At 39.3% G+C, this 288,358-nt stretch overlaps 5 protein-coding genes and 1 long non-coding RNA gene across 10 annotated transcripts; 4 read left to right on the top strand and 2 right to left on the bottom strand.

Annotated features, from left to right (window-relative positions):
• Positions 1–20,277: 20,277 nt before the first annotated feature.
• Positions 20,278–21,584, top strand: LOC139716008 (uncharacterized). Its single transcript, XM_071627569.1, has 3 exons — positions 20,278–20,500; positions 20,703–21,237; positions 21,449–21,584. Exons 1-3 carry the CDS (start codon positions 20,278–20,280, stop codon positions 21,582–21,584), a joined length of 894 nt encoding a protein of 297 aa, XP_071483670.1.
• An 80,103-nt stretch (positions 21,585–101,687) lies between these two features.
• LOC139716278 (uncharacterized) lies at positions 101,688–106,241 on the top strand. Its single transcript, XR_011709881.1, has 3 exons — positions 101,688–102,046; positions 104,397–104,494; positions 104,936–106,241. It is a non-coding gene; the product is annotated as an uncharacterized lncRNA (long non-coding RNA).
• A 10,153-nt stretch (positions 106,242–116,394) lies between these two features.
• Positions 116,395–119,812, top strand: LOC139716268 (uncharacterized). Its single transcript, XM_071627839.1, has 2 exons — positions 116,395–118,531; positions 119,583–119,812. The coding sequence occupies exons 1-2, from the start codon at positions 116,487–116,489 to the stop codon at positions 119,785–119,787; spliced, it is 2,250 nt and encodes a 749-aa protein (XP_071483940.1). The 5' UTR covers positions 116,395–116,486; the 3' UTR covers positions 119,788–119,812.
• Positions 119,813–123,933: 4,121 nt separating this feature from the next.
• LOC139715998 (protein EFR3 homolog B-like) lies at positions 123,934–176,272 on the bottom strand. Its single transcript, XM_071627559.1, has 22 exons — positions 176,202–176,272; positions 175,051–175,165; positions 171,603–171,730; positions 169,226–169,376; positions 167,470–167,591; positions 165,591–165,737; positions 164,613–164,741; positions 152,380–152,458; positions 148,661–148,796; positions 147,051–147,221; positions 145,969–146,101; positions 144,938–144,986; positions 144,439–144,532; positions 141,128–141,285; positions 139,314–139,475; positions 133,086–133,217; positions 132,131–132,198; positions 130,997–131,121; positions 129,397–129,482; positions 126,929–127,096; positions 125,646–125,695; positions 123,934–124,678 (listed from the first exon to the last, which is right to left on the bottom strand). The coding sequence occupies exons 1-22, from the start codon at positions 176,270–176,272 to the stop codon at positions 124,567–124,569; spliced, it is 2,586 nt and encodes an 861-aa protein (XP_071483660.1). The 3' UTR covers positions 123,934–124,566.
• LOC139715556 (uncharacterized) lies at positions 157,291–158,277 on the top strand. Its single transcript, XM_071627122.1, has one exon. The coding sequence runs from the start codon at positions 157,291–157,293 to the stop codon at positions 158,275–158,277; it is 987 nt and encodes a 328-aa protein (XP_071483223.1).
• Positions 176,273–188,250: 11,978 nt separating the features above from the next.
• LOC139716235 (nucleolar protein 4-like) lies at positions 188,251–256,253 on the bottom strand. 5 transcript variants are annotated; one of them, XM_071627803.1, is made up of 8 exons: positions 255,987–256,253; positions 210,839–210,983; positions 199,257–199,417; positions 197,744–197,923; positions 194,339–194,542; positions 191,542–191,676; positions 189,694–189,928; positions 188,251–188,422 (listed from the first exon to the last, which is right to left on the bottom strand). In XM_071627803.1, the coding sequence occupies exons 1-8, from the start codon at positions 256,152–256,154 to the stop codon at positions 188,262–188,264; spliced, it is 1,389 nt and encodes a 462-aa protein (XP_071483904.1). In that variant the 5' UTR covers positions 256,155–256,253; the 3' UTR covers positions 188,251–188,261. The 5 variants fall into 5 exon arrangements, with proteins under 5 accessions (XP_071483904.1, XP_071483918.1, XP_071483911.1 ...); XM_071627817.1 differs by lacking the exon at positions 255,987–256,253 and adding an exon at positions 255,141–255,507; XM_071627810.1 differs by lacking the exon at positions 255,987–256,253 and adding an exon at positions 251,705–252,311.
• Positions 256,254–288,358: the final 32,105 nt, after the last annotated feature.

Here is a 288,358-nt window from a genome sequence, read left to right as displayed (position 1 = left end):
ACGTGTATGCGGTGTATATTCTGTTAGTAATGTTACTACTACCGTCTATGTGATAAAATCATCATTAAGAAAGACAACACATTAGGGATCGCGTATGTCATTGTAGGAGGATTATTTGGTTATGTAATCATGTCGTTCAGTCAATCGATGACCTGCGATTGAGACATCCATCTAGTGGGCTGGTTGTGCTGGGTGACTTTAATCGGCTAGATACAGATGTCATTTGTGCCAATTGCTCTCTTCGACAGGTAGTGGACAAACCCACAAGATCTGGCTCAATCCTGGATAAGATCTTAACACACCTCGGGGACTTCTACAAACAAGTTGCCATACTTTCCCCCCTCGGCAAAAGTGACCACAACGTGGTAACCTGGTTTCCCAAGGAAGTATTTCCCCGAGAGCCCAATGTGTTGACTAGGCGTGTCTTGAGACCTATCCGTGACTCTGACGCAAGGTGTTTTGGTAGGTGGATCTCAAATCAGTCCTGGTCTAGTGTTCATGATGCCCCAGATACCCAGACTAAATGTGATGAGTTCTACTCCATCCTTCACCAAGCCCTGAACACATTCTTCCCTCAGAAGGAGGTACGAGCCCACAACAGAGACAAACCATGGATCACCCCTGAAGTGAAATCGCTGATAAGTAAACGACAACATCTCTTTGTGAACGGCCCCATAAGTGCTTGGAAATCCTGTCGCAATAAAATCTGCAGGAGCATTCACCGAGCGAAGAAAGAATTCTATCATGATCGTGTTGCCAAATTGAAGAATGATGATCCTGCGTCATGGTACAAAAACATTAAGCTCATGACGTCACGTAGCCAGTTAAACGAGATAATCCATGTTCCGGATGTTGATCAGTCGAAGCAGACGTTGTCGCTGAAACCATCAATTCCCATTTCATAAGCGTCTCAAGTGGTATTGCACCCCTTGACATGTCCAAACTCCCACCGTTGACGTCTGATACCCCACCACTTCCAAGACTTGAACAATGGAAAGTGATGCGAGAGTTGCAAAAAGTGAGTCCAGGGAAGTCTTGTGGACCTGATGGAATCCCGGCGAGAGTGATAAGGATGTTTTCACTTGAATTAAGCTCCCCGTTATGTCACATTCTGAACAGTTCCTACACTGAACGTGTTGTGCCACATCAGTGGAAGCAAGCAATAGTAGTTCCTGTCCCGAAAGAGAAACCAGCCAGAATCGATAAGCTTAGACCAATAGCACTTACAGATCATTTTGCAAAACTTGCTGAGTTGTTTATCACTAAGTCGTTGGTGTCTGCCATTGATCCCTCCCTTGACAGTAAACAATTTGGTAGTAGAGCTGGCATGTCATGTACGCACTGCTTAGTGGACATTGTCAACTTTTTATCTAAAAACGCCGACAAGCTAGGTACTACGTCCGTGGTAGTTACAACAGATTTCTCCAAAGCTTTTGATAGAGTAGACCACTCAATAATCATGTCAAAGTTGGTTGAATTACAAGTCCATCCTTCTCTCATATCTTGGATTGCCAACTTCCTCACTGACCGATCCCAGCGTGTTCGCTACCGTGGTTGTCTGTCCTCAAGTAGATCTCTCTATGCGGGAGTACCACAAGGAACACGTTTGGGCCCAGTGTTACTAGTATTCCTGATTCTCATTAACCCGTTGAGGACGGTTTGATTTTGCTACAACACGCATTTCCCATAGACACCTGCCCGAGTATACTCGGGACTCGTCCTCAACGGGTTAACGACGCCTTGATGCCATCCAGTATTAAACATTGAAAATATGTAGACGACATGACGATAGCGGAAGCAACACAACGAGGATCGGTCGGTAAAATGCAAGGTACCCTTCAGAAATTAGACAGATGGTGCACTACAAATAACATGCAACTGAATGCTTCTAAATGTCATGTAATGAGGGTTGATTTTGGTAAAACCCAGTTGCCTTCTACACAATGTAGTCTAAATGGCCAGACTTTGGCTGAAGTAGATGTGGTAAAAATCCTAGGTGTACTTGTGCAGTCTAAACTCAAGTGGGACAGCTACGTGAGTGCCATGCTGTCAAAGGTTAGTAAGAGATTGTTCATGTTAAGATCATTGAAATCTTTTAAACTTCCAATGAAAGATTTGTTAAAAGTGTACACATGTTACATCAGACCCCTGGTTGAATACGCTGTCCCGGTGTGACATCCGGGTCTTACACAACAGCTGTCACTCCAAATTGAAAGGGTGCAAAAACGAGCCCTACGAATGATCTTAGGCGAATCCTATGGCACTTATCTCAATGCTCTCGAAATAACACAACTTCAGTCTCTTGAGGCTCGCAGGCATGATGTATGCTGCAAATTTGCCAAGTCACTGCTAAAGTCACAACTATTCAGGCACTGGTTACCAGCACCTCGACAGACCAGGTACTCCTCATCTTTAAGAAGGTCAACACAATATCCCACTGTGAGGTGTAGAACAGAAAGGTACAAGAGAAGCCCAATTCCATATCTTATTGGGTTATTGAATACTTCACAATAAATAGGGAAATAGTTGTATGAGATTTTTTTTTTATAGGCAATTGTGAAGTAACTGAAATTAAAGTTGGTGTACATTGCGGTATCGAAATATGAATGTGAAAGGTATGATTATTGTGTTGGTCACGAAAAGCGTTGTCATGGTAAACATTTTTTTTAATTGATTTCAAACCTGTTATGTATATCAATGACCTGAGGTGTAATTATGTTATTTGAGAGAATATTTCGGGCCGTGAAGTCAAAGGTCAAAGGTTAAACGTCAAGTGAATATATAAATATTTTTTTTTCATATATCTGGGAAATGGTGCAAGGAATTTTCATTGAACTAAGTGAATATGTATGTATTGATGGGCAAAAATTGTTTTGGAAATGTCAGGGTTAAAGGTCAAACATAAAGTGAAAATGTTATAATTTTTTCCCCTCATACCCGGAAATGGTTTAAGGTACAATGTACATTCATGTAACTTAATGAATATTTATGTTTATGTTATGTTATATATAATGAAATTTTAGGGTTAAAGATGAAGGCCAAATGTACATTTCTTCTTCTTTGTTTTTCCCATGCCTGTGCAATGCTGGAGGGTATATTTTGAAACTTAGTGTGTATTCGTATCACTTAATGTTTTTGTTTTTTTCTCCGGGGGGGGGGGGGGGCTTGAGGTCAAAGGTCAAACGCTAAGTGAAAATAATTTTGTTTATATATATTTGGGAAATGGTTCAAGGAACTTTCATGGAATTAAATGAATATGTATGTATTGGTGGGCAGAAATTGTTTTGGAAATATTACGGTTAACCCTAATCAGGCTGGGCTTTTTTGGCTATGCTATATCTGGGGGGGGGGGGGGGCGGATTCCGCCCCCCCCCCCCCCTTCAGATCTCGCCTATGGAACGCGTGATCGCGCCGAAAATCCGCACACGCGACGCCCGCGACGTATACTATCAAAATGTATGGTTGCTTTCTCCGAAAAATTTTTCTTCTGTTTTATATTATTTAATTATTGTAATTTATGCATAAAATCAGTTTTGGGCTCTAAATCACTTATCAATGGTCTAATTAGGCTGATTTCTTTTTTTTTAATGTTTCTTGTATCATTCTCCTGAGACATAGGATAAAAAAAATCTGTATCGAAATTAATTTCTGATGTATTTGATTGTTTTTTGAATTTCTTATGTATTTCTGTGTTTTTTGACCTTTTGTTTTTGTTTGTTTTTTGGCCAAAATTTGTCACGGACATTTTTCGAAGCTTTATTATGCTAAAATAAATTAATTTCGTCCATTCTAAGTCAAGATATGAATTTTTATGTGAATTAATTGAAAAAACACAATTTGCATTGGATTTGTACACAAAATCACGTTTTGGAGCAATTTTGGGGTTGACAAATTTTTTTCGAACGGGCGTCGCGTCAAAACGGTACGCGCGGGCGCAACAATTTTGGTCTCAAAAGTTGCGTGATACTTGAAAGAAAAAAGTCATGAGACATCGCGGCGGGAGCTTATCGTGCTGCGAAGATATTGCGCGAAACGTCGAGGGGGGGGGGGCGGATTCCGCCCCCCCCCCCCCCCAGCCTGATTAGGGTTAAAGGTCAAACATAAAGTGAAAATGTGATAATTTTGTGTGTTTTTTTTTTGTCTCATACCCGGAAATGGTTTAAGGTATAATGTAATTTTATGGAATTTAATGAATAGTCATGTACTGATTGGCAGTGATTATCTTGGAAACTTTAGGGTCAATGATCCATGTCAATTCAAATTTTCATTATTTCTTGTGCACGCAGTGTCTGAGAGTTTCTTTCTTGTTCGAATTGTTCTTGTTTTGTGTGAGCCTGCGTGTCATTTTGATTTTGTAATTTTACATTTGTATATTTATGTAATACTGTGTATGTATATTCTCACTTTTGTAAAATCATTTGTAATTCAGCCACAGGCTGCGATCAATGATTTGTTGAATAAAGATACCATTAATAATAATAATAATAATAATAATGTAAAACCGAATAAAAAGGATTTTAGATAATCAAGAGTTTGGGAATAAAGTTAATTGCATTACACGCAAAGTTAGTAACTTCTCACCTCCGATTCTATCCATTCATTCTACAGTAAAGGTAAGAAACATTTGAAAAAAAATGACCTTGGTGTATGGTCTGGGCTAGAGGGGGTGGGGATGGAGTTGACCTTTGTTCAGCAGTGCTGATGGTATATATCGCATTAGGGGCCTACTCATCACGGATTTTTCACTTTCTACTAAATACAATGATGAGAGAGGGCGCACCCGCGGCAGACGGACGTGATTTCTGGGAGGTCTGATCCAGTGCAGTAACTATCCGTCTTAATCTTTTGATTTTGATTTGTATTTTTGATATTTTTGCAATCATAAGTATTATTATATATTTTTCTTCTCTGATAGTAAATTTTGCAATTATGACTTGCTAATTTTTAAAGGGTTTTTGCCTCCCCCGACCACTCACCGAATCCAAGATGACGACCACATTGCCACACACACAACCGGCTCTAGTTGCAGTATGGATGCTTGTCTTCTGCGTAGGATACACCATCTCTTCACTATCACATGATACATCACATTCGCCGTCATGTACAGCTATGACCATGGTAAGCTGGAAGTTACATAGATCTACGATCAAGACTCTACAGGAATGTGTTAACTGTTAACTGTAATATACCAGCCCGCATGCCACGTTCTAAGAAGCATCTTTCTATCTCTGTACTACTTATCTTTATACTGGCAGGGGATATCCAGATGAATCCTGGACCACTGGGTAGCGCTATTTAGCCTTGCGGATACTGCAGTAAACCAGTCACTTGGTCACAAAATGCCGTTTGTTGCACTAACTGTAGCATTTGGTATCACCTTTCTTGTGAAGAAATCAGCAGCAGGGATATATCACACCTTGGACGTGACAGTGTAGTTTGGCACTGCTACAAGTGCAACTGCCTTAGTGTGGACAGTTTTACCTTCACATCTGTGGACTCTTTTTCATCACAAGATCCCTTCAGCCCCACTTACACCAGCAGTCCTCGGATGCAAGATCAAGCAACCACCAGTATTGATAACTCCTCTACAACATCATCATCTGGTAGCAGATCATCCAGTAACTCGTGCAGCCTTCATACCACAAGACCAAGAAATAAGACCAATCTGCTGTAGTGTGAAAGGAAATCACTCACAGTTTAAAGCAGCAATTGAATATGTGAAACCAGATATCATATGTGGTACGGAGTCATGGTTGTCTGGAATCAAGCCTGGCAAGGATCCCGAACACAATGCCATCAAATCAAGCAAAGTGTTTCCACCAACGCATGCCTTTTATCGAAACGACAGAGAGGCCATCGGTGGTGGGGTCTTCGTTGGTGTTAGAAAGGACATGACATCTGAAAGCCAGCCGTCACTTATAACGGAATGCGAGGTAGTTTGGACCAAAGCCAAGGTTCAAGGGAGCAGGGACCTCTACATTGCATCCTTCTGCATGCCACATAGACACTTGGACAGCATCCGCAAATTAGGAGACTCACTGCAAAAATTGCTGTCCCAGCCCAAGGAGAAGCATATAGAGCTGGCGGGGGATTTCAACTGCCCTGACATAGACTGGGAGCATCTGACAGTGAGGAAAGGAGCACCGGATAGGGAGGTACAACAAGAAGCGCTCATTGACATCGCCACTGACTACGGACTGACACAAATCCATGATCAGCCCACCAGGTTAGAGAAAATTTTTGGACCTGGTCCTCACCAATAATCCATCTTTGGTGAAAACTTCCACAAGTATGCCTGGAATCAGTGATCATGCAATGATGGTGACCGACTTCTGTATCTTGCCTCAACTCACCACACAAAATGCTAGACGTCTCTATGTTTTCTCCAAAGCAGACTGGAAGAAAATTCATTCTGAAGCTTCTCACCTCTCCACCATCATACTAGAAAGAAAGAAACAGGGGAATGATATATGCTCATTATGGACCAACTTCAAAACTTCACTCTCTCACATCATTGATGAAAGTGTCCCCTCAAGAACAACAAAGAGGAGAAAGTCCCTCCCTTGGTTCAACCACAAACTGAAACGCATGGTACGTCGAAAGGCCCGACTGTATCTAAAGCAGGCAAAGAGAAGCAACGACTGGGGCAAATTCTAAGACTTCCAACGGAAATGCAAGAGAGCATTTCACATAGCAGAAGAGGAATATGTCAACACTTCCATTACCATAGGGCTTAACAACAACAACTCCAAGCCCTTCTGGAGATACGTCAAAGCCAAGCGGCAATACAGGACAGGACTTCCGCCACTCAAAAAAAACTTCTACATGACAGCAAGGATAAAGCCCAGATTCTTGTGAAGCAGTTTGAGTCAGTCTTTAAGAAAGCAAGTAGTGACCTACCCACTACCAAGAGTTGCAAACACCAAATCGAACCTCTCACTGTTACTGTGGAAGGAGTTGAAAAGCTTTTAGCTGGACAAGTATCAACATCTCTAAAGCAGTCGGCCCAGATAACATCCCAAACATCATCCTAAAAGAATACTCCATAGACTTAGCTCCGGAATTGACCGAGATATTTCAACTGTCTGTATTAAAAGGCACCTTACCCCCTTTTACAGGCTACAGGATCAGATCCTAGAGCAGGTATCTGAACACCCTTACCTCGGAGTTACTCTAAATGAGAAGCTGAGTTGGAGCCCACATGTTGCCAAGACAGCTCGCAAAGCAAATGCTGCTGCAGTACTTGCACTTCTGAGGCGTAATCTAGGGTTCTGTCCAAAGAACTGCAAGAGAACAGCTTACACAGCACTCGTCAGATCCATCATGGAATACGGCGCCATAGTATGGGATCCATACTTAATAAAGGACATAGACTCTCTTGAAAAAATCCAACGAAGAGGAGCCCGTTTCATCACTGGAGACTACCAGTCGAGAGACCCGGGAAGTATGACGCAGATGCTGACCAATCTTGACCTTTACACATTAGCATCGAGGCGGAGATGCGCAAGGCTATCTTCCTACTTCAAAGTGGTCGGGGGTTGGTACCAGCCCTCCCTGTAAATGATTTTCTCAGACCTATACGACCAAAAAGACAAATCAAAGCAAATAAATTTACTCGGTTTGAGGCAGACAACCTCGTAGAAAGGCAAGTCACATATCATAGTAAGTGTTTTGTTGTTGAAAGTTCAAATACAGATCAGTATAAGAACTCTTTTTTTTTTTGTTAAGACAACGGTGGACTGGAATCATCTTCCAGACACCATAGCAACTTCCCAAACAGTAGCAAACTTCAAGGCTGCAGTAGGGGACCAGTTTCTTCAGTACCAGTAATCTTCATCAGCCCTCTCTCTCTCTCCGGTGCATTATACCACAACGGTCCTGCACTGTACACATCCACAACCAGAACCAGAGAATTATTGTGGTAACATTTGGGAGAAAACTTCGTTTGACAAGCAGGAAAGAATGGACACATAAGTTGCTTTGTATTTATTCTAATTGCAACTACGCGAAGAAGTGACCGCACCCACACCAGTGCATGTCACGAGACCGACAGCCACGAGTCAGAGGCCCCATGAGCCATACAGCCCACGAGTCACACAGCCTATGAGCTCAACAGCCCATGAATTCAGCACAAAAGCAAACACGGCTCACGAGACGGACACATAAAGCCAATAATTGTGTTTGTCGAATCGTGGGCTGTTGTTACCTTGTGTCGAAATCATGGGCTTTATGACTCATGGGATGACCCCCGCCCCCTCCCCCCCCCCCCCCCCCCCCCCACACACACACACAATCCTTCAAAGTTTGAGCAGCCCTTAAAGGACAAGTTCACCTTCATAAACATAAGGATTGAGAGAATGCAACAATATTAGTAGAACACATCAGTGAAAGTTTGAGGAAAATTGGACAATCGATGCAAAAGTTATGAATTTTAAAAATTTTTGTGTTGGAACCGCTGGATGAGGAGACTACTACAGCTTGTGAGTCATATGCGTACAACAGTATAAAGAAAATGTAAAAGAAAATTCAACATATTTTCACTTTTTTCGCATAATAAAAGAGCTCTTGACTTGCCTCTTTCTAAAGGCAGGGGGAATAATATTGCCCATAACATTTGTCGGTAACGAGTCAGGGGAATGTGTACTTTTTTCAAAAGATGGAATTTTGTGAAATTTTCTTTATATTTTCCTTATATTGTTGTACGCAAGTTATTCATACACTGCAGTAGTCTTCTCATCCAGCGGTTGCTGCACAAAAATTTTAAAGATTCATAACTTTTGAACGGATTGTCTGATTTTCCTCAAACTTTCAATGATGTGTTCTACTAATATTGCTACATTCTCTCAATCCTTACGTTTATAAAGGTGAACTTGTCCTTTAACTAAGTAGTTTAAGATTTACAGCGTTCTATTACTACTGCTTTTATTACGACTGTTTTTAGCTCACCTGAGCCAAAGGCTCAAGTGAGCTATTGCGATCGCCCTTCGTCCGGCGTCCGTCGTGCGTCGTCCGTCGTCCGTCGTCCGTCGTCCGTCGTCCGTCGTCCGTCGTCCGTCGTGCGTCGTGCGTAAACTTTTTACATTTTCATCTTCTTCTTGAAAACCCCAAGACCGATTTTCATCAAACTTGGCAGGTAGCATCCCTAGGGGGTTAGGAACTCAATTTGTTAAAATGGGCACCATGCCCCACCCAGGGGGCCCCCAGGGGGGCCCAAACCCCCCAAAATTAAGGAATCTGTAAAAATCTTCTTCTCTAGAACCAGAAGTGATAGAGCTAAGTTAATAATATGAGTTAGTACATTGATGACTGTAGTTTCAAGTTTGTTCATGGCAGAATCAGGGGTGCCCCCCTTGGGACCCAGGGGAGGGGGGTGGGGAAGGGTTCTAATGGGGCCTAAATTGTACATTTTCATCTTCTTCTTGAGAACTCCATGACCCATTTTCACCAAACTTGGCAGGTAGCATCCCTAGGGGGTTAGGAACTCCATTTGTTAAAATGGGCACCATGACCCACCCAGGGGGCCCCCAGGGGGCCCAAACCCCCCAAAATTAAGGAATCCGCAAAAATCGTCTTCTCTAGAACCAGAAGTGATAGAGCTAGGTTAATACTATGAGTTAGCACATTGATGACTGTAGTTTCAAGTTTGTTCATGGCAGAATCAGGGGTGCCCCCCTTTGGACCCAGGGGGGGGGGGGGGTGGGGGTGAGGAGGGGTCCTAATGGGGCCTAAATTGTACATTTTTATCTTCTTCTTGAGAACCCCATGACCCATTTTCACCAAACTTGGCAGGTAGCATCCCTAGGGGGTTAGGATCTCAATTTGTTAAAATGGGCACCATGCCCCGCCCAGGGGGCCCCCAGGGGGCCCAAACCCCCCAAATGAAGGAATCTTTAAAAATCTTCTCTAGAATCAGAAGTTATAGAGCTGAGATAATACTATGAGTGAGTACAGTAATGACTGTAGTTTCAAGTTTGTTCATAGCAGATCCAGGGGTGCCCCTCTTGGGGGTGGGGGGGTGGTTGGAAGGGTCCAAATGGAGGCCTGAATTGTACATTTTCATCTTCTTCCTGAAAACCTCATGATGGATTTTTGTCAAACTTGGCAGGTAGCATCCCTAGGTGGTCAGGATCTCAATTTATCAAACTGGGCACCATGCCCCACCCAGAGGGCCCCAGGGGGCCCCAATTCCCCCAAATTAAGGAATCTTGAAAAAATTGGGCCCTTATTGTACATTTTCATCTTCCACTTGAGAATGCCTCGTCAAATTTTGGTAGAGCTGTGAATAATTTAGATTAGTGACTGCGTGAAAGGTGAACTTGCGATACTCAGGTGAGCGCTAGACCCGCGGGTCTCTTGTTACTACTACTACTACTACTATTCTTCTTCTACTACTATACGTCTACTGCTCATTTAATACGATACAATGCATTCATTATTTCATCTTTTTTTTTCTATCCGGCTGAAACTTTTTTTTTCACGGATGTTGAATGAAGATAAATACATCATGATATAAAACAAAGGAAATATGTAACTTCGCACAATATTGAATGTATGGACTGCAACAAAAATTGGAAATTGGGAGGGATGCGAAAAGGCAAATAATCTGATGGTGTACCGGCATTATTAAAGACAAAGCAAATGATTCATATACTGATACATGACTATAAAAGAGAAATTACAAAACAAACCAGGACATGGAAACCTGACTACATTGAACCCTAAACGGAGACCCTGGACAAATCTCTCCACTGTCAAAGTCTCTGTCGTGAAGTATAGACTAAGATGAAGAAAGAGAGAGAGAGAGAGAGAGAGAGAGAGAGAGAAAAAAAAGAAAGTATTCACGTGGTATGGAGAGGAAAAGGTAGAGGACTATAACAAGAAATAAAGTTTGATATTCCGGGATCATTTACAACCATTAAAAGATCAACACAATTTTACGACTTCAATTAAGTGATATAAAAATTGTAAATGTGAATGATGAGACTTAGACATGTTTTTATATTCAATTCAATTCAATTCAATCATAGTTTATTTCCAATCAACGAAAATCAAAACATAGTACAAAGCATACATGTCATGAAATGATATTGCTCAAACATTTGCAGAAGATCCATGTAATATACAAGATAAGTTATATAACAACAACAATAATTAGGAGAAACAATGCATATGGGCATGCGGGAAATAAATTCGATTATGGAAAATAGTGATCCACTAAAAAGCAAAGCTTGTGGGACGTGGATGGATCGCTAGATAATTGATAAGGAAACAATATATCATTCAAGATTCTTTTTAACTTTTGTATCTAATAAAGATCATTTAGATCATATGTACAAATATACATATAGTTATATTAAGATACGCAGGTCTGGAAAAAATAATAACAAAGTATCAATGCTATCAATGCTAGATAAACGTTTGTGTTTCTTTAATTTAAAAACAACTTAGGTTCACACCTGAGCTGTTATTTCTTTTACTCGTTCTACTATACTTGTTCTACTACTACTATTTCTACTATTCTCCTCCTCCTCCTACTACTACTACTACTCCTACTTCTACTACTCCTACGTCTACTTCTACTACTACTACTACTACTACTTCTACTACTACTACTACTACTACTACTACTACTACTACGTCTACTACTACTTCTATTACTACTACTACTATAACTACTATAATATCCCTCATGTAAAGTTTCTTGCCATAGGATTACACAGAGCACGAACATGGTGTAGTTTTACTAGCTAGTTACGAGCAGATGGATGCGGTGCAATTGGTTACTACAGTACTAGCCATTGTGATATGGTACTTTTGGGAATCCACGATCTGCACCCAATCGTGATCGTGTGATTGATGTCTACATTTCTCACTTAAGAATGTACGCAGTGCGCGTAGTAGTAGCGATACTTTTGAGCGACAGTCCTGTGGCCTGTAGGTAGCTAGCGCTAGCAGCGCGGTGCGCGACGACATTACAGAAATCTGTGGTGCGATGGCGTGTGTGTGTGTGTGTGTATGTGTGGCTAGTGTGATCAATGCAGTTCAACTCAATTGACAAAGTGACTGCTTCACAAGTAACGGAGGAATGATCGCAGCAGAAGGACACCATAATTTATCAGATACGAATTAGGAATAAACTAAAACCGATTTTGAAGATGATCTGGGTAACGAAGCCGCTTTAGGCCTACTTCTAACGTAGTCCTGGACCTCCTCGATCTTTCGGGGTTTTGCACGCTGTAGTGTAGCTCGTGTGTAGGAATCAACAACGTTATACTCGGTGGCCTATAAATAACAGCGCAGTGGTGACGTTCGCTACGCGCACCACACGCACTGCTGCACTGCTACGGCCTAACGTTAGATTTAACGTTTAGGAAACCTGCACATTTTTCCAAAAGGGAACCGACATCACTCTACTAACTGCTAAAACGGTCGAGAGGGATATAAAACAAATATCGACTGCTTTCTTTCGGGCCATGGTAAAACTATTTGACCTCGGTGATTTCTCAACAGTGCCATGTCCCTCCACTTCGTCTCGGGGCATAGCACTGTTGAGAAATTACCTCGGTGCAAATAGTTTTACCACCTCCCTCTGTAGCAGTCGATATTTGTATACTACTACTATGTTCCCTCAACCCAGATGTAGAAGTAGGTACTTGGCAACACAAGAATAATGATGCATGGCAGAACCCTTTGGTAAAATCAGTGCAAACACTAAAGAGGCTACCCTGGATAGAAGACATATGAAGACTATATCTAAACGCTTATTATTAACTCGAACAATCAAACAAATATGAAGTCACGATGATACACAGACACTCCTGGGGTCTATTATATATTCGTAGTTAAGGTCTGTCTCTTGAAAGAAATGCTGCTACTACTTGTCACCGACTTGGCAAGAAGAGCGAAGGAGGGAAGAGCAGGCAAACTGCTGTCCGCTTCACAGCAAGGAGGAAAAGAGACAATTGTATGCTGCCCGTTTCGGACTTAAAGGGAAGGACAACATGAAGGGGGTATACATCAATGGAGACTTGACGGCAATGCGGCATTCAATCCTCATGAAGGTAAAGACGGCCCCAAATGTCAAATCAACAACAAGCAAGTACGGGAATGTGTCTTGCAAACTAACAAGCGGAGAGACAAAGATCATCAAGAACCCGGATGATCTGTTTGATCTGGGTTTTGATGATGTCTCCTACGGTGATTTTAAACTTAGTATAGTTGTGACCTTGTTAATCCCAATTTAAGATAAACTCCAACCCAATAAGTAATGATAGAAAATGAAGTCAATACTTTGGAAGTTCATGAATACAAATTATGTCCCAGTGATTTTGATAATGAAATAAATAAAATAAATGAGAACTCTCTTAGTATCACTCATGTCAATGTTAGGTCTTTAAATAGAAATATAAGTGGACTGCAATTATTGTATGATCACAGCCTTAAATTCAAGTTTGATATTATTGCACTTTCTGAAGTTTGGAACGTTAGTACATGTAATGTTAACACATTACCACTACAGGATTATGTTTTGGAGGTCTATTGCCGCCAGGGAAAGGAGAGGGGTGGAGGAGTAGGAGCTTATATTCATAAGATGCTTAACTATGTTACACTCAATTATTGTGTTAAACACACGGAAAGTCCTTGGTTGAGGATAAATCAGAATTGTTTTGATAAAACTGTGATAGGAATAATTTTATAGAAAACCAAATACTGGTGTTGAACAATTTCGAAATAGCTTCCTTAATGTTTTAGAGGAGCTTAATGTTGGAAAACAGGCATTGTACTTCTTGGTGATTTCAACATATAGATATACAGTGTATCTCAAACGAATAATCAACAGGTATATGATTATCTGAGTATGGTAGAGAGTACAGGAGTGCAACAGATTATCTCGTCACCCACAAGGGTGACAGATTCTACGTCGTCTATTATTGATCATATTTATACTACTTATGTACAGTCATACAATTCATTCAGGTGCCATTGAGACAGATGTGTCAGATCATTTTCCAATTTTTGAAATTTTTGAGAACGGGAACAAAAATACGAATGTCTTTGTGCAGAAATTTGCCCGATCCTCTAAGTCATTTAATGCCAAGTCATTTCACGAGGATCTAGGGAAAACTGAATGGGCACATGTATCTAGATACGACAATGTAAACACAGCTTATAAAGTTTTTCATGATATGTTTGAGAAAATATGTGATAAGCATGCACCAATGGTACAATAGAATACAATGTATCCCAGAAAAAGAACAGTCCAAAGAAACCTTGAATCTCATCAGCGATTCTTAAATCCATCAAGAAGAAGCACAACTTATCCAAAAACTACAGGTCTTCAAATTTTAGTGACGAAAACGGCAACAAGTATAAAAGGTATCGAAACACTTTGGTAACAGTCATTAAAAATGCAAATAGATTATTCATGTATTGTTGCAATTCTTTTAATCGTAATAAAAGTAACATGACAAAGACCTGGGGTAGTATTAATGAGTTAATTGGTAGAAAGGGTAAGACTAAGCATTTGGATATCGAAAAGTTAACTGTTAATCAAGGTGGAATTGATAAAGTTGTATCTTCTGAAAATGAAATAGCCCAAGAACTCAATAACTACTTTGTCACTGTTGGGTCAAATTTGGCAGAGCAAATACCAATTGGGCCTCCTAATAGCTGTTTTCAAGATTATTTGGGTGCCAGAAACACAAAGTCTTTGGCTTGGAAACCTATAAGAGAAGAAGAAATTATGGATATTGTATATGCTCTTGATGCTACAAAGTCTCATGGTTATGATAATTTGTCAATAAGATTGATCAAGGACGCAGCACCATATATTGTTTCCCCATTGACTTATATCTTTAATTTGTCATTGGAAATGGGCCAATTCCCAGATGCACTTAAAGGACAAGTTCACCTTCATAAACATAACGATTGAGAGAATGCAACATTATTAGTAGAACACATCAGTGAAAGTTTGAGGAAAATTGGACAATCGATGCAAAAGTTATGAATTTTTAAAATTTTTGTGTTGGAACCGCTGGATGAGGAGACTACTACAGCTTGTGAGTCATATGCGTACAACAGTATAAAGAAAATATAAAGAAAATTCAACATATTTTCACTTTTTTCGCATAATAAAAGAGCACTTGACTTGCCTCTTTCTAAAGGCAAGGGAAATAATATTACCCATAACATTTGTCGGTAACGAGTCGGGGGAATGTGTACTTTTTTCATAAGATGAAATTTTGTGAAATTCTCTTTATATTTTCCTTATATTGTTGTACGCATGTGACATCTAAGTTTTTCACACACTGCAGTAGTCTTCTCATCCAGCGGTTACTGCACAAAAACTTCAAAAATTCATAACTTTTGAACGGATTGTCCGATTTTCCTCAAACTTTCAATGATGTGACTAATATTGCTACATTCTCTCAATCCTTATGTTTATGAAGGTGAACTTGTCCTTTAAGATTGCAAAAGTGACGCCTTTGTTCAAGAAAGGTTCGAAAGATGACCCAGGTAAGTACAGACCTATTTCGGTTCTGCCAGTAATTGCAAAAATTTTCGAGAAATTAGTCAATGGGCTTCTAATGGACTTTTTGGAGTCCAATAAAATTTTGTACGACACCAGTATGGATTTCGTAAGAAATACAGTACAAAATTAATACATTAATACATTCAAATGATAAAGGTGAAATAACCCTTGGTATATTTATAGATTTCAAAAAGGCATTTGACACAATCAGTCATCGCATCCTTTCAGCGAAATTAGAATATTATGGCATAAGAGGCATTGTGTTGCAGTGGTTCCAAAATTCCCTCTCAAACCGATCGCAGGTATTGTGCTACAAGAATGAAATATCCAGTAGTAGAACGATCGTATGTGGAGTACCACAAGGATCAGTGCTGGGACCCACACTGTTCCTATTATACATCAATGATTTACCTAGCTCATGTAGCTGTTTTCAGTTCAGCCTATTCCTTGACGATTCAAACATTTTTCATACATTTCCCAAATTTACAAAAGAAATTGATATGAATGATGTAAATGGAAAATTGAACGAGGTACAGAAATGGTGTATTGTGAATAAATTAACTATTTACTTGAAGAAAACAAATTATATGATTATTAAAGGACCAAGACAACCAATTGCAGTTAAAGGTGTGTTAACAGTCTCTGAAACGGTTATAGAAAGAGTAAATGTAGCATCTTTTGTAGGAATCCAAATTGATGAGACCTTGATGAGGACGGATCAGATTACATGTATCAACAAATGCATTAGGCGCAAAATTGGCTTAATCTTCAAGTTAAGATACTTTGTTCCAAGGCATGTACTCATGCTTTTATATAAATTCTTCATACAATCACATATACTTTATGGAATTGAAGTATGGGGAAGTACCTACAGAAGCCACTTAAATTGTATATTTTTAGCGCAAGAAATGGCCGTGAGAGTCATTACATTTCCCCCCTAAAGAACAGGTTCTAGGCCATTATTCAACAGTCTAGGACTGTTAGATGTTTTTGACCTGCATAAGCTTGCAGTGTCAACCTTTGTATATGATCTACACAAGGGACATTTACCACATTCTGTAACGCAATATTATGAGCCCATGAATCATGCATACAGGACTAGAGGCAAAGATCATTCCATGCTTAGACTCTCGAAATGTAAAACGACACATGGTACATTTTCTATATCTTTTGTCGGATCAGAGTTTTGGAATAGTTTGCCCAAAAATGTTCAAGAGGAAAGAACAAGATCTTCATTTCGAAGAAACCTATAAAATCACTTGTTAAAATAAGTTTAGTGATGAAAAGAAATTTCAGTGTTTAGTTTAATGTACTTCTAGAGTACAGTTACTTTAAAAGAGTAGACCTTGCAGTAAGCAGCTTAAATATACATGTAGCTATAATAGGAGAACCATTCTCGACTAGCACTTGTGCTAACTTTTGGTTCCCCCTTTAACAACATTATCTTCTGTTTTTCGATTATTTTTTTCGATTTTTTTTTCTTCAGAACCTCTGTCTATGCATATATGTCTACATTACATACTTATTCATTCTCTTTGCCTTTTCAGTGATAAATGTATCACAACGAAAGTAAATCTATCATAACACATGTATTCTTATGTATAAGATATATATAAGTATGTAAAATATATGCTTGCAAAGCTGTAAGAACCTTGTACAAAATCATTGTATTCTCATAAAAATTTCATGTTCTTGTATAATCTTACACTGTGGAATTTCATGTTATCATGTTATCATATTCACATGTATGTTGTTAATAAGCTCAACTCAACTCAACTCAACTCAACTTTATCGGTCAGATAGATATCGATTTTCACACTTTGATGACTTTTACCCACCCTCCCCTCTCATTGTGTTGCTGTATAATCATATTTGTTATCCTACAACAACACCAGAATACACAAAAACTAATATGTCATTTTCCTTCTAAAACTAACATCACGGGACTATTCTGTGTTTATGATACTCGTGGTGAACATGAACAAGGTCATGTAGGACAATTTGTGGTCTTGCTAGTAACTCGCAGGGAAGTATTCTGTTAGTTCTTGATGCTGAAACAATGTATCGAATATAGGAAGATGGTACCTGGACAGGCATTTGGCAATTTTTGAAATACGGGCTGTATATAGGCCTACATATTTTGAACGTAACATTTTCCGGAGTACTGAACAAACATATAAGATATTGTAGTGCATGCTTACCATTATTCTATATCTTTAAGAATTACCCAAAGATTCATTTGCAATTTGTCAATTTCAGCTTTTTCAATACGAACTGAGAGTCATTGTATGTAGTGTGTGTCAATGTTACCATGTTTGTTGGTACTCGCACAAGGTTACAATCAACTGGGAAGATGCTAATATGTAGATAATCAGGTGAAATGTTTCTTCATCATAGTCTTGATAAATAAATCAAAAAATGAAGTGTTCAAAATATTTTGTATATGTACTCATTTTGTTATCAATCACGTGATTTTTGCAATCAATCGATGTATGTATAATGAATTATCACCATCGGAACTTGCACGGAGCATTCTCTGTGTATGGGTAATATTCTATATGTGCGTCATGTGCGTAAACCTCGCGGGGATGGGGAATGAATCACCATCCCCCCTCCCCCCCCCCCCCCCCCCTTGGAGGAGAGGTGAAGAAATGTGATTGTATTGATTTTGGTGTTCTGCCCGCTCGCACGTCTGACTAGTGGCAGATAAATGCTCTTTTTGATATAATAAAGCACACACTCACACTCACACACACACACACTATTTTATATTTCTTACTTTTTTTTGATAGAATAAAAACATCAAATGTTTCGCCAAAAGGGTACGTCAGATCTATGAATTTCAAGTTTGAAAATACAAAATCTTCCTCGTTTGGAAGGCGGTAACCCTCTCACATCCCCCGCACAATTCCTTGAATATATATATATATTTTCTCTTTTACTTTTTGAATAGAAACCAATTTCGGATGTTTCACAAAAATGGTGAACCAGGTCTCTGAATTTCCATACGTGACCCTGCACCTCAAAACAAACGAAAAGTCGCCAGACATGAATTTTTAGTTAAGACCATATAATTTTTAGTTAAGACCAATAGCGCGCTGGACAAGGTCCAGTGCGCTCTGCACAATCTCGCACTATTTAAGGGTCATTCCTTCATCGAGAGCTTCATTCGCCCGAAGAAGCCAATTGACAATTGGCGAAACGTCGCAACAGTGAGTTTATTTCCAGTTTCTTGATTCAACTAATCTTTGATCTTGTACTTCGACTGGATGAATGAGAAGAATTTACATCAGTCTATCCGACACGAATTCGGTCAGGAATGCGTGAGATTGTGCAGAAACAGCGAAAAGACGGCTAGGAAAATCGCGAATTTCCGTAATCACCTGCGGTTCAACCTACGTTGTCTACACGACAAGGTTATACCCACCAGCGTTCAGCTAAAGAGTAATGTTCGAGGTCATAAAGCACTGAACATCTTGAAGAACGCCGAGAGGAAATTACTCAACGAAAGGGTCATACAAATCAATCACAAGTTAGACAATTTGAAAGTACATCAAAATTATTTGGAAAAGAGGATAGGGGAGCAGTTTCCAGCCGAGGTTGTCTGACAAATCAAGCATTACACTACACATGCGCAGTTGGCACATCACGAGCTCACCAAAAGGCGCCATATTGGAAAATTCGCGAAGCTCCGCGATACATGTGAATCACGAGCGGATTTGTATCATAACTGGAGACGTAGCAAGCCTACAGGTGTGTCATCCACTGTCCCATCGAGCTGGGTGAGAAATCTGTCATCTAGGGAATTATCGCATGAGGAAAAATCTCTCTTAGGAAAAGGTCCAAATTTCGCGACATCACCTACACAACTACCCGTATCGGAACTGATTACCGCTACTGAGTCTGCCATCCGACTAGGTAACATCAAACCTGATGCTGCAGAGGAGTTACGGCATGACGTGAGTACCCTATTATGTCACTCTGAATTACCGAAACCGAATATCACAGAGAAAGAACGACGTGCTTTGGAAGAATTAGCAGGGGATAAGAACATTGTAATTGTACCAGTAGATAAAGGGAGGTGTGTAGTTGTGCTTGACAAGGACAAGTATACTGACAAATGTCTAGATTTGTTGGCCGATAAGAAGACCTATAAGAGCATAGGTTACAATCCTATCAGTGGATATAGGAAGACAGTAACTGGTGTCATTAACAAGATCCACGAGGAAGGTGGTTTCAGCGATAGACAAAAACATTTCTTGACTCCACCTACAGAACCGACAGTATCAGGATTTTATGGCCTGCCAAAGGTACATAAACCCGATATCATTCCAGTGAGACCCATTGTAAGCTGCATTGGCTCTGTGACTTACAGCCTCGCCAAACACGTTGCCAACATTCTAAGTCCCTTAGTAGGAAAGTCCCCTCACCACGTGAAAAACAGCCAAGACTTCGTTGAGAAGATTTCACACATCAAAGTAGCGGATAACGAAACCTTAGTATCATATGATGTAAGTGCTCTATTTACATCGATTCCCTCATCAGAAGCAGTTAATGTGGTTAGGACATGTCTTAGTCGGGATGGCAGCTGGAAGGATCGTACTTCACTTTCCATAGATCAGATTGTTGAAGCGTTAGGGGTCTGTTTAAGTACAACCTATTTCTCCTTCAACGGCAAGCACTACATACAACAACATGGATGTGCTATGGGTTCACCAGTTTCTCCAATAGTAGCTAACATCTACATGCAAGAGTTTGAGACCACAGCACTGAGTACCTACTCTGGACACAAACCACGTATCTGGCTCCGTTACGTGGATGACACTTTTGTCATCCTCCATGAAGAAGAGAGTGCGTCTTTCTTTGGTCACATCAACTCCTTGGACACGCACATTTCCTTTACACAAGAAACATGCAAGGATGGACATCTGGCATTCCTAGATGTTGAGGTCCACGTCGATTCAGATGGTACCCTCTCCACTTCAGTGTACAGGAAACCGACACATACTGACCAGTATCTTAATTTCCAGTCACATCACCCCTTGGTTCACAAACTTGCAGTCATCAGGACCCTCTTCCACAGAGTAGACACCATAGTTCACAGCCCACCTGAGGTTGAAAAAAGAAAAGACCAACATCAAAAACGCCCTAGCTGGATGTGGATACCCAGACTGGGCATTCTCTAAAGCCGACACCCCGAAACAACCAAGCAAGAACACACGGAGAACCCACGGTGCACAGGGACGGAAAGTCACCATCACTATCCCGTATGTGCATGATCTGTCGGACAAGATCAAAAGGCTGTTTCAGAAACAGGGCATCTCTACTGCTTTCAAGCCCCACAACACATTAAGGCAGAGACTAGTTCACGTCAAGGACCGAATCGCCAAAGGAAAGCAGAGAAACGTGGTCTATGGCATCCGATGTTCCCAGGAGGATTGCCATGATTTCTACATAGGGGAGACCCAACAATCACTGAAAGCTCGCATGAACCAACACAGAAGACCCAGCAACTCAGAGAGCATCCCGGATTCAGTAGTATACACACACATCAACGCCAGCAAACACTCGTTTAACAATGAAGTGATTATTCTGGATAGAGAATCCAAGTGGTTTGAGAGGGGCGTCAAGGAAGCCATCTGGGAACGTGTGGAGAGACCTACACTTAACAAGAGAGGAGGTCTCCGCTTCAATTTATCGCACGCGTGGGACCGGGCCGTTCGCAAAATCCCAAGCCGTCTTTCGCGCGCTGGACAATGTCCAGTGCGCTCTGCACAATCTCGCACTATTAAGGGCCATTCCATCATCGGGAGCTTCATTCGCCCGAAGAAGCCAATTGATAATTGGCGAAACGTCGCAATAGTGAGTTTATTTCCAGTTTCTTGATTCAACTAATCTTTGATCTTAACTCTGAAGCAACAACAAACTCTTCAACAGGGAGTTTGCTGGGAGCAACGGCAAAATTCAAACACTTTCCCAGTTGAACTGTAAGACTGCCTACACCCCAACTACGGCGAGTCAACGTCAATCTGATGAAGCCTACAGACAGTAGGCGAAAGCTCACGCAAGTTTAACAGTTTTCTTTAATTGTGTACGAAAGAAATTTCGCCTTAATTAGAGAATTACCATTCAGATGAACCTCTTCCAGGATCTAACGCATTACTTTGTTCATTGACTCTTATGATCTACTTGATGAAGTTCAAGCCGGTTTCTGGTCAGGTTATTCTACGATGGATCATATTTTGTCATTGCACGCAATTGTTGATTGGCATTTACACACACAAAAAAAGGAAAAATTATACTGTGTTTTTGTGGATTATAAAAAAGCTTTTGATTTAGTTGATCGAAGTTCGCTTTGGATTAAATTATTGAAGGACGAGATTGATGGAAAATTATTGCGTGTAATAGTCAAAATATACGACAACGCTAAATCTTGCATTTCGTATGGTGGTAAGAAATCAGATTTTTTTCATAGTAAGCCGTGGTCACAACTCGCCGTACTTGCAAGTGCGTGCTGTCTACTTACAAAAACGTGGGCAAAATTTGGGGATCCGTACGTATTAAGTACCGCCTCCGCACGAATTTTCGAGCACGCAGACAAGCCGTAGCACTTTTAGGACCCGAGGAACTTTCGCTGCGTTCGGGCTACGGATTCACCCTAAGTGCGGGCAACGTACGTGCACTCTACAGCGAACGTGCGTACAACGCACTGACTCCGTGCGTTTTTTAAAATTTTCCCACCGTCACTTGCTCGGCTGACGGCACACGTAGCACGTACGTGTTGAGCACGTAATAAGTGCGCAGCCCGTGCTTATTCGACACTTCCCTGAGTTCAACTGTCCAATAGAGCACGCAGACTGTACCGAACTTGCCGAATAAGCACCTGCTCCGCACTTAAAACGTAAGTTGTGCGCAGTGATCTCTACAAGGTACACGAACCGAGCCGACGTACGAGTATCATCATTTTCGTCTCCAAGATGTCATGATGATGGCAATTATATATTCATACTGTTCTATTTCACCTACCGGGCAGAAATTCCCTGTAAGGATTATAGGATCGAAAAAAATCGCATACGCAGTAAAATGATTGTTATATCACTTGAAAGGGCTTTCAAAACTCTTTCGAATTGTGTCACAAATCGAAATTATTATGTTATAGGACCCTACTGCCTGGTAGGCGATTAGTAATATATTTATATATATGTATATACACACACTTGTATACACTTGTACCATATTTTGTGGTACATAAGACAAAGTAGAAAACTTCTTGAAGAAGCAAAACATATAGAAATCTTGAGCTCTGAATGGTCAATGCATGAAGTGACAGGATTTTTGGAGTTTAAAAAAATTTTACATTTAAGATCTGCACAAGCGTGGTTAAAAGGCATTGATCATCATTGTATATGCAGAACAGTGATAAAGTCAGTACCATTCTCTGAAATTGAGAATGTGTATATTTTGAAATTAAGCAAGGAAAAACTTTCTATGACAGTAAAAAATTACCTTATATAGGGCCTTAATTGCAAACGTGACACCTTTAGTCTCAGATGAAACTGTGAAACTCATAGGCCTACATTCATTGTTCTATTAATATGCTGATAAATCTAGCTAAAAAATGCCTCCATGTCTGAAATGCCACCACCTCTGAAACTGGGTATAAAGATGGCAGACTTGATAAAAGCAAATCATACGCATCTCACCTCAAGTGCCAATGTGTTAGGATGTTTTAATCCAAATAATGTTATACAATGTCATTGTATACCTGATATTGACATTAGCCTATTAGCCTACATCAGGTATACAATGCCATTTTATACGTGATGTAACCTAGGTCCTATACATAGAGCTGCACAGCTCTATGGTCCTATACCTGATATAGCCTATTAACCCTTTCTCTGTCAATGAGTCAAATATGCACACATTTCACATATTTCACTTAGTTTATTTATTTCAATCTCATTTCTTTCAACAGAATAAATAAAAACCTATAGACATGAAGTGAATATGACACACAGAAGGTTAAACTACCATACATCCATGGAGAAGAAGTATGATTATACATCTGAAGAACCTTGGAAGGTGGTCCTATAATTAGGCCTATACCCCTAGTAGCATCTGACGGGGAGAAAAAAAATCATCGCACTTGCACGCACTTACAACATGCGACAGAGTAGGGATACCTTACGTGAGCAGCACGTGTAATTACAGCCTCCGCAAGAGAACGTAGCAATCTCACGCAGATTGTAAGTTGTAAGCACGTACAACTCACTTACCACGTGCACAACGTACGATGCACGTAACCCCTCATTGCCAGGCGTGGCGTGCGGGCCACGTACTTACATCCTGCGCAACCGTGCGAGTGTCGTGCGTTGACGTACTTCCTCCCTGCGCTAGTCACTTCCTCCCCACGTTTTTAGAAAAAAACGAGAACGCCGTGGCCTCCGCCAAGAACGTACGGACGAAAAGATGCCTTTCTTGCCAGCAAAAAAAGAGACAGCAACATTCTCGCTGCCTGGTCTGTAGATGGAAGAGTCCTGGTCTCTGTCAAAACAACTGGAGGAAAGACTATGCGAAAGCAGATCCACAACAAGAATGATCTGGATAGATTGTAACTACATTAAGTTGGAAGTATACTGTACACAGGTAAATTCTTTTAATTTGTATATAACATATAGTTCTATCACCACACTATGATTTTAGTATACTGCTGTAATACGATATGTTTTAAATTCTCCAGGCATCACCCGTTGCAATAAATTTTGTGCTTTTTTACATTTTATAGTTCTTTTATATTTATGCTATGCTTTGTTATTCTCGTAATGTCTTTTAACTCTGTACATGTATGTGTTACTTGTGACCGGCAGATTGATTTTAACCTGAATGATAGTAGGCCTAATGGGCAGTGCTCAACTTGTTACGGCAACTTAAGCCAGCATACTCGAAATGGATACTTTGAACACAATTCTAATTACTATCTTCCAGTGCAATTTGATGATTCTCTGAAAGATTTAGACATGGGCAACCACTTATCGATCTGTCATTTTAACTGCAGAAGCATAAAGAAGAATTTTGATAATATGGACACATTTTTACAAAATTTTAGGCACCAATTTTCACTCATTGCTGTAACAGAAACCTGGCTAAAGACACAAGAAAGTTCATTGTGCGTTTTACCCAGTTACACATTTGTAGATAACAGACGCTGTGATAAACGTGGTGGAGGAGTTGGTTTTTATGTACGTCAAGATTTGAAATTCAAGAGAAGGACAGATTTGGAATTATTTGATGATAACATTGAAATGGTATGTATTGAGATATACTGTCAAAGTGAAAACATTATAGTAACAGTTGTATATAGGCCACCTGCTGCATCTATTTCCCAGTTTCTGCATGCCATAGAATTGCCATTTCACAAGATTATGAGGGAAAAGAAAAGCTGTTATGTGGTCGGGGATTTTAATGTAAATTTATTGTCATCTGTGTCGACTGTTGATGCTTTCATCGACATGTTTTCATCATATTCATTTTCTCCGGTAATTTCAAAACCCACTAGAATAACAACACAGTCATCAACACTTCTAGATAATATTTTTGTTAATAATCTAGAGAGTATTGTCATATCCCGGATATTTACATGTGATGTTAGTGACCATTTACCGATATTTACTATTATAAGATGCAACTTTTACAGCAACATTGAAGGCAACAGATCTAGACGTGTCTTTGATGACCCATCTATACAGTATTTCTGTAATATGCTTTATACGTGTAACTGGGAGTACATCCTCAATATGCACAATGTAGATGATAAATTCGATGCCTTTCTTGCCAAATATCTCCTGTTCTATAATAAGTGTTTTCCGCTACAAACATGTGTGCACAGAGTGAGAAGGAATGACAAACCATGGTTTAATAGCACGCTTAGAAAAATGTGTAAAAAGAAGTATTTATTATATCGTAAGTATCTCAGGAATCGTACAGCCACCAATGAACAGAAATTTAAACAGTATAGGAATTTAGTTAATAAGGAAATACGTAAAAGGAAGCGTGAGTATTATTACAGGAAATTTAGTTGTGTGCGTGGGAATTTAAAGAAAACATGGTCTCTTATTAATGATGTTATGAATAAACAAAGGCAGAATAATCATATTGAATCATTGCAAGTCAATGATCAGTGTATCGATTCTGCAGAGTCTGTAGCAACACATTTTAATGAGTATTTTTGTGCAATAGGTAGAAATATCGTATCAGAAATGTCCAATGCATCTGCTTCTGCTTATACTTACCTGCGCAATTCTTATAGCCAATCTATGTTTTTTAAGCATATTACTATATCGGAAATGTTAACTATTGTCAATAATTTGAAAGTAAATAAGAGTCCTGGTGATGACGATATTCACGTCAATGTATTCAAGAAATCAATATGTTTTATAATGGAACCCCTGTGTGCAATATTGAATTCATCTTTGGAAAGTGGGATATTCCCACGACAACTTAAAGTAGCAAAAGTAATTCCAGTTTTTAAGAAGGGGGACAAACACCAGCTACAAAATTATAGGCCAATATCATTGTTGTCAGTTTTTACTAAATTGTTTGAAAAATTAGTTTATGCTCGATTGATATCATATATTGACAGCAATAATATTTTGTATCATCAGCAGTTTGGGTTTAGACAAGGTTATTCTACATATATGGCGCTACTTAAATTGATGGAAAGAATATCAAATGCATTTGAAAATCACGAATTTTTGGTCGGAATATTCTTAGATTTAACAAAAGCATTTGATTGTATAGATCATAGAATACTTATTATGAAATTAGAATATTATGGAATAAGAGGAAATGTTTTGAACTGGTTTAAAAGTTATTTATCAAATCGTATACAATATACAGTTGTAAATAATAAAAAATCAGAATTGTGCCATGTGAATACAGGCGTTCCACAAGGTTCTGTACTGGGTCCTCTTCTCTTTTTGCTTTTTGTTAATGATTTGCAGTTTGTAAGCCCTAATTTATATTCCATATTATTTGCTGATGATACAAACCTATTTTTTTCAGGCCGGGATGTGCATGAAGTTAATAATATGATAAATTCAGAAATGCAGAAAGTGTATTCTTGGTTTACTGCAAATCGTTTGGTTATAAATATTGATAAAACATGTTACATGGTATTTAAGACAAAAAATAAGGTAATAGATGAAGATGTTTTACAAATATATATAGGTAATGTCAAAATCAAGCAGGTTAGCAGAGTAAAATTTCTTGGTGTTACAATTGATGATGGATTAACATGGAAAGGTCATTTTGATGATATTTGTATCAAAATAAGTAGAATTGTTGGTGTCATGAATTATCTGAAACATATATTTCCTTTAAAAATTCTATTAACTATGTATCATACAATGATCTCCCCACATTTAACGTATTTTGCAATAATATGGGGTCATAGTTCATTATATTTATTGAATCGTGTCTTGATGTTACAAAAGCGTGCAATAAGAATACTCTGTAATGTAGATCCGTTTGCACACACTGCAGTACTGTTTAAGAAATTGAAAATTTTGAAAATTGATCAAATTGTGCAATTTCAAGTGGCTACATTTATGTTTTCATACTTTAAAGGTGTCTTACCTGTCACGTTCCATAATTCGTTTACCCCAAATAGTGCAATCCATGCCTACAACACTAGACGTGCCAATGAGATATGTTTACCTTTTTACAGATATAAGTTCTCTAAGACTACAATTAGATACACTGGAGCAAAATGCTGGAATGAGTTGCCAACTTTTATTAAAGAGAGTCCAACACTGTCCTCTTTTAAACGTAAATATAAAATGTTATTAATACAAAGTGCAATTGAGTAATTATTGTAACAATTTTGCCACCTTTTTTTTTCTTTTCTTTTCTTTTTTTATTGGTGTGATGTTTCTTTGTTGTTTTTGTTCCTTGATGTATATTTGATGGAAATTGCGTACTATTTATTGTTTGTAAGGGAATCGGCCTCGATAGGCTTCATACGGCCTTTACTGATCCCTCACGAGCTATGTCTGTTTGTATATTTTTCTCTTCTGTTTTATTGTGAACGTGATGTTTTCTTTTTAGCATGTGAAATAAATTTGAATTTGAATTTGAATTTGAAAAACACGCACGGCGAGTTGTGACCAGGGCTTTACGTAGGAGTAAGGCAAGGTAAAAATTTGTCTCCAATCTTATTTGCACTGTATCTGGATGATTTTGACTCTTTTTTACAAGAGAGATACAATGGTCTGATCTCTCTATCTACATCAATTCGCGATTGCTTTTATGAGAATGAAATGGATGTTTATATAAATGTATTCACTTTTTTGTACGCTGACGTTACTATTGTACTTGCTGAAAGTGCGAATGATTTACAAGATGCTCTTAACGCTCTTTCTGATTATTGCCAATATTGTGGCATCTTACTGTTAATATCACTAAGACGAAGGTTGTTATTTTTGCTAGAGGAAAAAGTTTTATTTTGCCAATGAACCTTTAAGTGTAATTAATGAGTATGTGTATTTAGGAACAATTTTCAACTATAACAATAGCTTCAAAAAAGCTATGAATAAACAAGTAACTCAAGTACAAAGAGCTATGTACTCCGTGAAGAGCAAAATCGCATCTCTTTGTCTACCTGTTGATATTCGATTTGAGCTATATAAATCAATGGATATTACCAATTCTGTTATATGGATGTGAGGTTTGGGGTTTTGAAAATGTCATTCAAATTGAAACGTTTTATTTGAAGTTCTGTAAAGAATTGCTTTGTCTGAACAAGAGATCTCCGAATTGTATGACTTACGGTGAACTTGGGCACTACAAATTAGAAAAAAACTGTCACTAGTTGAATTCTAATGTTCTGGTATCGTCTCGAAAATGGGAAATCAGCTAAATTATCAAGCATCATTTATAGCTTTGAATTTTTCTCCTTTTCGAAGGGGAAAAATCAGATGGGTTGGATTCTCAAAGTAAAGAATACTCTTGATAGCTTAGGCCTTTCTGACGTGTGGAAGAGCCAAGCAAGTAATCTATCTTTATCTTCATTCAAAAGGATAATAGGTACAAAAATTAAAGATATAAGTCAACAGGAGTGGCACAGTGATGTTGAGTTAAACAATCAATGCACTGTTTATAGAATTTTTAAGCAGCAATTATGCTTTGAAAAGTATCTGATTCGTCTTAACGAAAATAATAGGAAATCTTTAACACGTTTTCGTTGCCTTAATCATATGCTTCCAATAGTGTCTGGGCGTTATAAAGACATTCCAAGAATTGAACGTTTGTGTACCTATTGTTCTAAAAATGATATTGGTGATGAATTTCATTTTTTGTTTGTATGTCCCTTCTTTAAGACAGAACGTAAAAGATTTCTCGAAAAGTATTAGAGGAAGTATCCTAACACATTTAAATATGATCAATTGTTCAATTCCACTAAGAAAAAGACTTTGTCAAACATTTTGAGGTTTTGTAAGATAATAATGTCCTTTTTAAAGTTAGTTACTGCACTTTATTATTTCGTTTGATTTAGTTTATTTTATATACCCTTTGCGTGATTATTTGCAGCAGGCAGTGCCTGCATTGTTCGTAATTCATGTGACAGATTTACATTTGTATAGTATATTATTTATAACCTACTTCTATGAAAAGTTGAAAAGTATGTTTTGAAAAGTTTTTTGAAAAGTATGTTGATATCTCGTATATATTGGTATTATACATGTATATATGTTAATTCTTATTTGAAATTTTTCTATTTTGTGTATTTTCAATTGACATTGTACTCCCATTCCCCATGAGGGTCGTTGAGTAATAAATCAAACTTCAAACTTCATCAGTTTTTCATTCCGTGCGCGTGATAATGTGGGGAAGGGGTGGGGGAGTGAGGAGGGGGGGGGGGGGGGGTCGGCTGGGACACCGCAGTTATGGCGCTGCCCATGCCGATAATACACAAAGCGCGTCACAGAATCGGTCAATATACCGCCGCAAAGGGAGATTGAAGTTTTTTTCTTTTGCAATCCTACAATGACGACCCCCAGTTTATGGGCTTATTTTGTTGCCCGTCCGCAAAATCTTTATTGCCGTTCTTTTTATAGTTGATACTGTTGCCTAAGCTTTGATTATGATAAGATCTTCTTTAACATATACCTCGCAGTTGAAGGGTTTGTTGTATATTCTTCTTTTCTTCTTCTTCTCTTTCTTCCTCAAACCTCCGAGGATCGTTGTCTATAAATTCTATAGATGTTGCATATTCCTGTCTATTTTGTTACCTCTTTGTCGCGCTAGAGTCTTGTTTCCTCTCGTGTGCTCAAGTCAGTTTTCTTTCCTACAAGTAGTCTTGTTGCTGTCCCAGTCTTGTCTCATACTCATTATTTTGTTTGTTATTGTTTTGTATGTAACTGGTTGTCCGTCTGTCTCTTAGTGGGCTGCTAAACTTTTTATGCCAAACTTTTCGTGCTGCTTTGCTTTTTTTTTTTTACAAGAGGGACCCACACTCTATAAGCAATGTCTTTTTAGTGGTTCCTTCGTTTTTTCACACAGTTCATATTGATAATTCTTTCACTTTCGTTACCTCGGCAACAATTGCAATGTATTGATACTGTTAGTTTTTCCCATTATTGTTGTTTTCTTTGTACAAACTTACATGCATTGTTTCTGTCACTCAAGAAAGTGAGATTTATGTTTGTATTACTTTACTGTGAAAAACGAATAAATTCGAACTCGAACTAGAACTAGAACTCAAACTCGAACTCCCCGCACCAATATTTGTCTTTTTGTTACTTTTTTAAAAATAGAAACAAACTCGATCTATCATTCTGTATGATCTATGATTTGTAAGTTTTTTTTAGCCAACTAGCCCACTAGCCCACTAACCCACTAGTTATACAGCCCACGAGTTCGACATCAAGTAAAATAAGCCCGTGAGTCATACAGCCCATGAGTTCGACACTGGTACTCTTAAAAGGCTCACGGGACCGACAAGCAAAGTTACGCCAACAAAGCCCACAAGACCGACAACACGCTTAAAATGCTCACCAGACCGACATGCAAAGGAGGCTCATGAGACCCACACTAGGCAAAGAGGACCAACAAGACCGACAGGATGAACAGCGCCAACTATATACCATAATTGTATAGGGTGTCCAGATAATGGCAGTAGGAATGTATTTTTTATGAGACATGAAAAAGGAGAGTTGCTATATAGGGTCCATCCCGTAAGTTGCCCTCCCTCACCCCCTGAAATGTTCAAGATCTCTAGTTGTATTTGCGTGTATGAGCTTTTGTGCAAAAAAAACAAAAACAAAATTCAATTAAAAATGTGCATCATATCTTTCCACATTAATCTAAAAAATGGCGAAACACTATCATTTGCTTGCTAAATCTTTGACATCTTTCAGGTATTTTTATTCCCCCCCCCCCCCATGCCTACGGCCATGGTTATTGTACTCTAGAGGGATCATCGAAAAAGAAAAGTGACTGCTAGCATTCTACAGAGAAAAAGGGCATGATTCCATTATGCTGGGTTGAATAGAAAAACAAGGTTTATATAAAGTAAAATTCTATTCAATTTGTTCCAATTTCTCGCTCGATAGCGTGACGAAATTGCATTTGTAAGTATGTTATTTGCACATTAATGGAACACCCAGGCAACATACTTGTAACATTGACATGTAGATTGCACTGTTCATCCAGTCGGTCTCGTGGGCCTTCTTTGCGTAGTGTCGGTCTTGTTGTTGTTGGTGGTGGTTTTTGTTTTTTGCCTAGTGTCGGCCTCATAAGTCTCTTTTGCTTACTGTCGGTTTCGTGAACCTATTTTTTTTTTTTTTTTGCATACATGTTACGTCAGTACATAGGCTACAAAATACAAAACACAAGTATAACCAAGGAGTTTTCTATGGATGGACAAAAGAATTCCACAGGTGCATCTGTGCCTTTGATGTTCGATGCTTGAAGCCGTCATCTTTCTGAGCAATCTGAAGATTAATTTTTAATGTATAACATAATATCGGGTATATGCTGCTCGTTTATATATCAAATGCAATGAAATTTCACCTATTGATAAAGCATATAAAACACAAGTCTATTCCGTTCGAAAATATGTGCAAAAGTGTAAATCTGAGCTGTATTTTGTGACAGTGTTTGAAATTTTAACCTCATGGACAGCCGGTTTTATCACTTTTCTCCTTATATCCTCAAAATGAAACTATTATGGTTTCATCTTCAAGTATAGTTCTTTACAAATGAATATGTCAGAATAGCGTACAATCACGTACATTCGAGTAATTTTGATATGTATTTCAGCAATATTTGAGCAATTTCTATTCGCTCACCCCCGTGCCTTTACCATTGTCTACGGCCCATCATCTGCAAGTAGGGATAGCGAAAAGTAATTACCATCACAAAGACATAATCTTCCTTGAAAAGTGGCTGGTGATTATGCAATGAGACACGAGTCAATTGTCTTCGCATCTGAGAGGCAGATCCAGTTTGACATATACATCAATTTTTTTTGAGTAGCGGCTTCGAGCATGGGATCAAAGCGAATAAGACTGTTGTGACTCCATTTCTCGAACCTCCTTGGATATACCAATACAATATCAATGTCATTGTCAAAATACATAAAATTAAAGGAATTATTAATCTATATGAGTCAACATTGTTTTAGGTATGATGTGCATAACTACGGCTGTGTAAATATGTGTCAAATGAATGATATCTAGAGTTTTAAACATATGAGTGAATGCATGTTTTGTCTGAATAAATGATTGTATAAAAATCGTGAAGCTTATATGCGTGTGTGTGTGACTGTGAACGTACAAAAATGTAGGTCTATAGTATTTTGACAAGAATGTATACCATCGCACTGTCCGAACCGTGATTCTTCTCCTGACTCAATATTGTCACTTGACTTTAACCTTTGACCTTTGAACCCATTGCCAAGAACCTGCCTTGAGGAAACTTTGTCTAATGATAAATATATACATTGAGTTTCAAATAAACAAACAAACAAACCTTTGGGCATTACACAAATACGGGTGAAATCATACTTTTTAATTCAATCTTGAACATGACTTTTGACCCTGAATTATTTTTTTTTTAAATTGAGGCCAATTTCGGCCATTTATTCGGCATAATAAAACACACACACACACACACACAAAAGATAAAGTGGCGTTTACAATGAGAGTTTTGCTTTTGTAAAGTCCTCTTTTATTGCAGAATTGTCACGTAGATACGGCTTCTAATAACATCGAATTGACAGTTTGAGAAAAAAACAATGCCGTGATGTGAAAGCTTATTGAGATAAACCTATGTGTCACCATTCTCAAAACATATTTTTGATAAAAGTGATGATGACCCTTGCTTCGCTTTACATAACTCATGTGATGGGCGGAATTGCGGGAAATTCTATAGATGCTGCATCTCAGCTAATCTGTGCATGAAATATGCATGAACAATATTACAACCAAAAAAAAAAAGCAATGTGAATATTTCTTTTGAAAACCACTGGTGCTTATGCAAAATGTTTAATATCATTTTGGGAGTATCAACACTTCACGCATAGCCTACTCGGGGTTTTTTGTTTGTGTTTGTTTGTTTGATTTTCCCTCTCAATGACATGCAATTTTTCACCTCGCGTCAGTTTTGTTTTGTTTTTTTGAATAATATCAGGTGACGATGGTAGGTAACGTGGGATATCTAGCTGTGATATTCTTGTTGAACAATATAATGTGAAACAAAAACTTAAATGTTTAATATTACATGCGTTAATAACGAACAAGGGACTTTAACGTACGGCTCATTTACTCTGATTGATGTACTACTTTGCGAACGCCCAGCAAGACAGGCTACTAATCGTTATGAATTGATAATGATATAATAAAATATGGAGGTAATATCGTATATCTGTCTGAAGCCACATCATTGTATTGAAAATGTGCGCTCTTCAAGCTAGAACATTCTACGTATAAATGGATTTTTTTAATCAAACGTTTCACTTTTATGAATTTTAGCATTTAATTGATATGCTACTGTGACACACTAGTCGTATAAAAGTTAATATTCTTCAAAACGATTTTCAAGTATAGGCCTTCTTAAAGCCAAAACATAGTTCTGGTACGCCAGTAAAAGTGTCAAATTTAGCTCCGAAATGTACACGTGTGCCTTAGATATGAATGGAATGACTGTAATGACGAGAACTCGTTGGGTAATAACTAAAATGCGAAATATCAACCAAAAATGTTCGCATCCATTTATTCGGCAAAATAAAGCACAAAAACAGATAATAGTGACGTTTACAATGATAGTTTGCTTTTGTAAATCCCTCTTTTATTCCAGAATTGTCACGTTGATACCGCTTCTAATAACATCGAATTGACGGTTTGAGGAAAAACAGTGCCGTGATGTGAAAGCTTATTAAGATATGCCTATGTATCACCATTCTCAAAACATATTTTGGATAAAAGTGATGATGACTTGCTTCGCTTTACATAACTCATGTGATGGGCGGAATTGCGGGAAATTCTATAGATGTTGCATCTCGGGTAATCTGTGCATGAAATATGCATGAACAACATTACAAAAAAAAAAAATCACACACAATGTGAATATTTCTTTTGAAAACCACTGGTGCGTATGCAAAATGTTTAATATCATTTTGGGAGTATCAACAATTCACGCATCCTTGTTTGTTTTGTTTTTTTCTTAATTTTCCCTCTTAATGACATGTACTTTTTCACCTCGCTTCATTTTTTTTTTTTGAGGAATAATATCAGGTGACGACGGTAGGTAACGTGGGATATCTAGCTGTGATATTCTTGTTGAACAACATAATGTGAAAAAAAAACTTAAATGTTTAATGTTGCATGCGTTAATAACCAACAAGGGACTTTAACGTACGGCTCATTTACGCTGATTGATGTGCTACTTTGCGAACGCCCAGCAAGACAGGCTACCAATCATTATGAATTGATAATGATATAATAAGATATGGAGGCAATATTGTATATCTGTCTGAAGCCATATCTTTGTATTGAAAATGTGCGTTCTTCAAGCTACAACATTCAACGTGAATTGATTTTTTTTTTAATCAAACGTTTCAGTTTTTATGAATTTTAGCATCTAATTGATATACTACTGTGACACACAAGCCGTATAGAAGTTGATATCTTTCACGATGATTTTCAAGTATAGGCTAAAAAAAAAACATAGTTCTGGTACGCCAGCAAATTGTCAAATTTCTCTCCGAAATGTACACGTGTGCCTAAGAAATGAGTGGAACGAGGATGATAATGAGAAATCGTTGGGTAACGACGAAAATGCGAAATATTAACCAAAAATATTCGCATCACAGAACTTACCCGATCAAGGTCAAGGGACAACTCGAGCCACTTTGATGACGGAGCCGAGTAGGCCCTCTGCATTTTACAGTATTGTACGATAAGGAAACGCCAAAGAGATTTTTCTCCTCCCAACCAAAATATTGCCATGATATTTTACATAAGCATTGCCATTTTAAAACAAGACATAAGCAGACAATTAACGATTTTCTACGATGCTACCTCCCGTAACGTGTCATGTGGTTTTAACATAATAAAAAGGAAAGGTTTCTCGAAAACGAAATGAGCTTCCAAACATCACCCATATATTGTTTTGTTTTGTTTTGTATTTGTAAGGGATTAACGGTTCCGAAATGATAACAATTTTATGAAATCTTTGATGTTGAATTCTTGTCATTTGAACAACTTAATTGCACACTTTCTCGGAGAATAGTCCTTACATATATACATATATATATATATACGAAAATGTGATTTACGATTAAAGTAGATCTTTTCACAGCAGGAGAGTCTCCAATGTCAATACGCTGCACAGTGGGCCAGAATGAGCTCAAAGTGCGCCAAAATTAAATTCCATGGTTTCTTTTTACCCAAATTTGGTATCTAGGGGTAATTTGGGGCGTAGAATTGATTGAATATAATGTCAAACTCATATGACGTCACTATGATGCTGACATTTGCTACTAAAAATCTGTCTGTAAATGACGAATAAAGCAAAGCAAAACTTAAGCTGTTTTTTTTCTTTAAAAATTAATTTGAAAAGGGGTTGATTTATCTTTTCACACTCACTGACACTGCTTATCTACTACCATTGAGTACAAGATGCCTACATATCATGTCACATAAAGTGTATAAACATTCGGGTTTCGTTAAAAGAATCGAATTCATGCTGGAAGTTCCATATTATACATACGTACTGCAAAATAATACTGTTGTCCGTGTAAATTAGTGAGAATATAAGTTTATGATGTACTCTCTAGGCCTATATGCTTTTGAGTGAATTTCTTCACTCTGTTCTAGCAGGACATAAATGTGTGATATAACATCAATCTCTCTACTTTATAACCTTATAGGCCTATGCCATATCTATTCATACAAGCGCAACACTCGAAAAACATTTTTTTTTTGTCTAATTTTTCTGGAAAGATAGTCAGTCAGTCAGTTATCAGGAAAATGAAAGGTTATGACATGGCAACTAAGAATGAGTCTGCCGCGTATGAAAGTTTACTTGAAAAAGCTATAATTAATGATTCTTTTAATGAAAAATCTATCGGAATTACTATCATTTGAAATTGTTAATTCATCCCCCGTTCCCCAAGGATTTTTTTTCTCATCAGTCAGTCGTCGGAAGCAAAGTTTTTTGCTTCCGGCAACCCACAAAGTGTATGGGATCACAGTCTGATGAATCCGACTTGTATTGGTCGCCCATCAGGTCAATGTCAGACAGGTCGGGCATGATCCGATGAGGCAAGGTTGTCCGATGACGATCACGCGAGCAATGTCTGTCACTGACCTGATAGTCGACCGACACAATCAGATTCATCAGACTGCGATCCGATACACTTTGGTGAGCGGCCGGAAAGCAACAGACTTTGCTTCCAACGAGTAACCGATGAGAATAAAAAATCTCTGTGTTTTGGTGTATAACGTTCTATCTGCATATGTCAAGAGTATAGGATCGAAGTGTTAAAGTGTAAAACAGATAACATACGTAAAATTATTTCACGTAACATTGGCGTAATGAACAGATTAAAATATTATCTTCCTTCAGCTGCATTATTAACTCTTTATTCTAGTTTGATACTACCTTAGTTAAATTACGGGATCCTTGCTTGGGGTAATATATATCAGATATTACTTGATAAACTTTTTTTATTTTATTATTTATTTATTTATTCCGTCATATTTAAACAGGGTAGTCCCCTCAGTTTCACAACTGCTTTCCAGGGGAGCCCTGTGTACATATACATGATAAAAACATTGGATTACAATAGACTTCATAAAAAAAACATATACAAGAGTAACACATATACACAAAACAATACAAGCTTTAAGAGATACTTTAGACCATGGAGACTGACTTAAAATGTATTCTGAATTCGGCATAAACAAAATGTATTATTAAAAAAAAAAAACCTGTGTAATAGAAATTGCTGTAATGACACACCAAAAATATAAAACTGAGTTTAAAATACCATAATAGGGGTTAATGGAACCAAAGAAGAAAAATTATTTAAAAAAACCAATACAAACAGTTTTAAAAAAATACAAAATTGTTAAAACATTCAATGAATAACCATTATACCATAATCAATATTTATTTAAAACGTGTAACTCAATTGACGGCATAATTTTCTAAATCTTTCAAAAGAGGGGCAAGTTTGTAAGAATACTGGTAAGGTGTTGAATATTGCACTTCCCTGGTAAGAAAAAGATGTTCGCATGTATTCTGTCCGTGGTGTAGGCACAAAGAGGGGGCTGTTGACTGCGTATCTTGTGAGGTAGTACACTGGTCTAATGGCAATGAGTGGTTTTAGATAAGCCGGCACTCTGTCATTTAAAATCTTGTAAACCATTATACATTGTTGGTATTTAAGTCTTTGTTCGATTGATTGCCACCGAAGCGTTTTCAACAGAGGAGAAGAAGAGGAAAATTTGTCGGCATTTAAGGCCAGCCGAGCAAACTTATTCTGGCATCTCTGCAATCTTTGCGTACATGTTTTAGTCTTGTTGCCCCAGACCGTACAGCAATAATCCAGATAAGGAACAACTAAAGAAAAATACAAATCAATTAATATTTTCTGGTTAACATAGGGCTTAATTTTAAGGAGACATGCATATGTTTTAGATACTTTTTTTACAATGTTATCCACGTGACTAGACCAACTTAAATAAGGGTCTAAAATTACACCTAAATACTTCATCGTTACCACTCTTTCCAGACTCTCATTTTCACAAATAATATCAAATTGTTTATTTCTTACTTTATTTCTCGCCCCAAACAGCATAACCTTTGTTTTACCAACATTAATAAACATATCATTAGCATACATCCAATTAACAATGCGATTAAATTGGCTTTGTAACGAAGATTCTATTTCTTGTAATGACTTTCCCCTGTTGAACATAACCGTGTCATCAGCATACAGTGATAGTTTGGTGGATGAAGAAAATTGGACATGACAAAGATCATTGATGAACATTGTGAACAACAAAGGTCCTAAGGTAGATCCCTGTGGTACACCTGACTTCATTGTCAGGAAATCACTAATTTTGCCGTCTATTGAAACACACTGTTTTCTTTCTGTTATATATGAGTGAAACCACAAATACTCTTTTCCGGTTATGCCAAATCGTTTAAGTTTCTCCAAAAGTTTATCATGTGGAATAACATCGAATGCCTTGCGAAGGTCTAGAAATATGGCACCTGTCATGTAACCTGAACTCATATTCGCCAGTAAATACTCGGTAACATCAAGAAGACTTGTGTGCGTAGAGTGCAGTGGTCGAAAACCTGACTGACTTTGTGCTAGCAAATTGTGTTCTTTCAAATGATTATAAAGCTGGCTATGGATTCCTTTTTCAAATACCTTGCTTACAGTAGACAAGACCGAAATGGGCCGATAATTAACAGGATCTGTTTTTGTACCGTTTTTATGTACAGGGATAATCTTAGCTATTTTAAAATCAGCTGGTAATTTTCCGATTTGCAAAGAGTAGTTAAACATAAAAGCTAAAGGTTTAGCAATCACTTTAGCGGCTGCTTTGAGCAGTCTGGGGTGCATTCCATCAATACCATAGCTTTTATTTTGCTCAAGTGATTCAAGTTCCCTCTGTACAAAATTTTCAGCAATTTCTTTAAATTCAAACACCTGTTTCGTTACTTCCAGCGGAACCACAATTCTATCATTCATCACAACCTTATCTTTTTCCCGCAGTTTATCACAAATACAATTAAAATATAAGTTAAAAACATTGCTTACTTCATATCTATCTTCTATCATTTCACCATCAATTTCTAATTTCAGTATATTACTTTCTTTCTTACGGGGTAATAACTCTTTCACCTTTTTCTATTTGGCTTTAAAATCATTCCTTCCAAATTTTTGAAAAACATTACTATAATATTCTCTCTTTAATTTCTTATTCAAATTACAATGTATTAACTTTATTACGTAACTTTTTATATTCATTCCATAATGTTTCTGATCTAATCTTATTAAATTTTGATTTAACATAATCACGTTGACGCGCAATCAATAAATACTCATCATTTATCCAAGGAGCCGGGTTTAATTTTTGTCTTACACTTATATAAGGTGCATGTTTGTCACAAATAGACAAAAACGTTTCTTTAAACTTTCCCCATAAACTTTCAATATCCGTTTCAGACTCCAAAAGGTGTCATTGTTCATTTTCTATATCAGTAAAGAAATCTGCCTCTTTATATAGACGGAATGACCTCATATATGAAATTTTCGGAACTGACTTAGGCGTACACTCTTTCAATATCACATAAATCAAAGAATGGTCAGATATGGCCATGGAGTATACATCTGAAAAAAGATCACCTAATGTTTCAGATACCAAAATCAAATCTATCAATGTTTCACTATATCGAGTTATCCTCATTGGCTTGGATACAATCTGTGACATATGGAGAGTATTGCATATTTGCACAATTTTACGTGAAAAATTATTTTCAGTTAACATATTACAATTCATATCTCCAATCACTACGATCTTATCACTGAAATTACATACATTTTCAAGATTTTCCTCAAGATTTTCAAAAAATGTTACATCCGTGCTCGGTGGGCGATATACTATTCCCACAAAATATGACTTACTGTTTGGTATTTTGATTTCCAACCACATTAGTTCTAATGAATCTTTTTCCAAATCTGTCCTTCTTTTATATGTGATGGCGGTACTTATGAAAACACCAACTCCGCCTCCTGTTCTTTCTACACGGTCATATCTTTCCAGATGGTATCCGTCAACAACAAGGGAAGCAGAGGGATAATCTGCTTTCAACCATGTCTCCGACATCGTGAATATATCATATGGATTGTTTTTCAGGAAAATGCGTAATTCGTCAAACTTGTTACGAATACTACGCACATTAAGATGGGCTATTTTTAACCCCTTTTGTTTAGGGAAGTGAACAGTTGCTGATCTATCCTCGGCTATTTCAGTTTGTGAACTTATGCACACATTGTCATCAAACTCATCATTATTTACTGATTCTTCGGAGTGAAATGGTAGTTCAGATATTATACATTTCCAGCAAATCCAGTTAACGTTTGAATAAAAGATATCATCAGAAACTTCACCACATTTAACATGCGCCCATTTATCACAGTTAGTACATAGTATAGATTTTTGATTCCTCTTAGCAGATTTTGCACAATATATGCATGGGTATTTATAGTTCATAATTATTGAAACAGTATAACACATCAGACTACTGCTATTTAGTTCTTAGTCAAATTTTTCAATGTCTCTTTCACTGTTAATGCGTACCTTCTTCTTTGATTTCAGGAAAGCCGTGATGCGACCGTCGTTTGTCCAGACTTTGAGAACTTGGGCCGATCGTCGTGTCTTGTTGAGAAGTTCTTGTCGTGATTTGGTCAGGTCCTCGTGAACGTAGATGTTTGTACCTTTCAGTTTTGATCGACTGTCGTAGATTTCCTGGCGCACATTGTAGCTGGTGAATTTGATGATGATGGGTCTCGGTTTCTTCCGGTCAGCTGATCCGGATCGTGGAGAGATGCGGTGACTTCGGTCAACGTTGAATGGCGTCAGTTGAATGCTCAATTTGTCAGCTACCACTTTCCGTACAAGATCATCGGTGTTCTCGTTCGTCGTCTCGGGAGTGCCGTGAAAACGTAAGCAGTTCCTCCTCGAGTATTGCTCTTGTTCCTCACATTTTTGTTCCATGGTCTTCACTTGCAGTTGGAGATTGTTTATTTTGTCGTTGAGTGCACGCATTTGTTTTTGTGTTCGTCAAGGTCAAGCTTGATAGCTTCATACACAGACTGGGTGACCTGCTCAACCATGGCATCCACAATGGCATTCACAAGCTTGTTCTTGGTGTCTTCGGAACAAAGAGCGTTCACAATAGCTTCTTGGATAGCATGTTGTGGCGCCACTTCTGGTCCCGTGATCCCCTTTTGCTCGCTTGACGGGGCAGCCATATCCCTGTCAGAGTCTATCGCAAATTCCTGGGGCTTCTCGGCCAGGCTCCCCCCGCTGGACTCCGGCAAGGGTCTGCTTTTCCTCTGAGTTTCTGTGGTGCTCTTTTTCTGTCCTCTCGTCTTCATTTATAAGTTGGCAATTCACCTTTATGGAAGTACAGTAATAATCCACATGGAGTCCTGAGTAATCCAACAATCAAAATATAATCAAATTCTCTCAGATCTTGGCTCCAAAAGGTGAAATTTTAGACGTGAAAACGCCGGACCTTACGTGACGTTCGTTCAGTCCGCGGCGCCATTATTTTTATTGCAAAAGAAAGCGCTTAGAATAACAATTGTTTTTAATTTACATACCCGAGAACATACAGATGCTTTGTTTTCTGACCAGAAAATACTCAAAGTAAAAGATTTGTATGTGTTTCAACTTGGCCAGTTCATGTTTAATTTATACAGCAGTAACTTTTTACCTAAAATATTCCACGATTCATTTCATCGAAACAGTCATGTTCATAACTATCCCACGCGACGATCCGACGAATTTCATCTTCCATTAATGAGAACCGCACATGCCCAAAATACATTTCTATACACTGGACCCAGACTTTGGAATAATATAGAAATAGTTTAAAAGATTCCCCCAAATTTGTCACAGCTAAATACAAACTCAGAAAACATTTACTCTCTAATTATAATTTCAGATAATTCAAATTGCTTTAATTCATGCTTGAGCTTTCACCTGTCCTGATGTCGCAGCACTTGGCGCGTTCTGTATGTAGACCTCTCTTCTTTCGTCTCTCCTCTTCCTTTCCTGTTCTTTGTAGACTTGTATTGTTACCGTCTTCTCTCCTCTCGGTACTGTCTCGCGTCTTACAGCGCATATGCGTGTGGGTAATTGAATGTGTGTACGAATGTGTTGTCCTTGTCATATTTTCCCGGTACACACTTGTGGTTCAGTGAACAGTGTCCGGGCATTAGCATTGGTATTCTATATTCTACCTGTGTATCTCAAGATAACTACATGTATATTGTTATAGAATAGTATATCATTTACTCATTATTTATCTAGCGATCCACGTCCGACAAGCTTTGCTTTTTAGTGGATCACTATTTTCCATAATCGAATTTATTTCAAATGTTTGAACAATATTAATTCATGCCATGTATACTTTGTACTATGTTTTTGATTTTCGTTGATTGGAAATAAACTATGATTGAATTGAATTAAAATATGTGCCCATACAGTATGTATCGCAGAGAGAATAGCTTGTTTACAGTCGTGGCTATGACAATATGGACAATATGGCTATGGCCTTGGCTTTGTGCTATTATGTACTCTTTTATCTTTGAAAGAGGGATCTTTTATTTGCCGGAACTATAGCCCTATACATGTATTTTATAACTCTGTTTACCTCTTATTCAGTGTTAATCACGTTTCTGGGCCTTTGACGTGCAAGAAAAAAAAAAAGAATTAAAAATAATGCCGCCCTCATGCGGCGCCGTATGATAACAGAATTCCTAAGCGGCTACCAGGTCCAAAATAGACGTAATGTGTCACCGAAAATCGGCTCTAACACAAAAAGTGGCTAAAGGTGGCAGCCAAATCTGGTATCAGCTTAAAGGGACTGTACAGTACTGGTTGAGGTAGGGATTCATGTTTTGAACATTCCTAAGTGAGATAATGAAAAGCCTCTTATGAAATATGAAAGAGCATGTAATTTTAAGGATTCAACGTTTATTTGATGAAAATTGGTTTTCAAATGGCTGAGATATCCAAAAAAGGGCCAATAAGAAAAGGCGTCATGCCCCAACTTTATTACTATCTCTTTGTTTCACTTTGTTTTTTGATATCTCAGCCATTTCAAAACCGATTTTCATCAAATAAACTTTTAATACCCCTTAGAACTGCATGCTCTTTGACATATCATAGAGTGGTTTCTGAATATCTCACAAAACGTTAAAAGCTAAATCTTCACCTCGACCAGAACTGTACACACCCTTCAAAGCTGAGACAACAGGAAATGTGGTGGTAATAGAATTGAGTTGGAAATCCGTGGAAATCTAAACCTTTCATTTGAATACATTAAAAAGACAAATAATTAGCCTCTTTTCAAGGATATTTACCGTAAAATATTCATGAAGATTACGTTTCTTTGCATTTTGACGGCATTTATACCTTAAAACAAACTCTGAGAAATATGTGGGAGAAATTATAGGTTGATATCTCAAAAACTACATGTTGAAATTACTTATTTATCAAAGAGGTTACAATTTGCTTTGAAACTCTTAAAATGTATTTTGCTACTTCAGGTAGGAGATATACCCCTTTAACTCTTTATGTGCCATGGTGGAAACCCCCTGTGTGCCACGTTATTCTGAGACAGGAAGGTAGTCATGCTCTGAGAAAGATTTCAGTTTTTCCAATTTGTATAACTCCTACAAATTTCTGTTAAGACTGGCACACTAGTAGGCAAACATAAAGAGTAATGTCAAGCTTTGTTTCGATATGAATTTTATTACGAATCTATTTTCAATTTTTCTTTTGAATGAACAGTTGCTACATTACTGTAAAGGCATGACTTTTGCTCGTAAAACCGTGACAAAAACTTAGAATGTACGAGCAAATCTAGTTGGGAACGCCGCTTGATAGTTAATCACCACATAGAATGCAAGCTGTATATGAGAGGAACAAAAGCACGAGAGATGCTTTCATGGTGCCGCGGGATTAGCGGTGATTAGTGATTTATCGATCGCCAGGTTTTGGCGGATTTGTTTGTTGAGCAGAATATGCGAAGTTGGCACGCCGTCGAGTGAGTCGGAGGGGCGAACGTGGCACATAAAGAGTTAATGTACATATCATCTGATTTAAATATTTTAATGAAATATTCTTCAAAGTATTTCCTCTCAAGAGCGCATGTCAAAAATTTAAAAATCCCAAGTGCCCAAAATGACTTCTGGCGCACTTTGGTATCTCGCTGGCCCACTGTGCGCCGGTGCGACATCACTGTGAAGGCCCTCTAAATAGTGGGGCCTATCACCGGCGTAGCCAGGATTTGATCCTAGGGGGAGCGGTTAGATGCGAGGGAGCGAAGCGAGCGAGGGGAAGGGTGTGGGAGGGGGGTTTCCCCCTCCCAGAGTAAGAACTTTTTGCATATTGACGTTGTAAATGGTGCAATTTGATGCATTTTTTTTGCGTGTTTTATCGACTGGAAACAGTCCCACATTTTTAAGGTTGCAGTACATTTTATGTTGATTATTATTGAACAATTTTGCCTATAAAATGGTATCATTGAAATAAACTTCTTGTATTAATTCTTAACCTGAAGATCATGAACGCGACCGAGCATGAACGAGCGGAGCGAGCGAGGGGGGGGGGGGGGGGGGTGGGAGGAGGTAGCCTTTAAACAAGGCGACTCGCTCTGCGTGCCCCCGTATAGCGCGTTTACCCCACAAACCTGTTGGCCGGCGAGTGGAGCGAGCCGCCTTTATCCACTCGTTCAGGGATGTGTACTTTTGTCGTTGTTGTTGCTTTATAGACACTTCTTCGACAAATTTGCGTACAAATTTGACGCAGAAAATACACACGGCACCAAGGCAAGCCTCGTTAATATTAAGTAACTATTCTTATTCTACTTAATATTAACGAGTAACGAGGCTTGCCTTGGTGCCGTGTGTATTTTCTGCGTCAAATTTGTACGCAAATTTGTCAAAGAATAAAAAGCAACAACAACGACAAAAGTACACATCCCTGAACGAGTGGATAAAGGCGGCTCGCTCCACTCGCCGGCCAACAGGTTTGTGGGGTAAACGCGCTATACGGGGGCACGCAGAGCGAGTCGCCTTGTTTAAAGGCTGGGGAGGAGGTTGTCCCCCATCCCACGGTGAGAACTTTTTACATTTTTATGTTGTACATGGTGCAATTTGATGCATGTTTTTGCGTGTTTTGTCGACTCGAAGCAGTCCCACTTGTTTAAGGTAGCAATATATTTTGATGTCGATGATTATTATAAAATTTCTGTATAAAATGGTATCATTTAAATAAACTTCTTGTATTAATTCTAACACTGAATATCATGAACGCGACTGAGCCCGAGCGAGCAGAGCGAGCGAGGCAGGGAGAGAGTGTGGGAGGGGGTGTTCCCCCTCCCACGGTAAGAACTTTTTGCATTTTGATGTTGTACATGGTGCAATTTGATGCATGTTTTGCGTGTTTTTCGACTTTAAGCAGTCCCACTTTTTGAAGGTCGCAATATATCTTAATGTCGATTATCTTATTTGGCTATAAATTGGTGTCATTAGGTGAATTAACTTCTGGTATTAATTCTTACACTTAATATCATAAACGCGACCGAACCCGAGCGAGCGGAGCGAGCAAGGGAAGGGGGGGGGGAGGGGGGTGTGGGAGGGAGATGTTCCCCCTCCCGTGGTGAGAACTTTTTGCATTTTGATGTTGTAAATGGTGCAATTTGATGTATGTTTTTGCGTGTTTTATCGACTTGAAACAATACCACTTGGGTAATGGCAGCAGAATATTTTCGATGTAGATTAGGCCTATTATTGAACAATTTGCCTTAAATGGTATCATTTAAATAAACTTCTTGTATTAATTCTTCCACTGAATGTCATGAACGCGACCGAGCCCTAGCAAGCGGAGTGAGCGAGGGGGAGGGGGGTGTCCTCCCTCCCACGGTGAGAACCATCTTTGCATTTTGATGTTGTACATGTTGCAATTTGATGCATGATTTTGCACGTTTTGTCGACTTGAAACAGTCCCACTTGTTTAAGGTAGCAATATATTTCGATGTCGATTATTATTAAACAATTTTGCTATTAAAAGGTATTATTTTGATAAACTTCTTGTATTAATTCTTAACCTGAAGATCATGAACGCGACCGAACCCGAGCGAGCGGAGCGAGCGAGGGAGGGGGAGGGGGGAGCGTGTGGGAGGGGGATGTTCCCCCTCCCACGGTGAGAACTTTTTCCATTTTGATGTTGTAAATGGTGCGATTTGATGCATGGTTTTACGTGTTTCATCGACTTGAAACAGTCCCACTTGTTTATGGTAGCATAATATTTTGTTTGGCCCTCCCCTCTTCCCCGTCCGCGCTCCCCTTCCTCCAGGATCGACACCCCTGCATACGAGGGTGCTTTTGCATTTTTAGAATTCAGATGAAAATATCTCGTAAACACATTTATGATGTAATCGGGGAAAATGTCAATCCCAGAAGTGTATATTATTATTTTGTTTTTTTAGGGGTGGGGTGACCCTCCGTTAATTGAAAGTATCTAGATATCTCCTCCCACCACCGGAACATTTGCATTTTTCTTTTTAACTGAAGTAACAGACCTGGTGCACACTTTAGATGAAACATTTTAAAATCTGTCAATCTAAAGTGTATTAAGTAGAAAGGACTGAACGGGGAGGGTATGGAAGGGGTTAGACCTATCCCCCTCTTAAGCAAGGGAGATTTTGTATTTTCAGAATTGAAATTCAGCCATCTTTGGGTGAAATATTTAGACAGTTTTGTATCAAAAAAAAAAAGTAAGAACATTGCCACATCTCGGGAGTTACGAGAAGGAGCAAAATGATATGGTTGTCCCCAATACTTTTATGGGGGAACCATCCCCCTCCCCCTTTATCGACGCCTCTGCATATGAGGGAGCTTTTGTAAATGAAAGATCTGCTGCACACTCTTTGATGAAATATAAAATACGGAAATACGTCAATCTCAAAAGTGTGCAAAGTCTATCGAAAGGGACCCAGTAGCCGAGCGTTTGCATACTTATTTATGATTGCAATTCAACGATCCGGTGCATAGTTCTGGCGGTAGTTGGACACTTTTCCATAAAGAAAATTCGAGATTTGCCCTCAACATTTCCGTAGGGGCGGGGCAAATGCCCTTTTGTCCCCCCCCCCCCTTCTCCTTGATAGATTCGACGCCCCTGATCATCCCTGGGTATGCCCATAGATGTATCAGAGTCATCATCGTTTCAGGAATTATTCAGGAAATGGAGGGGGTCAATTATGGCGGTATATTTTCCCACTTATTTCTATCACACGTGTAAATGCTTTATTCTGTAATTGTCTGAATGTTTGAATTTGTATGTACATAATTTATGTTATATTACACGCAATTTAGCCCTTGGGCTACGAGATGTGATATGAATAAATAAACCTTTCAATAAATAAGTAAATAAATAAATAGTTTTTGTTATTGTTTGTTTGTTTGCGTACATAATTTGGAGATGGTCCCGAGTTGCTCGCGTCATAGCATTTTTACTTGTAATTAAGCCTCTGCTATTTGACGTTGTCAACGTCTAGACCATACCTTATGTCGATATTAGTTTCTTCGCGAGCGAGAGAAGCGAGCGAGCGCTCAAGGAAATTGTGTATAGATTATCCTTCGAGATAGAATACTCTTCACCTCTGTTACCTGTTTGAAGGCGGGCGTACGAACGTCTTGCAATATGCCAAAATTGATACGATCACCTTTCTGCTTCCTCCATTTTTTCTCAAATTTCTGGGGGATGATTGTACAGGCCATCCCCCCCACCTCCTCCATTTCAGGGGGGGGGGGGATACATCCCCCACCCCCACCCCCACCCGTGGATTTACGCCCATGTTCATTACAGTAACGCCTATACTCATCAGGCTTTACTTGGAGGCCTACTTACAACAAACGTAAAATTATTCATACGAAGGAGAAATAAATGTGTCTTAAATCTGCAAGTGCAACTACCTATTTTACAATATCATAAACATACTTTTCGACAAAGTTCAGTGAACATAGTATGTTGATGCTTTACAAAATACGGCTGACTTCTAACGTAATGGAGATGTTGTCTGTCGCACAAGCACTACAGCAGATCGAGTGGACAGTGCCGTCTCATACACTGGGTATACAGCTAATGCTCAGGTGAGAGTGTAAATGCCGTGCACTCGAAAGAATTTGCAATCATGGTTCACCATGCACGATCGAGGCACAGCAGGTTGCGACACTCTGTGAATACCCCCCCCCCCCCCCCAAAAAAAAAAAAAAAGTGCGCTGCATCTCCGCTGTAAACGTTACGAACTTAAACTTGTGCAGTATTTCCAATACAAAATATTTGAAATAAAATTTTGAACTGTGTTTAGTATAATATCAGCTGGGAGCAATTCCTATACAGTACTGTTGAGTATAGAGTATACCGTACTTGAGAGACCCTTCGATCGGCCTTACGGACGTATGGCAAGCCTTTTTTACATTTAAAGTTAATTTCTGATATCACAAATTCCATTTTGTGATATCAAAAAATCCAATTTTTGATATCAAGAATTCAATTTGTGATATCAAGAATTAAATTTGTGATATCACAAATTCCCGTAAGTGTAGCACATGAACTTAATTTGTGATATCAAGAAATCGAATTTGTGATATCACAAAATCCATTCTTGATATCACAAATTCAATTTGTGATATCAGAAATTCGAATTTGTGATATCTAAAATTCAATTTGAGATATCACTAAACGAATTTGTGATATCAGAAATTCGAATTCTTGATATCAAAAATAGGTTTCACGTGAAAAACCAATGGTAATTCGTGATATCACAAAATGATTTTTTGATATCACAAATTCGAATTTGTGATATCACGAAATAAATTTGTGATATCACTAATTTGAATTTGTGTCACATTGAAAATGCATTTCCAGGTTGTTTCATGTACAACACCTATCGGTCATTCAACTAGACAAACATGTTTACGGGTAGGGATAACGAGACAAAGAGTGCGAGTGAGGGAGCGAGAGAGAAAGCGAGAGTGAGAGAGAGAAAGTGCTAGGACAGGTGTAAATGTTTTACAAGTCGCGCCATCGATGACCGAGAGGAGTTCATTTATTTTTGCATGTCAATTAATGTAGAAAGAAAAGACAGGAAATAGCTCCAGTTCCGGGAGAGTGCGGTATAGGTGTTTTCGTTCAAGTCCTTTTAGTTGTATCAAATATTCCAAATGCCTCGAAAAGGAGTGTCGTAGTCGAGTAGCAATTTAACAGTAGAGTTGGATCTTTTCGTGGCAGACACCATTTTGATTTCACCGAGAGAACATTGAGTTAGCTCCGTGATGGCAGAAAACCAACCTGCCACACCCAGGCGCCAGTTGGCAAGATAATTTTGTGTCTAAGCCCAATTTCGTTTGCGGCCAGGAGCCGTCCGTCCACCTTACCGTCAGCCTGTATACTGGCTGATTTGAGTTCAGATTTTGTTTGCTGCCAGAAGGCGTATTCCAACAGCCTTTGCAGCCTCCCAGTAGACAAGAAGAAGAGGCATTTTGGTCATATTACACCGGTCATTGGTAAGTTAAATTGCGATTTTATTTCTGCTTTGTCGTGTGTAAGAATGTGAATGTGTTTCAGGGCACCACATATAGCCCCGGAGAACCCCGTGAACAAGTGATAAAGTATATTATAATGGTGTACAGTTTTTGAAAACGATGCGGTGATGTTTGATAAGCTATGCACTGTTATATTTCCAATGTTTGAAACATTTCATTATGTGAATTTTGTATGTTAATTGGATACTAATGCAGTTCTCAAATTTTCACTGTGATGTCAGGATTTTAAGCTGATAATGTTTTTGTGTGTGTGGTTAGAACACACCCCATTGGTATATGTTGCATTTAAATAATTTTGTAGATGGCGCCGAGGCCGAGGTCGAATCTACTCCCAGGCCGACGCATTCGCAGCAGAGCGACTGTGCCCGCCCCTCGCTAGGGAGAACTTTTGACGCCAATGAATACGGAACGCGGGTCCCTCGCGAGACTTTGGAGCTGGGACAGCAACCTCGCATACAAGGACGCTCCACCCACGAATCAGTTATGTTCTGGAAGCGAATAGTTTGACAATTAAGGTGACTCTGTGGACAACGCAGGTGAGCGATGAACCTGGCGGGTGCATGACACCCTGTTGATATGATTGGTTATGACGAGGAAGTGTCGCCGAAGTAGAGAGGTGAAGGTCATGTTAAATTGGTAAAAGGATGAATATGATGTGCACATAATTCGAATGTTGGTATTTATACACTCCATGATAGTTGCGGGTTAACACAGAACCCGGATGTAAACGGAAGCAGTGTAATTGAAGGCAAGTGTTATAACCGCGGTAAACCGTCGTGCGTGCAGGCTGGTCATCTCAGGATCAGCACTACGGTGGTGTGAACCATATAGTGTTGCGCTTGATAGCAGATAGTGTATTGTCAGGGATAACGAATTAATAGGGAAGTTGTTATAATTATTCTGAAGGAGTGTCAAGCCAAAAGTACAGGTGGAACCGGACCAAGACAGGGTCCCGTTCACAGGGTTGTCGAATATAAGAGTATTGTAATTTAATTTATCTCACTCAGAATTTTGATTTTGCATTTTATGTTGGTCACAACTCCTTGATTTCAGTCTTGTAAATATTCTACACATGGTTTATTAAATTGTACATTAAAGTGAATGGCACGAGTGTGATTGAGTATTATTTAAGTCCGCCCATGTGACAATTTGTGATATCAAGAATTCTTATTTGTGATATCACAAATGCGAATTTCTGATATCACAAATTCCATTTTGTGATATCACGAATTGAATTATTGATATCACAAAATCGAATTTGTGATATCAGTAATTCACAGGGAATTCGTGGGTTAGTTTTGCGCTGAAATTCAACTGTGAATTCGAGCGTTAGTTGAGCGCGGAAATACACGGGGAATTCGAGCGTTAGTACAGTGCAGTAAATCCCTGTGATTTCGAACGTTAGTTGAGCGCAGAAATACAAAGTGAATTCGAGCGTTAGTTTTGCGCTGAAATTCAACTGTGAATTCGAGCGTTAGTTGAGCGCAGAAATACACACGGAATTTGAGCGTTAGTTCAGTGCAGTAAATCCCTGTGAATTTGAGCGTTAGTTGAGCGCAGAAATACAAAGTGAATTCGAGCATTAGTTTTGCGCTGAAATTCAACTGTGAATTCGAGCGTTAGTTGAGCTCAGAAATACACAGGGATTTCGAGCGTTAGTTCAGCGCAGAAAATCGCTGTGAATTCGAGCATTAGTTTAGCGCAGAAATACAAAGTGAATTCGAGCGTTAGTTGAGCGCTGAAATACACAGGGAGTTCGAGCGTCAGAGTTTAGTGCAGAAAATCGCTGTGAATTCGAGCATTAGTTTAGCGCAGAAATACAAAGTGAATTCGAGCGTTATTTGAGCGCTGAAATAGACAGGGAGTTCGAGCGTCAGTTCAGTGCAGAAAATCGCTGTGAATTCGAGCATTAGTTTAGCGCAGAAATACAAAGGGAATTCGAGCGTTAGTTTTGCCCTGGAATTCAACTGTGAATTCGAGCGCTTTTGTTTGTTTTTATTTTAACGCAGAAATACACAGGGAAATGGAACATTACTTTTGAGCTGATATTTAGATGGACGGTATACTACTGCTAACTTTTTTTAGAACAATGTTCAAAATACCAATAACTATATATGAGAGATTTACACATCCATCATTCCCTAAATGATCGTCAAGGTATATTCGATGAATTATTGATACAAATCAATTGTTTTGCAACATGTTATCATGAATTCAATGATACTATGTTCACTTAGGGCCTACATTTAATTCATCGTTTTGGTCCTCAAATTGTCATCTATTACTACATTATTGTTAATTATGATACATTTTTCATGTGGTAACTCCCTTTACAGTAAGACTCTTCCACCAAATCGATGATAATTATGTGTGGTTGTATGTGTATGTGTGTTATAAAAGCATATACCATGTGTTTGTATTGCGGAGGACCGACCGAGGGCAATCAACCCTCTGGTCTGTGTATGCAGGGAGGTTCACCTCCCTGGTGTATGTCAGCAGCGGAGAATAAGAGAGAGAGAGACTGTGAGTCATGCGGGGTGCGAGAGGGAGTCGTAAACTTGCAAATTTAATGTCCACCACTGGTGTCGGCTGATGGTCACATAAAGCAACGTGTTTTTCCTAAAGACATTTTCTCACTCCTCAAAATCAGTCCTCCAGAACAAAGGGGTGTATCCATTAAGACCAATATTGTTGGGTGTACAGTTTGCCTGCCCCAATATGTTTATGATTTTGTAAAATAATTTAAAGTGTAATCATATAGGCAAGTTTATTCAAGAACCAAAACCGGGGAGAACAAAACTGGAATGCACAAGCCCAAAAGTCTTCAGACCAGATCAAGAAGAGTGAAGATATCCAGATCTTATGAGGAGTTTATGCAGCAGTATGCATGTCAAACAAACAGTTAGAATTTGTAGTAAGAAAAAGCAGTGGTACGAAGGACTTCAGTTTTGTTAATCTGCGCAATGAGAAATCTCTCTTATTAACTCGGAGGAGTAACGGGGGGGGGGGGGGGGTCGGGAGAGAGTATCTTTCACATGACAGAGTAAACCTAAAGAGGAACGCAAACAAAAGTTGTAAGTCAACCAGTCTCTGCCAAATCAGTGGCGAGAAATGGAGAAAAAAAAAGAATATAATAATGACTTTGAAGTAATTGACAACATATCAATAATAGCACTTTAGATATGTTGCTAAACGATTTATTTTCATCGATTCTTTTAAAACCAATTCCTAATCACTTTAAAAGAAGACGAGTTGCCAAAACTCTTCATTTAGGTTTTTTTTGTAACTATCGTTATATACTATGTAAAGATAACACCTGAAATTCCATAGGAATATCTGCGCTAAACTAATGCTCGAATTCGCAGTGTATTTCTGCGCTCAACTAACGCTCGAATTCATTGTTGAATTTCAGCGCAAAACTAATGCTCGAATTCCCTGTGTATTTCTGCGCTCAACTAACGCTCGAATTCACAGTTGGATTTCAGCGCAAAACTAATGCTCGAATTCCCTGTGTATTTCTGCGCTCAACTAACGCTCGAATTCACAGTTGAATTTCAGCGCAAAACTAATGCTCGAATTCCCTGTGTATTTCTGCGCTAAACTAACGCTCGAATTCACAGTTAAATTTCAGCGCAAAACTAATGCTCGAATTTCCTGTGTATTTCTGCGCTCAACTAACGCTCGAATTCACAGTTGAATTTCAGCGCAAAACTAATGCTCGAAATCCTTGTGTATTTCTGCTCTCAACTAACGCTCGAATTCACAGCTGAATTTCAGCGCAAAACTAATGCTCGAATTCCGTGTGTATTTCTGCGCTCAACTAACGCTCAAATTCCCGTTGGTTTTCTGCACTGAACTAAAGCTCGAATTCCCTGTGTATTTCTGCCCTCAACAAACGCTAGAATTTACGGTTGAATTTCAGCGCAAAACTAATGCTCGAAATCAAATTATTTCTTTGCGAAAGATATGTGCTGAAATTCCATGTAAATTAATGATATCACAAATTCGAATTAGTGATATCACAAAATGTATTTCTTGATATCAACAATGTGAATTCGTGATATCTCGAATTGAATTCGTGATATCACGAATTGAATTTGTGATATCACTAATTCGATTTCGTGATATCAAAAATTGGTTTTACGTGATAAACCAATGAGTATTTGTGATATCAAAAATTGAATTTGTGATATCAGAAATTCGAATTTTTGATATCACGAAAGGGAATTCGTGATATCAGAAAATCGTTTTAAAAAGTAATATGGCTTGCCATACGGACGAGACGTCAAGCTATTCGCATTTACGTACTCGCACATAATGCGCGCTACAACAACCGAGCTCACTTATGGCTCATTTCACCGCTACGTTCTTGAACCTATTTTTTTATAATCTCGTGTGAAATTGCTTTGCCCTTTTGATATTCACCGCAAGTGGAAAGGTACACGAGTTTGTGTGCACTCGTCACCTTCACATTATTCATTCTTTGCCCCGGTACGACTTGGTGTCTTTTTCGAAACCCTCTAGCAAGATGGAATACACATCTTCATGGTGGATGGAAAACATAACTTCATCGTGGGAGAGACCTGACGGCTATTTATATGTGCAACAAAGTTTGTGGCAAAAGATTGCGTTTTATTTTACAGGTCTAATAGCCTTTTTCGCGATTATCGTCAACATTTGTACCATGTCCTCTATTCTTGCAAGTCGCCAGTTGCGGAGAAAACAGAATATTCTCATATTCAACTTGGCCTTGTGTGATTGTCTTGCTGCTCTATGTGGACTCGGATGGCTTGCTTACCTTTTCAGGGCAGAATATGAGGTTCGTTTTGATTGTTCTTCTGTAATAAATGAAGTCGAGAATGATTTGTGAGTAAAAAAGCCGTTTTCTACATAAAATATTTAAATCTATTTATACATTCATCTTCTTCAGTATTTGGAAATTAACAGTATGGCGTCGGAATTTTGTTTTTTCCAACAAAGACCATTCATGTCATAATTCATTTGCCATGTGATATTTGACTTCACACTAATGTCTTCTTACACCTTTAAATCAACTTTTGGGTACTTTGAATGGCAACTATTAAAAAGAAAACTAACAATGCTATCATAGCGTAATGCACACCATTAAAATACACAGGACCAGAAGGAATGAAGTATGCATGTACACGTTTTCCTCACTCCTGCTTTATTTCATTCGTAAGAGGAATGTCATTAAATTGTGGTTTTAACCATGGGATGTTGTTTTCTCTTTGTTGTTTTTATCAATCAGATCAGTGACTACCGGCTGTATGATGTCCATTTAGCGAGTGCATATATGTTCCTTCCTACCATGCTTATGTCGATATTGACTACACTTGGACTAGCGATCCATCGGCTGATTGTGATACGCCTCGACCCGCTAGGTCATGAACATTGGGCTACTCCCAAAAGACTTATCCTAGCAGTTGTTTTAACTTGGCTTCTTGTCGGACTCGTAAGTTTCCTCATGTATTTTGTAGAGTTCGAACATCATGTTGTTCTGGGTTACGCCGTAGCCAGCTTTGCCGGCCAAATAGCCATCGTGGCAACATATTACACAGCTTATAGAACAATAAAGTCATCATCTCGAAATGCGGGCATATCACCTACAAATAAAGGCCCCATGTCACAGTGGAAATTGACAAAAGTTGCCAAAAATTGACAAAATTGACCAAAGTTGCACAAAATTGTACAAAATTGCATAAACTTTTCACAAAGTTGCTCAAAATTGCGCAAAGTTGTACAAAGTTGCATAAACTTTTCACAAAGTTGCACAAAATTGCGCAAAATTGTACAAAGTTGCACAAACTTTTCTCAAAGTTGCACTAAATTGCGCAAAATTGTACTAAGTTGCACAAACTTTTCTCAAAGTTGCACTAAATTGCGCAAAATTGTACAAAGTTGCACAAACTTTTCTCAAAGTTGCACTAAATTGCGCAAAATTGTACAAAGTTGCACTAAATTGCGCAAAATTGTACAAAGTTGCACTAAATTGCGCAAAATTGTACAAAGTTGCACTAAATTGCGCAAAATTGTACAAAGTTGCACTAAAAATTGCGCAAAATTGTACAAAGTTGCACTAAATTGCGCAAAATTGTACAAAGTTGCACTAAATTGCATAAACTTCTCACGAAGTTGCACAAAAATGTGCAAAGTTGTACAAAGTTGCATGACCTTCTCACAAAGTTGCAAAAAATTGCGCAAAGTTGTACAAAGTTACATTAACTTTTCACAAAGTTATGCAAAATTGCGCAAAGGTTCACAAAGTCACATAAAATTGTAGGGGCAAGCATGGTGTCACCGGACACCATGGTATTACCGGACACGCACATTTTTGCGTACTAATGACATTCTGTACGCGCGAGACTTCGTAGATTAGCCTCACAGAACTTTGTGTGGACCGAAATCGCAAAAAACGCCACATAAAAATGTAAAAAAAAACGAAAAAATTCACATTTTACCTCAAATTTATAGTTGAGTGACCCGTACCTTGTTTATAGTTAATATTTATGCATGTTTGAATCACATTTCGCGACTGAAATTCTATGAAATCCCACTCACATACAGGAAAAATGCTGAAGATTCTATTAGAACCAAAAGTTCACTGATCAATATCGGAAAAATTGTAGCTATCGTCCTCAAACGCGAACGATGCGGAATAGTTGTGCGCTAAGGGGCACGCAACTCATCACCCGCGCGTGCAGCTCCCATAGACAAAGCACGTATACTCTAACCAGTTGTCGATTTCTCACAAGGTTTTATTGCGTGAACTGTTCGAAATGGTCAAGACAGACATTTTACTGTAAAATACGAAATTTGAGCTTCATTTGCAGATTTTTTTGTGTGTCATCCGCTCGGTGAGAATGTGTATGGTGATTTGTGGGATGAATTGTGATTCTGGTGCAAGGATTAGGTGCGAAAGACCTCGATTATTCGATTACGAAAATAGCGTCCGGTAATACAATGCGATTTTGCACCGCGCAAAAAACCACTATTTTTAGAGGGGTATGTTTGAAGCATATTTTCTAAAAACTGGAACGAAGAAATGACGTAAGTTGGCTGAATTCGTAATTTCCATGAGTCTGTGAATAAGTGGTGTTGTTTTTAGCCGAAATTTCACTCTATGAGTACGGAATTGAAAGCCACAAAGAAAAGCGTCCGGTAATAGGATGTTCCACCCTACTAAGTTCCATTAACCCGTTGAAGACGAGCTGATTTTGCTATTACACGCAATTCTTATGACCCCAGCCCGATTATACCCGGGACTCGTCTTCAACGGGTTGACTTCTCACAAAATTCCACTTTAATTCTTCTCCCTTCCCCAAATGAGGTCCAAATGTGCTTGCTCCGTACATTCTGTGCGTTTTCCTATCTTGTTAACTCTAATATCTTTGGTACTATCAAAGAGTTAACAAGATAGGAAAGCGTGCAGTATGCATGGAGCAAGCACATTTGGACCGCAATCGGCAGTCAGGCACAAGATCGAAATACCGTTCTTCCCCAAAAGAACGGTTTATGGTTGTTTTGGGGCCTGATGAATAATACATAAACCTTAGTCCCGTCATGCTTTGCGATGCGTTGCGTGTTATACCTATGGCCAACAAATGTTTGGTTTGCAGTACCGTTTTTCAAAAAATATTTACGGAAAATGTCATGGCTCAATATTTTTTACAAAGCGCATGAATCATGAAGAATACATAATGATACTTCTCTGTTAATATAAAAGAAAATGAGCCATGACATTTTTGAGAATTTCCACTGGAATACGTAATCAGGCTCGATATTTTTGAAGATTTGAACGAACCGTTCCTTATAGACGTGTTCGAACAGGCGCTTTGTCAAATAACGCAATCTGGTAAGGGTATTGTTTGTTATCAGTTGGGTTGCAACTCGCTAATGTTTATCAATGTAACATCTTATCGTGAAGCTCAGAGACATAGAGTAGAAGGGGGGGTGGAGCAGAATAGATGATTTGGTAATGTAGACAAACTATGTATTCACCTGTCAAATACAACCACATCACAATAGTCAGAAGGCGAACTGCATACATTAGTATTGCCAAGTCGGACAAACATTGTAGCTTGTCAAACCTATAGCAACATTCACAGCGGGTGACGATCATTCCATCCATTACAATGTTATTGTTTGTTATCAGGTGAACAAATGTTTGCTTATCGAAATTTAACAAAGGTGTGTGCATAAAATTTGACATTACGAAACCCCTCTATTGAACCGGGGGGTAAGATTATGTAATTGTTCTTGTTTTGATTTCTTATATACCAAGATATGCAATTGAATTATGACAAACGAGCAGGGGAAAACATTCTAAAACGGTACTAAAAACATCTCCCGCTCTGCGTATGGGTCAACACCCTGTTTGGTTTTCAAATTATGGGGTTTGCTTCTCCTGCTTGACCCCCCCCCCCCCCCCCCACCAAGCATGCACATCAGGCCAGGTAGTTTTTGGACCATAGTAATCGCGAAATGGAACTGCATTGTCTTAGAATAAAAGCGCTACATATTGAGACACTAAAAATATGTGTGTTTGTGTGTATGTATGTATGTATGTATGTGTGTGTGTGTGCGTGTGTGTATACTACTAATAACGTAACAAAACTGCAATACCTTCAAAAAGAAACTATACTGAGAAATATTCTGTGCATGTGTGTGTGTTTGTGTGTGTGTGTGTGTGTGTGTGTGTGTGAGAATGAAGTTACCATGTCACCCGTTCACGTATACGCAACTCCTATCATTCTTGCGTGCAGATCGATTAATAATTTTGATGTTTTTGGTTGTTTTGAATAAACGACTGCGTAGAGTCTATGTAGCACGATCTCTACGCCATCACGCGGCGGGTGATTGAAAACAGCCAAAAACCATTCTTTTCCATAAGATCGGTAAATCGATCTTGCGCCTGACTGATCGGGCAGAACTATAATCACAGAGCTAAGAACACAACTCAGTCCGCCCGCAAGCATTAATTATTTATAAGATAAATGGTGTTAATATTATCTTTAAAAGATTTTAAAATTATACACGATTTTTGTGATATAAAGTGCTTGAATCGTAACAAAATATTTTAGAAAAATAAGGATTAATTCGTGTACATGAAAAATAGGCAATGCCACAATACGCCAAAACACAATCAGTGACAAAAGAAATAAGCGCATCAATCACCAATCAGTTGCGTCGAATTTATTGATCACGCGCCTTGCCATGATTAAGTTTCACTGCGCAATATATGGGTGATTGCGCACGCGTCCATTTGTATTGTACATTAATTGGATTTATAAAATGGGTTCAAGAATGTAGCCAATTGGAAGCGCTGAAATGAGTCACGTGTGCGTGCATTATTTTCTTCAGGTAAGCACTAAGAAGAGTCTCTCTTCCACCTCCCTGGCCTGACGTACGTCACAATAGCCGGGTTCACACGTACACCAATTAGCGGGATACAAATCTCGAGATTTGCATCGCGATCGTCATCCCGAGTTTTTTGCACGTGTGGACAGAAAAAACCCGAAAATTAGCGGGATAAGCATCGCGATGCTAATCCCAAGAAATCTTGCGCTGGTTCGTCAATTAGCGGGATAATTGGCCGCGCGCTGGTACGTGTGAACGGTCGGGATTACAATCTCGAGTTTTTATATCCCATCATGCAATGCGCACATCACAACAGCGAGGCCTCTGCGAAGAGGTCCTTCACCTCTTTGGAGCACAACAACAACAGCGCGCGAACCACACCACTGACGCGTAAAAGACAATGGACAAAGGTAAGTGCGCGCAAGCAGTGACAGAAGCCGGGTTCACACGTACACCAATTAGCGGGATACAAATCTCGAGATTTGCATCGCGATCGTCATCCCTAGTTTTTTGCACGTGTGGACAGAAAAAACCCGAAAATTAGCGGGATAAGCATCGCGATGCTAATCCCAAGAAATCTTGCGCTGGTTCGTCAATTAGCGGGATAATTGGCCGCGCGCTGGTACGTGTGAACGGTCGGGATTACAATCTCGAGTTTTTACATCCCATCATGCAATGCGCACATCACAACAGCGAGGCCTCTGCGAAGAGGTCCTTCACCTCTTTGGAGAACAATAACAACAGCGCGCGAACCACACCACTGACGCGTAAAAGACAATGGACAAAGGTAAGTGCGCGCAAGCAGTGATAGAGAAGGGCGCTGCGTGACCCAGTTTGCAGGCTTTGTTGTTGTCTCTATCGGCACTTAGCGGGATAATTCGGTACGTGTGGACGCTCGCCAAATTAGCGGGATACCGATCGCGATCGCCATCCCGCTAATTTGGTACGTGTGGACGCTCGCCAAAAAACTCGGGATGAGCATCGCGATCGTCATCCCGCTAATTTGTACGTGTGAACCCGGCTAGAGAAGGGCGCTGTGTGACCCAGTTTGCAGGCTTTGTTGTTGTCTCTATCGGCAATTAGCGGGATAATTCGGTACGTGTGGACGCTCGCCAAATTAGCGGGATAGGCCTACCGATCGCGATCGCCATCCCGCTAATTTGGTACGTGTGGACGCTCGCCAAAAAACTCGGGATGAGCATCGCGATCGTCATCCCGCTAATTTGTACGTGTGAACCCGGCTATTGTTTTACACTAGCAGTGCGCACTCAGTTGTTACAAGTGCGTCACGCGCTACTATACGCGCTGTCAATCCTGTAAACAACTTCTAGTTCGGGCCGCGGACTGCCACAACAGCCGGTGTAGCGGCAGATAGCGTTCCGCGGCGTTTTTTTTTGTTCTAAAACAGTATCCGCCGGCAGATCGTGTCCTAACACTGGCGGATACTGTTCTGAAGCGCAGGTATCGTTACTATCGTTGCTTCTCACTGTGGTTTCTTCTTTTCGCTGATTCTGCCAATGCGCCCCTGCTTGTTCGCTGCTTCCATTTCGAGTTTCACGTACAATAACTCTATATTTGCTGCTTCCGCCCCTCGCTGCTGCTGTTTCGCTGCCTCCACTTACACTCCAGACCGGTATTCCGAGGTTACAACAGCTAGCTCTGGTCCGCACGTATCTTTTTTTTTCGTAGCCATGCGAGAAATTATCTTATAGATATATGCTTTTGAATAGCATTATGATCCCTCCCCCTCCCTCCCCCACCCCCTCCCCTCGGCTCCCCCTCAAACGAGAAAATGAAAGGGAGGCAGAATTCACTCCAGTGCACATGGTGCAGGTATCATGCCTAGGTGAATGCAGCACTTTGCCTACTAAAATGTCCGCAGATTATAAAAATATCAACAGATTATAAAAATGTCAACCGTGAGTCCCTGTAACGTATTCAAAGAGAGGAATAAGTCCGCCCTGTTGTGTATTCATAGGGAGGCAGAATTCACTCCATCTCGTGACGATTCATGCAGCATTTTGCTTACTAAAATGGCTGCAGTAGCCACTTGGAACCTAATCCGCGCAGCGCGGAACTCTTTCGACACAGTCCCTGACGAAGATCACGTGCACGCGGCAGGTTAAGCAACGCTATTACAACGTAGTAGCCTGTACGTACAAAATCCGCCGCTGTACAGTATCTGCCGTCACTAATCGCGGCAGATTTCAGCCCATGTCGGAACGATAACTGCCGATTGAAACGATAACTGCCGGCGGATACTGTTCTAGAACAAAAAACGCCGCGGAACGCTATCTGCCGCTACACCGGCGGCCTTTCTTGTGCATAACAGTACGTGGCGTACGTATACTCTTATACGTACGTACAGTACTTACAGTGTGCGGGATTTCCGAGTGCGACGTGCGTAAATGTTTGGGACGAACATCTTCGGACATCTTGACTTTTGAGCGAGTGCTACATGTAGCTGACTGGTATTGACCCACAAAGGTACGTGAATAATGCTGTTAGTTTTCGACCCATTTTATAAAACTAATGATGCACAGGATTATTTCGTGGCGTTAGTGAAGGTGCGGCTCACTCTCGAGTATTGACAACGGTTGCAAACATGCACTCGGCTGCGCCTCGTGCATGTCGCACCATTGTCAATACTCTCGAGCGCGCCGCACCTTCACTAACACACTCTATCCTGTGCATCATTAGTATATTATAAAATGGGCTCAAGAATGTAGCCAAGTGGAAGCGCTGAAATGAGTCACGTGTGCGTGCATTATTTTCTTCAGGTAAGCACTAAGAAGAGTCTCTCTTCCACCTCCCTGGCCTGACGTACGTCACAATGTTTTACACTAGCAGTGCGCACTCAATCAGTTGTTACAAGTGCGTCACGCGCTACTATACGCGCTGTCAATCCTGTAAACAACTTCTAGTTCGGGCCGCGGGCTGCCACAACAGCCGGCGGCCTTTCTTGTGCATAACAGTACGTGGCGTACGTATACTCTTATACGAACGTACAGTACTTATAGTGTGCGGGATTTCCGAGTGCGACGTGCGTAAATGTTTGGGACGAACATCTTCGGACACCGTTTGAGCGAGTGCTACATGTAGCTGACTGGTATTGACCCACAAAGGTACGTGAATAATGCTGTTAGTTTTCGACCCATTTTATAAAACTAATGATGCACAGGATTATTTCGTGGCGTTAGTGAAGGTGCGGCTCACTCTCGAGTATTGACAACGGTTGCAAACATGCACTCGGCTGCGCCTCGTGCATGTCGCACCATTGTCAACACTCTCGAGCGCGCCGCACCTTCACTAACACACTCTATCCTGTGCATCATTAGTATATTATAAAATGGGTTCAAGAATGTAGCCAAGTGGAAGCGCTGAAATGAGTCACGTGTGCGTGCATTATTTTCTTCAGGTAAGCACTAAGAAGAGTCTCTCTTCCACCTCCCTGGCCTGATGTACGTCACAATGTTTTACACTAGCAGTGCGCACTCAATCAGTTGTTACAAGTGCGTCACGCGCTACTATACGCGCTGTCAATCCTGTAAACAACTTCTAGTTCGGGCCGCGGGCTGCCACAACAGCCGGCGGCCTTTCTTGTGCATAACAGTACGTGGCGTACGTATACTCTTATACGTACGTACAGTACTTATAGTGTGCGGGATTTCCGAGTGCGACGTGCGTAAATGTTTGGGACGAACATCTTCGGACACCTTGACTTTTGAGCGAGTGCTACATGTAGCTGACTGGTATTGACCCACAAAGGTACGTGAATAATGCTGTTAGTTTTCGACCCATTTTATAAATCTAATGATGCACAGGATTATTTCGTGGCGTTAGTGAAGGTGCGGCTCACTCTCGAGTATTGACAACGGTTGCAAACATGCACTCGGCTGCGCCTCGTGCATGTCGCACCATTGTCAATACTCTCGAGCGCGCCACACCTTCACTAACACACTCTATCCTGTGCATCATTAGTATAATTGCGTACCACTATAACTGAGAAACTACCCACCAAGTGCGACTGAGTATACCCGCGTATGAATTAATTAGCACGCTTGATGACCGCGCGCTGTCCATTTGTTTTGTACATGAAAATCGCGCAGTTCCCAGTCTTTTCAATTAAGCGTCTTTGGTACTATGCTATATCCAGTGGTTAGAGATCGAAGGATAAAACCCAAACAAACTAAGAGATGACGTCATTTCGATTCATGGTGCGCCGGACGTGTCAAAACTTGAACTACAGTCAAACCTGTCTATAGCGGCCACCCAAGGGATACGGGAAAAGTGGCCGTTATAGACAGGTGGCCGCTATAGACAGGTAACATGTATCATCGTTGTATACATCTATATACTTACATGTACATGTACATGTATGTGTGTACGTATACACATGTGTGTATCATGCATAGAACAATGCCGGTGTTCATGAAATTTTTGCACAGTACATGTAGCATGTGTACAGTCATGAAGAAAGCTCAACACTAGTGCATTATTGTGACTGAATAAGTGATGAATGCAACGGTGGAGATCACTGAACGTTTCCCAGGAATGCTGGCACGGCTAACAAGCAGAAAAACACGCTGAATTATCGGCTCGGCTACGGCTCCGTCGGGTTTTTGGCCGCTATAGACAGGTTAAAATCTACCGCGGGAAACAAAATTTGTGGCCGCTGGCCGCGTTAGACAGGTGGCCGCTATACACAGGGTCTTTAACATTGCTTTTCTCTCGGGGGGAATTTTCAGTGGCCGCTGTAGACAGGTGGCCGCTATAGAGAGGTGACCGCTAAGGCAGGTTTGACTGTACTTGAAAAACGATTCTTTGCAAATTTGCGGCTGTTTCATTGGTTGAAAGTTAAAATGAGGTCTGTATCGATATTCACAAGAGATATCGATACGCCATCTTCATTCTTTTTCTCAAGTCGAATACTGTATAGTCGAGTCGAGTCAAGATACAAAAATATGTCGTCAAAAGCGAGCCCACTGCTGAAGAAACTCATGGAGTCTCATTTAGATATTAGACCAAGTGACTTGATCATTATTAATGATAAACACATAAAACAAATTATTTCTGATTTACGCGATTTCTTTAATTTTAAAGTGTTTATAATTCCATTTGATCAATTTTTTTTTTTTTTAAATCATGATGATTATAATTTCATAACCCACATGTTACCGGAACAAGATAACACAGGAAGCCATGTACATGGCATCTGATATAAAGGTAAGCCCTAAGATTTATATTACTATTAGTCTATTCGAATTTGGAACAATTTAAAAAAATATATATTTATTTATTGTTTTGTGTTTGTTTTTATTTACATTTTTTTGTGTGTTGTGGTTGTAATAGAACGTGGCTCTAAAGGCAGTTTGGATTATTTAGGAATGGGGTGGGGGTTTTTCATTGCATTAGGCAGCTTTCTAACGCCAGACCGAACGTCAAGCTTAGTACGAGGTGACGTCTCAAATTCTTACCCTCGGGTCGTCTTCTAAATCTGAGGACGGGAGTCGGTGGAGATTTCCCCGATTCCACGTCGTCGCGACTTGTAACGACGTGAGTGACACTGTATTTCTTTGTAAGGCCTAGATCTATATGATTATGGATAATAATCTAATTCTGCTAGGTTTAATCTTCACGGGCCTAAAAGATAGATTGAAGTGTTAAAATTCACATAAGTTAAAGAGAGAGAGAGAGTGAGAGGGTGGGGGGGGGGGGGGGGGGGTATGAGGCATTTCCCCCATCAGAAATGTTCCCCCCCCCCCCCCAGTTAACCCAAACACTAAAAATGACCTCTAACATGTTGTTAGAGACTTTAGAGGTCACAGTCGCCAATTCCCCCGAAAATGTCAATCCAACTTAACACCCCAGGTTCTTCCTTCCCCTTGGCCTTCTTCTTCTTTCCTCTTTTTTTCTCTTTTCCTTTCCCCTTTCTCTTCTTCCATACCTAAAGAAAATTTGTGACAAATTTTAGACAAGTTGTCTGATTTTACCAACATCAGCAAAGAATAAGGGGAAAGCACGAATGACAATAAATCAGAGCGAAGAGATTGTGTTACATGCAGTCTCTTCGGCTCGATAAGAAACTTGACACCCCACCTCTCTCCCCTTGTGGAAATTTCCACAAAAGCAGGTGCCACACCCAGGTGCGTGCCAGACGAAAGAATGCGCGCGCTGGAATAAACAGCGTGTAAATATCCTGGAAATATCGATCGAAGAACCAGCTCATTAGTTGAATTAAAGGAATCATTGCAAAAATATCGTGATTCTATAGCCTTTCTTTTGGCGCATAGTAGGAAACATCAAACAGTCGAATATAGTGTACTTGATCGAATATCTTATGTTCCCTGAACACTAAAAAAAAAAAAGATCGATTAATCAGTCAATTAAAAATGCAATCACAGAAATAAAAAGGTCTCGTATGCCCAGAGAAATTCACTACGAGTAGGTTCAATGAGATGCAGTCATCACCTGGTTAGACAGCAAAATCGTGACAATTAATTTCAGTTCACGCTCATCATAACTGCTTATTACTTATCAAAGTTTTGGCCAGGGAGGTCTTTCTTCCACCTCCCTGGTTTTGGCTATCAACATTCGTTCGTACGTGTTTTTTGTTTGTTTGTTTGTTTTGTATGTTTTTCCTCAAGTGAAAGACGTAATGATTTCTTCGTATCGAACGTAGACTATGTTTACCGTTTATCCAAACAGTAGGCGCCTAGGCGTACTTTCTGAATATATTCAGAAATTTCTATCAACATTTTAAATATATTACAAGACTCCCAAATACCAGTTGAAAAAAAAATAAGAAATCGAATTTTTGAGATATGAACAACAACAAAAAATAACTAGATCTGTCGTCTTTGGGACACGATACATACATGGTATAAGTATGAACTTGATAGGCATATCACTTTCTGAGCTAACCTCTGCACAACTTTTGAGGAGAAATAAAGAAAGAAAGAAAGAAGAAGAAGAAGAAGAAGAAGAAAGAAAGAAAGAAAGAATCCGTACAGATACAGAAGGTGATTCGAGAGGATACTCGGATCACCTAAAAATGCATAGGAAAAGACCACTTCAACTTCGAATGACTTCGAATTTCTCAAAACCGTTCCCTAGTTCATGGACATCCCATAGAAACGCGTGTTTTGATATATAGGCCTACACGTTGCTATGGCATGTCCTCGAACTATTATATCTAGTTTCGCGAAACTACGGCCTGGCATGGCCACAGTAATTTTTTTCCGTAACCTCCCGCCTCCCCTTCCCCGATTCGAAAACAGCTTGATTGAAGCCCCTGCCTATATTTAAACACGAACCTTATTAAACCCTAAGTTAGGTACATGGTTTATATGGCTAGTGTTTGAATAGAATTTACTATTTTAAGTTAATAATAGACTGTCAGTATTGCAACTGATTAACAAATTGCCCTACATCGACGTAAATATTTTGTTCATAAATATGAATAAGACTCTCAGTAGTTCCATAATCGTTTGTGTGTCGATCGGCAGGTTAGGGTTACGGAAAAAATAATCGCGGCCTGGCCTCTGCTCTGCCATGCCTCGTCTTCTGTACACGTGTATGTACGCCTGTACTGTACGCCTGTACTGTATACATGTACAACACGGTCCACATCACGCACATGGTTTTGCAGCAGATTTCACGGTCGACGGTCGGTCGATGCTACACTACAGCAGTGAATGCGATTGAAGGATAGCGAGCTTCGCGATGCCGCGGGCTGTATGTGATGATTTTAATCACAAATCGTGTTTGGTAGTGTGGTTTTTTTGAGCAAATTTGTGCTCAAACCTTCTGAAAAGACCTTTAGTCTGACATCAGATAGAAAAAGAAGACATACGAGAATGAAGTGAGTATCAGTATGTTATAATAAAACTGAATGAAAATTGTGTCAGTTTCGCGTTTTCAGGAGCCGGTGAATTTGCCCGGCTCGCGATCGCGAGTTTGTTTTATTCTGTTACGGAGGGATACCATGCAAGAAGCCTCGCAAAATTACATGACGGTCCTATTATAAAATGGGTTCAAGAATGTAGCCAATAGGAAGCGCTGAAATGAGACACACCTCCTTCCTTTACTTCAGTACAACTGCACTGCCTGTAATCCTATGGTAGATTGCCGATCGTCTGTGCGCGCGGCGGCTCCTTTGATGAATTGCGTGCATACGCGTACGCGCCGTCAATCCTGTAAACAACTTCTAGTTCGGGCTGCCGGCCGGCCGGCCTGTCTTCCCTTGTGCATAACATATGTGGCGTACGTACGTATACTGTACTATACGTACACTTTGTACAGTACAGTAGACCAAGCGTTATGGGACCGGACACGTACATGGAGTCACTTTGAAGAGCAAATCCAACGATTTAGCAGGTTAATTCTCACGCCGTTTTCAGAGTATGTTGTCTAGTAGGCCTATATGAGAAGTCTATATCAAGTCTTTAAGGTAAAGGGTGCATATTCTATGTAAAATAAGTAAGTTTTCATGCGGGTGTCCGGAAACCCAACCCCCCATTATACTTATACTGTATGTGCGGGACTTCCGCGAGTGCGACGTGCGTAAAAGTTTGGGACGAACATCTTCGGACGTCTTGATCCACAAAGGTACGTGAAAAACGCTGAAAAATGATGTTAGTTTTCGAATTTTCGACCCATTTTATAAAACAAATGATGCACAGGATTATTTCGTGGCGTTAGTGTAGGCGTAGCTCACTCTCGGGTATTTACAATGTAGTGCATGTTTCCCAATTGTAAATACCCTCGAGTGCACTACGCCTACACTAACGCACTCTATCCTGTGCATCATTAGTATATTAACGAACCTTTTGACACACTCTGGTTAAATGACCGACTATGACGCACATAATGGGTCAGTATGTGACGGACATTTTGCTCCCGTGACGGTACCACGCATCATCAAATTGGTGGTACTTGACGCGACCATGACGCACTTTTCCCGGGGGTCAAGAGGTGCGTCATACAAATGACAGCTGCATAAACATATACACTCGTGGCTATCTGGTTCAATGCTCAGACACTTCTGCTTGGAGAACAGTTGCTCTAGTTTGCGTTCCTAACAAGAAATATTATCCGTAGTGTTGCTCCACATAACAAGTCATGATGTACAATTTTATTATAACTAGCGGGTACCCGTGCTTCGCAGTGGCCATGGCCACTGTGCACAGTGAACGCGTCGCCGCAGTTACCGTGCATTCGCGTCTGACGCGAGCATCACCGTCATCGCGCGTATAACATGACCCTGATGTTGCAACGCGTAATCCATGTGTAGGACCGCATAGCAACCGGCTTGTGCCGAAAGGGTGGGTTGGGTGGTGGCGCGTCGCGTTAATGGGAACACCACCCTTCGTCCAAAGCCCCCCCCCCCCCCCCCCGGTTTTGCCGAAAGGGTGCGTTGGGAGCGTTGGATCGCGTCGCGTTGACTGGAACCCCACCCTTCGTCCAAACCCCCCCCCCCCCCCGGTTTTGCCGAAAGGGTGCGTTGGTACTTTTTCTCTTTTTCTCATGTAACCCTATAAAGCCCAAGCTATCTTGATGTTATTGTTTGATGTTTCATCGTCACATTCGGCACATGGGTAGAGCAACTCATAGTCTACATGACCGCATACTTGATTTTTTTTTTTTCATGGTGACACATAGAGGGCGCTATTCACCAAAATATAAAGAAATACATAGGAAATATGCTAAAAACATGATTTTTCTGTATAATTTCTTTATCCCCACTATGTGTTATCATAGACCAATATTTTTCATATTTGCCACAAATGATTTGCAAGTCAAAGCTCATTATTTTTTATGGTCGAAATTTCTCAAGGTCACTACATGGGGGCGCTATTCATAACAAAATAAAGAAATACATTATGAGACCTGTGATGTATTGTTAGGAATAGGTACATGCATATAGTTATCATATTTCATATACCAATAATATCGGAATTTTAAGTTTGCAGATTGATAATGTGATAAACAAATGATATTAGAGGTATAACTTGGGTGGAGGAATCAAAATGACACAAAATAGAATGGCAATCTTTGGAAAATACTGTTATTTTCAAGTACCTCTACTATATCTACTGTTTTATGGCATTGTCACAGAAAAACAAAGGAAATAATAGGAAGAACATTTCAGGGCCATAATTACTTCACATTTTGCTCCTTCAGCAAATTTCAGCCAAGAAACGCCCATTTTATACATTATAATATGGGTAATTGGAATTGGAACAGAAAAATATGCAAAATCTGACTGACATGGTTGTCAGTTTTATTGTTGCCATGGCAACCAGCAATATCAAATATAGCTTAATCATATGTCAAAATGTTTGGAATAAGATTTTTAGAAAAGTCACCAAATTTGGTTAAAACTGAATTAAGGGCGAAGGAGTGGCGAATGAAAATCGGGTAGGGGGCACAATGTGCCCCCCCCCCCTTGGGCTTTATAGGGTTAAAAGACGAGTTTTGAATTCATATCTAACCAACTGATATTAAACAACAAATAGCAATTAGACCAAACAGTAATTGGACGAAATGATGACTAGACCAACTGGTATATATTAGACCAACTGATATTAAACAGTCTATTAGACCAACTGGCTGTAGACCAAGTTGTAATAGAGTGTAAACCGATCCGGACGATAGCCTCTTTGAAATGGTTGTTTGAAGGTTAAATATAAATTCAATTCTTTTGATATTACGTAAGAAAAAGTACCAACGCACCCTTTCGGCAAAACCGGGGGGGGGGGGGCTTTGGACGAAGGGTGGGGTTCCAGTCAACGCGACGCGACCCAACGCTCCCAACGCACCCTTTCGGCAAAACCGGGGGGGCTTTGGACGAAGGGTGGTGTTCCCATTAACGCGACGCGCCACCACCCAACCCACCCTTTCGGCACAAGCCATAGCAACCAAGCTGTTTATTATTCATTTTTTTTTTTGTTATTTGCATAGTAAACGATTGACCCCCTACTCTAACCTACCCATTGCACATCTTAGATACCTGTTCTATCATTGTACGGGGTCAGTTCAGTATGAAAGTACATCGTTTAGGAGCCTATTCGTGAACAGACAAAGAGAGAGTCTCTGATTTTATTAGTTTAGATTTCAAACGGGTTAAGTTTGCATCATGTTTGCTCTAAATAGTAGGTGCCAAAAGAGGTGTTGCTAATGAGTAATGACATCCAAATAGTAGGCCTAATAATGTTACTTCTGAAAAACTGTTGCTGCTTATTGTCAATTAGAGAATGAAGGTATTGTTTTTAGTTGCTGACGTGCATCTGTCGTCTCATATAACACAGGCGATATCAAGAACTGTGAGGCGTAGCCGAACGGTTCTATCAGAGACTCCAACCCAAGCGCCTTCTGATCTGGAGATTCTCCCGCCTGAAACCCCTAGCAAACGGGAGACTCCAAGTTGATGTGTGAGAAGCGCGAAGTTCCTAGGATTCTAGATGTTCTCTGGTGCTATCAAAGGCTTGTTTTTTCAACATACGATAGAAATAAGTAAGAAATCCTTTCCACCGGGAGACACAGAGCCAGGGCGGGAGAAATCAAATCTCAAACGGGAGAACGGGAGATTGTGCAAAAATGGGCTTTCGGCGGGAGATCTCCCGTCGAAAACGGGAGAGTTGGAGTCTCTGTTCTATGCTAAAAATAATGGAATCCGATCGCTTGTTATATGATATATAGATGCAAGTCAGCAGCTAAAAACAATACCTTTATTCTCATTCTTAAACACTTCAATTCAAGATTGGTTTTAATTTTAAAAATAGACTAACTTTTAGACTAGGCAATTTTTACATTTTTTACACAAAATATTACCTGGGCTTTAGAATCGATCAGTCCCGTTATTACTATGCGGCTGCAATTGGTTCGAGCAGCGCGTGTGCGCATTGCGTAGACGTGCACATGCTGCAGCCATGTGTATGTAACACGGCCAGGAACCAATGAAATTTCAAGAACTGACTAAAGTGTTTAAGAATGGTTGATAAAGTTTAGTGATAATGTTTGTGAGACAAATATTTCACCTTTATAAAACATTGTTAGAATTACACGCTTCATATAAACTGTGAAAAGTGTTAGTCATGATGAGAAGTACATAGGCTTAGGACATGATGATTTTGATTGGTGGGGGGGGGGGGGGTTGGGACTGAGATGCAATGAAATTTCTGTCCAATGTTATGCATTCCAGGAGGCAAAGCTACTTGGCAGGGGTTCCAGGGGGAAAGCCCCTTATTGAGGATCATGGCAAAAATGTGACCGTCCACAACGAATCACTCGTTAAGTTGGTACCAAGGTGAGTCTGGTTTCTGGGTTCTGTTCGTTTCCAGTGGAAGAATTGAACAGGTGTTCTCTACGATAATGTGATCCATGGGCGTTTGTTTGCATTGATTGAATGAAGTATGTTATACATGACCGACCCAGTTACCACCCATTGCCTTTTATCGTTCTTCGTAATCAACAATGCCCAGGGATTGCACTATGGTACAGAACACCTAATCAATTCTTCTACTGAAAACAAACAGAAACTAGTCTCAAGTCGGTGCCGACTTTACAAGCGATTTGTGGTGGATGGTCACAAATATGCTGATGCCTTAATGAGATAACGAAGGTCTAGTAGATTTGTTCATAGGGTCTTCCTTTGCATATGAAGTGATGGCTTGAGAAAACTACTGGTAACCACAGTATTTCATGTGTTTTTACTACTATGTAAAGTGTGCTTGTGCATGTCAACCAAAATCAGTATCAGGTAGCCATTGCACATAGATATACCACTATTGTTATTTATATTAGGCCATATGAGCCGACCCATTCATTTTTAACAGAATTTTTATTGGACTTTTTTTATGGGAGTATCCGCTACAGACCCTATATGCATTCCACCATGCGGAACAGCATTACAATTGAAATTGCCGCCATCGTGGAGGACATGGCTTGTCATGTACACCATTTCGCTGGTTTGCATCAGAGTTGACAACCCATTGATACCGGGAATCGGTTGACCAGGCAACATTTCAATATAACCATTGTTTTCTGGCATCTTGTAGGGGCAGAAATTCTATGCATAGGGTCTATTGCATTTGCAAATGAAAGTGAGTCAGAATTCCCAGTTACACCAGCCCAAATCAAATTATTGTCCCCTGGATTTACATTTGGAAAACTGTTTATAAACAATGTCCCTGCTGTACATGTATCACAAGCAGTGGTGTGTGTATTGTGTAAAAGTATATTTCTTATATTTAAGAATCCCTATATTCCTTAGTTTCTTTTTGTTTGTTTGTTTGTTTTGTTTATTTTTTAAAGATATCGAAATGACAAAACTGGCTCAAAGCCTGTTCACTTACTCCTTTATCTAATTTTTATTTTCTTGTGACAGCTTCTAAAATCCACCAAGAACTAGTAAGAGAACTTAAGTCTGATGGAAAATGGTCAGAAAATTGTAACAAGCTCCTCTGCAGCACAGATGCTTCGTTTCTCCTTTATGAGTTTGACCGATTCAGGAGCATGACTGGCAAAGTTTATGGCGATAAGACCTATGAAGTACTGACAATAAATCCAGTTATGTTCTGGTGTCCAGTGATGGACTGTAAATCAAAGAAAGGTATGATACAATTATCTATAATGGAGCTCTAGGGTCATTCCATGCCAATTCACCCAATGAAAGTGCAATTTTGCACCCTTCCGTCTCAGAATTTGCTCAAATTTGGTACACATAAAGTTTAACATTACCTTCCCATGAAACAAAAAAAAAAGCCATTCCGAGCTATGGCCCGCCCTATTTGATTCGTTTTGGCAAAAATGGTTGTGACCTTCCATTTCAACGGCACAATGCGTCTGAACTGGTTGACCAATTTTTGTGAAACTGGTACCATTCAAAATGAAATTCAAAGAGGAATTCAAAAATGGTATCAAACATATTATTGGAGAAAGTTAAAGTGCTATGACCTTTGACCTTTCCTTTAACCTTGCTTTTGCCCCCCAGACGAATAATATTTTTACTTGATTTTTATGTATGTTAATTGTCAGTATAGTATTAACATAACATGTAAATATCTAGGATGATATTTTATTTCTTCACCTTTAAAAACTCTTTTTAATGCAATTTACAAAGTTACTGTTACCCCCACATACTGATATTTTGTTGGTAATGTGTGTACAAGACTCCATTATAAATGAATACTTTCAAACTAAAGTAACATTACAATCAAATGCAATAATGTATTCCATATCTGTTGCTGATGCTTCAAAGATCTCAAGGATGTATCCAGTTTGGGACAGTAGAGCTGACTACATGTAGGAAGCATTTTGTTTCTGTCAAAACTGCAGATTTCTGATGATTTGTATATGTATACCTATTGCACCCCAATCAAAAGGGCTAAACAAATGTCTCTCTTCATAAGCAAATGGAGTCTACGTACATGTATACATTATCATTGTGTTTAATGTTTCCTTTATTACCTGAAATGTTTAGTTTTCTGTTTTAATTGAATGTAATTTAACTTCAGTTTGGAAGTATTCAAGTAAGCCTGAAGACACGTGAAAAGAACGTCGCTGCATTATTTTTTTCGCAAAAGTTCTTAATTTTTTTAATTATTATAATTTATGCAAATGAGGTGCATCAAATTTCATAAAATTCACAAATATATCAATATTTCCTTCAAAAATTATAATTGGATTCTAATTCTTTGCAGAAAGTATCCCAGAAGCATTGTCAACAAGATTATATGGTAATATTTTCAAATTTCAAAACATTTTCTTTGTATTGTATTGTTTTCCGAATTTCTTATGTATTCTATTGTTTTTATTTCTTATGTATTTCCTTGTTTTTAAGATTTTTTTTTGTTTTCTAATCTAAAATTAGTTGATGTGAAGTCACATAACATCTTTTAAATGGCCTAGAAGATTGAAAAAGCTGTGTTTTAGAGCAATTTATGAAATATGCTGCTTTGCACACAAACGTATGGGAAAAGCAGGTTTTTGCCAAATTTTGGGCAGACATGCACTTACGAAATGTCACGTGACCTCGCGACCGGTGGTCGGATTTTCGCAAAATTTATTTCAAAAGAAAAAAAAAGTCACCAAAAATTATCACGCGATCAGCGGCGGTCGCGCGGCAGCAGAAAATTTTTGTACGGGGGGGGGGGGGGGTCAATTTGACCCCCCCAGTGGACATAGGGTTAAGGGAATCTCTTAACCATGATTAAGTTAAAGGAAGCACATAGTTTAAGGGACTCATGGCGAGTGTTTTATTACACAAGTGTTAATGGTGAAAATGGCCACAGGACAAAAGTTCCTTCTAAGTCAGCAATATTTAATTCTCCATTTTCAGTGCCACAAAAATCTTCTTAATGTGTGTAATTATGGAAGTTATATCTCACTATAATAAATGCTTTTTCCTGACCCCCCCCCCTACTATACTTCATGATCAATTTTGCCAAAACTGGTTTATGTCATTAAGAGACAATGCCGACGAACTGTTCAATACAGTTAGAGGAAGGGTGGTAAACAAAATCCAGCAGTCATATCACATGTATCACATTTTTAAGTATAATAAATTGTTTCTTCCATTACAAAATATTTTTGCAAGCAGGTCTTTTTATTTTGTTCACTAGTACCACATAAAATACTCCAGGCATTGCATGTCATCGTTAGATTTGCGATAGTATATTTAATTAGTTAATGCTAGAGTTCCATGTAATTATCTCCCAAAGAATTTAAAAGGTGGGTGATCCGTTCCACAGCATCATCCCCCACTTTACCGTATTGCATATATGGAGATTTTGGAACCACATGAATGTTAATATTTTCTCCATGATCCCTTTAGATATGAACAAAATATTATAGAGGGCTAGAGGATTAAAAAATTAATAAAGAAATCTTTTATATACATGCACATCTGACATTGCACCATTCTTGGTGTCCTCATACTCTGTGACTGAAGTACATGTATGAATACAGAGTTTCAAAGATGATGTTCAACTATGTGATTGTTTGGCAGAAGTGCATGACCACAGGAAAGATGCAATAGTATTATTATAAAGTCCTGATATTTGAAATCATATACAAGATAAGATTTTGAGACGAATGAAAGAGAGCAGGCACCAAAAGTCAATATATTTTGAAAACCTGCTCAAAGTGGCATTGTATTGTGTGCAGGTGCTAAAAATTGCTAAAAAATGTTTGATATTGTGCAAAGTTCCCTTAAATTGTGCAAACTTTTCCAAAGTTTCCTGAAAATGTGCTAAGTTGCACAAAATTGCTGGAAATGGCGCAAAGTTGGGCAAAATTGCCTAAAATGGCGCAAAGTTGTACAAAATTGCCTGAAATGGTGCAAAGTTGCGCAAAATTGCCCGAAATGGCGCAAAATTGCACAGAAATGCCGGAAAATGGCACGAAGTTGCGTAAAATTGCTGGACATGGCGCAAAGTTGCGCAAAATTGCCGGAAGTTGCGGAAAATTGTCAGAAATGGGCACAAAATTGCCGGAAGTTGCGGAAAATTGCCAGAAATGGGCGCAAAATTGCCGGAAATGGCGCAAGGTTGCGCAAAATTGCCGGAAATGGCGCAAGGTTGCGCAAAATTGCCGGAAATGGCGCAAGGTTGCGCAAAATTGCCGGAAATGGTGCAAGGTTGCGCAAAATTGCCGGAAGTTGCGGAAAATTGCCAGAAATGGGCGCAAAATTGCCGGAAATGGCGCAAAGTTGCGCAAGCAAATGCAAAGTTGCCTAAACTTGCATGTCAACTTTGCATAATGTTGCGCAATCTTTGTCAATTTTGTCAATTTTTGGCAACTTTTGTCAATTTCCATTGTGACATGGGGCCTAAATAAGACCAATAAGAGAATCTTGATTACGTTTGTTTTAATTTCTGTGACGACCATATTATGTGTGTGCCCTATAAATGTCCAGATCGTCTTGATGTATCCATTCGATGATGGAATCATGAGCTCAAATGTAGAAGGAGGCATTTTCCAGTCCCTCCCGGTGCTGAACAGCATTCTGAATCCTGCGATCTACTGGTTTCGACTCAAGGATTTCAGGACCGTCTTGCGAGGTTGGTGCGACAGATGCAGGAGAAGAAGAAGACGAGAACGGCAAACACTGCCAAATATTTCATCTGAAAACAGGTCAACTGAAACATCTGTTACTCATACAAACCGAAATTTGACATCTCAAATATAATGAAAAGAAGGCAAGAAACTAGCAAATCCTGGACATGGTGCATAAATTTAGCTCCTTAATATTATTTTTTTTCTTTTTTTTGCGGAGATCTTATTACGCGTTCGCCGGTTCGACAATATTACACCACGATTTGCATCTGAGAACATTTAAAACTATAAAGTAGTGATTTTCCTTCCACGTTGTCTTCGAAAGTAACGCAGATATGAAGTCGCAGGTGAAGTGCCTGTTAAAATTGTCTCAAAGATTAATGTTTTTTATCAAATATTCTCGAGTAATGATGTTTGCCAAAATATGACTGATGGCATTATTTCATAGAGTAAATATTTTTCAGCATTCCATGGGGTGGATAGATTAAGCTAAAAGGGATGGTACAGTATTGGTGGAGATGAGAATTGGGCTTTTAACTTTATGCGAGATACTAAGAAAACACTTATAAAATAGTACAGAGCATACCATTTTCGAGGAATTCAAAGTTTATTTGATGAAAATCGCGTTTGGAATGACTAAAACATCCAAAAACAAAGTAAAACAAAGGGATCGTAATAAATTGTGGGTCCCACACTTATTAGAATCGCTCTGTTTTGGATAGCTCAGCCATTTCAAAACCAATGAATTTCTTATGGAATTACATGCTCTTCCATATTTCATGAGAGGTTTCTCATTATCTCATCAAGAAAAATAATAGAAACCTGAAATTAGGTCTCAACCAAAACGATGTGATCCCTTTAAATCAGGGTGCTATTTCTACCAGCCACACACACACACACACACTCACGGGTGTGGTCAAAGATAATGTCCTTTCGATTGTTGAATTTTCTCCTCTGACACGATGATACTCGACCAGACACATTATGGTCAAAGTCTAACCAAAATCATCCATCTGATTCTCACACTTTTAGAACACCAGTGATTTCACATTTGTGGCTCTGAGGCTATTGAGTAAAGATCGGGCTTAGGACACGTATACGTCAATAGATTGATAATTGAATCTTTACTTATTCGCTTACCTCATCTGATCATGAACGATAGTGCAATTTGTCTCTCCAATATTGTATTTAGTCCGTGTATATCTGCGGTTTTTAATGGTGTGTAAATCGATGTTGTAATTGCAGTTTTCATATGCAAAAATATCAATGATATATGTATATTTGTTTTACTTTGTTTTTGGGAATGCACCCTACAAGCATTCTTGTTTGTTGTGTTGTTGTTGTTGTTGTTTTGTTGTTGTTGTTGTTGTTGTATTTTGCAGTCCGCCCCATCTCCAGCCTCTTTTTTTTTCTTTTTACCTTATCAATATATCATGCAAATTCACGTATCATATTAAGCAATGTCGATTTGTATATGCATTTATATCTTAGGTAAACAAAATGTATTTACATGCTTTGTTGGAGATGGAAAAACGAATGAATAAATCCATGAATGTATCAATGAATGGATATTATCATGCAGTTTTAAAGCGCATAAAGCTATGGAAATTATCATATTGTACTCATGTCAGTTTCAAAGTATTCATAATTGTCATTATTTTTGTTTAATAGATTTGTTGTTCTTTACAGAAATGGAGAAGAAGGAAACTTTGGCACGGGAAAGGGTGTGCCAAGATTCAATTTGCCACATTCATTACTTTAGAAAGAATAGACTTGGTAAATTCTTGCAGTTCGTGAAGATCATTTCGAATAGATAGCGAATCACAGTGATGCAATCGCTTCATTAACTCTGGACTATCTCATCTCCAAATGAGAATGGTAAAAATAATTTCAATTCATAAACTGTTTTACAGTGCAAATGGCAGTCCCAATGTTCAGAAAAAAATTCAAACTATGTTGCTTTCTGTGAGCAATAAGCGTTGGTCTGAGATTTGTGATAGTTGCCAATGAGTATAAGAGTGTCACAATTCGCTGTGTAAGGTTGTAGTTGGCTTGCAGCAATCAGACCGGAACGAGAAAAAAAAAAACCAAGCTAATGTCCATACTAATTGTAAGTTCTTGGATCAGATCTTAAAATGTATAATAGTGGGGGATACGTTTGCTGGCGACCACTATTCAAACGTGTATGCGGTGTATATTCTATTAGTAATGTTACTACTACCGTATATGTAATAAAATCATCATTACGAAAGACAACACATTAAGGATCGCGTATGTCATTGTAGGGGGATTATTTGGTTATGTAAAACCGAATGGAAAATACTTTAGATAATCAAGAGTTTTGGAATAAAGTTAATTGCATTACAGGCAAAGTTAGTAACTTCTCACCTCCGATTCTATCCATTCATTCTACAGTAAAGGTAAGAAACATTTGAAAAAAAATGGCCTTGGTGTATGGTCTGGGCTAGAGGGGGTGGGGATGGAGTTGACCTTTGTCCAGCAGTGCTGATGGTATATATTGCATTAGGGGCCTACTCATCACGGATTTTCACTTTCTACTAAATAAAATGATGAGAATAATTGTGGTAACATTTGGGAGAGAACTTCGTTTGACAAGCAGGAAAAAATGTACACATAAGTTGCTTAGTGTTCTACGCGAAGAAGTAGTGACCGCACCCACACACTGGTGCATGTAACGAGACCGACAGCCACGAGTCAGAGGCCCCATGAGCCATACAGCCCACGAGTCACACAGCCTATGAGCTAAACAGCCCATGAATTCAGCACAAAAGCAAACAAGGCTCACGAGACGGGCACATAAAGCCAATAATTGTGTTTGTCGAATTCGTGGGCTGTTGTTGCCTTGTGTCGAAATCATGGGCTTTATGACTCATGGGATAACCCCCCCCCCCCCCGCCCCCTCCCCACACACACACCCACACAATCCTTCAAAGTTTGAGCAGCCCTGAACTGAAATTAGTTTAAAATTTACAGCGTTCTATTACTACTACTTTTATTACGACTGCTTTTACTACTACTATTCTTCTACTACTACTACTACTACTACTACTCATTTAATACAATTCATTTCATTCATTATTTCATTTTTTTCTCCTATCCGGCCGAAACATCTTGGGTTTTTTTTTTTTTTTTTACAGATGTTGAAGGAAGATTAATACATCATGATATATAATAAAGGAAATATGTAACTTCACATGATATTGAAAGTATGGACTGGAACAAAAGTTGGAAATTGGGAGGGATGCTAAAAGGCAAATACTCTTAGGGTGTACCCACATTATTAAAGACAAAGCACATGATTCATACGCTGATGATGACCATAAAAGAGGAATTAAAAAACAAACTAGGACATGGAAACCTAACTATATTGAACCCCAAACAGAGCCCCTGGACAATTCTCTCCACTAAGTCTCTGCCATGAAGTAGACTAAGATGAAGAAAGAGAGAGATAGAGAAAGAAGAAAAAAGTAATCACGTTGTATGGAGATGAAAAGATAGAAGATTACAAGTAATCATGTTACAAGTTAAAAGAGTAGAGGACTATAACAAGAAATAAAGTTTGATATTTACAACAATTAAAAGATCAACACAATTTTACGACTTCATAAAAGTAACAGAAAAATGGTAAGTTTGGGTGATGAGACTTTAATACCGGGTGTCCCCCCAAAAAAATCGGAACGGTAAATTTTCAGTATTTTCAATAGGTCATTATAAACATATCGCTTCAATCAAATTAAAAGCCATAATTTCGGACTGTCACGGCTACCTCATAGCAATGGCGGTTGCCATGGTAACAACTAATTTTTTAAAGAAAATGATTTTTTCATCAAAGAGCTTTAAAACATGAAAATTATGAGTAGTATACTTTTACAAATTATTGTGATAATTATCAGGGGTTTTTTTCACTATGTTCATGCCACATTATTATCGTTGCTATGGCAACAACATGATTTTTTTTCATGAAAATATAACTATTTTCTTTTAAAATATTTGTTACCGTGGCAACCATCGTTGCTATAAGGTAACCATGACATTATAAGAATTGTGATTTTTAATTTGACTAAAGAGATATTTATATTGATTGACTTGTTATGGTGTTTACAGCATGTATTTATGATGTTTGACAAAGAATACCTGTTCTTTTAAAGAAAATAATTCGTTGTCATGGCAACGGCTGAAGACGTTGGTTAGAAAAATGGCAACAGGTGGATTTGTGTTCAGCAGCCCCAAAATAGGGAAAATCTACAGAAAATTTTAAGAACACCCCAATATTGTGACAACTCGCCGTCTGCTACAATGTGAAAGCTGTATCTTTTGTTGACATGGATCAACGAGATAACACAATTAACCGTATGGAACGCGTGTCGCACCCAAATTATTATCTCATAAGTCCCCAAAATCAGGCGAAATTTGAAAATGACTGCATTTACAGAAATTGGCGTCGAATAAAAAATTCTGCACCAAATTTAATGATTCTGGTATCATTGTCTTTTGCGGAAGATGGTCTTTCTAATGATGTCAAAAAATATATCACTTCTAGAATGGAAGATCCTGAAAATCCACCGTTCCGCTTTTTTGGGGACACCCGGTATACTTTTGTATAAAAACGATTTTTTTTCCTTTAATTTAAAAACAACTTAGATTCACAGTAGAGCTATTATTTCTTTTACTCGTTCTACACTGTAAAAACTTCGGTGTTAGATTTAACACCACGGGTGTTAAATCTAACACCGATCAAACTTCAATAAAAGACAACACCCACAGGTGTTAAAAATGCACTGTGATGGTGTTGAAAAGTGTTCACCTGACACTTCGTGGTGTTAATTTGACACTGTACCTGGTGTTATTTTGACACTGTACTGGTGTTAATTCAAAAATGACACCACATGGTGTTTTTGATATTGATTGATTTGATATTTGTTGGTTTTAATATCAATGGTTTAATACCCGTCCAGCTTCAATAAGAGACCACACCAGCTGGTGTTACTTTGGTGTAAATTTATTTTCACATTTTTTTCAAAAATCTAGTATTTTAATGTAAAATTCTTGATCGTCTTGTTTAAATTAAAAATCAACAAGAAGTGCAGTTACTAAGAAACTCTTCAAAAAACAGTTTAAAATTTGGAAATGACACCCAGAGGTGTTAATTTAACACCATAAATGAGCCCCGAAAATTTAACACCAGCTCGGCGTTCACTATTTAACACCGGACTTTTTGCAGTGTACTATACTTGTTCTATTCACTATTACTATTTCTACGACGACGACGACTACTACTACTACTACTACTTCTTCTTCTTCTTCTACTGCTATTCCTACTACTATGTCCCCTCGACCCAGATGTAGAAATAGGTACCTGGCAACACTATAGTAATGATGCATGGCAGAACCCTTTGGTAAATCATTGGCAACACTAAAGAGGCTACCCTGGATACAAATTAGAAGACATAGAAGACTACTATTTCTAAACGCATACTATTAACTCGAACAATCAAACAAATATGAACTCACCATGATACACATACACTCCTGGGGTCTATTGTGCATTCGTAGCTAAGGTCTATCTCTTGAAAGAAATGCTGGTACTACTTTATCGATCAGGTAGGTATTTATTTTCATACTTCGATGACTTACCCACCTTCCCCCTCCTAACTTGGGTCGCTATCAAAATAACTATCCAACAACAGCAATCAGAACACAAAAAAACGGATATGTCACTAATACACCTTCTAAAGCTACAATCACGGGACTCTTGATGAACAGTTGCAGTTCATGGTATGTATATAGGACAACTTGTGGTCTTGCTGGTAACTGGCAGTAAATATGTTCTTTTAGTTCTTGATGCTGAAACATGTATAGAATTTTTTTTTAAAAAGGCAATTTATGGTATCTGGATAGGGATTTTACAATTTTGAAATGTACATATTTTGAACGTGACATTTCCAGGAGTACTGAAAAAACATTTTATGTATTGTGTAGTGCATGCTTACAATGGTTTTATATCTTTAAGAATCACCGAAGATTCATTTGCGGATGTCAAATTTGTCAATTTCAGCTTTTTGTATACTGAACTGAGAGTGATCGTATGCAGTGTGTATCATTGTTACCATTTTTTGTATAAGCACTCGTACAAGTTTACAGTCAGCTGACACGATGCTATTAAATGTGACCGTGCACCTCAAAACGAACATAAAGTCGCACACACTGATTTTGCGTGAGGACCGAAAATAAGTGAAATGGGTCAACCTAGCCGAACTTGACTTTTTCATATTTTCTGAAAGAGTGGGTCTTCTTTTACATTATGCTAAAATTTGATATCATAAACCAGGCAGGAAAGTATGTTTTTTTAGCAGTTTTTCTCGAACATTTTTGGTAGAATAGTGTGATTAGGTGTGTCTTTAGAATCCCTTTTTCATTTCTGAAAAACCTTGTCCACACTCTTCACTTTCAACTCTAATAACTTTTGAAAGGATAGTGCTACTGCTTTTAAAGTTGGCATTAATTATGGACAGAATGTGTTAATGAGGCATGCTTAATTTCAATTTAATCTGATAATCCCTTCATTGTTGTTGCTCTGGTGGTTTACTTCCTGTTTTTTGTCCCATTCATTGCACAGCCAGCACGGTTTGGTAAAGATTAAGCGCTTGAATAGACACGGTACTTCAGAGCCTCTTTTCTCAGTTCACACTTTTCCTGAGTTTGTGCTTTCTTTCCAATATTTAGATAGGTTAGGAGAGTCCATTTGATTTGAGTTATACATCATTTTAAAGCTTAAAGTCTGCTCTTTCAGACTATGGTCTTAACTAAAAATTCATGTCTGGCGACTTTTTGTTTGTTTTGAGGTGCAGTGTCACAAATAATCAAGTGAAATGTTTGTTTATCATAGGCTTGATAAATAAGTCAAAAAATAAGGTGTTCAAAACAGTTTGTATGTTCACATTTTGTTATCAATCACGTGATTTTACAATCAATGGATGTATGTATGACGAATTATCATCATCGTAACTTTCAAAGAGCATTCTCTGGGTAATACGTTGGTCTAGGTGAATCTGAGTATGTGCGTCATGTGAGTAAATCTCTTGAGGATGGGGGATGGATCACCAACCCCCCTCTCTCTCTTTCTCTCCCCGCCTGAAATTAAAAAAAATGGAAGAAGAAATGTTATTGATTTTGGCGTACTACATGACGTTCGCTCGCACGTCTGACTAGTGACAGCTTAATAACACACACACACACACACACACACACACACACACACACTAACGTATATATTTATCATATATATATATATGAAGAGTTTGTTCGCAAAAACCGATAAGTCCATATTTGCCAAATGGAGATATTTGCGATTAAAGGTCACCAAAAATAAAGAGAATAATAAGAAAATATTTGCTTCTTTAAATATATAGCTCTCCGGCCTCTCTATTTCCCTCCCCCTCCCCATCCCCCCCCTCTCTCTCTCTCTCTCTCTCTCTCTCTCTTTCTCTCTCTCTCTTCCTTGTCACACCCTCTTCTTGCCCCCATCTCTTGATCTTCCTCTCTCCATCTCTCTCTCCGCACGTATGGGCCTGTATGATATTTCGTACACTTATCTACAGTTCATCAAGAAAAAAAAATGACTTAATTTCCAGGTACACGTGAAACCAAGAGGTGCGATAGAAACAATATTAATTTAGATTCGAACTTCAATAATTCTTTTTTTTTTTGAAACTCTTATAGGAAGTAATTACATGCGATAGGAGAGGAGTGAGTCACGTGAGCTGGACCTAAAGCTACCAGGGAGAAAGCCAGAGCGAGAGGGGCTGACGCGTTGGGTTTTAGCTCACTGTGATTGTCAGTAACAACAGGAATTGGAGGGCCTTTGGAAAGGACTGTGATTAACACACGGTACTGATTATTTGATACAAAGGGCGTACAGCTGTAACCACGAGCATGGTGAGTACTAAACAAATATAGACAATACCATTTACAATTAAGGTTCATCTGTTAACAGCAGGACAGTTCCCAATGTCCATACGCTTGTAAGAAAAAAAAAATCAAAGTACAGTATCATGAGGGGGCAATAAGGTATAGTGGGTAAGACCCTTGATTTTCAATAGGAGGTCCCGAGTTCGAATCTTGTAGAGTATCTACACCCCAGGACAATGTTTTACCCAGCACGTTCCATGGGTATAAACCCGGCATCGCCATGTTAATAGATAGTATGACTGTTGTGTCTATCATACAGTCTGACGAAAGTCGCTCCTGAATATGTTTGTCAGCAATTCAAATATGAATTTATCCCAAGGAAACTTACTCCTGAATGTCTTAACAAGTAACATATCTCGGTCATCTTCTTCAATTCTTCATAATTTGGCAGCACTCTCTTCCACATACTTATTTCGCCGGTAAAATCGTAATTATCAAGCATCACCGTTGGCAAGTGGTTGGTGTAGGGTTGTACTGCTGTTTCAGCAACTCATCTATTCCTTCAGTTTTAGTTCTAGCACCTTTTTGTGCCTCCAGGCTTGTACTTATCTATGCGCTTTGCTCCCATCACTTACACAAGTGCATGCAGCCACTTTCTTATTGTCGTTCATCATTAGTGTATAAAATGTTGGCCTCTCACTGTATAGCTCACGACTACTGCTTGATCTCTAGATTGCTAGATAAGAAAAAAATCCGGGTTCTTCATCGTCACTCCTGGTGTCAAACTCCTTGATAAGTGACAGGTTACACAACAAGATTACTGAACAGACAGAGTGTAAAGCTTCATTGCTAGTGTGACAGTTTGGATAGAGTTAAGGAATCAGTGTAGGCCCCTACATGATTGTATAAGGACTGGTTTGATACTCACAACCCAGTCCTACCTCATGATCTCGATGAATAGCGCCACCTGCGGCCAATGTTAAGTTTCAAAACTATAATGTATTGTCACCGTATTGATTACCGTCAAGAGTCGACGTTTTAGTGACTAAACGGGTTGCAGTAAAAGGCGTAAAATGGCGTCGTCTACTACAGGAAAAGCTGACACATTATTCATTTGTCAATTATTATTAATTTTTTTATATATACCTTACCCGAAAACCGAACATAAGAAACGTTCCTTTTCGTACACCGGTAGTTCTCTTTTCAACAAACTCCCCATTGAAGTACAACTGTCTTCGTCACTGACTATATTCAAAACAAATTGTTTAAGATTTATCCGCATGCTTTAACTTTTATCTTCCAATGATCCCAATAAGACCTCCTTTTTTTGCATTGTCACACCCACTAGACTTTTTTCTTTGTTTTGTTTGTGGTTATATACTCTACCCTTTTCTAAACTGTTAATTCCTTATTTTTTATGTATACATGTAACAGAAGTGAGGTTTATAAAGTTGATTTCTTTTGTTTGTTTATGTCATTGATCTGTAATTGTGTGAATCATGTTACTACAAATGTACTTGTTGTTTTATTTTGTGTATATACAGGGCGCCAATGTAAAGCAGTTAGCAAACTGAATGTGCCTATCCTTTATTATATTTCAAAGAAAACATGAAAATAATGAATAATAAATAAGACTCTGGTGTATAATTGTTTTGGAATAGCAACGATTATGTTGGTTGGCTAAATAAAATGATGTTGCTTCTTTATGAGTACAGTATCAACTATAGTGTCTTCAGAGCCGGCGGAGCGTTTTCAAAAGTAGGAGGGAGCACTTCCGGGTTTCATGAGCTAACAAGAAAAAAAAAAGAAAAAAAAAAGGTCTTCACCTCATCTCTCACCTTCCATCACTTCCGGGTTTCTGCAGCTAAAAAGAAAAAAAAAAAAGGTCTTCAACTCATCTTTCTTCTTCCACTTCCGGTTTCTTCAGCTGACAAGCAAAAAAGAAAAAAAAAATCGTCTCCAGCGCAAAAACACGACCCTACGGCGCTCACACTTTACTTCAAGATCTATCTATTTCTTTTTAGTGCCACGTACTTCCGCGTTAAAAAAGGGGGCCCAAAGTGATGACATCTTATATGTATTCTCTCTATGGTGCACAAAACGTGTGGAGTGAGCCCCTCTGGCCCCTGCCCCCTCCCCCCCCCCCCCCCCCACCCCCCTCCCCCGTTCCGCCGGCCATGGTCTGTCTACACTTGCAAATAGTTGCTTCTGTGTTCGTAATAGCATTTATGGCACTGTTCTACAGTTTTCTACTTAAGATTGAGTCTTAAGAAACGACCAGGTACCCAGTTGCAAAAACCCAACCTGCAACAATCACTAAGTTGATAACAGTAACCGTACCAGACAGAAATATCTAAATGCACAGAAACACTTCATTACAGTAACGCCTACTCATCAGAGTTTACTATTTACAACAAACGTGAAATTATTTATACGAAAGAGAAATAAATGTGTCTTAAATCTGTAGGTATAATTACCTATTTCACAATATTCATCATGAACATAATTTTCGACAAAGATCAATGTATGTTGATGCTTTACAAAATACAGCGACTTCTAACGTCCTGGAGATGTTATGATTTAGCAGAGTCTGTCGCACAAGAACGACAGTAGAGTGTCCAGTGCCGTTTCATACACTGGGTATACAAATAATGCAAAGGTGAGTGTGTAAATGCCGTGCACTTGAAAGTATTTACAATCATGGTTCAACATGCACGATCGAGGCACAGCAGGTTGGGACACTGTGAATACCCCCAAACGTGCGTGCATCTCCGCTGTAAACGTCACGAACTTTAACTTGTGCAATAACTGTTCCTATATAAAATGTCTTTTTGAAGTATATTTAGTATAGTATCACCTGGGAGCAATTGAGTATATATTATGAATATAAGAACGACCCAACGGCGTAGGCAGGATTTCATCTTGGGGGGGGGGCGGTTAGTCTGCGAGCGAGCGGAGCGAGCGAGGGGGGGGGGGAGGGTGTGGGATGGGGGTGTCCCCCCTCCCACGATAAGAACTTTTTACATTTTGATGTTGTAAATGGTGCAATTTGAAGCATGTTTTTGCGCGTTTTATCGACGTGAAAACAGTCCCACTTGTTTAAGGTAGCATTTTATTTTGATGTAGATTATTATTGAACAATTTGCCTATAAAATGGTATGATTTAAATACACTTCTTGCATTAATTCTTTTCGAGTCACTAAATATTGTGAACGCGACTGAACCCAAGCGAGCGGAGCGAGCGAGGGGGGGGGGGGAGGGTGTTGGAGGGGGGTGTCCCCCCTCCCACGGTAAGAACTTTTTGCATATTGATGTTGTAAATGGTGCAATTTGATGCATGTTTTTGCGCGTTTTATCGGCGTGAAACAGTCCCACTTGTTTAAGGTAGCAGTTTATTTTGATGTAGAGATTATTATAGAACAATTTGCCTATAAAATGGTATAATTTTAATACACTTCTTGTATTAATTCTTTTCACTGAATATCATGAACGCGACTGAACCCGAGCGAGCGGAGCGAGCGAGGGGGGGGGGGGGGAGGGAGGGTGTGGGAGGGGGTGTCCCCCCTCCCAAGGTAAGGACTGATTGCATTTTGATGTTGTAAATGGTGCAATTTGATGCATGTTTTTGCGCGTTTTATCGACGTGAAACAGTCCCACTTGTTTAAGGTAGCAGTTTATTTTGATGTAGATTATTATTGAACAATTTGCCTATAAAATGGTATAATTGAAATACACTTCTTGTATTAATTCTTTTCACGAATATCATGAACGCGACTGAACCCGAGCGAGCGGAGCGAGTGAGGGGGGGGGGGGGGGAAGGGTGTGGGAGGGGGGTGTCCCCCCTTCCACGGTAAGAACTTTTTGCATTTTGATGTTGTAAATGGTGCAATTTGATGCATGTCTTTGCGCGTTTTATCGACGTGAAACAGTCCCACTTGTGTAAGGTAGCAGTTTATTTTGATGTTGATTATTATTGAACAATTTGCCTATAAAATGGTATGATTTAAATACACTTCTTGCATTAATTCTTTTCACTGAATATCATGAACGCGACTGAACCCGAGCGAGCGGAGCGATCGGGGGGGGGGGGGGTGTGGGAGGGTGTTATCCACCCTCCCACGGTAAGAACTTTTTGCATTTTGATGTTGTAAATGGTGCAATTTGATGCATGTTTTTGCGCGTTTTATCGGCGTGAAAACAGTCCCACTTGTTTAAGGTAGCAGTTTATTTTGATGTAGAGATTATTATAGAACAATTTGCCTATAAAATGGTATAATTTTAATACACTTCTTGTGTTTCTTTTCACTGAATATCATGAACGCGACTGAACCCGAGCGAGCGGAGCGAGCGAGGGGGGGGGGGGAGGGAGGGTGTGGGAGGGGGTGTCCCCCCTCCCAAGGTAAGGACTGATTGCATTTTGATGTTGTAAATGGTGCAATTTGATGCATGTTTTTGCGCGTTTTATCGACGTGAAACAGTCCCACTTGTTTAAGGTAGCAGTTTATTTTGATGTAGATTATTATTGAACAATTTGCCTATAAAATGGTATAATTGAAATACACTTCTTGTATTAATTCTTTTCACGAATATCATGAACGCGACTGAACCCGAGCGAGCGGAGCGAGTGAGGGGGGGGGGGGTGTGGGAGGGGGGTGTCCCCCCTCCCACGGTAAGAACTTTTTGCATTTTGATGTTGTAAATGGTGCAATTTGATGCATGTTTTTGCGCGTTTTATCGACGTGAAACAGTCCCACTTGTGTAAGGTAGCAGTTTATTTTGATGTAGATTATTATTGAACAATTTGCCTATAAAATGGTATGATTTAAATACACTTCTTGCATTAATTCTTTTCACTGAATATCATGAACGCGACTGAACCCGAGCGAGCGGAGCGATCGGGGGGGGGGGGGGGGGTGAGGGAGGGTGTTATCCACCCTCGCACGGTAAGAACTTTTTGCATTTTGATGTTGTAAATGGTGCAATTTGATGCATGTTTTTGCGCGTTTTATCGACGTGAAACAGTCCCACTTGTTTAAGGTAGCATTTTATTTTGATGTAGATTAATATTGAACAATTTGCCTATAAAATGGTATAATTTAAATACACTTCTTGTATTAATTCTTTTCGAGTCACTAAATATCGTGAACGCGACTGAACCCAAGCGAGCGGAGCGAGCGGGGGGGGGGGGGGGAGGGTGTGGGAGAGGGTGTCCCCCCCTCCCACGGTAAGAACTTTTTTCATATTGATGTTGTAAATGGTGCAATTTGATGCATGTTTTTGCCCGTTTTATCGACGTGAAACAGTCCCCCTTGTTTAAGGTAGCATTTTATTTTGATGTAGATTATTATAGAACAATTTGCCTATAAAATGGTATAATTTTAATACTCTTCTTGTATTAATTCTTTTCACTGAATATCATGAACGCGACTGAACCCGAGCGAGCAGAGCGAGCGAGGGGGGGGGGGGGGGGGGAAGGGTGTGGGAGGGGTGTGTCCCCCCTCCCAAGGTAAGGACTGATTGCATTTTGATGTTGTAAATGGTGCAATTTGATGCATGTTTTTGCGCGTTTTATCGACGTGAAACAGTCCCACTTGTTTAAGGTAGCATTTTATTTTGATGTAGATTATTATAGAACAATTTGCCTATAAAATGGTATAATTTTAATACTCTTCTTGTATTAATTCTTTTCACTGAATATCATGAACGCAACTGAACCCGAGCGAGCAGAGCGAGCGAGGGGGGGGGGGGGGGGGGAGGGTGTGGGAGGGGTGTGTCCCCCCTCCCAAGGTAAGGACTGATTGCATTTTGATGTTGTAAATGGTGCAATTTGATGCATGTTTTTGCGCGTTTTATCGACGTGAAACAGTCCCACTTGTGTAAGGTAGCAGTGTTTATTTTGATGTTGATTATTATTGAACAATTTGCCTATAAAATGGCATGATTTAAATACACTTCTTGTATTAATTTTTTTCACTGAATATCATGAACGCGACTGAACCCGAGCGAGCGGAGCGATGGGGGGGGGGGGGGGGGGGTGTGGGAGGGGGTTGTCCACCCTCCCACGGTAAGAACTTTTTGCATTTTGATGTTGTAAATGGTGCAATTTGATGCATGTTTTTGCGCGTTTTATCGACGTGAAACAGTCCCACTTGTTTAAGGTAGCAGTTTATTTTGATGTAGATTATTATTGAACAATTTGCCTATAAAATGGTATAATTTAAATACTCTTCTTGTAATAATTCTTTTCACTGAATATCATGAACGCGACTGAACCCGAGCGAGCGGAGCGAGCGAGGGGGGAGGGGAGGGTGTGGGAAGGGGGTGTTCCCCCTCCCACTGTAAGAACTTTTTGCATTTTGATGTTGTTAATGGTGCAATTTGATGCATGTTTTTGCGCGTTTTATCGACGTGAAACAGTCCCATCACTTGTTTAAGGTTGCAGTATATTTTAGTGTAGATTATTATTGAACAATTTGCCTATAAAATGGTATCATTTAAATAATCTTCTTGTATCAATTCTTACACTGAATATCATGAACGCTGTCTGTTCAGCAATCAAACAGAAACAGCATGCACACGAGGTTGTAGATAGGGGCATATCCCCTCCCACACGAAGGTGATTTGCGTTTTCTGACCTGAAATTCAGCGATCTGGTGCAAATTTTTGGTGCAATACTTTTTCATCGAAGTGTTGAAATCACGGAATTTAGCTCTTATTCCGAATGTGCATCATCTGTGTGTATGTATAAAGTCTAGTGAGGTAGAGCTTTAGTAATAGGGGAAGGGGGATTCCCCCTCCCGCTCGCGGAGCTTTTGCGTTTTTTCAGAATTGAAATAAAGCGATCTGGGTATATAGCCACAGTCTACTTCTATGCATGGCGGAAGGGGGGGGGGGGGGGGAGGGGCGGGCGAGCAGGGAGAAGGCGTGGGCGAGTGTTATCTCCACCCTTCCCTTCCGATGGAGCTTTTGCCCTTTAAAGGACAAGTTCACCTTCATAGACATGTGGGTTGAGTGAATGCAGCAATATTAGTAAAACACATCAATGAGAGTTTGAGGAAAATCGGACAATCCGTTTATAAGTTATGAATTTTTGAAGTTTCTGCTCAGTCACGGCTGGATGAGAAGACTACTATAGCTTGTGATGTCATATGAGTACAACTCTATAAAGAAAGTATAAAGAAAATTCAAGATATTTTCACTTTTCTCACATAATGAAAGGACACTCGACTTCTCTCTTTCAGAATTCAGGGGGAATAATATTACCCCTAACATAAATCAGTAACAAGTCGAAGAAATGTGCACTTTATTCAAAAAGTCAAGTTTTGTGAAATTCTCTTTTTATTTTCCTTATATCGTTGTACGCATGTGACATCATACACTGTAGTAGTCTTCTCCTCCAGCAGTGATTGCACAGATATTTTAAAAATTCATAACTTTTGAATGGATTGTCGGATTTTCCCCAAACTTTCACTGATGTGTTCTACTAATATTGTTGCCTTCACTCAGTCCACATGTATATGAAGGTGAACTTGTCCTTTAAGGTTGAAATTGAGATGTCTCGTATACGCACATTTGATGGAATCAACATTTTGGAAATCACACACACAAAAAAAAAAACTGATGGAGGGGGGACTGAGGGAGGAAAGGGTCGAATAAAAGGGGAAATTCCCCTTATACATGAGGGAACTTTGAGTTTTCGGAATATAAAAGTGATAATTCTGGTGCACTCAGAATTATTCATAATTTGTTGTAAATCTAAAAAGTGTACAAAGCTAGGGAAAGGAGCACAGAGGGGGAGGGTTTGGGAGGGGGATACCCCCTCCCAAGCACGAGAGATTTTGCATATTTTGAATTGAAACTCAACGATTTGGTGCACACTTTGAGTGAAATATTAAAAAAAAATATCTTATTTGATGAAAGGTTGCAAAGGAGACCCGCTTCATGTGCATGCATACAGTATACACGCATTTTTTTTTCGCTTCCCAAATCCCCGGTCCAAATCTTAGGGGGGTCGACCGCCCCCATCGCCCCCCACCCCGGCTACGCCAGTGGAACGACCCAAGTCCATGGAAGACCATTTCGAGTAAATTACAAAAAAAACTGTATATCTTTTTTATTTCTCCAATAATATTCTATTTAACTTTGATGGGAAGGTAACATTGTATATACAAATTAAAATTTATATTATTATGACAATTAACATTTACATTAATTGTGGAGAGGCCATTTTGTGTGGTGGACTTGGGTCGTTCTTTGATTCATATACATGATATTCTGCTATAGAGATGAGAGAAGGATGAGAGAGGGTGCTATTATATGAATGTAAGAATGACCCAAGTCCTTCATTTTTACATTAATATAAGATTTAACTCATTCATTTCAGGCACTTCCGGTGGTAATTAGGATTTATCATTTATACACAAGATGAGTCCTTGCCTAAGCTACAATTTCCCATGTCAAACTGAATTTGGCCAAAAAATTGGACTTGGGTCGTTCTTATATTCAGGTCTTCAATTCATAAACAGGACTTGAGGCCCTTCGATCGGCCGTACAGATGACGACGTAAAGCTATTCGCACTTACGTACTCGCACATAATGCGCGCTACAAAAAAACGAGCTCACTTATGGCTCATTTCACCGCTTCTGATTGGCTACGTTCTTGAACCTAATTTTTTATAATCTCGCGTGAAATTGCTTTGCCATGTTGATATTCACCGCAAGTGAAAAGGTGCACGAGTTGGTGTGCACTCGTCACATTTATTTATGTATCTCTTTACCTGGGGCCATCTTCCTCGTCAAGCTTAGCTTATGATGATGGTCCCCTGCATTTCATTTTTATCATTTCCTATTGCTTCCTTTCATATATGATATTCGTTCTTGAAAAAAAAAAAAGAAAATGTATGTAAGATCCAAACGTTACGAATATTAGCTGTGTAAATGACTATGTAAGTATTTTGTTGATTTGTTGATTTGTATTGATTTTGAAATGCAGAAATAAAAAATAAAAACTAAAAAAAACTGAAACATTATTCACTCTTTGCCGCGGTACGACTTCGCGTGTTTTCGAGACCTTCTAGCAAGATGGAATACACATCTTCATGGTGGATGGAAAACATAACTTCATCGTGGGAGAGACCTGACGGCTATTCATATGTACAACAAAGTTTGTGGCAAAAGATTGCGTTCTATTCTACAGCTCTAATAGCCTTTTTGGCGATTGTCGTCAACATTGTTACCATGTCCGCTATTCTTGCAAGTCGCCACTTGCGGAGAAAACAGAATATTCTCATATTTAGCTTGGCCCTGTGTGATTGTCTTGCTGCTCTATCTGGACTTGGATGGCTTGCTATTGTCTTCAGGGCAAAATATTATGAGGTTCGTTTCAATTGTTCTTTTGGCATTTTTGAGGTCGAGAATAATTTGTGAGTAAAAAGAGCCGTTTTATACAAAACTTACTTGAATCTGTTTTTATCTCTTCTAGTATTTTGGGAAGTTAACAGTATGCGTTCGGAAATTAGTCTTTGCAACAAAGACCATGCATGTAATCATTCACTTACATTGTTATAATTCACTTTTCACTTCTTCTACCTTTTAATGAACGTTTGGTTACTTTGAATGGCAACTATTAAAAAAAAAACGAACAATGCTACCATAGCGTAATGCACACAATCAACATACACAGGACCAGAAGGAATGAAGTATGCATATACACGTTTTCATCACCTCTGCTTTATTTCATTCGTAAAAGGAATGCCATTAAATTGTGGTTTTAACCATGGGATGTTGTTTTCCCTTTGTTGTTTTTATCAATCAGATCAGTGACTACCGGATGTATCAGGTCCATAAAGCGAGTGCATATACAGCTGTATGTTCCTTCCTACCATGCTAATGTCGATATTGACTACACTTGGACTAGCGATCCATCGGCTGATTGTGATACGCCTCGACCCGCTAGGTCATGAACATTGGGCTACTCCCAAAAAAAACTGATCTTAGCAGTTGTTTTAACTTGGCTTCTTGTCGGACTCATAAGTTTCCTCGACATGCATTTTGTAGAGTTCGAACCTCATTTTATTCTGGGTTACGCCGCAGCCAGCTTTGCCGGCCAAATAGCCATCGTGGCAACATATTACACAGCTTACAGAACAATTAAGTCATCATCTCGAAATGCGGGCATATCACCTACAAATGAGACCAATAAGAGAATCTTGATTACGTTTGTTTTAATTTCTGTGACGACCATATTATGTGTGTGTCCTATAAACGTCCAGATCGTCTTGACGTATCCATTCGATGATGGAATCATGAGCTCAAATGTAGCCGGAGGCGTTTTCAAGTCCCTCCCGGTGCTGAACAGCATTCTGAATCCTGCGATCTACTGGTTTCGACTCAAGGATTTCAGGACCGTCTTGCGAGGTTGGTGCGACAGATGCAGGAGAAGAAGAAGACGAGAACGGCAAACACTGCCAAATATTTCATCTGAAAACAGGTCAACTGAAACATCTGTTACTCATACAAACCGAAATTTGACACCTCAAATATAATGAAAAGAAGGCAAGAAACTAGCAAATCCTGGACATGGTGCATAAATTTAGCTCCTTATTATTATTTTTTTCTCTTTTTTTGCGGAGATCTTATTACGTGTTTTATTTTGCAAGCTGATTCGACAATATTACACCACGATTTGCATCTGAGAACATTAAAAACTAGAAAAGGACTATGAGAGCGCAGCTAGGTCTCCGCCAAGCGGCTACTTTCCACCGATGATCTTGCTCTTCCCAACGAGATTTTTCTCCTCTCTACAATAAAACCTCAAATACGCGCAGCCTGAACTCCTAAGTTCATTGACCCTACTGCCAAAATACCCAAATCCTTCATAAATTCCCCCAAAATCACTACCAAAAGTTAATTATTTGTTACTTGTGTCATTCGCAACCTTTCTTGCAAGTTTCATCCCGATCCGTTAACCACTTTTTGAGTTATTTTGCACATGGACAAACGAACACACAAACCAACGGTAACGAAAACATGACCTCCTCCCTTGGCGGAGGTAACTATAAAGTAGTGATTTTCCTTGCATGTTGTCTTCGAAAGTAACACAGGTATGAATCACAGGTGAAGTGCCTGTTAAAAATGTCTCAAAGATTAATGTGTTTTTATTAAACAAATATTCTCGAGCAATGGTGTTTGCGAAAATATGGCTTATTGCATGATTTAGAGTAAATATTTTTCAGCATTCCATAGGGTGGATAGATTAAGCTAAAAGGGATGATACAGTACATTGGTGGAGATGAGAATTTGCAGGGCTTTTAACTTTTTGCGAGATACCAAGAAAACACTTATAAGATAGTACAGAGCACACCATTTCCACAGGAATTCAAAGTTTATTTGATGAAAATCGGGTTTGGAATGACTGAAACATCCAACAACAAAGTAAAGAAAAGCGATCATAATAAAGTGTGGGTCCCACACTTATTAGAATCGCTCTGTTTTGGATATCTCAGCCATTTCAAAACCAATTTTCGTCAAATAAAGAACGTTGAATTTCTTATGGAATTACATGTTCTTCCATATTTCATAAGAGGTTTCTCATTATCTCACCAAAAAAGTTAGAAACCTGAAAATTAGGTCTCAACCAAAACTATGAGATCCCCTTAAATCAGGGTGATATTTCTACCAGCCACACACACACACACACACACACACACACTCACACACACACACACACAAGGGTGTGGTCTAAGATAAATGTCCTTTCGCTTGTTGAATTCTCTTCTCTGACATGATGATACTCGACCATACACATTATGGTCAAAGCCTAACCAAAATCATCCACCTGATTCTCACACTTTTAGGACACCAGTGATTTTACATTTGTGGCTCTGAGGCTATTGAGTTAAGATCGGGCTTAGGACACGTATACATCGATAGAATGATGCAAGAAAAAATTGAAACTTCACTTATTCGCTTACCTCATCTCATTTGTGAACGATAGTGCAATTTGACTCTCCAATATTGTATTTAGTCCGTGTGTAATCTGTGGTTCTTAATGACGTGTAATTCGATGTGGTAATTCCAGTTTTCATATACAAAAAAAAAGATCAATGATATATGTATATTTGTTTTACTTTGTTTTGGGGAATGCACCCTACAAGCATTCTTGTTTGTTGCTGTTGTTGTAGTGTTTTGCAGTCCTCCCCACCTCCAGGATCTTCAAAATTTTACGTTTTTTTTTTCTTTTTACCTTATCAATATTACATGCAAATTCACGTATCACATTAAGCAATATCGATATACGTATTATATGCACTTATATATATGGGTAAACAAAATGTATTCACATGCTTTGTTGGAGATGGAAAAACAAATGAATAAATCCATGAATGTATGAATGAATGAATAAATGATAATAATCATGCAGTGTTAAAGCGCATATGGAAAATTATTATATTGTACTCATGTCAGTTTCAAAGTATTCATAATTGTCATTATATTTGTTTAATAACTTTGTTGTTCTTTACAAGAAATGGAGAAGAAGGAAACCTAGGCAGGGAAAGAGGTGTGCCAAGATTCAATTTGCCACATCCATTAAGAAAGAATGGACTTGGTAAATCGTTGCAGTTCATGAAGATCATTTCGAAAAGATATAGCGAATCACCGTGACGGAATCACTTCATTAACTCTGGACTAGTTCATCTCCAAATGAGAATGATGAGAATAACTTCAATTCATAAACTGTTTTATGGTGCAAATGACAGTCCCATGCTCAGAGAAAATCAAAATGTGTTGCTTTCTGTGAGCAAACAATTACAATCTTAAGTGAAGCGTTGGTCTGAGATTTGTGATAGTTGCCAATGAGTATAAGAATGTCACTATTGGCCGTGTAAGGTTGTCGTTGGCTTGAAGTAATCCGACCGGAACGGAAAAACAAGCTAATGTCCATATTAATTGTAAGTTATTTGATCAGATCTTAATATGTATAATGGTGACGGATAAGAGTTTGCAGGCGACCACCATTTAGCGTATAATGTACAGTGTATATTCTGTTAGTAATCTTACTACTACACTGTGTGTGATAATCAGTCATCATTAGGGCCTAAAGTTAAGAATAACAACACATTAGCGATCGTATGTGTCCTTGTAAGAAGTTTATTTGGTAATTGTAAAACCGAATGGAACATTTTTTAAAATAATAAAGAGTTTTTTTGGGGAAAAAAGTTGTATTATCATGACTACCACTACACGCAAAGTTAGTACTTCTCACCCCGCTTTCATCCATTCACAGTTAAGGAAAGAAACTTCTGAAGAAAAAAAAACCGCCCTGGTGTATGGTCTTGGCGAGAGGTTTTTTTTTTTTTGGGGGGGGGGGGTGGAATTGACATAATCATGTTCAGCAGTACTGATAGTATATATCGCATTACTTATCACGGATTTTTCACTTTCCACTAAATACACTGATGAGAATTATTGCGGTAACATTTGGGAGAAAACTCCGTTTGACAAGCAGAAAAGAATGGACACATAAGTTGTTTAGTATTCTAATTGCAACTACGCAAAGGGGTAGTGACCGCACCCACACAAGGGTGCATAATCACGAGACCGACAGCCACGAGTTAGAGGGCCGATGAATCATACAGCCCACGAGCTAGAGGGCCGATGAATCATACAGCCCACGAGCTAGAGGGCCGATGAATCATACAGCCCACGAGCTAGAGGGCCGATGAATCATACAGCCCACGAGCTAGAGGGCCGATGAATCATACAGCCCAAGAGTCACACAGCCTATTAGTTAAACAGCCCATGAATTCAGCACCAAAGCAAACAAGACTCACGAGACGGACACATAAAGCCAATTATTGCGTTTTGTCGAACTCGTGGGATGTTGTTACCTTGTGTCGAACTCATGGGCTTTATGACTCGTGAGTTTTGGTCTCGTGGAATGACCCCCCCCCCCCCCCAAACACACACACACACACACACACACACACACACAATCCTTCAAAGTTTGAGCAGCCCTGAACTAAAATTAGTTTAAAATTTACAGCGTTCTATTACTACTACTTTTATTATGACTGTTTTTACTACTACTATTCTTCTTCTTCTACTGCTACTACTACTACTGCTCATTTGATACAATAAATTCAATTCATTCATTATTTCATCTTTTTCTTATCCTATCCGGCTGAAACATATTGTTTTTGTTTTTTTTTATAGATGCTGAATGAAGATTAATACACCATGATATATAATAAAGGAAATACGTTCCTTTCATAATATTGAAAGTATGGACTGGAACAAAAATTGGAAATTGGGAGGAATGCTTAAAGGCAAATACTCTTTAGGGTGTACCCACATTATTAAAGACAAAGCACGTGTAGAGGAATTACAAAACAAACTAGGACATGGTAACCCGACTATATTGAACCCCAAACAGAGACCCTGGACAATTCCCTCCACTAAGTCTCTGCCATGAAGTAGACAACGATGAAGAAAGAGAGATAGAAAAAAGAAAAGAAAGTAATCACTTGGTATTTGGAGATGAAAAGGTACAAGATTACAAGTAATCACGTTACAAGTTTAAAAGAGTAGAGGACTATAACAAGAAATAAAGTTTGATATTCCGGGTCATTTACAATCATTAAAAGATCAACACAATTTTACGACTTCATAAAAGTGACAGAAAAAATGGTAAATTTGGGTGATGAGACTTATATCTTTTTTGTAAATAAACGATTTTTTTTCTTTAATTGAAAAACAACTTGGATTCACAGTTGAGCTAGTATTTCTATTAGTCGTTCTACTATACTTGTTCTACTACTAGTATTACTATTTCTACGACTACTACTACTACTGCTACTACTACTACTACTACTACTACTACTACTACTCCTACTACTATGTCCCCTCGACCCAGATGTAGAAATAGTTTCTTGGCAACACTAGAGTAATGATGCATGGCAGAACCCTTTGGCAGTGGCAACACAGTAAAGAGGCTACCCTTGATATAAATTAGAAGACATAGAAGACTAGGGGAAGCGGGGTGAGTTGGGACGCGGGTCAAGTGGGACACGTTCTCTAAATCACAAACTGTTCAACAAATCAGCGATTGGCTTATATCTACAATAAGCCGCTAGCAACCATACATCACACTAAGAAAGCCATGCAGTTCGGCAAAGTCTAGTATGTGTAAATTGCTATTGAAAATTTTCCCCAAAATATGATATTTTTTTTGAAATCAAGTTAATTAACCTGTTGTCTTTGCATTCATGATTTCAAGGGCACAATTGAAGCTGCTAGTGAGCCTTATTAATATGCAACTAATACAGCTTGTTTTTGACAAATGCCTGCATGGTTACTGAGCAGTCGTACATATCTATGCATATGTTATGTGAGGGACAGTTGGGACAACGTGTCCCATTTGTCCCTCATAATAGAAGTACATGTTAAGCAGTTCAGATTTTCAAACATGTTGTTCAAACTTGTTTTGTTGAAATAAAGATCATTTTAAAGCATGTTTGACTTTTTTCATTACCAATGTTCCATTACGCCTTCGAACTTTGACATTTCTATAGACCATCTAGGATGTCACAATTTTCCCCCACAGTCCCATTTCTCCCTTGCCGTTGTCCCACTTTACCCACGGATGGGTCAACTTCTCCCCCAAAATAAGGTTTTTTCTTTTCATTAACTGCAGAAAATTGAGAATAGTGCCACCCCGAGTTTATAGGTCTTTATGTAACCTACCATATGAACCTTCATGCAAGCCCAAAAGGAAATGTAATCATCTCTTCTAAAAAAAGATATAAGAAGAAAATAGGCGAACTTGAAATAATGTCCCACTTCTCCCCGCTCTCCCCTACTATTTCTAAACGCATACTATTAACTCGAACAATCAAATAAATATGAACTCACCATGATATACAGACACTCCTGGGGTCTATTATAATATATTCGTAGTTAAGGTCTATCTCTTGAAAGAAATGCTGGTACTACTTTATCGATCAGGAAGGTATTTATTTTCATACTTTGATGACTTACCCACCCTCCCACTCTTAACTTGGGTCGCTATTAAAATACAATTATCCAACAACAGCACCAGGACACACAAAAACTGATATGTCACTAATACACCTAAAGCTACAATCACGAGACTCTTGATGACCAGTTGGAGGTCATGGTATAGGACAATTTGTGGTCTTGCTGGTAACTGGTAGTAAATTTATTCTTTTAGTTCTTGATGCTGGAACATGTATTGAATTAAAAAAAAGGCAATTGATGGTACCTCGACAGGCATTAAACAATTTTGAAATGTACATATTTTGAACGTGACATTTCCAGGAGAGCTGAAAAAACAGTTTATGTATTGTGTAGTGCTTGCTTACAATGGTTTTATATCTTTAAGAATCACCGAAGATTAATTTGCGGATGTCGAATTTGTCAACTTCAGCTTTTTGAATACTGAACTGATAGTGACTGTATGCAGTGTGTATCATTGTTACCATTTTTTGTTTAACTCTTAATGTGCCATGGTGGAAACCCCCTGTGTGCCATGTTATTCTGAGACATGAATATAGTCATGCTTAGAGAAAGAATTCTGTTTTTCCAATCTGTATAACATCTACAAATTTCTGTTAAGCTGGACATAATAGTGAGCAAAGTTAAAGAGGAATGCCAAACTTTGCTTCCTTATGCAATATATAACAATTCTATTTTCAGTTTTTCTTTTGAATTACCAGTTGCTACATTACTGCAAAGAAATGACTTTTGCACATTAAATAGTGACAGAAACTTAAAGTGTACATGCAAAATCTAGTTGGGAACACCGCTTGATAGCCATTCACCACATAGAATGCAAGTCGTATGTGAGAGGAACAAAAGCGTGAGAAACGCTTTGATTGTACCGCAGGATTAGCGATTCATTGATCGGTTTTGGCGGCTTTGTTTGTTGAGCAGAATATGTGAAGTTGGCATGCCGTCGACTGAGTCGGACGTGCGAACGTGGCACATAAAGAGTTAAGCACTCGTACAAGTTTACAGTCAGCTGACACAATGCTATTAAATAATCAGGTGAAAATTAGTTTATCATAGTCTTGATAAATAAGTAAAAAAAATAAGGTGTTCAAAATAGTTTGTATGTTCACATTTTGTTATCAATCACGTGATTTTACAATCAATGGATTTATGTATGATAAATTATCATCATCGTAACTTTCAAAGAGCATTCTCTGGGTAATACGTTGGTCTAGGTGAATCTATATGTGCGTCATGTGAGTAAATCTCTTGAGGATGGTGGATGGATCACCCCCCCCCCCCTCCTGAAATTTAAAAAAAAAATATGGAAGAAGAAATTTTAATGATTTTGGCGTACTACACTTCGCTCGCACGTCTGACTAGTGACAGCTTAATAACACACACACACACACGTATATATATATATATATATATATATATATATATATAACGAAGAATAAACCGGTAATGCAATATTTCGCCAATATAGAGTTTATTGAGCAACTCAAATTTTCGGTGGCTTCCATCCACCTTCTTCAGGAGTCTCGACGCGGAATTGAAATGAATGTAATCCGCGTCGAGACTCCTGAAGAAGGTGGATGGAAGCCACCGAAAATTTGTGTTGCTCAATAAACTCTATATTGGCGAAATATTGCATTACCGGTTTATTCTTCGTTAAATTGGAGCCAATACGTGAATTCGCAACATATATATATATATATATATATATATATATATATATATACATATATATATATATATATATATATATACATATATCGTCGGTGTTTTCACGAACTGACGCTATTTCGATTTTGGTCAAAATTTTCAAAATCGAGATATTGGTACCAAATGAAAGTGCTTTCAAAACTCTACCAAATCCCAAAATTTTAGATCACAAAATTAATTATTCTTAATTTTATCAAAGAAAGAAAAAAACGACGGTACTCGAAATATCGAGAAATTGAGAAAAAGGGGTTTCACGAACCGACGCAGGAAAGATACGCCGGTTCGTGAAACCCGAATTGCTACGGTGAAGAGCAATGCGGGTTTCACGAACCGTCGCAGTTGCATTATTTTGAGCTTTGTTCAACTTACTGGCCTAGAATTAGGTTTTGGCCCTAATCCAGATCTCAGAGTGAGAACCAAACCTTCTGAAAGATGAATGACGGCCTAAGCCAGCCCACTGTCCACGAGTGAAGTGAATGGTAAGCTATAATCCTATTAAAATCATGCTCAAAATAACAGTTTCAGTTGGACTACCATAACCATTAATTGCGGTAGTGTGTAGTCCCATGTATTCAATCGCGTGATGCTTATGAAGCCTAGTCTGTAAACGCCATCCAATTTCAAATTAGATCCCAAATCATATTATTTATTGTTTCTTTTCAACTTATGTCGTTACTTCTGAGACTACTGAGTACTGTAGTCGTAACGTCTGTGTGCAAGACATGCAGATTGCAAGATTTCAAAGTCTCGAAGACACTAAAAGCCTTGACTTTTGAGTTGAAAATGAAATCATGAGATTGACAAAGTAGGCGTACTAAACAAAAAAAATAATAAAAAGTCTAACAGTAAAACTCAAAGGAAGAGTAAAGAATAAAGTTAGACATGTTAGACTTCTACTTTCAAGTCTAACTATTAAGTCTAAGTTAAGACTTTACTTGTAATACCGGTACCAGTTACTAAAACTAAGATCAGCTGAAGTCTAAGACCAAGTCAAATTAACACAGTTCAGAGCCATACCGGTACACGGTAGTCTAGCTCTAGATCTACATCTAGACTAGTGGTAATAGTAGGTAGAGTCCACCCATTTTTTCCCCCAATCTTTACTGGTCCATTCCTGAAAAAGTTACTGGTCAGTGTCCAACAGTGATTTTTCCTGGTCAGGGACCGTCGGACCAGTGCCAGTGTGCAGCGTTGGTGTAGATGTCATCTATGACAGTATGTGGTCTAGTGATACTACCTAACGCTAAACACTACGAGTAGTACTCTACAGGTTAGGTGGCTTTCCTGTACAGTGCAGTGTTATAGTATACTTGTGAATTCAGCCCTAGTACCGTACTGTGTGTAGATACGTGACATTATGTCTAATGTTAGTTCGAGTGGAGTACCTTTGAAGCACAGCGGTGGGACTTTTTTTCCCTAAAACTTGTGAATGCGGCCCAACCAAATGGCGTTTACATATTCATGCGTGATTGATAGTGATACAGTAGCGCTGTCGATTTCCACAGCATCCATACATAATCTTTTGTCCTTTCTTCTTTCCTTTTTTCCCTTTGTTCTTTCACCCTTTTTATTCTTGGAATCGAAGGACTTCTAAGAAATGTCCCTCGACTGATTTAACCAGGACTCTTGAGTCCTGGTAAACCTAACCTAACCGAGTAACCGTTAACATTTGTTAGGCCTAACATAACAGTAACACTGACTTAGCCCTGTATTGACTTTGTCTTTGGCCGACTTACTGAGATGGCGAGTCTAACTCTTTAACGTTAGTCTAACGTAGTCGTTAGATCTGTCAGTGTCAGTGTCACCGGCTTTTGTATATGGTGCCATCTCTAACGTACGTTAACAAGTTGATGTTAGTTATCTATGTCAACTTACTGAGTCAGTAATAGTGGTACTGTCATCCTGTTGGATATCGCCGCAATATCATCCGTGACGTGTTAATTTCGTGTCACAAAGACAAAAGTTGCCAAGATCTAATAGTATTAGATGTCTAGATCTAGATGTAGTCTAGATCTATAATATAAATTTTGTGAACCACTGGTAACTTAAAAGTGAAAGGTCTAGACTTCACTTAGTCTATAATTAGACCAGACATTCATGAGGCAAAGGCCTACTTAGTAGATCTATTCTTATTCTATTTTAAGAATTTAACGTCAATTCCTACTAAACTCGCCACATGTTATTTCTAAGGCCAAGGACTTCGGGTTAGTGATTTTTTTTTTCATAAATACCAAACAGCAGACGTGTTTCATTTGCATTCTTGTGCAGACTTCATGAAAATATGTGCAGTATCAAAGAAATATGATGCACATGACAATGCCAGTGTTTTATAGGTGAATGGTTAATACCTTTAAAAGCTGAATGATAATGTAGAGTCTAGGTCTAATTAAGATGTTACAGTCTCTGATAAGAAACAGGTTTGATTGTCATAGACTGTTTCCCAAATGCAGGTACATGTAGTAATATTCAGCTATTTCAATGCAATGCCTTGTTTACAAATACATGTAGATTTATATTCATGTGAATGATAATTCAATTTCTACATGAGACATACCAAGTGCTAAACATAATATCTTGCATCAGTAAAATGTGTAAATGAAGAGGCAATTTGAATATGCATCAAATACAGTACGAACAGCAGCATTTTTTGACATTCTTTGATCCTGCATAGGCCTACCATTTTGTTTTATGTTTAATATAAATAGAGCAAAATAATTTCAACTTCAGTTTTGTTGGCTGATTTTTTTTTCTTCTCAAAATTAAAGTTGTATCTTGTGCCATGATGTTTGATTTTAATCAAAAGTTCTTAATTTCTTTCTTTTCTTTCAGATGACTGGTGCCATGTAGTAGCGAAGAACTGGACTGTCTCAGAAAAGAAAAGGAAAAGTACAGGGTCGTGTACATCACCAACGGATGTGAATACAATGGTAATGTAGAGTCTAGGTCTTATTAAGATGTTAAAGTCTCTGATAATAAACAAGTTTGATTGTCGTAGACTCTTTCCCAAATGCAATTAGTGATATTCAGCTTTTCCAAAGCAATGCCTTGTTTACAAGGACATGCAGATTTATTCATGTGAATAATAATTTAAATTCTACATGAGACTTACTAAGTGCTAGACATAAGATCTTGCATCATTAAAGTATGTAAAAGGCGAGACAATTTGAATATGCATCAAAAACAGCAGTATTTTTTTTGACATTCTTTGATCCTGTATACCGTTTTGTTTTATGTTTAATATAAATAGAGCAAAATAATTTCAACTACAGTTTAGTTGGCTGATTTCTTTTTCTCAAAATGAAAGTTGTATCTTGTATCATGATGTTTGATTTTAATCGAAAGTTCTTAATTTCTGTCTTTTCTTTCAGATGACTGATGCCATGCAGTAGCGAAGAGCTGGACTGTTTCAGAGAAGAAGAAAAAAGTACAGCATCGTGCTGATCATCAAGGAATGTGAATACAATGGCTTAGGAAAGAAGACAATCTACAGATAGGATAGAAGGGAGAAATTGGGATGAAGGGCGACAACATAAGGACGGTATATCTACAGTGAAATGTGATTGTAAAGTGGAAACATGAAAGGAGATCCTAAGATTGAAGGTGAAAACGATGCATTCCATTCTGTGATGTCGTAATTACAATTTTGCTACACTTTAATAACACTACAGAGAGACATTTATATCAAGGAAAGCTTCATGTGGATGTGGAACGTTAGATTTTTTTAAGTGTTCATTGGTATGTATTTCATGATAATAAATCTTGAAGGTTTTGTGTGGTAATCATAACCTTGTGATAAATCTTGATAGATTTCTAAGTGCACATTGGCAATATTTAGATGATGCTGTAATCAGATTAAGTTCTATTCTCCTTTATTCTTTTATTTATTATTTTGTTGTCTTCAACCCACTTTGAATGTGTCACGTATGATTCTTATAAACATGGGAACATGCACTCCATGTAAATGATAGGACTTATAACAATTTGACATAATTATTCAACCATCACTAGACAGTTCTGTTATAAGATGTTCTTTATATAACTAAAATTGTAAATTATGATACGTGTATGTTCCCATGCAAACTCACAACAAAATACAGAAATTTGATTTCTTTTAATAATAATTCATTATGTCTCTAAATTTACAATTAAAGAAAGTGATTGCAATAAGGATGTCAAACATCGTATATTAAAATAATAGATTATTCATTTGTCTCCATCCGTAGTAACGCACGCAACTGCAGTGTGCAGTTTGTAGGCTGCTGTGAAAAAAAAATCACAGGCAGCCCAAGCAGGATTCGAACCCACGACCTCTGGATTACTAGACCAGCGTCATAACCACTAGACCACCAGAGTGCCCTGGCGCTACCTTTACACATGAATAATTAAGTATAGAAGGGCTTGGGGGCGCTTCGAAGTTTACTGCTCTTATTAAATATGTACATGTCATTTGCAACTCAACTAAAGATGATTAAACACACTGAAATTCTTACTTTCAATGATATTCATAATCTGTTTTTTTTTCTTTAATAGCTTGGGATGTACACTTTATACACTGTATCGGTCTACATTTCGCCTACAATATGGAAAAGACGTTTGTTTTTGAACAAACAAAAAATTAAGAGTCCTTTAAAGGTGCTGTAAAACAGTGGTGTTTGTTTGTTTGTTTGTTTTTTGGTGGGGGGGGGGAGGGGAGTCAAATTAGCCTTGGCCCCTCTCCGCCGTCTTTTTTTTTTCCTTTAGCTGCATATTTTTTAGTCATCACATGAAAATTCGTCTGCATCCACCCCGTAGTTTTGCTGATGACCTTTCTTTTTAATTATTTTAGCCACACACAATTTTGGCTGAATTTCCCCAACCCTCTTGTGAATTTGCTAGTACATGTACTAAAACACATTCTCAGAATGTGTTTATAGTACTGGTGGATTAAGGATTCACAGGGAGGGGGGGGGGGGTCGGCCAAAATTTCTCTTTTCTCATAATACAAGCCTTCGGGGCGAAAGGCTGATATTATGGGCTTTCTACACACATTTTTAGATGCTAATTATTGGTTAACATGAGCATGATCATTTATGTTGTGATTAATTTGTTTCCTTATATATGTATGACTTCTATTAGAGACTTAATTGGCTTGGCACTCCTTACATCGACCTATTTTAGACACCCATTTCCCTCTCTCTCTCGTGCTTTTTCTCTACTGTCCTGTGAATAGTGTAACTACATGTACATGCAGTACCTCTTCTCTTTTGTATGATATACATCAAGTTTTTATCTGAGCATATGGGTGTTGCAGCACTCTCAAGCTTCATGCATATTTAAAACCTGTATGCAGCAACATCTTTGTGTGGTCATATACATACATGTAGTTATGCTTGATATATTAATTTGAGAATGTTATTCTTTCTCTTGTATATGTTCCGTCCGCACTCTATAGATGTAAATGTACGATGTAAGATTTGGTGTGCATGTTCGAACTGTGTTCCTCTTTTTGTGAACACACAAGAACTGATATAATAATGAACTTGAATTACACATATTCTTGAATCTTGATTCCATCTCCATTTGCCATTGGATATGTATTGATTTATGGAGCTCTTCCACAATTGTTATCCTTCCCATTGTCATTACTCATCTCTGAATAATTCAAATTTGATATTCTACTGAGGACCTATGTTTCTTCGATTACATAATGCACCTCTTCAATATATTGCTGCAAAAGGCATAATAAAACATGACCATTGTTATATATTTAAAATGAAGCTTGAAATTCTGATAGTGTTGATATTCATGTATTTTTAGGAGTTTATCAGTTTCGAAGAGTGCATGCAGGATGAGTTTATGTCTTTATATGATCAGGTGCAGCTATCATAGAATCTGTTGAGCAGGAAAGAGAAAGATGGAAAATGAGGAATTATGAGTGAATTCGCATGCGAGCCAAATGACAATGACACTGATAAAAATTGTGACAAAGTAAATGTCACAAATATGTGGAATAATAAGAAATAAAGAAATTAATATATTATTTCAGAGAAAGAAATAACAGAGTGCATGCATGAGTATGAAAGATGAGTAAATACAAGTAATTATTACTGACTGGCACATCTTTTTCCCAAGATTTAGCGGTATCCTTCATCTTAGAACAAACATTCATAATTATTATGAAAGAAGTGAACTAAATTTGAATTAAAAATAATGTGAAAAAATGAAAAAGTAAGTTAATTAAGTAAAAAAAAAACAGTAAAAAAATATGAAACACAGTATACCGAATACATGTATTACCATAGATGTCCAAACGCAAAAGTGTTAAATAATAATATATCCACAAAAAAAGGGGGGGGCAAAGAAATCTTTGGAACGATCAACCACAGCTATAATAACAATACATGCGTGTACTAAATGAAGATGAAAACAATGACAACACTCTTTTTAGAACAATCAAGAGAAACTGGCTTGTATTATCATCTTAGTTATCACTAAATGTATTGTAATCATCACAACAATCATTACATGACAATTAATTTCAATTAATAAGGTTATTGTTGATAAGCAGGTATAGCCCTAATAGTATTTGTATGTAAACACATACGAAAATGAAATAGCGACGGTTCGTAAATACACGCGTATTGCACGTTACCTATTGTACAGGCCCTACAGCGCGGGTCCCACGAACCGGCGTAATACAACTTACGTCGGTTCGTGGGACCCGCGCTTAAGTACATAACCTATGGTGCGCGCAAGAAACGATGGATTTACGAACCGACGCAGTGAGTTTGAAGACAGAAATATCGTAAATTTTTTGAATTCACACTAAAATTACACTATGGATAGGAAGAATAACTTCCACTCTCATCACCCTGTCAAAATTTTCACACACAAGACAGGAAAAGTCATTGAAAACGTTGTCTAAAACTTGTGAGATCTTTAAACGCGATTTTCTCAGAACTGCATTTTCGCTCAAAAACGAAATAGCGTCGGTTCGTGGTAACACCGACGATATATATATATATATATATATATATATACATACATATATATATATATATATATATACATATATATATATATATATATATATATATATATATATATATTGATAGAATAAAAACATCAAATATCTCGTCAAAAGTATGCACCAAATCTCTGAATTTCAAGTTTGAAAATGTAAAGATTCCCCCTCCCGTGCACATTGCCCTGAATAGATATTTGTTTTACCTATTTTATAGTTACAAAAATCAAATTATACACCAAAACATGACTCTCAGACCAAAGTATGCTGTATGACTGTTATAGCTCTCCTCTCTCTCCCTCCCCCCTTTCCCTATCTCTCTCTCTCTCTCTCTCTCTCTCTCTCTCTTCCTTGTCACACCCTCTTCTTGCCCCCATCTCTTGATCTTCCTCTCTCCATCTCTCTCTCCGCACGTATGGGCCTGTATGATATTTCGAGTTTCAGCACTTTCAGTCCTTATTGAATGAATGTAATTGAAAGTACACTTACCTACAGTTCATCACGAAAAAAAAAATGGAATTAATTTCCAGGTACACGTGAAACCAAGAGGTGCGATAGAAACAATATTAATTTAGATTCGAACTTCAATAATTCTTTTTTTTTAAAGAAACTCTTATAGGAAGTAATTACATGGGATATGAGATGAGTGAGTCACGTGAGCTGGACATAAGCCACCAGGGAGAAAGCCAGAGCGAGAGGGGCTGACGCGTTGGGTTTTAGCTCACTGTGATTATCGGTAACAACAGGAATTGGAGGGCCTTTGGAAAGGACTGTGATTAACACACTGTACTGATTATTTGATACAAAGGGCGTACAGCTGTAACCATGAGCATGGTGACTACTAAAGAAATACAAACAATACCATTTACAATAAGGTTTAACTGTTCACAGCAGGACAGTCCTCAATGTCCATACGCTTGTTATAAAAGAAAAAAACAACAACGTATACAGTATCATGAGGGGGCAATAAGGTGCAGTGGGTTAAGACCCTTGATTTCCAATAGGAGGTCCCGAGTTCAAATCTTGTAAAGTATCTACACCCCAGGATAATGTTTTTACCCAGCACGTCCCTCTTGGTTGAGGTTCATAAATGGGTATAAACCCGGCATCGCCAAGTTAATAGATATTATGACTGTTTTGCAAATCATAACATTGTCCTCTGACGAAAGACGCTCCTGAATATGTTTGTCAGCAACTTCAAATACGAATTTATCCCAAGGAACCTCACTCCTGAATGTCTTAAAAAGTAACATGTCTCGGTCATCTTCTCCAATTCTTCATAATTTGGCAGCACTCTCTTCCACATGCTTATTTCGCCGGTAAAAATAATAAAAGAGTCGGATGACCCGATTTTGATTTTCAAGGCAATTCACTGTGTACAGTTTATTAATACAGTCGTTCTCCGAGAAACCCTTTGACACAACGATTGTTATTTTCCTGGCATACTAATAATTACTTATAGGCCTACCTTGGAATTCATCATTCTAAATAAAATATATTTGTCGTAGGTTTCGTTAGTGAAAAATTGAAATTAGAACCAGGGGCGGATCCAGGAATTCTGTAAAGGGGGGGGGGGGGGCGCAAGTAATATTTCTGGTGCCACTTCCGGGTTTCTTTTCATTTTTTCTCTTTGTATTTCTTTTGTTTTTAACGATAAATAAAGGGGGGCGTGCGCCTCTTGCGCCCCCCTCTGGATCCGCCACTGAGAACTATCACCGAAGGTGATTAATACCCCCGCTCAAGCAGCTCAGACTCCTTGGAAAAAGAATTGAACCAGGATTTGATAAAAGATTGTGTGTGTGTGTGTGTGTTTGTGTGTTTGTGTGTTTGCGTGTGTGTGTGTGTGTGTTTGTGTGTGTGTGTGTGTGTGTGCGTGTGGGTGTGTGTGTGTGTATGGATGTAAGATAAAGAAATTTGTTTTGGATTTGATAGAGGAGGAAAAGAACGTTGCGGTGAAAGCAGGTAAGCTTGGGTTTCATTTGCAAGAGACATAAACTGTTATTTATTTTTTCTCTCTCTCTCATTGATTTATACACATCGTTGGCAGGGGATAGGTGTCCCCATTGATCGTATGAATTATATATGTTATTTTTTTTTCAAATCTTCCTTCTCCCCCACGTCAGATGTATAGTCAGTTTCGGTTTGTGCCGTATTAATGTTTAGGAATCGGTATGTATCAGCATTATGGTGGTCACTTTTTTTTCTTTCCCATGTCAAACGTTTGGTTTGCTTCGATTTTTGGTGTGTGTCTACTGTCAAGTAGTGTGATTGGTGTGCAAGTGTTGGTGTTTGCGGGTGCGCACTTGTGGGTATGCTTGTTGTTGTTTTTAGGTAGATCTTGTTTTTTAGGTAGATGTAGTTAGGTAATAGTATAGTAATGGTTAAGGGGGTTAGGCAAGAATACCGGCGGCTTGTTTTGATAATATAGGGCCTACACATATGGTTATTTTGTTTTGTACGGGGGGAGGGGGTAGGTTGATAGGTTAAATAAAAAATGATGAGTTTTTTTTTCGGTTAATTTAAGCATGTTTTTTTTTTCAGTTTATGACACGTTTTGGGAAATGCTGTATTCTCAAGAGAGTGGAAGAGAATTCATGTAATGAAGCGGATAATAATTGAGTAGTCTGATCAAGTTGATCGAGATATTTTTTTCCCTTTAAAGAGTTATGCTTTATTAATAATCTGATATTTATGTGTATAGCGTGTGCTCTTCCAAAAAAAAAAAGGAAGTTATGTTTAAAAAAAAGTGATTTAGTAGCACAAATTCTTTTTGGGTGTGTGTAATAAGGCACATTTGGATTGGCTTGATTAGGCTGATCAAATAGCTTTTTCTGAGAGTTATGCAGAATTTAATGTCATTTTATTAATTCTATAAAAACATGGTATGATTTGGAAAAAATCCAAATATATCGTACTGTATGTTGGAAAAATGATTCAGCAGCACAAGAAAGAAGAATACAGCTGGGTTTTTGTTTTTGTGTGTGTTGTTCGTAATATCAATTTCATTGTTAATATGGATTTGATATTGAATCAAACTCAAATAAAGAATATTAAAAAAAAAATGTATGTGTGTGTGTGGTTGGTGGTTTTATGTATTTATTTATTTATTTTAGGAAAGTATTAATAGCGAAATGACGGAATCAAAACGCTTATTCCGCGTGTGCATGATTACTGTTTAGAAGTGAGTACGAGGTTTAATGAGGTAGAGGGCAGGATGGGGATATCACCTCCCGCTCGACGAAGCTTTTGCATTTTTAGAACTGAAATAAGACAATCTAAAGCACACTTTATGTGGAAAATTGGGAAATTGTAATTCCCTAAAGTGTACTAAGTCTATACAGGGGACCAGTCAATAGGAGGGTAAGGGAATGAGAGGAAATACAGTGTATGAAAATGAAATGTAATGGATGTTGTGGGGTTGTGGACAATGGTCATACCTTAAGAACAATAGTTTGGCCATCTTACTGAAACTATTTGTAACCCCAAGAAAATGAGGCATTTTAGTGTGTGTGTGTGTGTGTGTGTGTGTCACTGCTGTTGCTGTTATTAATAAACAGCCACATTCATTCTACAGTTAAAGATATGGAAATAACTGTGACACCACGTTTAACATCATGATGATAATTTATTCCTTGCTTCATGACTATGAGAGATAGAGAGAGAGAGGGAGAGAGAGGAGCAGAGGGCACAAGCTAATGCAGGTTCACATTTTTTCTCAATAAAGATTTAATACATGTATACGATGTACACCATTGTATATAACTCTGATATTAACTCTACAGTACACTGTATAAGAGAATAGAATCACCTCGGAAATTTGTATCTACCACGGAATGGATGGATCTGTGAAATTGTGACTGCTATGAAATTTACGGGAAAGATATAATTCTACAGACACTCTCATGAATAATGAACTCTTCATTGAAAATCTCCGACTAGTCTATCTAGATACCATTCTTTTTCATAATATACACAGTTATGGAACAAAATATTTGGGCGCAAACCTCAATGACAAGGAAATACACACAGAATGGACATTGTTCTGTTTTGTTCCTGTAGCACACATACATTACATATCAACCATTATCTATGTACAGTAAGGGGCCGTTCACAATTATCAACATTTTCACGAGCGTACAAACCGTACGCTGGGGGGGAGGGGGTCAGCACCCGGCGTACGCTTTTCAAATTATAAAAAATGTCGATCCATACTCTCGCGCCCATCCCGTCTGATCACGGGCCCGGCCTCTCGTCTCGCTGGAAACTTTCCACGCTGACCGAATAGTTCGCGCACTCCATCAAAATCCCACAATTTCTCGCGGCATCGTTTCACTTTATGACCGAGAGATAGCTATCTTAGGCCCCCGCACACTACACGACTTTCGGTTAATACACGAATCACCGACTTTGGATCCGAAATGAAACAGCGAGTGAAGAATGCATAGTTACGCACCTTCTTCATGTTCAAGGTTGGTGAGTTGTGCCACCGAAAGTCGCGTAGTCGATATACGCGCGCATGCGATCTTTGGTATCTAGGTATATTATATTATTATGTAGAAAAATGTGCGCGTACGTACGTACGTGGAAACAATGTCAAAGATGGCGAACAATAGGGACAATAGACCTACTGACCCGGAAAATCTAACAGAATTCCTCCTTAAGCGAGGGTGCATTGTTCACAAAAATCCCGTTAACAAATATATGAACTTCATAAATGCTTTTGTGTTTGTGAATGAGCACCGGAAACGAGCAGATGCCGTGTTGGAAGGTCAAAAGTTGTGGCGCACTGCGTCTACGCAATGTGTTCTCTTCACTGAAGTTCTGGACAAAGCCCTGCTGAAGATGGAGCGTGTTAAAAATCAGAAGGGGACGATCAAATCGTTCTTCCAAGTCGTTCCAAAGGTAACTAATTTCAGTAAAATTTGAGATTCGTGTATAAATTGTTTTCTATTGGTATGTAGGCAGATTTTCTATCATATATTTTGATGGCAATTTGTATTTCAATGTTTACATGCCGAAGAATTACCCCGATTATGAAGCAGGCCTGAAGCAGGCTGTAGAGTGTGGGACTGGGAGTGCAACACGGACCGGTGGCCCAGCCGCCCGGCGCTACTGGCCGGCGGGCTCAGCCGGCGGTGCGGCTGGCTCAGCCCCGCTCAATTATTACTCTGCGCACAATTTTTAATGACTTTTGCCGCACTTTACGACCATTTTGAGGAAGTAAGAGATTTCATTTGAATTCATATTCCACCATCATAAATTGCGTTAATGTAGAAAATATTCAGATACAAATTAAAATCAAACTATTTCTAGGAAAATTTGCCTACATATCTAGAATAGTCTAAGTAATAGATCAACCAGTAATGTCTACCGTTTACAGGGGAGAACTCGGGGCCCCCTGGCCTTGGTAAACTCGAAATTCAGTTCTCCTTCCTATTTCAAGAATAATCAACAGCTAATACCAAAATCCAGGAATAGTTTATGGGTTTTTGAAGCTGTTGATTGTTCTTGCAATAGCAAGAAAAACTTAATTTTATTGAGCTGAATGTTGTGGGGCCCAGTTCTCTCCCGTGTACATACGGTATAGATCTAGATCTAGATTTGTTTGAACAAGATTTGAAAGTTGGAAAAGGTGCCGCCGTGCACCACGGTGGCGTGTAGTGTGCACATATTGTCATCCTAGAAATTTTATGATTAGTCGCTGGGAGCTACCAGATCTCTTTTTCAAGAGAAGTAGAGATCTATTGTAATAAAAAATATCCCCACTTTCAGCCCCCATGATTATTGAACAAACAGGCATTATCGTGAAAATGTGACCAGGGACTACATACGGCACTGGCGGGCAATTCTTTCTGTGGCACAGATGAATACACAAAAATCCGAATAGAATGAGTCCTGTGCACGGCCAGTGCGCAATTCATAATGATGATATGTATATTTGTAGACAACCCCACCCTGGCAGCGAATCTCGCACAGCTCAATATTAAAATTGAGGGCAGCGATTTTTATGCTCGTCGATGCATTGGGGGTTCGAAACCAGCATTGTTGAATGTTTTTGCTCTGTGAGCAATGATTACATGTATGCTTTATTCCAACAAAAAATTAATGTGTTTTTAAGACATCAAATTTGAAGTACAAATGAAGTTGAAAGAGTCGTAGGAATTGTTGGCACAAACTCCTTGTAGTCCCTGGAGACCAGTAGCACGATATAGCCAATAACTGCACATTTGATTTCGGGTATTTTTTTTTTCTTTTTGCTTTTCCTGCTTTATTTCAGGAAAGGAAGGGAACGTTATTCATGCATCCGTCTGCCACTCTGTCTGTCTGTCTGTCTGTCTCACAGAAACTTGAACCCACAGAGTACAAGACCACATCTCATTTGGAAATGAATATCAAATTGGCAACAAATATTTTCTAATTTCATTACAATTCAGTGAAACTTGATTTGTGTAGACAATATAAAAATATGAACACTTGGCAATCCTTTCCAATATATAAAGTTGCGAATTTGCACCTATAATAGTGATTTTGAATCTTTAAATGTTGCCAATTTTAAGGATTAGCAGCTTATGTTGCCTTTAAAAAATTCCTGCGAGCCATTCTAACATATGACTGTGACAAATGAGGGCTCATATTTTACAGAATATTTTTCTTTCTTTTGGTACATAATTCTTAATAATTTTTTAACATCTTGGTGTGGTCAAGTACTCAATATGTTTTTTTATAAAAAGGGGAATTAAACTCGGACATCTATCTGCATTCAATATATATATGCAGAAAAATTAGAGAAAGAAAATGGTGGTTTTTTTTTTATACATCAAAATCGGATATCTTTTCAAGAGTTATCAATTTTCAATGTTTTGCTATAAGAATTTGCGTTATGGCCACCTATGAGGATCCTTGATTTTGGCAACTCTCCTAATATCAGTGTATTAGAGTTTGGACAACTCTCCACACAGATTACCACTATTTTTCATTTTTATGAAAGGACAGAATAAGCAAGAATAAGAATAACAAGCAAGGGGGAAATGTATACTCTTGATTAAAAAAATTGTGAAAATATGTGTACAAAACGAATGGAGAGTTGTCCATATCACAGAAATTGGCTCAGTGGCCAACTCAAGGATCCCCTAGGTGGCCATTACGCAGATTTGGTAAAACTTTGAAAATTGATAACTATTGAATGGATTATCTGATATTGCTCAAACTTTCACCATTTTCTTTCTCTGATTTTTCTGCATATAATAAAAATGCACATAGGTGGGTTTAATTCCGCTTTAACCTTGGTCATAACTTTTGAATGTGAGCAGATATGGCTTTCATATTGTATATGACCAGCAGCAAGACCTTGCACATTATACCAAAACTTTTTTTTTTACTTTTGACCCTTGACCTTGATGTTTGACCCACTTTCAAAAACTAACATTGAACATGATTTGTCTTTATTTCAGGCAGCAACTGTGGATCAAGATTTGCATGACAATGGCCAGCCAGAAAAAGAGCCAGTTCTTGTGACAGTTCAGGTGCCAGAGGAAACGGTTGGTTCTTCTCAGATGAATACAAGCACAGTTCAAAATCACATTTTGGATGGACAAATAACTGCTGTATCATTCCTCTGTCAAAAATTGAAAATCTCTTCAACGGAACTACTCACTGAGGACGTGAAATCTCATCCAGAATTTATGAGAGCTCTGACGTCAGTGTCGGCTTCAGCTATAGATTATTTCCCTCTAGTTGCTTCGTGGCAGAAACAGCAAATTTTTGTGAAGAAAGGTTCTGTTGTTTCACAAAGGTAGCAGAAGGCAGAGTCCAGTATCAGTGAACTGTCGCACCATTTGACACAGCTTGCGCAACTAAAAGTAGTAAGCGGGAATCTTGGTCTCCAGCTTAAGTCCTGTCAGCAGAAACTGACGAAAATGCTGGAAATGCTTCCTGTTCTGTTCAATGCAAAGACTGCCCTAGAAACAGCAATTGACAGTCTGCAGGCTAGTGTTCGAGCACAGAATGCCAGGAGGTTCAATCGGCTGACGGGCAACTCTGAATATAAACTGCTTGCCGGGAATTCTCTAGGCCTTAGTTGGGAGAAAGCTGTAGAGAAAATTACCGAAATGGAATCCAATGGGGACAAAAGTCTCTTCGATCCACTGAATGCTATGCAGTTGTACTCATTCCCTAGCCTAAAGGACATGTGCCATCGCTCTGACATGCTGGGGATACCAGGCCATGTTTTAGCTGAACATTTCAAGTTGACAGACGACAAACTCAAGAATGCTGTTGATGAACTCTTGGATATGTTTCCATTGCTGTGTGTTGCCAGAGGGGGACATTACGTTCTTCTAGACTATGTTGAGTTGGTATTCAGACCCAATCTTGTGTATGAGGTCCTAACCCTGGATTCTGTTGATAAGACCGAGGACTTGCCAAGCACGCAGCAGTCAGATAATGGTTCAGAAGATGGCATTTTTTTCTATCAGAAATCAGGACAAACACCACTGCAAGAAAAGTACCCACAGCTGCTTGATGTGATGATGAACTTTGTACAGCTACATGGTTTTGGTGCACACATACGCAGGCGAACTGGGACTGCAACCTCCTGTGGAGTCACCCTCGATGATGTCCGCAAACACCTTCTGGAAAATGTGGAGGGGTTGGATACTATATCGCGGACGAAAGTGTACTACTTGATGAAGCCTGCAAGAGTCAACTCAAGGGAAGCTGCCAGACACAAGGACGCACTTGATATACGTGTTGGGACGAAGTCATGTGATGTCAGCAAAGACAATCCAAATGCACATGAATATTTTGCCACTGTCTCGAACGTGCGACAGATGTGTGCAATGTATCCAGATGAATGTGTAGCATTTTCATGTGACAGCAAGGCCAAGATCCATATTGGAGGACAAGCTGTGTCCAGATACCACCAGCTGAGAACATTTTTTCCTGGCGATGATACCCCACACTATGCTGACCATGATTTTCCAGTCCCTGGCTATCTAATCGAACCTGATGGCTACCTGCAACTTCAGATGAAAGAGGCTGAAGCCCCAAGCACTAAGGACAAATGTGGCAGAGATGTGGTGGAAGTCCCTTCCACTGGTCCCCTCTGGGTTTTCAATCGGACTGTGAAAAACACTTCCACAACTATCGAAGACCATATGAATGATCTGAAAGTGATAATGAAGGACAATCCCAGTCTAGACAAGCCCATCTTGGTACTTGTAACTGACGGCGGCCCAGATTGGACACCTAAAACGAATCTGAATGAATTCTTCCTTGGTAAGCTTTGGAAGGAGGGAAAGTATGACATGTTGATCAGTACGTGCATGCCAGCTGGTCTCTCTCGCTACAATCCAATTGAGCACCTCTGGTCTCCATTGTCGAAGTTTCTGGCAGGTGTGTCTCTCCCGGCATGCCTGCCAGGTGAGACGGTTCCACCTGCTCTTCAGAGTATTTCACCTGACGAGAAGTTGGAAAAGGAGACAATTGTGTTCGAAAATGCTCTGAACCGTCTGAACATGTACTGGGATGGGAGAGTCCACGATGGATTCAGGATCACTTCTAAAGCTGTGTTACCCAACGCAGGTGATGAAAATGGGACATACACTGTTGTTCGGAACATGTTCCACTCCAGTCTACGTGGAATCCGGGAGTCTTCAGATTTGTCTGAGGCCCATGATGAGTGGAAGTACATCTCTGCGCATATGGACAGGAGAAGTGGCTTTGTGTGCTTCCGCAAGGGCAGTTGTGGAGAAAGCACATGTAAGTGCATGGAAGATGGAGTCCGGGCTTCAAAAGTGTGGAAGATGCCAAGTGGTGACAAATGGCTGTTCCCTCCAATAACCCCTGACCCTGAACACCCAGGCCATTACAAGACACTCCGCCAGCTGGAAAGATCGTTGGCCTTCAGTAGTCCAGATCAGCACTTGAAGAACTTTGAAGCTCGCAGCTGCACTCACTGCAGGTATGATTATTGTGCTGCATATAATTTCTAATAAATTTTTTTCTTTACTTACTACTGTTTAATGTCATATGCAGTGTGAATAAAAGACACTGTATATGATATCAGTGATCTATAGTTCATTTTTGAATAGGTTTCTCAGCACACCACTAGTTTTATTTTCTCTGCACTGGTGTGTTTTCACAGAACACAGAAGTCTATACAATCTTGAAATATGGACTAAAGTTCCTAGTTAGTTGCTCATTCAAGTTCATTTCAAGTTCATTTCAAGTTAATTTTTCCACAAATCAAAATATAAACACAATATGAAATATTAAACACAATTATACAAGTATTCATTATCTTTCATATTCTCCATTTATTTGTTGCTCATTTTCATTTCAAGTACATTTTCCACAAATTGAAATTACACAATACAGAATAATATAATTATACATGTATTCAATATCTTTCATATTCTCAATTTATTTGTTGCTCATTTATTCATTTCGAGTTCATTTTTCCACAAGTTAAAATTACACAATTCAAAACAATATAATTATACTGTACATGTATTCAATATCTTTCATATTCTCCATTTTTTGTTGTTGCTCATTCATTTCCTTTTTATATTTGGAATAAAAATTGAATTGCTACTGATACAATACATGCATAGACCATTGGACAACAGGGGCGAAAGAGTTTTAAAAAATCAAAGCAATAATAAACTCTATGTGTTTAATATAGCCCAGCCATCACAGAAGAGATTTGCCCTGAAATACATGAACATAGTACAGAACTGTGTGGTTGCTCTACATTTTAAAATAAACCCAGTGGGCTACCACATTTTGGAAATCAGTAACCTACACTGTGACTGAAGAATATGTTGTTGCAGATATATATAATTTTGTAATAGTGACTTTTTCATCCTAGCTGTGGCTATTCAAATTAACTTCTATCTCCCAGCAGTGTATTAATTGCCCCATGGGCACATTATTTCTGCATATTTCTGCCCTCCTGATCTTGTGCTCTAAATACAGAAACTAATGTGGCCTTCTCTTTCCTTTACTTTCAGATACATTTTCACCAGCAAAGCCGATGAAGAGAAGCACACCAAATTGATCCACGGTGGAGTACGTGCTTTGAGGGATGCCAATCAGGACAAGGCCAGCCACAGATGCCCAGTGTGTGACCAGAAGTATCCCACTCGGTATCGACTGCTGAAGCACCAGGATGAGGAGGGACACAAACTGAAGAAAGGCAGACCAAGCAAGAACTAAGGAGGGAAACAAACTGGAAAAAAAAAAAAACAGACCAAGCAAGAACTGAACACAGTGAAAATAAAGCTACGGTCACAAATGGCCCTGCGAACGCCATACGAATGATTTTTGTCCCATTGTGGCTGTACAAATTAGTCCTTCGTACGGCGTTCGCAAGGACCTTTGTGACCGTAGCTATAAAATGTAGGGGAAAAAATCAACATTTTCTTCGTACACTTTTTGGGGGGAGGGGGGGGGGGTCTTGAAAAGTGTATGGTTTGTACACTTGTGAAAATGTTGATAATTGTGAATGACCCCTAAGTACTAACGCTGGAAAATAGTGTGCACACACTTGGAATGTCCTATCACATTCTACCTACATAATAATTATTGCAAAATCATCACATCAAATATGAACACTGGGTGGAGGTGAATTTCCTTGGGCTCCCACAAATGTTCATGGAAATATAACTTTTAGACAAACATACTGTAAAAGTGGAAACTTTCGCGGTGTGGAAATGTTCGTGCATTTCGAGCAACCAGAAGCTAGCGCGAAAATAAAAGCATGCAAATATTTGTGCGTACCATATGTTCCAGTAGCTGATGTCTTGATTCCGCGGAACTGAAAACATGCGAAACTCTTCGTACCTGGCCAAGCGCGAAAAATTACTTGTGTGAAAATATCCACATTTACAGTAAATGACTTGATACATCAAAAACATGACATGAGCATACACAAGTACACATATTCATATGATCATTCACACATCCATATACAATGATGATATCAATATATTCATATGTTACAATAATCACATATGAACATATGAATATATACATATCCATATATTCATATGTTACAATAATCACATATGAACATATGAACATATACATATCCATATATTCATGATCATGGAATGAAATAGGGGTTCAGTCACCTCATGGTTGCTATTCTCACAACGAAAGACTATAAATCATTATCTTAAGCAAACACATGGTGCTATATCAGTCTACATCAGATATTGAAAACAAAGACTACATTCCTGCATCTCTAAAACAGATTTGTGCAATTTCCCCCTCTTAGTCCATCTTTCATACTATGTTTAAAGGGATCGTACAGTTTTGGCCGAGACCTAATTTTGGGTTTCTAACATTTGTTAGTGAGATCATGAGAAACATCTTATGAAATATAAAAGAGCATGCACATTGTAATTCCATGAGGAATTCAATATTTATTTGATGAAAATTGGTTTTGAAATGACTGAGATATCCAAAACAGAGTGATTCTAATAAAGTTTTGGACTCATATTTTATTACGATCACTTTGTTTTACTTTGTTTTTCGATGTTTCAGTCATTCCAAACCCGATTTTCATCAAATAAACTTTGAATTTGTCTGAAAATGGTATGCTATGTACTATTTCATGAGTGTTTTCTTGGTATCTCACAAAAAGTTAAAAGCCCAATTCCCATCTCCATCAATACTGTACCATCCCTTTAAAACTTACTGGAATTAAAAAAGAAAGAAGCAGACCTATATATGAATACTCACTTCTTTTCCACCGCATAAATTATTTGCTTAATTATCATACAATAGATATATCTTCCGAACGGTTGATTCAATAGCAAATGTTAAACTTTCTAGATTATCATATGTAATTACAACTGTACATCTTTTTTTTTTTTTTTGGGGGGGGGGGGGGGAGGGATGTACCTGCACACATCGAATAAACAGCTCTTCTTGCGGCAGTGCAACAATGCACTGAAATATAGCTACAGCTCTTTAGTTGAATTGATAAATATTTACAATTGCACTTTAGCCATGCACACTTAAGATATATTTTGTACAATGTATTTCAAGCTGCATCTGCCTCTTTGTTAACATACATGGAGATGAAAACGAAAATAGGTATGAGTTTCTTCAATTTGTCTCCCTCTACAATTGAAATTTGTTAAGATTGCAACTGCTTATCTATGAACCAATAAACATGTTGGAAACAGGGAACCAGTGGGACTCAAACCTGTTCATCTACTAATTTCCAGGCAGTGACACTACCACCAGGCTGTCCCTGGTTGCCGGCACTGACACAATGAACTTGGAACAAACACCCAAGCTTCAAAATTCCAAGGCGGACAAGGCATATTAAATAAAAAGAGATATTATCCAGAGGGGTGAAAGGTTCAGTTATGAGTTTCTTCGATTTGTCTCTCTCTACAAATGAAATTTGTTAAATTACAGATCACGACTGCTGATTCAAGAATTAACAAACATGTCATTTTTATTTTGCAATGGGAGACAAACTGAACAAACTCATACCTGAACCTTTATCCCTCTGAATAATATCTTACTTTTATTTAAGAAGAAAATACTATTAGAAAGAATGTTGCATTTCTGGAGTATCTGTGACTATGGCAGTCTCATTGTGCGAAAGGTTCCAGGGAAGACGACGTAAACTAGAAATATCACTTAAGGTGATTAATACCCCCGCCCCGTGACGACAGTCTTACCCAAGGAATGATCTTTCCTTGATCTTCTGCCATTTAAATGCCGTTACCATGGCAACGCAGCTTCCGACATGTCCAAAAAATATGTCTTGCACATCTTCCCACCAAGACCAATGTGTGTGCCACATTTCATGAGCTTCAGTCGAATACAGAGGAAGTAGTTCAATCCGCAAGATCTTTCCTTGATCTTCTGCCATTTATATGCCGTTACCATGGCAACGCAGCTTCCGACACGTCCGAAAAATATGTCTTCCACATCTTCCCACCAAGATCAAGGTGTGTGCCACATTTCATAAGCTTTGGTCAAAAAACTGAGGAAGTAGTTAAATCCGCAAGATCTTTCCTTGATCTTCTGCCATTAATATGCCGTTACCATGGCAACCTACTTTCGGGTACTGTCAAAAAATGCGTCTTGCACATCTACAACCAAAGGCACACATCTGTACCAAGTTTCATGGAAATTGGGCAAAAACTGAGGAAGTAGTTTGCAACACAAAATTTTCCATCATTTTGGCTCATAATATGTGAGCTGTTACCATGGCAACATACTTTTTGTCACTGTCAAGAAATGTGTCATGCTGACCTATATCCTAAGACAAACATTCAATATGAATTCCATGAGAATTGGAAGAACACTGATGAAGCAGTTTTGCCATGAAGCATTTTGCCCTATATTTTACCAATAACATGCCGTTACCATGGCAACGCACTTTTTGCCACTGCTGAAATATGTGTCTTGCACATTAACATATTCAGATGAACATCTGTACCTAATTTCATAAAAATTGATCAAAATCTGTGGGAGGAGTTCGCGACGCAAGATTTGTACCCATTTTTGCCCATAATATGCCGTTACCATGGTAACGTACTTTTGGGTACTGTCAAAAAATACGTCTTGCACATCTACAACCCAAGGCACACATCTGTGCCAAGTTTTATGGGAATCGGTTGAAAACTGAGGAAGTAGTTCGCGACGCAAGATTTGCAACGGACCGACCGCCCGACCGCCCGACCGCCCGACCGCCCGACCGCCCGACCGACCGCCCGACCGCCCGACCGCCCGACCGCCCGACCGTCCGCTGATTCCTATATACCCCCTTCAAACTTCGTTTGGCGGGGGTATAATGAGTACAGGGAGAAAGTGATACATGTAATCTGCCAGGTGTATGTAAGTTTCTGACCACATGAGCATTGAGAATTAAGGGGGTCCTAGGACAAACACCGCAATATTACAAGGGCTTCTCATGGCTCGGTCAATACGAGAACTGTTCTACCATTCCCTCGTTCTCAGGTTCAAATCCTGACAGAATCCCATTATCTTTGCTCATTCTTTATCATATCACATGATCTGCCCTCAAGGATCTGTAAGGAAGTGTAAGAGCGTATGATTACATGCTCCGCTGAGGATTACACTCGGAGGTACGTCGTTGTGTCACCATAGCACGAGATGTACTGCAAACTGCTCTGACAAGTACCTTTCGAAATACCCAGTACAGCATGACCGAAACCAGAGAAGTTGCCCTTACTGTACAGTGAGGGTGTTCTAATTGCACACGTCCATGCTAAGTGGTGTTTAGACAATAAATGGTTCTCATATGAACATCATACACAGGGTAGTGCTTCAAAGTACGCAACATGAGTATGATGTCGTGAGGTACTACTATTTGTTTAGCATCATGTATGAAGCAGCTGCAACACTTCTGGGTGTGGCACTTCACAATGTGAGACGTTACTACGCACTACACAACACTGTACTACACAATGTGCTTTTGTATGACTCCTACAAATTGTTTGGCAATGTGTACAAATGTAGCTCCTATATGGGTGGTAATAATACTAAACCATGTGGTACTACAACTTATAGTGTTTGGCACTGTGCATAATGGAGTTACCACATGGCTGGAACACATTACACAAGGTAGTTGTACACAATGAATGTTTACATTGTGTATAAGGCAGCTACTATTTTTAAGGGCAGTTCCACACAATCTGGGTCATATGTATTACACAGAGCCCATAATGGTGTATACATTGTGTACAGTGTGGCTACCAATACCAATTCAGTGCTTCTGGAGCAAACTCTATAAGGAAGTTTTAGGAATCTTGCAGGGAATGTGCTTAACTATGGGTTGCTTGTTGCACCTCCTTATCACAGCTTTTCACAAACCAGGACCACCACTCTCAAACAGATAGGACCAAGTTGGAGGACACTCTTGGTCACACCCTAATGGCATTGCGAGGTTGAATGGAGAAGAGGTCAACCCCATGGGAGGTCATTCATCTCCACGTTTTAGACTCAGTAGACGCACAGCTCGGGGAACTTCATCTCATACGTTGGGACAGAGTGGAAGACGGCCGGTGTGGACGGGTCGGGCTTCACCGGACTACCAGCGGGAGACAAAGGAGTCCTGTGATTCAAGAGACACAACGGGATAAGGTGCCAATTAACCCTCTGCAAGGCCACATTTATTACGTATCTGTCCATAGGTTTGTGTATGAAATTTGTGCACCTTTGACTCACTGGCAAAGAAAGGGTTAAAAAGTTGTATAATTTTATCAAATGTACGGACCTCCAGTGGGGTAGATTCAGTTACTCAACGCCTCTTTGATATTTTCATGTTGAATACACAAACTAAAAATAAATTCAAGATATATAGGGAAAGCACAGACACGATCGTAATTTAGCTTCATCAATATCTATCTTTTATTGGAAAGACGGTGATGATTATTAATGCAAAGATCATAGTGAGAGCAAAGATGCATTCCCTCCTCACAAGGGTTACACTACATAGGTACCTACGTCACAAATATCAGACATTGCCAACTTTGCTGAGCAAGTTTCGTGGTGTCTTCGGATTGCATGACAAAACGCTTCAGCATACAAAAGATTTAGAGAATCATGCTTTCACTTTCAATAGATCTCCACACAAATATCGCCATGCTAATAAACTCTTTGCTAATAAACTGTTTTATTGCAACACTACAGTCTATGGGGAACCATGATTTTCTTTTTCACTCTTCAATAGGGGCCGTGGAGTGTTTTGTTTTGTTTTGTTTTGTTTTGCTTTTTTTTTTTTGGGGGGGGGGGGTGGAATTGACCAATGGAGGGAGGCAAGGGTCGTTGTGCAATGTAAACCCCAGTTCTGTAGCCCCTGTTCAATACCCTGCGGATTCTCAAGGTACACCAAAAACGCCCATCAGACTCAAAAGGGTAACACTAAATTGGCAACTCTGAAGTGGTAACACATTCACTGGAAAGACTATTGTTGTCCACTCGAAACTTCCCCATCAATATAATCTTGATACTTTCACTCCCGATATCCTTCGATGTGATCTCATCGACCTTCTAGTGATTAACATGTTCTCTTCACTCACTTGACCACCGTGTCCAGAATGTCGTTCAGCTTCTTGTGCCATCGCTCGCTCTGGAAGAGATTCAAGCCAAAGAGAAACCACAAATAACCTTCAGTATAGAGACACTACACATGTGCTTGTGCTCTCGATGAGAAAAAATTATGTGTCACTGTGAATACACGCAATGAATCAAGTGAGCATGTGAGTGGGTACGTGGCTGTGAAGGTGAAGGTGAAGGTGTGTGTTGGCGTGATTTGTCAAGTGCTGAGAGACACGGACACTTCTCAAAACAAAGCAATCTATGACAGGCAGGGCAGTATTGAGCAATATACTTGATCATGGTGTCTTTCAAATGTATGACAGAACACTCCAACAAACAAAAGGTTTTAGAGAATCATGCTTTCACTTTCAATAGATCTCTACACAAATATCCCCATGCTACTGTTTGCTGATTTATTGTAACACTACAGTCTATCAATGGATTTTCAGCTTGTTTTCATTAAAGTGACAAATTGCAACACGCATGGCTTGCATTTTGCAAAATCCTTTGTTGAAGCAAGAAAATAAACAGAATGTACTATATTAGGGTTGAATGGCAAAAACTGTACAAGCACACAATCTTCATTGTGTTGTTGAAAGTTTGCATGGTGATGTAACAACAAAAAGAAGAGGTTTGCGACAACACCCCGTGAATGCAGTCCTTGAAAGGCCTGTTGTTTGGAGAAATAATTTTTGTTGACAAACTGTCACCTCTATGATGAGTATGGTGGCCTCTATCGATTGTGCACCCTTATCACTTGAGTGCTCTGAGTGCTGATTGGCACAGAAAACCTTATAGCACTGTACAACTACACACTGCTGAAAGTTACCGGCACAGAAAGGATTAACAATTATTTGTGGCATTTGAGTCACAATTATTATACAACAATTTTGAGCCAAGATGCATCCACAAGACCATAAACTAAATCTACATTTATATCTATAACTAGATATACCTAAATAATTGAATAACTGACTAACTGAGTAACTGAAGAACTTAAACTAAACAAGTAAAAAACTAAACAACTGAATAACAAAATAACTGAATAACTAAATAACTAAATAGCTGAATAACTAATCAAATAAATAACTAATTAACTAGATAACTAAATGACTAAACAGCTAAATAACTACATATCAAACTAAACCTAAAAAGATAAGATGTTGAGATAAACAGAAAGATGAACAGAAACTGTAGCGCAAGGTGGAGGATGATGAGGAGAAAAGAGAAGGAGAGGGTACAACGAAAACACCCAGCTACTCACCCTTTGCTCTGCAGACGCAGCCAGCTGGTCCAGGGAAGAGTTCTGGAACATGTTGAGGATGGCGAGACGCTTCTCCCTCTCCTCCTCCACGGAGATGCCGTCGACGACGGTGGTCGGGGTCAACACTTTCTTCAGAGACTCAAAGGTCACCAGCTCCTGTGGGTGTTTCTGTTTGAAACAAAAAGAAAGAGAAGAAGAAAGAAATAGATAAATAAGTGAATGGATAAAAGAAAGTAGAATTTAGTCACAGAGCAGATACAAAGGAGGAAGCTTGTTTTGTAAGATGTTAAATTGTCACAGAAATACTGCCCACATTGGGAAAGTGAGAATACTCACACATTCACACTTCACACAAAATCCTTTGAAAATAATGGGGTACACTAATTACAAATAAGTCTCATGAACAAATGGCATGAATGATTCCAAGACAAGTACCGGTTGTTAGGTACTGATTCCTACTTTTATAGAAGCACCAAAGAATGTCAGGCTGAGGTCTTGGAATAAGACTCAAATAATGACTATGAATTCACTCTCACAGAACTTCCACAAGACACCCATATTTCATAGATGATGTAGGACTTTGTTCTATTTTATGCCTGGACATCATAACATAATATTACATTTCAACAAGATGTTGCAAACAACATCAGTTCCTGCATAAAAAGCTTTTGCTGCCCTTAGCATCTCAAAACACTAGTCACATTTATAGTGATTGGTAGTTGGTTTTGGATCAATTAAAAAAAAAATATAGCATCTTTATACATCAGGTTTGGGACTCGCTGCTTGATCACCTCCCACCCCACACTTCTGTTGTTGTTATTTCACTGTTTTCCTATTCTTTTTTCCTTGTGTTGTTCCTTTAACTTGCTTGATGTTGCCTCCCTATTCATCTTTAGGTTGCCCCCTATGATCCTTGGATCATCACTGGCCCATCTCTGCCTTTTGTCTGTTTCTTAAATCTCCTTGCTTTAATCCCCTTGCTTCAATCCCTTTGCTTACCTGTTTGGCTCCCTGCCTTTGACTTCTAACCCACCCCTTTTGTTTTCATTGTTGTGTCCCCAGCCCTCCTCCGACTGTGCTTATGGTGTTGAAGTCTATTATGTGATTGCTTTTCCTACATGTCTGTCATTTTGCCTCTCACAAAGATTCTGCTAAAATCAAAAGCTCAGGCCCATTTTGGCTCCATAAAACAAAAATAATCAGGGATTCATTCTCATTTCCATTATGTTTCCTTTAACAGAGCCCTTTTCCCCATGGCAAAGCATACCATACTATGGAGTATGTTCATTACATGCATTTGTCACAGATTGGTGCAATCATTTTGTTGATTCATTGCAACAACAAACAAGGAAAAGTAGAAATTACGTGGTGCGTAATATATGTCCCCGCCGGAAGTAGCATTTTGTAGCGAAATGTATAATACAGGTCAAAAATCAAGGTCAAAGGTCAAAGAAGTCAAAGGTCAAAATTCTGTGTAGAAGTTTTGAAGCCCTCACCTAGTGCCATCACATAAAGCAAACGGAATTGAAATCGGGTTAGAAATGGCAAAGGAGTAGCATTTTGTAGCAAAATGTACAATATACATTGTAGGTCAAAAATCAAGGTCAAAGATCAAAGAAGTCAAAGGTCAAAATTCTGTGTAGAAGCTTTGAAGCCCTCACCTAGTGCCATCACATAAAGCAAACAAAATCGAAATCGGGTTAGAAATGGCGAAGGAGTAGCATTTTGTAGCCAATGTACAATATAGGTCAAAAATTAAGGTCAAAGGTCAAAGAAGTCAAAGGTCAAAACTCTGTGTACAAGTTTTGAAGCCCTCACCTAGTGCCATCACATTAAGCAAACGGAATCGAAATCGGGTTAGAAATGGCGAAGGAGTAGCATTTTGTAGCAAAATGTACAATATACGTAAAAAATCAAGGTCAAAGGTCAAAGAAGTCAAAGGTCAAAATTCTGTGTAGGAGTTTTGAAGCCCTCACCTAGTGCTATCACATAAAGCGAACGGAATCGAATTCGGGTTAGAAATGGCGAAGGAGTAGCATTTTGTAGCATTTTGATCACACACGGACGCACGCACACACGGACACACGGACACACACACGTACGGAGCCCGTTTCATAGTCCCCTGCTCGAACTCGTTCGGCGGGGACAAAAAGTGATAATATCAAGAGTTTTATCGCAAAATGAGCTAAGCACTATTTTTAAACATTTCACAGTAAGTCCATCGTCAGATACATTAAAGGAAAACCTTTCAAGTGATACCTCACATGTACACATTGTACCATAAAAAGGGATACTCTCAAGGCTACAAATAAAAATATCCCATGGGATCTTATTAGTCTCTGTCTCTGTTTGTTTTTAGCAGCTATATTATTTCAACTTTACACAGGAATGGAGTTAACTCCTTTTGCAATCACACTCTTCACATAGGTATGCCCTGAACTATGACTTGTAGCAGGCAAAACATGTACCCTTATTCCCGTAGGCGACGACTGAGCAGACTCCAGCTCAATGTTCACAGATCCAACGTCAACGCCACTCCTTGGTCGGCTGTCAACTGGACACAATGAATGACAAGCAAAGCGAGTGATGAATGAACCCAGTGATAAACTGCAACATGTGACCTTTCTGCTTTCTGTTTTTCTGTATTTTTATTTAGTGACATATATTTAATTGGATTTTTTGTTTTGTTTGTTTCAATCGGTTTCCCCAGATATAGTTGGTCGTAAAAAACATGCGTACTTTAAACTTCCCCTAATCTGATTACTCACGGGACCTGCGGCTGTACAAGCTAATGCTTTTACGCAGACCCCATCATATTTTTTCGCATTATGACCACAGTGTAATTCGCATGCATACAGACCTCGTGTTTATACCAAATCAAACTTCTGTACATTCTGATGAAGTCTCATCTGAATTATGTTTTGTATAATTTTCGTATTTATATACTTTATTGTGATATATGTGAGAAATATGAAAATAAATTGAAATGAAAATGAAATGAAATAAACAAAAAATACCAACAAGTGCTACACAAACTGTACCGAGCTGCAACTACCTGTTGCATACCTGCCAACCTTGAGACTTAATAAATCTGAACAAATAAAGAATTTTTTTTTTAATCTGAACTTTCATACATATGTGACTCGCTACAACAAAAGGATCCTAAAGTCACTGACGGGCGAGCCAAGCATGGCCCAGAAAAATGCTATTTTCAGGCCTTTCCTTTGATCATTTAGCTTCGAAATTTCAGCAGATGATAGAAGATACATTAGACTACAAAATTATGTTAAAAACAGAAATCCGAACGTTTGGACGGATTTTAGTGATCTGACTTCAAACTCGATTTTCTCAGCTCACCCGTCAGCGACTTTAGGATCCTTTTGTTGTAGCGGCTCACATATACAATGTACTTTACTATGAACAGATATTTCCATAAATTCAGAACACACTGAAATTTATGAGTTTTCTTTCAGTGAAAAATCTGAATATATACAGATTTTTTTAAAAAGCTGAATATATACAGATTAAAACTGAACAGTTGCAGGTATGCTGTTGTAAACGACTTTTAACGGTACTCTTCGTATTGATCAAACTGAGGGGTTTGATGGATCCTTTGAGCTGTGAAGTGTATCCAACTCATTTTAAATAATACCATCTACGAGTACTTGCCATGCACTTTATTTCCAATACTCAGTCAAAGCAGCACTAGTCACATGCATTTGCAGAGTGTGAAGATTAGTATGACCGAGAATTTCCACACAGTTTAATCAAGAGGAAGAGATATGAAGTCACATGAAAAACACAAATATATTATTAGAAAATTAATACCATGTTTGGGTTTCTTTTTTCATGAAAGGCTTGAAAAGTAAAAAAAAAATAATAATAACTTGATATCATATTTCAATGCACTGACAAATGTTATGGTATATTCTCAGATACGACGCCAATACAACATATATAACAATGTCAAATCCAAACCGATTAATGATGCTTTTTTCTAGATAGACTAATGAGCTTTATTTTGCTTAAAGTAAAGTTATCCATTAAACTGCCATTACGAGGTCTTACCAGATGGTTCGTGAATGAATGGGGTGTTGAGTCGCGAGGTGTCGTGGCCGCTGCTTCTCAGTCCGTCACCGATGGCGCTCTTCTGGAAGAGAAGGTTGGCGGCAAGCGGTTCGCTGGGGAGTTTCCTGCACAGCATCAAGGGAGGAAAAAACTTTCTGTAAGTTTTACCAACGAGGTATGATAGTATCACGGTTACAAGACCATTAAAGGGGACGACTGGATGATTTTCAGACTTTTGCATTTGAACATCTTGGAATTGGGAATAATGGGTATCAAGTTTATACAAAATTTATATCGGTGGAAAATTGAGCAAAGAAGATGGGGCTCCATCGGGATTTGAACCCAAGATCTCCGAATTGCTAGCCCGGTGCTCTACTGACTGAGCTACACAGCCCTAGTTCAGTGTTCGTCCCAGAAACCCTAAATTCTCAATGCTGGAATGGTCAGAAGCTATATTGCAGTGTGTTTGTGTGTGACACATATGTACATACTTGAACCTGGCATAAACCCGAAGGATAATTCAACTTGGGGATAAATGCAAGGGATCACTGAAGTGATGCAGCTCTTTGAGTTTGTAACAAATGCAAACAGAAAAAATGACCAGAAATGTATATTGATTGGAATGAGGAAAAAGAATGTTTTCAAGATCTATATCAAATCACAGTGAACAAAGATGATGACATAGCAGCTTCACATAAGAATTTATGACTGGGTGCTCAAGGAAGCAGAATAAAAGAAGAAAGCATAAATTCTACACAGGTGAACTTCTTAAGCAAGTAGTTTTGTAATGGAAGTACATCGCTACATTTCTGAAATATGTGAGCACCCCATGTCATCATCCTTGTTCATCATACACGTATTATGTTTCGCTCTTTATTCTTAAGTCAGCCCAGTGGCTGTACATGTGCATACTGTATACGCTGTTATTTCTGCGTAGATATTTTCATGAATGATGAGGTCATAGACAATTGCATGAGATGTTGTTTTCGCTAATCATGTTGCTAAAACTGTGATTTACGAAATTCGTGGAAATAACAGCTTATATGGTAATTATCTGAATCTGGACCAAATCTTGAAAGTGATGACGAGGGGTAGTTTCGGAGAGGCGGTGTGGATGAGCCATATCCTGCTTACCCCTGTTTGGCATCGATGTCGAATGGCGGGAGGAGGTAGGGCGCCATCTTCTGCCTCGTGTCAATCACCTACACAATATAAACAATACGCAGAAGAGTAGAGATGATGATAAATGGGACCACAAACAAATGAAAAAATGAAAAAGTTTTCGATCATCATGAAAGCAGAACATCCCTGGAAGAGGGGCAATTGTCCGCTGAGAATGATAAGGGTGTTAAGTTGCCACTAAACCCATAGTGTTCGAGACAACTAAATGTTCTTCTCAACCAACGCAGTGTGGTATTAAAAGCGGATGTTAACACTATGAGGACGAGTCCCGAGTATACTCGGGCAGGCAGGTTTCTATGGGAAATGCATGTTGTAGCAAAATCAAACCGTCCTCCACGGGTTAGCCCATTCCATACTGAATTCTGAAATCCCCATAGACTTAAAACACAGACCACCGGGTTCCCATACGGAATGGGTAAATAGTACTCTTGACTTTCAGCCTGGGGTCCCAGCTTTAGTCCTGCTTCCTGCGCTTACATCCTTAAAACGTTTATTCCTGTGCTGTCCCTCCTGAAACGTGTACAAACAGAGTACCTGACTGTGCTTGATTGATGATAGTAAAAAGGCCCTCCGGACAGCTGGTGTCAATGAGAAATGTGTATTATAGCAATATCAGCTAATATGCTCAACGGGTTAACAGAGGCATGACACGCAAGAAAAACTGATATTATCAGTATTGCCTGAAAAATTACAGCAACAAGGGAGTATGTGCACCCTTGCGACCAACATCTAGAGCCTACATGTCGTTGCTAAATCCATTGCATATAAACATTTTATGCAGGGAAGTGTACTAAAAAAATATTAGACAAGGGCACTTTATAAGACTGCGGCTTGGATCTGTGTGCCAGTTGTCCACCTTTAGTTAGGATGCCAGTGCAAATGAGCAGTGGATTGCAACTGCACTTACCGACCACACGTGCTGCCCCAGGGCCGGAATGGCTGTGAGCTGGCTGATGAGGTTGAGGTACCGGGCTACCAGGGCATGGACCATGCAGCGGTGGGCGGGCTCCAGCCGGCAGTCTGGGTCACACACCATGTCCTGCATGCGCAACAGAATGGCATACCAAAGTATGATGTCATAGCCATTCATCGTCATGGAAACTGGATCTGAACAATCTCACCTGGCTAGAATACCTGTGAACACTACATGTGTATTGTTGCTACATGTGACCTAGTCTGGCTTCCAGACCCTCTGCCCATACTATTTCGCTATCCATGATATTGACGCCCTCAACGTCGAAAACTAGTATAGTTTAAGTTGATTTTCTCGCGCAGAGGGTCTGGAAGCATTCGTCTTGGACTTAATGGATTCCGCCCGATTTTGGGCGGAATCCATAAATCTGTCAGCGCTCCCGTCCTCTGAAGCGCGAAATTCGAATTATCCTGCTCAGCGTGTTATCAGAGCCGGGTGGTGGGAGGACTCTCCCTACTACCTGTGTGTTGGCATTGCGGCGTGTGTGTACCAATGGTGTGGATGCTGTATACTGTAGTATGCAGGATGAGGGTCATGGTATACATTCAGGGAGGCGTATATTCTACCTCTCTACACACGAACATTCGGACTTTTCTAGATCTAAAGTAAGGTCGGATGGAAGAATCGGCAATCGTAGACAGTGTGTACTCCATGATGTGTATTCCTAAAAGTTTTCGATGTTTTTGATTGTTACTCACGTTTTTTCCTGTTTACTATATAGATGCGCACAATGGTCAAGTGAACTATGTTTCCAATAAAATTAAAGCAGACCATTTTGTGTCATTGTGTCTATCGTATTGTGTGTATATCCTTGTTACTTATTTTATAAGCTCAATGAGGAATAGGTGTCCAAGGAAGATTTTTTTTTTTTTGTTTCTTCATTTGTGCTGGGGTTTTTTTTCAACTAATGTAGGGCCTATAGTGCAATACAATCAGTAAAGTTAACAATTGCGAACCACATTTCCCTTCCTTCCTTTACAAAGTATCTCAATCACAGTATTTTAATGCATAACCATCTGGGTCGTTTTCTCGTTTCCACTATGTTGTCTAATGGATTTCTTTTGTAGGCTCGACTTGGGGAAAACCAGCAACATTTTTTTTTACCTTTTTTTTAGTAGGCCTTTAGATATGAGTATGAATGTAAAAACTGGTCTAATTTGACTACTAGTATACTGAATCCTACAAATAAAGCAAAATTCACGGATCTTTGACCAATGAAAAAATACAAAATGGATGCATATAGAAACTGGCAATTTCAGATACACATTTTTTTTTTTCTATATGTGATATTGAGTTCACTTCAATGATTTAATCTTAAAGGGTGTGTACAGTTCTGGTCGTGGTGAGGATATAGCTTTTAACGTTTTGCGAGATATTCAGAAACCTTCAAAGTTCTAAGGGGTATCAAAAGTTTATTCGATGAAAATCGGTTTTGAAATGGCCGAGATAACCAAAAACAAGGTGAAACAAAGAGATCCTAATAAAGTTGTGGCATGTCGCCTTGTATTATTAGCACTTTTTGGGGGGATATCTCAGCCATTTGAAAACCAATTTTCATCAAATAAACATTGAATCCTTCTTAGAATTACATGCTCTTTCATATTTCATAAGAGGCTTTTCATTATCTCACTTAGGAATGTTCAAAAGATGAATGCCCACCTCAACCAGTACTGTACAGTCCCTTTATAGGCTAGCGAGAGGGTGCTATAGACGTGGAATGCAATCATCAGCTCAATGTAAATGAACATTATCTGAGGTCCCAAATCTTTCCGACATTCATCAATGTGCGAATTGGTGCTCAAATATCCAAGTGAACAGCATCAACAGTAAAGTATTTTAATTTGTTGCTTTTTTGGGGGGAAGGGGGGGATGGTTTGGGTTTTTTCAGAGAGAAACAAGTTAACAATTCATGTAGACATTATTATTGTTGTTGTTGTTGTTTTAAAGAACGAAAGAAGAGAGAGAGAAAATGGGGCCCTATACAAATAATTTGCCCCAGACAGCACTTAACAAAACCAAACATTATAAATCTTAGAGAGATATAATTATTGTTCTCATGATATCAATGTTCATTTTCGACGAATAATGAAAACTCTAAAGAGGTTTCCCAAATCATGTATCCGGAATTGTGAGTTTCAAAATCAGGCATCTTTGTGGATGAAAAAATTGAGGCCCTCTAAAAAAGCAAAACAACAACAACAACAACAACAACAAAACCCTGCAAGTATAATAGACTTGATTGTGGCGATATTGATTGATGCACAACGCCTTCCGCTGTATTTGTTCGTATAACGTTAAACTCATACTTAAGAGTCTGAACGATGAGATACATTACAAAAACACACACAATTTCTCCATCTGAAAAGCATAGTGCTTCCACATGCTCTGTAAAATATGTTGATGACAAGCTATTATTATTGCATAAGGCAGGCTAATATTCGGAGAAGAGCTATGATTCAATATGACCTGTGCACGGGAAAAATATAAAAAATGTTTATGCAAGCTAAAAGTATCTGAATTGGACATATTATATTCTTTAAATTTTTGTCAATGCTTTCATACGTAAAATTCTCATTGTTATAATTCGTTACGTTCCGAACAAAGTTCGCTAAGGCGAATGATTAAGTTCATTATTCCGAAAGTTTGTCAGTGCTAAAATGTAATAAGTTTCGTGAATCAAAAATTTATGATTGATCCCAAAATGAATGCAGAGTCGTAATTCTTCAGAAGGTTTGTTGATCAGATCATGTTTTTCGGAATGACGAACATTATTCATATCATCAGATGATATTGAATAATGTTCCTTATTCCGAAAAACTTAATTGGGTTCTTTATTCCAAAGTTTCGTTCATCCCAAAATGAATGAAGGGTCGTTATTCCAAAGGCGCGTCAATCTGGTGATGAATAAGATTCGTAATTCCGAAAATAAAATATGTTTTATTTTTCAGCGAAATGCGGTTTTGTTATTGTTAAGATACTATATAGAATATTACGCAATGAAATCTAAGGGAAGAGCGCTGGAATACAATTGGAATTTTGGATTGCATTATTGATAGAAAACGAATATTTCCTCTTCTTCCTCCGTATCCCACCTTTCCCATATACTCTATAGCCAACATCGTCATCGGGATGAACCATTCTTTGCCACATTCACCATTCAATTATCGGAATCAGGAATGTAACAACATCAATGTTTACAAAAGGTCACAAAAGTGCTCGGTTTTCCCACCTCCCTGGTTATACCACCTATAATTATGGCCTACATGCTTACATCCTATAAGGTCCAAGGAGCATATCAACTAAAGACATGCATATGGTGAAATGGAGAAGTTTGTCGTCGAGGGATTAAAAAGCAAAAATTACAGGATGGAGACCAAAATTAATAATTGGTTGTGGTGTGCCATATAGTACCGAATTATTTCTGTTCTCTACTTATCTACACTCAATTTTCATTTTGCATTGAATGAGGTAATAAAAGCAGCCAACTTGCATGCGTTGCTTCTTATATATAGAAATAAAAAAAACAATTAATAGTCTTGCGATGGGGTGATAATTGTCTCTAAACATATTTTGTCATAAACTTGGCACCTGTTTCTTTTATAGAAAGTTTATTATGATTAACTAATATGGACGGGTCTCTGAGCATATGAAAAACAATGAAAAAAAAGTACATGAGCATCTTTTGAGAATTTGAATTGAGGCAAAATATTCCACAAAACTGATACTTTCCTATATACAAGTGATAAATCTGCAATAAGCTGAAAAAATATATGAGTTAATGGACAAATCTATATCAAATGCTAGAGCTTGTCATATCTTAATTATGTGAATACAAAAACTGTAAGTCAGAGTCTATTATTGTTTTTAACGTTTGGCCGTTAATTTTGTTGCATGATGACCTTGGGAAATGAAGTCTTTCAGCTGAAAATATCCAAAACCAAGCTGCAATGATAATTCATTATGATTGCACTGTATACGTCCACTTGATATATGCCAGCAATGAACCGTGTTAATTGCGACTTAAACTAAAATAATTAGTATTCTTTCTTGCATATTATACCCATGGATGTTCTTAGTAAAACAAGGCTTTTTAAGGGGGGGGGGGGGGGGGGGGGGGGCATAATTGCCCCGAAGCGCATCATGCTTCAAACAATGGCCTTCTGTCAAAGAAATATTTTTAGATTATTTGTTTCAAGAGTATACATAACCACTTCAGACAAGGTTTCTATCATAAAGTGACTTTATGAAAAATAAATTGGAAATGAATAGATGTGGCTCTTATCGCGCGTTTTAAAAACTGGTCCCCCTATAGATGCTATAATTGCTAAATGAATGGATGTTGGAGCATATAGTGGTAAGAAGTGACCTTGTACGGCTATCAAGCGGGCTATTTCAAGGGATAGAAGATGGTGTATGAAGACATATGTTGAGGGGCCACAATACCCCAGCTCACCTATACATGCAAGTGTACTTCATTTTTCTTGTGTGGGTTCATACATATATCCCGATGTTATTATCTTGGTGATTATCATATGTGTGAGATGAAGAAGTAAACAATATCGTAGAATATTTTTAAGTTTAGTCAGTTGCCGCAATGTTTCCACGAGAGGGACACGATATTATGAAGACAAGAACTGATCGGAAGAGCACGTTGCTAATCATCTGTTTCTTTTTTATTCACTAGCTGCTATTAAGTTATAGAAAGAAGGGTCTCAACTGAACGTATTCATCAGCAAACACGAACATAAAAAATACATGTACATAGAATAATACATTATATATCACATGGGCCGCCCACCCACAACTCATCTCCACATACAAAGTTTTTACAAAAAATTTTGCACAATACTCCGCTGCACTTTCTTTTTTCGACTTCATTTTTCGCTTTTCGGATGCCATGTGTCTTGGGCATGGTGTAGCTCCGTGCATAGTGTGGATATAGTGGATTATCGCACCAGAAAACCTTTCCATGCAGTAAACAGTGCATGGAAATACTCCACGGACAGTGGATGCATGCATGTAATGTATATGGAGAGTGTCCTTGGGACCTCTGGGTGAGGATGCAGGGGTCACTAACGTGACCTCTTCCTTATTACGTAATGACAGAATGATCGCCCTCGCTCACTGGGGGTAAATTTAGGCTCCTCCCACTTGAAGCGAATGTGCCCAGACCCTTTGCCTTCCAAAGGCGGCGACTTCGTCGCGGGGCGGCGACTTCGTCGCCGCGGAGTCCAGTTGGCAAAGGGTCTGGAAACCAGACTACATGTGACCATGCTCGCACCCAGTTCCAAACCGAGCTAGGGCAAAGGCTATGGCCTCTTTTCTTTGGTACTCTACATGTTTAAAGGATGGGTGGGAGGAACTTTAAAGGAAATCAAGAAAAGTGGTCTTCTCATGTGGTACATTCACACTTGCAGACCACACACTGAAGAGGTCTTACTGGTGGAGAGGGGGAGGTGATGCTTTTGCCTAACCCTTTATGTGCTGTACAAGTATGACACTTTAAATAGCTTAATTTGTCACACATTTTCACTGCATTTAGTTTACAGGAGCCTCGGAACCATTTTCAGGCCATGGTGGAAGGCTGTGGAGAAGGGGGAGGGGGGAATGGGGGGTGTCTAGGTCAATGGTTACCACCCCCCCCCCCCCCCTTTGGTTCCATGGCCCCTGAGTTATTCATTCAGACTTGACCTACAAAGCAAGCCTACAGAGGTGTACAGTGTAGCAATGTGTCTCAGTCAAACAGTTAGGACATTTCACTGAAACACATTCGCCTGCATCGAGTTTCCTCAGAAGCAGTTGTCAAACGTTACAGCCCTGTGAAAATTTACATTTTCCACCTCTGTTGTCAGTTGAGCCAAAAAATAGTATTTCACACAAAACATGTCAATCTTTTAAAGCTGTAATAACATGACGTAATTATATAAGTTTTTACATCAGAGATTAAAAGTGCTGTACATTATTCACACTGAGTGATCATGCCTACAGACAAATTCAGGCACTTAATTTGTATGAATCATACACAGTTAGGTGAACTTGGAAATTGAAATTGATGTATGCCATCAAATAATGGAGCGGGAATAAGTATGCATTACCTTGCATTATACAATTCAAATTCATGTAATTTAGAAGAGCTACATGATAGGGTGATTTCTGCCATACCTGCAGGGCGAGCGAGACCTTGACGAGGTCAACCAGGATGTCGTCCGTGCCGAACTCGACACAGAGCAGCGCCAGGGTGGTGAAGACCGCCACGTAGTTCTCCGTCTTGTTCTCGCTGCAGCGCAGGTTCTCGTAGATGTGCCACTGGATGTCGGCCCCATTCTAACGGGACGGGAAGGGAGGAAGTTGCCTTCTATCAATAATCATTCGTACGACTGCTTCATTATTACATTTCCATTCCACAAAAAAAAAATCACAAGACACTGTTGACAGAATTAACTTTTAACTTATGTTTTCAGAAAAGATCACTACTGCACGCATTCACATCTATGTCAATATTTAATTTCCTTTCTACTCTATCCTATCGCACATTTCCCTGATAAGTTGTTCTATCCATAGAATTCACTCGCACATAGTATAGACACACATCCACTTTGTCCGTTGCATACTTCTGGAACATTCTGTACTGTAATGCTAGTTGAAGCTTCATATGGAAAAAGTCTTGTTACGCAAGCGACAGGGCCTCCAGTTGGCTCAACCACAGCAATTTTCTCTGCCAGAAAGATTCAACTGATGTACACTGTATCTTCATTTGCTTTCACCTGTTGAGGATAAGTCCCGAGTATACTCGGGGCAACTGTCTATGGGAAATGAGTGCTGTAGCAAAATCAGCCCATCCTCGAAAGGTTAATGTGTAAGCCAATGACAAGAAATTGAAATGAAATAAGGTTTACCCTTGTAATATCCACTCTATCTAGTGACTAACAAAACAGGTTCCTTGGTAGAGGAAGAATTTAGGGGAATATTCCATTTCATGCTAGAAATTGACATAATAAAAAAAAAACATAGTTAAAGAAATAGAAAAGTGAAAGCGTCAGCAAAAGGAAGGCAGATATGGAATTTATACAGCCACAGATGAACAAACAAACGGCAGTGCAGTGTGCAAATGAGATAAGTGTTACAATATCATCCTCATACCACTTTCAAACTTTGCGATTACATGAAAAGTATCTGAAAATCCTCTTCATTTTGATCAGAAATTAAGCAACATAAACAACTCTCCCTGTGGATGTTCACCATTTCTGAATCAAAGCTACTCACAAATTAACTACTCCACATAGACTTGAAAAATATAAAAGAAACAACATGTATGGGACATTCTTCTATTCACATAAAAAAAAAAATGTAATCGAAGTAAAAGTAATAAACAATTTTTAAATCTGATGATACAAATATTGAAAAAGAAAATTAACAATTGTTCAAAAGCTGAAAATGTCTCATTTGATTTGCCTTGCTCAGTGCTTAAAGGGGATGGCTAGTAACTGATCAGTGGGAATCAATGGGAATGCTGGGGAATGATTGTTCCAATTCTTGTGGGATTCATTTAAGAGTACATTATCTATCTATTGTTGTGTGAAAATTATTTGCTTCAGAACGATCTCATATTCAATAATGTGCAGTTTAATGCTCTGTCACTGTACAGGCATGCTAGTCTGGAAACATTCAACTGCACAATACTTGAATATGAGACCATTCTGAAGCAAATAATTTTCACACAACAATAGATACATAATGTACTCTTACATGAATCCCACAAGAATTGGAACAATCATCCCCCAGCATTCCCACTGATTCCAACTGGTCAGTTACTAGCCATCCCCTTTAAATAGACAATCCGAAAGGGTTTCATTTTTTTATTGAATTTCAGTGTTTCACCCTTTGTGTGCTTTGAGTGCTGATTGACACAGAAAACCCCATAGCATTGTATACACCAGCCAAAGTCCCTGGCAGACGAAGAGTGAAAAGAAGTCTACCTTTCTCAAGAAGGAGACATCTTGCCGAGATGGTTTCTCTACCCTCAGGTTCAGCTCGGAGATGTTCCTTGGTATGCTGATGTTCCTCCTCAGCTTGTCCGTGTTGTCATGGCGATCAATGAGTGTGTGCAGGATCTCCTGGACAATGTATCTGATGTCTGTTAGAAAATAAAGCGACATAAAGATGCTACGATTCATTTTTTTTTCATGGGGAATATGTATAACACAATACCATGTGTGTAATATGTGGGACTCAGTACAGCCCTCCAGGATCAAATGGCTGCCAACATTGTGAACTTCAAACAGTGGAGTGTTTAAGTTCATAAAACTTTAGGTTCACTCCTACATGAAGAAGAAGAAAAAGAAGAAGAAGAAGAAGAAGAAGAAGAAAAAGAAGAAGAAGAAGAAGAAGAAGAAGAAGAAGAAGAAGAAGAAGAAGAAGAAGAAGAAGAAGAAGAAACAAAAATCACTTGCATCACTGCATCATAAAACCACACCCCAGCTTTTCAAGGAGAATTTATACTGGAAACTATTGGGAGCAGTGACAGTGAAGCTAAAAAATATCATCACACATCGTCGCTGGGGTGGCAAGACCTTTTATCTGCAATTTTGGTGAAAATGACTTTTTTGGATCAATGGTTTGATAATCAGTTAAGTGATGTCCTGTCCAAATCCTAGATGTCTTACCCAAAAAATGAAGTCACCATGGCATGTCAAAAAATGAAGTCACCATGGCATGTCAAAAATAATGTCACTCCCATTGGATATAACGTGCTTTGGCTGCCAAGTTTCTTTGCTTTCCTGAACATTTGACAGTTTGTAGATACGAGGTCTTGTTGCCCCAGTGACAATATGTTTTTGTCATGCACTAGAAAGGAAGGTCAACTCATTTATCTCTGCTTTGCAATTGACCAGTTACATGTCAAGCCATTTTACAAAGGGCCCTCTAGTGGCAGCTTACAGAAAGGCAACAAAAGACTGGCCCATGCTTAACTCTTTATGTGCCACGTTCGCACGTCCGGCTCAGTCGACGGCGTGCCAACTTCGCATATTCTGCTCAACAAACAAAGCCGCCAGACAGATCGATAAACCGCTAATTACTGCTAATCCCGCGGCACAATGGAAGCGTTTCCGGTGCCTTTGTTCCTCTCATATACGACTTGCATTCTATGTGGTGGTCGATTATCAAGCAATGTTCCCAACTAGATTTGCTTGTACATTCTAAGTTTCTGTAACAGTTTTATGTGCAAAAGTCATGCCTTTACAGTAATGTAGAAACTGGTCATTCAAAAGAAGAATTGAAAATAGATTCGTCATACAATCTATATCGTAACAAATCTTGGCATTCCTCTTTGACTTTGCCTACTATCATGCCCATCTTAACAGAAATTTGTAGAAGTTACACAAATCGGAATAACAGAATTCTTTCTCAAAGCATGACTGCCTTCGTGTCTCAGAATAACGTGGCACACAGGGGGTTTCCACCATGGCACATAAAGAGTTAAACAGGGCCTGAAGCTCCTCATGAGAGCAGTTCACTGAGAGCAGTTCACTCAGACTTCAGCCATAAAGAGCTTTCACAATGTAAAGGTAGTCAAAATTATCATAATTATGAAAATGGAAAGGTAGTCTGGTGGTCCGGATTGTAACCATAACAGCAAAGTGACGCATATAAAACATTTTCTTTAACTCTTTATGTGCCACGTTTGCACATCTGACTCAGTCGATGGCGTGCCAACCTCGCACATTCTGCTCAAACGCACAAAACCGTCTAAACCAATCAATAAATTGCCAAATCCCGCAGTACAATGAAAGCATTTCTGACGTTTTCGTTCCACTCACATATTGCTTGCATTTTATGTGGTGATTGATTATCAAGCGGTGGTCCTTACTGAATTTGGGCGTAAATTCCAAGTTTCTGTTACTGTTTTGTGTACAAAATTCTTGCTTTTACGGCAATGTAGGTACTGGTCACTTGAAAGACTAGAAATATTGCTACGACGACTGGTATGCCTCCGCCATAATGCATGGTTCTCCTAATAGGTCTATAGTACAATGTCTTGACAATGTGTGATGACAGTTTCACACAATTGGCAAAATATTAAAATGACAGGTTTGCCACAAATGTGCTGAATGTTCACTTTCCTAGAACTACGTTCAATTGGATGAATGATTAAAACGTCAGAGTGAAGGTATTTGGGGAACTGATGATTTTTACTTGACTTTTGACCCTTTTATAAGTTTATGCATTGAGTAATTTTCAAGGTATTGATAAAAAGTATTATTTCAGTATCAAATGGTAAAATAGTATTATCTAAACCTGGCCTTTGACCTTTGACCTCACAGTTCCAAAGAGAAGCACTGTTAAGTAGAACATGCATAAATATGTAAGTTTCATGATGATACCTTGAGTTACTCTCGAGATATGGAGGAAAAAGTGCAATTCAGCACTTTCACTTGACCTTTGACCTTTTGGCAAGAAACTTCCCACAGAATATATATTGGGTAATACATGCATACATCAAGTTAAAAAAAATCCTTCAGGCATTGCATAAATATAAGGAAAGTAGTGATATTTTGAGGAGTTGACCTTGACCATTGACCCCCTGACCTTTGACCCATGACCCCCAACTTCCCTAGACAATCACTGCCCATTGGTACATGCATATATACTAAGTTCCATGAAGATACCTTGAACCATTTGCGAGATATGGAGAAAAACATGAAATTTCAACCTTTTTTTTTACAAAATAACCTTTGACCTTTGACCCCGTGACCCTACAATCCAAACAAAGTATTATCCCCCCAGGATATACCCTCATACCAAGTTTGATGTAAAACCACCTTACGGTTCTTGAGATATCAACAAAAATAAAACGGGACGGACGTACGTACGGCTGGACGTACGGACGGACAGACGGACGGACGACCCTAAAACATAATGCCTCTGGCCACTTCGTTGGCGGAGGCATAAAAAACAATCAAAGTATGGCATTTTCTCTACAACTTAACTCATTATTCATCCAGCTTAACAGATATGAGTAACATACAAAACGTTTGAAAACCTGAATGCTTTTGTGTCTCAGAATAATGTGGCACACAGGAGGTTTCCATCACAGCACATAAAGAGTTGAGGTGAGTATCTGCAAACAGCCTTCAGTCAGAGTCATGATTATGTGATACATCAGATTTCCAGATATTGTGTGATGGTCATTTGTCTCAGAAATGTGAAATGTTGTGACTTTGGTTTCTAGCTCTCACAGAAATTTGCCAGATAGGGAAAATAAAGAGCTGAGCAGACGGCAGCTCACCGGGATCGGGCACAACGGACATGTTGAGCAGCGGCTGCAGAAAGGATGCTGGGAATGTGGATGCCATGGAAACAGTGACGTACTTTGTGCCAACCTATCATGAGCGGGAAAAAAAAAAACAGACATAGAGAAAGAATAATTGGGAGCATTTCAAGTTCACTTCAATGCGCACTAAGGACACATACATTCAGAGGTTTCAAATCGCTAATTTAATTTCCTTTTCGTACACACTGCAGGATGAACTGGTTTGTTTTAATGGTTTTTCATTGTTGCATCAGCTCAGATAAGCATTAAAGTTAAAATCTTGTTCAGAGCACATACTTTGCTGCAGGAAAACAAAAGTTGTCAAGACTGGGTTATTACAAATTTGCATCACTGTTATGATCATTGTGAGACATGCAATTGTCATTACTATGTGATCAGAAAGGTATCATTCCTAGCTTCAACAAATGCCAGGAAAAGTACACGTGCAATGTCTCTGTGCAACATGCAAACTTACCTCCAATAAACTTTTGAGAAGGATGTTCTGCATCAGAATGTCACCCTCTCTGAAAAAGAAAGTGATTGGGAGATAACTCCAGCCAAAACACCATTCTACATAAATTACAACATGTACACGTTTGGGCACTATGCGGGGCCTATCTCACAGGAGGAGACACTGATGTCACTGCTACTCCTGATCAGTTGCTGCAACTCATGAAACTCCTTAGACCAAAAAAGGCTTGCACTGTCACCCTAAAAGGTGACTCCCGGGTGAATTCAGAGACACCTCCAAACAATGTAACAGTTAGCTACACAACCTATGTCAAGAAGAATGACTAATCTTAATTTTCTGCCAATATCATGATTACAACAAATATTCCAACTCTCTTAGAATTGAGAATAATCAAAAAGTGGAGATACCTGCAAAAACTGAATAGCACATGAGCCACAACCAGAAATTATCTCTATCAATACATTAGGAGTACGTGTTTATCAAAAAGCTATTACAGATAGAAAGGTCAAACAGTTTGATATACATGTATACTCCTGAGGGCTTGGTAACATGCAATGCATCTCACTTGCTCCTATTACGTGTAAAGACATTTTCATACTTGAAATCGAATTCCCACACAACAGTTGTAGCTATATCAGGGGAAGCGTCTGAGCTGTAAAGAACACCATTTGGTAGAAGAGTATGCATACCATGCCACACATAATAGTGAGTCAGGACCCACTCGCGAATCGCGAATCGGGACTTGTCGACGATTTCGCAAGTGGTTAAATTCGCAATTGTGGAGTACAGTACTGAATGCAGAAATGTATGCATGTCCATCACATTTGTGCTGGGATCAGAGTCAATATTTTTGCATGTCTTTAAATTTAATAGCGAACATCCCCGACTCCTGACATTCACAAAAATAAAAACCTTACAAAATATTTAGCGTATAAGGTAGATTTGGAATGATCATGGTTACAAGCTGGTTTCCCAATGTATTGCTTGGTAAACAAAGCAATGAAGAGGGGGTGGGAATAAGGTGCAACACTCACCCCTTGGAGTAGATGGCTGAATCTCTCCCTAAATGCTCCTGACTTCCGCTGGGACGGGGCAGCGGAATCTTACCCATGATGAACATCATGATCTCGATCTTCTGGTAGTCCGGTAGGATCCGCGCAAAAGCACCTGTCATTTTTCAGTGAACAGAGATGTGGAAAGGAACACTTGAATGAGTGTGTCATTCACAATGCATTTTCGTCCACTATGAGTTCTTCAGAGTGTGATCACAACAAACATTACCGGTAATTGGTGACAAGGTCACAGCACATGCAGAACCACTGCTCTGGAATAAACTTCCGTGACAAATGCAGAGACTCCAACTCTCCCGCTTTCGATGGGAGATCTCCCGCCAAAAGCCCATTTTTGCAAAATCTCCTGTTCTCCCGCTTAGAGATTTAATTTCTCCCACCCTGGCTCTGTGTCTCCCGTTGGAAAGGATTTCTTACTTATTGCCATCATATATTGAAAAATAAGCCTTAGATAGCACGAGAGAGAGCATTTTGAACCCTAGAACTTCCAGGCCCCTTAAGCAGGCCCTGGACCCCGGCCACATGAAAACTTTGCGCTTCAAGCTCTTGATGTGCGCTTCGCACACATCAACTGGAGTCTCCCATTCGCTAGGGGTTTCAGGCGAGAGAATCTCCAGATCAGAAGGTGCTTATGGTTGGAGTCTCTGCAAATGAGCAATATTACATTCTGTTGAATTTTTGCAAAATCTGCTTTAAAGGCATACATGGTGTACATATTATATCTTGCTTTTGCATTAAGGCACACTCGCTGTTTGACTCTTTCTTCTATTTTAATTTCATCTTTTTTTTTGGGGGGGGGGGGAGGAAGGGGGATTGAGCTACAGTTGTATGTGGAGATAATTTCTGACTGAACTGTTAGCATCCTATTTGAAAAATCTGGGTCCCTCAATATTCTGAGTACTGCTTCTATTTTTGTATTTCGGAACCCCAAATCCTGAATGATCCTGAAATCCTGAAATCCTGAGTTGAGCCACCTACAGAGTTTGTTGATCACACATTCAGAGTTCATCGATTGCTGTTTGCAAGAAAATTGACTCCACACTCACCCATCGTGTCGATGATGGCCTCTTCGAACAGTGCCTCCTCGCGCTCGTTAAAGTTCGGCACCTGCCGGGTGGGCTTGGGGGACGGTGTCCTTTGGCCGCCCGACAACCTCTGCTCCACCGATGCCCTGAGGTGACGCAGCAGTGTATTGAAGACCTCTAGCACAGAAGTTCCTGAGAAGCACAAGAGCACGATTCATCAATGGGTAAGGAGAGGAGATTTCACGTTTCTGACTGAACTTGTAACAATGTTGTTAAAATACATATCTAAACTTATTCAAATGACAGGTTACACTATTCTTGTATCACATCATTTCTATTGCTAGGGCTGCACTCCAACCCATTTTTTCTACTGGTCCGACCTGTCTGTCTGACTAGTAGGTGCCCAGTTTTTTTTCCATCTTTTTACTGGTTTACTCCTGAAAAAGTTACTGGTCCAACAGTGAATTTTACTGGCCCTGGACCATAGGACCAGTGCCAGTGTGCGGGGTTGCTATTGCAATTGCAGTTGATCGACGAAATGTCCTTCATCAATGTTTGGTTATTCAGTGTTTTAGTAGTTGCCATGATAAAGAAATCATGTGCATACATACCAGGTACTGGGATTCGAACCCACAACCTCCCAATTGCTAGACAAGCATGGTATTCACTACACTACCAAGATTCTACCTGATAGACAGTGATGGTTCTGATTCCTTATAGCAGCATGTACTTGTATTGCGTATTCATTCAAATTAATGATTCTTGAGTCAAGTCATTTTAATTGCGGGGTCAATTTGTCAATCCATTGCAATCCCTAAATTTGTTCCATGTCACAAATTGGTTTCAACTGATTTGAGTCTCTTTGTACACTGTTAGGTGCAAATGACATAAGTCATATGCCAATGTGAAAGGGCTGGAAGGAACCATCATTGATGTCACAATGGATACACATTCATGTATATTAAAAAAAAAAAAATCTGCATGCAGCATGAAAAATGAAGGACTTTGTTCGTTACACTATATATTTGTGTCTATCCTTCTGTAGTCTGATGATAAAATGATTTTTACCGAATTGCAGATGTAAGTGTCGTACGTGCATACGAACAAAGCCACACTTGATCTAAAAAGACGAAATGCATACAATTGACAACAAACAGTCTGTGGAATTATAATCATCACAAATTTGAATCAAGTCTCCCACATCAGAGAGTAAAAGCTCTTCTCACCAGGAAAAAAATAAATTGCAATACGAGGCATTTTTCTTGTATATTAAAATTGTCATTAAGAGTTACACTTGTATATTTTCTTCAAAATAGTTACTATTTCTCCTCAAAACCCCCTTAAAAACAAAACAAAAAAACATGTACTGACGTGGTTATTAAAACCACTCATCTAAGTTAATGTCTCTGTTTTCAATGAATTCTTCATTCTCCTGTCCTCCACATATATGACTTCCATAACTAACATGTTTTGATCGTCTACTCAAGAGCAAATTACTAAATTATTTAAATGATGAATAGCACTGCAGAATCTCACTAATTCTCATCCAGGTATCTATTAATAACACAATGCCAACCAATGGCACTGGAGAATCCATAGTGAGGGTTGCACTGAGATACTGCATCACTCACCAACGGCCCCGTCTGCTGCTATGGCAACCGTCTCCTTGAGCACCTCCACGATGCTGCGTTTGATGCGAGGGGCGCTGTTCATGTTGTCGTCCAGGTGAAGGAGCAGATAGTGGGGGGCCACGTTCAGATACTGCGACTGTACAAACATGAGGGGCACATGACAAACTCAAGCAATCGTAAAGATAAAGCTAGCTAAATATAAAAAATCCACTATGTGGGGTTCATCTAATACCGGGATATTATATATTTCTCTTTTTTTAAAGACATTATTTGCAATTTGCAGATGAAACAAAAACACAGCTTCAGTGCTTCAAAATAGTTCTTAAATGTCAAATCAGGATAGAAATAACCAATGTAGAAATGATAATCAGTATACAAATTGTAATCAGTGTTAAGCAATGCTAAACAAACAAAATGTGAATAGTTATAATAAAACTGTTTCTAGAATAAACAATCTACAGTTATGCTTTATTGAGAAGAATAATAGTGACATCTTACACTTTAGGCTTTACTGCAAATTTTTTATATGGTAGGATGTTTTGTGATACAACTAACCTACACATACATGTATGCATACAATGTGATAACTCAAACTTTTTTTTTTTAAATCACTGCTCCCAATGGTAAACAATACCTTCAAAATGGAGACAACATATTTGAAATAAAGAGCTACACATGCACATTATAAAAATACGAGCACAACTGGTTAGGTCATGAGAGGATATCATAAGATTGGATGTCAGATTGCAATTTCCCATGGCATCCACTTTCAAGACTTGAACAAGGAAACAAAAACAAAAACAACAAGGAAAAGTAGAAATTACGCGGTGCGTAACATATGTCCCCGCCGGAAGTAGCATTTTGTAACAAAATGTGCAATATAGGTAAAAAATCAAGGTCAAAGGTAAAAGAAGTCAAAGGTCAAAATTCTGTGTAGAAGTTTTGAAGCCCTCACCTAGTGCCATCACATAAAGCAAATGGAATCGAAATTGGGTTAGAAATGGCGAAGGAGTAGCATTTTGTAGCCAATGTACAATATAGGTCAAAAATCAAGGTCAAAGGTCAAAGAAGACAAAGGTCAAAATTCTGTGTAGAAGTTTTGAAGCCCTCACCTAGTGCTATCACATAAAGCAAACGGAATCGAAATCGGGTTAGAAATGGCGAAGGAGTAGCATTCTGTAGCAAAATGCACAATGTAGGTCAAAAATCAAGGTCAAAGGTCAAAGAAGTCAAAGGTCAAAATTCTGTGTAGAAGTTTTGAAGCCCTCAACTAGTGCCATCATATAAAGCAAACGGAATCGAAATCGGGTTAAAAATGGTGAAGGAGTAGCATTTCGTAGCAAAATGTACAATATAGGTCAAAAATCAAGGTCAAAGGTCAAAGAAGTCAAAGGTCAAAATTCTGTGTAGAAGTTTTGAAGCCCTCACCTAGTGCCATCACATAAAGCAAACGGAATCGAAATCGGGTTAGAAATGGCGAAGGAGTAGCATTCTGTAGCAAAATGCACAATATAGGTCAAAAATCAAGGTCAAAGGTCAAAGAAGTCAAAGGTCAAAATTCTGTGTAGAAGTTTTGAAGCCCTCAACTAGTGCCATCATATAAAGCAAACGGAATCGAAATCGGGTTAAAAATGGTGAAGGAGTAGCATTTCGTAGCAAAATGTACAATATAGGTCAAAAATCAAGGTCAAAGGTCAAAGAAGTCAAAGGTCAAAATTCTGTGTAGAAGTTTTGAAGCCCTCACCTAGTGCCATCACATAAAGCAAACGGAATCGAAATCGGGTTAGAAATGGCGAAGGAGTAGCATTTTGTAGCAAAATGTACAATATAGGTCAAAAAATCAAGGTCAAAGGTCACGACTGAAATTCTGTGTAGAAGTTTCAAAGCTCCCATGTAGTGCTATCATATAAAGCGAAACAGAATCAAAATTGGCTCATAAATGACAGAGAAGTAGCAAATTGAAGATTTTGATCACACACGGACGCACACACGGACACACGGACGGACGGACGGACGGACACACGGACGGACGGACGGACGGACACACGGACACACACACGTACGGAGCCCGTTTCATAGTCCCCTGCTCGAACTCGTTCGGCGGGGACAAAAAAATGATGATGATCTCTTTCAAGTAACACATATTGGAAGGGGGGGTATTGCGATGTACAAATAAGCACATCCCCTTTATTCATTCCCTTCACAAAATGACTTTAAAAAAAGAAAGAATGAATCGAGGACTCATGAACAAAGGTCAGTATGGGAAGGGCATAGGCTAACAAACCAGTATAAAACAACTTATTTTTTAAAAACCCTCAAGGGTTGTAATGATAACATAACCATGCTCTCAAGATTGCTGCAAGGTTAAAGATAGTCTGGTGCCTTATTATTTTTTTCTGTATGGCTTCAAAATACAACAAGGAAAAGTAGAAATTACGCGGTGGGGGATGTCCCCGCCGGAAGTAGCATTTAGTAGCAAAATGTACAATATAGGTAAAAAGATCAAGGTCAAAGGTCAAAGAAGTCAAAGGTCAAAATTCTATGTAGAAGTTTTGAAGCCCTCACCTAGTGCCATCACATAAAGCAAACGGAATCGAAATCGGGTTAGAAATGGCGAAGGAGTAGCATTTTGTAGCCAATGTACAATATAGGTCAAAAATCAAGGTCAAAGGTCAAAGAAGTCAAAGGTCAAAATTCTGTGTAGAAGTTTTGAAGCCCTCACCTAGTGCCATCACATAAAGCAAACGGAATCGAAATCGGGTTACAAATGGCGAAGGAGTAGCATTTGGTAGCAAAATGTACAATACAGGTCAAAAATCAAGGTCAGAGGTCAAAGAAGTCCAAGGTCAAAATTCTGTGTAGAAGTTCTGAAGCCCTCACCTAGTGCTATCACTTAAGGCAAACGGCATTGAAATCAGGTTACAAATGGCGAAGGAGTAGCATTTTGTAGCAAAATGTACAATGTAGGTCAAAAATCAAGGTCAAAGGTCAAAGAAGTCAAAGGTCAAAATTCTGTGTAGAAGTTTTGAAGCCCTCACCTAGTGCCATCACATAAAGCAAACGGAATCAAAATCGGGTTAGAAATGGCGAAGGAGTAGCATTTTGTAGGCAATGTACAATATAGGTCAAAAATCAAGGTCAAAGGTCAAAGAAGTCAAAGGTCAAAATTCTGTGTACAAGTTTTGAAGCCCTCACCTAGTGCCATCATATAAAGCAAACGGAATCAAAATCGGGTTAGAAATGGCGAAGGAGTAGCATTTTGAAGCAAAATGTACAATATAGGTCAAAGGTCAAGGTCAAAGGTCACAACTGAAATTCTGTATAATAGTTTCAAAGCTCCCATGTAGTGCTATCATATAAAGCAAACAGAATCAAAATCGGGTTAGAAATGGCGAAGGAGTAGCATTTTGAAAATTTTGATCTCACACGGACACACGGACGCACGGACGCACGGACGGACAGACGGACAGACGGACACACACACGTACGGAGCCCGTTTCATAGTCCCCTGCTCGAACTCGTTCGGCTGGGACAAAAAGGGGGAATACCAGCTTATCTTCATTTGGTGTTGTCAGTTTTGTGTTATCTTCTAGGGCTGTGGAATCATAAACTAATTAGTTTACTAGCACTCTATTTATGTTTTAGTTTGTTCTGGCATCTGCAGTTTTTTGAGGGGGAAGACTTAATAGTGAGATTGGTGGAGGCCTCTGTATAGTTACCTGCATAGAGTACATAATGACTTTGAAGACCTTGACGGCAAAGTTAGTTGGAAGCCATATCTCATGGAGATCCAGATGTCTGCGGGAGAAAACAACAAATCATCCACGTCAACCTTTACACACTCTCCTTCTCATCTCTCAAAGTCTGATCCAACTTTCTCTGACTGCTCGCCAAGCAAGGCTGCCGTTATTTGCGCATCAAAATCAGAGTGGTTTCCAAAGGGCATTCAGGGAGATACACTGTACTTGTTTATTCATAAACAGCTCGGTGGGTAAAAATAATTTCCAAATCAGGGAGATATTTATATCCTCTTATAAGGACATGAAAAGATATCTAGGAATCAGGGGGACTTGGCTTCTATGCCTCTGTTATCCCACGGACATGGCTAACTTGACGTCTGACCCGATTTTGTTAAACGTTGATCAGCAACTGCCATAATGCACACTGCTCTGTCACAGCACACACAAGTCATGCACCACGTTTTAGAACAAAATGAATAAATTAAACGAGAACTTACCTGTTTGAAGTTTGATTTTTATTATTTGAGTAATAGGAGTGTGAGTTAATATGAGATCCCACTCGTACGCATGCGCAGTCAATATTCGTCGCCCAGGCAAATCTCCACCTAAGCAATCGGACTGTCTTCCGACGTCTAATACATAATGTCAACTTAGGTGAGAGAACTGAACCAAAGACCCAACTGGGTCAAGTGAGATTTGCCTGATCCATGAGGAAATGCGACCACTGTCACAATCCCACAATCTGGAAATACATTGTAAATTGACGGAGTAATTAGAACATTACCTTGAAGTTTGAATTGAGGGTGGGAGTGGAGGGCATATTAACTCACACTCCTATTACTCAAATAATAAAAATCAAACTTCAAACAGGTAAGTTCTCGTTTAATTTATTTATTATTTTTCGTAATCTCCGTTGTTCGTTAATATGAGATTTTGAAGCAAGTGGTCGCATTTCTGCAAAAACCAAGCAATGTATGGTGATAAGAATGACATAGTAGCTCACCAATAATACTCTTTCTCTTCAATGATTATCCAGTACCGCCATGGAGAACCTACATGTGGGTCCTGCCCTGATCGACGGCTTATCATAGAACCTGTTGAAGGTTTCCTCATTAGACCATCCGGCCTGTTTCAGAATGTCCGCTATGGGCACATCTGCTGTCTTTGCAGTAGAGACTGCTGCAGCCCTTGTAGAATGCGGTTTGAAAATTCTAGTGTCGATACCCGCCGCACTCATTGTCTCCTTTATCCACCTGGAGATGGTTTGCTTACTGGCTCGTTTGTGAGGTTTCCTATGACATATGAACAGGTGCCTTTCCGTATCTCTCATCACTTTTGTACGCTCAATGTACTTTTTCAGGTAGCGTACCACACAGAGTCTCTTCTCTGAAGGATACTCTTCAATTGTAGTCGTACTCCCTACTCTGTCGGAGGTCTTGTTCTGTTTTACCAAGTCACTGACATGAATCTCTACGCTATTATCCTTCCAAACCAGGCCATCAATATGAATGTAGAACAAAGTCTGTGCCCTTTGTGCCGAAGTGAGTGCGAGCAACATACACAGCTTATGAGTAAGTTCACACAAAGATAGCTTACTGGCTGGTGACATTTTGCGGAGATGATCTAACACGATTTTAACGTCCCAGATATGGTTGTACCGTGGCAGCGGAGTTCGTAAATGAAATACACCTTTCATGAATCTTGTCACCAAAGGATGTGTACTAATTGTACAGTTGCTGTTCTCCAACAGCACCACCGAGGCCAAAGCACTTCTGGCACAGTTAATAGCACTGTAACTCAACTTATGTACATGAAACAGATAACTCAAAAATTCTATAACACTTTCTACAGCAGTGCAGTGACTGTTCAAAGTTTCCTGTCTGCAATACTCTTGCCATTTCTTAATGTAAGTTCCATATTGTGTGCGTGTAGACAGTCTCCAAGATGCACACAACACGTCCACAGTCCTGTCCTGTAGTCCCTTTATCTCGAACTGTGAACGCCAATCCTGCAACAAAGAAGATCGAGTTTAGTGCAGAGTGGGTGGGTAGCCTTAGATACTGGTTGTGTCAGCAAGGATTTGCTTCTTTTCAAGATCAAAGGTTCTTCACTCATCATACTTGTCAAGAGAGGGAACCAGGCCTGTGTAGGCCAATTTGGTACCACAAGCAGGCCATGTGCATTGTCTTCTTGTATTTTCTGTAGGCATTTTGCTACCAAACAGAAAGGAGGGAAGGCATAAAAGAGTGCAAATTTTCCCCAGTCTAGTGTGAAAGCATCAACTGACTCTGCATTGGGATCTGGCAACCATGAAATGTACCTAGGTAGCTGAGCATTTAGTCTGGATGCAAACAAATCAATTACTGGTGTACCATACTTAGCCACAATCTTCTCAAAGCTATTCTTATCTAGCATCCACTCTGTTCTGTCATTAAAGTGTCTAGACATGAAGTCTGCCTCGTTGTTCTGGCACCCAGGTAAGTGAGCTGCTGACAGCCATATATTGCGTTCTATACACCAATGCCAGATGTCTAACACTACCTGATTGCACGTTTCTGATTTCAGCCCTCCCATGTTATTAAGGTAGGCAACAGCCGTAGTGTTATCAATCCTCAATAGGACATGTACATTTCTCTTATCTGCACAGAAGGATTTCAGAGCCAGTCCAGCTGCCAGTGTTTCTAGGTAATTAATACCCGATGTTTGAGCTGAATGTACTTCCTCTGTGGTCCACCTGCCACCTGTGTGAGAGGTTAAGTCTGTAGCACCCCATCCCTCTGCACTGGCATCTGTACGTAGCTCCAAATTGACCTTTTGTCTGACAACATGATTAAATGACTCATGAATATGTTCTTTCCACCATATCAATTCATGTCGTGCCTCCATGGAAAGAGTCATGGGCCTATCAAAATGACCACAAGCTGCCTTAAGGGCCTGTACCTTGTCTCTCTCTAGATATCTGTAATGCAGTGGGCCATACTGTACTGCAGGGAACGTGGCAACTATTTTCCCTATGACCCTAGCAACCTTTCGAATGGATGGGGTGGCAAGGGATAAGAGGGAGGTGCAAACCTCATAAATGTCATCTTGTTTTTCCCTTGGCAAAGTAATGTGCATTGACCTAGTATTCAAATGAAACCCAAGGAACTCTAGGTCTAGGCCTGGGCTAAGTACTGACTTCTCAGGATGAATTAAGAACCCCAGCTCTGTTAGAAGCTTAGTGGTAGCTGAAACAGCCCTTTGGGTAGCATCCTTAGATCTCCCAATTATCAAAGTGTCATCAAGATAACCCATAACTACATGTCCTTCTGTTCTAAGCTGGGCAAACACTGGCTTCAGCATTTTTGTAAACAGTCTGGGAGCCGAGCTGAGACCATTAGGTAAGGCCTTGTATTGGTACAGTTTACTTTGCCAATAGAAACGCAAATACTTTCTCGATGATGGATGGACGGGAACTGAATAGTATGCATCTTGTAAATCAATAGATGCAATGTAGCAATTTGGGCTGAGCAGTGACAAGGCTGTATGTATGTTGTCCATTTTGAAATGCTGATAAAGGATGCCTGTATTAAGATCAGAAAGATCAAGGATAACTCGTAAGGAACCATTCTTTTTGGGTCTCGTGAAAATATTGGAGATGAATTCTCCATTCTCATGTTCGCAAAGTTCAATCACATTTTTAGCTAAGAGGCGAGAAATCTCTTCCTCTATTTGACTGTTAAGCTCTGAACTGCGAGATAAATTATACAACTCTTTCCCTCTTACAGTAGGGAATTCATTAGGATCAAATTCGAGTTTGTATCCTTTGACAGCATTCAAAATGTATGGATCTGAAGTCAGGCTTCTCCATTTGTCATAGAAATTTTTCAGTCGTCCACCCACCATTGAACAAGCAAGATTTATGAGAGGGCATGTACTCACCTCTGCAGAGGATGAGGAGACTGTTGGTTTAACATGCTCAGTTACTTGCGGGCCCCCGCAAACCCCCGGTATTGAGGGCTCTGTCGGCCGCTGCCCTTGTTGGGTCTGGTCATCGGGGTGGCAGTGTGTGGCTTCCACGAACGCTGGCCTAAAAAAGGCCGCTGTACCGACCCAGCCTGTACGGTTGGCGTGGTCCACCCCGCTGATCTCATTCTACGGTAATTAGCTTCCGTCTGTCGGCGGTAAGGGTGATAATGAGACTGTGACTGCGAATATGGACGCTGACGGGAGTTACCTGTTGAGAAAGGTTTAGAGCCTTTCACAACACCGGCTGCTGCTCTTTGTTCTTCCTGGATGTCTTTGACTTTCTTTCCTAAGTCATCACCAAACAGCTGTTTGGTCACAGGGTTCTGAGGCTTGCACAAGTGTGCAAATTTTGCATTCAAGCCAGGTTTAATGAGGTCCTTCCTCAAAGCGTTCAGCTCAAAATTAGAGCTACACAGGAGTCCGAGAGCGTCCTGCTGTTTTTCTGACAGCTCCGAAGCAGAAAGGGTCTGCGCAAAAGCAGTGATGCCTTTTACAAGGGCGCTCTGAATACGCTGTAGCTTCAGGTCCCTAGCCCGGTTGGAGTGTTGAGATTCTCCCAAATTGTCAAGTTGACTTTGGGCACGTCAAGTAGTGGACAGTTTTCTGGGCTAGTGTACTTCTTACCAGTCTCCTCTAGGGCAGCCTGTTCAAGAGTGTGGCTGACAAGGTAGGATACCGACCCAGCAATATCCTCATCTAAGGGTTTCCCCACGCTGAGAGGCACTGCGTGAGGTGGAGTGAGGTGGACGTGGACGTGTCTTGGTTTTTCGTGAAGATTCATAAGTTTCACAACTAGAATAAGTCTTTACTTTTCCTGAATATTGTGCGTGCTGGTGTAAAGAAATATCTCCATGCTGTTGTGTAACTTTTGAAAAAGGGATCATGCCTGCTGGAGGGAGGAAAGGGCAAAAAACTGGTCGTCGAAAACTGAGGTCAGAACCTGCCGAACGTGAACGGAGTGGGGCTGTTTCGACGCCGGCGGAGTCGGGGACAGACGAGCTTAGCTCCGGTACCGATGAGGAAGCGGGCCCTGCTGTTCACTCGGGTGCTCGTTCCAGGGGACCGAGTCTGGACAATACACTGCGGAATGCTATTGAAGAACAGATTGCCCTTTCACTTCGATCGTCGAGCCTTGTCAAACGCATAGCAGATGATGTTTATGACGTAATTGCTACAAAGCTTGAAGAGCGAGTTGTGGAGAAAGTGTATCAAGCTGTCAGTTTGGACTTGAAGAAATACACAGATGAAGTGGGAGCCATGAAACAGAAAATAGCTGAAATGAAGAAGGAAACAAAAGTGCTACAGGATGAGAAAGACAATGCAGAACAATACAGTAGGAGAAATTGTCTCCGGATATATGGCATTCCCGAGGGACCAGATGAGAGGACAGATGAACTCGTTCTAGATATCTTCAACACGAAGCTCGGTCTCGCAGTTCAACCGGACGCGATAGATCGCAGTCACCGCATCTCTGCACGCCCGAAGAAAGACGCTGATCAGGGACGGGAGTCATCGACTTCGGCATCGAACGGGAGGCAAGATGCTGATCGGGGACGCGAGTCATCGGCTTCGACATCGTACGCGAGTGCTACGAGGAGGAACAAACCGAGACCTGTAATAGTGAAATTCAGCAGATACAATGTCCGACATGATGTGTACAGAGCCAGGACGAGATTGAAGAATGCAGATGGACCAAAACTCTGGATAAGGGAGGATCTCACAGCCAGGCGAGCAACTCTCTTTTGGGAACTTGTGAACAGTAACAAGTCGAAGTCCTGCTGGACCCAGGATGGAAACATCTTCGCACTAAGGACACGGGACTCAAAAAAGATCAGCATTAGGACTAAACAAGACTTTGAAAACTTGTAAGAACTCCCTTTTTTTAAAGTTTTATTTTCATTAGTTGTTTATGAATTATGTCTCGATTAACTCACGTGACTCATATTGAATTTCCATGCTTAAGTTGCCGTAAAGAAGTAAAAGAATACCATAATGCCTTACTATGTGTGCAGTGTAACAAATGGGCTCATCTGAGATGTTCACATGCATCTACTGATATTTTTAATTCTGATGGCGATTGGATGTGCGATTTTTGTATCTTTAAAGAACTCCCTCAGTACGTTGATGATCCTGTCACTTCTTCTCGAAATGCTGTTGCATATAATTATGAAAGTGTAGAAAAAAGCTTTGAAAAGCTGAAATTATTATCTGGTATTAATATTTGTCATTTAAATGTCTGCTCTTTGATGAAAAATTTTGATGAGATTCGTAATATTTTAGCCACAACAAACATTCATGTTTTCTCTTTGTGTGAAACTCGATTAGATAATTTTATTTCTGATGCCGAAATATTTATATCAGGTTATAAAAATGTCAGGTTAGATAGAAATAAAAATGGTGGTGGAATTATAACCTACATTAAAGACACCATACCATTCAGTATAAAAAATGAATTCTTTGTTGATGGCTTAGAACTGATGTGCTTGGAAATCTGCTTACCAAAGCAAAAACCCTTCTTAATTGTTTATTGGTACAGACCCCCAAATTCTCACAGCTCGCTTTTCGTGAAATTTGAAATTCTTTTACAACTTTTAGAGTCATCTTCGAATGAATTTGTTATCTTCGGGGATCTTAACTGTGATTTGATAAAAAGACCTTTGTCAAGTCAATCAAAATCTTTGAAGCGTCTAAGTGAAGATTATGATTTGAAACAATACATAAATAAGCCAACAAGAGTAACCTCTGTGACTGAGACATTAATTGATGTGTTTTATTCTTCCAGTCATGAGAAGGTTTCTTTCAGTGACGTCATCCCACTCAGTTTGAGCGATCATTTTATGACAGTTTGTAATCTTGGTAAAGTAAGAACCATGAAAATGCAACATAAATATACATATGGTCGTAATATGAAAAGATTTGATTTAACTCATTTCAAATTAGATCTCTGTCAAGTTCATTGGGATGATGTGCTTTCTGACCCTGATCCAACAAGTGCTTTTGAAAAATGGTGCTCTAAGTTCAATTTAGTTTTAAATAAACATGCCCCATTAAGAAGAAAAAGAGTCCGTCAAAAAGATACACCATGGATGAATAATGAAATCTTATGTAAAATGCGAGAAAGAGATCGAATGAAAAGAAAAGCTAAAGGATCAGGGTCAGAGAATGATTGGATAATGTATAAGAAACTTAGAAATTCTGTCACATCAATGATTAGGGCATCCAAAAAGAGATATGTTTCGGAAAGCATTTTGAACAATGAAGGTAAATCAAATGCAATGTGGAAATCTTTGAGACGTATCATGCCTAAAAATGTTACTGAAAGCGGTATTCAAAAGATAATTATTGATAATGAGGAAATTGCTGGGTCAAAACATATTGCATCTTGTTTGAATGATCACTTTGTTGATTTAGCAGCGAAGCGGAAATGTAATAAAATATTTGGTGGTAATATGGATCAGTATATGAGCCAAGTAAATTCAACGTTTAAGTTTAAGGTAGTAACAAACAATGATGTTTTGAAATGTATTCATGACATTGCAAGGAATAAGGCCACTGGCCTCGATCAAATACCAGCTAGTATTGTAAAGGATTCTATAGAGTACATTGTTGAACCGCTAACTCACATTGTCAATGCGTCTTTAAGCAAAGGGAAAATTCCTGGTGCGTGGAAAAGAGCACGGGTAACGCCTATTCACAAAAGTGGCGATAGAGCAAATCCCTGCAACTACAGACCAATATCGGTCTTACCTGTCCTATCTAAAGTGTTAGAAAAACTTGTGTTTAATCAAGTGTATGACTACCTCTCTGAGAATGACCTATTATGTCATAACCAACATGGATTCCGTCCAAAACATTCCACTTTGACTGCACTTTTATCTCTCACTGAAGATGTCTGTAGAAATTTAGACAATAGGAAAGTAGTTGGTATTGTAACGCTGGACTTAGAAAAAGCGTTTGATCTGATATCATTTGAGATTTTGCTGAAAAAACTACGATACTATGGCTTTGATCAGAATTCACTATGCTGGTTTCAGGATTATTTCCATGATAGGGAACAATGCACTTCAGTTAACGGTACCATGTCACAGAGCAGACAAGTAACAAGCGGGGTGCCCCAAGGAAGTATCCTTGGGCCATTGCTGTTCATTATCACTTTGAATGATTTATGTAAGTCAGTAAAAAAATGTTCCCTTTCTCTGTATGCAGATGACACTTGTATGTACTTTGCTGCTAAAGATCCAAAAACTTTAGAGAAAGTAATCAATGAGGATCTGAAATCCGCTATGACATGGTTTTCAAATAATGAATTGCTGCTCAATGTTGACAAATGTCAGTTTATGTTAATCGGTTCAAAGTCAAACTTGAGTCGTTTCTGTAATGTTGATATTCGTCTAAATAACAAAAAATTATTTAGAGTCATGGAATGCAAATATCTTGGGGTCTTGCTGGATTGTAATCTCTCATGGATTCCACAAATTAACAATGTGAAGAAAAAGGTTTTAAAGATGTATTTTGCTTTAAAGCGAATAAGACAGTTCACTGATGAAAAGATAGCGTTAATACTTTACAAAACCTTAATCCAGCCTCACTTCACTTACTGCAGCACTATTTGGATGAATGGTCGACAAACTCGGTTAAAACAGCTGCAGACTTTACAAAATAGATGTTTAAGATCTGTACTTGGAGTGAATAGTAGATTTCACACTGAAGCTCTCTTTGAAACCCTCAAGATTGATCAGCTGAAAGAATACTGGGTCAAACAGGCTTTGGTTAATCTGTTTAACTTACTTCATAATCTCGGCCCACCTGTTTTATCTTCATTGATCGAATTCAATAGTGATGTTGGCTATGCCCTTCGTCATGCTAACTCACAAATTGCTCTTCCAAGACCTCACACAAATTTTCTTCAACTTAGCCCATTATATCATGCATCAAAGCTTTTTAATACATTGCCCAACAATCTCAGACTTATAACAGATTTGAAATTTTTTGGTAAAGAGATATGTAAAATTGAAAATATCGGCTCTCTTCTTTCATCATGTAGATATTGAATATTAACCTATGTCCTCTTATGTCACTACATGGTTACTACGGTTTCTTTTTCTTGGTTTTTTTTTTTCCCTGTATTTTTCTTCCTTTCAATACTGCAAATGTGTTCAATCTTGTTTATGTTTTGTTTAATTGTATTTCATTGTTTTTATCTATTGTTTTAATGTATATCACGGCCTCGCTGAAAAACAGCTATTAGCTGAATGCGGGCACACTCTGTATGTGTTTTTAACCGTGAATAAATAAAATAAACAAACAAACAAACAAACTGCGAATTTTGCTGCGATAGCTGGGATGGCTACATTCTTGCCAGAGGCAGGAGTAGCATTACTATCTTCAGTGCTTGTTTCAGCACTGAAATCAGAAGTCTGTGAGTCAGACGCTGGTGTAAGTTTACAGCCAAAAGGCCCATCATCTTGATCGCAGTCATACTCATAGTCAGATAAAAGGAGATTATCATCCTCATCTCCGAGACTTCTCGTGTCATGACTACTACGAGTCTGTGGATGAGAAAGTGGCAAATGATCCACCAATTTTCCCAGCATCTCTTCCAGTTTATTCAGACGATGTTCAAAATTTGAGCCACCAACACTAGTGCTTGGTCCCGACTTCGAGGTCGTGGTCTGTGGAGGCTCTGCACGAATGCAGGCCTGACTGTCCTTCTTTGAAATAGGATCTGCACGAATGCAGTCCTGGACAGCCCGAGAATCTTTGGCTAATAACTCAGAGTCAATCATGATCGAGGGCTTCTTAATCAAAGGGTCTGAGACCTCAGAGGTAGCAGCCGACTTGGCGAACTTCTGTGCAATCACGGGAGGAGGAGAAGTAATCTTCGCCGGTGCTTTGCCTTTGGCTTTCCCCGTGCCTTTACCACCGCGGCTAGCCGAGCTCGCCGCTGCCGTCTTACCCTTTCCCCCCGGATCGCTGCCGGGGGAGGGACCCGCTCGCGGTCCGCTGGCGATGCTGGTGGAACCCGCATCGCGAACCAGCTTCTCGTGCGGGAAATTCGGCTTCGTGGAAGAACCCGAATTCGCTTCCATCACTCTCCAAAAATACTACCAAACGATCGGGGAGGTAAAATAACCAATGAAACCCCGAAAACTAGAACGCGAAAGATCGCAAAGTGAAAGAAAATCGGCGAAATTTAGAGCTCAAAATGGCGACTTGACCGCTAAGAAACACACGCTACGAATGAATTGACTGCGCATGCGTACGAGTGGGATCTCATATTAACGAACAACGGAGATTACGAAAAATAATTGCTATCGTACATTTTTGTTCCAATCCTTTTTGTACAGACGCATAATTTCAGAATCAGACAAAAGCAAGTTTCCCTCACTCATACCAAGGTCCCATAATGAGGCAACCTCCTGCCTCATCTCTCTGACATCACAATTTGAAACAAGGGGTAAATAAAGAGAGGTTGCCTATTCAATTTGAGATTCTAAAATCACCACACATTACAGAAGGGATCCACCAGGCTCTCAAAGCCAGCAAACATGATGCACAAATGCACATACACTATCACTCAGTCTCCCTCCTCAGTAATGGAGACCAGAACTGGCAGGCATAGTGTCTTGTATTCCTGTATATGAATTGAGGACACTGTATCCAAAGAGAAATCTCATTCTACACTGTATATAGATATTTTCACATTTGTTTGCACATTTTCAGCCCCACACCTTAAAGGACAAGTTCACCTTCATAAACATAAGGATTGAGAGAATGTAGCAATATTAGTAGAACACATCATTGAAAGTTTGAGGAAAATCAGACAATCCGTTCAAAAGTTATGAATTTTTGAAGTTTTTGTACAGTACCCGCTGGATGAGAAGACTACTGCAGTGTATGAATAACTTAGATGTCACATGCGTGCAACAATATAAGGAAAATATAAAGAGAATTTCACAAAATTCCATCTTTTGAAAAAAGTACACATTCCCCTGACTCGTTACCGACAAATGTTATGGGTAATATTATTCCCCCTGCCTTTAGAAAGAGGCAAGTCAAGTGCTCTTTTATTATGTGAAAAAAGTGAAAATATGTTGAATTTTCTTTTACATTTTCTTTATACTGTTGTACGCATATGACTCACAAGCTGTAGTAGTCTCCTCATCCAGCGGTTCCAACACAAAAATTTAAAAAATTCATAACTTTTGCATCGATTGTCCAATTTTTCTCAAACTTTCACGGATGTGTTCTACTAATATTGTTGCATTTTCTCAATCCATATGTTTATGAAGGTGAACTTGTCCTTTAAAGCATAGCTCTGTGTGCAAATCAGAGATATTTAACCCTATATGTGGCGAGGCATGGAGCTTAACTTTCCAAATTGAAGCATTTTCATCTGCATTCAGTATACTTCCATCCAACATGACAGTCCAGGTGTAATAATGATCTTCAGTCCAACAAGAAGGCCAATATAATGACACAATAGGGATTAGGGGGATTAGGTAATCCCTATTCACAGATAATTAGTTCCCAGACACTTGCCCATTGGCAAACAAAGCACTGTAGTGTGTATGCCAATGGGCTTAGGAAGCACAGCAAGGATCAATCATACAATTAACCCCCTCCCCCCATCTAACCCAAAGAGCCTACATTGTACATTACATGAGTAAAGTAGGTACTCTCTTTCATCGCTCTATTTATTCCATAGCAAAGTGTGTATTGCCTTCTCATTAGATAATCATCAATGCATTCATCTTGTATAATATTTTATGACTTGACAAAAGTATACCTTGTATTATTTCTTACTTTCTGTTTCATGGAAATAAAGCATTTCTGAAACTTAAAACTTTATAAACTAGAATGCTTACTCGCCACACACCCTATAACATTTCTCTGTGACTGTGCAGATAGACGTGAGGCACTAGGCTTACCCATCATGGTTAGGATTCTACCATACTGTATGAGCAACCATGGAGAGGCCAAATCAATGAGTGCAGACTCCCATAAAAGTTCAAAAGCTCTAGTATGCCCCGTAAAAACATTTACTCGAGTGCGTATAGAGCACACACGGGGCGAAGTTAGCCACGACTAAAAAATGAGTAATGTGTGCAGCTCCATCTGATCACAGACATTATTGTATAGTTTGTCCTCTATAGGTAGTGAGAAAAAAATCTCTTTGGTCCAACCCCAGATCTATGTCTCACCTGAGAACTGGTTTGAGTACAGAGTGGATGTTGTTGTAGGCGGCGCTGCACATGACGTTGCGAAGGCACGTCTCTGCCAGAGCGGCCGGATTCTCCTCCACATTGTCCGACGCTGGAGATTCGTGATTGCTTTTGGAGGAAAAGGGAAGAGATTATCATCAATCAATCGCACGTAAGCACAGCAGAGAGTGGGTGTTTTGTTTGCCACTTGCTAGCGATCTGGGCCCTGTTTTATCAAAAGATAAAATCAATTTTAAATTTCCTTACCACACAGGCTGCCATAGACTTAGAGTTGAAATCAACTACCAAATCAATTTAAACTCTTCATAAAACAGGGCCCTGGTTTCATATTTTTCTCTTTTTTTCTCATGTAACAACCTCTACATACACTACAGCATGTGCTGAACTTCTAAATGATATTAATGAACACAGTTGGTCAAGCAAAATAAAAGATAACATACTTCCAGTTTTCCACTACAAATCATTCTGAGACCCTGAACTGGCCATCATCAAGATAGCAATCTTTCATATTAAAGCATCTTCTCCATGGATGTATACACACATGCCCACATAGCCCCAGAGCTTATCTATCACACTACATACATAAACAAACAAACAAACAAATAGGCACACAGATAAACAAAGACACAGACACACAGACAAAGACAAGCCACCATACAAACAAAGAGGTTCACAGAAACACATACTTCAAAAAACACACACACACCCACACACACACAAAAACAAACAAGCAAGCAGGACTACAGACACAAAAACTGAGAAAACAAGACCTTGTCAAATGCAAATGTTACGATTTGTGTTTGTTTTGATGAGTATCAATTTGTATGACGTAGAACAATTTCATCCCAAAGGGAGGGAAAAAACAAAACAAAACAGATAAACACACCCAATGACACACAAACGGGCAAGCAAACACGCACAAACAAACCAACATATCAGAAATAATCCTGAACTCACTTCTCAAAGCCTTCCTGCATGTTGAAGAGCAGGGAGGGGATGATCTTCTCCATGTGTTGCTTCTCCCAAATCTTGGAGACCTGGAGCTCGTCGCTGACTGTCTTCCTGATCACACCCTGGATCCCTTTCAGGCCTGCGATGCGGATTCTGTAAGAGAACAGCCCATGTAATATTTATATGGCTATGAATGGGATACCATGGAATATTGCACGAGTTAGGGCCAATATTGCACGAATCGAAGATGAGTGCAATATTGACCCTAACGAGTGCAATATTCCCTGGTATTCCATGAATCAAGGCCATCCAATATAATTATTATCATCTATACAATCAAGTTTAGAGCAAGCATAAACTGCATAAAAATTACCCGGCTTCTACTCGTCTTTGAAGTTGACTCAGCAGTCACATCCCAGCGCTGAAAAGGGGAAGCCCCTAAAACTGCGTATCAAACAAACAACTGGCAAGATGTTTGCGCGCTTGTGAATTGTAACAAAATGACGCGCTCTAGTAGCAAGCGTTTGCACATTCAGCAAGCGCTCGCGCAATAAACGAGACAGAATTGAATATGGTGTGATCTTGAACGGCAAGTAACAACGGTAGCCTATGGGGAATTAATACGTTGGCCTACATAATAGTTGTATGCGTTTCGTTCAATATGCTCTGATATTGAACGGTAAAAATTGAGCGGACTACAATACGCGTTTCTAATGCGCCGCTAAAACGTCCTATATAGATGATGATATTTGATATTGAACAGTCTACGTGAATACTGATCAGTGATTGGTCATAACGCAATCATGTGACTACTTCAGAAGCGGAAATTTTTGCACTGTGGAAATTTTCATGCATTTCGTGCAACCAGAAAACAAAAAGCATCCAAATGTTTTTGCATGCCATACATTCCAATAATTTACAATGTATGTCCTTATTTCGCAGAATTAAGGACACATAAAATTCACCTTACCCAGCCAAGCATGAAAAATTATTTACACGAAAATACCAACCTTTACAGTAAGGATCAAATGTTATGAGCAGTAACATAACATCAGGTAATATCTACTATGTACAGTATTGTAGGAATATGACTGGCGGCCAGTGAGGCTAGAATGAAATGTTTAGACCACATAGTATAACATAATTATTGCCTAGTCCATTAATGTAATACATCATTTGGCAGTCACCCTCAAAAAAAAAAAATGTTTTCCCTTTCTCTTGGGGAAAATATAAAAGGCAATATCTGTATAACAGATGACTGCCATTGAGAGTGAAGATAAAAAATAATGACTGTGGGAGGAAACAGAACAAATGAGCCATCCAAGTGTTTGAAATGCCCTTGAGGTAAGTCATAAGGGACAGATGACCTCCACATATTGCTTCTCGAGCTCTGACATTACAACACTTCGTAAATTCCCTATTCAAACAACAATAAGTCACGCTCTGTAAATTCATATGGGCGAGTACTCTGAGAATTGCAACATAATATGCCTTCGACTTGAAATCTCTGCAATAGCAGTTAACGACACTGGCCAAATCAAACTCACTGAGAACTTTGCATTATAGAACCAATACACATCGGGGCTACACTAGGTTTTAGATTGAGTGTGTGTGTGTGTGTGTGGGGGGGGGGGGGGGGGCTACAGAACAATGGGGTCATGGGTCAATGGTTCTCCTCAACCTGATCCGTAGATTTGTTTGTTTGTTTTTTTTCTTCTTCTATTCTTTTTTTTTGAAAGAAAACAAAAAGTGTTATAATGTCCTTTGGGTGTTTCATAATGGACTGCCACACAAATTGATGATACTCCTGATCATTAGTTATCCCCATCATCATCATCATCATTATCACTGGGGCTCAGTACCACATTTTCGAGGAGCAACTCACTTTCTCCTGACCGCCAAAGTCTCATAGTTGTTGTGACACATGGAGCTGAATTTGGAGATGAAGAAATCGTAGCGGCGGTGGTACGAGGGTGTGTCCTCCTCGATGTTGGCAAACTTCACAAACTGCACAGAGTCAAAGCATAGAGAATGTTCTTATGTTACAATATGGGCAGAATTTGGATAGAGGGCGCTGTTTCGCCTTGTCTCGACAGTGATCCCAAGCTGCATTGCACAGCTGTTTATTGCACAGTAAACATCTTCATATTGGTGTATTCCAGTCACACGGATGGCATTATGCCATTTATCAACAAGGAAAAGTAGAAATTACGCGGTGCGTAATATATGTCCCCGCCGGAAGTAGCATTTAGTAGCAAAATGTACAATATAGGTAAAAAGATGAAGGTCAAAGGTCAAAGAAGTCAAAGGTCAAAATTCTATGTAGAAGTTTTGAAGCCCTCACCTAGTGCCATCACATAAAGCAAACAGAATCGAAATCGGGTTAGAAATGGCGAAGGAGTAGCATTTTGTAGCCAATGTACAATATAGGTAAAAAAATCAAGGTCAAAGGTCAAAGAAGTCAAAGGTCAAAATTCTGTGTAGCAGTTTTGAAGCCCTCACCTAGTGCCATCACTTAAAGCAAACGGAATTGAAATCGGGTTACAAATGGCGAAGGAGTAGCATTTTGTAGCAAAATGTACAATATAGGTCAAATATCAAGGTCAAAGGTCAAAGAAGTCAAAGGTCAAAATTCTATGTAGAAGTTTTGAAGCCCTCACCTAGTGCCATCACATAAAGCAAACGGAATCAAAATCGGGTTAGAAATGGCGAAGGAGTAGCATTTTGTAGGCAATGTACAATATAGGTCAAAAATCAAGGTCAAAGGTCAAAGAAGTCAAAGGTCAAAATTCTGTGTACAAGTTTTGAAGCCCTCACCTAGTGCCATCATATAAAGCAAACGGAATCAAAATCGGGTTAGAAATGGCGAAGGAGTAGCATTTTGAAGCAAAATGTACAATATAGGTCAAAGGTCAAGGTCAAAGGTCACAACTGAAATTCTGTACAGAAGTTTCAAAGCTCCCATGTAGTGCTATCATATAAAGCAAACAGAATCAAAATCGGGTTAGAAATGGCGAAGGAGTAGCATTTTGAATATTTTGATCACACACGGACGGACACACGGACTGACACACGGACGGACACACGGACACACACACGTACGGAGCCCGTTTCATAGTCCCCTGCTCGAACTCGTTCGGCGGGGACAACAAGCAACATTTGCAATTTCATGATCATTTGCTTATTACTGCTGGACTGACCTACTTGTACATGAGAGTACACAAGCAAGCTGAATTTTCTGTACTTACTGATATCTATTCTTGAGAACGGTTTCACTGCTTTGATCCTACTAACAGCATAAACCCCCATTTTTATTTTGGACACCAATCTGTATCTCAAGAAATTGCACAAAGTTTAATCATCCTGACACTCTTGTTTTGTCAAAACGCAATTCTACAGTTGCAATACCAGATAAGGCTATACCAATGATTCTATATACCCCCTTAATATACACTTCATGTATGTGGGGGTATAAAATATTACCACCCTTGAAACCACCTCTCACATATAAATGATGGCTTCAAGATGATGTAAATGTTGTTTGTATCTATTTTTGCCAAATTTATTTTTACCCTTGCGCCTCTGGCTCAGGTGAGCTAAGACTCATGTTATCAAGAGAGCATTAGACTGTGTTTCCTTACCGATTGTGTACCATAGATTTGCAGTTCAATGTTGTTCGACTCCAGCAGCTTGTGTACCATCTTCAAGAAGCTTTCCACAAAGAGATTGAGACTCTGGGCGTGGCAAGCGAGGAGTAGCTGGTCCAAGGCTTGCATGGAGATCAGGACATACCTACAGTTGAAAATGAGAGATGGAAGCAATGTAAAGAGAAATGTGAATATATTATTAACTGTACCTGGTTTCTCTTCTTTTTACTTCAGTGTTCAGCGTTGAATAAGGTACAGAAGCATCAGGTGTAATTGTGTTCAAGTATGTCACAGGTGATTTGTATAAAGTGGGTTGGCAACAAATGGCGCTTCGGTTGCCCATTCATTCCCTGAATGTACAATGAGGGAGAATCTTCTATTTTCTCTTTTTGTCCATCAGACACAGAGATATAAATGTAATACTTCTAATGATGAGAAGCCATATCATATGTGACCCTGCAACACAAAACAAACAAAAAGTTGCCAGACATGAATTTTTAAGTAAGAGCGTATTCTGAAAGAGCAGACTTCAAGCTTTAAAATGATGTATAAGTCAAATCAAATGGACTCTCCTAACCTATCTAAATATTGGAAAGACAGTACACATTCCAGAAAAGTGTGAACTGAGAAAAGAGACTCCGAAGCACAGGGTCTATTCAAGCGTGTAATCTTCGCCAAGCCGTGCTATGAGTGCAATGAATGGGTAAAAAAACAGGATGAAAACCACCGGCTTAACCACAATGAAAGGATTATCAGATTAAACTGATATTGAGCATGTTCTATTAACACATTCTGTTCATCATAAATACCAACTTTCAAAACAGCAGCCTCATCCTTTCTAAAGTTATTAGAGTTGAAAGTGAAGAGTGTGTATAGAGTTTTCTAAGAAATGAAAGGGGGACTCTAAGGACACACCTATTAACACTATTCCAAAAAAAAAAAGTGCTAGAGATAAACTGCTAAAAACACACTTTCCTGTTCATTTTATGATACCAAATTTTAGCCTAATGCAGAAGAAGGCTTGCTCTTTTAGAAAATATAAAAATGTCAAGATTGACCAAATTGACCCTTTTCACCTCTTTTCCGTCCTCACACAAATTCAGTGCGTGCAACTTTTTGTTCGTTTTGTGATGCACGGTTACATATACTCAAGTTTTATCTTTGTGCCAGTACCTCTTCCAATAAAGTTTGTTATCTATTACCTCATTTATACAAGGCATTTCAAGCATTCAAGGAGCGCTCCTGAAGCTCTCTAAACTCTTTGTGAACAGACAATCAGGTCCTGGAGCGCTTGGAAGTTATGCCCCTCTTAACCCGTTGAGGACGAGTCCCAAGTATACCCGGGCAGGTGTCCATGGTAAATGCGTGTTGTAGCAAAATCTGTCAGTCCTACAGGTTAAGGCATGGTTCAGGAGCAATCTTGAAATGCTCTGAACACTTTGTAAGCAGTCACCAATATTTAGAGCACTCTAGAAGTTGTTATGTGGTGCTCGCTGTGCATACAGTTGAGTTTACATGTTAGAAGTTACTGCGCACCGGAAGATCACCATGGCATTAATAAGCCCCTCTCAGCCACTTCAGGTGTGGTCTTGGCAAGCACTGATTCTCTCTATGAGCAGATGCAGAGGGGCGTAAGTCGAAGTGCTTCAGGAGCACTCCTAGGCCCAACTTTGTGTATACACAATGTAAATGGGGTATATGGGCCCAGGCACTTGGCATTCACTTGCAAAGCTTTTTATTCAGCATACAGTAATCCATCCAGACTTGACCTGGTTGTAAAGATTAGCAAGCCCAGTCAGGTGTAGCGATGTGTCACAGTCTAAACAGGAAGGCCAAGGTGACACAATGGGGATTAGTGGGATTAGATCATCTCTATTCACTGACATCTCATTCACAGCTGTCTGTGTCAATCAGGGAAGAATGTATGGCAATATGGCCATTTATGGGTGCCAGTCAGCAAACCAAGCACATTAGGGTGTAAGGCTACTGCCTACAACTGGTATTGTACTTTTTCATACGTAAAACACTTGCACATGTGGTTGCATCTGGATGTTAACCCATTGAGGATGAGCTAATTTTGCTCGAACACGCATTTCCCATAGACATCTGCCCAAGTATACTTAGGACTAGTCTTCAACAGGTTAAGGAAGATATCCAACATCACATTGTAGTGAACAACATTATACAACAATAAAAGCACCATTCACAGCCTGAAAATGGGGTCCAATATCCTAGTGGCCTTCAAATCATCTGCATATCTGACCTGGCCTTTTATGGTTGAAGACACACAAGATGGTTCATTGTACATACAGAATATGCAACATTCATCATCATCATCCCTTTGAGAATTAGTAAGGGCATTTAAGCTCACCCTATCCGCTGCCTGTAGACATCCCTGTCCAGCCGCTGGGCGAGGTAGCTCCCAATCCGGTCCAGCTTCTCATTGTGAGACACGGCGTAGAAGGTCAGCTTCTCCATGTTGCTTCGAACGAGACCCTCCTAGTTATTCAAAAGTGAAATAAAATATGCACAGACAGATAACTAGAAATGTCGCTACAGCGACTGGTTATACCCCCGCCAAACAACATTTCATAAGCTTTGGTCAAAAAACTGGGGAAGTAGTTAAATCCGCAAGATCTTTCCTTGATCTTCTGCCATTAATATGCCGTTACCATGGCAACGTACTTTCGGGTACTGTCGAAAAATGCGTCTTGCACATCTACAACCAAAGGTACACATCTGTACCAAATTTCATGGAAATTGGGCAAAAACTGAGGAAGTAGTTTGCAACACAAAATTTTCCATCATTTTGGCTCATAATATGTGAGCTGTTACCATGGCAACATACTTTTTGTCACTGTCAAGAAATGTGTCATGCTGACCTATATCCTAAGACAAACATTCAATATGAATTCCATGAGAATTGGAAGAACACTGATGAAGCAGTTTTGCCATGAAGCATTTTGCCCTATATTTTACCAATAACATGCCGTTACCATGGCAACGCACTTTTTGCCACTGCGGAAATATGTGTCTTGCACATTAACATATTAAGATGAACATCTGTACCTAATTTCATAAAAATTGATCAAAAACTGTGGGAGGAGTTCGCGACGCAAGATTTGTACCCATTTTTGCCCATAATATGCCGTTACCATGGCAACGTACTTTTGGGTACTGTCAAAAAATACATCTTGCACATCTACAACCCAAGGCACACATCTGTGCCAAGTTTTATGGGAATCGGTTGAAAACTGAGGAAGTAGTTCGCGACGCAAGATTTGCAACGGACCGACCGCCCAACCGCCCGACCGCCCGACCGCCCGACCGCCCGACCGCCCGACCGACCGCCCGACCGACCGTCCGCTGATTCCTATATACCCCCTTCAAACTTTGTTTGGCGGGGGTATAATGAGCAACAAGATTAAGCATATCAGTCACTCAAACTTTCCCTGTCTGTTTACATTTTCTTATAAGTACGTTTGTTTCTATTTGCATGAATCTAGGTTCATATGACTTTCTTTCACTGTACTTTTGAAACTTACTAGTTTTAAAGTAATATGGCATTGATCATGATTGGAAAGGAGTTTTAAAGCAATATGACATTGATCATGATTAGAAAGTTTACCATAGCATTGGGCAGGTTCATATGACTTTCTTTCACTGTAATTTTGAAACTTACTATTTTTGAAGCAATATGGCACTGATTATGATTGGAAAGGAGTTTTATTACAGCAATATGACATTGATCATGATTGAAAATTTTACCTAATAGCACTGGGCAGGAACTAATTGTTCAAGATATAAAATGTATCATGATTATGTAGAACTCTGGCACTAGATTTAGATTCTACACCATTATTATAATTACATTCCTTGGCACAGTAACATGAGCCTGTGATACTCCTCTTTGATGGACACCTTGAAAGGAAAAATGATCGGGAAAAATTATATACCAGTGTATTGTGGTCAAGTGAAAAAAAAAGAACAAATAGAAATAAATAAATAAATAAATAAATGATAATAATAACATCCATATATATATCGTTCCTGGGACGACAAGACCTCGTATCTGAAATTTTTGTGAAAATGACTTTTTTGGATAAACGGTCAGATAATCAGTTAAGTGATGTCCTTTCCAAATCCTAGCTGTCTTACCCCCAAAAATGAAGCCACCACGGCATGTCAAAGTTAGGGCTCTCCCATTTGATATGGTGCTTTGGTTGCCATTTTTTTTTTTTTTTTTGCTCTCCTAAACATTTGACATTTTGTAGATACGAGGTCTTGTCACCCCAGCAACAATATATTAATTAAAAAAATAATCGATCATTAATTTTTCTCACTTAACGGCAATCATTAGCAGGCAAGATGTATGCTGTGCCCTATCAAAGACTGGGCTATCGTAATTTGGAGGTTGTAAGCCCTCTTCATTATATACAATACACCAAATATTTTTTCTCATGTAAGCATTTTGTTTGAGATCAAAGGTGTCTCATTTGTATGTGGGTAATTCCATGAAGTTGGGGCAGTGTCCATGTAGCATCGTGATATTTGAAAAATACATTTCGGCATAACTCAATATTAGTGATGCTATACAAATATTGTTTGTAGGCTTTACATTTGCATTGAGGCCACACATTTTCCTGGAAATTTTGTGCCATTCAGACTCAATTTTGATGAAGTTATTAAACAATATGTAACGGTGTCCTGTAGCATCGGGACGTGTCCATGTAGCATCGTGATATTTTAAAATTTGGTCCTAAGAGACAAATTATGGCAATTAGCTTGACCAAAATTTGATGCAATATGCATATTTACTAGATTAGTCAGATAGCTAAATATCTCACATTTCCTGTACACAGTTTTAATTTTAAAAGAAAATTACAAAATGTATCACGATGCTACGCGGTGTCCTTTTTTGTTACATTTGGTGGACACCGCGTAGCATAGTGACAAATTGTGTAATTTTCTTGTAAAAGTAAAACTGTGGATAGGAAAGTTAAGATATGTAGCTATCTGACTAATCTAGTAATTATGCATATTATATCAAATTTTGGTCAAGCTAATTGCATTAATTTGTCTTTTAGGACCAGATTTTAACTATCACGATGCTACATGGACACGTCACGATGCTACAGGACACCGTTACATATTTTTAAGATAACTTCATCAAAATTGAGTCTGAATGGCACAAAATTTCCAGGAAAATGTATGGTCTCAATACAAATGTAAAGCCTATAAAGAATATATGTATAGCATGATTAGTATTGAGTTATGCTAAAATGTAACACTTTGTGCCCCAACTTCATGGAATTACCCATGTTCAAATTTCTAATGGCATTAGCAATTATATGAACTGACACAATGTGTCCCAGTTCCTCCAAGGCACACAAATGTACAGTTAAATACATACATGTACACGTATATCATGGTGCTTTTGTCTTTAACCTGTTAAGGATGTGCTGATGTGGTTAAATAACAAGCATTTCCCATAGACACCTACCAGAGTATACTTGGGATACAATAAGTCTTCAATAGGTCACTATGTGAAGATGAAAAGAATTCAGCACTTAGCATGTTTATGTCAAGTACTTTGTGGTTATGTTTGACACATGTCAGAATGTTTTCATATCAGTTGTGTGTATCATAATTTTAATCCATTCAAGGTGGAGAGTCCCTCTCCCAAATGCTAATGAGACTAAGTCTGCGAATCAGACTGTTCATTGCACATGTACTGAGTATGTTCTAAGCATCTGTAAAATAACCAAGATAATTTTACGAGAACCAAACAAAGTGCAAACACACGTGATCAGCCATACCTCAGGGGTGTCTGGATAGATGTTGTCCACCAGTCTTTTGTACCGAGGCTTGCATGCCGCAAAACAGTTACAACAACCTGTATAGATATTATGGGGTATGGTGGTAAAGCCTAAACTTGTACGAGCACAACATGGGAAGCGTGGGTTTGAGTGACAAAGTTTGAAGAATGGAAATGAATAAATGAATTCACAAATCAAAGCGCAAATCAAATGTAATCACGAGACACAATCATTAAGAACAGCAGTATGGAAATACATTTATTGGTAAATCAAATACATGACGGTTGTTATAGTACAAGGGCACAATAATGGATAACAGCATTGAGTATATTTTACGAAACATTTCATTCAGCATACAAAGATAGAGAAAGAAAAGGACAAGAGCAAAAGATACAAATATCACGATGAATGGGGAAAGGTATTATTCATGCAGCAAGGTACACAAAGAGGAACAGAAGAAAATAAAGAAAAATGCTGCTAACAAATTCACAATAGCAAAAAGTCTGCATTTCTGTTCAATAAGACAGATTTAACAACAAAATTATAGTCTTAATACAGAGTAGAGATGTCCACTATACTAGGTGTACATGTAGTATTACTACCGGTACTCTATGAAGCAAGCATGGGTTTTTGCTGTTTAAAATCAGAGACAGTTTTAATAGTTTTCATAGCACTGCAGTAGATGTCTATAGACACGCATTTACTGTATACACATGCTGCTCTTTAGAGGCAAGCTGTGTCTCCCCCTCCCCCCCCCCCCCAAAAAAAAAAAGAAATGGCTGACATTATACTATAATACACGAATACAGGACTAAATCTGCAACGAAACCTAACAACCCAGTTATGCAGTTCCACATCTGGGGGTACTTTATGAAGAATTTCGGTCGGATATATTCCTGACAAGCTGCTATATAAGCTACTAAAATCTTTACATCTGATTAGCTGAGAGAAAATTTGTCCGACCAATATGTCAGACAAAAGTTACACGTACCCTTCACGAAATGCCCCCAGCAGGCTGTAATCACCTGATCTGAACTTTAAATGAACTAGACGTAGACTATGGTCTAGAAGTCTAGCTGAGGTTGCCTGAAAATCATTCCTTCTCTTATTTTGCTCGTAAATGGGTCTAATCAGTATTCAATGATACATACAGGTTGATGCCCCATATCTGGTTGGCCCCTGCATAGGGGTGTTGGACAGTATCAAATGATAAGATGGACATCGGTGCCAGGGCATCAGAATCGGCCAAATCCAGCACCGGTTAAACTACAAGATCTGACACTGACAGCAATAACAGCATGTGGGACTGTGCAATATATCTTGCGTGTGAATATGCATAAACTGGGCCGGGTCGTGCACATTTTCCGCTAATTTAACCACCGCATAGGGCAGAAGACTATGGATATTACACGGTCGAAAGGCTCTCCTAATTAGATAGATAGGCATTAATTAATAGAAATTAACTGGAATACAAAGAATAATACCTGGCATTTTAACAGTAGATGTCAGGAACGCCTTTCTCTCTTCTGAATGATAAAAATGCTGCCCTCAACAGTCTCAGTCTACAAAATAAATGTACGAGAAGATTTTATTTTTTTTTTAATCAAAGCGATTTATTTTATCACTATGATTTTTTTTTTAAATAGTGATACAGTTAAGCTTGCTACGACATATAAACTGAATAAAATTGGGGGAAAAAGATGCAGAAAACTCACAAGAATACCCAACCCATCCCCCCCCCCCACACACACACACACAGATAAACACAGACAAGCATTCACCTAGTAAGTAAGGCTACCTATTAAATGCAATGAGCTGCAAACAGTTGCCATAATATCCCACTTTATATTACCAGTTATAGGCCTACATACAATGTTTGTGTTTGACTTATGCCCACATCATATTATCTGCATGAGATTTGTCATTCAATAATGGCAATGAATTCATTTCCCTTTCCCTGGTCATGTTTTGCAGCGATCGGAGATTACGAGAGAGGTTTGAAGGAAACCAGACATTGTTTCACCTTGAAATCAAAAGCCGGGAGCCGGGAGCTTAGCAGCACTATGACGTTCATCAAGTTCTCATCTATATAGGCCTACAGCTGCTCAATTCAGGTGAAGAGACAAAACAACGACAACAACAACCATAACGATCAGAATATTTACGATTTTTGTGTCGGTGTACATAACGTTTCCGGTCTGGGTGAATTGACTGTGACTTGTTTGTCGGCTCAAAGTGGACTAATGTTCTTCGTCATCAGTCTGTTGTGCTGTTGTTTGTGTTGCAAGGTACTATTTTGCGTATTATGAAAAACTTGATGAAAGCTCCCCCCTCCCCCCCCCCCCTCAAAAAGAAAAAAAGAAAGAGCAGAGCCTTATCAAGTATCTCAGTTTTTGCAGAGGCAGGTAATGCATTAATATACTCTACCTTTACCGTTTACAAGCATCGTACAGGATATACAATGATACAATCGAATGATAGACCAGATTAGAATCTTGGGACTTTGGTTGTTTTCAGCCGCGAAATCGGTAATATTTATTTGATTATTCGAAGCATAGGGCCTAGTAGCTGCTGGTGCCATACATTTCACAGCCTAGACATTAATTGTGACCCTGCATCTCATAAACAAACAGAAAGTCGCCAGACATGACATTTTAGTTATAAGAGCATATTCTGAAAGAGCAGACCTTAAGCTTTAAAATGATGTATACCTCAAATCAAATGGACTCCCCTAACCTATCTAAATATTGGAAAGAAAGCACACACTCAGGAAAAGTGTGAACTGAGAATAGAGGCTCTGAAGTTGTCTATTCAAGTGCTTAATCTTTACCAAGCCGTGTTTGCTGCGCCATGAATGGGACAAAAAATAGGATGTAAAGCACCGGAGTAACAACAATGAAGGGATTATCATATTAAACTGAAATTGAGCATGCCTTATTAACACATTCTGTCCGTAAGTAATGCCAACTTTGAAAGCAGTAGCATCATCCTTTCAAAAGTTATTATACTTGAAAATGAAACCGCTAAAAAGGCACACTTTCCTGCCCGTTTCATGATCCCAAATTTTAGCATAATGTAGAAGAAGACTTGCTCTTTCAGAAAATATGAAAAAGTCAAGATCGGCTAATTTGACCCATTTCACCTATTTTCAGTCCTCACACAAAATCAGTGTGTGCGACTTTTCGTTCGTTTTGTGATGCACGGTCACAATTGTGCGTGTATTTCGTCTGTGTTACAGGTCTATCGTTTGTCAGAAAAAGCATTCACTACCTATGGTTTACGAGCACATAGTTTGTGTGAACTGAGCCTTACGAAAATGAACAGCTTAATACTCTTCGTGGTCCCTATAATGTCGTTATATCAGAAACCCCGATGCAGTTACAGGGATTGTTGTCTTTGGTTGATTAAAACGTGTAATTTGACGACGTATGTAATTGTGAGTCAACATTATCTCATTGGTTTCGACGATGCTTTGCCAAATGAACCACTCTCGCCTATTTTGCACATCGGGATGCAACAGAAAATATGTATGTATAGATACCCTCCCAAGGGAAATTGCGACGACATCGCAGCTGTTCAAAATCATATCCGTTTTTTTGTCCGTAATGAGAAATTGTTTTGCTTTTCTGATTGCACTGCACGAGGAATAAATGAAGGCAAGACTACTGGGTATGTAAAACATTATCTAATGAGCTTTGGATAACGTTCCTTTCATTTTTCATCCCTTATACCTTGAATGAAACCTGAAGCCCTATAATGACATTTTGATCTCAATTGTGTAGGGTTCTCCGTGGGTTCTTTTTTTCCCTAAAGTATAGTAATGTTCTAAAACCCTTTCGCCATGCTCTCTTCTACCCCCCCCCCCCCATCTCCCTCCCTCTCTCCCTCTATATAGTCTCTCTCTCTCCCTCTCTCTCCCTCTCTCTCTCCATCTCTCTCTCCCTCTCCCTTTCTATTTGTCTCCCCCCCCCCCTCTCTCTCTCTCTCTCTCTCCTTCTCTCTCGAAGACTTCAGCAGGCCTACATGAGATGAAAGAGACAGCTGCTTCAAAATGTGAAATATGAGTTGTCTTATGTTGCCAAAAACTTTCATATTTTGATTGATAATAATAATAACAATAATAATAATAATAATAGTGATAATAATGATAATAATAACAATAATAATAATAATAATGATAATATCATTATTATTATTATTATAATTTGAAGAGTTTGTTCGCAAAAACCGATAACTCCATATTTGCCAAATGGAGATATTTGTGATTAAAGGTCAAGAAAAATAACGAGAATAATAAGAAAAGTTTTGCTTCTTTTGACCATAACTTCAAAAATGTACCTTTATATGTAGTGACCAATATATCATTTAAAGGGGATGGCTAGTAACCGAACAGTGGGAATCAGTGGGAATGCTGAGGGATGATTGTTCCAATCCTTGTGGGATTCATTTAAGAGTACATTATACATCTACTGTTGTGTGAAAATTATTTGCTTCAGAACGGTCTCATATTCAAGTAATGTGCAGATTAATGCCCCGTCACTGACCAGGTACGCTAACCTGGAAACATTAAACTCATCTTCATTCTATCATCCTTTATTGTCCCTACAACCACAGCACAGTAAACACTTTTTCGAGTTCCTATTTTTCATAGAAGATTTTAATGAAAATCAGTGTATTATAAACCATATCATGTTAAAGGTGATATAATTGGCTATCGACCTAGTAGCTCAATATAAAGGGATGTTTCACGCATGAGTGAACACATTCGATTTTGTCCTCCTAGGCACAAAAGTAAATATTGCAAAAATTGACGTGTTCTCTTTTATTTGCAAAATGCCCTTCAAGATAACAATGATAACAAAAGACCAGTTTAACACAATGAGAGACATGAATGAAATAGCAAGAATAGGTTTTCTTACTCTTTTTCTCTTTATAACCTGAAACAAAATCAAAATGGGAAACTAGAGGGGGAAAATAAGAATTTTCTGTCAACTCAAACTTAAAAGGGCACAGGGAGTAAGGGCACAATGATCATTAATTGAACAGAATATTTTTATTTAATTCTTTAAGTTAGTAATTGAAGAGTTCATGAGTTAAATTAAGGAACCAAATATCATTTATGATTTTCCCAATTTGAGAAATCATTTCAAATTCCTACAATTTTGGTTGATATTGCTTCCTCTTTCAATTCATTTGAATTAGGATTTGACAGAAGATTCTTCATTTTCTTCTACTGTTTTTAGCCTTTATTCACATTTTGGGCTTCAAAGATTTAATAGAGATCGAAGATTTATTTTTGCAACCTAATTCATGTTTTGAGCGTGTTAAATGTGTCGTTTGTTCTTATTGTTACATGGAAGAGCACTTACGCATGATTGACAATTGATTTTTGCAATTTTTACTTCTGTGCCTTATGAGAAAAAAACAAAGGTGTTCACTCATGCGCAAAGTTTCCCTTTTTATTAACCTACCGGAGTGATAGCCAATTAAATTACCTTTCATATGGTATCATAGTACATTAACTTTTAGCCAAATATTCTAAGAGAAATATAAACTTGAAAAAGTGTATACTTTCTTCTTTTTTTGTGCCGAGTATGTGTATATGTATAATATATATATATATATATATATATATATATATATATATATATAATTGTTTATCTATCCACGTCTTAGCAATTACGCATTGATCATATTGATAGTTATTCAGATAGAATTAATCAATGCACTTTCGGCTAATAAGTTATTTTCATTACCGAATTTTCGGGGTCTCCCCCCTTCTTCAAGGCTTTGATTAACAATCAATGGGTATGCTTTCGACAATTCAGTAAATGTTAATCACAGTTTTGAAGAATGGAAAGGCCCCCGAAAGTTCGGCACTAAAAATAAGTCAGTGGAAAACTTTCATAATGTATTCTTATACACAGCACTGCGATTTCGTGAGCATAGTAGACACTTCTGTATAGGTTATTGTTTCAACTCTGATCTGCTTGGATTAAATGTATTTGGTTGTTTGTTTGATTCTTTGCTGGTTTTACAAACTACTGTGTTCGTCCATCGTAAAGGAAGTAGACAACTTGGTTACTGTCGTGCGTTTGGCAAAAATCGCAGCTAGACCTTTGGAAAACAAAAATAATATTCAATTTTAATGATATTAAAATGATAATCATTGACATTAATTGATGATCCATAGAGACCGACAGACTTGAATGAAGACAATGGAGGAAGGCACACCTTGCTTTTGTGCAATATTTTGTGTATTTCGTCTATTAATGACAAAGTGCAAAATAAATAAGTTTGACAAAAACGCTCCAAAGTGGAGCCACCAAGTTTAAGAAAGTTCCTAACATTTGAAAATATCTAAAAACGCGCCATAGGTGACACGCTAAAACTCGAACGAGATATAAATCTATGAAAAATCGTCTTCTCTTCAGTACAAGTAGATCACATATAAATAGTAAGTAAACAGCATTTCTTTCTCATCGTGTTCATTTTATAAATCTACACAAGTAATAAATGTATAAACTATTCAAGCCAAGGCAAGCTTTAAATCCATCTGTTTGTCTTTTTTTTCTTCTACGACAATGTTTGAACATTAAGTGCATGGAAAATAATGAAAGAATCCAATTCAGCGACAACCCACAGTGACTTGACGAAAGGTAAAGAAACCAAAAAGTTGACACATCAAATGTACGTCCATTGGAACATAAAATGCTTTTATGACTACCTTTTTTTTTCTTCTGAAAGATGAGTAACGATCGGAATCAAAACGCTGTAACAAAACACATACATGGTATTTCAATCTACCATTTTTTTTACATGTTCATCGGGTTCTAATCAATGATAATCAAACAAAAACGAAAAACAGAACAACAGATGTGACTCCTTGGTCTCCTTATTTTTGTTACAGACAATTGCAATTATGATCACATGCCAGCTTTAGGATTCGCAGGTGGTCTATTCAAATAATGCGCAACGACACATTTCAAAATATTTAACATCAGCAAACTGCTAAAAAAAGGTTAAATAAACAAACTAACAAACATAACCTGTTCGAAACGGGAGAGCGGTCTGTTATGTGTTAGCAATATTTGAAATTACAACACATTAGAGGCAACGGATTAACCGGTCGAAAGCCGCGAGTTCGATATGAAACGTTTCTGATCGATCCAAATCCTTCTTTTTTTTTTTCATTGTGATTGTCGAGGAGTGTACATAACTTGTATTTAGTGGCACTTGGCAATAGCCCTCTCAGAAACTGTTTTATTTCCCTTACCTTTTTATTGACACCATAAATACATGCAACATACTTTTTAAGTTGTGATGCCAATGTTTGAATTAAGGGCGACCTAAAAAGCTTGGGTAGTCACCTTAACTCGTAGAGGAGTGAACAGGGGAATCAGATCATTGTCTTGTGTGAATAGCAAGCCTTCCTACGAAGAAACATGTGAGTGGTACTTTTGCCGCTGTCCGAGCCATTTTACCACAACTGGACACATTGTGTACTAAGCGCTACCACTATCATAATCATGATGGATTTAGAGTAAGCATATATAGTTGAACAGTCTAATTCAAGCATTGACAAAATGTTTACAGTTTGACTTTATTTTTGCCCTTTCCACCTAAATTCATTTTCTTCAAAAATGGTTTCCATTTAGATGACATAGATACCCAGCTCTCAACTGAATAAACAAATAAAACAAAGCCTTTTGAAGACACCCTGTTGTGTATGAGATGCTCAATGTAGCTTGGAGTCCATTCCGCATAAACTCCGATTAAAACACGCAACCCATTTGCACTTCTATTCTTAAACTCAAACAACTCAACTGTTACTAAACTACAGAAGGTAATTCAAAGATCTATATCTTCTTAGACTCATGTATAATATACCTCATCCACGCAGATATACACAAGGGCCTGGTCAAATCCTATGGTAGAAAACATATTTGATGCAAATCTCTAGATTCTTGAGTAAATGAAAGAAAAATAAAAGGTCCATAAAACATTGTGTACGTAAAAATGTACACACTCCAAATGAATCAACACAGACACAAACACAAACAAAAACTGCACTGTCAATGTCCAAATCTGTGACGAACGCAAACAACAAATTATAGAATCGCATTTCAGCAAACGTAGAGTTGAACATAAAATATTGCACTGATGCATCTCCCAACACTTTCTCGAGGAAACGAAAAGGTCTACGTTTTCAAAGAGGAAATAAATAAGGGCAAGGGAATAATATAATATACTGTGGATTTTTAAACAACACAGAGAGGTCACAAATAAATCGCCTGCAAAACAGGATGTATAAGCACATGCAACAGGGCAAGCTACGCGCTTGATTTAGCATCAATGTTGGTAAACCGGTAACCTGAGTTAAAAGTAGATTGCTGTAAGTCTATTCCGGAGAAGTAGTGGCACATGTCTTACGTTTCATAAAACTGTTGTTGACGCTGCGGTACAAAGTTCCAACTTCCCGAATAAACATGCTACACAAACAGACGTCAAAAAGTAACAATAATGAAAAAATAAGCTAAACAAAACGCAAAGTCTTGAACAAAGGCAAATATTATTAGATAACCTGGTATCCCGATTTAACCCTTTGTGTGCTTTGAGTGCCGCTTGGCACAGAAAACATCAGTGTTGTACACACTGTCCCTGGCACAGAAAGGGTTAAAGTACATTGCTTCATGTCCGCCCAGGGATAGTCTTGACACGAGTCCTTTTTGTACAATGTTTCAATATCCTGAATAAACAATCGCTACATTAAACAATGTCAACAATGTAAAATATAACAGCATGTTAACAAGCCTGGAAGAAGAAGGCTATCTTTGTGAAAATCCTAAAGCAGTAACGCTTTCACTCCGAGAGTTACAGCGGTTATCTGGTTATTTGGACCTTTCTCTTCAATTCATAATCACCTCTGTCGCCGTGTTGTTTTTGTGTTGTCTATTTTTCTCTAGACATCATAGCGATGCGCTCAGCATTCCATATTAAAGTGTTGTCTGAGTATATTATGCACTCACCAAGAGCCAAGATCAACATTTAAAATTTCTCAATCGTATGGCAACATGGAATTCGATCTCATTTGAGAATTAGACCTAAGACGAACTAGAAAATGACGTTTAACAAACTTTATGCTTGTCTGTAAAACAATGATAAGAAAATAAGATAAATAGAAAAAAGAAATGCCTTGGGCATATTAAATGACAATGTGAGAGGTACAGTGAGGTAAGATAAAACACACAAATAATCATCACAAACAAAAAGTGACTCATTTAACTCTTATGTGATCAATTCTACACATTAGTGTCCATTATGATCGCAACTCTTGAATAATACAATACGATAGATTGCCATAACGAAGTCAAATCTTACACCATAAGGCAAGTAAACCGTGCAACATCGTGTCCATTTGACATTTTTCTGTGCTTTATATCATAGACAAAAAGATAAAAACAAGTAAAACAGAAAAATTATGCTCTTTCATGGAAAGATTGATATAAAACTATTTTTGTTTCTATTTCGTCATCATCATGCAATCATATCTCTGGTAGAGGGCAAGACATTAATACTGCCTCCATCCCATAACCAACAGTTTGGCCCATGCCTCCATGATTACGGCGAACATCAAAACTCCGGAACACGGTGTTCCAACTGAAGTAGAACCTAGAACCCTTTGTAAACTCTATTGCTGCAAATAATCTTCAATGATTAAATGTAGATGAAGATCCCCCTTTTTTTAAATTAATACCACACCCGGGTCGTGTTCTGTAATAGTACTCTCGTTAATAAAGAAGAATCCATTCCTCCATACTCTAGAGACAAATGAACTCGCTTCAAGTACTGTTATTCTGAGAAAATTAGTTAAAAAGCACGAACAAACAAACAAATAAAAGCTCGCAATTTCAACATTGCGTCTATCGTCAAACAGACTGCGACTTCGCGCCATTACTATCTTGATTCATTGTCTGCTTGGAGGATGTCTGAGGTCGTTTTTTTTTTTTTTTTTTTGGTTGTTTCGGTTGTTTGTTTGTTAGCATGTCGCCCTTCTATTTAAACTCGCGATATCGCTATAGCACACGGACACCGTCACGTCGAAGTAAAGATGGCGGTGACACAAGCATTAATGGTCGCATGTTATTCTGTCTTTAATACAGCTACATCAACTGTGATGGACATTTAAAGTGTGTCCAATCACAAGAAATGTCTTCATGTTACCAGATTCGCTACAAAAGCGTGCGAGAGCCAACCTGCCGACTTGCATCGGACAATGAGACAGAACTGTACCTTGGCTTTGGTTGTGTTTTTGCTTTCTTCTCATTTGCTTCCTAAATGAGACTATGAGATAAGGACAAACAAAATATTGCACATCTTTCGCAGAGCACACGCCAGTACAAACGAACCTTGTCTGGATTATGAAAGAAGAAGACGTATAAAAAAACCTCTGTATGAAACTCCGAAAGAAAGAAAGAAAAAAAAAAAGGAGACAATATTTACAATTCAAATACACAAAATGATACCATATCCATATACGTATTCATTCATAAACATGTTGTCTAGAAATCAACAACAACAAATAAAACAGAACTCGAACCAAGCATTATGAATTATTGATTGAACTTAAAGTAGAGATGTATGAAAGAATTGCTGTTTCAGATCCGCCTGCCTTTTTATTTTTCTTGCCTTTTTTATTACAAACTATCACCAGGGACCTAGGAAACTATTCCTGCTTTGATATTTCCGTCTACCGTCGACTTAGGTAGCATAAAGATAGGAGCGTAAACAATATCGACTCGTGCAGTGTAGCTTCACAAGACCGTTAAAATTTTGCCCGAAGGCGCAAAATCCACAAAGGAAAGAATGAGGCAAAGTTGGTGAATAGATTAGAAATGAGTTTGAAACCTGTGCCTTGCGGTGCACACTTGTAGTATAAGAAAACAATCAGGTGTGTTATCGATCAACGTTGATTCTTTTTCCTTTTTCTTTAAAAAAAAATGAAAATCAAGAATGCCTCTAATCTTGGCTTTGCGGGTTCACTTTAAAAGGAGCAAATCATTTCACTCATCACTTGGGAATATTCCACTGGTACCGCCATGTATACAATAAAAAAAAAAAAAACATATGAGTGAGGGGCTAGACCATTATCCGTCGCAAGTAAATCACTATAACACAGGACTGCTGGTAGGTGCGCTTTTTTCACCTCTATGCCGTAAAAAGAGAAAACAATAAAAAGGGACATTAAAGGGTCAGAAATTGGCAACACTTGGAAACCTTAAAGAGTATCAAACCTCGCTGCCTATAACAACACCTCCCCCATGAAATGTTAAATGATTCCATAAATCTTAAAGTTTAATTTTGATGTTGCATCATTGTAGCCGCCAACGGATAGATAACATGTGGTTGCCTAATATGGAAACACGTGCAGATCCATAGATGCAACATTGCTTTGGTGGATCGAAAAAAAAGAAATGCGAACACCATGTCTGATGTATCTTTAAAGTCTTACACCAATAATACACCGAAAGCAAAGTGCGGCCTCACGATTTCCACGCGCCTTCGAGATGGATAGATAATGACCTTTCCGACTATGAAACAACAGCATGATCGGACGAAGAAAAATAAAGTTTTGTGGAGTAAACGAAAACGTAAAACGAAACTTAAATTGCACTGTAAACGTGAACATAGCGACATCTTCGTGTTGAGACAAATATACAGAGAAGTCGACAAGCAATCTCAACCAACTACCCGTTTGCCATTAAAAAAAAAAAAGACTCATACATGTTCGTATAACATATTTTCCGTCAACCAATCTGTAAAACTACAACCTTCATACGATATGTGGGCACACACTACACCCAAACAATATGCTGCCAAGTTATCATAACTTTTGCAACTTAACCATAGCACGACAATTAAGGTACGACTGCGTATGGGGACTACTGTAAGATTTAAAAAAAAAAGGACAAGGAAAGAACAACCGCTCACATTTTGGTCTTCAAATGGTTTCATCCGCGATTCAAGAGTAGAATAACTTGAAAATCATACAGTGGCTTCCTCGACGTCATAATGATAGTGTTCTGAATTTTTGAAAAGGGCCTCGGAGCATTTCCATAATTATTATCGACAGTATTCGGTCGTCGGTCGTCCTCTCAACTCGTCCGAACACAACTCGGCAGTCCCCCGAGCACACTCGGTAATTGTTCGGTTCTGTTTGCTTCTTTGCTTGCTTGTTTGCTTCTGCGTATTTTTGTATGTATGTGCGTATGTATGTATGTATGTATGTAAACTAGTACATGCATGAATGAATATCTGTATGTATGTATGTTCGTGCGTACATGTATGTATGTATTTATGTCAGTATCATTTAATGCACGTACGTTTGTCTATTTGTCTGTTTGTTTGTTTCCATGCATATGGGTCAATAACCAAGCTGTTCAACATCGTTTTGCTGGGACCGTTCGTCGCCATAGGCGATGTCTTGTCGACGTAGGCCTATACCACGTGTGCATACTTTTTTTCCCCATCAGGAAAGAGGAGGACTCCTGAGTTAACCATTATAGGCTCGGGTCGAAGCCGAATGTTTCCTCCCGAAGCAGGTTCGTGACGTCTCTGAAACAGATCGCGAGAAGTCGTTACCCTCCGAACAAAAACCGCAGGGATTTCCGTCGCGCTGTCTTAGTGGTGAAATCTCATTGGTTGCGGTGGAAAAGGGGCGACAAGACACGGACATTAGTGACATCTCAGAACACACATGACTGTCTTGAGTTGCACTAACCCTTTCGGTATACACCAAGGCCACATAGAAGCCTATTCACTTCTCTGAACAGAGTGCAGAAGCGACGCCAGATATCATGGCAGGGCTTCTAGAAAAGAGGGTGCATCAGTGCAAGCTGTGATTGACGATGGTTCCACCTTGGCCCCCTTTTAGTTGCCGACCGACGCACTGAGCTGAGCTAATGCTTGCAGCACCATGCATGCCCTCCGAAGCTACAACAACCTTGCAGCGGTACGCTCTGCAAAGGCCACGTGGGAAAAAAAAATCGTGGTCCTCTGGACATTTAACCAAAATCAAAGAAACAAAACAACAAAAAAGAAACAAATTATTTTGAATTGTGTGCTAAGGAGATGATTGTTGTTGATGTTGTTTTTTATACACGTGACTGGGGGGGGGGGGGGGGGGGCCTCCCTCCCCCACGCGCCGGTCATCAGTTGAGTTGCAGCAGCATTTGTTCGAGCTCGTCGGCGGAGCGGTAGAGGAAGGCGGCCGACTCCCGGTAGCTGGTGATGAGCTGCCGGATGTTCGCCACTTCCGTCTGGCTCAGTTGCGTTTTGGACGTCATCTTCTTGACGCTCAGATCTGTTGGTCCTAAAAGAGACATCAAAAACATAGGAACATAGGCTAAGGTGATTATACAACAAAAACAAACAAACAAACAAACAAACAAACAAACAAACAGACAAACAAACCACAGTAACAATGAATCCCCCATAGGCGTTTGTTTTCCACGACCAAATGATTTTCTTTTCCACTGAGAAATTTCATTGACATACAAACATTAAGATATTCTACAAGATAGAAAGTAATAAGTACACGATTTCACAGACAACGCTACTAACACTTTAAATGATATGAATTAGATTCAAGCTAATATTTATGAGATATGGGGTCATGTTTCAAATCATATTGATTATTCCAGCCAAGTTTTGTCACACACCGGGGTGCAGGAGGAGTTGCGTTCATGTCAGCACTTTATGAATGGGGCCCTGGTTTGTATAATCCCTGTACAACATACGGCAGACTTGGATCTTGAAGAAGCTGTTTTCCGATGTGACCCTGTCTTTAACTTTCAATTTTTTTTCAATTCAATTTATTTCACATCTTTCAAAAAAAAAAAAACCACAATGATAGACATACATATATGTATAAAATGTACAGAACAGAACACAGAAATATACACAAAACAAAGCATAAGCAGTACAAGGACAGTTACAATGAAGTATAAACACAGTAAAAACAGTAAGATCTGCAGCAGATGTGTGGGAATGACAAAAGGCCATTGGCCTGTCAAAGGTCAAACCCTTGATGGACTGCATCTTACAAGTTTGCATTTTAAAAATTGTGTTTAAATCACAGAACATAAACGGAGACAAAAAGAAAGACAGTAGAGAACATGGCAAGAATAAGATAGAGAGAAGCAATGACAAGATTTACATGTACTAAACTCAAAAGACAAATACAAACAAGCTAATGAGCTACAACAACAATCAATGACACTGATCGTTACTCGCTGTAGTCTCTTTCTGTAACAGAGGCATTGTGCCCAGCACGAGTTATATATCAAGACCGGAGAATTTGTATCTTTCGAGAACTTGACATCGTCTCATTTTCTCGACTAGGAGACGACTATGTACCCACAAGATATCAGAACAAATATATTTGAATCATAGGTATTCTGGAAAGCAAACTCGAATGTAATTTCTGTTAGGTCTCGTCTTAAACCAACGTTATTTAAATGATATTGCCACACAGACTAAATTGTCAAAACATTCTCGCTCTGTGCAGACACTCTGCCAAAGTTAAGACTTCGAGACTCAAGACGGGGTACAGTACCACAAGTGGTGGGCTGAGGGCCTTACCATTTGTGAGTTGAGCGTGCTGCTGCGTAGCCTGCAACACGTTGGCCGTGTGGTGCGGGGCGATGCTGGCGTAGTACGGATCGTGCGTGCCCACTCCGTTGGTGAAGCGGTAGTCGATGGTTCGCGGAGCGAGTTTCGCCGGCGGCTCCTCGTAACTCGTTCTCGGCGTGGGTGTGGGCGTGGTCTGAGGTTGGGTGGGCGTGTGCTGTTGAGTGTCCACGCGTACTGATTCGCTCTGTGGGAGTTCATTGGTTCACGCAAGAAATTCATGTTGAGGAGTGGCATCGTCATGACTCTTAAACCTAGTCTCGGTTTTCATGATCGATAATTTTATGAAAGATCTCGTGAAACCCTTATCCGAATAAAAGTTACTTGATGTTACACACTCCGTATACTGATTGATTCGTAGCCAAGTGACACGGCATGATTCATGAGGACAATGATGTTTAATGACTTTTGATATCAAACAGTTATCACTTTCTCTTTATTCTCACGAGATACAAAAATAAAAACATTCATACATGAAGACGAAGGGACAGATACAGAGACGGTTTGAGGAATAGATTGTTACGTGGATAATTGATCGATGCAAAACCAGTAGGGGGCATTATGTTGTATAATATTGCACGCAGCAATGCAGCAAGGGGAGGCGGGGGGGGGGGTGAACTGAGGAAGACGTTGCCAGATAAAATGGGTCCGATTCAGACAAACACAAGCCATGCTAAACGCATACCAAAGGGTGACAAAGTGCATTTGCTGCGCGTTGTAGACGGGCGATTATTGAATCAATTGATCGAAGAATACATGAATTGATATCATTTACGAAAGTACACAGATGATGTAAAGACATGGGGAGGTATTCCTTGGCAAGGTGCCGCTATAAACGGCGGAAGCAAAGATTATCAAAATGCTAAATCGTTGGATCATGAATGGGAAATAAAGTTTCGATTGTGCAAGAGGTGCACGAATAGATGAATTTTTCATAAAGGGAATGGGCGGATATATGGATGGATGGATGGATGGATGGATGGATGGAAAGATGGATGGATGCAAGAACTAATAGATACTACACAGGAAATCGTGTAGAAGACTTTTAACTTTAACGAATAGAATAATGATAAATCTTTGTAGTATCAACAAGACAGTGAGTTAGCGATTTAAGAAATGGACAGACTATCAAAGGAAGTAAAATCTATGGGAACTGACAGAAAAAATAATGTAAAAAGAAAAGGAGAAGGTGGATGGACGGTTGTTGGTTTGGATGAATGCACGTTAGATGTGGATGGGCAGTTAGACGGTAATATGAAAGCTAGAAGGATGCACTTTAGGCGTTGAAAAATGAGGCAAAATAAATACATTTCTCAGCGGGGGGAAATAAATAGACTCATGTGCTGATTCATAAATAGATGGGGAGCCAGAGGTCGGTAAAAAGTTGAATAGGCAAAAGAATGATTCACTAAAAGAGGGCACGAATTGACGCTCACATTTTTTTTTCTCAGTATTTATATCTTCTCTCAATTTATTTTTATCATTTTTTTATGGGGGGGGGGGGGGGGGGTCGGGTGGGAGGGAGTCGGGACATAATAATATCCATTTCTATATCTTTGTACTCTGTCTGTCTGTCTGTCTGCCTGCCTGTTTGTCTGTCTGTCTGTCTGTCTGCCTGCCTGCCTGTCTGTCTGTCTGTCTGTCTGTCTGTCTGTCTGTCTGTCTGTATGTCTGTCTGTCTGTCTGTCTGTCTGTCTGTCTGTCTGTCTGTCTGTATGTCTGTCTGTCTGTCTGTCTGTCTGTCTGTCTGTCTGTCTGTCTGTCTGTCTGTCTGTCTGTCTGTCTGTCTTGCCCACTTACCGTAGTTACTGTATGGCCAGCCTGCATGAGTTCCATGCGTAATCTCTTGGCGTTCTCGCTCTCGCTCTCGCACGCCGCGGCGAGTATGTGCTCCGCCCGGGCAGACGTCAGGTGCGGCGGTGTCGGCCTCAGCGTCTGGGCGGGAGAGAAATACTATTATGAGAGCATTACTAGAACACAGTGCGGACGAATGGAAACAGAGCTATACAAACAGTTCTGATTATGCTACTCACGTTGTGCTTAACAGTGTTCCAGCAATTCTTTCTCTCTCTCACTAATCTCCCTACGATCATCCTTTCTTAACTGAATATAATATTCATCCAACCCTCTTTCCATGAATATAGATATGTAGATATGTATGTATGTATGTGTGTATATGCATGTGTGTATGTATGTTTATGTATGTATTTATGTATGTATGTATGTATTTATGTATTTATGCATGTATGTAGGTATGTATAAATTATGTATGTATGTATGTTTATGTATGTACGTATGTATTTATGTATGTATGTGTGTGTATGTACATCATACTAAATGGTGTAGGCCACCTATTGATGACAAGACTTGTGATTAGTCGATTAAGTACCAACAGGGAGGTGGGGAGGGAGTCCAATTCCCTGGTAACAAGTGGCGTCCATTGATTTCGTCATCGCGGTTGTGAACTATACTTTTTGATCCTTGCGCGGGGAATCCCGTGTTAAACAAACAGCATTTTATATAACATGTTACGAATACACTTTATTTCCTAATATTATAACATGCTCTTTCATGCACTATTTTTGATAGCCAATATCCAACACAAATATATATCGAGTCCTTGTGCAATTCTATTTTAGTTTCAATAAAAATACATTTTTTGCTTATTAATCATTCTTATATTATTTATGTAATATCTATAATTATAATCTTATATAGTGCATTCAAGATCATGTACTATTATGTCTGTTCTGTGAATTTCCTCAGAATGTAATGGGAATTTTTTTTTTCAAAACCTTTCATGTATGAGTTGGTGATTTAAAAAAAAAAGAAAACAAAAAGAACCATAATATGGCACTACTAGAAACATTCACGATGTACCACAGTATGAGTCAATGTTATTCCTGTGGAAGGTACGGCCACAAGAGTTCACATGATTGCGATATAAAAAGAAGGTAGACAGAGACATTAGCTTTGGCCGTGAGAAGAGCTCGCCTCATATCTATTTCCAGCTGCCAAGACAGTACACGAGTGCCAAAATGGAAAGCGAAAGGCATGCGAAACCCGGACTTTTATTTTTACTTGGCCTCGATCCTGCGGAGTTTCGTCGCGCGTGACCGAGTGAGCCCTCAACGTTCACACAAGGAAACTGTCGACCCGTCATCAACAGACCACAGAACTCTTAGTTCTGTGCAACAGACTCGCAAAGGTGCCACCCCCCCCCCCCCATGATAATATTAGACAAAAAGGTCTTGCGGAGGTCAAAGAAGATCAACCGATTGATCAGACAACGATTATGTTCAAATTCCCTTAGAAAATGGTAATGACAATGATAAAGCTGGTCAATATTAGGAGTATCATTCATCGTGGATATGGCAAAGAGACAAAAGGGTAATAAAAAATGCAAAAGAAACCCCCACACAACAATACAGAACTATATGACAATGATACGGACGCAACATTTTGGACCCTTCGCAAGATATAGCCAACAAATTGATTCAGAGCCAACTCTTTTTGCTTGGGTTTGATAGAATGTGAATACTATAGTGATGCCCTATCATTTACAGCACTATTGTCCTTCACATTCTGCAAGAAACCTGAAGAAACATCCGGTTACATTTTGGCATTGGCAAGTTCAGAGAAGCTGCCAATGCAAACTAAATACAATTACTTATCCTGAAACCCTTCTGTACCCCAACCACCAAACGCAATTTGTTTACAATTCGTTTTTATGCAACCTTGATAGATAGGTACTAGTTAGTTTCAACAAAATACAGAGAGAACGAGCGAGTATAAAATCATTTCATATAACTCCGGCCAGTGGTTGGCGGATTTCAGTCTTTCCCTCTACAAGGTCAATAACATAATAGCAGCTTACGAGGTTAAGCAGTCGATGAGAAGAGTAGGCGTGCATTTAAGGCAAAAAGAAAATCTTTCCAATTTTTTTGACACTTCATAGACAACGGAACATGAGATAATGATAGTGGTTGAACAGATGTTCATCAATTTTACAGTATACACGCAAAATGTGAGAGGATGCAAAACAAACAAAGCCGAAATACCTGGCTACATTCTCAAAAAGAATACACGCGATCAGAAATCCCGTGAATACAATCGAATAAAAACAAATACAGTCAAACCTGACATGGTCGTTTCTAGGGGGACCGGGAGAAAATCATTCGACTTATGTGTCCTTCAACTTACGCGATGGCATTGATATAAGCTCCTATATGCACTTCGGGGTAGAATATCTCTTCGGTCTAGCCAAATTGTTGGCTTGTTCGAAGTCGACTATTAGTCGAAGTTGACTGTTAGCGAGATAAATTCTGGGGAAATACCAGTCGCCTTCACAGGACCACTGTCTACATAATGATTGCCAGTATACACTTTACACTTCGTACTAACACGAATTGTTCATCGTAGCTGAAATTAATGGTCTTTATGATAATATGACCCGATGGTATATCTGAACTTATGCCATATTGTGGGGTCTCATATGGTCTTACGATATATCTGGTCTTATAGCATAATCACGATCTTATATGGTCTTATGATATGATGGTCATAACAGAGTTGAATGCTTAATCTGTATATTTACCGAGTCGAGTCCATTTTGGTCCCTTTGGCGTTTCATTCGTCGGCAACTCTTGAGGTAGGTGCGAATTCTCTTTCGGGCGCGTTCGTGGAATTCCGGAAACTGTCGGTAGCAGGCCTCGATGATAGCCTGGATCTTCTCTTTGGGCTGCTTCGAGATCGGAACCATTCGGTCCAGGTTTTCGTCCACGAACAACCTGACGAACATCTATAGAAATGAAACGTTTTCTTTAGTAAAAACATAAAAGGGCGCCTGCAGAGTACAACTTATGATGCATGGGATAGATTTATTCCAATGCATTGTATAAAATGACAATCTCGCGTTCGCAATGCTTTGTAAGGTCACTTACTTTACATACAGAATTATTGGATGTTAGATAGTATGAATACATATCAGCCTGAAACATGGGTTTGAGCGTTCTTTTGATTACGTTTTCTGCTGTGAATGACTTGAAAAAAAATGTTTTATCTGTTTTTTTCTCAGTATATTCCCAGTCTATTCCAATCAGGAACCGTAAGAGAGGGGGGGGGGGGGGGGGGAACTTTCCTAAACTGAATGTGTAGTACTTGCTATTACTTGCTGTGGTCAGAAAGTGTATCTTTCAAAACACCTCTTCTTCCTTGAAAGAATTAAGTTTGCACGACCGCGGTAAGGGATAATATTTGCTATATAAATGTTTTCTTTCGTGCTTATGTAATACAAATATTCATCTCCCAAGCCCAACTTTACCAAAGAGTAATTCTTTATGATTTTTTCCTCTTTTTTTTTATCGTCATCTAGATTTTATTCAGCAACAATAGCAACAAGTTCTTGGTTCACAGTTTATATATAAAATGGTTCCCTTTTCATTATCAAATACATGCATGATTGAAAAATCAGTCTTTCCAGTTGTTTGAAGAAAAATACAAGTTTTTTGTGAAATTTGTCATTTTACTGTTATCTAAATTCAATTAGCAACAATAACAATGCTTTCCTGGCTTCACATTTCATATACAATTTTAAATTACATACGATTGAAAAGTTAGCTTTACCAGTTCAAGTTGTTTGAAGTGATGATTATATAAGTTTTTTGTGAATTTTATTTTACTGTCATCTAAATTCAATTAGTAACAAAAGCAACATTTTCTTGGCTTCACAATCTATACACACCTGTAAAATATTCACTCTTTACCATCTATAGTACGGTTGAAAAGTCAGCTGTACCAGTTATGAAGAGATATATGGCAAAATTAACTCCGCCTATCCCTATGGGAGATGTGTTTATGATATTCATCGAGTTCCCTCAACTTGACTCGTGTACAATTCAGCACTGCACACTTTTCTTGTCCTACCTACACAGACGAGCACACATTCAAAAACGCAGAAACACACACGAACACATACTCAAATACACAAACCCAAGCACACTTATACATATTCATTATACACACAAACACACGCACACACACACACACACACACACACACACACACACACACACACACACACACATTCATAATTATACACAAATGTAGAAGAGGTGCAGACATAGCACCCATACATTCTGCAGCCTACAGATAGACGATATCCTCCGCTTTCCTCTCATACTTCCTTGTTCATCGAAACACACGAGGAAGTATCTTGAAGAGGGGCTCAGACCTAGAGCTCATTTACCGGGAAAACCCTGTACTTCATCAAAGTTGTTTTCCCTCTCAGTCCCCCCCCCCCCCCCCCTCCGTCCTTCCCCTTTCACTTCACTTTCTCTCCCTCTCTCCCCATCTTTCATAATCTCTTTCCCTCTATGTTTTTTCTCTCCCTTTTTTCTCTAGAGATTGGAAAAACGCAAAGTGCAAAAACGACATTATAACGTACCAGCCCTTGAAAGTACAGACACGCAATTATATACCCATGCTCTCCGACACCTCCTACCCCCCCCCCCTCCCCGCTACTAATCATGTAACATCCAGAAATAATCGAGGAAGCAACACAAAAGTCCATCCGAGACTGCTCTTACAAAGTCATACAAGACTTGATGACATACGGCTCAAGTACGACTGTCCACAAAAGGAGATATTATGGACAGAAGTGGGGGGAAAGGATAAACGCGGTGAGAAGAAAATCAGGAAATGAGTACCTATATGCACTTAACAAAAGAGACACAGGTATAACAAGATAGGGTGGGAAAAGAAAGAGAGAGGGAGAGAACATGATTCTCTCTCGTATATAGTTATACAGAGTATGATCCTACTTATACGCGATGCTGTGGTGGAAAGAAAAAACCCATAGGGTGGGGGAAATTGAGACACTGGTTTCTAAGCGTGTCTGTTGCTGCACCCTTCGAACGATCCCCGGCGAGTCCGATTACGGGCATTCACTTCCTTGTTTCGCTTCGGAGGGGTCCTAAATTTATATTATCATACACCATGGCATACACACAGACACACACACACACACACCCATAGACACACATACACTGAACACACACACACACACACACACACAACCTCAAAGGGGAACATGCTCCGCACTCGTGTTCCTTTAAAGGGGGACATGACCATGTTATCTTTCTCTCCAGTGATTTGATTGACAACTCGGAGAAAAAAAGTTTTCTCCCAGCGATCAAAGGTGTACAAACGAACAATAATTATTTTGTACATGAAGTTGGTTGTCGAAATGACGCCACAGTGCATCTACGTTAGACGGATCTTATCTCAGAGAGTGATATTGTGCAAACTTCTATGTTGTACGAAAGTTGAGTTGACAAAATGCTGAACACTACAGTTCAGCTTCAGGGACTTGATTTGATGACGTGATGAAACCACTAAAATAAGACGCACTCAAAAAAGTCTTGTGTAATGTTTTTGCTCTTTTTTGACTGGCAAGCTCTGTGGAGCAAGCGTACACATCACACGTTGATCTTTACTTTCCCCCTCGTTGATAGAATGCCACTATATAAGTTAAAATATTAGTAACCGTCATATCTGAGACTGTGGTAACTCCCGCTTGGAGTTATCACATAGCACGTCGGCTTCTGGTAAAGAGGGGGTTTAATGGAATAGTTGATACGGTCATCGAATGCCATACCATGTCTGTACAATTGCAGGTAATCCATCGTCACAATACGCCTCATCGTTCACAGTCATCCGTAAAACATAATCATAATAAAGGACATTTATGCGGCGCAGCTACTATAATAATATACTCTACCGAGCATTTCATGTTATGGTTCTATTCACATTGCTGTCCTGCTTGTAAAATGCAACTCTTCTACCAGCTACTTACGTTTTTCAATAGCTGAATATGCCCCAAGTTTTCCAATAACCTGCAAGCAGGGGAACTATGGTGGTAAAAAATAAAAGAATAAAAAATGTATATGACGCGTAATCCTGCCCACTTACAAACACACGCTATCTCTACTTTGACACTCACGTTAAATGCTTTCAATCGCTCCGGATCGACTCCCGGCGCGTTGTCGGGCAGCTTGTCGCTGTCGTCGTCACCATCGTCATCGTCGTCCTCATCCTTGACCGTGAGATCTTCGGGCGTCTCCCGACTCGACTCGCCAGTGGCTGCGGCCAGGAGGCTGTACCCGTACCCGTTTGAAGACGCCTGCCGGGGAAAAAAAATGGATACGGATTAAATAAAGTGAAAGAACTGCACTTGTTGTTTTTGTTTGTTTGTTTGTTTGTTTGTTTACATGCTTGCTCGTTTGTTTTTAGCTCTAAGAGATGACATTCTATAGGCACGGAAGATTAGCAGATGGATATGGATTAAGTCGTGTCTACACATAGATGTTCTCATAATCATAATCATCACGTCGTCACAACAACGGATTGAAATAAAACGTGGTCTTGCAAGGAAGCACAATTGTAGGGCATTTGTCAGTTTCATTTGTAGGCAAACAACTCTGATACTTGGATACACAATGTTTTCTTCTCTTATTTATTATCTTTATTTTACCAAGATAGTGCATGGATAGTGGTATCCCCGTAGCTTCATTGCCATGCCTCCTAATTTGTTTTTCAAAAAAATATGCCAAAGGAGTGAAGGATTTCGTTGGAACACGGAAGCCAACGTGTTCGAGTTACAGCTGTCCAAGGGGGAAAATCTACGGGCCATCTGGTGAGAAGGCAGTGCAATAAACCTAAGGGTATGAGCACTGCCACAGATCATAAAAAGGGGTGGCGGAGTTGGAAATGATTCTACGTGTACCCGCCTACAAATCCGGTTCTTTGCTGTTGCAGTCAATATCATGTCATAACGTCATCAGCATTACGTTATGAACTACGGGGGATTTACCAAAATGTAGACAGAATTACCACTCCCGCGCTTGAAATTCGACTCCAGGAAAGGAAAAGCAAAATCCACCCCTTTCGATTCCGTGAAAAGCTCAAGAACAACAAAATAATGGCTTCGACAGAGGTGGATTTCAGTCGTTTTCACACATGAGATATTCTACTCTGAAAACCGTTGCACTGAACTACATACAACTACCACATCATTGACTACCATTGTACTACCACTTAAGCCACAAATTACTTCTTCTACTACTTCCACTACTTTTAATTCTTCTCCTTCTGCTACTATATACTAATACTACTTCTTCTTCTTCTTCTTCTTCTTCTTCTTCTTCTTCTTCTTCTTCTCCTTCCTCTTCTACCATTATCCCTTTGCCGATGCACTAAGCAAACCACGGATATTATTTTATTGTTAGTGCAGTGATGCAGAAGTTTGCCGACAACACACTCTGCCCCACATCCCCCTATACCAATTTCCAACTTATAATGGCAAGTAATTAATTATTTTTAGGACATTAACGAAGTCATTTTGCTCGACATTGATAGCAAGGCTCGCTGGAAATAATCACAATCAGTTGAGACCAAGAGGAAATTTCAATAAGATTCTAATAAAGAAAGAAGGGGGGAAAAGACTAAATGAATACCCCGAAAACTTGGCCGGGTGACGGCGCATCCGGGGGTGCCCGCATTATCGACGATTTGGGTGCGCCGTCGGTCTTGGCTTGTGTGTCTGGCTCCGCCGACGATCTCCCGTGCTCATCTGGTGTGTGTGTCCCCTGGTTACCGCTCTCTTTCATCGTTTCGCCTGGATACGCGCGGAAGAGGTCATATAAGAATAAGGGGTAGAATGGGAGAAAATCACGTGAGGTGCATGGGAAGAAAGTTTGCTGGAAATCAGGTTTCCTTGATCTCAATTGCATATATAAAATACCTAACTATGCCTACTCATATAGTCGTAACTTGTCCATAAAGATTACACTTTGCGTTGGGTTAACAGTAATACTGTCTTCAGTTGTTGTTTGTATTGTTTTGTTTTGTTTCAAATCTTTAGCGTCCTGATAATTTGTAATATTATCTTCAGGCTTCCCCCCGCCCCGAGCTAGAACCAGCCTGACCAGAGAGGTGGGATACAAACCAACATCAATAAGGAATGGGAAATATTTTAAATACACCATGCGTGTATTTAATGGCATAAAAACAAACAAACACGATCAGATGACACTTTGCTGAGGTGCTGAGGTATTTTGGGGCACTATATCACGTGATAATTAACGATGGCATTCAGCAGATACAGGGCTATTTGTTTTTGTGAAAAATGTGTATATCACCCTCTAGTAGCAAAGTAAGCGGCAATAACAAGTGAAGACGTATAGATAACGAATTGCATCGCCTGATATGCATGAACAATGTTGTCGTGAGATCTTATCATCTATTACTACAGGATTGACAAGATTTGTAGAAGCACATTCTGCATAGCAGCGATAATTCTAACACAGTTATGCAGACAATACATGTACGTAGTAATTATATGCAGAAAATATTCAAAATATTCAAAATATTCAGGTATATTTATTGACATATTTTTTGGCATATGATTTAGATAATTGTCGAAAAAGACTCGGGAAGTTGTCACGTACGCATTAATACTCTCTCTCTCTGATTGTATCCAGCAATTACAGGACATTTCATAATTATATATAAATGACTATACGAGAAGTAGATAGTTTATTCATGAAGCTAATCTTGTAGCTGAACACACGGTCGCTTGCTGATGAATTACCCATCAAATCCTAAGGAAATTTGGTTGTTATTGTTCTTTTTTTCTGCAGGAACTGATAATCTTGTCGTCAGCAAATCTTAGTCTCATGCTGGAGAAAGATTAGGCTGACTGCAGTTACTAAATTTGCACGAGGTCAGAAAGGCGTTTGCAAAAAACAAAATCTTAATTTGAGGGAGAAAAAAGAACTTTTATATTCTTTTAAAAGGTGTTGCAATCTACGAATAAGTTAGGGATATTTTAACAAATAAAAACATTTAGGAAACGCTGGCAACAAAATAAAAAGCTACATACATTCAAAACTATAATGGTTAAAATGATATTTTACTTTGTCTATTTACATTATGACTTATTAGCAATGAATAGAAAAAAGAAAGAAAAACACGATAAAGTGACACACAACATAACCAAAGTTATGTAACTGATAGATTTTCGTTGTTCTTGTTTTTGGGGTGCACAAAAATAGAACTTGCAGTTCCTTCAAACAAGTGCAGTCCCGTCGCTAAGAAAGATACTGAGAAGCAGAATCAAACACATAAAAAAAGACATACAGATAACTAAGCAACTAACAAGAAGTATGATGTGTTTCCCTCTTTTTCGTTCTAAGCTTACTGTTCATTGATACATTATCAATATTTACATAATTATCGATATGATTTAAAAATATATATATTTTAAATCCGTTTGAAGGAACCAAGATCCGTGTTGGAGTAGGTGCATGTTTGAAGGTGTTCTAAAACACAGTGTCCTCATACTCATGAACGAGAATAAAAGTGTGAAAGGATGCGAAGAGGCGTGGCAAGTTTAGCAACGATAACGTTACAGTCACGTGACAATTATATCGGCTTTATACAGCTAGACCTTATGTGACGTCACACTATCGTCCACTGTGTTGTGTCTTCAGGATCTAATTAGTCACTACATCATTAGCATTGATACATTCATCTATGTGACCGTGCACCTCAAAACGAACATAAAGTCGCACACACTGATTTTGCGTGAGGACTGAAAATAATTGAAATGGGTCAACCTAGCCGAACTTGACTTTTTCATATTTTCTGAAAGAGCAGGTCTTCTTATACGTTATGCTGAAATTTGGTGTCATGAAACGGGCAGGAAAGTGTGTTTTTTTAGCAGTTTATCTCGAAATTTTTTGGTAGAATAGTGTGATTAGGTGTGTGTTTAAAATCCCTTTTTCATTTCTGAAAAACCTTGTCCACACTCTTCATTTTCAACTCTAATAACTTTTGAAAGAATAGTGCTACTGCTTTGAAAGTTGGCATTAACTATGGACAGAATGTGTTAATGAGGCATGCTTAATTTCAGTTTAATTTGATAATCCCTTCATTGTTGTTACTCTGGTGGTTTACTTCCTGTTTTTTGTCCCATTCATCGCACAGCCAGCACGGCTTGGTAAAGATTAAGCGCTTGAATAGACACTGTACTTCAGAGCCTCTTTTCTCAGTTCACACTTTTCCTGAGTTTGTGCTTTCTTTCCAATATTTAGATAGGTTAGAAGAGTCCATTTGATTTGAGTTATACATCATTTTAAAGCTTAAAGTCTGCTCTTTCAGAATATGGTCTTAACTAAAAATTCATGTCTGGCGACTTTTTGTTTGTTTTGAGGTGCAGGGTCACCTATGATCTTTATTTGCGGTTGTCTATTTATAATTTTGCATAGTTATGCAAATACAGTGATATGCACATACCGCATGGCTGTTACATTATTGTGTCGCGTTCTACTGTATAATTATGTCTGTCGTTATAGATTGTGGTGAAATGTGATGTGTGACAGTCTACACCTTTTCTGCATAATATGAGTATCCCTCTCCGTGATCTCTGTCAAACATTCACTCCTCTATCTCTTTAATCCCCTCCTCCTCCCTCTCCCTCTCTCCTTTTTTCTCTTTTTTTCTCTTTGTATGTACAAATGTATGCGTCCATCTATTTTGTTATATATTTATCGATCTGCCTATCTCTATATCTAAATATATCTATCTATATTATACACACTAAAAATAAAATGGTAGATCCACATTTCAAATGTTATCACACCTCCAATCTTTTGTAATATATTGAATTTCACAATCAAAATGTTAAATGTAGCATGCAATAATGTTGAAGTACCATTTTTAGATATGGTAAATTCAATATATTGAGTGTTATATCTAACATCGACGGAAAGTTCGGAAGAGTGAAAACATTTAAAATGTTGATTTACCATTTCACTTTTCAGAGTGTATCCATCCATCCATTATCTATCTATCCATCCATTATATCTATCTATCTATCTATCTATCTATCTATCTTTCTATCTATCTATCTATTTATCTATCTACATGTATGTATGTATGTATGTACGTATGTATGTATGTATGTATGTATGTATGTATGTATGTATCTATCTATCTATCTATCTATCTATCTATCTATCTATCTATCTATCTTTCTATCTATCTACGTGTATGATCTATCTATCTATCTACGTGTATGATCTATCTGACTTTTCCACTGACACGTGCATATGCATAGGAACACTTCTTTAGGGCGGTTTCCTTTCTACGAAGGAGAAGACAGTGTTTAGGCGCCCTTTGCCCCCCGCACCCGTTCGAGCTCGCCAATACGGTTGATGTAAGGCACGTGACATGTCGATGTCTGGACGACTTCCACCGGCAGATTCGCCGTTCCCCGTTGGAGTTGGGTTGTGGATTGTAGTATGACTATGAGACTAAATATATCCATGACGTCACCTGCAGCCAACATCAATGGTCTCTCTCCTTTTTATCATTTCTTCTTCCTTTTTTTTTTTTGTTTTTGTTTTAATATCATCGAATTTCTTGGGCTGTCGATGGCCATCATGTGACGACCGCAAACACATTGATCTCAAGCCATTTCAGAGTTTAAAAAAAAAGAAAGAACTCTTTTGGAGGCCCACAACCTCCTCCCCAGCCCAATCACAGAAAAAAAAAATGGTTACATTAGTCTGATAAAATTTTACCCTTTCCCACTCAAACTACCTGGTAATTTCAACAGTTAAATCTTTCTTGTCTTACAGTCAATACAGATATAAGGCACTTCACCTCACCAAGGATCCCAATATAGGCAAAGGGTTAGGAGTGAAATCTATCCCTCGCACGTATTGACACATCTCTCTATCTTATACCAGGGAGGTGAGAGTCCCTGCTTATACGGCATATACCAGCTACCTTTAGCAAAGTTAGGACTAGTCTCCGTCACCAGGAATTTTCTGTCTTTTAACAGAGAACTGGAATACGTGGGTGTGGTATATGATACTTAAATAGCGCGATGGGTCTCCATTCAGGCTCTATAAGTAGCTGTAAATTAATTTTGTAATTAGTAGTAGAATTAATGTTACGGATTATAATTCTACAAACGAACTCATTTAGGGGTAGTAAGAAACAACAAAGAGCAACAACAGCACCAATTGTAAGAAAAGTTAAAAGACGAGAAACAAACGAGAAACCATTTTTCATTCAAACCATCATCACAAAGGGGTGTAAATAGCCTCAAGATGGTTTCATGCGGAAATCAATTGGGTGACAGGAAAAGAACTCTTCCTAAGGTAACGGTCTTTTGAAGTGTCAGATGCTTGAAGAACCCTCCTCCCCCCCCCCCCCCCCCCCCCAAAAAAAAGGGAGATTGGGGGCTTCATAGAGAGCTATAGTGCAGGCAAAATGTCCTTATTTTTGATAGCCGTGACTCTAAAAGAGGAATAAAATGATGACAACGTCACTGGCCTGGACATCCCCGTTTCTTCTGGTTTCGTGATGTGATTGTGGGCTCGTCTCGGATTGAAATGGGGGCGTGATAATTTTGTGGTTGGGATAACAAGATACCACTCTTCCCTCTTACACAAGAATTTGCAGTGAACTACATCAATCAAGTCCATGACATCCCAACGGTATCGACAAATACGCGACATTGGCTCATCTCACCGAGACATTCATAGCTTATTCCAGTTCATCAAGCTATCACAAGGTATGCATTGACGAAAAACTTTCCATTGTGGTAAAAAAAAAAAAAAAAAAAAAACTGTAACTCGCTTGGAAGAAAATCAAATAAACATCCCAGTATTTCAACTGTATAGAGTCAAATTATAAAACTATGAAAGTGGGAGGGGTCGATCCGCCCTGAACATGCGGTACACCGTGTATACATGGATAATTCTGGCAGTTGGGATACAGTCATGTAATAACAGGAAACTCGTGAAATTATTTTCGATTTGCATTATTATGCCGTACGTTCACCTAGAGTCAGTGTAATCTGAATGATTCGTTTTTTCACCGATCAGCGCCAAAACTGATGCTCCGCTGATCACAGTATACGAGGAAATTTGGAGGAAGTACGGAGAATAGCAGTCATTTTTTACTGTCTACGTGCACTGCAGCAACAATCACCCATTTGTCTGAAGGGGGGGGGGGTAGGGACTCTTAACAGATTTAGCATATTTTAACATCAATATTTGACATGATGTTGATCTAACACAATAGAAAGCTGGAACATCGATAAACAGATCTGCAAAATCCGCAGAGGGAATCACAAGGTAAAGTACTTTGAATGTTATGCAATCACAGTTATTAATCTTTGTTCTAAAGATTTTGATTCTGATTTTGATCCAAATTTTGATCACTTGATCAAAACGTTCCCGACTTGACATTATGCTCTTTTGTTTGGTATACCAAAGACAAAAAAAAAAAATCTCACAAAGGAAATTGTATCAAATCAATGGTCGTTGTAATGAAAGATATTATGAAGAACAGGCTGAACTTCATGAATCTTGTTTAGATTAGTGTAGGAAAATTGTATGTTGTGTGAGGAAATGGAAAAACGGATTAATTTCATCCAAGAATTACAATAATAGCACATCAGTGACACTCTCATTACGAGTACTGGGTTGTTGCGGAAACTGTCATGGCTATGACCACACATTTCTGTAAGCATACAGAGCTGATAGCACTGGAACATGCGAGCTCAGCTGTTGTTCTTGTTTGTTTGTTTGTTTTTTCTAACACACTCACAAAATCGGTATCGCTTCCGGGACGCATTTCCCTTCAGAAATTTCGAAGAAGTACCTTGCGAAAACAGCGGCCTTTTTTCGCTATACTTTTCAGGAATTTATGAAAGAAAAGGAGGGAAGAAAGAAAAAAGGAGGAGGAGGAGGAGAAGAAGAAGAAGAAGAAGAAGAAGAAGAAGAAGAAGAAGAAGAAGAAGAAGAAAAGATAATGCGTCGATTGAAAACGCGAGAATAACATGCTTTATAAAAAAAAAAAAAAGTTCCGATCTAAAAGAGGGTTCTTTGATTCTTGGTATCTACATTTTGAACCAAATCGCCAGACTGCGTGGTTTTCCCAACTTTACTATTTGGGACTTATGACAGTATCATGGTGACGAGTGGCATATTTCTATCATTATGCTCTTATGACTGAAAATAAAAAGTGCCTCGGAACATGATACCAGTCAGTCTGTCTGAATTCACTGCACTTGTGAGAGTCAAATAATTGAACATGGCGAGGAATCGACGCTTAAAACACGTCATGCAGCTGAAGCCAAAACGTCTTCTACTCGATATATCCAATTAATGTTTTCCATTAACTCATTTTGAATAGATTTCTGCGAACACACTGACCTTTTATCACCATTGTAGAAGACGGAAATTTGGCGCGAAATTTGACACAGTCAATATTCCTTTATTGCCTGATTGACATCATTAATCCTTATCTCTCCCTGTGGCTACGTGATCGCCCCAGAAGGTGGCTATAGCCCACGTTTCCCTCCCTTATATTACTTCCGTGATATCGTTACTTCCTCGTTATTTCGTTGATACTGAGATTTTGAAATAAAGGAGCTTTCTGCTTTGTTTTTAATTACCCTGAAATACACAAAGAGAATCTTTGTGGTATTTATAACATCATGGTATGCACATGAGAATGTTGCCCGTATAGGTAATGTGAATAAATGGAACTGATTTCAAAGTAGAATAGCATTGTACAACTTTTGTTAGTCGATATAGGGGGAAATTTCATGATTATTATTCACAACATTCGATTGATTACACGTAAGCCTGAAGATATAAAAGAAATAATGGCAATGGTATATGTTCTTCCTCGTCGGAAATCTTGCGTTATCGGTGAAAGTTTTTGCTGATTTTGCTATAACCCATGTTTCCCACGCCTGCTCGAGTATACTCGGGACTAGTCTTCTACGGCTTAAAGGGAAAATCTGGAACAAATTAAAGTTAATGTAAAAAGGAAGAGTTCAATCTTACAAGCGCAACAATGTCAGTTTGATTAAAATCGGATGAAAATTAAGGAAATCCTGAAGTTTCGCTATTTTTCTGGCACAGTTGTTTAACAGACAATATTATGAATATACAAATAGTGAAATGATGACGTCATCCCCTCTAATGTGTTGTACAGTATGTACCATGGAATCATGAAATTTCCAGTTGTTTGATAAAACACAATTGTGCACAAGTCTCAAATTCTGATGTATCTGACTGATAATTATTTTGATGTTATTCAATGATAATAAGTTTAGTACTTTGACCCCAGAAAAATTGAATTTTCACCAGTTGTTGGTTACATCACGATCAATGGATGGTTGTGAGGTGATGACATCAGCTCACTCATTTACATATTCATATCAAATGTTCAAGAACTGTTGTGTAAAAATTAACGAATCTTTGAAATGTCCTATTTTTCTTGCTTTTGATCGAATTTTGATCAAATTTTCACAGTTGGGCTTGTCACATTTTCTCTTTATTGTTTTTGTTTTGCAGACCACTTTTAAGTGGTCTGGAATTTCCCTTTAAGTGCGGTGTGATCTCTGGACGTGACCGTTCATTGTGGTTTTAGCGTATAGTCGTTGAGGGAAACCAGGATGAAGCCAGTAATACACTAAAGTGTGCAGAATTTGTGATTCGTGTATAATCGCTTGAGCATGGATTAGCTCCGCGGGGCATGCCAATGACAATCACTTTGTTTAAAAACCCTCTTTCCACGCGACGTGAAATCAATTAAATTCAGAATTTGATAAGGGTATACTGCTTTAAGTGAAGAGGTGGCAGCAACTATCCGGAACGTATTGTCCTTATATCTGATTACAGCTTCCGGAATTATTTTGTTTCCTTGGCTAATAGTAAATCAAGAAATGAATAGATGAATTATGATAATATTAATGTGGGATCTGCGATATTCTACACTCCTGAAGACACTCTGAAATCTGTGAATTCAAAGCCTACATCCTTTGGTTCTCACTCATATTTTTTTGTTCTTCAATTGTGGAAGGCCATTCGTAATCTTCTCCGGCGACTTCATATACGCATTTGCACAACCCGTGGAAAGCAAGCACGTATTGCGGAGGTAGGGGCCTCCAATTCTGCCAATGAATGTTAAAGCAGATAAGCCTATAGCCACTACGGCTTCCCCCTTCTTTTCCACGCGCAGGGAGCCCTCCAATAAGGGTGGGGCCGACTCGGGGGTGGCGCAGAAGACATGTAGGGGCACATCTGGGTACACTGTGCCGGCTATGCCATTTTTTAACGTCGTCACGATCTGTGGGGTGGGCGAGTCGACAGGGGGAGAAGTGGATTCTTCCTCTATGCAAGGAGGTACCTCGTTGCTCTGTTTGTTCCATTCCTCATGAAGGGGCACCAAGGCCAGAAGAAAATAAAAACACTTTGAAAACAGAGAGGGAATATTCTGAACATAGTGGGGGTAAAATAAAAAAAAAGAAAAGCAAAAGAAGAATGAATATCTTGTGACGCAACGGACTGCAGAAGTTGGTGTGGACATTTTCTGCACTTCGATTCGATATTTGTTTCTGATGGTATAGGGAGATAACTGCACGGTTAAACTCGAGCAAAGAGAGGTAATAAACGCGTACATATAAATCAATTGGTATATGATTCACATCAAGGAGAGGGGAGATGGATGCATTGATAAATACATAAATAGCTCGAGAGAGGTCGAGTTGGGTAAGGAAATATACTAGCGGGGCACAGACAGATAAAGGATGAATACGGAGGGGAGATGGGTAGAGATAAGGAGAAGAAATATGGGGGCAATAGGGGCACATATAGTTTACCCCCCGTCATTCCTCGTTGACAACGTGTATAATATGTGTAATGCCAATGACATCTAGAGATGACGGGTGTGAGAGGGTTAAGAGAGGGAGAGAGGGATGCTGAACGGGGGAAGAGACGAAGAGTTAACGCGGGCATGCTGAACATTCTACCTGGGAGCCTCCACCACGATTGCTTCTGCGGGAGGAAGCGACCGTCCGTCGGTGCCCCTATCGACTCGTCATTGTTAAGATGAAGGCCTCCGCATTAAAAGCAGGCTTAGGGAGTCCTCCGACAAGAATATCTAATGCGAAGGGGGTCACCAACGGTGGGAGCTCTAAGAGCACAGGATGAAGGGGCCGAGAGGGGAGAGAGACATTATCCGTGGAATCATTTCTGGTGTTGTCCAACCAACGCACGGATTCGAAACACACGCGGTCATCTCTGTGCGCCAAACCTGACGAGATTGATATTTTCTCTTGTTCTAATCATGGTTATCATCTTCATCGTTGGAACATCCCGTCACTATTGACAACGCCACCATCATCATTACCGTACCTATCCTCCTGGTCCTCATTGTTTATCATCATTACCAGCATCATCCTTGTCGTTATACCAAATTCCGCTAAAGGCATTATTGATATCATCAACTGAGTCAACAGCCCAGACAATAAAATTGAGTCAACACCGATATCATCTTTCTCATGTAATCACAATACCATTATAATATCATCGTTATTGACATCATCAAAACCATCGTCATATATCCATCCGTGTTATCATACGTAACATGGTTAGGTTTATAGTTCAACACAATATTATTTTGTCTTTTGGGTTATCGTCCTCGTCAAGGGCGAGGCAGGTGCCATTGCTGATCTGAAGTTTATGGTCATTTTTTTCCGACACTCCCATCCAAAGCTTCAATTACAATATCGCCATTTTCATCTTCTCCCTAACCTCGTCTCCCATTCTCTTTTTCCTTTCTCTCCCTCTCTTTCTCTCACCCTCCCCCCCCCCCCCTTGCCTCTATCGCCCCTCCCACCCCACCCCTCTCTACCTCCCCCCTCTCTTTCCTCCTCTCCCCATTCCGTATTTCCTCTCTCCCTGCTTTTGACCCCCTCCTCCCCCCTGCCCTTTCTCTCCCATCTTCCCATCTCCGTGCTAATTATCTCTCGTTGTCTGCTGGTATATCGCGTCCCCTAGCGGCCCGGCAAGTCCGAGAGTGGCGCGTTAATGGTTTGGGTACCCTCTTCCCCCCTCTCCATCTCCATGTGATGCCTTCCTTTTTTTTTTTTACCCAATACGGGAGTCGGAGGCGATTATGATTTAGGGTGGTTCGTGATTAGCTGGCCCGCCTGCTCTCACGCACAAGGCCCCGATGCAGCTACATCGTGTTATTAGGTGCCATTTGGGTCCGAGGGCTCTAACTGGGCTGCTCTTTCTCAAGCCTATAACCTATTCAACTTCAGCGTTTTAGTGCAAGTAAGGAGGCATACCTCCTTAAATTGGTGCAAGGGGCTACAGGGGAAAGAGAGGTAGAATTGGATTCTACGTAGATGATACCCTTGCAATTTTAGAATATAGCAGCTATTCACGATGATGTCAGTGATAAGGATGATTTTCTCCAGGTATGTTTTGTTCTTCATCAATGAAACAACATTTTTCAGATCAATGAACAATATTTTGATTATAGATTCTTACGATTTCATAAATCATTCCGCAGTGATGACAGCATCGACAGGAAATAATGATTTTGATAGATGTCGTATAATACATAGAAAACAGAGAGTAATATTTTTATGAGCCTCTGTCTACTGTATGGTCATATTCCTGACATCTTGTACTAAATTATCACGGGAGAGGCACTGTCTCGTAAGGAAACAGATGTAGATTTATGACACGATTTAGATGGTCCCATTTAAATGTGCGTTGGTTCTATCTGGACGAAGAGTGATGCTCTATTAAGTGATGAGAAAGCCCAAGGAGTAGAGAGAGCAAAGTGCATTTCCGCATCCCCCTTCTACATTTTGCTTTGAAATTTTCGATACGTGTCATAGAGTTTAATAGATTAAGGTACCGGCACAATGAATGATTTTAGGAGTGTGGGCATATGGGTGGTATAACCCAGGGGGTACACAATGGGCGAACATGGGCCCCGTTTCATAAAACAAGTTACGATAGTTTTTATAAGCTGCTGACATCCTTGCATCTGATCAAATTTGTCACAGAAAAGTGGCAGTTGTTACAGATAACAAGTTTTTTGAAACGGGACCCTGGTTCCTCCTTGATAACCATGTAGCTCCATGATAAAGCTATACCAGCAGACTGCAGTACATCATGGGCGTGGTCCCCTGATGCCCTCTCACCTTTCTTGAGGTCTAGTGGTAGCGGGCTTAGCCTGTCTGGTTCCGCCGGCGTGCTGACTCCTTCAACGGCCTGCGAGGCGCTGGTCTCCGAGAGAAGACTGGGGTCACTGATCTCTGTATCTGCGCTGGAAAGGGATGTTTCGTCCTGGAGAAGAGAGGGAGGGATAGAAAACGGATTTCGATCACTTTAGTGCCCATATCAAATGCTGATTCCACTCTATACATAAACTGCAGGCAGAAAGATTCATTGTGAATTTTTGATACGAGATATCGAGTCTCTCGTTTTGTTTTTCATCATCAGATATTCCGTATTATTTTATATTCATGATTATGATGGTAATTGTAGCGATGAAGCTGATGATAATGATGATGATGATGATGATGATGATGATGATGATGATGATGATGGTGATGATGATGATGACGATGATGATGATGATAATGGTAACGTCAGTAATAACAACATCGATAACAATAATTATCGCATGAATAACTATGATAATACTTTTATTAACGGTGGCTGTATAGGGTGAAAAAATACTTTTTAACTCTGTTTTGAAATGGGATTTTACTTTCCACAAGTGACAAGATGCCCCTTTTCTAAATTTCTCTACTGTTGAGAGATTAGATGCAACAGCCTTGCTCGTGACTGCTTACGAACAGACAGAAAATATATATATACATCGATCAAGAGTGGCACAATTTTTCACTTTACAACTTTATGAGTGAAATAATTTGCCGCCTTGAAAATATAATCCGACACGACTCAGTTAACAAGGTGAGGAATCGTCTATTTTCTATTAAAAACATGCCCGTTTGACAAAATCCAGCTATGTATCTATTATACTGCACAAACAAACCAACAGATAGACACACACATTCACACAATCAAACAATATATATTAAAACTGAGAAAAAGATAGAGAAAAGTTCTCATGGATCTTTGTCACACAACAAGTTTGACAAAACTTTTGCAAGTATATATATACATGTACCAGCTTTTAACTTTGAAAGTTTTCGTATGTTCGTAGAATCCAATGTAGAACATTAAATTGAACTTACTGGCTGTGTAAAACCTTCTTTAATCAAAGTATAGTTGTCAAACGTTGGATGTAGAGATCCAAATAGACAAACTCTGGTTAATGGTGCACCTGCGCCTCCTATAGTACTTTGCATACCTGCTTAATATCAATCGCATTCGAGCACAATGACGAACGCCTTTGACAAGAGACTGAGGAGTTATCAGTGAGCCTAAAGGGGGAAACAAACTGACTCTTTCTTCCCTACTTTCATTTTCGGCGTGGGTGAGGTAGTTCCTCCAGCCATGCCCTGGCCCCTTACCCCCTACCCCTTCAACCCCCATCACAGCCGCTAGCGACCTTATTTGGTAGCAAACGGCATGCGAGCAGCTGCCGCTCCGAGAGAGGCACGGGGGAGGCCCGAGCTAGGCAGAGGCCGCGGCCAACGAGCAAGGGAGGGCGACTCTGACGCACCGCTTAAAAGCCCTCCCTCTCGAAGAGAAGAGTTTTTAAAGGTTGAATCCACCTTTGGGGAGAACGTCTAACCTCCTTCGCCGTGGATATTTTGTAGACAACATGAGGCATGGGAGATGTAATGTTTAAAAGTTAACGTTAAACCGCACCCGAGGTTGAAACGGATTTTAAGATGTTCCTTGGTTTTCCTCGTGCACCCTCTGAATCCTTATAGGGTATATTTTTACCCCGAAGCTATAAATCATATGATTTCCCCAGGCAAATTGTCATTGATTAGATAGCGATGGCGCTTATAGGCTGTGGCACATTAGTCTCATGAGTCACAAACTTAATTTAGCGTTTTTAAGTATGACAGATTGAATGCTATTCTAAACAATCAAGGTGCTCGCGATAGAAGAAGGTTGATACCTTTTACAACCTCTCCCCAAAATTAAAAGCTTCAAACTTGACTGCTGATACAGTATGTATCATCACGGTAACATAATTGTTCGGGCATCGAACAGTTTATCATTTGTGTTCCCGCGTCTCGTCCGTTATTTGCTAAGGCAAAAAATACTATTATCTCGCAATTTATTACACGCTCAGAAATACACCTTGCTTTGAGAAGAGGGTTGGGAGAGGGTATAATGACGACGACGATGGTGAAGATGATGGCATAATGATATTGATGACGGAGATGATTATGATGATAGAGATAGTGATGGTGATGATAATGATGATGATGGTGATGATGATGATGATGATGGAGATGGTGATGGTGATGGAGATGATGGTGGTGATGATGATGATGATGGTGATGAGGATGATGATGATGATGGTGATGGTGATGGAGATGATGATGGTGGTGATGATGGTGATGATGATGGTGACGATGATGATAATGATGATGATGATGATGGAGATGGTGATGGCGATGGAGATGATGGTGATGATAATGATGATGATAGAGATGGTATTGGTGATGATGATGAAGTAATAATGATAACAATCATTAGAACACCAATGATTATGATAACAAAAATAATGATCATCATCATCATCACCAGAAAAGAGAAATAAAAGGAAAGTCATGGAAGAGTATTCGAGGTGAACCCCATTTTTAAAGATGTGAGAGGGCCCTCTCGTACCCACTGTGGAAGGACTCACGGTCATTCACCGATTCTGGCACCTGGGTCAGAAGGGGGGCATACGGATGTTGAACCCAGGATTTCCTGTTTACGGCCCAGAGACTTGTTGTAAAGCTTTGAAGAGGTTGTTCGTACACAACATCCTTAAATAGTGTTCGATGTAATCATTCAGTGGTTTCGTGGAGAAGTATTTCTATCTTCAATCTACGTTATTTTCACACCTATGCATGATCAATGGACTCTTGTTGAGTGTCATGGCTGTTTCGCAAGTTAATCTTGCCTGAGGGTATGAACGCGTTAAGGTAAGTAGTTAAAGAGCTAATCTAAAGGTTATAGCGTTGGGAAGGGGGGGGGGCAGGGGAGGGGTGAGTGTATCCGTGTGCGGATGTGTCCTCTCTTCGCGTGTTTAAACGTGAATATTGGACTTGGGAATGAAGCGGGAGAGGGTGGAATATATCAACCAATCGGTACGAACAAGAGGAACGCCGAGTTACACAGAGGGGCGACTCGCGAAGCACGCCAGTGGACCTTGAATCTTTCTGTATCGCAGCAGTGCGTTTAGCCTTCTGCCGTGAGGCCGCGTCGCGGGTGCACGCGATCTGATCGGAAAAGAAGATGTAGCGCGCGTGCAGATATTGATTGAGGCACTGCACGCTCCGCGTGAAACCGCGCGGACGCGCGCACGTCCACTTCTCGTCACCGAGTCAAACGGCACGGAACATATTGCTGAAAGACAATGGATAGGAGTCGAGCGCCGTAAAGACGGTGCATCTGATATCACCTCTTATTGCTGCATGTGGACGACTTGCCTCCTATAAAGAAGGGGAATCCACCATAGGCAAGATCTAATATCATTACGCATACAAAGGGTTTTACACCCTGAGCAAAGACGAAACGGAAGATGACAACGGAAAGTCACAATTGATGAGAAAGAGTAAAGAAGGAAAAGGTTCGAGATGAGATATTGACATGATAACGACAGAGTCTGAGAAAGGGAGTAACAGGAGAGTAATGAGACAAGACAGAGTGAGAGAGGAAGAGAGACCTAGAGAAGGAGAGGGGGTTGGGGAGACGACACTTCCGACATTGAGGATCTACTGTGGATGGGTGGCGGAGAAGGCATTAGGGGGATGTCAAAATGAATTCATAAGTGAGAAGGTAACTGAGCGAGAACAGCGCACTACAAAAGAAAAAGAAACAGTGTAACACTACGCCTGTCTCATTATCAGCAAATCAGTGTGTGCATGTATGTGTGTATGTATGTATGCCTGTATTTATGTGTGTATGTATGTATGTATGTATGTAGATACGTATGTATGCATGTATGTACATACAGACATACATGGATATAATGCGTAGGCACATACAAGGTCCTACATACTTAATAATGTAGATCAATAGTTGAAGGATAGAGATCTAATATGACATGTGTGTGATTATTAAGCCGTGTATACAGCTATTCCACTGATTTGCCTTCATTGTCTAACAGCGCATAAATAACACCTACACATGACCAACGGAAGACTACAGAAAGAAATCAAGATTAATTGATTAATTTCATAATCAACCTAACACCACATACTATCATATTACATTATATTACTATTATATTATATTATATTATATTATATTATATTATATTATATTATATTATATTATATTATATTATATTATATTATAGTATATTATATTATATTATATTATATTATATTATATTATATTACATCATATTATATTATATTACATCATATTATATTATATAAAATTATATTACATTATATGATATTGTATTATATTTCCACTTGAATGGTGACTCGATAATGATTCAACAACTGACTTCAAGAGCGTTCAGAATTTTATTCATCGGCTTGTGGGGAAAAATCAAGGGAAAAAGCTAGCTTTTATAGCAGAAGATAACGAAAAAAAAAAACAGTAGTAATCATGAAAGTCTTTGTACAAGATGTAGTCCCGTTTCCGCTGTCCAGCCGGCCTCCATTTCTGGAAAGCGCATCTAATTAGTATATGTTTGTCAGCTAGGCATCTCAGCCCTCCTCTTGTTGTTGTTGTTGTTGGGGGTTTTTTTTTTTCTTCTTCTTCGTTTTTTTTTTTTCATTCTCATCAGCAAGACTTTGTAAGGGAGGACAGAGACAAGCCATAGGGGAGTATTTGATGAGCACGGAGAGGGGGAGGCGAGTGGAGGATTAGTACCCAATTACGTAACTCTGCTAATGATGGAGGGACGATTTTTCTTTGTGCTCACTGGTAGTGAGATGGAGAGAGGGGTTCTTGTTTTGTGTATAGAGGAGAGTGTTCATTCATTTTCAAGCGGGGGTCAGGGAGCTGGTAATATCGAAGAATATTTTTCAGTGATATTCATGCTCATCTAATCTCTCTCTCTCTATCTCTCTCTCTCTCTCTCTCTCTCTCTCTCTCTCTCTCAAACTCCTCTGGATGGCCCTCCACTCCCCAGAAATAATTAGGAAAACTGAACTAAATCAAACACCGCTAAAATATTGCATTGGCTTCCCTATACACTTGATATTTGTTTTCTTTTATTAGTGGGGTGGATGCAATGGGGTACATGTTGTTGATGCTTGGTCATGATAATAAAAATGTTTGTGATATATACAGGCTAGTGCCAAAGTGCATGTGTATAAGGAGTAATGTGTCACGAAATTATGAAAGAGCACTTTCATTATAATAATATTATTTTTTTTTCATGAATAGTATTAGGCCTATGATCTATTTTCACGGATATTTAGATCATAATAATGTGTCACTGGAAACTAACAGAGAATATTAAAGTGAGTCTCAAAGCCTGCAAAAATAACGCCAGTTTATCCTTTATCAGACATTGTTAGAAACTATCGCAGAGAGCAAAACTCGTATTATTAAAAATTCTGCATTATGTTCACATATCGTACAGGATTATACACACACAAACTTTGCATGTAGTTACATAGGGTAATATCAATGTAAGTTTCGTATTTTTGTTCAAATGTATTTCGGTTCAAGGTATACAACAAGTTCATGCACCCCTACAAACACACATACAATGCACAGCAGCAAAAACAAAACAAACAAAAACAAAACAAAAACAAAACAAACGAATTCACAAATAATATTGTGTCCTATTTTATGATTACGAGGGAGTGGAAGATGGTGCACATTACAGTATGAGGCGGCAATGAACTCGGTGACGAGGAGGAATAAAGGGCGAGGTCGTAGAAGCCGCCGAAGACCTATACTATTCAAAACTCTATAATAAAGTTGTGGAGATCTTGTTTCCGTTGATTTTCCACCAATATCTGCAGGGTCTTTCTGCCGACGTGGTTAGGCGTTAAAGAACCGACCCAATTCGACGAGCTCATGATTGAGGTATATATGGCGAATGTTCTGACATATAGTCTGACTCTTTCGTGAGCGGTCACTCCAAATACACGTCGAATATATACTCAAATCTGATTCTATTCGAGCAATGGGTTTAGATAAAATTCAGACGATTAACCCTCATTGTGCGGGATTCTGGTGTGATGTGGTTTAAATCTGTGAAAAATACACACGTCTCGGAGGCAACCGCTTAATGCTATTAACATGAAGCTTCCACATCTCTACACATTTTCCTTTTCCGATCTCTCTATGGTTATCTTTTTGTTGTTGTTATTGTTGTTGTTGTTCTCCCAAATGTAGGTATACTTCCTAATCGACTTGTCAGTTGACTGCTGGATGAACGCGGCAATTATCCGAGGCATCTGGCTATCTTCTCCTCTAATGGGGATCACTTTCCTCTTGTTTCCGAATTTGGGGTCGCCCGTGCAGATATCGCTCGCAGATTAAGTTCATTATTTGCGGGAGATGTGCAGATAAATGGTATTAAAAGAAAAAAAAAAAAGCCTCAGAGAGGAGAATCAAGTATCGATACCAGTGGCTTTATTAGCTATGCGCCTTCAAGATCTATTCTTATATACGCATGCCGTCAGTCTATCTCGCGGTCAATAAATCTCTATCAATTTGGTTATTTTGGCATTGTTCGTGTACAAAGAATTTCTTGGGAACGATCATGCATCTCAACACTAATATCTATTTATGTATGTCAATCCTCTCTATTCATGTCTATATTCTATAACGATATATCATACAAAATTATATGCTTGCATGCATGTGTGCATATATCATTGCCATCGTCTTATCAGCTAATTGTTTCGGCAATGACTTTGCCTTGATATTAGCTGTTTTGTTCTTTTATTATTATGTTGATGTAAATGAGCACGGCGCGTTTATGCATATAACTGTTTGAAGAGTTCGTATGTCAAATTTATGTGATGGGAATAGCTATCTGAACCATGTCCACATTCTGAATATCACTGCATCTCTGTAAATATATAATACATGTTTGGGTTTTTTTTTCTCTCTTCGTGTACACATAATGAAGGATCCAGCGCATAATAGTCCCGAAACGCGTAATAATCTTGTCTTTATACATCCCCATGAGTTGCCTGATTTTGCTCAGAATATAGGGGGGGGGGAACTTGTTCTACGCTCTCATAAGTTTTAATCATCCAGTTTTCTCTTCGAAGAGAATTCCCTTCAAATAGGCTCACGTTTTACAACTTCATGACGGGGTGTGTTGGAAGATTATCACTGTTTTCGCAGGGTTGCAAAAACAAAAAGAAGAAAAGAAAGGCTATCGAAACAGCTTCTCTCACTCAATTTTGAAGTGCTAAGTTCACACTCGAATCAGTCACTTTCGCGACGCTTTTCTGAGTGACCCTATAGCTAATCGTAAGAAGTCAGTGGAGATGACGATACGACACGGATTTTGTCGGTGGTGGGCAAATAGGATCCACAGAGGGAAACCCACACGTCACTCCACAGTTCTTTCGAACCGTATGTGGGGAGATTACCTGCGCGTGGCACTGGGGTTCAGCTCTGTTTGGACACAACGAGCTCGTTATTCCATTCCTTCCTTTCCTTTTTTTTTTTTGTGCAACTTTCATTTAAATTCGTATCGCATTCGATACTGTCCGGTAGCCCCCCAACCGACTCGCACCGTGCGATATCATCAAATATGCAAAGGTTCCCTTTTATGAAACGAATAGGCAGCGTAACGTCAACATCAGATGTGACTAAAGGCTTTCACTCCAGCCAAACAGCGGAAAGGAGACGTTGCGAACGAGGAGACAATTTGAGAGCTGGAGAGGGGAAAAGGGGGGAGAGAGCGCGCTAGCTGTGAGGGGCGCGGTGAAGTCCTTGGAGCGAAAAAAAACACAGCACAAAAGGCGGGCGAGGGGGAGAGCGCCTAGTTCCAACGTCGGCTTAAAACGAGGACGCAGGTTGGGTGAAAAGGGAATTGATGTACATCGCTATTGATACAAGCGACCCTGGATGGTTGTTGGAAAGCCTCGCTGCCGTGGTGACGGGGGCGAGGGCATTGTGAAAAGGGAACTAATATAATATGAAAAGGGCATCTACTTTGCGCCGCTCCCATGCCCGCTTCCACGCACGCAGCCAACAGACGATCGGTGTCGACGGGCTGTTGCATGCATGCATAGGGGGGCACAGAAGTCACTGTCTGGGTTAGACTCGAACACAGGCGTTTCGACGATACCTAATCCGCATTGTCAGGAAAAACAGAACGAAATTCAAATATAATTGTTTAAACTATTAAAAAAAAAAGATATATCAGAACTTCAAGGTATTGATCTTAGATATTTATTGGTATCACCATGCTCTTATTAGCTGGGAATGTGTCCCTGTTATCGAATTTGCTCATTGTTTATCTTCAAGATTGATCAGTATCTGGCTAAGAGCGTATCATCTAATTCAATATCACCTGATGATCTCAAGTTAAAATCGTTCTCGTCAAAATTGATATGATCGTTATGTGTCAAAGTGAATTGTGGAAAAGAGTTCAACATCTACCGTAGATTAATGTGACACAAAATTTCGTACATAGAGTGATTAAACGATTCTCTCACGGATTAAGAGCTCACTTTTCCCCATCTTTTGATATATTTTGCCCAAGAAAATAAGACTGACCTAAAGCAGGTATAGTGAATATATAAAAGAAGAAGTGTTTATTCCGTAAAGAGGAGTTGTATCAAGACAGGCATTAGTCTATTTTCCTTCGCGCATTCTTTCTTGCTTTGTTTCGCGTTTTAAAAAGCCACACTTCTCAAGTAACCTGTAGCTCTTGTTCTCCCCATCCCCCCGAAAAAAGAGGTAATAAACGGGGTCCCCTCCCTTCCACCCCACCCCCCCCCCCCCCCCCACTAAAACACAGCTTCAAGGCGACGGGCGTAGAGGAGAGCCAAGATCACGAAGGAAACAATGGTTTGTTGATGACCTTACGCCCGCGACGGTCGGTGATCGTTCCTGCTTGCCAAGTGTATCGGGTTAACCCTTTGCGTGCGGCTGGAACCCGCAGGGTCACTGAGTCCAAAGATACATCAAACTCTATCTCACCCGACTTGTATATGCTTGACAAGCAATTTGTGCTACTCATTATTTCTTTCTCTCTCCTCCCTCCCCCTTCTCCCCCCCCCCCCCCCCCATCCCCTCCAGATATTCCTACGAAGCCACATGATCTTAACCGAAAGGACGAGAACCTAGCTTATGCGAAATGGCCGTAAATATTGATTACATACATAAAATATACAGCAGGCTGGTTCCCATTTGCGAGAGGTGACTCTTTACCTCTGAAGAGTGGGTGGTACTCTGCAATAACAAGTGCCCTTAGAATAAGAAAAGCAAAAACAAAAACAAAAACAAAATACAGAAGAGAAGAAGCTACTATAAACCACCGGCAAGGTATAATAGTCAGCATGGTGTGATAGTGCGAAAAGAATCCCTTGCATGCCTTTCGTCAGTCATATCAGTAGGATCTGACAAAATATTCATCCTCTGTCATCGCCGTGGTCAAGATAATTCCGATTCACGTATTGGTGCCACACTGAACATGCTGCATAAGCATCATCCCAACGAGTTCGTCAACGTTAGCGTTACCGATGGCAACTACATGAACGAAAGGTTCGCGGTTTCTCAGGCAGTGTCAGGCTATGGTACCGTATAGTCCAGCCGGAGATACAGCTATTACTATGTTACCAAAGTCGGCCATGTCATCGTGTCAAAGTTGTTTGAGTATGAAAACGCTTCAGCTATAATACGGCTAAGTGAATTAAGTAGGCCATGCAAGACACTTCTATTGATATTTGATAAAACGAAAGCATCCGTCATGCATGGCGCGGTCCAACGAAAATGGTGGTTTTTGAAGAGCGTCTGGGTTAGCGGGTAAGGGGAACGAAGGAGGTGGATGTAAGCCCTATTATACTCATCGGGGGTATTACACACTGTATACGGCATCGTTTGGAGTCGAGACTAGAAGCCTCTTTCTTTCCGCCACGAAGTGTTCATGAACACATCCCATAAGTAACGTCTCAAAAACAAAGTAATTTGAGAAGACAATACCTAATTACAAGTCTGAACATCCTAAGTGGAAAAGCCTCAGAAGGAGATCGCACAGACGGGGAGGCTGTGCTTTCAAGACTCAAAATTAAGCTAGGCTGTTTATCTGGGGGTGTTCTTCAAGCGTTTTCTCGGCACGCGCTGCTGGCGTATTGACGACGCAAAATTTAGGGTGAACGGCTATTAGACAAGAATTACCCGCAGTTCGCATTCAACTGACGTGAATATCATTACTAAGCAAATATTGCATTAACAGAATCAGTTTTTCATGCCTGATTATATATGCATCACCTCATAGATGATGACACTGTAGGCTATTGGCTTAAAGTCAGCATACACACTCATTACCTTGGGCTATTCTAGAGCATCTTTTTTTAAGAAGTGGAAAAACATGACATTGAAATTTACCGATGTTGAAAAGTGTATCTAACCCCTTCGCGTGTACTTTACTAAAGATTAAGTAGGGGGAGTCCCACCTTAGAATATTAATGATGACGATTAATATAGCACGAACATTTCTTTCGAACTACTATGCTGTTACGAATTTATGGAGTGAACTATTTCCTTGAATGTACCCTTCCTAAAAAAAAAAAATCTTAGGGCTATTATTACACGGGATTGTAGGGATTTGTTTCACAAGCCGGCTCCCTATCTACAAATACCTCTGAAAGACGCTGTCACAAACACGGCGCGTTCGTTGGCACGTTTACATTAATTTATTCCGATTCGTCCAATTCCATCACTTTTCCTATTTCACAGCTATCCTTCACTCACTTCAATCGAAGCACATATCCACACAAGGAAAGTAAGAAAACAAAAAAAGGAAGCATTAAAAAAAGGAAATAATGGGAAGAAAGCCCAAATAATTTGCAAGCGAGTTCGTAGAACATTGCTCATTGCAGTTGAATAACGTCAATATGCTTGGGGTTATGGAGATAGATCGATCGATAGATAGATAGATAGATAGATAGATAGATAGATAGATAGATAGATAGATAGACAAATAGATAGATAGGATGATGGACGAAATGATCTAAAGAGACGACGAAAACTCTTGCACCATCTGCAAGGGGGAAAAATACAATGAGCTCCAAGAATGCAAACAGTTGATACCAGAAAATTTTTCCAGGTTGCAATCACAGCCGTATTACTTGCTAAACCTAGCCTGCAGGCGAAAACGTTGCGAAGTCTTTTCTCTGCTTCTTCGAGTATCATTTCGTCTTGCACATTTATCTTGCGAGAAGCATCAACCACCCCCTTATCCCCCCATCCCACTCCCTCCGCCCACAACGCACTTCTCCTGCGCGCCTCTCACGTGAACTACATTGGCACTGCACCATGCACGCACCGTGCAACGGTGGGGGTGTTCTGGAAGTCGTGAAATTGAAGGAGTGGTATACGTGAACCCACCCCTTCGTCATGGACCGCCATGCCCGCTGCAGGCTAATTAACGCAAACGCGGCTCTTCAGCATTCTGTGGGGCGCCTCAAATCATTCTTTGTAATTGCATGCATTGGTCGGGCGCTTCTGTAAGTACCCCCCCCCCCCCACAATATACCTGCATTTGTATAGCGCCCCACCACCTAATCTTCGCCACCATGAATATTGAAAGCAAGTGCTTAAGCTCGGAAACAACAATAAGAAACAAAAAACAAAACAAAACCCCTTTCGATACGTTTCAAGTCATCCGTTGACATGCACGAGAAAAACGCGTCATGAGGCTAAACGAAATGAGTCCCCTCTTCTATCCCCCTCCCTCTCTCTCTCTCTCTCCCTCTCTTTCTCTCTTCCACTTTTCCCCACTCTCGAGACTGATTGCGTGCAAAGCTCTCTATTTCTCTGTCTTAAAAATAGAAAAAAAAAAGAATTGATATTCTTGATATAAAAGTAAACATATTATTTACATCATTCGAATGTGTTTTCAGGTGTTCGTTGCAAAAAATTAGATTCGGCCATGTCGATTTTGAATGTGGCATTCTTTTAAATTTCTGCAAAGGATTTTCTGAATGAAACCGAAATCTAATAATGATGGTAGTTACAAGTTTGAAAAATCTTCGTAAATTCTTTAAAGAGAGAGAGAAAAAAATCCACTATCATGAGGTCAGCGATCTGTTCATTCGGCAACAGCTTGCTCGCAAGGTTGACAACGTATCGAAGAAATACGAAACAAAATCATAAGAAAACGCTGTCAGACTCTAACCAGACTTCTTTTAGAATGTTGGCACAGGTTCGACAGATTTAGAGTGACCATGAGTGGAACGTCACTTTTTAAGAGTTATCGAGAGCAAAACACTGGATTAATCACCGTACCGTAGATGCTGAAGAACGGGAATATTATGTCTTATCTTGCCAAAGATGCCCACAATCAATAGATTGATCAGTACGGCACTATCTATACATTCAAAGAAAATGATGTGTAACCGGCAAAAACGAAGAGTAATGCAATGACGCAATGTAGGTTCTGTTTACGTAGTCATGTTATAACGTCGTGTTTTAGCGAGACATATCTCACTAGTATACACCTTTTTTTTTTTCTCTGAGGATTAAAAGTGATGTGCTGTTCGAATACTAGTAATCTGGATTTCTGAGCGAACGTTGTATCTGCGTATTAAAAGTGATGTGCTGTTCGAATAGTCTGGATTTCTGAGCTAACGTCGTATCTGCGTATGACTGATTGGGTGATTCTCCCGATTACAATAATATATTGAGGAGAGAAGGAATAGGGTGGGAAATCGGGGGAGAGGGGGGCATTGAAGGAGAGGGAGAGAGGGAGAGCGATGTTGGTTGATATATATTATATGGATATATGCATGGAGAAGAAAAGTGAAAGTAGGAGATGGAGAGAGAGGGGAAGAGATATAGCGATGGTATAGATTCATTATTATGTCACCCGATATTATACACTAGTGAATCCGCTCCTCTATCGTATGGGCATGACACCATACATCGAAACCAGATCACTCTTTGTTTGATCCCGCCCATTGTTATACTCCATGCGTGCTATTATCATACGGAGCTGTTGCATTCGCCGAAGACAAGAGCACCCTTTCACGGAAAAACAAAAATCTTCGATCTTGAAACAGGGCTAGTTTCTGAAGTCGGGTATTATACCACCACTAGTTCTGTGGGTATATATACCACACATGGTACACGACGCACGTGTTTCATTCAGGGTTTTTTTTTTTCTTTCAAGAACCTTTGTCTTACGAGTGTATACCCAACTCGGCCAGACTGAAAAATCACTCAATTACTGTTCTTAGCCCTATAGACAAAATGGGGGTACCGGAGACAAAGACAGGGGGCATATCTGCTCCCCTCCTCCTCCTGTAGCCCACGCCCTTCATGTCAGAGGGCGACCCAGCGGGGTGCGACCTAGTATTAGATGGGTAAAGGATCAGAAGTCCTAAAAATGTTATAGTTTCTCTGTTGTTATCTCCCCTTGACTCAAACACAACGAAATGACGAGGCATCAGCTGCGTCTCTGCCTCAGCTGTCCCATTATCGTCTGAAGATTCAGACTTATCCGCTGTGATCGATACAGGGCAACTTAATCGCTATCGACCTGACGAGCTCGACTGGTTTGCATCAACTCCCTGCCATTTCCATGGCAACCATAATGGAATGTGCCCGACAGTGCTACTTATACGTACTGTCCGGGCTTCTGGCTCAGTGATACGGCCCGAGGTTCATCGACATTCAGGACACAGCGTCAGTCAAGAGTGATGAAGTTTTCATTTCTTTATGTCACGTGGACAGCTTGGTACGAAAAATTCAACGACCGACACCGATCCTCAGGGGGTGAGACTGTTTTACCTGGGATGAGGGAAAGTCATATCATAATTTCACATTTCACAATCTTACGTTCATTGATTTTTCTACATTTCGCATAAAATAATATGATACAGACTGAGCACGCGCGAATTTGGAACGTGACAATTTTTGTAATACAGATGTACATGGAATGGAGTATCCACCAAAAGGACAATTAATTTAGAAAGTTATGGTAGATTATCACGGCTGTCATAAAGCTAGAATAATGCATATAAGAATACAATAAATGAGTGTGTGATATGCTGTTCAATAAAAGTTATGAATATTCTTTTTCTTCATCTGTGGGAGAAACCTACTCAAAAGCTGCGATACCTTTAAGTTTCTTATACGTTCCTAATGAAATATAAAGTGAAGAGATAAACGACAAACATAGAACACAAAAGTACAGCATTTTTATCACTAAAATAATGCTTAGCTTAAGAACAGCATTCGACGCATGGCATCATCATAGAGTGACATTTCTATTTCCTGGTCTATTATAGCTTTTTCCTGTTGTTGTTGTTGTTGTTGTTGTTGTTAGTGGTGAAGGTGGTCTTTTTGACATTCCTCGAAGATGTTTTGATCGGGAAGGAGTGAAGTCGAGTTTGTCTTGCTGCCAAAGCTAGGTTTTCAATGACGATGAGAACCCAAACTTATTATCATCAATTAGTTGGTCGTCTGTGCCCTGGCTGCTAAGAGTGTGCTGCGCGTCATAGTGATTGATTCGAGCGCTTATGTTGATGCAGTATGTGACATGCATATTACGAATATTTGAACTTTATTTTGCACGGAAGAAAACCCAAAATATGTATAGCTGTTGACGAGGATTAGTGAACGCGTGAACCCTTGTAGCTTAGATTCAGTTATGACCATAAGTATCATACATTTATTTACACTATCATGACATCTGCTGACGTCATACGTCAGTCGCTTATGTCTCTCTGTCTGTCTAGTTTGCAAAAGCAGCATCGATTCATGCATTCAAACGAGTATGGTGTGTCTTTTACTCCGGTGTGTTTTGTTTCCTTTTAGTCCCATCTCCGTCAGAGGGAACAGTTTGCGCATTTCGGATGCCTTTGATTATCTGGGCTTTTTTCGTCGAGGACCTCGTCTATATTCCTCCTTCACGCACATAATTTTGCCAGCATGTGCGATGTACTACAAACTGAAGAAAATCCCATAACAATCAAAACTGTTTGCGTAATTGGCTACGCAAGTGGGTGAGTTTGGGGAGGGGGGTGGGGACGTAACGCTCGCTGTTAGTTTTGACAAGGGCGTCAGGTCTATTATGTGACGTGCACGCTTTTGCCGTTTGAAAACCGCAAGTATATTTTCTTGTTCTTTTGTATTAAAGTTCACCATCGTTCGAAAACATTCTGCTCAGCATCAACAAGTTCCCTCCTTGGCTTCTGCGTTCGAAGATTCACGATGCCTTTTATTATGTGACAGTATTTCGGTACACTGCGGCGCAGATGTTTGTCGGATATGACGTAATAATCATCGAAAAAAAAATAATTTATACGTTCTATACACAGTCATGACGAAGAGAACAAAATATACTATCCATAGTCCTGTAACGATGACATCAGTACCCAGATGGGAAACGAACATAAGCGCCTGGACAAAAAGACTAGTCCTGATGTTTTCAAAATTCGTTCGTCTTTCCCTTTCATTTGATAAACCTTTTCTGCGTCTTCTTCTTCTTCTTTTTTTTTTCCATCCTTTCCCAGGGCTGGAGTAGCTCTAACTTCGATGGTGTCTCCAAACGATCCCATATTCATAGAAATATTGCCCCCAGACAATGTGACGCACTGCCTTGCTCCAAAAGAGAGAGGGCGAAATTCACGATCAAGGCGACTCCACCCGATATTACGTGTTTATGGGCATAATAACAGCACGTCATCACTCGTTTAGTTGTATGTTTTGTCTGCTGTTCTTTAACCCCTGCACTGACTGGTCTTTTGTCGACCGCGTAGTGGAGGGTGCACGTCAACACCACCGTACACGACTGTCCACGTGACTATAACTTTTCCTCGCATTGCTCCCCCATCTCTCTATCTCTCTCTCTCTCTCTCTCTCTCTCTCTCTCTCTATCTATCTATTATGTGTATCTACCTATACATCCTTCTATCTATCTTTCCATCTATCCTACCAATCCTTGCTTTCTATCTATCTATCTATCTATCTATCTATCTATCCATCTCTCCATCTCTCTCTATCTATCTATCTTTCTATCTATCTCTCTTGCCCGTTCTCTCTTCTTTTCATCGTTCATATTTTTCGAAATATTGCCCAGTGATTATACCATGATAATGGTTACAACATGATTCGAGATAAGTATCATGCATATCCCCTTGCATAGTATATTCTGTTTTATTGCTTGAGAAGCGGAAAAACTTTTTATTGACTAAAATAATGCCTACCCTTCATAACACATTTCGATACATTGCCTGGTGATTATAGCATCCAATATATGATTCGAGATATATGCATATCCTCTTGTATTGTATATTCTGTTTTACTGCTTGAGAAAGCGTAGGAACTTTTTGAAGGGCTAAAATAACGCCCACCGTTTTATTTTCGAAATTTGCGGATTGACGCTGGCTATCACTGTATTCTAATTCGTACAGAGATATCAATGCCTACGTAGAAAAGTGCTCCTTCTAGGAAACATGAGATGCGCGGTGTTCCATGCCTTTAAAATGTATGAAAACACTTTATCAGTAATGACATTAAGGGTCACGTGAAAAGATATCACGAGGTTTCCATGAACCCTCACTATTTCCCACTGGCCACATTCAAACAACCATAACTTATTCTATTCAACGTTTCATTCATTGTTTAATTCATTGCTCTCCTTCAGATAAACCATGATAGATATAAGCAACTTTCCTCTGGGAAAGAAAAAAAAAACGAATCAAAATGACGGTATACCATCATACGCGATTTAGCTTGAAACCGCCTCATGCGTAAGTATTATACCAATGTATAACTCCCCCTTTTTTTCCTAGTCAGGAGAGCTGAAAGGGAGATAGTGTCTGCCATATGCGGCTGCCAGCTATAACCTGCCAACTCCCTCTCTGTAAACCCCATTTATGATCAGAGGGACCTCGGTATATTTTATTTCTGATAAATGAACTCGCTCCTGTTGGGGGGAAGAGAGAATGCATATAATCATATTCAGAGTTGGTGTACTATGCCCCGTCTGTATGTGGACCCCATATACCTGCATCTTCTCTTCTTCTTTCGCTCCCCCTCTATCCCTCTTCACTCTTTTTTTTTTCTAACGTTCCCTCCGCGATACACACGATTTTGTGTCTTTACATCATGTGTGAGGTTATCGTATTATATTCGATATTCAGGGTTGGGACTTTGTGCCCTCTTAAGTCTATATTGTTATCATCATTTTATTTTTCGCTTCGCTTTAAAGGGATAGTATAGTTTCGGTTGAGATGGGGCTTCAAGTTTTTTTGGTTTTTTTAAGATAATGAGAGACCACGTACAAAATGTGAAAGAGCATACCATTATAGAGAAATTCAAAGTTTATTCAATGAAAGTTGCTTTAGAAATGGCTGAGATATCCGAAATAAAAGTGGTCCTAATAAAAGGTGGGTTACAATCAGACATTTTCAAAACCGATTTTCATTGAACAAACTTTGAATTCCTCTATATACGCTCTTTCATATTTTACAAGTGGTTTATTTGATAAAAATCGGTTATGAAATGGCCGAGATATCCAAAAACAAAGTGGTTTTAATAAAAGTTGGGGCCGCAGCTTTCGGCAGGACTACTTTGTTTTCGGATATCTCAGCCATTTCAAACCGATTTTCATCAAATAGGCTTTGATTTCTTTGTAGAATTGTATATGAAGAGCATGTTTCCAAAAACGCTAAATCCGTCATTTTTCAAGGGATTCGGCGCCTTTTGGTTAAAAGCTCTTCATAATTATGCTCTCTCATATTTCATAAGTAGTTTCTCATTATCTCACAAAAAACAAACAAACTCTGAAGCCCCATCTCAACCAAAACTATACCATCCCTTTAGAGAAAAATCAGGACCAATGACACGATGTATTCCATCGGAGCAACGTCTTCTCTCCCTCCATCTCCATTTCTTTTCCCCTCTCTTTCTCTATATATCTCGATTTCTCGAACTATTCTTCTCTCTCTTCTTTCTCCTCTGCTGCTACACCCGTCCTCTATATCTTTTTCTCCCTAGCTATCTCTCCTTGTCTACCTCCCTATCTATTTTCTGTTACTTTTTTTCTCCCTCATGTGAGTGTCTGCTTCTTATACCTCCCTTTCTTATATTCTTCCGCTATCTCTCTCCAATTCTCCCCCCCCCCCCCCCCCTCTTTTTTTTCCACAAAAGTCACCTTGGCACCATTTCATGCAGTCGAATTTCTAATAGAATGTCAACTCAGAATCTTTCTTCCGCAACCATCCAACTCTTTTAATATCGCTTTGTATAATACGTCCCCCCCCCCAATAAAGACTTTATTCCATTCCACCCGCTTCCATGATGTCCACACTCACCAAGACACACAAATTGTGTCCTTTGGCATCGGCTCCTTCCGGCTCCTCGTGTAAGTGTGTGTTTGTGTGTGTGTGGGGGGGGGGGGGAGGGGGTTGTGCGTGTGCATCTATGTGGTCAAAGTTGAGTCAGCGCTCTAATTTACACACTTCACATCTAAATTAATCCTTCTTCCAACGACCCAGGCGAAGAAGCGAAAGCGAAAATCACGCGCCCGTTTTGTAGACTCATTGTGGAGTAGGAAAAAAAAGAACATGTAGTCGCTTCTATTCATATTACAGGATATCACTACGGATACCACACCGTTCGCTTGCCCCGCATGGTTGGGGTTCGAAGTTACGAAATCTAAGAGCTATACAGTTGAAACGTAAGTCTAAAAAAGGCAAAATCCCCTGCAGCCCATAACTGCAAACAAAACAACGCGAATCAAATCGAGACAAAATGAGAATAAAATTACAATCCTGTGATCTTCACCAGCTCGTATTGTATCAAGTACAGCAAAAAGTTTCGAATCACTTCCCAACGCAAAAGTACCAGACAACCGTATATACACTAACGGGCAAGTAAAAAAAAAATGATAAAAGGGCACCTGGTATACCATTGTCATTTAATTGAGTGGTATCGCACATAGTTTGAAACGCCACTCTTTCATGGTCTGGTGCTTTAATTCTAAAATTGAATGCATTTTATTTTATCCAAAAAATAAATAAAAGGACAAGTCAACATTCATATACATGTGGATTGAGTAAATGCAGCAGTAGAACACATCAGGGAAAGTTTGGGGGAAATGGGACAATCCGTTCAAAAGTTATGATTTTTTTTTAAAGTATCTGCACAGTCACTGCTGGATGAGAAGACTACTACATGATGTCACATGCGTACAACGCTATAAGGAAAATATAAAGAGAATTTCAGGAAAAAAAATACTTTTTTGAAAAAAGTGCACTTTTCCTCGACTCGTCACTGACGTATGTTAAGGGTAACATTATTCCCCTTGCCTTCTGAAAGAGAGAAGTCACGTGTTTTTTTATTATGCGAGAAAAATGAAAATATGTTGAAATTTCTTTATATTTTCTTTATATCGTTGTACACATGAGACATCACACGCTGTAGTACTCCTCATCCAGCATTGACTGAGCAGAAACTTCAAAAATTCATAACTTTTAAACGGACTGACCGATTTTCCTCAAGTTCGTGCTGATGTGTTCTATTAATATTGCTGCATTCATTCAATCCATCAAAAATTCATAACTCTTAAACGGACTGACCGATTTTCCTCAAATTCGTGCTGATGTGTTCTATTAATATTGCTGCATTCATTCAATCCACATGTCTATGAAGGTGAACTTGTCCTTTAAGCAATACAAGACAACCTTACTATTCCTGCTATTGAGGATATTAGCATTGCCAAACCTTTCAGAAAAGAACTTTCACTTAGCCCCCGCGTACATCCCCCCCCCCCCCTCCCCAACACACACACATACACATACACACGGCCTTAACAAAACAAATCACAAACAAACAACAAACAGAGAAAAGTCCACTCACGTCGTTGAGCATTCATTTGAGGAAGCAGGCAGGATTGCTAACTCTATATAAATATCTTACGAGACGAGGGAAATCCACGCAAAAGTTGCACACATCTGAGCTACATTTGGACCTTTGTATCAGTGGCCTTCCTATTTACGTCCGACTGACCGACATAATATATAACATATAGTTGAAAAACATCCGCGTTTGTTACAGTACATTGACATTTATAAACATATCAAAAATAAATGATATGAAATACACGTATTTAGAGAGAAGCGGGCATCCTTTTCAAAGACAGACATGGTAAGTATTTGCGGTACAATAATGTCCGTATTTTTAGGATGTCACATGTTTTTGTTTTTGTTTTCTGACACTGTAGCCACTTTACCCCATGCAAGTATTCACTAAATCGACTCAATTACAAGGTTAACTAGACTAGACAAACTAGACAAGACGAGGCAAACAGACTTAGTGTGAAAGTAAGGTAAAACTCTCACGACCCATGATTATATGTGATACTATATTATACCTATGATGGCTATGTGAGAGGCACGCCTGGTCTATCCGATTTATTGGACAGCGCTATATGGCGGATAGAATATACTCGTATACCACACACTGCGCCACCGAAGGGCGTGTCACCAAACGGTCGCCTCTCGAGTGAAAACCGAAAGCACGCACTATTGCGACGAGTGGGACACGAAAAGCCCCCTCTGCAACGCACGACTCCCAATACCTCGAACGAGGCGAGGATATAGTCTTTACTCAAGGCTTTTACAGACTGCTCACGCGGTGAGCTCTCAGCCTTGAGAAAGTCAGGAAGAAAGTGTCTATAGGGCTTACGTATACGCCGGTGAGAATAGTCAACGACTAAAGACACAACTGATTTAGTAACAGGTTAGTTCTTTGTACTTGACGACATTGCCATAGAGAAAATACAAATCCAAAGGGTCTAGTGCAACACTAAAGCATTTTCGTGTTTATGAAACTTGAATACTGACAAAAATGCATTACGTTTATTCGGATCTGCCATGTTAACACGCATTCGAATCTGTTGTACATGAAACTACACGCAGAGCCTAAACTTGACAAAATCAAAGGGTAAACTCAAAGATACAGAACAGGGGAAGATTGATCAAAATGAGAGATAGTAAAAGACAGTTAGCCAAGGTTAAAGTTTTCGACTTGACTCGATTTGTTGGGGACAAACTGGAACAACTCGTAAACTTTCCACTTGCACCGACTTTGCCGAACTCAGTGCGCGGAAAGGGAGCTCCGAGAATTAGCCACGTGAGTATAGGGAGGCACAAAGGCGGCTCAAAGGTGAACTAAATAGAGAACGGTGTGAAAGGCTACGCCGTATCAGTGGTTGATACAGGGTGATAGGCAAGATTGCGGAAGAAACAGTTGGGCGAAGCACTGTTGGACCAGAGAGACCCGCGTACACTTCCATGGTCTGGACACAACTAAATCGCTGTATGATGTACTGTATTTAGCTCATATTTTTTCTTCACAACTGCTCATTTACCGTTTTTTGGAAAACCACAGAGTCCGGATAATCAGATAAAGCTATCGCGTTTAGGGATGATGTTTTACAGGGTGCAGAATTGCACGTATACACATACCCGCAGTACTTGAAGTTTTTCGTTCTTCTCTTTTTCGTTTCGTTGGGTAGCCTATAACTCAACAGAGCAATATGCCAGACTGCGAGGGTGTGACAGCACAAACAAGGCCTATAAGCTGGAATTACAGACGCTATCCGGTATTCAACGTCAGTATCATGATGTATAGATTTCGTATTTGTCTTTATACCCATCACGGTTACTATACGACACCGTTCGGGAATGGGGTTTGCAACCACGATGGAACTCTATGCATGACTATGTGACCAAATGGTGTAGCAAACAACTAGAGAGCTCTTCTGAGGCTTGCCCGACATGGCAACAACAAATCCATGTAAGCGCAATTCCAAGTTTTAATAGCTTTAGGGAATCTATTATCTTGGAGATAGAGGTGAACAGAACATCTCGATGCTGGGAACAAGGTAAAGGCAAAAAAGAAGAAGAAGAAGGAGAAGAAGAAGAAGAAGAAGGAGAAAAAGAGAAGAAGAAGAAGAAGAAGAAGAAGAAGAAGAAGAAGATAAGAAACAGACTATATACGAAGTTGAATACATAAGTCATCATTATCATTCTTTTTTCTTTTCCTTCCTTTTGTCCCTTACTATACTCCTCCAGGACCTCCTCATCCTCTTCTTCTTCTTCTTTCTTCTTCTTCTATCCTCCGTCCTCCTCCTCCCCCTCTTAAGAAACAAAAAAACAAACCAACAAACAAACGAACATACAACTTACGCGTTTTTGTCATTGACAATCGTCAAATCTACCCCGGCAAAGACCCTGCGATATCACGACTCAGGTTCATGACAAAGACAAGTCCTTGCACATGGGTTTACCTTATGGTGTAATGCATATTCAGAAGTTTTGGAGCTTCGTCCGTGTGCATTTATACTATTTAATATATACCTGCAACTTTTTCCCCTCGCATAACGTGTCTTAGTGCATTTCTTTCTCTCATTCGTTCTCTCCTTCCAGTTCTTCCGTCCTTTCATCTGTTCGTTTGTATTCTATTTCTCCTCATTTGTTTGTTTTTATTGCATCATTTTTCTGTTCCGTCCTTTTCCATCCTTCTTGTCGCACTGTCATTCGTTTTGTTTCATCTCCTCTTGGGAACTACCTGTTTGTTATATAGTGATTTGATATCTGCAAGATTAAAAGCTATATTACAAGGCTTCGCAGAATTTCTATCGAAGCGCTGGCCACATAATATAAAATGCTCCCAAATAATAGAGGACCGGCACTGTTGGTATTATACATACTCCTCCATTTACAACACTGAGCGAGTCTCAAAATAGCACAGATGTGGATACAGGCACACATTAAGACAACGGAAAGTAACAATTATTCATATAATGAGTCGGAAGAGGGTATCGGAGTGTGCTCTCACTCATTGAAAAGTATCGAATCCTCACCATCTTATGCTGTATTTACTGGCCTATTTGATACCACGAGAGAGGAAAGAGTGGGAAGTTGTAGTTGAGTGTTCAGCCCCTCCGAGGTGGAGTAGGAATTTGTTTCGATGGGACAATACCACTCTGTACCACGATGTTCTGAAACCACTGATGCCCAAAATAGGTCATGACTATCCTCCCCTTACATCCCCTTACAACAACCTACTCCACCGTCCTCAGCCACGAGGCACACAGTTAGCGGACCTATATACGCCTCATTTCTGTTCGGCAAAATCTTTACCGTCATTTCGCACGTGCGGATAACATGAATGATTAATGTATTTGCTTCTTCTCACACTTTCTAGAAGTGGCGGCATCAAGTTAGGTTCTTAACACTAACATGTGTGTGTGTGTGTGTGTGTGTGTGTGTGTGTGTGTGTGTGTGTGTGTGTGTGTGTGTGTGTGCAAGCTTGTGTGTGTGTACGTGTGTTGGTGAATGGAGAATGATGTATCTATAGTAACTGAACGCTTTATCGAAATTCAGGCTGGGGCAAATCTAACAGATGTCGTCTCTTCATAACGTTTGTCGCTGTTGTTTGCTTTATTTCTTATTTTTAAAATTCTACACACAAACACACACACACACACACACACACACACACTCTCTCTCTCTCTCTCTCTCTCTCTCTCCTTTTTTAATTTCATGCCCACATCCGCAGGAGAAGCTCATCAAAACCCTCTTTACAATATCAAAGCGAGTTAAGAGGGAGAGAATTTTGCTGGTACGGACCTCTACATTTCATGTGTGTGTCCATTTTCCTCTTGATCTTCACCTATACGAACCTTGATTATAACAGAATCCCACATACTCGCACAATAAAAGAGCCCCGAGATAGAGAGATAGATAGATAGATAGATAGATAGATAGATATTCAAATATTCTTTCTACATTTACGAATACATTAAATATCAATTCGTTAACAGGGGAGGGGACTGAACACATTCACAGATAGAGAGCAAAAAGTAACCCCCAAAATAGGTAAACAGAAAATGCGGACTACCAGCGATCGGTATACCTCAGGTCATTTTGTTTTCTACCTCCTTGTGTTCATGCGGCAGCCTTCCGCGTTGGCTGATTGGGCATGATATCGGTATCGATCGGCCAGACAGCCGATCGATCAAAGGACTCGCGATCGAGTAAGGAAGGTGGCCAACGCGCACTTCGATATTTCTCATACGAGCGCCAAATTTTTAATGACTTTATTCATATCATCTAGGGCACAGAGACTCAAGTTCATGACGAAATCGTCCAACATCACTTTAAGATGTCATTTCCCGTGCTCCTAGAGGAAAGAAAGTAAAAGGATTAAAGATGAAAAATGAGGACTTTATGTACCTATTCGATGCCATGGTGATGAAAATACTTCAAGGCAAAGGATTCCATCCGGAAAAAAAGGGTTAAAACACCAAACGTCCAGTACCCAAGTAGACAAGGAAATGAGACAACATAATCTCATGAAATTATCAGACTGAGACAGCGTTAAGGTAAAATAAGGTTCTTCACAATGAGAGAGTGAAAAAAAAAAAGATTTGTCAGTACATCTTTATGGTATGTGAGAGAGCATACAATACAGTACAACATCTCTATACGACAGAGAGAGGGACGGAGTAAGTACACCATGATGGCAAATGATGTGGTATTACGGAGGGAGCGGCATGGCGTACAGAGGTACATTGTCTCCCCTGTGCTAGTATACCACGCCTGTAGCAGGTAGACCCTGGCCGACCGTCACTGGTTCACCTCACCGCCTTCGATGGGTGCAGCGGCTCGCTCCTCATTATGAGTGAAGAGGAGCGGGAGAGGGGGAGAGGAGAGGGAGTAGGGGATGATTGGAGGAGGAGGAGGGGGGCGAGGGGTGATGCGTGTTCTCTACCTTGACAAATGGGTGCTAGATGAAGAACCTGATAGAATCCGACCTCCAGCACACGGTTCTCCATATACTCACCATGACCACAATGATATCACTTCAGTATTTATGACGGTTTTCTACGACAACAAATGAAATGTTTTCTGAGGAAGCTTGACGCTCCAGGAGATAACGCATACCTATCTTCACCAGAATGTCATCTTGACTATGCGTTACCGTCTCAGTGCATGTAGGTCAAACACACACATACATAGTATACGTACACATAAACCACTTTTAAACAGGGTATAAAGTCTGTGGATTTGTGTCAACCGTTTCGATCAAAATTAACTCATCTTCTAAACATTATATTCGTAGAGGTAGGTGAGACTAGCCCATTAATGATATGGGGGGGGGGGTGTAATGCTCATTTGAAGTGTTGATCACCTTGATCAGTTTGCATCCTTTAGGTGACGGTAATTATTATGATGATGACACAGCTGATGTAAATGATAATAATGATAATGATGATGACGATGATGATGATGATGATGATGATAGTAAGACTGAAATAGTCATACGAGGTCACCTCGAAATGGTTATCTCGGAATCGCACGATATGTTGGTATGCAAGTCCATAGTTGTTGCATGGGAATCCATCGGTTGCCCTCCAAAAGGATATTTCCGTTTTCGTGGGAGGGGGGGGGGGAGAGAGAAGGGGAGGGGTGTCGTATATTTCTCCGAAAAAAACAAAAAAACCGGAAATGTTGATACATGTATCATTATTACACATTATAGAACTGTTCTTATAATGCACAAGGGCAAATGCATGTGTATATCAACTTATGGTATAATGGTCGAGGGAAGGGGACAATGCAGATCTGCAGACCCGCCAGTGGTTTCGTCAGCTATATTAGGATGGTAATCATGAAGGCAAATTTCCAGATAAAATCGCCAAGCGATTTACATTCAGCGATAAAATGCACCGCCATCCTCGGGCCTTGCTCGACTTTATTATGCAATCACTTGCCCCCCGTGTGCATCCTGTAATCAGGGAGGTATGGCGGGTATACGTTCAACCTTCCTGATATGGTGGTGCTCGCGTGCGCTGGCTTGGATCATAAACAGTAAAGAGAGGAGGGAGGGAGGGAGGGGAGGAGAAATAACAGGGAGAGGCAGTACAAGATTTCCGGTAGTATGTTGCTGCGTTTGATTCCCGCAATCTCCTCCAAAGTCTTGTCGTTGCTGTTGTTGCTGCTACAACAGCAACCTCATCCCCCCCCCCCCGCACACACACACACAATTTTTTTAATCAAATCCTCTTTTCATCTTTAATAGTCCCTCCAAACCACCCCTCCTCGAATCTCGGGGCATAGTATCGATGACTGTCCATCCTACCAGTCCTCTTCCCATTGATTTTTTTTTTTGCTTTGTTTCGTATTGTTCTGATTTGCTGCTCGAGACAAGCTCGAAGGTAAGAAGCACATCTCATTGCATCCCTTGTCTGCCCTAAACACCCCTGTCCAAAACATACCAAGGAAATAAATGAATGAGGAAAACGACAAGCCAAAGTCCTGAATCAAAAACTCTTTTCACATCTTCTGAAGACGAAAATAATGATCCCTTCAGTTTGGGCCATCATTCTCAAGACATATGCTCATTTCATCTTCTTATGATGTTGTCGTTGTTAACATTACATTTTTGTCATCCTCTGGAGACTATAAATGCCTTCCTTTCTTGTGAAGACACACACTCACACATCTTCCTACACACAACGCACACAACGCGCACACACACATGTACTTGTCAAGAGCACGCAAACCTCGTCACTCACCCCCTTTTTTTTCTTCCAATTTCTCCCTCGTTCTCTCTCTCTCCTTCTGTCTGTCGCTCGATCTCCTTCTCTCTATCTATCATCCATCCATCCATCTATCTACCTGTCAATCAATCAACTCATCTCCATATGTTCCCATCCATCTACTTTTCCACTCGCATTCGTCTATAAAAGATCTGACGTCTCAGACTCACACAGCACACGTTACGTCTGTATTCCGTCTGGAAGATACAGTGGCGCGCAGATGAGTGTGTCAAGACGCCAAAATTTTTGGCGCCATCAGACTAAGGCCGTGTCAGAAACCATCAAGGGGTGTGTATGTGGTGGTGTCTAAACCCCCACACACACCACTGTCAGGTTTCGGCTGAATGTCTGAAAGGAGCAGAGACATGCATCCCAAATTAAGATCGAATCATTCTTTGTTACACTGTAAAGTTATCTTTAATTATATGAGAAAGTATACATTGTATTCTTCACATAACATACTACATCTTGCTCTGAATTTTACTTGAAACGGCACGGCACGGAACATAAGATTGGAACTTTCTCCACCGCTTTTGGCTTAGGAGTCAAAGGTTTCATGGTCAATTTTGTATGTAAAGCATGTAGGAGGCTATGCTCCAATGTGAACGGAGAGAGGGGGATTGGTCATGTCTGCCATTTTCATCAAATAATGTGCCGTCACGATTTCAAAACAACTTGCGACTGAGGCACGCAACTCTGTGAAACAGGTAATCCTCAACGCACCCCCATCATGTCATATGTTTTCGAAAATCTCTCTTGAGCGTACGCACGCATTGTTTTGGTGATTACGATCATGTTTACATCCCCTAGCCAACCCGCCTGATGGCTGTACGCACATTATGATGTAAACACGTAAATGTGACTATTGCACCATGACAACTTATACGACCAAGGTGCAAAACCGTATGAAACGGACAATTATCTACGTACTCTCTCCAAACCTTATTGTTCTTTTTCTTCTGTCAGAAAGCCGAAAGTATCGTCTTTAAGTGATTGTGATTATGTTTCTGTTTTTCAATACCACTAACCCGCCGGGCTGTGTGTGCGCTATGATGTATATAACTCTACCAGAAACTCATTATAATATTCTCCTCTTTAGGGGTCTGAAGGTGCTCCCCACGAGCGATGGGTAGTGTACACACTGTCCCCTAGCTGCCTCTATGAAATAAAAAAGAGAGAGGCCGCCTCTTACCCGCATAAAATCCACCACCGCACACCCTGCCTTCATCTGTGGCCTCCGCGTAGTCTGCCTACCAGCCGTTTCTTACTATCGGTATCAGTTTGCCCACCAACAAACTTTTACTCCTTGCGGAATACATACTAGACATTGAGCAGGCATCGCTGTTCTTCGATTCGCTTAAAATTGAAAGACGTGCAACACGACTCTCATTGATAGTTTGTGGGTCAAACTTCATCACAGGCGATTCCTCAAATTGTCTGCTTGATAACCCGAGACTTTGGCTCCAGGTACCCTCATATAAAATAGTACATTGTGCCACTAAACCTGTCTAGTTTCTTTCTTGTTTTATGGGGGTTGAGTTGTCCTTTCTTTGCATTCTTTTTCTTCTCCTTATTTTTTTTCTCTCTCCACACATCGACACAAGCTTACACACACACATAGGTGCATTGTATAGTTTATAAATGCATATTGTATGTAATATTACAAAAATGTAAAATAGTTTCAACAACTCTCATGAGCTCGGGCTTCATAGAGCTTCACCCGATTGGCAAAACGTGCTGTTTCATATAAAGCTTTACATGAAATCCCGTTTAGCGCACAAGTCAAAACGCTGATTGGGATTACGAAAGGTGCATGATTAAACAATCATAAATGTCTGATACTTTTGGAGTGTCTCGCGTAGACACGCTGGAATTGGGAAAACCAAGCGGTATAGACTCTGTCGACAATTTTGATGTATCATCCTAAACCCTGCATTGTACTAAAGAGATGCTATTTATTCTAAATCCAAGGTTTGTCATCGTGCTACAATTAAATCATCGCACTGAATCTACTGCAGCAGCCCTCTCAAAGAGGCCCGCCATATCTTTCCCTTCTAACGTTTTCCCAAAATGTAGCCATTTTGTGGAAGGGCCTGCTGGGATGGGGTGGGGTAGGGGGTGGGGGGGGGGGGGGGTTCGTGTGTATAACAATCATTGCCCAAAGGAGATTGTCATTGGGCATATTTTTGACAATATTATCATCATCAGGCAGCAATTTGCTAATTGCACGGCATATTCTCTGGATCTCTGTGTATAATATGTGCAAACAGTGATCGTCGCGTGAGTGTCGTGCGTTTGTTTATATATGGTGGTTATTACGGGGTTCTCCCGAAGATTAGGCACTAGATTTGACATTATCATTATTATTACGCAACTGCTGTTACAATGAATAATTTGTAACACTCGCTGGGCACTGCAGGGATATAGCGCCATTTAAGCGCCTGAAACGGAGGTTATAGAGAGGCTATGAGGGGAGAAAGTGGCTGTTGATTTATACAATGTACTAAACAACATCGTTTTCGAGGAAATGAAGGCGCAAATGCACGACGAAATCAGATGACGACAGGGCCTAATAACTAATATATCATTCATTGGTATAGGACAAATCGGAAAACAAATTTAGGTCATCCACCCACTGACACATTTTTTTTTTCGTCGAAAAAAAAAAAAACATTTGCACTATTCCCATGATACTAACCTTGTCACATGTTTACGTTTACGTTTGTTTGTTAATTTGTTTGTTTATTTGTTTTCATCCGCCAGTTATTTATACATGCAAGTGTAAATTTGCATTATTGATGGCATGTGAGAAACTAAGAACTGCGGTTCAAATTTTCATTATTTTTTTTTTTACAATGATTTCAGGCAATGCACTTTGATGGATTATTTCCTCTTCCCTATCTAAATAGATTATTTTCTGCACACGATGACACAACGTTAGTTAATGTGTATTTGTTGTTGCTGCTGCTGTTGCTGTTGTTGTTGTTGGTGGTGGTGGTGGTGGGGATGCTTTTGTTGGTACCATAAGATATCGCTGAGCTGATCTTCGGCGTAGAGTTATAGCATTGAAAGTAGAACCTGTCATTCGTCATACAACCCCCTTCAAATTCCAATATTTCATCTGTTGAATACAGTTTGCGTCAGAACTTTAAGGTGTCAAAGTGTCTGGATGGATAAACCTTTATCAACACATGCATTGGATGCAAACAGTAAGATATAAAAACAAATGTGGTAATATATCAACAAAGCGTAATATATGAGAAGACTACAGAATTAATGAGTACATGTTTCATCATCAAAATTGTGTACATTCGAGTGAGCATTATGTTGGCATTTTTTTTTTCATTTTTAATCAATATCTTGAGATTATCCCTCTGCTTTTATATTAAAGAACTTAATCATTGTAGTCGTTTTTGTTTTTGTTTTGTTTGTTTGTTTTTCTTGGGGGGGGGTCTGGAAAATTATCATGATTATGCATGACATGCTATATGAGATTCAATCGTGACGCTCATGCCCTCCCATTTCCGAAGTTTATAACGATCTGCATAGGGGGGGGGGGGGATACTCTGATGATTGACTGTTATTGTCTTCATCAGGGCACTATTATTGTCACAATGCCCGAAGAATCACTGTGAAGGCTAAAAATGTATATGTCAAAGGTATAGGAGAGATCGTTGGGAATCTGCTCGGTGTGCTTTGCAAAGTGCAATATGTATATATATATATATATATATATATATATATATATATATAATGGATTTTTTTATGATACAACTCCCAGTTTCACGCCACTCTACGTTATGAAGTTGACATTGAAGTAAAAAATTTCATTTTTAATCAATATCTTGAGATTATCCCTCTGCTTTTATATTAAAGAACTTAATCATTGTAGTCGTTTTTGTTTTTGTTTTCATTTGTTTGTTTTTCTTGGGGGGGTCTGGAAAATTATCATGATTATACATGACATGCTATATGAGATTCAATCGTGACGCTCATGCCCTCCCATTTCCGAAGTTTATAACGATCTGCATGAGGGGGGGGGGGGGATACTCTGATGATTGACTGTTATTGTCTTCATCAGGGCACTATTATTGTCACAATGCCCGAAGAATCACTGTGAAGGCTAAAAATGTATATATCAAAGGTATAGGAGAGAACGTTGGGAATCTGCTCGGTGTGCTTTGCAAAGTGCAAAATATATATATATATATAATGGATTGTTTTATAATACAACTCCCTGTTTCACGCCACTCTACGTTATGAAGTTGACATTGAAGTAAAAAACAGAAAAAGGAAACAGGTAGGTTTGGTTGAAGTTTCATCAATATCCCACATGAAATGAGAAGGGAGCCTAACGTCTTCATGAAACTGTTGTATTTGTTGCAGTCAAAAGATTAATAAGCAAATAGGAACAGGTGGTGATTGACATCATCTAAGCCCTCTTATTGATATCTATGCAAAAAAAAAAACCATATATATATACTTCTATATATTACAATTATGTTATTGGCTATGTTTTGGTAAGCGTTTGAATACGCATATTCCTCAGTAATACATCAAAAAGCTATTTGCACTCTCGAGAAGGTTAGATAACTGCTTTCATTCAAAACAGCAATTTGGAGGGAATTTTCATTTCGAAATTGAGAACAGTCAAGAGACTGACTGTATTTTGATTTGCCAATGGGAAGTTCATGTACTCGTTTGAATTTTTTGTTTTCGCGGAAATTTGTAACATGAGAAACTTTTTTTATTACGCTTACGCGTATAAATGACGCTGTTGATTGAACACAGACAAGCACCATATTGCAACATTATCGTATAACATGTATAACTTGCTGAATAACATTGGCGCTTAAGTTTTACACATGTTATATAGGCCTATATCACTATGAATATGAGTATTTTGCAATTACGAAAATACGATTATTACTCTTTCTAAAAACAACACGTTATCTCTTTATTTTGCTCGTTTTCTGCTTGTTTTTTTTTTCTCTCTGTCCTACGGCAATTTCCTTGTCTAAACTCAGCTTGCACTTATATCACATGATCTCTTGTTTCATTGGCCTACAAGGAAACGAAATATTGCGGCATTTCCGGCCGGTCGTTTTCCAACGCTGTACTCAGAATTCAAGGCACCGATCATAATCGTATATGTAAATCAACAACACTTTGAATGTGACCTGCTGACAAAAAGAAACAATAAAAAGAAGGGCGAGTTTGATTTACTGCGGCAGCCAATCATCGATCTACTTTTCAAGTAGGCCTACGTATTCCTTACCCATATACCCCACTCACGTTACCACGCCCCCCCCCCCTTCCATCGGCCATACACACAGACACTGTATAGCACATACATTACCAAACAGACGCAAATGCAGGCACAGACACACACCCCACACACCCCACACACACACACACGTACTTTAAGAAAAAAAAAAAAACTGTCCCTCGCATCCCCTCAGTGATAATCATCAATCTTCCCTATAATGTAGCCTCAACTACACATCATACGGACGTATGTTATTTATGCATTATATACAAAGCCTATATTCAGAACTGCGCCTATATTACACGGCCTCATAAATCATTTCAACCCCAGACCCTCTACCTCTCCCCCACTCTCTCTCTCTCTCTCTTCCCCTCTCTCTTCTCTTCTCTTCTCTTCTCTTACTAACCACTGGCCCCCACACACATTTCAATTTATATCTTCCCCTTGAGTACCAGATGGTATCGGGAGCTGCGGCGAACCAAGCATATAAGCGGGTATAAGGTAGAAAAAGGGGGGGGGGGGGGAGAGGCGCACCCCTGCATTGCCTCTCTGGATTGCTGAGGCACCCTTTGCTTATAGGCAATCTCGAAAGTTCAATTTGGGGGTCTGTTTGACAGACTATTAACGGAGTTCTCATCACTGATCTCCCCCCCCCCCCCCCAATCTGAGCTAATGATAACTTGCATAATTTGCCATAAAACGCAATGCGTACGGTATTACTCGTATCTAACTCCTCCTTGCTCTCAATGATCATTTCTGAGAAAGAATCTGTATACGTGATTTCCGTAGCCATAGATGCCAACGTGACATTCGTGGGAATGATAGATTTTTCACAAATACGCAAACTCTGGTCTAAAAAGAATAATAATAATAATAATAATAATAATAATAATAATAATAATAATAACAATAACAATAATAACAATTATGATAATGATAATGATAATAGTAACAATACTAATAATAACAATAATAACAACAACAACAACAACAATAATAATAATAATAACAATAATAATAATAAGCTAGAAAAACATGAGGATATCACAAATTGGCCTCTAGGTAAAAAACAGACTCTCTTTACTCTGTGGTAATGATCGAGAAGGTCAGAATTTTCATCACTATATGATATGAATTTTTCATTTGACAGATGCCAACATCGAAATATTAATGTGAAAACAGATTGACAGTCTCGGGTAATAAGGTGCTAAGAAGAAGAATGAAAAAAAAACCTCTCTCTCTCTACATATATATTTTTCTTTTTCTTTTTTTCTTGTTTGGGTTGTTGTTGTTGTCGGGGTGTGAAGGGGAATGACGTTTTATGTTACACGTGATTCATTATTTCGTGCAAACTCATTGTTATGACCTCATAATGGTTTAGGATCTCGACTATACTAGCACTTGATCCCTTTATACGCCGTTGACCTTTGCATCTCGAATACTCTTTTTGAGTCCTTTTGCCTTTCCCCTCTCTATCATTCACTCTGTCTGCTCCTTTTTTGCTCTCATTTGCGTTATAATGAGTGTCTAATTTCACGCTCATGAATATTCATATCAGTTATCGCGAGAGTGATCCTGGTTGTATGTTGACCTCTTAGATGGCTTCGTAATGCCCACGCTTCCATGATATTCCATTTGGGCACATCATTTAAAAGATGAATTGCGTTTAAATGTGCAATGGAGATTTGGCGTTTCTCTGTCCGAATCGCACATTATACATAGGGGCGCAAGTAGTTGGCAGAGTGAGGGACTAAGAAGCGAATTATTCACTGGTCATTGCGCAATACTTGAGCTCGCGAGATTAAAAAAGAAAACACAGTCAAAAAACAACAAAGAAACCCGCACACAAGAATCTACCCCTGCTGTACTGACTGATTTTCGACTACCGGCAAGCTACTAGTACTAGAGTAGTCGGGCAAATGAGCGATGGTTATATGCAATAACTTTTGTCTTCCCACATCTATAAGCAAAGGAGACCGTCCCCACTCCCACCCCCCCCCCGCCCCCTTCCCATCACATTGTCATGCCAAAGCTACCAAAGTAAAGCGGGGAAAATTCATGAAATAGTTCTTGATTTCCTTTTTTATTCAACTTTGCGTGTCACTTTTTTTTTTTAGATGGTACATGTATGTCAAACGCGTGTCTTTCGGAGAACGTTAATCTGTGTGAAGCCGAAAAGGAACGTTTCATCAGTGTTGATCATTGGTGTGAGAGCGAAATAAATAAGGGGTGTAGAAAACAAAGCCTGTGATTGGACGTTTTTTTTTTTCAGTGTTCTAAAAGTGCATCACGAGACTGTATGATAACGAGACTGCGCAGTTTATACCACAAACCGAGGTCACGCACTGTACACTGGAGGGTTGATTCCCGCCTGTTTAGTGCTGATCATTAAAGTTTCAAACGCAAATGCTCACAAAATAAATGACTGCCGTTATGAAATGAAATCAATCGAGACACGCTTGTAACCCTCGCGGTACATACGTTGGTTCCCTTTCTTATTTTTTCTCATCCCTCTTCCGCCTTATCCGCTCGACTTTTTTTTAATAAAAGTGGAAGGGGTGCAGTGTCATTCCAAAGTGCAGACAAGCACGTAAGAATTGGACCTGGGGAGGAGAGCAGAGAAAAATCAGCCGGCGACGTGGTACCTCTTGCGTAAATATTTGATAAACAATTTCACATTTATACGGGGACTTAATCATTGTGTGACAGTCGTACATTACTTTATGACTTTCATTTTGGGTTTGGACACCGCACTGCGCAATAACACACCTCATTTGATTGCGGTCCATGGTTTTTGCACGCAATCTGAAAAATGACAGCCATTTTTGGCATATATAGTAATAATGGTAATAACTGCGATGTGCTCATGTTTTAAGCCTTGATATACAGCCAACAATCGGACCAAGTCCATTGTCTTGCCTCTCAGGTCTATGTGCCTATATCCGTAAAATTCGGTGTATATAGCAGTATATACACGTCCAATAATATAAAACCCCACAAACAATAAGAAAGACGACAGATAGATCGACAGGTGTAGGTAGCTTGAAGGAATAGATAACAAGAGAGATATACTATATACCATAATATGCATAACAAGCTAGTGCACACTACATACACACAAACATATACACACATACACACGCATAATACATGCATATACACACATAGTGCATATTCTAATACACATAACACCTTTCAAGCCATATGATAGATATTATGAACCGCGTCGTCCGTCTTGACTTATACATCAGTGACTTCCATGAAATCCAAACTCTGAGAAATTGATCTGCTGTGTACCTATAAGTTGATAGATCCCTGCCAAGCATCCGGATACACGAAAACCTCTCAAGTCCATGCACAGACAGGCCTATATATGAAAATGCCCAACCACTTTGAAAGAATCCAGCCTTGTCAAAAGACTTAACTCCCCTTACAAAGGACTTTAAAGCTCACGAAATGCCAACGATTTTAGAGGTGACAAGTGATGTAATGTATAGTTTTTATTGATTTTTCTCTTTCTTTTCTTTCGTACCACTTCGCTGCTTCTACATTTTGTAATGCCGTCCCATAAATGAACGTTGGGGAGAGAGAAAAAAAAAGGAATCATCTAAAATCTGTGATACACTCATAATTGAGACGTTGGCATCATTCGGAATAAACTTGTGACCAATCACAAGGGAGACCATCTAGGGTGTTTTTTAGTTGAACCTTATCAAGACCACACCCCACCTCAACACCCCCCTCCCCCGCCACACACACACACACACACACACACCCATTCCCGGGCGATTAACAAATAAGAACGCTCCTATTATACCTGCAATGAAGTGTGCTCGAATGATTTGTCATTCTAAACAATTTCAGGTCAAACCCTTTCCATGATATCACTAAGCAATGGAAGCTGTATATTCACTGATACTGAATCACTCAAAGCGACTTTTTGTATGCAGTCATCGCTTTGAGGATGCAATATTTGTTTGCGTATATTTGTATGTTTGTTTGTTTTCTAGTGATTTGTTGGTTTGTTTCGATTTATACCGTTGTGTCTACATACAGTTTAGTCATCCTAAAAGATGATATTTAACAACAACGACAAAAAAAGCCTCACTTTACACATAAACTACAAGTACGCAAAGTCAAGTAAATTCCTCCGGCGTTGTCTTGCATGCATGCGCCAGTCCAAACAGCCCTCCCATCGACAATTTCCAATCGTGTGGATTTCCCTCTAAAGTGAAAAGGAAGGCACCGTCAAAATACTATGGTTGAAGATGTAAATCATAAAATAAATGTAGTAATTCTCTACGTGATATGTTCTGTTCAGCCGACAGGCTGGGCGTGAGCCTCTTTCTATGTATACCACTGCAACACGGGACGTCGGAAAGATGGTGCGAAAGGGGGCCTAAATCGATAACAGTCTCATCTTATTAATAACTTCCGACAGGTAATTGGTTTATGAAGCAAATCATGTTAACTGCGTTACTTGGACCCTTGTATACATTGCACGGTGCGGTCTGTCATCTTTGGTTTCTCTCTGTGTGCCCCCCCCCCCCATCTCTCTCTCTCTCTCTCTCTCTCTCTCTCCCTCTTACACCTCTTTCCATAAATAATAACGAATGACTTAAATAAGGACCTGCCGTTTGACAAGGGAAAAAAGTGCAATGTTTCGTTGGCTTGATACGTATACAGCGCTCCCCTTGAGCGCTTGCTCGTATAGGCGAAACACAGTGCGACTCGTATCGAATCAAGTGTTGAACTTATGATACCAACGACTACATTAATCGTGATGCATTGTAAGTCGAATGGTGTCGGTGTTACTGTTTTCTTTAGTTGCTATCTTGTGTTCGCCTTTATGAATTATTGTCAATCCCAATCATATTCATGTGATATCAAAAAGGTAGTTCTATTGTATTCCCTAAACAGAATTATTTTGTATTATCATCAATCATATACTCGAGTGTAATATCAGTGTACCTTCAGCTTATCACGAAAACCTAGGAAGAGTCTCTATACATCATTGCTTGAAAAAAAAAAAGTATATATATATAATCTATACACAAAAGTCATCGTTCTAGCAATGGTCAATATTATGTTTCGAAAAGATTCTTCCATATTATTATAGGTAAGCACAAAAGAATGGTCTACACAAACACACAATAGAGTTTATCAAATCGCTGACTGCATCCGGTTATCCCATAGATTATGAATATAGAATACAGCGTTATGACTGTATGTTTGTGTTCTATGAAAAGTTTACAAGATATAATACATGTAATGTAACATTGATCTTTGTCATTTAATCTTTTCATCATGTGCCCACTGCTGAACATATAAGATGAATAGCATCAAGGTAAATCAAGTCATGATATTTTGCCAAAATAAGTGACTATGCATAATACACTCCGAATGAATCTTTGGTCAGACTGAATGACAAGAAAGATGAAATCATCATCGTCATCAGACAAAACGAGATTAGCTAAGTGGACTGAAGTTTATGACTGAAGAACCAACCACTCAAAATCTTAGCATTTTATCTCATTCGTATTGTTTCTCGCACTGGCAAACGTTTGTATGGGGCTAAATACAGTTGGCCAAGTGTACAAGGACATCAACTGAAAAAATAAAAAAAACCACAGTATTCGCTTAGAAGAAATATTGTGTTTTTCCATCTTACCAGCATCATCAGTATAATTAATAGATTTAAAGAATTGTAGTCGCGGATTTAACTCGCTTAACCCTTTGCATGCCATGCAGCTACTATTGGCAGTAAATTGCCTATACATTTTACATGTTTGTGTGCAAAATTTGTGCACATTTTGCCTCATCGACACAGAAGGGGTTCATTGCTTACTTCGTGGACACAAGAAGTCAACATGCTTTGGATGGATTGATGGCTTTGCTTCAATTTTGCACGGGAAAGCGCTGCATTTTTCTCTCATTCTAGTTTCCAACGATAACTGAAATTACAATATACGGAGCAAAATACTTGACAACCCAATAATTGAAGAAACAGCAACAGTCCTCCTGCCTTAAGTGACCATTGGTGTATTCTCAGTGTCAGCAAATACAGGATACAACTCTAAATCCATGCACCCCTCGTACAATGTTACCTTTGATCCATTCTTAACACGTCAGGCAGTTCGAGCGTTCTTCCTTTTAATGGCAATCCGCATGGACTTTTATGGATTTGCTTTGGATTTGCTCTGCTCTGCATTTCCGATTTGAAAGCACATAAAAATATCACGCAAGTTCATCCAGCGCGCGTCGATGATCGAACGTGATATTTTTGCTCAATTGTTCCTTTTTCGTTTTCTTTTTTTTTTTTTGGGGGGGGGGGGGGGGGGTGGGGGGGATAAGATAGTGGTGAATGCACGTGTGTATGAGTGTGTTTACATGCGCTTATACATTAGAGTGTTACTATGAGTTTTACTCGGTTTCTTTTTTCTTTTCTTTTTTGTAAATAGGCCTACTTTATACGTCCTTATCCGATAGCGGAACCATTTCTCCAAGAAACGAAAATCATACAATTCTTCCCTACGTGCAAGATGAGGCAACTTGCTCTGCGTTTAGCCTCACGACAATGTTCACCAGTATAGTACCGACTTACCGATTTACATTCATACATACATTCATGCATGCATACATAAACGTCTCATTTCCCAATCTTTGCCAACAAAGGACCTCTCCTTCCGCCCATGGTCACCTGAGCTTACGGGCTCTGCAATTAGTGACTGTGCCTGCCAGCGAAAAGGGGGAAGAAGAGCGGAAGGGGAAAAAAAAAAGCAACACGACGTTGGAGAAATTGTATTTATCTACGAGATATTCCTACTCCGAAGGTCAGTTCGGGCGATGCGCGCAGAACAATAGGAGATACCCGCTTCGTGGCAAAAATAGTCTGCCGACACAGCCGTTTTCTTGCTGTGACAAGCCGTGAATGAACTGGCACTTGTTACACGCATTGTTCTACCCGTGTTTTGTGCATGACTCTCAATACGAAGCGTTTGATATGATCTACAGTTTTGTCATTTTTGTACGTTTTCGATTTGATTTCATTTCATGAAGTATGTGAATAAACACGTTGCCTTTGCTTGTGGGGTCAATGACCTCGCTTGTAACAATTTGAAGTTCAAATCACAGAGTTAGAGACTGACAATTAATGTTCAAAAATATTATTGTTTAACAGACGCTTGACTTGTCCAATTGCTTATTTTCCATTTCAATCGGGAAGGATATTAAGATCATGAAAAGGAAAATAGAACAGATGCCTTATATATGGGAATATGCATTTTAGATTTATTTCGCACATTTTAGCTTATCATAAAGCTATCAAACAAGTGACGAAATACACTAGGGAGTCAGCGATGGTATCCTAGTCTATTAAAAGTTTGAGAAAATGTAACATTTTCTCGAAGTATTTTTAACTTTCGAAGGAAAAAATACATTGGCCTCTCTTCACATTTTGACAACACACCCCTGAGGTTTCTTTAGCTCGTGATCTTTTTTTTTAATTTCGCAATGACTGACAACCAACAACTTAAATAATATAAAGCTATACCTGAAACAAAACAACATCAATAACAGCGGTGATCTGTATGGTCTCACCACTGCATTGTTGTTGTCGTTATTGTTGTTTCCTTGAATATTTATTCCTCGTGACAATTTTCCTCTTGATTATGTCAGTAGACAAGTAAACAAACAGGCACATGTACATAAGCATAACACACGCATGCATAAACAAAACCAAACAAAACCAACAAGGCGTTGCAACGGGCTGCATTTTTAGACTAACGGGTGTCCTTCCATATTCCGAGAGCTGGCTCGCTGTCCAACGCACGGGGAAGAATGTAGGGAGTAGCACCGCTGGATGGGGCACTACTCGACCTGCACGCACGGAAGAAAATTGTCTGAAAAAAAAAAAAAAAAAAATGGCTCAATATACATACACTTCGCGTTCGATCAATATGCAGTGGGCCTATTCGCACCAGCCGGGCAATTTCGCTTTGTAGAACTAGATGCACACACCATGTACACTTTCGTGTGGCAGATAGAACGAGAGAGAGGGAGGGAGGGAGAGGGTAGACGAGGGTGAACTGGGAAAGAATTTTCGTCGCAATTGGCATATGGCAGCCGACTAATTCGTTCCCATTGCCGTGCACGTAGACCCCAGCCCTGCCTCATGGTACCTCTTGCTATTTTAGCAAGTTGTAGGCCACCGTACCCCCCATTTTGCTCCACACAGTCTATCGCAGACACGCCGAACATTGATGTGATCCAAAATGAGAAATCCACGAGAAGAACATTCCCGGATTTGAATGCAGATGCATGTACCGATAAACCGGGGAGCTGTTTAAATATACGACTAAATCATGATAGGTGCACAGACCAGTGACTTCTAAGAGTTAAGAAACCCGTGCAGGTACCACTATACCACTCGGTTATCTGGCTGGGGAATGGAGTACTTACTATGTATGCAGACACAAATGTGATATTGAGCGAGCGATCGCATTGGTACAGTGTTGCGACTGTGCAGAAACGATCTAGATCTAGTGCGGGTTGAAAACACCTTATATTGATCCAAGACGTTATCTTGATAATACGCTAAAACGTGCTGTGCAGTTTCATGGTATGGTAAAACGGTTGAATATTGCATCGTGAGTCAAACATTAGCTTGCTGCAGCAACACAACAGTGAAAACACGAGGCGATCTTAATTTGAAAAGTGTGCAACTCGCGCAGACATCCCTGAAACGAAGTCGAGCAGGCATGCCATTACGTGACTGCGAGAGCTCCTAATGATTTGATAGACATCGAACGCATCTAAAATTCACTACGTCACAAAATTTATTCGAGAGTGAACACAGGGAAAGCCTACCTCGGTCCGGGGCGTCTTTCTTCGCAATCCCCGCTTCCACATCGTAGTCGAAGCCAGCTTGCTCCCGCAGTAGGCCCGCTCGTGAACCCGTGTCGGGGTACTGTGCTTGTACCGCTCGCTGTCTTATGTGGTCGCCCGCTTTCTGTATTCCAGTGCACTCCACACACCCCCGAAACCCAAACCAGACGTTGGGTCTAGAAAAGGGCGTTAAGATGGGGGGCTTGTAGCAATCGAGAATTTGTCGGAGACCGTCCGACACCAAAACTATTTGGACTCAACTTTCTTCGATTCGGAGTTGAAGTTTGACTGCTTATTCTAACGTGATACTCGAAACTTTAAGCAGCCCCCCTTGAGTCGTTGCTAGTGTCCCCTTCTCAAACCGCTTGTGTGTATGTGTAGGTGTCGTCGTGGGTGCAGCGCTGTTCCCGATTCTGATTCCCATGCAAGCAGAATACTAATCAATAGTGGTGGGGGTTTCGTACACACAAGTCGCACCGCGTAGTTTGATATGGGGAGTGCATTCGCGTGCCTGTCGTGTGCCAGGCGTGAGCCGCACGGGTGCACACTGACGAATGGTATGGGTTCGCAGGGCCAAGCTTTCGGTGTCTGTGTATGTTACGTAGAGACAAAGCCTTTGTTTTTTTGGTTTAGTTTTTTTCTTTCTCTCTCTCTCTCTCACTAAGCTCGCGGAGTCGACTGAGCGGGGGGCTTCGGTGAGGCCCCTTCTAAAAGGCGCACGCGCAGTGGGCGGTACTCATTGGGGTTGGATTTTGCTTCCTCTTTGGAAAGAGGTACAATACTTTCTTTGCGCTTCAATCACATAGCGGTGTGTTGTTGTCTTTTTGTGTTTTGTAGCAGGACATGTAGCAATCTTTGCTTCTTACTTTGGGCCTGCCGGTGGCTGATTATCTGGATGTTAAATGTTAAAGTCATGTCATTGAGACGCAACGGGAATTGATAGGAAACCATGCATATATCTTTAAAAGGAACATAATCGATCTTGGATCTGCAATCACGAAATCACGATTATGTACGAGAAACTGAGACCATTTTAAACAAAAAGCAAATTCCTTAATGCCTGCATTGAAATGAATATAGATTCTATATTGCAGTTCTCATTGTAACAATCCTTCAAATGCAGAGCAGAATAAATCACTTGAAGAGAAGAAAATGTCTGAAAGAATATGCTCAACTCTTTTTTTATTTTACATGATTGTTTTTACTCAAGTTAATCGCAATTATGTCAGGAGATGATGATAGTAGGCTAATGGTAAGCAATAGCATTCGATTTCTCATCATGTTGAAGCTGGCTTTGATTTTTAAAAAAAGAAAGAAAAAGAGGGGGAGAGGATAAATAAATCAAGAAAACTAGATAGTGGCGGTTTCGTCATAGCCTGACCTTTAAAAAAAAAGAAGAAAAATGTTATGAAAGTGTTAATGATCCACATGTTTTAATGAAACAGTGATGTCAATAGTAACCACCTATGCAAACAAGATATAGGTGGTGACATCACTGCCGCAGAAGTCTCCAACAACAAAAAAAAAATGTCCTACACACAAAATTGATCTTCACTTAAACACACAAACTTTGTTTGTTTGTTTGTTTGTTTTTGCAGGGACGGGGCGTGATATAGAAATGATAGAATAGATTGAATAAAATGTATCCCTCAAAAAAAAAAAAAATATATATATATATTATATATATATATATATATATATATATATATATATCCAGGATATCTTTATGTTGCAATAACCAAGCAATGAAGACGTGATCATGGGGAGGATGGAATCACAAGGTTTCACGAGTTTCAAGGAATTACAGTAAAGAAACTTCTATCATGTCGTTACTTGTTTGATCTTTTTTTAACTCACATGAAAGTTACTTATATGAAACGGATTTGAATATGCAGTCAAGGAACTAGCATCCTCGTTCAGGTCCCATGCACCCCATGCACGTGTCATTATTGTGCACTTGCAGCCGTGTGGTTAAAACATTTAGGACTGTGAAACCCTCCCTCATCACTTCCTTACCTAGAAATGCCCCTCCCCCTTAAAGTGTCGGTTATCTGATACATTGGTTAGCAATAACATTATCTTTTAATCACCCTTTTAAATAACGAGGAAATGGGCCACCTATAAAAGCACAAGACTTTTATAATTCACCTGATCAGTTGTTCATTAAGTCTATATTTCCATATTATTTTGATGAATGTGGGGCGGAGTACAATCTAGGAGTGATTGATGGTAATATCCAGAGTTGCTTACGACTATTAAACTCTTAATAACATTGTGAAAATTGAACAAACGTGCATCTATTATGTAGGGATACATGAAATATTGTAAAGGGTCATAACTATATATGTTATGATTATTTCGTGAAACAGCTAGATGAGTAACAACCACGTGAAATAAGTCATTCAGATTTGAGAAAGTAATGACCATTCAAGTCTTCTCTCACCCTGCACATAATCTTAATATACATGTGTTTTCTTTCTGATATGATATAATAAAGAAATAAAAACCGTCCTGCACATGGGTACTGTTTTCTTTTTTGTGTGTATATGACGAGACAAAACAATGCTAAAATATTCGATCAATATCTCAGTAACGTGGCCAAGAGAGTATTTTTTTTCTAAATAAAATGACTGCTTCGATGATTTAACGATGTCTAAAATAATCATGGCAATTAATTACTGATCTCTATGGGATCTCTTTTTTTAACTCCTCAGGAAAAAATAAAACAATATCACTATAGATTTCAGCTTCACTACATTCTTGCAGCAGAAAATTGTCATTTTATTTCGTTGATGGCATCTGAAGCAATTACGAGTATTATGAGGGTGAATTTTAATAATGAACAGCTGATAACATTGACAACGATGGTTCTGACAACAAGACGAAAAAGGAAGAAGAAAATAAAAAAAAGAAGGAGGAGAAGAAGGACAAGAAGACAAGAAGAAGAAGAAGAAGAAGAAGAAGAAGTGGAAAAGGAAGAGGAGAAGAAGAAAAAGAAATGAGGGGGAGGGGGAGGGGGAGGGGAGAAGTTCAGGAACCAGACTAGGGAAAGAAGAGGAAAAGAAAATAGAAAGACATGAAAGCCGGGATTTATAGAATGTGTATCAATTCACATATATTTTTATGATAAACATACGTAAATAGCAGCTATAGGCCTACGTAGAAAACATAAGCAGATAAAACATCGATGCTTGATAAATGGATTCATTCACAGGAAAAGCAAATTAATGAAATATTCATTTGAGGCAAAAGGACAAATCGTGTATCGTTTCCAGGCAGAAGGTCACCATAGTAAGTATCTACAATTGTACTGCCTTGCAGCCCATAGGCCTCCACTGCTCGTACCTTTGGCGATGCGATTACGGCAATGGATGGCAAAGGAGTGATAAAAAGAAACAGCAACAACAACACAACACACCTTCATTTACGTGGCCCCGCTGGTGAGGGGAGGTCTTTCTGCACACATTACGCCAAACACCGAGTGACTGTCGTACACCGTGTACTTCGACAGGTACAAGCTATCACCCCTGCACGCAAAATGGGTGCGCCTGGTCGCGTGGCTACCGTGGATTCTCTTCAGCGAGTCGCGGGCTGCCGCGTGCCCTTATTGTACACCCTCCATGGGGGGTCCTTGAGCGGGCGAGGCCATACAAAAAGCGGGTCGGAGAACGGGAGGTCCCGGAGGGGGTCAGGGCGAAGACTTTTTCTCGCACGCCCAGCCCTCATACTGAATTTTCCCATACGGACAACTGGGCAGCGTTAATCCTCGCCGGTGAGGGTTTCAGATAGACGAATCGCCCTACGGCCGCTAACAAGCGGAGACGACCGACCGATACAAAGACAAGAATACCATCCCTATAAGCGGAAAGAAAGTGACTGGTCTTCCTATAGCAAAGATATATCACGACAATACATGACGTGAATGACTTATAGCTCTCACGTATAATCCTGTGCATCATTATTTTACTTGCGGGGCACCCGCAGTACAATCAATGAGCCAAGACGGCATTTCGCAATTCACACAATGGGCGTGAATATTTCAAAAGTCTTATTAATATTGTTAAAGTTTATTCAACACACATGAGGAAGATAAAATCAAATCTATTTCGCACAAAAGAAGCGAAAGTGTAAAAGGAGAAGACACCCCACAATCAGCAGTGTTAATTCTCAGCGGGAAAAGCCAAAGACAACGCATTGTTGCATATACATTGTCACTGAAAGTAGAAACCGAAACTCAGAAAGTAAATAACGTGGAGTTCTATACCTTGGCTTGCAGTTGGTCTAGCCATAGTCGCTGGCAGGACTGCGTTGAGTGCGTGATGTTATGTAGCAAAATCCGGGAAAATAGAATGAAAGAAAAAAAAAATGTCGCCCAGGTCTTTTTGTGCCAAGTACTGTATACTCTATGGTGAAAAGATCCACGCATTAACATAACTTGATCAGCACCCTCCTTAAGACTTTTACGAGAAACTATGTATTCCCTGTTGAATAAACTTCGTCGAACAATGTAATTTTTCAACTCTGCAGTTTAACTCCTGCCACCTGGCTTAAACACAATGTCATTGTGACTTCAGCGGAGTGGAAGAGTTAATCCATGAAAGATGACACCACGCGTATAGAGAGAGACTAATAGCCAATTGCCGCGAGTAATCGCTTCGGTGCAAAGGTCATTAGAGGGGATTTTTGCTTTGTTTTGTGTCCATTGAGGAAATCTGTACGATGACTTGAAGGACAAGTGCACCTTCATAGACACGTGGATTGAGTGAATGCAGCAATATTAGTAGAACGCATCAATGAGAGCTTGAGGAAAATTAAAGAGTTATGGATTTTTGAAGTTTCAATGCTGCCATCAATGGATGAAAAGACTACTACAGTTTTTGATGTCACATTATTATGTTGAACGATATAAAGGAAATATAGAGAAAAGTCGACGTATTTTTCACTTTTCTCGCATAATAAATGAACATTTGACTTGCATCTTTTCAGAAGGCAGGGGGAATAATATCACCCGATATACGTCAGTAACAAGCAGAAGAAATGTGCGATCAAAAAAAAAAGTGAAATTCTCTTTATTTCGTTATACCGTTCTATGATACGAACGTGACATCATACACTGTAGTAGTCTTCTCTTCCAGTATAGTGACTGCGCAGATACTGTAAAAATTCATAACTTTTGAACGGATTGTCCCGTTTTCCCCAAAGTTTGGGGAGGGGTAACAAGAGCGACGCCACGGTTACTTCGGCATTCCTGAAATCTCATCCCTATCCTCCCACTCCCCCCCCCCCTCCTTCCTATTCCGCGATCCTTAAAGAGGGTAACACATCCGAAAGAAGGGAAATTTGATTCATAATTTTAGCAAATTTTGACTGAGAGAAAGAGTCCATATATATATCATGACGAAACTTGATCTTTATCTTAAACAACGCCGGATCGATTCGTTGAACAACTTCACACGCCGAATCCAATGTTATTCAATACGTTTAATGCATCGAGAATAAGTATGCATATCGAATACGACGTCATAATCTTCGTCAGCGATATGTGGATCTGTGTAAATGTTGATTATTATCAATGTGACAACGTGCATGATGAAATTTGCCTTGCATGAGATAGACACAATTAGATTGATTACAAGTAATGGCTTGGTAACCACCTAAATTGTATAAACGGTCATCTTGTTTACGTGCGTTTGCTGTTCGGGTCCTTTTTGAGAATACTAGTATGTGCTAAAGTGTACATGAATTAATGAAGAAGTGCATGAAATAATGAACAGTGACAAATAGGTAAATCGGTATAGATAGATAGATAGATGGATGAATAGAATGTTATGATTTTTATTTAATAAAGAGGTAAAAAATGAAAAAAATTAGATGAATGGGTGTGGAATTACCAAGAACTCGCTATAGGTAGATAATATCAAAAAAAAATATGATAATTTACTTACATAAGTAAATTGCATAGATGCGTACATACACAAAAGACATATTGTTATTCCATCCTATAAGTACATAAAACTTTTGTTATGAATTACATATACATGTAGGCCTACATGTATATATTCGACACTGCAAGCTTGTTTCTTTGTTTAATTATATGTTGAGGTTTTTGGAGGGGAGTTGCTGTTGTTTTATAATTTTCACTCATGATATCTTAGGGCTCACCTATGATTTGAAAAAGCAAATCTATGGCTTATAACGTTCCACAAAAATGTTGATGAGGGTATTATGTACTTTGGTGTTCGGTTTGTGGTGGACTGAGAAAGCGAGATTAATGAGGGATCAGTGTTGAGCATTGTGGGCCTAACCAGCTAATGATGTTATCAGAGATCTTCATAGCTGCGAGTTGAATGAATGAGCCGAATGTATATTGTAAATGATGGGACCCACAATCCACAAGCTTCGCTTTTTAGTTGCCCCCCTCCCCCCATCTCTATCCTCCAATTATTTTTTATCACCAAAATGAGTATTTCTGCAATCACCATCAAAAGTATACTGCGCACCTCTTTTCATTGATTGCTTATGTTGATATTTCTTTACTTTTACGTACATTGGGAGTATTATGTTATTGATTAGGTTGGAGTGGAGAAAACTAAACTGTACTTGAATTTGAACTTGATCATGATTTAACTGATGTGGTGGTTGAATAACGACAATAATATAATATTATATTGACCGAGATGAAGCAACACAGGACTAATGACTTCAATATCTGTCCCTCCTGGATAACACAGAAACCGATTACTGTTGGACAGGACTATAAGGATGAATCTCGAATGTCCCTATGTAAGATTGTCGATGTTGGTTTGCGGTTATCCACCTTGTTGATGGCCCGCGTGGTTACCCGCCTACAACATTACTGTCATCTGGTTATCCACGGAGTACAACGGATAAACCAGGATTGTTTGAATAAAAATGTATACTTATGATAATCTTTTCATAATTATCTTAAATAAATACTGTCTAACCTCGGGGCATCTAACAGTATCTGATTAGACTTTTTTTTTTCTTCTTTTTTTGGCCGAGTTCAAATTGCTCCAAATATGTTTCCACACCAGGCTAACATCACGATTCGTTCATTTTGATCCGACCTTGTCAAAATGAATCAGCGTGTATAAGGTGCACAGCATCCATAACAAAAGATCATCAATAAGAGCTGAAAAAAAATGGACCTCAATAATATATATTGCTGAAGTCTGACACTTAGTATTCGTAATCCAGTTTTTGACTATTGCATCTTCCATTCACTGGGAAAAAGTAAATCGATTCTCAGCCTCGGAGAAACCGGAAGACAGATTATCCACACTGTAAAAACATCGGTGTTAGATTTAACACCACGGGTGCTAAATCTAACACCGGTCAAACTTCAATAAAGGACCACACCAACAGGTGTTGAAAATGCACTGTGATGGTGTTGAAAAGTGTTCATCTGACACTTCGTGGTGTTAATTTGACACTGTACCTGGTGTTATTTTGACACTGTACTGGTGTTAATTCAAAAATGACACCACATGGTGTTGATTTGATATTTGTTGGTGTTAATATCAATGGTTTAACACCCGTCCAGCTTCAATAAGAGACCACACCAGCTGGTGTTACTTTGGTGTAAATTTATTTTCACATTTTTTCAAAAATCTAGTATTTTAATGTAAAATTCTTGATCGTCTTGTTTCAATTAAAAATCAACAAGAAGTGCAGTTACTAAGAAACTCTTCAAAAAACAGTTTAAAATTTGGAAATGACACCAGGATGTGTTAATTTAACACCATAAATGAGCACCGAAAATTTAACACCAGCTCGGTGTTCACTATATAACACCGGACTTTTTGCAGTGCAGATATGCACTCTTTCATTGATCAGGGGAGGGGTGGTTTTCGGACCCTTCGTTTTCTGATTATTCAACACGAGGACGGTTTGAGCCTTAGTTCGATACTATGGGCACACAAACGAAAAATAACCAACGCTTGCAAGAAAAAAAAAAAGAAATGCTGTAAATGCCTCATGGTATTTTTATCAAGACTTAATAATGCATAATTATACAAGATTTTTATAGGTCTGTTCTAAAGGACATAAATCAGCATTCTATGACTTATTTGGCTCTCTCTCTCTCTCTCTCTTTCTCTCTCTCTCTCTCTCTCTCTCTCTCTCTGTGTCTTTAAGTAGTTTGGTTCTAATTAAGGGGGTGACTCGACATTTGCTCCTGCGACAATTGCTCCGGCCTTATTTTCTCCAAGGACTTTTACAGGGTAAGGGTTAGGGATATGATAGGGTTTTACTGAGGTTTAGTTTGATGTGAGGATTAAGATTTACGGTTAGGGTTATGTTTGTGGGTAGAATAATATATGAAGAGTTTGTTCGCAAAAACCGATAAGTCCATATTTGCCAAATGAAGATATTTGCGATTAAAGGTCAAGAAAAATAAAAAGAATAATAAGAACATTTTTGCTTCTTTTGACCATAACTTCAAAAATGTATCTTTAGAGTGACCAATATATTATTTTAGAGGTATTATTTTGTACTTTATGACAGAGACCGTACTTCAAAATCTTCGAAAATGGACTTATCGGTTTTTGCGAACAAACTCTTCATATGTTCGGCTTATCGTGCAGATATTTCATTGGAGCAATTGCCTATAAGGAGCAAATGTCACGGAACCAATTAAAAGTGGCGCTGCTTCTGATACCAAATGTCATATATACCTGGCTGAAACAGGAAATTGTTTCAAAGACATTTTTCTTCCCTCAGAGCCAAACAAAGAAAACGCTAACATTCAATGTGTGAGGGTTTTTTTTTTCAGACGGAAAGAAATTACAACACGTAATTACGCCGGTCATTTTTCTGTTGACCCTGGATGCACAGCATAATCGGACGTCACATTTCTTCAGTTAAATGTCAGCAGTGTATAATCCTAGGGCATTTGGTTGTTGTTGTTGTTGTTGTGTTCATAAATGAGTCGTGGGAACGATGTGGATATTTTTCTCCCATATACCTCCGGATCATTTCGGAATCTCCAGCTTCGCCATTGTAATGGTGTGTGTTGCCATGGTAACATATAAATGGACAAGGACGAGCATATAATCGGCTTGTATTTTCCAGCTCATTCGGTACTAAGCCGTCTATTTTCGTTTGTCCACACCTTCGGACAACGTTTGTCGGAGGAAACCACTATATATATATACACACTTCCTCCCTCCATTTCCTCGCCAAATATAGCAAAATTCGACGTTTTCTTGCGTGGGTTTGAAAAAAAAACTGCGCCTATCATCCTCTATTCTTTTGATCTTCATCATGTTTTGCAGAATCTATTTATTTTTTCCTTTCCGTCAAAAGGGGAGGTTTAGGTATATCATTCAAGATTGTAATTTGTAACACATGTATGATCTTTCGGGATGGCATGCATGTAGAGGGTATATTTATTATGTATAAGAATTCGGTCACAATAAAACGAATCAATATTACAATTTCAAACTCCGGTAAAGTGCAAACATCGCAAAGTTTTATAGGTCAAATTCTATAATGTCGCTCCCTCCCACACGCACATGTGCACATGAAAAATAATTACCGGATGTTTTTACTACTCATACAAAATTATATTCGGCAGCTTTCATTCGAAATAGAAACGGTATCACTGCGATGCACAGTTGATGCAACTTTCAATTCAATTCATGGTGATTAAATCCAAATATGCAACGTACTTGAAAGTAGATATTTCTTTCTTTGGTGGACGGAAGACATCTGCATTCATCGAAAAAAGCAAACAAACAAACAAACACAGATATAGAATTAACCTACAAAACAAAACAAAACAAAACAAAAAGGAATGTGGGTGTGCTTGCCCGTGGGCAGACATTGAGATTCATACAATCAAATTCCATCATTTAAAAAATTTTTGGATTTTTTTTATAATGATAAATTTGTAGTAAAAAACTTTTAATTGTTGTCTCAGGACCTACAGAGGAATAAAACAGTGGTAAATGACAAGAATAAGCTGTAAGTTCACTACTAAAGTTTAAAAAAGAAATCAATATGACAAACATCATCAATGATGTCAACCAAATTTGTGTCACTGACGCAGACAAGAATGTATAAGTACAAGTGTACACCGATAAAGCTGGGTTTTATTAGTTAATAAACTTTCATTGAACCTCAAGTTTTTACCCATGTCTTCGCGACCTTTCGAAAAAACAAACAAATTGTACACCACACGTTTTATGCTTCCTTTTGTTTCTGTCTTTTCTTTAGTTTGTCTTTCCTGCCTGTTCCGTCCTTGTTTTCGTTCTTGTCCTTGTTTATAGTCCTCTCTTATATCCGTTTCGTCTGACGTCATGTCAAGATTTTCATACATGGAGACCCTGACAGATCTTGAGATGCCCTTATCTTCTAGAGTAATTCACAAAATGTACAAGCTGTGCTTTTTTTTTTTGTATGTGTGGATTCCTCTTTTCCATATTATACTATTAAGAATAAAATTATTATTTGAAATGAATTGAATAGATCTTTTTTTCCAGAATTTCTCTACATCTCCATATATGGCTTCCTATACCGCGATTAGATAGGCCATGTTCTACTGACCATACTCTAAAACTTACAGAAATGATATCATCCGAAAATTTTAATCATCATACCTTAATGTAAATGAATTCGGACTATACAATTAAAAAATATCGTAGTGAAGCTGAAAATGAATTACGGCATATCTTTAATAAAGGATCTCTTATATCTCTGTCACACAGACTGATTCTTAATTTCTGATTCTCGTCGTTCTCCTTACATCAAGAGAAAGCAAATGAAGAAGAGGAAACGAGGAGGAGGAGGAGGAGGAGGAGGAGGAGGAGATGAAGAATACGTAGTTATCCGAGAATAGGAAGAAAAAAAGAAGGTTAAAAAGAAGGTCAATTACTATGTTCAATTGACTTTTGTTTTATTTACTCGTATGAAAAAAGGAATGCAAAAATCAAATCAAATCAATTCGGAGATAAAAATGGGACAGACACACTAAGGTACGCGTACGTAAGGACTAATTTCTTTGGATAGCGCTGATAACATTGTAATTGACCTCTGATATTGATATTTGCAAATTATTTTATCTGCCACTCAGCCCTTCTATAGTGCTGGCTGAAAGCGGGCAGGGGGTTTGGGTGGGGTGGGGTGGGGTGGGGTGGGATGGGGCGGGGTGGGGGTGGGGGAGGGGTAGAGGAGGAGACGCCCGACTTTCACTATATGCCACTGTGTAATATGGAGTGATTTTAGGACATTGGTATTACTAACTTTTGTCATAAGAAAATGACATCCATTGTATAATTATATGATTTCATTGTTGAAAATCAATATTATTTACAGTTACATTTACGCAGTGTTTATACAATTTCCTCATGTGCGCTAAATTTTTGTGCCATTGTATGAATGAAGTAGCAATAATAAGCTATGTGTGTGTATCATAATTCTTATTTTAGTTTATTCTGAATTTCTTACATCAATTTTTTTTTCATTTCATTTAATTTCAAAATGAATTAGATATAAATCACATAGCATCAGTAGTATTATGTTTATCATTCATTCACAACTAAGATGTTTCAAGTCAAATATGTTGAATCTTAATGGTGATTTTATATTACATTTTATTATAATATAAAAATACTATTGATTAACTAAAGGTGTTTAATTAAAGCGTTTAATAATTACGTGATTCTTTTAAGATGAATTAACCAGAATTTTATGCTATATTTATGTATAAAGTATAAGTAATTACTGTATATCTTCTGTGTGCTTTAATCGACTTTTATAACGCAATGATTATCGCGTATTAAACGTCATAATATTACAGTGTACAATCATCGCATTTCAGCTAATCAGCTGCGAAGATAATTGAATAAACCATGAATTGAATTGAATACAACACACACACACACACACACACACACACACACACACACACACACATGTAGAGAACGTGGGATTTGCACGTCACAAATTCAAATCAAGGTGCCATGGCAACAGGTATTTGCGACCAAGTTGTCGGAGTTAAAACTCGCCAGACATGCAGGCCACTGGTTTTATGAAATGCTGGCGACCTTTAATAACATCTTGGACATGCTTGACATGTTGTTGTGTTTTCCACGTAAATTTCTGAAGACGGTCATTAGACACAACTTATATATTCGCAAACGTTATACAGTTGATATCGTAGATAGTACCAAAATGTAGGTTAAGAATTCAAAGTCATCAACATGAAAGTAATGCTAAGTATTTTAGATCATACATAAATATGAACCGTACTTTTACTGAATTCACTACCTTATGAATAAATCGTAGCAACCAGTCAATTCTCTTTCATGTAGGTGTATTTTTCTCCCCGACTCACCGTTCATATTGATAAAAGTGGATACACATGTTTACAAATTCTCACCCTCCGGCTGCTTTAACCTTTGACCAATCGGCGAAATGCACACTTGTAATTGGAGCATTCCGTGAATAATAACGCGCATTCTCGAGAGCGGGACCGGGCAAATATTTATCTAAAAGCGGGCGCACGGAGTGCGGAAATCTTTTGTTCGTCTGGAAAAAGGGGCGCACGCCTCGGAAAAAGCGATCTCTATTCGATCGGTTTCACCTCACGACAGGGACTTGCAAATGTGCATGACTCCAGTTTTCGTTATATACCTTTCTTTCTTTCGTCGTGTTTGTTTTGGTTTGGTTTTTGTTTCTTCTTTTTTTTTCACGCATGGAGTTGGATGCATTTACAACTCGACCGAAAAGAAAATGCTGGATATCCGAACATATTTAACCGGACGGGAATCACTAGCGGCCAATGGTGAAGCCATTATTCCTTTCCGAGAAGAAAGAAGGACATATTATATATACATATTTTCAACGTTGAAAAGGAAAACAAAACAAGGTCATTATGGAGAGTTAGACAAGTGAAAGAACCAACGTTATGTACAAGCAGCGAAATCGATATGAGGGACAATGGGACAGACAATGAGGTATACAGGAGCAAGGGTATAGGATCGGAAAGAGAAGGAGGGGCACGGGATCGAGAAGAAGAAAAGAAGAAGAATCACGAGAAGAACAAGAACAGCAAGAAGAAAAAAGAAGAAGACGAAGAAAGAAAGAAAGAAAGGAAAACAAGAAGAGGATTAGAAAGAAGATGTAAAAAGAAGAAAAAGAATATGAAGAAGGAAAAGTATTAAGAAGAAGATGATGATGAAAAGAGAAGAAAAAAAACAACGAGATAACGAACGAGGTAGAGGTAGCTAAGGGATAGGAGGAGAGGACGATCACTGAAGGAGAAGAGGAAACAATAATGAGGAGGAGGATGATGAAGAGGAGAGGACGTCCTTCTCGAAGAAGAGGTAAAGAAAAAAGCAGGTTAAGTGGAAGAAGAAGAAGAAAAGGAAAATTACGAAGAACGAGCAGACAGAAGAAGAAAGTGAAGAAGAAAAGGAAAAGAAAACGAAGATGAGGATAACAAAAGAGGAAGAGGTGGCTAAGGGATTAGGAGGAGAAGACGAAGTAACAGAAGCAAAAAGAGAGAGTAGAGAAGGTAGAGGAGTACAAGGAGGAGTAAGCTGATTGAAGAAGGAGAAGAGGAAACGAAGATAACAAAAGAGGAAGAGGTGTCTAAGGGATAGGAGGAGAAGACGAAGTAACAGAAGCAAAAGGAGAGAGTATAGGGAAGGTGGAGGAGTACAAGGAGGAGTAAGTCGATTGAAGAAGGAGAAGAGGAAACGAATAAGGAGGAGGTTGGAGAGGACGTCCTTTTCCTAGAAGAGGAAAAAAGAAAGAAGAAGAAAAAGAAGATGGAGACGGAACAAGAAGTCTGAGTCCAAAGACCAAGAAAGGGGAAAAAAAGAGGAAGAAGAAAAGAAAGGTAAGTTTCGTGAGTATAATCAGGGAAGGGACTATCTTTGGAAGCAGAAAACAAAATGAAAGCATATTTCTTATTAAAGACATGTATTGAGGGCGCTGAAAATCTCTGCGCTGTTATTGTTTGCTTGCGTTTCTCATTTTCTTTATGAGAGGTAGAAAAGAAAAGAAAAATAATCACGTGGTAGTTTATACACAACAAACAACGCAGCTCATCGAAATAAATGTTAATTTGACGGTTTCACAATATCAATTAGAAGCTTATTCAACGGTGACGAATATAGAAGTTTACAAAAACTCATGAGTACCAAATTGGGAAAATGTATCCCCCTCTCAAAAAAAAAAATAAAATAAAAAAAATTAAAAAAAATACGTGTAACAACAGTGTGCTTATGCGAGTGTTCTCATTAGGGGTGCTGTGGTATAGCGGATAAGACTCAGGACTCAGAGCACTCAGGACTCAGACCATAGGTTCGAAACCTGGCCGGCGAGGGCACCCCATACTGTCGTCCCCTCTCCTCCTTAATACAGGTGCGCATGTTAAGTACATGGTAATGTCTTGTTATAATAATGAAGGGATCCAATGGGTGGAGGAGTGCTTTTTAGCTTATAAAGATGATTATACCTTAAATATAGCCGCTGGGACTATTAACGATATTACCTTAAGTACCTGGGACCATGTCCTTAGTTACTACGTACACACCTTACATTAGAAAAATAACACCAACAAAACTCAGTGTGGTAGGAAAGTGGTATAAGGGGAGAAAACCTTTAATGGGCTGATTTTGATGTAGTAAAAACTGCGCAATCACATGGCTCTTGATCATGTAAAGGAACACGTTCTCCACCAGGCTAAACCCTTCCGGACAAGAGTTAGGGTCCTCTGTCAAAGTGGAGAAGGATAGGCTTAACTCTTAATTTCCATTACTTTTACTTCCAGTCAAAAACAGAGAATGCATACAACTAGGCACACCGATGTAAGTCAACGTATCTTCAACTTAAATTCATTAGATCGATAAATGAGCGAAAAGGGGGAAGAATGTGACAGAGTAATAATACTACGGTCTATACCAACATCGTCACTAGACACTGTGACCCGTCCTCTTACAGAGCCTCGGAGGGCCCCTGTCGACATTATTACCCCATGGCAGGTACCCATACCTACATCCGCGTCAAGGGGGACAAAGTGGGTAACGCGTATGGTTACATCTTGTCCTACAGGGTGAACGTTTGATCCGAAAGAGATTTTCAACATCCCGACTACACTGCGAGTATAATTTATACCAAACAAGGCTATAATGTTACTTTTTTGGAAGTACCTTGAGTTAAAAGTAAGTGCCTCACTCGCTCACGAGATGAAAGCTGTATGAGAGATGAAATGAGGCGATTACAATCATGTCCTTGCGAAGGAAGGTTCGACGTTTGAGGGTGAAAATTGTCTTTCCTTTTCATAATGATGGACCAGACAGGATTTTCTTTCTGTGCTCGGTGGGAGGGACATTAGTAGTATGATCGAGCTCTCTATAGTCTATTATCGCTATCAAACCTGACAACAATCAAACATGAAGGTAGTCGTTAAGCGCATGGATACACATTAAACTTGATAGCTGAAACTGAAATGTTTTTAGCGTGGGGGTGGCAAGGTTTTTCTTTCTGACCTACCCTTACCTTTTCCGTGTGCGGTCGAGGACAATGCTTTTCTACCCCCACCCCCTCTCTTCTATACGTTCAATTTTTCATCCAAGAATTTCCCCCGCAAACTAATTTCACATCGCTGTTACCCTCCTTTTTTATTACTTTCCTCAAACTTTCTTCATGTCCGTCCCTTCCCCAACAATTTTGTCTCTCTGTTCATATTTCTATCAATCAACCTATCTTTCTATCAATCACTCTATCTCTATCTATCAGACCACTATCTATCAACTTATCTTTCTATTAATCTATCTATCTCTATCTATCACACCACTATCTATCTATCTGTCTATCTATCTATCTATCTATCTATCTATCTATCTATCTATCTATCTATTTCTCTATCTCCGCCCAATCTTACTGCTGCTGTGTAAATATATCTACTGATATTACATTTTCCTGTCTCACTTTAGCTGACTACCTAACAGCAATTAAGCATTAACTCCTCCACATGTTGTATACACTGCATCAAAACGATGCTATCGAGAAGCTATTGCAAGCCCTTTCTTTGTTTCCACTATACCAACCAAAGCTCTGTATCTTATAACGCTACACGGGGAGCACGGGAGGGGTCGGTAATCACACCCATATAGATCCATCGCTGATGTTGTGGTGCTGGTTATACCCATGTAATTTCGTTTTAAGCTGGTAGAGCACGCTTTCAAAGCCTGTGTATACGAACAAATTAATCTGCTTTTTCAACCACTTCATCCCCGCTGCAGCTAAAGAGAGGGGGGGGGGGGGGGGGGGGGGGAGGTGACAAAGAAAGTCTTTGAGCGCAAACAAAAAACACTTAACCCGTTGAGAACGGTCTGATTTTGCTACAACACGTATTTTCCATATACACTTGCCCAAGTATACTCGGGACTCGTCCTCAACTGGTTAAAGGGATGGTACAGTATTGGTGGAGATGAGGATTGGGCTTTAAACTTTTTGCGAGATACCAAGAAAACACTTATGAAATAGTACAGAGCATACCATTCTAAGAGGAATTGAAAGTTTATTTGATGAAAATCGGTTTTGGAATGGCTGAGACACCCTAAAACAAAGTAAAACAAAGCAATCGTAATAAAAGGTGGGTCTAACCTTTTATTAGGATTGCTCTGTTTTGGAAATCTCAGGCATTTTTAATCCAATCTTCATCACTTAGATATTGAACTCCTCTTGGAATTACAGGCTCTTTCATATTTTATAACAGGTTTCTCATTTTCTCACCAAACAATGTTATGAACCTGAAGTTTGGTCTCAACCAAAACTATACGATCCCTTTAAGATAGGTCTAGTAAGAGAAATCTTCATGTTAGGACCATTTTCGCGAGAAGCTTGATTCCTATACAACAATTCAACATGTAAGAGAAAGATTAGTTGAGGACGATGAATACATCAGATGAAATGGATCGACATTTTTATAGATATACCGTAAGTATCAAATCTTTTAGTCATGATTCATCTGTTTTAAGCTAGCTCCGTGTCCAGTCACTGATATAACAATGAGTTGTCAGACTTTGATAAAGAAAATCTCACATATGAGTGATTTGTACCCATGCCTTCAACAAACTATTATTATTCCGAGCGGGTAAAAGAAGACAAAGGCTACCACAGTAGAGGCAAGCGCCTTCAACGGCATCTCCGTCCAACTCTCGTCGAAGTTTAAATCGTGTCAGGGGGGAGGGTACTCATCCAACCTGATTTAACTCTCTCAAAACCTACACTTTGATTACATCGTTAATAATTGATACGGTGTAATTGCCATTGCGGATGCAAGAGTCAAATAATCGATAAAAACAAAACAAAAATGTGAAAGTGGTTTGCTGAATTATCCTTTGAAACTTATTATTGAGCTGATGGGCAAGTCCTATTGTTTGCATAGACGGATCTCCCGAACAATGAGTATGATGTTATGTTATTCCCATTTTTCTTATATGATTCGTTTTGAAAGGGTACTTAAGTATAGTTATACGCTATAGTCAAGCCTAATAATTTTTTTTTTCGTTAGACCCATCCCCGTATATTATCAATATGAACGAAACTTCTCAACTGGCCTTCACAAAAAGCTGTCGCCATGTCAAACCAAAATAGGAATGCTGTGATAATAAAGAAGTGTTTGGGCGATGATTTCCAAGTCAGTTTTTGTCTCTTCTTTGTCGTAGTAGCATATTGCTTCCCCTTCTTCGCCCCCCCCCCCCTCCCCCCCCCCCCCCATGTGATGGCTCACCCTCTGAGTGCCAGCAAATTCCTTTGTCTCTGACAATGTCTGAATAATAATGATAATCACGATATACGCGGCATCTGTGTACCCCCTTTGGCAAGCGTGCCCGAAGCGGGCTCCCCACCGCGCCCCTTTCACCAAAGGGCCCCTCATCCCCAAGCGGAGCCCCTTCTCTCCCGTGGCAAAGGGAAGTCAATATTAACTAAATTGACCCTGTAATTTACCCCTGTCATGTACCTCTTTCCCCCTCTTCCACTCACCCTCTCTCTCTCTCTCCCTCTCTCCCTCCTTTTTCTTTACCCCTGTTTCTTTTAAGAGAGACAGCAAGATTATTGTATCCCCTATCTTCGGATATTGCACCCCTCTGCTACCCCTCTAATTACAAAGGGGCCCTCTCCTCGCCTCCATTCTATGCCAAGAAAAGGATCAGGAGCAACTGCAGTATACGGCATTCATATATTTGAACTACCCTGAGGTATAATATAAATAACTTAGAATATTTCCTCACAAGAGAGGTACTCACGTTCTACTCCAACTTTTCTCAAAGTGTAACAAATGAGGGTATAAGGACTATAGAACTATGAACATCAATAATCATTGTTGCCATTTGGACATGCGCACAAGACATCGTGCTTTGTTTATATACAGACATTCAAGCGGCATTACGTTTATTCTTTTATGCGCTCATTCTATCGTTAGCTTAGCTGCTATATAGCATTGTTGCTGTCGTTTATTCAAGTCAGTGTTTAATTCTTTTGTTGTATACCAGTGAATTCTACCGAAAACCACAACTTTAGATGCATTCAAATCTCTCTTAGACTTAATATTGATTTAAGAAAAACAATGTTATTGAATTGGGAAAGTTAACTGTTGAAAGAGCAAAGACTTTGGCGTATGAAGCTATTAGGTTCATGAACAGTGCATGCGAGACATTTAATTTTTCATTTTTTGTGCGTTATGTTCAGCACATAATAATATTGATATTCGCGTGTTGTGAAATGACCCCAAGTCCACAATTAGCTTTCAGGGGAGTCAACACACGATGGTACAGCGAAGTTCCACTTTCGACAAGGTAAGCGAGAAAGCGTGGGTAGATCCATTTGCTATTTGATCCATCAAGTTCTGGATTAATTTTCCCGCAGAAATTAACGACTTTGTCCTGAAATGTCTATTATATGCACATTTCATTACTTACTCTTGAGGTGTTGTCTACGATGTTTTGCTGTTTTATAACATTTTCACTGTATGTGAGGCTATAAGTAATAACTGGTTGAGATATATTGACCCAAAACAACTATAGTAAATTTCCAAAAGGTTATTCGTTTATTGTTGTTTTATTCAAAGCCAAGATTTGGCCGCGATTTGAGCAACACGATCACGCATGCATTGGACCTGAAAGTCGCGATCGTTATGAACACACACCCACGCTCTGGTGGCAAGGCGTCCATTGTTATACCCGGCAACTTTTGAGTGCTATATTAAGTGTAGTTTTGTCCTCTTCAGTGTATCATCAGTAAGGTATTGTATTCAAAGAAAGCGTATTTACATGGTGGTATGTGTGTGTGTTTTGAAAGGGGCTTCTATATAGCATTCTTTCATGCCCTCAGTGCACTTGAACTATCTCCACACATGTCCCTCCCACTCAAGCGCGCCCTCCGTTGTCTCTTTCACTTTCCCTACGTATACCTGAACATGCAACTTTTTACCTGCGTCTGTGGGTGTCTGGATTGTGTGTGAAGGCCCTCGCGTGTAAATACAGAGATCGCTCTAAGTACATTGTACCAAGAAGGTATTTTAGCTCCTTTTGATTAATTGTATTCATGATACAATACACCTCCGCAATTAATGTAAATGCACTTAATCTACTATCAATGAAAAAGGTCGTGCAAATATGTGTCAATATCAAAATATTGCTAATGATATAACTTAAAGGGAAAATCCAGTCAAAATAAATATAAGTTAGTCTGAAAAAATGGTAAAATCTTATGAGTTAAACGGTAAAAGTTATGACATTTTGAAGTTTTGCTCATTTCTAAAACAAAAACAAAAAACCCCAGATATTGTACAGGGAATATGAATATGCAAATGAGTAAGCTACCATGTCATACCCTCACAATTTTCCACTGATCGTATTTAAAAAAATGGCGAGACTATGCTATGTCTGCAGCTCCTAAAATGCACACACGCGCGCGCGCTTAAAAACATCAGAAAAGAATGATGGATAGAATTAAATCTTTTACAGTTATGGTATGTTCATGACCAACATTTATTCAGAGCGATCATGATGCAGCATGGCCACTAGGTAATTTGCACCAACAGTGGAATGTGTAATAAAGGTGTCCTGTCGCCTGGAACACTGTATTATGTAGTTCAGCAAAGGAACTGAGCATAAGTCAACTTTCAACCAATCAGAATAGAGCAATACATCGACAATGTTGATATACATGTTTGCTTACTCAACCACACTTTTTTATGAAGATGCTGATTGAGGACCAGTTTTCAGTTTGACTTCTTTCCAGAATTTCACGAACCCATCATTTCTAAAGCCGCAGAGAATTCTCCAATGTATGATAATCAAGGAATATTTTCTTGTGGTTTTGCAGTCGCTAAATCTACGTGCATCCAAGCGCTGTGAATGAAGACACAAGCCAATTTCTCAACGGCCCTCATCTTCTTCACACGAAAATAAATTCTAGCAATGACGTCAAGCTGACCACCATGAGTAGTGGGAAGACTGGCAACTATTATACACACGAATGTTGTTAGATAGGAATAGCGTCATCCCTATATGCAAATGAGAATGGAGTTCTTGTTATCACCTCAAAATATTTCATTGATTTCTGCTGATTTGCATTTCTATTCCCAGTTCAACTTTAATCTGAGTAGATACTGTCAAATCTTTAAAAAAAAGAAGAACAATTCGTAAAATTGGACACCGAGGAAGAAAGTTATTTACTTATTTATAATATTACTTACTGCCCGTTATGCCATAGGCACGTAGGGAAGCAACACAAGTCCAAGAGGAAGAAAGTTGTGGGACCTTAAAGTCACACTTGCGTGCTTTCATTAAGTAGTGAAACTAGTCGCGGTCAAATAATGATATATAGATTTAGACGAGGGGATGCTAAAATCGTCCTGTTTTCTCCTGCACACAAATCATCCTTTACCAACTGTCCTGTTTTGTCATGAACTAAAAAGAGCTGTTTTTGAGGAGGTTGACGTCATTCTTTTCAAGCGTCCGGAACCTTATCGTCACGGCCCAGTGCTCCAGAGAAGACCGTGCAAGTGATCTTGCCAGTATTATGGCGTTCCGGAGCGCGAGGATGTTGGCTATGCCTATATAGTACTATGAAGCCCATCACGTTTCAACTGCTATGACCGTATTTACATCATGTAAGATGCACCAACGAGAAAGAGCCAAGAATGTAATGTTCGATCCAAAACACGGCACGAAACACCGCCGTTGTTCTCGCCAAAGGGTGCAACAGGTTACAAAGTTTGCTGAACTTGGATGGCTGCATATGGGCTTTTTGTGAGCGTTTACTATGAAAGAATCTTTCATTCACACGAAAGTTTTGAAAATGAAATACTGTCACTTGTATATCAAGACCGTAACGTACAATAAGCAGCTATCACCGCGTTAGCAAACAGTTTCTGAAAGGCTTCATTCGATAATTCTTGTAATTAGGGTAAACTGAGAATGGCAAATCGAGTCACTCATAGAGTATCGTTCTTTTCAAGCATTCAAGTATCTGTTATTTTCAAAGATAATTCTTTTTCATAGTTTCGTTTTTACACATTTCCAGATGCATTTTGGTTGCTGTTCTAGCCTTTCAACGAGGCAACATTTTTGATCCCTAATTTTCAATGTAGTTTATACTTTTCCTTGTCTGTACAGAGCGGAGTCCACCTGGCCATTTCACACGGAGGTTATGTTCCATCAACGATGGGAATACTCGAGATGGCGAAATTTGATCATGCTCACCAGACGATGGATACGATTGGTTCCTAATGAACGAGGTGCAGGGAGCGGCAAACGCAGCGTATTATTATAGTATGTAACGACGACCTAGAATTTCATGATCGTTTGTCACCGAGATTCCTATTGTACACAAGTGTGCATCTCTTATCAGATGAAATTAGCTGGAAATCTGGCTGTGGCAGTCACAAACTATGATTATGATATTAACCGGCTGCGGAAGAGTCTATTCGGGCCAGCTAAAATAGGAGGTACTGACATCTACAACATAGGGATCGCCAAAACAATGATAACATTGGCGGGATCACTGCAGCCGGTAAAGAGGTTTAAACTTTGTAGACATCTTATAGTTGTCGGATGCAAATTTCTGCTTTTCAAACAGATGCATTAACTTTTAATCTGGCATGTTATTCAATACGATTTCGAATATCAAGTAGCACAAAATTTATTATACATAAACATAACTCTCCTTCGGACAAAAATGTCATCGTCACAGTGAGTGTGTGTGTGTGTGTGTGTGTGTGTGTGTGTGTGTGTGTGTGTGTGTGTGAGTGTGTTTCAGTTTGGAGGTGACTGTGTAAAAATAGATGATGAAATGATTTAAAATACTGCACACAGTTAATGAATTTGTGATTTCAAGATCAAATCATATTAGCAGTCATCATCATCATGGACACATAACCGGAATTGGATATCAAAAATCCTTTATCTAAGTTGATTGCATAACAATGTTGGTCCACCATCTTCACGTTGCTGGCTTCCCAAGTCAATGCTTAATGCATCCTGTGCTCCAGCACACGAAGAGCAATGCTTGTTTTCAGAGGATCAATTGTTTTTGAATTGACGAGTACAAAGTGTATACAATTATAGCCGTTCCCTTGAAAACATTGCCTGGCAGAAGGTGGTGTCGCGTTTGGTTTCCACCCCCATAACCCTCCCCCTTTCCCTCTTTTCCTTTCTATTTCTCTCCTGTTCTCATAATAAGTGGCATCCACTTATAGTTATTGTCACAGTCTAGTAGCGGTAGAAAGAAATTACATTTCGAAAGTATTTCGTTCTTAATAGTTGTGTTGAGTTGGCCGAAACTATGAAAACCAGCTGAAGGCCATGTAAGTACCGTAACAATAATCATAATTTATGCATATGCGTGCGTGTGCGTGTATGTGTGCGTGCGTCTGTGTGCGTGTGTGTGTGTCTACTGTATGTATGTATGTATGTATGTATGTATGTAGCATACAGGTACAGTGTAGGTATATGTGTGTGTGTGTGTGTGTGTGTGTGTGTGTGTGTGTGTGTGTGTGTGTATGTGGGTGGGTGTATGTGCGTCTGTACGTATGTATAACCGTGTACATGATCTTGAAGAAAGGATACTCATTTAGGCGGATAATAAGGGGAATTCCCTTCAGTTTTTACTGGAAAAAGTTTCTGAGAGTTTATACTCTTATATAATATACATGTATACACATCCTTGGGTATCGATTCCTTGTCTATACCAGGCTTGCAGTCTTCCTAGAAAGCCTTGAAATGCGGCCCGCACGTCAGGACTGACTGCGATGTGGCGCGAAGTGGCGCCAACTGGCACCAAGTTTGGGCGCCATTGCCTCTAGTTGCTGTCCCTATGGCGAAACCCTGTGGACATTGCATGTCGTACTTCGGGTTCACTGTGTCGGTGTCTACACTGATAGCCTTCAGACAAGGCCCTGCTAGACTGGGCTTGCTTCGTTCGCCCCCAATTCGCTCGCCACCATACAGCGAGAGGGCCTTGGCAAAAGGCTACTGTCTAACCGGTCACTAATGGCAACGGTGTAAATATTCAGAACTGAATGATACGCGCCTTAAAGAATTATAATAACAACAACTATTGGCAACGTTCCTCACAAACTGTTTTAGCGAAGTAAGAGTTGGTAATAACCAAAATGTTGTTGTTTTTTCCCTCTTTTGTCTTATATCTCTCAGAACCATATTATGAAGATATCATTTGCACTGCTTTTAAAGGTCTCTCCTTGGCCAGACCTCACCTTTGCATAAATTACAAGTAGTTTTGTAAAGATGTCCTCCTAATGCGGGTGAGGAAGGTCGGACGATTAAACCGTTCCCCGGGGATCCCCATTCTAAAGCTCTTTACAGTATACGCACAAGATTATCGTTGGCAACTGGTTTAACACATACACATACAGTTGTATATCCACACACACACACACACACACACACACACACACACACACACATACATATACATATTTGTTTTCATGTATTTATACGTATTTATATACATTACAAATTCAACAGCTCTACTGCAGCTTTGAATTAATCATACAATGCTACAATGCCATGGTATTTGCCTCTATTACAAAACTGGAAAAGTGTTCCTCCTCTAATATAAGGATATACTTTGAAGGATAAAATAGCACAGAGAAGTGTCATCATTTGGCTGCTAGCTTTAACATAAAAGAATCTTGGGTACTAAAAGCAACCATTTTCCGATAGCCGACCCCGCGCGAACGTGACGGGCATGCAGTCATTTCGGACTGTACCTCTTCAGTCCAGACGGTGCTATGACGCAGTCGGGCTATTAAACGCTGGGATTTTACTGAACAATGCATTGAGTGGCATAATGGCACACGGGCTGAGTGAGATATGCGAGGCATGCGTTATGTGTTGTGGCGAAATGATGATGGGGGTGCGGAAGAGCTCCTTGATGGCACACAAAACGCCCCCGTGGAATCACCGCCGCGTATTGGCTGTATGGGACTTGCCCCCGCATAGCGTGTAATGGTGAGAAGAAGGAGCGCGCTACGGAGCCGACTCAAACCGCAAGTGGCACGCCATCTACTCGTTGCCATGGCGACCGGGCGCTGCCAGGTAACGTTGCTATGGCCACCAGGAGCTGCCGTGCATCTACTGCACCCGCAGCCCACAACCCCCAGCCCGCTACTTCGAGAGGAAGAGAGGGAGTATGCGCAACCATTTTGAGATGAGGGTGTGTGATGTTGCATAATCGTCGCAGATATTGAGGAGGGAAGGCTATTAGCAAATAGCCTGAGAAAAACCTCTTTTCACGTCTTTGTGTGGAAAGATGCCTACCATTTCCAAAATCAACACACACTATAGCGATAGTTCAGATGACTCTCGCGTCCATTATGATGGTATATCGTTGTCAAATTAGCAAGAAATGTCATGGACTGACAAATGTATGTGTAGCTGTATGATGCATTGCAATGATGCAAGCATTATTGAATGTGTTTATCATGTTTCTAGAATATAAGCCGTGGAACAAAATCAATACTGAGCATGCCATGAAATTGATTTCACACTCCAACCTTCTTGTCGCTCCTGCGTTCAAGGCGTTACCTTTTGTTGCTGCTGATGGCAATGATGATAGTTGTTATCATAATGAAATCAAGTTACTTTGACACGAGGGGCCACTTTACTTTGCAATGAACAGCAGATGAACACACCTAAAGGCCATAGACAGTGAGCTTGATATCAGTCGTGAGACTATAATTAAAGTTTAGTCATATTGCTCTTGCTTAAGAAGGGGTTGAAATACCGTCGAAATAAGAAGAATAAATAATGACTTCAATGTTTTAACGAGAAAAAAGGCAAGTACGGGAGTGGACAATATAATCCAAAGTACTTCTGTTCATCATCAACTACTTAATGATACTCTACATAATGTATTGAAAGGAATACGCAATTAATCGACGACACTTACACGAATGGAATGGGTATATACAATAGAGGATGAATTGATAAAAGCACTAAAAACTTGGAAATTTCTTCGTTCATCCACAGTCCAAGCGAGTTTTCCTTTCGAAAGCTCTGAAGCTAAATTTCAGAATAATAAAATGCGTATACTGGTGGCAGAATACCATACATTACGAAAATATCCCAGGAAGACTGGTGGTACATGCACTATCTAAGTAAAGACACGCTTCACTCATACATTTTGATTAACCCTCAAAGGAATAGTCAACGTCCGCTGGTGTAATATAAGGTGAGCAGAAAGTGGGAGGATGGAGAAAATAAATGAGGAGAAAGTGACTTGCAAAGAGAACCACAAGGACCCGAGAAGTGTAAGAAATTAACAGATTCATGACGGTCGACAGTGGTCAGTTAAGATTTTTTAAGGTAAGCATGTTGCTATTTCCAGTTGAGATGAATAGAAACCTTTGAAAGAGATGAAAAAAAAAGAGAAGAAGATGGTGTAATGATAATTATGGTCTCCGTTATCCAGGGTAGCCTCTTCAATGTTGTCAAACCTCCACCAGAGAGCCGTGCTGTCATCATTACCCTAGCCATTGCTAGCGTAGCGTTGCCAGGAACTCAATTACACACCTGCGTCGAGATAGCCGTGGTGGGTAAAAATATCTTGTCCACTGACGTAGGCACTCTACAGGATTCGAACTCGGGACCGCCGACTGAAAGTCAAGAATCTTATTCACTATGCAACAGTGTCCCTCACTGACATACAATTATAATAATTATCCATTAATATTTGTCCAAAGTGAATGAATTTCGATCGAATGAGATTTATTCACATTTCATTGGATCGAATTCTAAGCAATTCAGTTGTATCCATTACAAAACTGACCTGTATGAGCACTTGCTTTCTTTAAAATGGTCTGAATTTACTATTCTAATTTTAAGAGCAAAAGAAAAAAAAATGTGCATGGTAGTTTTGTTTGTTTTCTTTATCTTGTTTTGTTTTGTATTGTACGTTATCATTTTAAGTATCGTTTTTGGTTGTTGTTTTTTTTTTTTTAAGTATCGTATTTCCATAGTCACGATTTTGGAATGTACAGATTAAAAGCGTGTAAGGCTTGGCACTGTTGCAATATGGGTTGATATGGATCGTTACGGTAAATGAATAGGTAAGCCTAAGATATTAGCCAACACCATGATTCTTTTTTAATGTTGCCTCCATTGAGTCAAGAGGGGTGTTCTTTTTCATACAGTTATAGAGAGAGCTTAGCGATCAAGAAGTACATGTTTTTATCAAAGATTAAAATTCTAGATATGAGAATATAAAAAGTATGAATAATTATCAGGGTTGAATGACATTAAAAAACAAAGATCAAACTAGGGCAGCTCGGATGTGGAGAGAGAGAGAGGGGGGGGGGGGGGTGACATAAGAATAGCTACAGGTATGCACGACCTAAGGCATGAATTAATGAAATATTGTGTTCAAATGTGGCAAATAAAACACTGAAATATTTCCAGACACCGGATTTGAATGAAATGCTCTAATACTGACGACAAAATTCTGCAAAAACGCATCATGCGATTGCAAAAGATCTCCGGAAGTTCTGCAGTCAGAAGCCATACGAAGTAAGGCCTAAAGTAGTATAGTCCTCGGAAATACTCTTTTCGTAATCATCTTCCTCATTAATTTCAAGCTAGCTTACAAGACTCTTGGTATGCAAGACATACACTTCAGTGGCGGATCCAGGAATTCCGTAAAAGGGGGTGGGGGTGAAAATTATTTCTGCCACTTCCGGGTTTGATCAGTTAACAAGTGAAAATAAAAGGTTCGTGCAAGTTTCTTTCGTTTCTTGCACACATGTACCACTTCCTGGTTTCATCTGCTGACAAGCAGAAAAACAACAAATGAACAAATAAACAAACAAAATTAAGTGGGATGGCGCAAGCGCTCCTTTCATTTTTTTTTTCTTTCATTTCTTTTTTGTCCAAAAAAGAAAAATAAAGGGGGGCGCACCCGGTGAGCCCCCCCCCCCCCCCCCCCCCAAACACGCCAAAAGAGGACAGAGCTACTTCGTGTCCAAAAATCAACAACAACAAAAACAACAACAACAAACGCGTGCATAGAGAAAGTGTGCGGAAAAAGAATCACTGTGTTACAGTTACCACGAGATTGAATTTTGATGAGGGACGCACACAACGCGAGCCAGGGGCCCCGCCGGGGTAGGTCGGTGGGACTACGTACAGCTCTCTGTGCTATAATGATGGCCTAAAACAGTCGGTGCCTGATTTGGCCGACCGTTAACTCTTTCAGGATGAAAATTTTTCAACTTCCCAATGCGATCGCACGTGACAGTGCTGCCTTTTGGGTAAGATGGGGTTAAAAATACATCACGGCGGTGAGTTGGCTCAGTCGGTAGTGTGTCTGCCTCATGATCCTAAGGACCCGGGTTCGAACCCGAGTCTGGACTGAGCAATGTTGTGTGTAATCATACCGTCCCCTCTAGCAAGAAGCAAAACACTCTGTCCCTCGGATAGGACATACAATGGAGTTCCCGTGTGTGAGAGAGTCACAACTCAAGCACGTAAAAGATCCCGCTTCATTCATTCATCACAAAGAGCAGGGTGTTTAACCCGGTGAAATGGTCAAGCCTCACATCCAACTGGACCTCATGGAAGAACAGCTTAGCGTGGCTGAATATAGGATATCCAGCCATCTTCTCAGATGGAAATTAACAAACAAAAAACAAACAAACAAACACCCGGAAAACACGCATAGGTTTGAGGTCGGTGGCATTACGCTCTTGCGACAATTGCTCCGGTCTTATTTTCCCCCAACGACTTAGGGTTAGGGTCAGGGTTGTGATAGGGTTTTAGGTTTAGTGTGTTGAGAGGATTAGGATTAGGGATATAGGGTTATGTTTTTGGGTAGAATTAACTTGAATTATGTTTGGCTTAGATTGCAGATACTTCATGGGAGCAATATTGCCGCAGAAGCAAATGTCATGGAATTTTGAAGAACGATGGGAAATATCACCACTGGGATATGTATACATAGGCGGAGGAGGTATAAAAGGGATGTTGTTTGTTCCAGCCACAATCCTCCACCAAGCGGCAGAATGTGTCCCGTTCAAATGGGAACGAAGGAGAGAGATATCAATTCATGTCTTCATTATATAATTAGGTGATAGTGTCGAATCATTTCGATCTACCTCTTAATACTAATCTTATCTTTTAGTATCTCTTAATGATGATGATGATGACGATGATGATGATGATGACGATGATAATAATAATGTTAGTAATAATAATGATAGTAATAATGATGATAATAATAATAATAACAATAGTGATAATAATAATAATGATAATAATAATAATAATAATAATAATAATAATAATAATGATAATAATAATAATAATGATAATAATAATAAAAACGAATTGAAAATAGAATGAATTGAATTGAATTGAATTGAATTGAAATATCTGGACGGCTATCTCGAGAATAAATATTTCTGAATTGCTGTGTCCAATCTCGACAACTTCTTAGGTAAAGTGTCCAAGGGCAGTCATCACTGTAGATTGTATCCCCATCATACGGGACATTCAACTGTTGGCTGAATGCAACGGAAACAGTTTTGATGAGATGTGATTTTATATATACATAACATTATGCCCCTCTATAATTTTGTCCGAGGATAGATATGTAGTCGTTAGCGTCAGATATAAATCATTCATTACACCCCCCCCCCCCATGATTTTAAAGGGATGGTATAGTTTTCGGTCCCACCTTTTATTAGGGCATCTCTGTTTTTTTGGATATCTCCGCCATTTCAAAAACCAATTTTCATCAATAAACTTTTAATTTCTCTTGGAATTGTGTGCTGTTGTTGTTTTTTTTTTCTTCACATAAGTGGTTTCTGATTATCTCGTAGATAGTTGAAGTCTGAATCCCCTCCCTAAACCAAAACTATACCATCTCTTTAACATTTGGCTGCATTTTATGATCGCTCCTTGATTGACTCATGCTATACTCCTTCGCCAGGATCGTCAATACACAACCGGACATAACCGTGCAGTAGCAATGCGTTGTTAAAGGAAACCCAAACCCAAAGAGCAATGTGGCTTGAGAGAAAGCAGCAACATTAGTAGAACACGTCAGTGAAAGTTTGAGGAAAATCGGACAATCGATGCAAAAGTTATGAATTTTCAAGGTTTTGGTGTTGGAACCGCTGGATGAGGAGACTACTAGAGGTTATTACGTATGTGTGGACAACAATAATATAAAGAAAATGTAAAGAAAATTCTACAAAAAATAACTTTTATATAGCATAATGAAACAGCACTTGACTAACCGCTTTCAGAAAGCAGGGTGAAATAATTCTTGTTACCCTTAACATATGTCAGCATCAAGTTGATGGAATGTGTGATTTACATGAAAAATGAATTTTTGTGGAATTCCCTTTATATTTTCTTTATATTGTTGTCCACACATGACGCCATAACCTCTAGTAGTCTCCTCATCCAGCGGTTCCAACACCGAAATTCAAAAATTCATAACTTTTGCATCGATCGTCCGATTTTCCTCAAACTTTCACTGACGTGTTCTACTAATGTTGCTGCTTTCACTCAATCCACATTGCTCTTTGGGTTCAGGTTCCCTTTAACCAGAACAAGCTGATGATGCTAATCATTGTTATTCTTGATATCAAACGGTATGATTGATCATTTCCAGATACTTGAGCCTATTAGCGTTACATGGAAAGTGCAGTACATTACGCGTGTCATACATAATGCAAGGAGTCACCGTTTCAGATTCTTTTCATCGCCAACCACTTAGACTGTGACAAATCCGACCACGTGATGGCGGTATTTCACTAATCCAGTCTTTGATAAGGGTACGGGCACAAACAAAAGACATGATGTCACTCTTACCGGCATTCCAGATGAAAGAAGAGTGAGTATTCCAGCGCATGAACATTCCTAGCTAGAAGTATCATAAAACTCACCTGTTAAAATTGATTTTTATCTCCTGCTATTGAACTTCGACACTGACCTTTCCTGGCGTAGGCCTACTATTATTGTTCAGACGCTGTGTTATCGTTTTTTCTGTCCATGTCTGTGTCTGAGCATCCAATAGTGTATCGATCTTCTTTCTTTCTTTCTTTCTTTGGCATCTGTGTACTAATATTCCACATCACAATAACACCACGCGCAGATTCACATGTGCCCTTCTGGTTTTGAAACTAACAACGACGACAGCAACAGCAACGACAAGGGCAACTACACCAGCAGCTCAATCAGCACCAGCAGCATGAAGAAGAGTGCCTGGACTTACCTCGCCATTTTCATTCTGTGTGATGCGCATGTTCCTGAGGTGATTGAGATACGTGGTTGTGATTGGTAGGTTGTAGTCGATGTCCTTCACCGCCTCGTCGCACGCTGTGTTCCCATTGGTCGAAGGTTTTGGGGCCCGCCCCGCCTGACCGCCCTCAGCGCACATGTCAAAGGTCAGATGCATGCGCTTCTGACACTCGCTGCAGCTCATGAGGAAACGGGTAACGGCCTCGCGCGGGAGAAAGGCGTAGCTCTCTGCAACCTGCGTGTTGCAAAAGTAGTGGGTACACAGAATTACTGTAAGTTCACAAACTTAACTGGAAGTACCCAGGGACATGAACAAATATGTTGTTATGGTGATTCCCTTCCATTCAAGACCAAAAGTTTGATTAAATCAATAAAAAATAACCAAAGAAATTTGGTTTAGGTATTTTTGTATAGAATTGTGAAATGAAGCTGATGAAGAAAATGCATTTCCCTTAAAAGCCTTCGGTCAGTTTTGGCATAAGAAATTATTTCGAGGAAAAAATATGTCCAGATTGTTCCCTTTGATTTTTTCCTTTGATTTTTTTTTTTTTTTACCGTTCATAGTAATGAGGAAGGAAGTGGCCACTAAATTTTTATGTCGAACATTTTCATTTCTTTTTTCTTGTAAGACGCACCCTGGACACTTAATGACACGATATGGAATTTCAAAGCCAAGTTACAAGTCACCCCCCCCCCCCCCCCCCCCCCCCAATTAGCAAATTTCCAGGAGGGGTACATTGTAGAGGGTCTTTACTCACCGCTCTATAGGTCCGCTTCTGCCCGGCATGCTTGCCGTTTTTACTGTCCGTCCCGACGTGCACGCTGTGGATGATGGTGTAGAAGTCTTCCACCACGGCCACGCGCTTGTAGCCGCGGTCCACTATCGTCCCATCCGATTCCTGCATGCCAACCACAATAACCAACAAATATTATGCTAATTGTGATAATCATATTATGATAGCAATAATGATAACTATCGTTACAATGTTGAATATGGTAATAATGATGACAAAAAATATAACAATATTATCGCTGTAATGATAACAATAACTATAATGACGATAATACAAAAAAAAAACTATGATGGCACAGACGATTATGCGCCATTGTTAAACAATTAAAGTAAGTCCATCATCAGATCCAACAAAATAAAATCTCTCCAGTGATATCTCATTTGTTACATAACAAAGAATATTCCTAAAGTTATGAACAAAAGTATCTCATTTTCAAATCACTTTATTAGATTTTTTTTAAAGCAAACATCTCATATTCACAGAATGGAGTTATCTCTTTTTGTAAGCAAACTCTTCGTATCAATAACTATAACCATCGTTATCATCATCATCATCATAATCGTCGTCGTCATCATTATCGTCGTCGTCGTCATTATCATCATCATCACGATAATCATCATAAGAAGGAACAGGCGAAGAAGGAAAAGAGCATACTCATTAATAGGAGTGCAGTCAAGCTTTCTTTAGCGGCCACCTGTCTATAGTGGCAACATGCCGCATGCGGCCACTAAAAGAAATTACTCCCGAGAGAAAAGCCGTGTTCAAGAACCTGTCTATAACGTCCACCTGTTTATAACCGCCATTTTTTCCGTCTCCCTTGGGTGGCCGCTATAGACAGGTTTGACTGTAATTGTTGTTCTCGCCTTAGAGGTAGATCTACTTGAAATGTGATACAATTATAACTACTTTATCAGAGGAGGAAAGACAAAATAAACATGATATAGGGAAAACATCAATCCATAGACCTTTGTGTGGTATCTATTATGGTCCTGTGGTTGTCCATATCTCACTGTATATAATGAGAGAGATAAAGAACAGTTACATTCTTGGCACAGCATATTAGTGTTAGTCCCTTGAAGATTCCCTTTTAGTCACGTTGTGTACGACACCCTGTGTAAAGTTTGCTACCCCGAGTGAACAAAGCTCGCCAAAATAGATAAACAACCAGAAGAAATTAATACACTGAAGACAAGGCCGCCTCATGAATCGGTTTGTGTCAAAGACAAAACCCGAGTTGTAACATGATGTGCGCCCTCAGTGGTTCAACAGCGCGACATCGATACCGCACTTCGTGATTCGGGTCGTCAGGCGTTCATGAACACGACCATATACAAAGAGTGGATTTTCACATGATCCTTTGGATTCGAACACAACTTTTTATAGAATCTTGTTTTTAAATCCAAATTATAACCCGTCGGAGAACTCTTTTCTACCAGACCCTCTTAAAAAAAGGAAGGGGGGAGGGGTGAGGTGGCATCGACGTTGAAAACTATGATTACTAATAGGTCCACCACCTCTTCTAAATCATTATTATCATTTTCATGACCATCGATCACTAGTCGTCTCCATCTTAATCATTTGAAGTGTTTGATCTCAAAATGAGTTTACTCCATTTTTATTAATTTGAGATATTTGCAATTAAAACTGCTTTGAAAAAAAAAACACGACGAAAGTTACAGGGAAATGTGAGATATTCTAACCATAACTACAAGAATATTTTGTTATGTAACAAGTGACTGAATGCGGTAAATTTTAAAGGTTTTAATTGCCGTACCTGATGAGGGACTCACGTAAAAATTGTCAAAAATGGCACTTAACTCTTTTTTTTGCGACCAAACTCTTCATTTTTATCAACAAGCTTCCATTGCTACTACAATTCCGCACCATAACCACATTCATTTACGAATAAATTATTCAAGCGATAATGACAATCTAATCGTAATGGTTTTATCAATACACTATCAATAGCATTACTGTTATCATCATATTGTTATCATCATCCTGTAAATTGCTATTTGTTTTTTGGTGATGATCATGACTATGCTGACAATTATGATGATGATTATCATCGTCATCATCATCATCATCATCATCATTATCATCATCATCAATCCTGCTGCCATCATTATTGTTGTTGCTGTTGTTACTTTCATTACTATTTTCTGTCATTGTTATTATAATACATGTATATTCTGTTGCGTGAAATATTCAAAGATGTTCCCGCCGCTTGGGTATCATTGATCTTGAGGGATAATTCCCTTCTAGGATTCCTACGTTTCTCACAGCACTACCTAGTCATACTTGAGCTAAATTAGGCGCACCATAAAAAAAACAGCAACAACAAAACCCTACGAAACCCACAACGAAAGAAGTATCCCCTTTTGCGCCTCGCTTATCTTTAGACGGTTCTCACCAGTTCACGTTTTCCCTTGTCTTCGTCTATCGGTATAGATCTTTCTCGAGTTAAACAAGTTTGCGGCATTGATATGGTGCCAGGCGATGAAATAAAGCGTAATAAATTGATTGAATAAATCAAACCTAGTCAACCATGCTCCGATACATTGCCCAAGGTACTCACGGATAAAGAGAACAAATGCATCGCAAGGCCTCCCTTTTTTATCTTTCTGTTCTTCTTAATGATTTTTTCTAATGTTTTCTAACCCATAAATTTGTGCATTATTTTTTTTTTATCTGAATTCAAATCGTTAGTGATCGCCGAGCGACGAGAGTCAGTATTACTGCGAAAACTCCCCTTCCACTAGTCTCATTATTCAGCTTCCAAAGTAAAAATGACCTGTTCTATACCTTTAGAGTTGTATAAAACTTCTTTATGCATATGTTTGGGTATATTTGTGTATATGTATGTGTTTTGTATATGTTTATGTATAATATTATGTTTATGTTTATGTTTATGTTTATGTTTATGTGTATGTATGTATGCATGCAAATATATTTATATTCATGTTTATGTTTATTATATATATCGTAAAATCACAAACATTATGAACGACATTTAATCTCTTTGAAAATATTTCACCTGTTTATCGATGTTTAGCCTGTACCATACTTCATAGATTGTGACTTTAAAAAAAAAAAATAAGTGGTAGACTATTCGAACATGGCTCAAAACAACAACAACAACAAAAACAACAACAAGCTATTATCGTTGCGAAGTTCACAGGAGCATCGTTTTTCAGCAGCTAAGTGAAACAAAATAAAACAAAACAAAAAACACGGAACCCAATGGATGATGATTCCAAATACTTGACATAATGAATCAAGCTTGCAGTTTTCACCGGTGACATCACCATACTGAAATATTATCCAAGAACGTCATGACAAATTCGCATATCATTCACATAATTATTGTCATAAATATTACCATGATTTCGAGTATATTGGGTTGTCACGTATCTTTAAGTTGATTTTTATGGTAATAGTGTTAATAACTTTGAATGTACTTTCAAAATAGTCTTAAATGCCAGACTCCTGAAACCATTGGACAAGAGTTGTCGTATATTCTGCCGTCAATGAACAAGAACCTAATTACTTTGTATGGCCTCCTTAAGAGCTGCTTTCGGATGGTTAAAAGCAATAATAAGGCCTTGTAGCAGAGACTAGCAGCCTCTCGGTTGTCCTGTAGCGAAACCAGATTTGCATAGGCGCTGAGATTGTAACAATGCCGGTCGGTTCCATCGCGTGCGAGATGGCGGGATACCAATAGAGGAGGGGGAAAAAGTAGTTCGTTGCCCTGGCAACCGCTATATTCCCATCGATGCCGATTTTTTTTTTTCTTGTTTTAATTTCCTTCTTACTCTTTTTTTTTTCTCTCTCTCTCCCAAGAATAGGCTGGACTGGGCGTCTCATGCTAAGTGAAGCTTGGAAAATTATTCCGACTACAAAATATGTGAGAAATATACGGCGTAGCCACTGATTGGGCCCTGTTGAATCATTTCTTCTAATTGGTACACAATTAAAGTCAAGGCGGGGTATTCTCCAACATCACGAAATTCTTCCATTGTTCGCTATAGTGAAAAGTGGGGACTTTGATACAGAAATGGGTGCTGGAGTGCAGAGAGGAGAAGAAAGTGACGGAGAGAGCACACAAAATTCACCGATGAAAAGGGGACGAACGCGATGAAAGAATTTGACATGGAGAGATTTTGTTTTCTCTCTTCTATTCTGTTTTTGTTGTGGGTTTTTTTTTTTTCGTTTCTTGAAGGTTGGTAAAGATTGGTGAAGATTGGTTGCTGGGTTGGCAGGTCGCGCTTCTCTATTTTCAGCCAATGAGGATAATCTAAAGCTAGTGTGAAAAATGTAACCCTTTCGTCATGAGTACACGGAACACCTTGCACGCAACACCTTAACAGAAAACACAATGTGGATTACAATGGTGAGGAGCGAGTTAACAGCTACCCTGAAATGGTAATTCCAGTCTAATTTAAAGATTTCAGTCTGAAAAGAAAGAGTAAAATATTCAAGGCACATCAATGAAATTTGATCAAAAGTGAATGAAAATTAAAGAAGTTAAGAAATTGTGAATTTTCACGAAACAGTCGTGAACAGTCAATATCAATGTGCAAATAGTGAATTGAAGATAATATCATCCCCTCACAATTTGTTATAAAAGTTGTCATAAAATCGTAAAATTTTCAGTTTTTTGTTCGAACGCAATGATGCCTCAGTCTCAAATCCTGATAAATCTGACTGATCGTTAATTTCAAATCATTCAACCAGGAATGACATTGTGCTTTACACTTTAATAGCAGCAAAATTGAATTTCCATCATTATTGGTACACGGTCAATGGACAATGTGAAGTGATGACATCATCAGCTCGCTCATTTACATATTCATATCAACTGCTCAAGAAATGTTCTGCTAAAAAAATGCAAATCTTCACACTTTTGTAACTTCCTTCCCTTTAATCAGCTTTTGGCCGAATTTTCACCTTTGTGCTTCTCATACTTTACTCTTTCCTTTCAGATTTACTTGTAATTCCCTTCTAATGATGATTTGATTGCTTTTCAA

This window comes from Diadema antillarum, unplaced genomic scaffold (genome assembly GCF_040938485.1).
Source record: "Diadema antillarum isolate AM-2024a unplaced genomic scaffold, OU_Dant_1.0 scf00000006, whole genome shotgun sequence".
NCBI lineage: Eukaryota > Metazoa > Echinodermata > Echinoidea > Diadematoida > Diadematidae > Diadema > Diadema antillarum.
Note: the sequence above shows the minus strand (reverse complement) of the source record. Positions and strands in the feature narration are given on the sequence as shown.

Bases quoted from the DNA above. Each gene is read 5' to 3' on its own strand.
- LOC139716008 (XM_071627569.1), top strand. From the start codon at position 20,278: ATGCAAGAGTTTGAGACCACAGCACTGAGTACCTACTCTGGACACAAA. The intron at 20,501-20,702 runs GTACCCTCTCCA...GTGGATACCCAG, and splicing joins GGTCCACGTCGATTCAGATG to ACTGGGCATTCTCTAAAGCC. The intron at 21,238-21,448 runs GTGGGACCGGGC...TTAACTCTGAAG, and splicing joins CGCTTCAATTTATCGCACGC to CAACAACAAACTCTTCAACA.
- LOC139715556 (XM_071627122.1), top strand. From the start codon at position 157,291: ATGCCTGCTGGAGGGAGGAAAGGGCAAAAAACTGGTCGTCGAAAACTG.
- LOC139716268 (XM_071627839.1), top strand. From the start codon at position 116,487: ATGCTGGAAATGCTTCCTGTTCTGTTCAATGCAAAGACTGCCCTAGAA. The intron at 118,532-119,582 runs GTATGATTATTG...CTTTACTTTCAG, and splicing joins CGCAGCTGCACTCACTGCAG to ATACATTTTCACCAGCAAAG.
- LOC139715998 (XM_071627559.1), bottom strand. From the start codon at position 176,272: ATGTCCATCTTATCATTTGATACTGTCCAACACCCCTATGCAGGGGCC. The intron at 171,731-175,050 runs GTATGGCTGATC...TTGAATAACTAG, and splicing joins TCTATCCAGACACCCCTGAG to GAGGGTCTCGTTCGAAGCAA. The intron at 146,102-147,050 runs GTGAGTGTGGAG...GAAAAATGACAG, and splicing joins GGCCATCATCGACACGATGG to GTGCTTTTGCGCGGATCCTA.
- LOC139716235 (XM_071627803.1), bottom strand. From the start codon at position 256,154: ATGTTAATGCGTGGATCTTTTCACCATAGAGTATACAGTACTTGGCAC. The intron at 199,418-210,838 runs GTGAGAGGGCAT...GCGCGTATCCAG, and splicing joins ACCACTAGACCTCAAGAAAG to GCGAAACGATGAAAGAGAGC. The intron at 194,543-197,743 runs GTGAGTGTCAAA...TCATTTCTATAG, and splicing joins AGCGATTGAAAGCATTTAAC to ATGTTCGTCAGGTTGTTCGT.